Here is a 264,021-nt window from a genome sequence, read left to right as displayed (position 1 = left end):
ATTTCTCGCTTCCTGTATCCTTCACACCTTCTCCTTTTGCTGTTAATGCAAGAGGAACGTTTACTAGATAAAGTTGTTTTGCGTATTTGTGAGGCAACAATTTAAATAAACTGGGAAAAAATATATATTTTTAAAATTTATGCTCATATAGGTAGATTGACAAGAGCTTAAAGTTTATGTATTTTCTGACTTTCAGCCGACATTTTCATTTCATACAGTAAATATACATCCTAAATAAGAATTGCAGCAAGTCCATCCATACAAAGAATTAAGAAAATCAATTGTGTAAGCATCCAAATTTATAAAACAGATAAATAAATTATAGAACGGTGATTCTGATTACCAAAAAAAAGTTTTGCAAAAGAAATCACAACATTCCTTTAAAGAGAAATTTTTCAAACCTCTATTAAAGTAAATGTAATTTTAAATGAATTTCAACACAATGTATAAACACATATATAAAATGAAGAAGTTGCACTTATGAAAACTTTTCTTCCAATACCACATATTAAAATTTGTGTTGTTGTTGAAACTTTCTGACATAAAAAAATTCAACTGTTATGGATTGACTATTTCTGTCCCTTCAAAATGCATATGTTAAAGCTTTAAACCTCAAGGTGACAGTATTTAAATGGGACTTTTGGGATGTAATTTAGGATTAGACTAAGACTCTAGGGTAGGGTCCTCATGATGGGTTTAGTGGCTTCAGGAGAACTGAAAGAGATCTCCCAGCTCCCCTATATGGACCAAGGAAAGACAGTATGAGGACATAAGGAGAAGCTGGCTGTCTGCAAGCCAGGAAGAGAGCTTTCAGCAGGAACTGAATAGGCCAGCACCTTGATATTGGACTTCTCAGCCTCCAGAACTGTAAGAAAATATATTTCGGTTGTTTAAGCAACACAGTTTATGGCATTTTGTTAGAGCAGCCTGAGCAGACTGAGATATAAACCAAATTTCTCCCTCTTGAAAAGGGAACAGGCCCAGTACAGTGGCGCATGCCTGTAATCCCAGCACTTTGGGAGGCCAAAATTGGTGGATTGCTTGAGCCCAGGAGTTCGAGACCAGCCTGGGCAACATGATGAAACCCCAACTCCACTAAAAAATACAAAAAATTAGCCAGGTTTGGTGGCACGTGCCTGTAGTCCCAGCTACCTGGGAGACTGAGGTGGGAGAATCACCTGAGCTAAGAAGGTTGAGGCTGCAGTGAGCCATGATCATGCCACTGTACTCCAGCCTGGGCAACAGAGTAAGACTTTGTCTCAAAAAAAAAAAAAAAAAAGAAAGGGAGAGAAAAAAATATATATATAAGCTCAGGCTATCTACAGGACTTCCTAAAATGAAAAACTGAAGAAATTATTTGCATCATTTAAACAACAATCACAGGCTCATCAAAAAACAACTCTAACCATAAATCAATCCATATATTTATCATAATAATGATCAAAGAAATAAGTACTATTAAGCATTTACTGCATGCTAGGCACTGTGCTTATAAACAATTTTAGACTCTTAGTATTATCCCTTATCTGCTTAACAATGCTTTACACACATTATCCTATTTGACCTCACCCCTAGCCTATTATGTACATACTATTATAATCATCTTCATTTTACAACTGGGAAAAACTCAGGTACAGAGAAAGCATATCACATAGTCTACATTTCACAGCTCATAAGTTTAGAATCACAAATAAAACCTATGTTTGTTTTAGTCCAGTACCTTAGCTTTTATTTACTGTAGAATACGGCCCTGCTTCCAAAATAATTACAGTTAACGAATATTTATTGAGCATCAACTATGTGCCTGGCACTGTTATAGTCATTGGAAATATAGCAGTGAATAAAAACAAAGTCCCTTCTTTCATGGATCTTATATCCAAGTGGAGGGAGCAAGAAACAAATATACATATAACCATGTTGGGTCATAATTTAAATGCTAAAAAAATAAATAAATAAATAAGGGAACGGAGTGAGAGGGCAGCATGTTATTTGCTTTAGGGTGGTAAGAGAAAGCACTTCTGATACAGTGAAAATTGAACAGAGACTTGAATAAAGTGCACAAGCCAGCCCTGTAGATATATGGGGGAATAGCTTAATAGCCAAGTGTCTAAATCTTCTGACAGATTTGGAGTGTCTGTGCCAAGTGCTGAAACAGGAGTGCACTAGTAGGAGATGGAGAGGTTCAAGAAACACCTGGGTAGCTAACTTGGCTTTAAGGGAGTGAATTAGGGGAAAGAGTAGGAGGAGATGTGGACAGAGAGAAATGATAATAACTTTGGCTTGTATTCTGAGTGATAGGAAGCCACAGGAGGGAACTAGGGAAAGGAGTCATATGATGGATCCTGCGTTGTGCTACCCAGATTCTTCTTCAATGAATACCTATTGTCTCCACTACCGGGTGTACTATTGGCTGACTGGTAACAATCCCTTCAGGGACTGCTGCAGCTGCAGAGGGCTGCTTTGCCGAGGTTGTATCCCTTATGGAATAGACCACATCCATGGCTGATTGAAGAGTGATGAGGGAGCATAAAGATCTGTATGTTAGCCCAATTTGAAACAACTCTGAGGAACCATTCTAGCTCTAAAAAGCTAACGTGGTTGGCTAAGCCTGTCACTGGATCTGTATAATCACTTGACTTCTCTGTCCGCCCAATTCTGCTTTCTTCTTCCCTTCCACAAGTGTTGATCCCAAGGGCACTCTTTGAAAAGTCTTGCATGCTAAACTCTACCTCAGTCAGCTTCCAGGAAATTTAATCTATGACAAGTGACATGACATTGCTTATGCAACAGAAGGGTCTTCCTGGCTGCTATAAGGAAAGGGAGCAGGATGGAAGCTCCCTTTCCTGCTTGTTGTTAGGAGACTACTACAGAGGTCCAGATGGAAGATGACAGTTGCTTCAGTTGCTTGCGCTAGAACGGCAGCAGAGGGAAGGTAAAAAGTAGTCAGATTCTAGGGATTCATGAGAATCATGCCAAGAGAATCTGTTAGTAGATTGATGTGGGGTGATTCGGATAATTCCAAAGTTCTTAGCCTAAGCAACTGAAGAATAGATTTGCCAGTTACCAAGAAAGAGGTGATGTGAATATGAGAAGAAGTTTGTGACTTGTTAAGTTTAATACTCCTATTAGCCAAATGGAGATGTCAATTAGTCAGCCAAATGGAGACATCAAGTGGGCAGCTATACATATGAATCTGGACTTCGTAAGAGAGGTATCTGCTAGAAATGCAACTTCTGGAGTAATCAGCTTAAAGATGCTATATAAAGCCATGGAGCCGAATGAGATGGCCTGGTAGTGAGGGTTGATAGAGAAGCCCCATGTATACCAAAGTGACTAAGAAGGAGAGGTCAGGGAGTTGAATGAAAATGAATGAGACAGAGAGTTCTGAGAGTACAAGTAAAGAAAATGTATTAAAGTACACAGTGTGATCAGCTGTGTCATATGCTGTTGATAGTGTTGAGTAAGATAAAGACTGTGCACTATAATGGATTTAAAGACTCCTTCAACAAGAACAGATCTATGTCCCAGGAATATACAAACAGTATCTGATTCAATCCACATGATAACCTAACAAAATAGGCATCCGTTCTCTTTTTATAAAGAAGGACATTTAACTTGGAACCTAAGGACATAGCCTTTGGTCACACAGTCCAGATCTGTTCGGTAACAGATCTGAGTAACAAGATTGAACACGGTTCTATCTTACTCATGAGCCCATATTCTTTACACCGCATCATTCTGTAAAGGATGGGTAGAGTTGTTGGTTATACATTGATAGCTGCAGTCCCTGCTGGTAATACTAGAATATTAATGTCTGCAGTAACATTGGTTGTTAATATGCTGACACCTAGATGCTATCCAACTCATATCAACATTTTGCAGAAGAATCAAGGTGCAGAAAAGTAAACTGATTTGCCCAAGTTCATATCCCTTGTAATCCCAGGTCCCTTGACTCAATTTACAATGCTTGTTCCACTGCAATGTATGGCTTTCCAAAAAGTCCCTTAAGGGCCAAAATCCTTTACACAAAGCTAGCTTAGAGTGCTGGCAGGAGAGAAATAAGAGGCAAAATATTATTAGACCCAGGCCAGAGGGAGAGGACAGCATTCCACCCCTGGGGAAGGCATTTCCCATGCTGAGACATGAATGGTTAGAGATTGTCCTGCAAGAAAGGACACATCCTTACAAAGGCTTGGGGCCTTGGATCTGAGGAAAAGAGAAAAGTGTGAAGCGAATACAACCTAGAATATGTTCCTGTGTTCTCCGTATAATTCTTCTCTCCTAACAGATTGAGAGTGTCTATGTGAAGTGCTATGCTAGGCATTTTCTGAGCATTACCTCTAATCCTCATAAAAATCTCACTTTTAGATAAAGTGGCTAAATCGCAATGAAGTAGTAAGCAGTGGATCTTTTGTATTTAGTCTCAGGTCTGTTTAATTCTTTAATTTTTTAATATTTTTTTGAGACTGAGTCTTGCTCTGTCGCCCAGCCCGTAGTGCAGTGGCTTGATCTCAGCTCACTGCAACTTCCACCTCCTGACTTCAAGAGATTCTCCTGCCTCAGCTTCCTGAGTAGGTGGAATTACAGGCAAGCGACACCATGCCTGGTTAATTTTTGTATTTTTTTTTTTTTTTTTTAGTAGAGATGGGGTTTCTCAATGTTGGCCAGGCTGGTCTCGAACTCCCGACCTCAGGTGATCCACCCGCCTTGGCCTCCCAAAGTGCTGGGATTACAGGCGTGAGACACCGTGCCCGGCCACTGGTCTGTTGAATTCTAAGATCCACTTTTATCCCACTACATTACATGCTCTGACATGTTACATAATAAAATCTGCCACGGGAATATGTAATCCTCATTAATTAAGATGTGACTTATATGGGTAAAAATCACTTATAAATAATCAAAAATCCTCCCCTTTGCATTACAATTTCTAGCCTGAGTTAATAATCTCGATTCTGCACTTCACTAAGAACATGCAGACACAGCCTGAAATGAATATAGAGAAAAACAAAATTCGGCCAAGCACAGTGGCTCACACCTGTAATCCCAGCACTTTGGGAGGCCGAGGTGGGCAGATCACTTGAGCTCAGGAGCTGGAGACCAGCCTGGGCAACATGGTGAAACCCAGTCTCCACAAAAAAATACAAAAGAAGTAGCTGGGCATGGTGGCGCGCACCTGTAGTACTAGCTATGTAGGGGGCTATGGTAGGAGGATTGCTGGAGCCCAGGAAGTCAAGGCTGCAGTGAGCCAAAATCGTACCATTGTTCTACAGCCTGGGTGACAAAGAGAGACCCTGTCTCAAAACAAAACAAAACAAAACAACCCACGAAATTCCTTTCATTATTATGGCACCTGCTTCCTGTGTGATACTTTAGAAGACTTTTTAAAAATTTCAATTAAAACAAGTTTGAATGTAAATTTTCTTCATGAATACAATTCCTTATTTATAAATTTGTTACTGGAGTATTTTGATTACACAACATTTTTTGGTTATATGTGTGGTTTTGTATAAATATAAATTTTATATATATATATATATATTTGAGATGGAGTCTTGCTCTGTCGCCCAGGCTGGAATGTAGTGGCGTGATCTTGGCTCACTGCAACCTCAACCTCCCAGGTTCAAGCAATTCTCCCACCTCAGCCTCCCAAGTAGCTGGTATTATAGGTGCCCGCCACCATGCCTGGCTATTTTTTTGTATTTTTAGTAGAGATGGGGTTTCACCATGTTGGTCAGGCTGGTCTCCAACTCCTGGCATCAGGTGATCCACCTGCCTCAGCCTCCCAAAGTGCTGGGATTACAGGCGTGAGCCACCGAGTCTGGCCTTAGTTATTTATATTATATTGATAATATAAGAAGTCGACCAAGAAGCAGCGTCTCCACTCCTTCTGGGAACTCCACCTGGTTCAACCTGCCTGCCTCCACTCCTGCCTCCACCATGTCCATCAGGGTGACCCAGAAGTCCTGCAGAGTGTCCACTTCTGGCCCTCTGGCCTTCAGCAGCCATTTCTACACAAGTGGGCCTGGTGCCTGCATCAGCTCCTCGAGCTTCTCCCGAGTGGGCAGCTTCCGGGGTAGCCTGGGAGGAGGCTATGGTGGGGCCAGTGGCATGGGAGGCATCACCACTGTCACTGTCAACCAGAGCCTGCTGAGCCCCCTTAACCTGGAGGTGGACCCCAACATCCAGGCAGTGCACACTCAGAAGAAGGAGCAGATCAAGACCCTCAACAACAAGTTTGCCTCCTTCATATACAAGGTACAGTTCCTGGAGCAGCAAAGCAAGATGCTGGAGACCAAGTGGAGCCTCCTGCAGCAGCAGAAGATGGCTCGGAGCAACATGGACAACATGTTCCAGAGCTACATCAACAACCTTAGGCGGCAGCTGGAGACTCTGGGCCAGGAAAAGCTGAAGCTAGAGGCGGAGCTTGGCAACATGCAGGGGCTGGTGGAGGACTTCAAGAACAAGTATGAGGATGAGATCAATAAGCGTACAGAGATGGAGAATGAATTTGTCCTCATCAAGAAGGATGTGGATGAAGCTTGCATGAACAAGGTAGAGCTGGAGTCTCGCCTGGAAGGGCTGACAGACGAAATCAACTTCCTCAGGCAGCTGTATGAAGAGGATAGCCCGGAGCTGCAGTCCCGGGCTATGTCTGTGGTGCTGTCCATGGACAACAACCACTCCCTGGACGTGGACAGCATCATCAATGAGGTCAAGCGCAGTACGAGGTCACCAGCCACAGCCGGGTTGAGGCCGAGAGCATGTATCAGATCAAGTATGAGTAGCTGCAGACGCTGGCTGGGAAGCACGGGGATGACCTGCAGCATACAAAGACTGAGATCTCCGCGATGAACCGGAACATCAGCCGGCTCCAGGCTGAGATTGAGGGTCTCAAAGGCCAGAGGGCTTCCCTGGAGGCCGCCATCGCAGATGCGGAGCAGCGCAGGGAGTTGGCTGTTAAGGATGCCAGCGCCAAGCTGTCTGAGCTGGAGGCCGCCCTGCAGCAAGCCAAGCAGGACATGGTGCGGCAGCTGCATTAGTACCAGGAGCTGATGAACGTCAAGCTGGCCCTGGACATCGAGATCGCCACCTACAGGAAGCTGCTGGAGGGCGAGGAGAGCTGGCTGGAGTCTGGGATGCAGAGCATGAGTATCCATAGGAAGACCGCCAGCAGCTATGCAGGTGGTCTGAGCTCGGCCTATGGGGGCCTCACAAGTCCCGGCCTCAGCTATGGACTGGGCTCCAGCTTTGGCTCTGGCGCGGGCTCCAGTTCCTTCAGCTGCACCAGCTACACCAGGGCCGTGGTTATGAAGAAGATTGAGACCCGTGATGGGACGCTGGTGTCAGAGTCCTCTGACGTCCTGCCCAAGTGAACAGCCACAGCAGCCCCTCCCAGCCTGCCCCTCCTGTGGCTGCGCCAGAGCCCCTGAGGGAGACGGCTGTGCAGAGTAGCACGAGAACGGGAGACCCACCTGAGCCTCAGCCCTAGCCCTCAGCCCGTCCGCAGGGGAGTTTACTACCTGGGCAGCCCCTTTGCCCATGCCTCCAGCTACAGAACAATTCAATTGCTTTTATTTTTTTCCAAAATAAAACCTCAGCTAGCTCTGCCAAATATATATATATATATATGTATATATATATATATATACATATATATATATACACATATATATATAGTCATACAAACAGAGATATAGAAACTTTCTTTTTTTTTTTTCGAGACGGAGTCTCGCTGTGTCGCTCAGGCTGGAATGCAGTGGTGTGATCTCGGCTCACTGCAGCCTCTGCCTCCTGGGTTCAAGCGATTCTCCTGCCTCAGCCTCCTGAGTAGCTGGGACTACAGGCACGCACCACCATGCCTGGCTAATTTTTTGGATTTTTAGTAGAGACAGAGTTTCACCACGCTGACCAGTCTGGTCTTGAACTCCTGACCTTGTGATCCACCTGCCTCAGCCTCCCAAAGTGCTGGGATTGCAGGCATGAGGTACCGCGCCCAGTCGAGATATAGAAACTCTGCATTTTCTTTCAAATATCAATTCCTTGCATGTCTGTGCTAATATTTAAGAATCTCACGTTTCCCAAAACAAGTGAGATATTTTCCAAGCTCATTGAAATAGAGCATGGGATGTGCTCTATTTCTACTTTTTAAAAATTCCATATATCACAATAAATAGAATTCTAAATTTTTAAATCCAGAAATTTAGAATTTCTAAATCGAGAAATTTATAGTTCTATTCATTGTGATATATGGTATTTTTAAAAAGTAGTCTCCACATACTGTCACAGAATCCTTAGAGTGTCACTCTTCCAGCTGTAAACCTCTGTGGCTGGTGATGCCTTTGCCCAAGTTTTTCTCTGGCCTGCCGGACTCATTCTGCCCACTTGACCTGGCAGGCTGTGCTCAGCTCGCACTACCAGACTGGATCCCATGCCTCGGAAGAGACTGGAGCCAGGCACAGAGCAGTGACGGATGTGTCAGTGAGCAAGTAGGGGGTCAGGCCACTGTGCACAGCCAGGCACATTGGCTGCTGCAGTGGGGTAGTCAGCTCCAGATGCCAGCACAGACTCTGGCTTCATGCAAGGCTGTGGCTGGATCAGATGCATCACAAGCGGTTTCCACTGTGGGCACCTGAGGACGAGGGGAATGCGATGGTGCCCAGAAGCTTGAAGATGCCAAAAATTACAGAGCCCCAAAGAGGGTGTCACAGCCCTGGCTTGGGGAGACCCTAGGTCTGAACACCCCAAAGGGTGGCAAATCTTCTCCCCTTCTTGTCACCCACAACTTGGCAAGCAGGCAGTGGTGGGGGTGCATAGTGTTTCAGCCCTGTTTGTGTTATAGCTCTTTCAGTCCCACCATTTGGTGGGTCCTGAGTTCTTGTCCTGTGTCCAGGAAGAATGAGGTACATGGACAGTTGAAGTGTGAGCAAGGCAAAGAGGTGCTTTACTGAGCAACATTAAGCTCTCAGGAGACCTGAAGTGGGTAACTCCTTTGGGCAGGCAGGTTGTCCCACTGAATCTGCAGCCCTTAGCAGAGATGAGACCCAGAGTGGGTAGCTCCTATTCGCAGACAGGTCATCCTGTCTCTGAGAGTCTGGCTGAGTCCTGGGGTTTTTATGAGCTTCAGAAGGGAGGAACTGCATGCTGATTGGTCCATGGGCAGCCACGGGTGGGACAAGAAAATGCACTGTAAGTTCTCACTCCAGGCTGCAGACTCTACCTGGAACTGACAACCCAGCCCTCATGCTTCAAGGGGCCCCTGGCTTGAAGGTGGAGCTTCACCAGGGACCTGCCCCTTTCCACCCAGGAACCTGTCTGCCTTCCGCCATCAACATGCTATCCACAGTGCCCAGGCTGTTAGTGCCCAGTGGTGCCTGCAGGCCCACGTCAAGCTTCCCTCAGCACCCCCGACCTCCTTCCCATGATTGTCAGTGCCCAAAGTCCCAAGAGGGCTAAGGTGGCAGGGGGCTGGCATGTCAGCACTGGCCTGAGCACGTGCACACCTGGCTGGGTTGTGACAGCACCCAGGCTTGCACTAGAGTGGGCACCAGGAGCAGACAGAGGCCAGACAGTAGGAGGCCAGACAGCAGACACTTCTGAGCTTGTAAGAACCCTTTCTGGGTTCAGAGCCACAGCTGTGCAGCTGCAGCTGTGCCTGGGAGTGCAGGGCTCCTGCCTTGTCAACTTAGTAGAGGACAGGGCTTGCACCTGTTCCTGGCTCATGCTGCCCATCAGAACACACAACCCCAGCCACCACCCCCATCCCTCCTGCAGCCAGCATCTTTACAGCTGCTGCTCCAGATGGGCCATTGCTGCCATCAATATTTATCTAATTATTTTTTGACTTCTCTTCAAAGAACAAATCATTTTAAAATTGAATTTTCAAATTAGGTATATGCTAGACATGCAGGTTATCTTTACTGATACCACTTATGCTTTAAAACCATACAATCAACCAACAAACATTTCTGGAGTATCTGCAATGAGCTAAATACTCCATCAAAGACTATCGAGGTACAAAAAAAAAGGCATTTCATTGAATTTAAAATGCCATTGATTATGAGACACTACTATTTTATGTACCACAAAAAAAAGAAATAAATAAACATTACCAATTGAACTGTATTAAAATGTTTAAGACATTATCGATTAAAAAGATACACCCTCATTTTCAGGAAGTTAATAATGTAAGAAATGTGCATTTTAGAATTGATACAATTCAACAATTAAAAATAGATTCTGACATTCAAGTGTTTACAATTCCATTTGGAAGAGGAAAAAAATCAACCCAGAAAAAAAAAAGTCACAGGTATTAGCAAAGTATAGAAGTTAAAAATAACACATGCTTGTGGGGAAACATCTGAGCTTTAAGAAGGGTGCATGTTGGAAATAAAATTTACACAGCATGGTAGATCTAGATTATGTAAGCTTCAAAAACCAGATGGAGATTTTTGGGCTTACAGTGTTTTATAAACATTAAGAATAGCATGATAAAAAATATTATACAAGCTGAACAAAATAAGTCAGAGGACCACTCAGGAAACTAAGATAGTAATGCAGGTACAAGGGATTTGACAACTTGAATCATGTTGAAGCCCGTAAGAATGATGACCTATAAAGTACTTTTAAAAAATACAATTTTTGGCCGGGCGCAGTGGCTCATGCCTGTAATCCCAGCACTTTGGGAGGCCGAGGCAGGTGGATCACGAGGTCAGGAGATCGAGACCATCCTGGCTAACACGGTGAAACCCCGTCTCTACTAAAAATACAAAAAATTAGCCGGGCGTGGTGGTGCATGCCTGTAGTCCCAGCTACCTGGGAGGCTGAGGCAGGAGAATAGCATGAACCCGGGAGGTGGAGCTTGCAGTGAGCCGAGATCGCGCCACTGCATTCCAGCCTGGGCGACAGAGCAAGACACTGTCTCAAAAAAAAAAAAAAAATACAATTTTAAAAATTTTTTGTAAAGACAAGATCTCACAGTGTTTCCCCTTGCTAGTCTCTAACTCCTAGCCTCAAGTGATCCTCCTGCCTCAGCCTCCCAAAATGCTGGGATTACAGGCCTGAGTCACCAGGCCCAATCAAAAGCCAATTTTTAATAAAATAAATGAGAACTTATTTTAAAAAATTTATTTAGGGATTAAAGAAAAAGGCTCATCAAAACTGACTTGACAATTTCTAGCTAGGGGAATTTGGACACTAGTGTTACAAGGACTATGAGCTGTGTTTTTCTAGGGTGCTGAGGAGTCCAGCTTATCTATTTAGTGCTTGCCACATTGTAAGCCTTCAATAAATATTTCATGGATGGATGAATGAGTGAGTGATAAAGCCAGGATATCTGAGTTGAGTTGAGGTCATTCACAGAAAGGTGATGGTTGAATGAGAAGATATGAACTTCTCAAAGGAGCCAGTTTACAGAAAGCCCGGGAAAGGACGATGGTTTAGGGAACAAAATTTGGAGTTTTGAAAACAAATGAAACATGAAAAAAAAAACAGATAAAGAGAAGTTATAGAAACCAGTGAAAGCCTGGACCATGTATTCAAAGGTAAATAGAATTTCAAAAAAAAGAAAAAGTTATTCAATGGTGTAAAAAGTTACAGAGAAGTCAGAATACAGAGAATGAAGACAAGTTAAATTGACGTGATACAATGAGATCAGCTGATGATTTTTCATAGAACAGCTTCAATAGGGTGGTAGAAGAGCTGCCAAATTAAAGAGCTTGAAAAGATATGATGGCGTATAACTAGAGGCAGCTGGAGGTTGTGTATGGAAAGTGCTAGACTGTCCATGACGGAAAATTCACTTCCAGAGTGTCATTTTCAGATAATGTTGACCTCCCTACCTTCTTCTAGGAATCTATCCTCCTTCTTTAAAATGCTATTTTTAATAATACTTATTTATATAAAACATATATGACTTTTTAATTTAAAATAATGAAAAGCTGGGAAGAAATATGATCAAATTATTTTAAAGAATCAGGAATAACATGGATAATGTGAGCTAAATTAATAAAATCCTAGGATAGTAAAAATAAAAGAGAATGTATCTTGAAGTTTGAAAGAAGTACTTTTATGTCAACTAAAAGGATATGGTGGGTAATGAAGTTATTGAATGCATTGTCTTATGTACTGGTAGAGGCAACAACAGAATAGTATCCAGGAAGCTGAGAAGATGTTTGGATTATACATCAACTGATCCAGTTGATTAAGGAAAGCATCCCTATTTCTGGATTTTTAATTGATGAATTAGAAAGCTATAGCCCTTTCCCTCAAAATTTATTGTGGTGTCAGTATTCTTTAGAATAATCAACTGGTCCAATACAATATGACATGTCTCTTTTTAAATCTTCAATCCTTTCTTTTTCAATTGAGTCAGGAGTCCCCTATAACTTTTACCTTGGAAATATTCCTAAAAACCTGCATATTTTCCTGGAAGTATTTATGTAGATATTTTATAACGATAGAAGCACTAGAGCTATACATAAAGCTATACATATAATGCTGGAAGCACTACAGCTATACATAAAGGTGAAACGCTAACTCTTTTCAAACAATGGTTATTTAAAAACATATTAATTAACCTGGATGAGGCTATGTAGAGTGAAAAGATGTTTTTTCTGATTTCTGAGGAGTCTCTCATTCTACATTAAAAATCTTGTACTTCCTGGCCGGGCGCGGTGGCTTACGCTTGTAATCCCAGCACTTTGGGAGGCCGAGGCGGGCGGATCACGAGGTCAGGAGATTGAGACCACGGTGAAACCCCGTCTCTACTAAAAATACAAAAAAAATTAGCCGGGCGTGGTGGCGGGCGCCTGTAGTCCCAGCTACTCGGAGAGGCTGAGGCAGGAGAATGGCGTGAACCCAGGAGGCGGAGCTTGCAGTGAGCCGAGATCGCGCCACTGCACTCCAGCCTGGGTGACAGAGCGAGACTCCGTCTCAAAAAAAAAAATAAATAAATAAAATAAAAATCTTGTACTTCCTGAGACAGATTTAAAAGATTAAGGTTTTAAAACTTTATATGTATTTTAAAAGGCTTGGATCTAATTATTAATACATTGATAAATAATATTTCATTTGAGAATAAGCCATATTAGATGGACAAATTTGGGGGAAAAACTTCACAAATTATTCAGTACTGAAATTCTAGAAGGCAGTGTTATAAGAGTACTAAAATGAAAGCAAATAAGGGTTATATAATCCGCTTTTTTGCTGACCTAGGTTTTGTATTTTGTTGATTTTATCTCTAAAACTACATGATGCCTAAGTTTGAAAATGGCAGCAAATATGGAGAAATCGTAAGTGACTTTTTTTTTTTGAGGCAGAGTCTCACTCTGTCACCCAGGCTGGAGTGCAGTTGTGAGATCTCGGCTCACTGCAACCTCCGCCTCCCGGGTTCAAGCGATTCTCCCGTCTCAGTCTCCTGAGCTCCTGAGTAGCTGGGATTACAGGTGTGTGACACTACACCGGGCTAATTTTTGTATTTTTAGTAGAGACAGGGCAGGGTTTCATCATGTTGGCCAGGATGGTCTCGAACTCCTGGCCTCAAGTGATCCGCCGACCTCAGCCTCCCAAAGCTCTAGGATTACAGTTGTGAGCCACCACACCCAGCCCATACATGGCTATTTTTAATGAAAAGATTGTGAAAGATGATTAGTTGTTTTATAGTTGTAATTTTGTGTACTCTTCAGCTATTATAGGGTGTTTGTTTACTAATCAGATGTGTTAAAATCGCTGTCTTAAAAAAAGCAGAAAACATGTATTTTGTTTATTTTATGTATATTTCTTGTGATTCTATAAAACAAGTCAAAGTATATGGCTTACTTTAAAGATATGTTTAAATACATATGCAGTAGTCTTGAAAAAATTAACTCTGGTGCTTGAGAAAAGATTTCTTTTCACACAAGAAAAGAAATAGATGAATGATGGCATGTAGCTTCAAAGCTAAATGTGGCTAAATCATTGGTGTATTTAATCACTTGCATGATGGAGAAAGCATTATTATTATTATTATTATTATTATTATTATAGTTATTATTACTCACACTACTGAATTTAGTACCCCGCATTGCACCCTATACACAATGAAGCCTTTGAAGTTTCCAAGGAAAATAGAAAAAAACTCCAAATTGTGGAGGAAAAAAGGTTTCTTATTGACTAGTGCAATTATTCAAAAGAATCGTTATTAGGATGTTTTGCATTTGATTTAAAACTATGGGGGAAGGAGGGTTGTAAACCAAACAGAATAAGCCATATGTTGATAAATATTGAAGCGGGGTAACAGGTACCTGGGAGGGGGCTTAATTTTACTATCCTTTCATTTTTTGTTTGAAAATTTGAAAACATCCATTATAAAATGTAAAGAAAAAGGTAAAAATTTTAAAGCAAATTAACTTTATCAGAATATATGCCTTTGTGATCTCCGCAAGTGATCACTGAAAGTAGCTAGTCTCTTGGGAATTTATGCATGTTAAAACATTTATTGTCTTTGCAGACTCCCTCAGCATCCAGCGGGTGCTTTTTAGGTCTGCCAGGGAGCATTCCAGGGGTGCTGTGACCATTTTGACCTCTCTAGGGTGATGCAGCTGCCTGGGGACACAGAGGGTAAAAAATTCCTGAAGAAAAAGAAAAGTCCAAGCGAAAAAAGGAAACAAGGCCAGGCGCGGTGGCTCACGCCTGTAATCCCAGCACTTTGGGAGGCTGAGGCGGGTGGATCACAAGGTCAGGAGATCGAGACCATCCTGGCTAACAGGGTGAAACCCCGTAAAAATACAAAAAATTAGCTGGGCATGGTGGCGGGCGCCTGTAGTCCCAGCTACTTGGGAGGCTGAGGCAGGAGAATCACTTGAACCCAGAAAGCAGGGAGGTTGCAGTGAGCCAAGATCGCACCACTGCACTCCAGCCTGGGAGATAGAGCGAGATTCTGCCCCCCCACCCAAAAAAAAAAAAGGAAACAAAAGAAAGAAAGAAAGAAGAAAGGAAAGGAAAGGAAAGGAAGAAAGAAAGAGAGAGAAAGTACCTAACTAGCTAGAGAGGGAGAGAGAAACTAGGTAAATACCTATGCTCAATATTGAGTGCTTTGGGAAAAATAACTCAAGAAATTTTGTAATATTTTCTGAGTTTGTTTTTTACCTTTTGATTTTTATATTTCTACTTTAAGAAGCAGTGATGTCTAAGAAACATGCTCTCATTATTTATTTTACTTGTTAAGTATGTTGTTACTCTTTAAACTTGATTCAGACTACTTTATGATATTTTTAAAAAGTGGTTTTTATATCATCATACAATATTACATTTTAAAATGTCTAAAATGTGCAAGCCCTTCCACCACCAAAGGTCAGCACTACATGGAATTTTATTATTATTTTACAAAAAGAGGAACAACATAACTTTATTGTGCATGTGTGCATGGGCTCTTGTTCATCTGCGTGTAATATAGCTATTTATGTCTTACTAGCATAGATGACTCTAACTTGCGAGCTGTAGAGTCACACAACGTGTGCTCATCTCCATGGTAACCATTTTTAGATAAATGCACTTCTGAACAATGGTCCCAAAATAGCCTATTACCCATTTTTGTAGATTTCCACTGTGGCAGCAAAAAACAATTTTGGAAAACCTTGATCCATTCTTTAACTAACAAAAATAGAGACAACAAACACATATCCAGATCTACAGAGAAAATATGGTTAAGTGTAATGACATTTTCTACAACAAACTCAGGATTTCGTGGATCTGATTTTTATTTTATGAATTATCTATACTTAATGTCTCTCCTGCAACTTTTTGACTTCCTACATTTAGCTATTTATCCGTTCTGAGATTTCTTTTCTTTTTTTTCTTTTTTTCTGAGACAGGGTCTCACTGTCACCTAGGCTGGAGTGCAGTGGCAAGATCATAGCTCATTGCAACCTTGAATTCCCAGGCTCAAGGGATTCTCCTGCCTCAGCCTCCTAAGTAACTGGGACTATAGGTGCACACGACCGTGCCCGGCAAATTTCTTTTTTTTTTTTTTTTTAAATTTTTAGAGATGGGGGTCTTACTACGTTGCCCAGTCTGGTCTCCAACTCCTGGGCTTAAATGATCCTTTTATCTTGGCCTCCCAAAGCATTGAGATTACAGGTGTGAGCCACCTTGTCAGGACTGAGACTTATTTGTAAAATGAAGGGGAAGAAATTATCTCCAAGGCCTTTTTTAGGTCTAAACTTATGATTTTATGATTTCTCCACTCAAACCATTATGAAAAGGGAAGCAGGGGAAATAAAAACAACTGAAACTTAAGTTAGGCAATGTTTGCCCCTTGTTAGGTTAAATAAAAGGGACTTTTAAAACTATTTACCGGGTTGGGTATGGTGGCTCATGCCTGTAACCCCCCACTTTGGGAGGCCGAGGTGGGTGGATCAACTGAGGCCAGGAGTTCGAGACCAGCCTGGCCAACATGGTGAAAACTCCCCGTCTCTACTAAAAATACAAAATTAGCTGGGCATGGTGGCACATGCCTGTAATCCTAGCTACTCAGGAGGCTGAGGCAGGAAAATCGCTTGAACCCGGGAGGCGGACGTGGCAGTGAACTGAGATTGCTCCATTGCACTCCAGCCTGGGTGAAAAGAGTGGGACTTCGTCTCAAAAAAAAAAAAAAAAAAAAAACACAACAAATAAAACTATTTACCATCACAACTGGATTGCATTCCCATAAATTCCAAATAATTTAGTCTTTTTTTCCTATTAAAGTTGACAGCATTTTCTTAAAGTTTAGAATATCTTAATTTTCCCAGTGAGAATAGATTGAAAAGTGTTCTCACAATGGGGGAAACCCCTTTCTGTAATTTTAAAGATGCTCATCCTTCACATACCCCTCCACATTGGCCCTGCTGGGGTTTTGATGTCAGACTCCTCTAAGAAAGCAGGAAAGACTTTGTGAACCTCAAATGAACAGGGGCAGAAGAGATGTCAATGAAGAGAATGGTAAAAAGCAGGGCTGATTCTACCCAGCCCTCTTCAGCTCCTGGGAAATGGAAAGCTGACTACTTGGGTTTGGTAGCTCTGCCACTCCCCCTAACACTGCAACTCCCAGTGCCATTAAATTATCTATGTTCCAAGATTTAGAGGGGTAGGGAGAAGATAGGCCCTTTTTAAAAAATTTTTATTTTATTATTATTATTATTATTTTGAGACGGAGTCTTGCTCTGTCTCCAGGCTGGAGTGCAGTGGCGCTATCTCAGCTCACTGCAATCTCTGCCTCCCAGGTTCAAGCGATTCCCCTGCCTCGGCCTTCTGAGTAGCTGGGACTACAGGTGTGCACCACCACACCCGGCTAATTTTTTGTATGTTTAGTAAAGACAGGGTTTCACCACGTTGGCCAGGACGGTCTTGATCTCCTGACCTCGTGATCCACCCACCTCAGCCTCCCAAAGCACTGGGATTACAGGCGTGAGCCACCACACCCGGCCCCTTTATTTTTATAAGGGTAAACCTTTTTTCAGAGCAGCCTTTGGCAGAATTGTGACACCATCTTTTTCCTTTGAAAGCAATCCTTATTGACCGCCCAAATGAGTACATTTCTTTGAAATGGTTTCCTGCCTTTGGAGTGCCACATCTTCTCTCACAGCATTCCTGAATGCTGATAAGTTCTCTCCTTCTGCTCTCTTCAGGGAAGGAGAATGTTATGCCTGTCCATGTAAGAGACCACCTGAGCAGGTTTAGTGTGAGCAACAAGGCGGTTTATTCACTTGGGTGTACGTGGGCTGAGTCCGAGAAAGGAGTCAGCGAAGGGTGGTGGGATTATCGTTGGTTCTTATAGGTTTGGGATAGGCGGTGGAGCCAGGAGCAATTACTTGCGGTCAGGAGATGGATGTTACAAAGTACATTCTCAAGGTCAGGGAGGGTGTATTGTCACAAGCGTGGGGAGGAATGTTACAAAGTATATTCACAAGGATGGGGAATATCACTAAGTACATTATCACAAGGGCGGGGGAATGTCACGATGGCTCGACCATGGAGCGATCAGCTCAGAGGACCTTACAGAGAACCTCCTCCTTCTCTTATCAGGGCATAGGGAACTTCTTAGAGCACATTCTGGCAGACCAAGGCTACCACTGTTATTCTTTTCCCAACCCCAGACCCACCAGACCCACCCCCAAACAGACTAACTCCTCTTACACCTTCCTCCTCAATACAAGGCTGCCTACTAACCTAATCCGTGCTAACAAAGGGAAAGGGGGGTCTGGAGCGTTTGCATCTACCTTTTGGACATAAGCACGTTTAAAAAGCCACCCTCTGCAGTCAGTGCCACTGCATTTTTTGCCTAAAGCAAAGAATGTTGGGGACTTTAAAACAGTAGAGCAGCACCATAGAATGCCTGTGAATGGGATGGTTTAGGCAATGGGCTCTTCAGTGCATGGTTTCCATCAAAGTGCCACAAAAGTGGTAAAACAGCGCAAGTGCAACTTCATTTTGGTTCCCATAAATTCGTCGGGATTTTGTACCTCAAATGTCCAACCCCATCAGTCATTGTCCGCAGGCCAAGTGGGACTTGAGCTCACTATGCCTGTCTTGTCCTGATCCCTTGTCAGACCAAGAACGGATATACCTCTCAGAAGGCCCATTTGTCTGAATTACATAATCTTTTTGGTTATGACCCTAGAACACTTTAAAGAGGCAGATATACATTACTAAGACCTGCCTACCTACATTTTCTTTCACTGGCATATAATTCCTTCGAAATTTCTTGGTGTAGGTGTACTATAACTCCTGTAACTCTTTCCTATTATGAGAATTTAGATTGTGTCTAATCTATGTTATTATTAAAAGCATTTCTGTAATCCCTGGATGAGTATTATTGTTGACAAGACAGGTAGCACAAGTCCTGGTAGCTTCATGCCTGCCAGTTCTTAAAGAAGAATAAATTACTTAGAAGAAAAACAAAGTGATTCATTCAGTAGGTGGTTGATTTTTCTCTCTTTCACATGGTGACTCAGCAAAATGAAAGCATTGGGTACATTCTTCACTTACTTCTTGAAGAAACCAGGATTTAGAAAGCACTACTCATATAATTATGATATCACATGCTGTTAGCTTAGGTTCACTTTGATAGACATGTTTTACCCCTTGGTTTGGCTATTGCCAAGAGTGTCACTTTGATATTTATTCTTACCATCTCCTCTTTTTAAAATGTTGATAAAAATTACTATTAAGAAATGTGAAAATGTCTAGTTGCAACACCTGTAGTCCCAAATGTTCGGGAGGCTGAGGAGGGAGGACTGCTTCTGGCTAGGAATTCAAGGCTACAGTGAGCCTGTGAATAGCCAGTGTATTCCAGACTGGGCAACATAGCAAGGCCCTGTCTTTAAAAAAAAAAAAAAATTGGCCAGGCGCGGTGGCTTACGCCTGTAATCTCAGCACTTTGGGAGACCGAGGTGGGCGGATCACAAGGTCAGGAGTTTGAGACCAGCCTGACCAACATGGTGACATCACATCTTTACTAAAAATACAAAAATTAGCTGGGCATGGTGGTGTGCACCTGTAATCCCAGCTGCTCAGGAAGCTGAGGCAGGGGAATTGCTTTAACCCGAGAGACGGAGGTTGCAGTGAGCCAAGATCTCACCATTGCACTCTAGCCACTGCACTCCAACCAGGGCGACAGAGCAAGACTTCGTCTCAAAAAAAAAAAATTGCGCCGGGAATGGTGCTGTGCGTTTGTAGTCCCAGCTACTTGGGAAGCTGAGGCACCAGCATCTCTTGAACCTGGCAGGTGGAGGTTGCAGTGAGCTGAGATCACACTGCTGCACTCCAATTTGGGGGACAGAGCGAGATTCTGTCTCAAAAAAAAAAAAAAGAAAGAAAGAAAAAAAAGAAAACAAAAAGTTTCTAACTATTACTTATATTATTTTTTATTCTAATGTATTATTTTAGCATAAATAAGAGTTCTGGTTTAGATTATGGACAAACCCTTTACATTCAGGTTTGGAAAAATGTCATTAAGTGTCAAAGCTGAGTGATCATTACATGGGAAGTTAATATACTCCTCTATTTACTCTTTTCAGGTTTGAAATTCTCTGTAATAAAAAGGGTTTTTTTGTTTGTTTGTGTTTTTGACTACAAGTTCTGCCTCCCGGGTTCACGCCATTCTCCTGCCTCAGCCTCCCGAGTAGCTGGGATTACAGGCGCCTGCCACCACGCCCGGCTAATTTTTTGTATTTTTAGTAGAGACGAGATTTCACATAAAATGTTTTTTAAAAGGCCGGATGCAATGGCTCACGCCTGTAATCCCAGCACTTTGGGAGGCCAAGGTGGGCGGATCACCTGAGGTCAGGAGTTTGAGACCAGCCTGGCCATCTCAAACCCACCCCTACTAAAAATACAAAAATTAGCCAGGCAGGGTGGTGCAGGTGCCTGTAGGCCCAGCTACTTGGGAAGCTGTGGCAGGAGAATTGTTTGAACCCAGGAGGTGGAGGTTGCAGTGAGCGCAGATCGTGCCACTGCACTCCAGCCTGGGAGACAGAGGCAGACTCCGTCTCAAAACAAAACAAAACAAAACAAAATTTAAAAAAAAAAACAAAAACACACCTTCCCACTAAAGGTAGGAATACCTCTTGAAATGAAAAGGACATAAGAGAAAAAGAAACAATTTCACATGAATTAAGCTAATCTGTCTCCCATGGAGAGAAGGAAAAAAATTCCTTATTTCTAGTACAGTGTTTGATTATATTTTCCCATGACCTCATTCCACAAAAAATCTGAGGCAGCTTAACTAACTCTGATAATTGTAGTCAAGTCCATTGCTTTGTGTCAAACTGATATTTAACATTAAATAATGATGGTGGCGGTGGTGGTGATATTTACCTTATATTAACTTTTTCCTCACAAAAACAAAAGCAGTATGAAACAGACGCCAGTTGTACATCCATGGAATGGGAGTTTGCCAGCTAGCACTGAAATCAAGAGAAGAGGTATTTTGCTAACGAGAGAATATGGTCAACACTCAAAGACATTAATGTCTAGGTATTTGAACGCTGAACCAATACCAAATATTTTTAGAACCTGTTGCTTCTTCCATTTTTGTGACCCTTTCACATATCTGATGCTTCTTCTTCATGTTAAGTTTTACTTCTTAGGAACAGGGTATGGTATGAATAGGGTGTAGCAGCAACAGATTTCCAAATGTGCTATTTTACACAGAGCAGTCGTGAAAGCTGAAAAGCTGCCTGGGCCTACATTAGCAGCCAGTTTCTGAGACTAAATTTACAATATTTCTGCAATCATTCTGAGGCAGACTAACTATGGCTTATGTAATGTGCAGAAGCCACAGGATTTCTTTAAAACACTGTACATTTCATTAAGGAAACATCCAACCCTGTATTACTTATAATAATAAGAAAAAGGGATATGTAGACAAATGATAACTTGCAGACCGTTAAAAGACTTTTTGATAATCAGCAGTTTCCATTCCTTCTTTTATACGAAACTGTTTAGTTAAGGTGTTCAAATGAAAGCAAAACAACACAATTTGAGTCTCATGTTTTCAGTTCTCCTTCCCACCTTCTGTTGGAGGTGCCAAAGGTCTTGGCAGCCAGAAGGAGGCAGATAAAGAGAGAACTTAAGTAAATGATCTACAGTGGAATATTTAGTCCTGATAAAATGTTGATAACAGAGGCTACCCTATTACTGTCATGGAAGGATTGCCATAGGGTAATGCATTGAACTCATTAGGAAAGAGGCTCTTTTACAGATCCAGATGACATTCTAAAAAGTTTTAGCTTTTTTTGTGTGTGTGTTTGTTTTGAGACAGAGTCTCACTGTGTCACCCTGGCTGGAGTGCAGTGGCGTGATCTCTGCTCCCTGCAACCTCCACCTCCCAGGTTCAAGCAATTCTCATGTCTCAGCCTCCTGAGTAGCTGGATTACTGGTGCCCGCTACCATGCCCAGCTAATTTTTGTATTTTTAGTAGAGACACCGTTTCACCATGTTGGCCAGACTAGTCTCAAACTCCTGACCTCGGGTGATGCACCCACCTCAGCCTCTGAAAGTGCTGGCATTACAGGCATGAGCCACTGCCCCCGGCATAAAAAGTTTTCTTTTTAACATTTATGTCAGGTTAAACCTGGATGCTTAGCACATGATTACCAGGGTATACAATCGCTCCTATTGTGCCATTTTTGATAGACTCATTACAATGCATAGTGGTTTCAAATCTAGGGTCTCTGGAGCTTTATATAGTCTTAATGAAACCATAAACTATTTAAAATTGTACTACAATATTTGTATATATTTTATGGGTAGGATGCACAGCTTCAGCAGGGGGATCCATTACTCAAAGCTAATTAGAGGCCAGGTGCAGTGGCTCACGCCTGTAATCCCAGCACTTTGGGAGGCCAAGGCAGGTGGATCACGAGGTCAAAAGATCTCGAGACCATCCTGGCCAACATGGTGAAACCCTGTCTCTACTAAAAATACGAAAAATTAGCTGTGACTGGTGGCACACGCCTGTAGTCCCAGCTACTCGGGAGGCTGAGGCAGGGGAATTGTTTGAACCCAGGAGGCGAAGATTGCAGTGAGCTGAGATCGCGCCACTGCCCTCCAGCTTGGTGACAGAGCAAGACTCTGTCAAAAAAAAAAAGCTAATTAGAAACCTTGTAACCAAAAATTAATTTGGCCAATACCGGCATAAAGAAAAAATGATTTCAGCTCTGTGTTTATTTCTTCTTTGACTCCATGGGGAAAATGAATAAAGATGAGTGGCTCACTTCATTCCTTTCTTCTGATTCAATTCACGGGCTTTAAGTCTTTCACTGTCTTTTAAAACAGGAGGGTGCTCTAAGCTAATTCTGTTATTTCCAGAATTGCACAGCCAAAGTTCTCTTCTGATGTTTCTAAGTCCCATAGTCTGTAATGTAGTAGCAGGTGCATTTTTAGCCAATATAGTATATAACAGAACTACTAGCACTTTTGGCTAATATATTAGATAACATATTTTTATTTAAATCAACTTACAAATGTTTTCTGCTCAAGTAAAACAATTCTATAATTAAAATGTGTAATGCTAAAGTTTGCTTTAATGTGTTCGTAATATTTTACATGTACAATCAACTATATAAATAAATTGGACACTAGTTAGGAAATGTGGGTTTCCTCTCTTCACAAACTAAAAGTAAATTGTTCATCCTTTCATTTCAAATATAGCACAAATGAAGACCATTGGGAATATAAGAAATGTAAAAAGTAGTTGTAGAAAATGTGAATAAATTCTGATTCTAAAGGTTCGTGCAAAGAGTAGTGAGTTGAAGCAATTAAAAATAATCTATGAAATGGTAAAACTTTAATATGCAAACAATCCAGGTGGGGCAGTGTATGTTCATAGTTTTAAAGAAAAACGTGATTTTATAGTAGCAGCTTAGTTTGTATGACTGTAGTTAAGTAACACTGGCTTTTTTTTTTTTTTTTTGAGACAGGGTCTCACTTTGTCACCTAGGGTGAAGTGCAGTGGTGCAATCTCAGCTTACTGCAGTCTTTACCTCCCAGGCTCAAGCTATTCTCCCACCTCAGCCTCCCAGGTAGCTGGGACCATGGGCAAGTGCCACCACGCCCAGCTAATTTTTTCTTTTGTATTTTTAATAGAGACAAGCTTTCACCATGTTGCCCAGGATGGTCTCGAACTCCTGAGCTCAGGCAATCTGCCCAACTTGACCTCTCAAAGTGCTGGCATTACAGGTGTGAGCCACCGTACCTGGCCAGAATTTTAATTTTTTAAATTATTATTATTATTGTTTTGTAGAGAGGGGATCTTGTTATGTTGCCCGAGCTGGTCTCGAACCCCTGGCCTCATGTGACCCTTCTGCCTCTGCCTCACAAAGAGTTGGGATTGCAGGTGTGAGCCACTGCATTTGGCCTGGATTTTAATTTAAGTGGGACTACAAAGTTGAATTTAAACATCAGTGAACAACTGACTTATTGTAAACATTTGGATTTCAGCAATGTCTTACTGGGGGAAATAATCTTATAATGAGTTTATAATACTTTAACATAGTATATATTTTTATAATAAGAAAAAATGTCCTTAATATTTGCACATAATCAAGGCTTAGAAGTATAACGATTATGGTGTGTACTTAAGGTGAAACAGTGAAAATGTCATTTTTGGAAGTTATTACTTTGATATAGGAGTTTGTCAAGCACAGCAATTTAATACAATTAGGTAGATTTTTAATTCTCTTTTGGTTGAATGCTAAAACACAATGTGTTGGCTATTTAAAGTAGACCATTATTCTCTAGTTACTACTCTCATTTCTTTGCCACTCTCTCCCTCCATTACACTCATGTAAAAAAAGAAAAATCCATAACCCTCTATCTTCTCTGGGCCTGAAGCCATGTACCAACATAGAAAATCACAAAACTGGGCAGAGTGGAGTGATAATAATAATAACAATAATTTTAAGAGTAGTAATAAAAAGCAACATTTATAGCTAGTATAACCGCACAAGAGACAATGCTAAAAATTATCTCATATATTCCTCATGACAATCTAGTGAGGTAGGTACAATTATCCCCATTTATGGTGAAAATCTGAGGATTAGACAGCTTTATTCATATGTCCAAGGTCACATTACTGTGATAGCAAAGCCAGGTTTTCAACTCTGTTAATCTGACCCCAGACTCTAGGCTTTTCTTCTGCTAACCATTTAAGTACATGACACCAAGCACAAATGAATATTTAACATTTTCTGATGTATGACCTTCCTCTTAGGATTATGAAATATTTCTATTTCATTGGAGAAATAGAAGATATGAGAAAATGGGAAATTCTCGTCTTCTCAAAACCAGTTCTACTGACTTACATCAGTGCACTGCAGTGGAGCTCTTGCCCTTACCAGTTGTGACCTTAGACACTCATCTGTTTAACAGGAATGATTACGGGTACCTACTTTGTTGGGAACAGGCCCCCCAAAATCTGGCCATAAACTGGCCCCAAAACTGGCCATAAACAAAATCTCTGCAGCACTGTAACATGTTCATGATGGCCATGACGCCCACGCTAGAAGGTTGTGGGTTTACCGGAATGAGGTCAAGAAACACCTGGCCTACCCAGGGCGGAAAACCATTTAAAGGCGTTCTTAAACCACAAACAATAGCATGAGCAATCTGTGCCTTAAGGACATTCTCCTGCTGCAGATAACTAGCTAAACCCATCCTTTTATTTTGACCCATCCCTTTGTTTCCTGTAAGGAATACTTTTAGTTAATCTATAATCTATAAAAACAATGCTTATCACTGACTTGCTGTCAATAAATATGTGGGTAAATCTCTGTTCGAAGCTCTCAGCTCTGAAGGCTGTGAGACCCCTGATTTCCCACTCCACACCTCTATATTTCTATGTGTGTGTCTTTAATTCCTCTAGCACAGCTGGGTTAGTGTCTCCCTGACCGAGCTGGTCTCAGCAAGCAGTGCCCATATGTGGGGGCTCGAATCCAGGTTGAAGGGTCACCGGAGTGACAGAGAACGTGGAACTAAGCTGGAGGACACCTGAGTACTGTTAAAGCAATCCCCATGGTGAGTAAGAAGGGGAGCTCGGAAGCATCAAGGTAACAGTGGGACAAGTGTGGACTCTGGTTTGTTCCACCTTGGAAGCTCTTCACACTGATAATGAGGAGGAAGGGGAGTATAATGAAGTAACAGAAGAGGTTACAGAGCAGGTTTGTTTGCCAGCTAAAGCTAAAGTGGCAAAGGAGGGAGAGGTTCATCCTTACCCTTCTGCACTCCATCCTTATTTTGAAGAAAATGAGTGGCCTGACCCTCCAGATGTTTCTTTTCTGGTGGACACTGGGTGAAAAGTAGTTGCCCCAGTGACTGTTTGAGCAGTGCCTCCAGCGACCGCTGTCAGTTCTATTCAGGCAGGAATCCAGCAAGCTAGAAGAGAGGGTGATACAGAGGCTTGGCAGTTCCCTGTTAGAATACACCCCCCTAGATCAACAGGGGAATATTATAGCTACATTTGAGCCTTTTCCTTTTCAATTCGGGAAACACTATGAGGGGTCTGTCCCAGGCCCCATTCCAAATCCAGGCATTTCTGGCTCAGGCCATTCCCTCACCCCTGTACAATGTCTGTTCCCTGCCACAGCCAGTAGTGCCACAGTAGATTTATGCTGCACAAAACCTGTGAGCCTTCTGCCTGGGGAACACCCACGAAAGGTCCCAACAGGCGTCTCTGGACCCTTGCCAGCAGGGATGATAGGATTACTTCTAGGAAGGTCTAGTTAAAATTTAAAAGGGGTACAAATACAAACAGGAGTCATTGATTCAGATTACAATGGGGAAATTCAAATTGTTATATCTACTTCTATTCCCTGGAAAGCAGAGCCAGGAGAGCGTATAGCACAGCTCCTGATTGTGCCATATGTGGAAATGGGGAAAAGTGAAATTAAACTAACAGGAAGATTTGGAAGCACAAATAAAAAAGGCAAAGCAGCTTATTGGGTAAATCAAATTACTGATAAACGTCCTACCTGTGAAATAACTATTCAGGGAAAGAAATTTAAAGTTTTGGTAGATACAGGAGCGGACATTTCAGTCATTTCTCTACAGCACCGATCATCCGCATGGCCCATTCAACTTGCTCAATTTAACATAGTTGGAGTTGGTAAAGCTCCTGAAGTATATCAAAGTAGTTATATTTTGCAATGTGAAGGGCCTGATGGACAACCTGGGACTATTCAACCAATTATAACTTCTGTACCTATAAATTTGGGGGGAGAGATTTATTACAAGAATGGGGAGCACAAGTTCTAATTCCAGAGCAATTATCTGAGGAAGAGATTCTGGGAGAAATCTGAGGACCCCCCGGTTGCAGCTATGTAAAGGCTGACACTGAGAGGACCCCAACTGTTATGAGCAACACCCATCGAACACAGCCACCCACCTGGGGACAGATCAATAAACTGTCACAGATGGCAGAAGAAAACCTGAGGAAAGCAGGACAACCAGTCATAATGAGTAATTTAATGGTAGCTATGATAGCGGTGATCACCATTGCTGTTTGTATTCCTTCAACAAGGGCTGACACAGAGAATAATTATACTTATTGGGCATATTTATCAATCTTGGCTGGCAATAATGCCTGGATGTAATCACTCTATGACACATTTACACATGCTTTCTGGTCTCAGTATTTACCATAATAAGTCTGCTCCTATAATTGAGGCATACTGTCCTCAAAAACCTATTTGTAAACAGGATTGGACCCAGTCAGAAAAAATGAATGTACTTGTTTAGGAAGACTGCATTGCAGAACAGGCAGAGGTACTGTGCAATGATTCCTATGGAATCATTATTGATTGGTCCCCTAAGGGGATGTTTAGCTTGAATTGCACCTCTCAGTCTGCGTGCCACGGTCACATTATGTTCAGCTGGTCTGAACAAAACGGTCAGATGGTAAAAATGATAAGAAGTATGACAAGAGTTCCTATATCTGGAATCATGGTGGTATAGTGGCACCTCAACCTCAAATGATATGGCCCATTGTAGAAGCTACACATAAGGATTTGTGGAAACTATTAATAGCTCTTAATAGGATCAAAATTTGGGAAAGAATAAAAAAGCATCTAGAAGGACACTCTACAAACTTGTCTTTGGATATTGCAAAATTAAAAGAACAAATATTTAAAGCATCCCAGGCACACCTGACCTTAATGCCAGGAACTGGAGTGCTTGAAGGAGCTGCAGATAGATTAGAAGCCAGTAACCCATTAAAATGGATAAAAACTCTTAGAAGCTCTGTGATTTCAATGATGATTGTGCTTTTAATCTGTGTTGTTTGTCTTTGTATAGCCTGCAGATGCAGATCCTGATTCCGCAAGAAGTAGCTAACCGTGACAAAGCTGCTTTTGCTTTTATCGCTTTGCAAATCAAAGAAGGGGGGACATGTTGGGAACAGGTCCCCCAAAATCTGGCCATAAACTGGCCCCAAAACTGGCCATAAACAAAATCTCTGCAGCACTGTGACATGTTCAAGATGGCCATGATGCCCATGCTGGAAGGTTGTGGGTTTACCAGAATAAGGGCAAGGAACACCTGGCCCACCCAGGGTGGAAAACTGTTTACAGGCGTTCTTAAAGCACAAACAATAGCATGAGTGATCTGTGCCTTAAGGACATGCCCCTGCAGCAGATAACTAGCCAAACCCATCCTTTTATTTTGACCCATCCCTTAGTTTCCTGTAAGGAATACTTTTAGTTAATCTATAATCTATAAAAACAATACTTATCACTGACTTGCTGTCAATAAATATGTGGGTAAATCTCTGTTCAAAGCTCTCAGCTCTGAAGGCTATGAGACCCCTGATTTCCCACTCCATACCTCTATATTTCTGCGTGTCTTTAATTCCTCTAGCATCACTGGGTTAGAGTCTCCCCAACCAAGCTGGTCTCAGCACTACTTTAAGAGTTTGTTATGAAGATGAAACATATTAATACATGTTAAGACACTTGGACAGGACATGACACATTGAAAGTGATCAATAGATGTTAGCTAATATCATATCTTGTCTCCTCCCTGCACTTCCCCCCAAAACCAATCAAAAATCAGTCTGGACATATACCATCTGCTTCCCATCCATCTCTCTTCCCTGTTCTATCAGGGCCTCGGCTCCTTTGCTTATTCCTTCTTTCTCTATTGAATCATAAACCTCTCCCTCTCCACTGGATAATCTGGCAACTTTCATTGAAAATAAACAAAAACCTTCCCTTAACCCTCTAGTTACTGCCCATCTCTTGTTCCCTTCACAATCAAAAGTCTCAAAAGGCTTATCTATACATGTTATTTTCACATCCCTTTCTCCCATTCTATACTTAATTAATCTCTACCATTCTGCTGAAACTATTCTTCTCAAAGTACCAAAAACTTACAGGTTGCTGAATTCAATGAGTATTTTTCTGTTTAGTTTACTTCTTATTCCATTTCTCAGCAGTAGTCAACTCGGTTGACCACATCGTCTTGAAACACTTTCTTCCCCTGGCTCCTGAGATGCCATTTACTTATGATTTGCTTCTACCTCCTTTCACACATGTCCATGTGAAGAGACCATCAAACAGGCTTTGTGTGAGCAATAAAGTGTTTTAATCACCTGGGTGCAGGCGGGCTGAGTCTGAAAAGAGAGTCCAGTGAAGGGAGATGGGGTGGAACCGTTTTATAGGATTTGGGTAGGTAGTGGAAAATTACAGTCAAAGGGGGTTGTTCTCTGGCTGACAGGGGTGGATGTCACAAGGTGCTCGGTGGGTGAGCTTTTGAGCCAGGATGAGCCAGAAGAAGGAATTTCACAAGGTAATGTCATCAGTTAAGGCAGGAACTGGCCATTTTCATTTCTTTTGTGATTCTTCACTTGCTTCAGGCCATCTGGATGAATACATGCAGGCTTGGGCTCAGAGGCCTGACATTCCTGTCTTCTTATATTAATAAGAAAAATAAAACAAAATAGTGTTGAAGTGTTGGGGCAGCGAAAACTTTTGGAGGTGGTATGGAGAGATAATGGGCGATGTTTCTCAGGGGTGCTTTGAGCAGGATTCGGGGTGGTGTACGAACCTAGAGTGGGAGAGATTTAGCTGAAGGAAGATTTTGTGGTAAAGGGTGATATTGTGGGGTTGTTAGAAGAAACATTTGTCATATGGAATGATTGGTGATGGCCTGGATATGGTTTTGTATGAATTGAGAAACTAAACGGAAGATACAAGGTCTGAATAAAAGAAGGAGAAAAATAGGTATTAAAGGACTAAGAATTGGGAGGACCCAGGACATCCAATTGGAGAGTGCCTAAGGGGGTTCAGCGTAATTACTTGCTTGGTTGGTGAGTTTTTGGGAAAAGACCATTAGTCCATTTTACCTTTCCTGAAGATTGAGGATGGTAAGGGGTGTGAAGGTTCCACTGAATACCAAGAGCCTTATAAACTGCTTGGGTGATTTGACTAGTAAAGGCCAGTCTGTTATTGGACTGTATAGAGGTTGGAAGGCCAAACTGAGGAATTACGTCTGACAGAAGGGAAGAAATGATTACCATGGCCTTCTCAGACCCTGTGGGAAAGGCCTCTCTCATCCAGTGAAAGTGGCTACCCAGACCAAGAGGTACTTTAGTTTCCTGACTCAGGGCATGTGAGTAAAGTCAATTTGCCAGTCCTGGGCAGGGGCAAATCCCTGAGCTTGATGTGTAGGAAAGGGAGGAGGCCTGAACAATCCCTGAGGGGTAGTAGAATAGCAGATGGAACACTCAGAAGTGATTTCCTTGAGGATAGAGTTCCACGATGGAAAGGAAATGAGAAGTTCTAAGAGATGGGGTAGCGGCTTGTAACTTATATGGAGGAGGTTATGAAATGATGACAGAATATAATGGGCCTGTGAGGCTGGAAGGAGATCTTTTCCTTGGTCCAAGAACTATTTGCCCTGTGTGGGAAGAGATTGATAGGTGGAAGTTTCAGTGGGGGAGTAGGTGGGAGTGACTGATGAGAAGGAAAAAACTGGCCATGAGGGACAGAATTTGGAATGCTAGCTGCTTCTTTACCTACCTTATCAGCATAAGCGTTGCCCAGAGCAATGGGACCTGATGCCTTTTGATGGCCCTTGCAGTGAATGACTCCAGCTTCCTTTGGAAGTAAAGCGGCCTTGAGGAGAGTTTTTATTAAAGAGGAATTAATGATGGAGGACCCTTGTGTAGTGAGGAAACCCCTTTTTGCCCATTTAACAACATGGTGGTGCAGGATATGGAAAGCATATTTAGAGTCAGTATAAATATTGACACGTAGTCCTTTCGCAAGAGTGAGAGCTCAAGTTAAGGCAATGAGTTTGACTTGCTGAGAGGTAGTGGAGGGAGGCAGTATATGCGTCAGGTGTGAGGAAGAAAACGAATTTAGAAGTTATGAAAACTGTAGAGAGTGAGCTGGGCATAGTTTGTGATTTTGAGGGCCTCTAAAAGTACTAAGGCAGCGGCAGCCGCCGCCACCGCACGCAGACATGAGTGCTAGGATAAAAAGGCTACAGTGTGCAGTCCCAGATTTTGTGTAAGAATTCTGACCACACGGCCCTGCACTTTGGCTGCGTGTGATGAAAAAGGGTTCGGATGAGTTAGGGAAAGCTAGTGTGGGAGCAGCTTCTAGGGCTGTTTTTAAGGAATGGAAAGAGGAGTGGCAAAAGGATTTAGGATCTATGCAGTCAGCTAGGTTTGCTTTTGTGATTTTATATAATGGTTTAGTCAGGATGGTAAAACTAGGTATCCAAAGGCGGAGTATCTAACCATGCCTAGGAAGGAAAGGAGTTGTTGCTTTGTAGAAGGAGTTGGGGTTTGGGAGATTAGCCAGACACGATCAGTAAGGAGGGCATGTGTATTTTCACAAAGAATTATGTTGAGATAGGTAAAGGAGGAGGAAGAAATTTGGGCTTGACTGACGTAATGGGGGCTGTCTGTGAAGCCTTGCGGCAGTACAGCCCAGGCAATTTGCTGAGCCTGATGGGTGTCAGGGTCAGTCCAAGTGAAAGCGAAGAGAGGTTGGGATGAAGGGTGCAGAGGAATAGTAAAGAAAGCATGTTTGAGATCCAGAACAGAATAATGGGTTGTGGAGGGAAGTATTGAGGATAGGAGAATATATGGGTTTGGCACCACGGGGTGGATAGGCAAAACAATTTGGTTGATAAGGTGCAGATCCTGAACTAACCTGTAGGGGTTGTCCAGTTTTGGGACAGGTAAAATGGGGGAATTGTAAGGAGAGTTTATAGGCTTTAAAAGGCCATGCTGTAACAGGCGAGTGATAACAGGCTTTTAATCCTTTAAAGCATGCTGTGGAATGGAATACTGGCATTGAGTGGGGTAAGGGTGATTAGGTTTTAATGGGATGGTAAGGGGTGCATGATCGGTCACCAAGGAAGGAGTAGAGGTATCCTATACTTGTGGATTAAGGTAGGGAGATACAAGGGGAGGATGTGAAGGACACTTTGAACTGGGGAAAAGGGCAGAAATGAGGTGTGGCTGTAGCCTAGGAATAGTCAGGGAAGCAGATAATTTAGTTAAAATGTCTCGGCCTAATAAGGGAACTAGGCGGGTGGGGATAACTAAAAAGGAGTGCATAAAAGAATATTGTCCAATTTGGCACCAGAGTTGGGGAGTTTTAAGAGGTTTAGAAGCCTGGCCATCAATACCCACAACAGTTATGGAGGCAAGGGAAACAGGCCCTTGAAAAGAGGGTAATGTGAGTGGCTAGCCTCCGTATTGATTAAGAAGGGGACGGACTTACCCTCCACTGTAAGAGTTACCCAAAGTGTCTATGATGGTCCAGGAAGCTTCTGAGGCAATTGGGCAGCATCAGTCTTCAGCTGCTAAGCTGAGAAGATCCGGGAAGGAGTCAGTCAGAGAGCCTTGGGCCAGAGTTCCAGGGGCTCTGGGAGTGGCTGCCGGGTGAGCTGAACAGTCCAATTTCCAGTGCAGTCCTGCACAGATGGGACTAAGGCTTAGGAGGAATCCCAGGCGGTGGACATTCCTTGGCCCAGCGGCCAGATTTCTGGCACTTGAAGCAAGATCCTGATGGAGAAGGTCCTGTAGGAATGCTTGACTTCTGCAAGTTAGGCATTTTGAAGTCCTTGTGTGCTGGAGATGTGGCTGGGGTTTCTCTCACAGTGGACATAAGGAATTGCAACTCAGAAATACATTCTACTTGGCTGCTTCTACTCTATTATTGCACACCTTGAAGGCTAGGTTAATTAAGTCCTGTTGTGGGGTTTGAGGGCCGGAATCTAATTTTTGGAGCTTTTTTTTTTATGTCAGGAGCTGACTGGGTGACAAAATGCATACTGAGAATAAGATAGCCTTCTGGGTCTAGGGCTGTAAAGAATCTTAGGGTTGCTGCCAAACGAGCCATGAACTGGGCTGGGTTTTTCATATTTGATGAAAAAGAGCCTAAATGCTAACTGATTTGGGAGAGGTCAGATAAAGAAAAAGGAGCATTAACCTTGACTATGCCTTTAGCTCCAGCCACCTCTTTAAGAGGAAATTGTTGGGCAGGTGGGGGAGGGCTAGTTGCGGAATGAAACTGTAAGCGGGACTGGGTGTGAGGAAGGGAAGTGAAGAAAGGATTATAGGGTGGGAGAGCAGAGGCTGAGGAAGAATTGGGACCTGGCTCAGCCTGGCGAGGAGCAGCCTGGGGAGGAGGGAAGAGGTCAGATGGGTCCGTAAAAAAGGAAGATTGAAAAGACTCAGCAACACTTGGGGTTAGGACTGAGGGGACAGGTGGGAGGGAAAGAAGGAAGATTTCGGACGAGTTGCATTGGGAACAGAGACTAGGGAGGGACCGATGTGTAAAAGAATGCCTGGAAGTCAGGCATCTCAGACCATTTGCCCATTTTACGACAAGAATTATCTAGATCTTGTAGGATGGAAAAATTGGAAGTGCTGTTTTCTGGCTATTTGGAACCATTGTCGAGTTTGTATTGGGGTTAAGCGGCATTGCAGAAGAAAATAAGGTGTTTAGGTTTTAGGTCAGGTGTAAGTTGAAGAGGTTTTAAGCTCTTGAGAACACAGGCTAAGGGAGAAGAAGGAGGAATGGAGGGTGGAAGTTTGCCTATAGTGAAGGAGGCAAGTCCAGAGAAAAGAGAGGGTAGAGACACAGAGAGAAGGGGTGGTGGGTGCTTGCCCCCCAGGAAAGTGGAGAAGGGGTGGGGGTGCTTGCCCCCCAGGAAAGTGGAGAGAAAAGAGATGGTAGAGACACGGAGAGAAGGGGTGGGGGGGTGCTTGCCCCCCCAAAAGTGGTGCTTGCCACTAAGGGTGAAGGATCATGGCAGGCATCCTCGTGGTGATCAGACACCTCTGAAACATGGGTGAATAATCAAGCAGGCGCCCCACAGTGATTAAACACCAAGGGAAGACTGTCTTCCCGAGTCTGTGACCGGCACCGGAGTTCTGGGTTGACAGATAAAACGTGTCTTCTCTGTCTCTACCAGAAAAGGAAAGGAACGGAAATTAAGAGAAGGGAGAGATTGAAGGATGGCGCCAAGATTGAAAGGAGAAAGAGATTGAGGGATAGTGAGAGAGGTTGGAGAAGAGAGTAAAGAGTGGCCGCTTACCTGATTTAAAATTGGTGAGATGTTCCTTGGGGCTGGTTGGTCTGAGGACCAGAGGTTGTAGGTGGATCTTTCTCACGGAGCAAAGAGCAGGAGGACAGGGGATAGATCTCCCAAGGGAAGTCCCCCGATCTGAGTCATGGCACCAAATTTCATGCACGTCCGTGTGAAGAGACCACCAAACAGGCTTTGTGTGAGCAATAAAGCTTTTTAATCACCTAGGTGCAGGCGGGCTGAATCTGAAAAGAGAGTCAGCGAAGGGATAGAGGGGTGGGGCTGTTTTCTAGGATTTGGGTAGGTAGTGGAAAATTACACTCAAAGGTGGCTTTCTCTGGATGGCAGGGGTGGGTGTCACAAGGTGCTCAGTGGGTGAGCTTTTGAGCCAGGATGAGCCAGGAGAAGGAATTTCACAAGGTAATGTCATCAGTTAAGGCAGGAACTGGCCATTTTCACTTCTTTTGTGATTCTTCACTTGCTTCAGGCCATCTGGATGAATATGTGCAGGCTTAGGCTCAGAGGCCTGACATCTCATGAGTCTTTCTTTCCTTCCTTCCTTCCTTTCCTTCCTTCCTTCCTTTTTCTTTCTTTCTTTCTTTCTTTCTTTCTTTCTTTCTTTCTTTCTTTCTTTTTCTTTCTTTCTTTCTTTCTTTTTCTTTCTTTCTTTCTCTTTTTCTTTCTTTCTTTTCTTTCTTTCTATTACACACTATTTTCCTTTTTAAAAAGATACTCTCCAAAAAGTATCTCAATTTATTCCCATGGCTACAAATAATACCCAAATTCTGATAACTTCAAATTTGTATGCTAGGCCTCCCCTTGGAGGTCCAGTTCAAAAGACTCAATATATTTTCAAATTTTTGAAAGAATATTCACCTCTGGAGTGAATATTCACCTCTGGAGTTTTTACATTTGATGTAAATATAAAAATGTAAAAATGTAAATAGATTATTTTTGTTCAGCTGAAAGTTGGTATCATCAAAATGCTAACCCTGTATTCTAACTCGTTTTGTTCTACGATTGATATTGCCTATTTTCCATGTAGCATTTTAACATTAAAAAATTATAAACCTAAAATGATCAACCAATATTTGTATTCACTGATATATATTCCATCATATACTATTCATGCATAAGTCTAGCCTAATACATTTCTAAAACAAAAAAAACAAAAAGCAAAAACAACAAAAAAGGAAAGCTAAATCTATGGTTTTGTAGAGCAGGTGCAAACAAACATGTGTGAGTTATATTACCAAAGATTAGGCAGACTATAAGATGAATCTAATTGGATGTGAGTGGTCTAGATCAAGGCTGTAATTAATTCTTTATTTTATTTTAATTTTTTAACTTTTCGGATCAGCTGTATTTCTGGCATCTCTTCTACTGACTACTGGAGATACCTCATGTTTCTTTAGGCTGGTCTCAGTTACTCTTCTGCTCTACTGAGTTGCAATCTCTGGCTAAGTCTTAACTCCTTCCTTCATTTACTATGGATACTGTTGCCCTGTCTTTTCCTCATTGTTGCCCTGTCTTTTCCTCATTCTCTTTCTTAATAACTTTTTGGGGAATAAATGTCATACCTTGTGGTCTTCACCAGGCAGAAGAACAGGACTTGAATTACTGTTAAACTACAGGGAAATCTATTGTCCTTTTCCACTGTTGTTCACCCAGAGTTGGTTTCTCTGTTTGCATTATGATCTCACCAAATGCAACTTTTTAGAATGGCACTTCCTTGAAAAGCTCTATTAATGTGTTATTCACTTATGTCTGACTCTTCCCACAGCTTGGGCCCTTTTTCTTTCTGCATTCAATTTTGTCAGAAGGTGGCGGCTTCCCAAAGGAAGGGATGAAGGACAGACAAAATTACTATGTCTACTTCTCAATTCCCAGGCTATTTCAATGAGAAATTTGTTCATACATTTCTAGTCATACTTAGGTAGTAACACCTGGTTAGAAGTTTAATGGAAGGAAAAACATTCTATTCGTCTTTAAGATCAAGTGGAACACTGCCTTTGATGGCAGACGTCCTAATCAAAGGGCTTTATCCTAAGAACTCATAGAGATACCCTTAATCAATTTTTCTCACTTCTTGCCTTATATAGAGAAGCAACAGTGGGTTGGGTCAACTAAGTGATTTTAAAAAAAGAACACATAAACATTCTTTATGATTAGCAAAAGACATTACAGAAATAATTCTCATGCTAGTTTCTGGAGAAAGCGAAGCTAAAGAAAGCCACCTAAAAGAGCTGATGTATCGGTCAGGAAAATATATGGCAGACTCTTAACTGTGAATTGAAGAAAGTTAAGTGAAGGAACTGTTTCTAAAGGTTTGAGCAGGGTTGTAGGACTCCAGGGGAAACTATAGAATCATGTTCACTGGATGCATGAAAAATGTAGTGCCATCCAACCGTCTTGTCACAGTAGTGCACGAACTTTGGAGTCAGACTGATAAGGGATCCAATACCAGCTTTACCATTTTCTATGGGTGTGATCTTTGGCAATTAAAAAAAAAACTGTCTGCATTTCAGTTTTCTCATCTGTAAAATTAAAGATGATAATATCTCTAAAGGTTTTTGAAAGAAGTAAATGAGAAAATGTAGCTCAAATTGTAACAACATCTGACACAATGCAAAAACCATAACTATTAAATCTAGTTATCATCCCTTATTTTATTCCTATTAGAGATATTACAAAGTTGGCCACAGAAACTTATTATTGAGGATCACGTTTGGCTGTAAGTAATTAAAAAAAAAAAATTAAAAAAATAAAAAAGTTTATTTCTCTTTCGTACAAAACCAGGTCTAGACAGGCCATATTTGACATGGCTGTTGTGTTCTAAGAAGCCCACATACACCTTCCATTTTTATGTTTTGTCATCCTTACTGAGTGGCTGTTGTCTTCCTGGTTCAAGATAGTGGTCACTGCATCCTTGTTAGGTGTGGCAGAATGAAGGAAGTGAGGAAGAACTGGCAAAGGGAGAGCAGCAGCGGTCTCTTTAGGAAGGTTCTTGACAGCTTATATCTTACTGGTCAGAACATAAGCTGCAAGGGAGGCTGGATGACGGATGTACTTTTCTTTTCTTCTTCTTCTTTTTTTTTTTTTTCTTGAGACAGAGTCTCACTCTGTCACCCAGGCTGGAGTGCAGTGGTGCAGTCATGGGGCTCACTGCAACCTCTTCCTCCCGGGTTCAAGTGATTGTCCTGCTTCAGCCTCCCAAGTAGCTGGGATTACAGGCATGCGTCACCATGCTGGGCTAATTTCTGTATTTTTAGTAGAGATGGGTTTCACCATGTTGGCCAGGCTGGTCTCAAACTCCTGACTCAGGTGAGCCATCCACCTTGGCTTCCCAAAGTGCTGGGATTACAGGTGTGAGCCAGCACGCCTGGCCTCAATTTCTCTCTCTCTCTCTTTCTCTTTCTTTCTTTCTCTTTCTTTCTTTCTTCTTTCTTTCTTTTTTCTTTTTCTTTCTTTCCTTCTTTCATCTCTCCTTCCTTCCTTTCCTTCCTCCCACCCTCCCTTCCTTCTTTCTTTCCTTTCTCCCCTCCCTTCCCCTCCTCCGTCTCCTCCTCCTTCTTTCCTTTCCTTTCCTTTCCTTTCCTTTCCTTTCCTTTCCTTTCCTTTCCTTCTCTCTCTCTCTCTCTTTCTTTTTGAGACAGGGTCTTGCTCTGTCACTCAGACTGGAGTACAGCAGTGTAATCACAGCTCACTGCAGTCTCTACCTTCTGGGCTCAAGTGATCCTCCCACCTCAGCCTCCAGAGTAGTTGGGACCACAGGCACGCCACCACCCCCAGCTAATTTTTAAATTTTTGTAGATATGGGGGTCTCCCTATGTTGCCAAGGCTTGTCTTGAACTTCGGGACTCAAACAATTCTCTTGCCTTGGCCTCCCAAAGTGTGGGGGTTACAGGTGTGATGGATCTTGAGCCTAGCAGTTGAAGACCAGCCTGGACAACACAGGGAGACCCTGTCTCTACAAAAAAGTTAAAAAGTTTAAGAAAAATTCCAATATACTTATTCTTTTTAATGCAAAATGTAGAGAAAGACAAAAATTGTAATTCATCTACATCTAATCTCTTTTACACAAATAGATACATTTCATCACAGTCTAGGGCCAGTATGTCTACGAATTAGTGACAATAAATATTGAATAATGAGACTACTATCTACAACGTTCTCCTATTGGGTACTCCCTGAGTTATAAGCAGCTACTAGTATTCAAGTTCATATGGCAACATGATAGTTTTTCTTGGGGAGTAAGAATTGTGTTCAAATTTGTAATACAGTGCCATTTTCTTGTTCTCCCTATATAGCAGTTTTTAAAAACTAGAAAATGAGACAATCTTTTATTGGTAGCACTCTGTAATTCTGCATCTAGAATTAGTTATTTGCAGTCTCCCTAAAAGAGCACATATTTCCCCCAATGTTCATTTTTAAATTTTCTTATTTGGCTACCCCAAACCCCTCTTTGCAGCCTCCCCTTCTCAGGTCTGCCCTTACTATTCCAGGCCCCACAACCTTGCCTCCTCTAAATTAAAATGTTAAGTATCAGGCTGAGAAGTAACCAGATGAATTAAATTCCTTGACCAGTTAATGACTAGTAATAGCTCGATAGATGATCTCTCTGAAGTGTTTGTATTTTTAAGACTCTTTAGGTAAAAAGCATTCATTCAAGTTACTGCAGCTTTGTATATAGAATTTCAGGCACACTGACAGGTATGATTATGACTTTTTTTGGTGGGAACAGGACTCTTTAAAATGCCCCTTAGATTAAATCCATTCAGTCCACTCCTTCCTTGTTGGAATATTAAAATGAAGATTTCCTTACGAATAGTAGATATAGTAGCTTTAAAAAATATTTTAAAGCTATTCATTACAATTTCCTTTTCTTCAAGAGTTTTGATAAATCCAGTGATGGCTTATCATTCTTAGAATGTCTTATTGAATGTGGCGGGACATTTTGTTACTGACTTAAAATTAATGAATATAATATAAAAAATTAACATATCGAGAAAAGGCAAAGCCAAAAATATCAGAGGCCTGAGTCCTCTTGGCTGAAGTTTCTCACCCCAATTACGTAAGTCCTCAATTAGTTCACTTTTGGAATCATGTCTAATACATTTGACAAAGGAGTAGCCTTGGAGTGTCGCTAAGAAGAAATTGATCAGGAAAAATAATGAGATGGCAAAGAAGAATGTTTCCAAGAAGAAGTGGGATTTAGGGTGGAGGCTGGAAAAAAATGGGAGCGGTTCCTTTATGCATTGAACAAACATTTATTTTTTGCCTTCCACATGCCAGGACCTCCGGATGGGTGCTCCTCGCCGACAGTCTAGATTGTGATTATCTCAAGGACTTGAGTTACCCTCACTTCCGACCTCCTCTCTCACAAACTGGCTCCAGGCGGGGAGACTGAGGATGGGCTGGGGAGCCTGGCAGAGGCGATCCCCGCCTCGCGGAGCACAACATCTGCTGTGTTCTGCGGCGAGCGCCTGTCAAGCAGTGGGAGGAAAAAGCGCTTGGAGCCACCAGCCCACTCTTCAGCGAAACTCGCCTGGAAAACACCCCGCCTCCCAGCAGAGTTTCTGCCGGTTTCTTTAGGAGGGTGGTGCGGAAAGGCAACTTTTGGGAACTTGAAGGAGTGGGGTGTGGGGCGAAGTGGAAAGAGCACACAGAACGCGACCCCACTCAGTCCCCGCTTGGGACTCCCATCCCGGCATCAGGCGTAGTGGGCGGTCCGGGCCAGGGCCAGGGCCAGAGCCGCAGCGGCGAGGCCAGGCCGAGGGCTCGTAGGCCGCAGTTCCCCGTCCGGCCTCGCGGGGGCGCCGGCGCTGCCGATCAGGTGACCGAGGGCCCGTCCGGGGCTGCGGGAAGCGGCCTCGTTCTCAGCCGCCGGAGACGCCGCCGTCGCCGCCGCCACACCTAGTGGAGGAGCCGGGGAAGGCGGCTCGTTGGGGGCTGGGGCGGAGAGCGCCGGGGGTGGGGGCGGAAGGGCGGCGGGCGGAAGGCAGGAGGCTGCCGGGGCGCGGGCTGCTGCGGGAGAAGGGGCTCCGAGGCGTCCGCCGCGGCTAGCTCTGTCGCCGGCGCGGGATTGGGGCGCGAGGGCCATGGGCGCGCTCTCGTAAGGCGGAGGTCGCGGGCGGGAGGGGAGGAGGCCCGAGAGAGGCTGCTGCGGAGGCCGCGGGCCAGTGACTGGGCGCGAGGCGGCCGGCGGCGGCACCACCACCACCATGTCGCGCTCAGTGCTGCAGCCCAGTCAGCAGAAGCTGGCGGAGAAGCTCACCATCCTCAACGACCGGGGCGTCGGCATGCTCACCCGCCTCTACAACATCAAGAAGGTGCGCACGGGCCGGGGAGGCCGCGGCGGAGGCGGGCGGGCCCGGGAGGGATGAAGGGCAAGGGAGGCCGTGGGGTGGGGGCGGCGGGAGGCGCCGGGTGCAGAAATCTCGGCGTCGCCGCCCGAGGCCCGGCCCGGGGTCGCCTGGATGCGCCGCGGCCTAATGCGGAGTCCCGGGCGCCTCTCCCTGTGGTTCGCCGGCCGGCCGAAGGCAGAGAAGCCATTTCCCGGCTCCCGGCGGCGGGATCCGGCGCTGGGCCTGGCACGGGGTGGGGGCGCCGCTGGGAGCCGGGAGCTGTCCCCTCCTCGGCGCCCCCGCCCCCATGACGGGGCCCACAGGAAAGGGAGGATGGTGGGTGGGCGAAATTCTAGGTGGGTAGGAAAACTTGAGTGTTCCATATTCTTGTGGAGATGGCAGCAGTGAACAGGGATTACACCCCACATCCCCATTTTTTGGTGTGGGAATGTGGGTAGAGAAGGGCTGATTGGATGAATCCCGTATCCCCTCCACTTTGCCACTTTATTTTATTTTGCTAAATAAAAAGCCATTGAGAGTATGTTGACGATTTGGGATTATTTCATTTTGAAGGTGGAGAGGAGGGGGAAGTGAGGGTGGAACCAATTTTCTGAAATACTTCTAGGCTGTGAGTCACTAGAACTGGAATAACAACCTTCTACCCTTTCCCCTGTACTCCTCCTCATGTTAGATTTTCCATTACCATTTCTTAAAGTTCGGTGTCTGTACAAAATAAAAACCGTAAAAATGTTGCAATTACTGCTGATTTATAGCATAGTCTGATAATTTGAGCAACTATAGCTAATAGGCCCATTTAAAGGCTTTTACCTGTCCTCAGTACAGTAAGGAGTGGAAGACCACTGGAAGTTTAGAAAAGTCCATGTAAAGATAGAACGTATAAATACTACATTCATTATCCTAGGACAAAACAAAATCTCTCCCCTTAAGCAAGGTTGGTAAGTTTTAAACAATTTGATAAAGAGAAAAAGAGATATTTGGAAAATTTAGATCCATTGAGTTTCCAATGTGTCTTTGATGTCATATCTTCGTAACTATATTTGTTGGCTTTTTAATGTATCGTGAATGTTACCTTTTAGTTTAATCATAGCAATACATTGTAGGTTGAGAGGGCTTCTAAAGAAAGTTTTTTTTTTTTTTTTTGAAATTCATTTCCAAGTGGTTGAGTGTAAAATTGATCTATTTTTTACAATTTGATGTAGACACTAATTCTAAAGAGTGCCCTGGTTTAATGATGATAAATTTTGGATAAGGACAAAATCTGGTCGCTCACCTAATTGCAAGGATTGATTACTCTAAACCCAGTGCTATCTGGAGAGTAACTGCAACATGCTTACTCAGTTTGTTACCTTTTATGTGGCGGGAGCTTAGTGTCATGACAAAGAAGCCCCTCTGCATTTACCAAGGAGCCTAGGTTATAAATTTATATAGGTTAGGAATAATTCAGTTTTAAATAGTATTACTTAGAGGTTGCGTTGACCTGAACTGTTTGGAGAGATTATGCTGCTTAAAAAACTTGGAAATTGATTCCTATATGAATTTTGCCCAAAAACGAGCAAGTCAAATATTATAAAAGTTACTAGACCTGTGGTATTGTGGTTTAAAGGAAATGGTTATGATGGTTTCTAAAAGAGGAAGTGAGAGTAACATCAAAAGTGATTTGGGTATTTGGGCAAAATACCTTTTCTAAGCATTTATTAAACATTTTTGTGGGATAAATGCAATGAAACTTTAATATCCCACCTTTGTAAATAAGATTAAATGAAATTCTGGACATTTGAACTCTCATAATTCCAGTTCACTGCCTTTTCTCAAAAGCACTGTTTTTTTCACTTCCTGTTTTGGGAAGCTTCAGCCTCTTGTATTATTGAACTTGTGAAAGTTGAAATGCGTTGAATGTGATCATTATTATATCCATGTCAAATATTTTGATTTATTGAAACGTTGTATTTTAGCACTTGCCTTATATTTTTAGTTTCTTAAGAAATACATTGCTTACCTTTCTTGAGTGTGAATTTTCTCTGGGCAGGGACAGTGTAATTTTACTAGAGTATTTAGGGCCTTATCTGATGCTGCCTTATCAGTTAGGCCAGGTTGAAATGAATGAATTATTTCCCTCCTCTCTCTCAAAACCTGTGTGCTCTAGTTTTAATAATAATACCCTTGGGTTTGCTCCCTTTGTGTAATTTTGCATGTAAATGAATCAGATAAGATTTTGGATCTTTCAGCCTATAGAATTGTCTGTGAGTCTGGCATATCTTCCCAGCTGGCTAGGAATTGAAACATTTGTTCAAATATCTTGCCAAAGAAGTGAGTAAGATCTGTTCACCATGTGTTTATTAGGTTCATGCTGTCTGCATTCTTACTGCATTATAAACCACATAATCTTTTCAATCTCAACCTCTTCTAGTCTTAAAAAAAAAACCTTCCACCTCATAATACATGTTTGCCAATCAATTATCACATTTTCATTAATGCATGTGCATTAGATTGTCCACCAGACCTAATTACTCTGTTTCAATTGGAAGTATACAGTGGAAATGATATTTTACTGAACGTATACAATGAAAAATAGTTAAGTAAAGTAACTTACTATTGTCAATAATATGCTTTGACGCTTATTAGGGAAGTTGGAGCATGATTACTGAAGAATGTTTTTTTTTAATTTCATCAGTCAAAAATTTTGAGATCTTAATATTTGCAATTTATGGGAATTTTAGGGAACTTGTAGTTTGATGGAGGATGTAAGAACACATAAAAGCAGGTTTTAGGGAAAAGACTTGAAGGTTATTGGTAGCTTTACATTTAAATTTACCTGTTGCTTAATTCCTTTTCTTTTTTTTTTTAAATATGTGGTTTCCCTTTTCCAGACCTAATAATGTGACTCACTTATGTAGAGATTTGTAACATTTTTAAAGGTTCTAGCATGGCAACTTGTGTGGTGGTGGGATTAAGAGCACTGGGCCAGAAGTTAACAGACTTGCATTCCAATCTTCATGCTGTCACTGAGAGTTCTGTAACATTGGTTAGTAATTTGACTTTCTTGAGCTTCACTTTTCCTCATCTGTAAAACGGGGAAAATTAACTGTAAAAGGAACACTAAAGTCTGTTCCAGCTCTATCTCTATGAGTTTATGGTGAAGTAGTAGAGTAGAAATTATGTTTCATTTTAAACAATAACAACTCAGTTTAGTTTTCTGTAATGTAGGGAGCATAATGCCTGCCCTACCTACTTCACAGAATTGCTTCTGAAGATAGAGGATGATAATATGTGAAAATAGTATTTAGGAATCTGAGCATCTTTTTTGGGCAACATTGTTTTTCTGAAATTGTATGGCTGTTTAACAAAACTGCCAAATACCCAAAGAAAACATTTTGCTGAGTTAAATTTTTGTGTGTGGTTTACTCTTTTTTTCCTTCTCCTTTCTTTTCCTCCACCATTACCAACATGAGATTGATCTCTGTATTAAAAAGATCTCAGTTAATACTTGCATCTTTTCCTCCTGTTAAATTTTTGCCTGTACTGTAAAGGACAGAGAACGAGGAAAAAAAAAACCCATACAACTATTACAAACTTTTTAAAATGGAGTATTGTGGTGGTTTAAATGCAGTTTTACTTCTTTAAAAACATTAGAGGAATATTTTTCTTTTTTTCTCTATCCTTTTCTCATTATTTTGGATAAATTTATTTTCTAAGGAAAAATTTAACAGGAATAGCATTGTAAAATTGAAAGTCTTTAGCCGGTATCTGCTTATTTAGTGGGGGAAGAAAAGATGTTTGTGAAGGGAGCAGTGCAGGGTAAAGGGAGGGGAACTGGTTTTAGTCTTCCCTTTCAGTATTGTATTTGTTTCCACTTAGGGCGTTATTTTCTCTTTTGGTCAATCAGATGCAGAAGCATTTTCCAGAGATGCTTAGGAAAAATAATTATTTTTAATTTTTAAGTAGCAATGGTAAATAATCCATCTTTTGTTTCCTTTATGGAATTGTTAAGTAACTTTAAAATTTTTTAATGATTACCAGAGGAATATATGTTTATTGTCAAAAACTCAAACATAACATAAATGAGTGACTTCAAAAATTCACTGTCTGCCCATCTTTATAACTTTATAAGCTATTGAATTGTTAGTTTGTAAGGAGGGTTGTATATGTGCCAGTTTGAAATGATTCTCTTGTTTTAAGTAGAAGAACGTATACTGGAAAATACTTTATTATTGCATGGTTGATTATTTCAGATAGTAATAAAATTGCATCTTTAAAACTGTTTTATAAGCCATCATATGAGCTATTCTTTCAGTTACTCTCAAATATTGAGGTTTTCCCTTTTAATTTATTCATTTACTCTTCGTTTATTGAATGTGTTCCCTGGCATGAGAGAAATAGAGGTAAATTAAGATGAAGTCTCTAGTGCCAAGAAATTAGTGTCTTAGTGGGGAGAGAGATGTATAGATATTTAACTAAAATGCAGTGTGTAAGTAGGATTGTGGGAGTCTTGAGAAGGGAATTAAAGATTATAATCTGGGAGAGATGGTAAAGAGGAGAGTGACATTTGTACTTGGTTTTGAAGTATGAATAGAAACTTCAGGCAGGCACTGACGGAAACTAACTAGTTACTATTTCAGATTGCAGAGTTTTTATTCAGTAGAATATACAGTGGGTCCCCAACTTGTGATGGTTTCACTTAACAATTTGTTGACTTCTTGTTGGCACAAAAGCTATGGCATGCAGTAGGAAGTGGTATGATACTTTCTTGTGATCTGATACTCTGCAATGTACTGTATTACCAGATAATTTACTCAACTGTAGTCTAATGTAAGTGTTTAAGGTAGGCTAGGCTAAACTATGATGTTAGGTAGGTTAGGTGTGTTAAATGCATTTTCTTCTCTTTTTTTGGAGACAGGGTCTAGCTCTGTCATACAAGCTAGAGTACAGTGGCATGATCTCAGCTCACTGCAGCCTCTGCCTCCTGGCTCAGGCGATCCTCCCACCTCAGCCTTCCGAGTAGCTGGGACTATAGGCACATGCCACCATGCCTGGCTAATTTTTGTATTTTTTTTTTTGTAGAGTTGGGGTTTCACCGTGTTGCCCAGGCTGGTCTCTATCTCCTGGGGTTGAGCGATCCACTCGCTTCAGCCTCCCAAAGTACTGGGATTACAGGTGTGAGCTACCGCACCTGGCTGATTTATGATATTTTCAATTAAAGATAGGTTTATTGGAACATAGCCCTATTGTTAAGTTGAGGAGCATCTGTATAAAGATAACAAAATACAGTCATTCTGCATAATGATATTTCACATAACACTTAAATGATGGACTGCATATACACAGTAGTCCCGTAAGATAATACTATATTCTTACTGTATTTTTTTATGTTTAGATACATTTAGATACAGAAAAACATACCATTATGTTGCAATTGCCTACAGTATTCTCATTGTATAGGTTTGTAGCGTGAAAGCAGTAGGCTATATCCCATGTACCCTGGGTGTATAGTAGGCTGTACCATCTAGGTTTATGTAAGTACACTCTGATGTTCACACAATGACGAAATCATCTGATGACATTAAGCAATGCGTGACTGTGTTAGAGTATAAAATAGTAATGCTCTTCTTGCAGGCATATAACCTCTAAACTTCACTTATTTTCTAAACATTTTCCGTACTTGCAGAATATTCTGTGAGTTGAGAGAGCTAGATTCTAGATAATGCTCTGATACTTTTTTTTTTAGTTTGAACAAGTTATTTAACCTTTCTGGGCTGTAGTTTACTTACAAAGTGAGGAGATCAGTGGTTCTTAGCCAGGGATACATAACAGAATCATCTTGGAAGGTTTTTTTTTTTTTTTTTTTTTTTTTTGAGACGGAGTCTCGCACTCTCGCCCAGGCTGGAGTGCAGTGGCGCAATCTCGGCTCACTGCAAGCTCCGCCTCCCGGGGTTCACGCCATTCTCCTGCCTCGGCCTCCCGAGTAGCTGGGACTACAGGCGCCCGCCAACACACCCGGCTAATTTTTTGTATTTTTAGTAGAGACGGGGTTTCACCGTGTTAGCCAGGATGGTCTCGATCTCCTGACCTCGTGATCCGCCCGCCTCGGCCTCCCAAAGTGCTGGGATTACAGGCTTGAGCCACCGCGCCCGGCGGAAGGTTTTTACAAATTCCATACATCTGGATGCTGACCCAAACTTAACTTGAACAGAAAAAAATCCCGGAAATTGTTCCAATGTTAACTACTGCAATAAGTGAAATGTAAGTTCTTAAATACCTGTAATTTATTTTCCTGCTAATTATTAACTGTAGTGATTTAATTTAGTTGTCTGGGTTATAACTAAATTTCTGCAAGGCTGCACATTGGCTCTCTACTAGCAAAACCAGCTCCATGGTACTTACTTGCTCTCAGCTCCTGTTATGCTTCGAGCTCTATTTTTTGGCTTTCTAAGCCTTGCTAGTCTTATTGATTCTAACTCTTGTAATCTTAAATAGATATTCCAGTTATCTCACGTTTTTGGAATACGCTTTTATTAACCTCATAGGTTAAGAGGAGAATTAAATGAGTTAATCCATAGGAAGTATTAGTACAGTGCCTTGTAACAAGCGTAAGAGCTGAGTAAATGGTGGCTGTTGTTACTAGTTCTATTTCTGGGGCTTGGAACATAGTAGACACTTAATAAATGTTCATTTCCCCCCCACCACCCCCAGATTAAATTAAGCTCAAGACTACCTTTTAGGAAACATTCCTCACTATTCTGTTTTACTGCCTGATACAGTTTGATATCTACTTACTGCTGAGACAAAATAATTGTTTGTATTTCAGAAGTATGTGTTCCACAGTAGTCCTTTAAATAACAATTTCTTTTTAACTGCAAAGGTGCGACAATATATATACTTAAAAAAACTGCAGAAACACCTTTGCTTCATAAACTGAGATGATCCTGTATATTGGAAGCTGAAAACTGTTTAAAGGCAGCAGTGACATATGTATCTTCTTGTAAATGGAATGGTAATTAATAACTCATTTGAATCACTAAATTTTTTTCTTCTTTTTTGAATCACTAAAATTTTTAATAATTTTGAAGTGTATAATGGGTTGAAGTTTTTCAAGTTCATGACTTTCTCAGAACTTGTGTCTAAAGGACAATAACTGTGATTTCTGTACTTTTAGATCTTCATTATTGGCTCCATTTAAGAGGTAGTTACTGATAAAATTACATTAATTTGAAAGCATTTCCAATAATTTCAGTATACTTTGTTATCAAGCCTCTTAATCCAAGTTATTAGCAGTAGATTGCTCTCTTTTCTTTTTACCTACCTAAGATAGAGGGAAAGTGCTAACTTAAAGCAGATCGGTTGGCCAAAATATACATCATAACACAGGAGGAAAAAAATAATCGGAAAGCTAACTACTGATGAATTTGAGTCTTATTTTGCTCTTGATACAAGGTTTTCTGGTACTTATGGACAATTTTCATACTGTAAAATTTTCATTATTTAAAAAATTGGAACATAAGATAATGATAGGTATATATTACTTTTACATTCCATAATTTCAGGTAATGTCTGTTCTTCTTCTAGGTATTAATTTCAATTTGTTGAAAACTCAGGGAAGAATCTTTGTCCCTTTTTTCCTTCAATTTTGCAAAACGTGTGGTGTTTCTTGGTTATTAAGTCAAATTCCTCTTTCTAGTATAAATTAGATTTATACTAATAAATCTACATTTTGTATTTTTCTCCTCATCCTTGACATTATTCAGATGGGGCTGGTTTCTGTGCCCTCACAAATAGCATTCTCACTCTGACTCCTGAGATATTATATTGTTCATATTTTTTCAATTAATTCATTGTACTAGAAAATCATTTTGTTCTTCCCTATTTTGGCAGTTTTTCCAATTATTGTACTAGAAAATAATTGTTCTTCCATATTTTAGCAAAGGAATGTGTTTTATTCCTGAGTTAGAATAGAAATTAAAAAATAAAACTGAAGCTAGGCACAGTAGTAGTGCGTGCTTGTAATCCCAGGTACTTAGGAGGCTGAGGCAGAAGGATCTCTTGAGACCAGGAGTTCAAGTCCAGTCTGGGCAATATAGCAAGATGCTGTCTCAAAAAAATAAAACGGATTGAATTGATCAGATTTTTACTGTGATAGCAACTGCTTCCTGAGATTTTAAGCAGCTGAGGTTTTGAATAAGTGGAGCATGTTTGTAAACATTATTTTTGGGAGGGGACATATATGTTTAGATAGTGTTTTGGAATCAGGTATGAATTTCTCTGTAGGTCCTGTCAGTAGTTGTGAAATCTTGATCAAGTTACTTAATTTTTCAGAAGCTCCTTTCCTTTCTGTTGAGTGATAGTTTAGATAATTTCTAAAGCACAGGTGTTTTGCACACAATAATTGCACAGTAAATGTTCTTATTACTTCCAACACCTTTTGTATCTTGATTGTTTTGTTGTTTTTTTTCTTCTCTTTTTTTTTTTTTCGAGTCAGGGTCTCACTCTTGCCTAGACTGGAGTTTGCAGCGGTTGTGAACAGGGCTCACTGTAGACTCAACCTCCCTGGCTCAAGCAGTCCTTCCATCTTAGCCTCCCAGGTAGCTGGGACCACAGATATTTACCACCACGTTTGGCTAATTTTTAAATATTTTATACAGACGGGGTCTCCCTCTTGCCCAAGGTGGTCTCAAACTTGTGGGCTCCAGCAATTCTCCTGCCTTGGCCTCCCCAAGTGCTGGGATTGCAGGTGTGAGCTCTTGAGCAGTCTGGTTTTTTTGTGTCTTGATTGTTGCTTTGTCTCTTATGAATAGATAGAGGAATTTTAAAAATCTGTGTTTTTTTGTTGTCATCATGGTAAGTTCTTGGAAAAATATTAACATTAACCATGTAAAGTTGAGCTGTGGTATGTAATCTTATGCTGTAACAGCTTGAGGAAAGGCTTCAGTATGGCGGTTTGTGGTAGAGTGGCAGAAAGATTTGTTTTAAAGTCATACTTTAAAATGGCATAGGGCCTAGGTTTGATGTTGCTAATCAAAGATGTTTCTTTTGTGGCCTGGATAATATATTGTGTAGTTTTCTGAAACATCCTTGTCCTTTATTTTTACTAATAATATCAGATTTGTGTTTTAAAAGGAACTTAGAGATATTGAATTGACTACTGACCTTTAATTTTTTTTTTTTGAGACAGAGTTTCACTCTTCTTGCCCAGGCTGGAGTGCAGTAGCACGATCTCGGCTCACTGCAACCTCCGCCTTCCGGGTTCAAGCGATTCTCCTGCCTCCGCCTCCCAAGTAGCTGGGATTACAGGCGCCAGACCATGCCTGGCTTTTTTTTTTTTTTTTTTTTTTTTTTTTGTATTTTTGGTAGAAACGGGGTTTCACCGTGTTGGCTAGGCTGGTCTCGAACTCCTGACCTCATGATCTGCCCACCTCGTGCTCCCAAAGTGCTGGGACTACAAGCGTGAGCCACTGAGCCCAGCCTAGAATTGTTTTTATGGAAAATCTTGTTTCCATAATTGAGAACTCACTATGTATATCCATGTATATAAACAAGTTTTAGTTAAAAAGTTATTTGGAACTTACTTATTAACTACATATGTGCCAGGCACCAAAATAAACAGTTTATGTGTATCTTATCTTTTAAATATTTTAACAGTGTACCCTATGCAGTAGGTAGTAATAATATCCTCTATTTATGGGTTAGGTAACTGAGGCTGAGAGGTTAGGCAACTTGCCTAAGGTCATATAGGCTATTATCCACTTGACCCAAGAGACAAGGGTTTTAATTACTATGTTTAAGTGTATCCTTTAACATCACTATAATTTTATCTGCCACATAAAATAATCCTGACTTTTAAAATATTATAATTAGAATATTCATGGAGAATAGAGTTCCAATTCTGAGAACTGGAAATTTAAGTATATAAATATTTAAATTTATGTTAGATCTTCTGAAATTTGAAATTATAGTATTTTATCTTATGAAAATATGCTGACTCAAAATAAAGTAAAACAGGGTACTTGGAGTTTTTGTTTTTTCAATTCTGTACTTTATACATAGTTTTCTTTCTGTGTAGTGAAATACCTCTTTTAGTCAATTCTCTGCAAAAGTTTTTTTTTTTTTTGGTAGGGCTACAAAATTCAGGGATTTAGACATCATTTTACACTGTATTCACCTTTCCTTTTTTTCTATTTTTGGGAGTATGGGGGGATAGAAGTGCTCAAATATTTAATTAAATTGGTAATTTGTTAAATCTTTTGATTACGTCTTTCTGGTAAGTCTTTCTGAAATATATTAGTCTAAAATGTTTTGATAACTAAGTTTAATCATGTATTTAGTTTTTAAAAATTTGATACTTCAAAAGGTGATAACTTTTGAGTTAAGGATTAATTTTGTGTAATATTGTAGATGTAATAGGAAGATATATGGTTTCAAGTATACCAGTAGCAGGCTGTTTTCTGAAAATGCAAGTTGTGATTTTCTTGTCCTTAAAATGAAAGTTTTTTGAGTTTGGGTGGGGAATAAGATGAATTTTTATAAACTATAACTTCTGGTTAGTTGGAATTTTCCTATACTGTTTTAGTATAGTAGGAAACCTTAAAGTTTTTTTAAAAATTTTTTTGTAGAGATAGGATCTTGCTATGTTGCCCAAGCTGGTCTCTAGTTTCTGTCCTCAAGTAATCCTCCCACCTGAGCCTCCTGAAGTGCCAGGATTACAGTTGTGAGCCACCATGCCCAATCAGCCTTCTTACCTGAATTATTTGTTATGGTTCTTTGCCAGGATATATTTTACCTAGCTGATAACTTTTAGTCATGTCAGTTTATTTTTTTCATATACTTCTTTTCTGCCTAAGTATTCCCCATACAAGTGTCTCTCGTTGTTAAGCAAATAAATCAAGTAAGTGGATTTTAGAAAAAGATAAGATGGGGCCCAGTACTTCTGTATCTATTAACCTTTTATTTTTAATTGGCATTTTTTGGGAGCTCTTGGTATGCCAAATACTCTTGTAAAGTCTACAGATAACACTTTCATGTAGTGAACATAAAAACTTTTTATCATAGGTTGTAATTATTATCTGTTTAACAGTTGAAGAAACTAAGGCACAGATAGGGAGAATGACTTGCTCATGGGTACACAGCTGTTAAGTGATGGAGCCAAGATTTTAAACATGGACAGCCTGTCTTGAAACTCAGGCTCTTAACAATTAGGTTAAACTCTGTACAGTTACAACAAATGTAGACTTTAGGCTGTATTTAGGCTATATTTAGATGTTTAGGCTTAAAGTGAATAAAGGAAATATTTGATTGAGAGAGGGAATTGTATTTAATAGTTGCATAAGGAAGTTAACACTAACTTGCTAGTTCTATATATATTATGATAAAGACTGTTACTACTATGATTACTATTCATATTAGACTTGGATAATTATCATCATTATAGCTATTATTAAAAAGCAGCTAGCATTTTTAGAGCACTTATGTGCTTATCATTTTGCTAAATGCTTTACATGGTTTCTTTATCTCTCTTCTAATCCTTATAATAACCCTGTGAGGTAAGTACTAATTTCCCCATTTTACAGACGAAGAAACATAGATTAGGAGATATTTTGTAATATATTCCAGGTCCCATGGCTAGTAAGTCATGAAAATTGAAACTCAGCCAGTTTTATTCCAGAATATTTGTTTTTAACCTTTCAGACATACTGCCTCCCAATTAAGTATGTTAGATAAGGTCCACTGAGCAGTGTGGAAAAGGTAAATCAATTCCAGGGAAAGCAGATTATATAGTCCTTTATTTTTTTCTGAATTTTTTTTTTTAGATTTTAGTTTTAAGAGACAGAGCTTCACTCTGTGGCCCAGGCTGCGGTACAGTGGTGTGATTATAGCTCTGTAGCCTTGAACTCCTGAGCTCAAGTGATCTTCTCCCTCAGCTTCCCAAGTAGCTAGGAGTACAGTTGTGCACCACCACACCCTTATAATTTTTTTTTTCTCTTAAAGCCCTGAGCTTACTTCTCTACAAGCTAATTTAAAACATTTTTTTGTAGAGACAGGGTCATGCTGTGTTGTCCAGGCTGGTCTCCAACTTCTGGCTCAAGCCCCTTAGCCCCCAGTTCTGGAATTAACAGGTGTGAGCCACTGGACTCGGACAAAATGAAATTCTGTTCTTTTTGTTTTCAGTGTAAGAAGGAAGAGCTGCTCATTTATATATGTGTATGTGTGAATACACACACATGCACACACACACTTGTTTGGTTATCAACCAAAGAAGTTGTTTATATGTTTACATTCTTAAACAGTAAAATTTGTGATTGTGGGAAATGGATATGGTGATCTGTCATTTTCATTATATGTAATAGTCCCTAATAGAGGAATGGATAGCTAAATTTTTCAATAGTTAGAATATGAAAGACAATACATATGAAAAAACTGAACATAATTTGGAATCACTTTAGGATTTTGCACTACCTCAAGCATGTTTATGACACTTGATTTTTATTATGTGATTATGTAAGGCAATGCTAATGTATAGCTATTTGGGCAAATTTTTAGTATGTGATTATTATTCTTAGCTATTATATAATATTTGGGGGAAGAATATAAATTGGAAGATTTTAAGAATATTTTAAAGAAATGATAGTCTACTCAAGGAAAGTTGGATATATTTTAATATTTATGATGTTGAAATGGAATTTACATAGTAGTAATGTCAGTCTGGTTAAAGATTATGAAGTTCTAAATTTCTTAAGATTTTGTTTTATTTAATTATATTTGAGAATTAAGAGATTTCTTACTGCATTCCTATTTCCATTTGGAAAATATAGGAATGTTAACATTGATTTTTATACTTTGGCATGGTAGGAAGTTAGGTGATGTTTGAAAAATAGTTACAATTTGAGCTGAAATACAGAAGTCATCCAATAACGATTTATTTTTATTCTCGGCTACCGTTTCTTTTTAAGGTATGTAAAATTTCACTGATGGTTTTGCTCCTGTTTTTATAGCTGCATGTAGTCTTTATTTTCCTTCTTTCTAGTATTATTTTAAGTTGGTTTAGAAAGAGCACCAAGAAACTGACCTGATTGTACACGTACACAGTAGTATTTATATGAACAGTATAAACTCTATAAATTTATTTTATACTAAAACTCGCTACTTAGAATACCTTTAAAATTGTAGCACCATATAATTCTAATCTTGTTCTGTTATTCATAGTCTGCAGTGCATAAATTTTCTTCTGAAACGTATATCATAGTTTGACAATCATTGTTTACACGTAATTTTCTCTCTTTTTATTACAATGCTTCCCCAGCAAGGACAAGTTTGGAAGGTTTGCAAAGCTTTTCACCTTCCCTCTGCCCGCTTGCCCGCTTTCAGATCAGTTTCATGTTTCATAACTTCTCTTTCTGCAATCCACAACATAGCCATAGTAAACAATGGAAAAATATAAAATTGCAGTAGTGTATTTCCTCACACATGGCAGACAGATGTAACTTTTCAAAGGACACATCCTTTTTAAAATGCAATAAAAAGAAGTTAAATAGAAATGTTGTAATTTTAGTAATTCCCTAAGGAATAGCATCTCGCTAGCAAGCAGTTAATTAAATGTCACGTAATGAAACAGGAACAGTATTCAAGATTATATTCTGTATTGTAATAGTTCAGGTAGAAAGTTCTTTCTAATAATAATACCTTACATTTGTATAGTGCCTTACAGTTTACTGCAGAGAATGCTGTACTGCTGATATGGTCAAAACGTAAACATATCCATTTGTTCTGTGCTTATGATATATAGAACAGATGTAGATTCATTGTTTGAAGTGCTGCTGGTATGATGGAAAACAGTGTTGTAACTCAGATGTCCAGAGAATCAGGCAACACACCTTAGCACTATAAAGACAATTTTAGCAGCTTCCAGTTCTTTTGAACTAGGGCTCTTGTATTAAAATGTTTAAAGTGAATGAGGAAAACATTTTGGAAAAGACATTTAAACATAAGCTTTTATTTTATAACACTTAGAAACATGTCTAGTACTCTACTGAATATTTAATTTTGTAATATTTTATTAGCTTCAGATGAATACAATCCTACCTCAAACCAAGAATTTTTTTTTCTTTTCTTTTTTTTAGGTTTGAGCTTTTTCCTTCACTGCTGTTCTGCGCTAACTGCTTTGAAACTTTCCATGCATTTTTTTCAGTAGAAGAACATCTCTGTACTGTCTCCCATTGCATATTTCAGCTGTGACAATCCCTGCACTTTGCCTATTCATTTTATCACCTGCTCACCAAAAACAATAAATATCTCTTTAATTTCTAATTGCAGATTTGCTATTTTTGATTTTAGAAGAAGGGTGCATTTCACTTTTTTTTATTACTGTTGTTTTATAGGCATGTGGAGACCCCAAGGCAAAACCATCCTACCTTATCGACAAAAACCTGGAATCTGCTGTGAAATTCATAGTCAGAAAATTCCCTGCTGTAGAAACCCGCAACAACAATGTAAGTTATCTAAATTTTTCTATTACTTGATTTTAACCATCTTTTAGAGAAACAGTGGTCAACACAGTGCTTATAGTAGCTCTTATTTACCTAATTTTTAACATTTTGATATTCAGATTATATACCTTAAGGGTTTTTTTGAGACAATATTCTTATGTCTGAGACCGGAAAAAATAACTCTTAGCGACATGGAAAAGATAAGATCTTAGATTCCTGTATATTTATTCCCTTTCAAATTGCAACAAGAGTAAGGTAATAGATATGTATATATTCCAAATTCTTGTGTGAATACTTGGGATATTTTTGTTTCTTATAGTCATAAACTTCCTGTTGAAGTTAGTAAATGTCTGCATAGAGCTGTTGTTTTAAGTAGTTAGCTGTATTTAGTTTTAAAATGTATTTGTTTTTCTAGTATTTTCATAATTGACAGAATGATTTCTAAAGATTAAATAGTACAAGTAAATGATTGTGTTAGGGTCTTTGTTATCCCCATATTACTTTTCATGTGGGAAAGTTTTTTCTTAGTATACTGAAGAAAGGTCATATTCAGAGTCTTCCTGATATGTTTACATATCTTTATAATAATTTCTATGGATAACTACTTTTGGGAAATTAGAGTTATTTTTCGCCTCAGTGTGGCATTTTTATATAAATTTGACTCAGAATCTTTCTGCCTATCTTCTCTTTTTATTTTTTTCTCTGATATTTTCTTGTTACTATCTTTGCTGCCTCTTTTGCTTTACATAGAAATTTAGTTTAGAAATTTCCTCTCACATATGATCTTCATAATTTTGAGAAGCTCTGTTGAAAAGATATATCGTCAGCTGGTCCAAAAATAGTGAGTTATCTCAATTGATTGTTCCCCATCAGTTACAGATCCAGCTCCTTGTTCTACTCTTTGCCCCCTTCTCACTACTGCACTTGACTAGTTTAAAAATAAAAAGATACATTGTCACCTTTTTGTTTTCTCAAATCATGTATGTTCATTGAAGATTTGTATTTAGCCTGTTGATACTACTTTTACTTAAAAACACTTTCATGTAGAAAGAAAATGCTAGTACGAACTAATAAAAATAAGTCAGATAAAGTGCTTTTTAAGGCATTTTTTTAAAAAAATCAAGTCTGTTTTTGGGGAGTACAGGTTAGTCGAGGTTTCATAAAAGATTGTTTTTGTAGAGACGAGATCTCACTATGTTGTCCAGGCTGGTCTTGAACTCCTGGGCTCAAGGGATCCTTCTGCTTCGACCTCTTAAAGTGCTGGGATTACAGGCATGAGCTGCTTTGCCCAGCCAGAAATATTGTTTCATAATTATATCAGTATGTTAAAGCGTTATAATTAGTTGCTGATTGCAAAATAGGTGATTCAAAACTTGCACTTCTTAACACTTTTGTGTGGAGAACTCTTTTTTAGTTACTGACATTAATTGGCTACCTCATCTGAGAGATTATATACTCTCTCTAAAAGAGAGATTTTGTTATGAAAATCTATCTTATATTAATTTTATATACACTTATTTTTCTTACAGCTCACAAAATTTCTGACATGAGCTCTTCAGAGAATCTTTGAAGCTTAGTTTACATATGTGTTTGTGTGTAAACTTATATGTGAGAATATGCATTGTTCCTTAATATTAGGTCTTTCCTTAGAATTATAAATATCTGGTGCTGTTCTTGATATGCCAGGCAAACTATTTATTATCATGGTGTTGTTTTTTGTTTTTTAATAGTTCTCTTTCTAACTTTTGAAGCACAAAATCGATATTTTTAAGTTTTATTGAGATATAATTCACATACCATATAATTCAGCCATTCAAAGTGTACAGTTTCAATGTTTTTTAGTACATTCACAGAGTTGTGCATCGAGTACCACAGTTAATTTCAGAACATTTTCATCACCACCCAAAGAAACTTTGTGTCCATTAGCAGTCACCCCTGATTTCCTGCCAACACCCCTGCCCCAAGGCAACCACTGAGGTACTTTCTTTCTGTCTCTGTGCCTATTCTGAAGATTTCATCAGGAATAATATCATATGTGGTCTTCTGTGACTGGTTTCTGTCATTTAACATAGTATTTTCAAGGTTTATCCAAGTTGTAGCATGTATCAGTATTTTGTTCTTGTTTTAAGAGACAGGGTTTCACTCTGTCACCCGGGGTAGAATGCAGTGGCGCCATCATAGCTCACTGTAACACCCAACTCCTAGACTAAAATGATGTTCTCACCTTAGCCTCCTGAGTAGCTAGGGCCACAGGTGCGCACCACCATGCTCAGCTGGTTTTTAAAATTTTTTAAATTTTTTATCCGGATGTGGTCTGGCTATGTTGCCCAGGTAGGTCTCAAACTCCTGGGCTCGAGCAGTCCTCCCACTTTGACCTCCCAAAGCGCTCAGATTACAGCTGTGAGCTGCTGTGCCCAATCTTCATTTCTTTTTATTGCCAAATAATACTCCATTGTGTGGATATCCCACATTTTATTTATTCATTCATGAGTTGATGGATATTTGGATTATTTCTACTTTTTTGCCTATTATGAATAATGTTGCTATAAACATTTATGTGAAAGTTTTTGTATGGATATGTTTTCATTTCTCTTGGCTTTATAAACCTATGAAAGAATTGCTGGGTGGTGTGGTAATTCTGTGCTTAACCTATAAAATTGATTGTACAATGTTGTTGAATGTTATGACTTACTTGTAGTATTTACTTTGTTTTGTTTGCAAAGCCTGAGTTTTTTCATATTGCCTTTACAACTATTCTTTGTAATGCTACTCTGTTGTTTTTTTTACCTGCTGAAGTACTATGTATTGGGCATATGTAAAGTCTTGTGATCTCAGTTTTGATCTGGGTCTGCTAAAATTTTGGCGAGAAGTTCCTAGCTGGCTTTAATCAGGACATGAGAAGTGACGTTTCAGTTTTATTATTATTTTTTAACTTACTGAATTAGTTGATGGAGCTTAAAGACTGGAAAAGATAGTAGCGTCTGGGGTTGATAGGAGGTTGCAGATTTCTGGCTACTAAGTGCACTGTAGAAGTGGTATTGATATCACAGTCTTTTCTTTCTTTTTTTCTTATTCTTGTGCTTTGGATTATTATGTAAATGTGTGAAATAGAACATGCTTACTTTTTCTCAGGGACCTAGGTTATTACTATTTCTACTCTGATTCATGTCTTACAAGTAACACATGTCCCCCAGTTTCAGAAAAGGTACTCATAAAAACAGATTTCTGGTGAAAATGCAATAAATTTTTTTTTTTTTTTTTTTGAGACACGGTCCTGCTTTGTCGCCCAGGCTGGAGTGCAGTGGAGCAATCTCAGCCCACTATAACCTCCACCTCCTGGTCTCAAGCAATCCTTCTGCTTCAGCCTCCCAAGTAGTTGGAACTACAGGGGCACAACCACCACATCTGGCTAACTTTTTGTATATTTTGTAGACATGGGGTCTTGCTATGTTGACCAGGCTGGTCTCAAACTTCTGGGCTCAAGTGATCCTCCCAGATTGGCCTCCCAAAGTGCTGGGATTACAGGCTTGAGCCACCACGCCCAGCCTCAAAATATTTTTTTTTTGAAGTTTCTAAAATGGATTCTTGCAAAATTCTGCTTTTATCTTGCAGCTAAAAAAACTGTTGATTTTTTATTTTGTTTTGTTTTGTTTTGTTTTAGTAACTGCCCTCACCTCCATACTTTTTAATCCCTTAAGAATCCTTGAGCACATAGTTATTTGATATGCAACAAAGGAAGGCACTGCTGACAGGTAGCAGGATTGGTACATAGCATGACTTCTTCAGTGATGATGTTGGACTCTGTTGAGTCATTTTTACTTTCTTGTTTGTGACCAGTTGTAACAAGTTTTGTATTTCTAATTCTGGATTTAGGGAAAATCTGGGACCAAGGAATGAGGTTTTTTCCTTGGGTCATGATGTTGAACTAAATGCCTCATATGCTTCAAAGCAAGCTGATTAAATGAAATTCAAAATGAATAAAAGCCATACCAGTTTTATAATTATAGCAGCCACTTGTTATCTAATGTGTGCCAGGTTATGTGTATTAATAGAGTTCCTCATTTAATTTCAGATTAAGCAAAGTATTTTTGAGCTGAAAGATTGTCTTATTTATCTATAATATAAATGCTTTCATTATTTCAAAAGTGTAACTCTCAAATGAAATTTGTTTCCCGTAGGTTTCTTAAGAGTACATGGAGGGGAATCTTTTATTTTTCTGGATGAAGAAAATAGTAGAAACTCCTTTCTTATTTTATTAACACATAAAAATTATTTGGCTCAGGAAACCTAAAAGGCAATGTAAGCGAATATTCAGGTGTATGTTAAAACTTTTCTAATTTTTTTCCAATATTTTTTAAACTTATTTTTTTTCTCTTTCCTATATTGTGTTACATCTAAAAGGTAGTTTGTGTTTTTTAAAACAGTAAAAATATTATCTGGCACAATAGTGTTATTATGGAATTAGCCTATTGCACATTTTAATGTAAAATTTTGGATTTGATTTCCAAATTAATGAGAAAATGATAAAACTTACTATCCTATATATGTTGAATTAGATCTTGAAGTCTTTAAGAATAGGGACATTGCTGGTGAGTAGAGTGCCACAAGAGTGATAGAGGGATTCTAGACTAGGACACGGGCTATTGTTGAAATAATTTGAACATTATGTTTTCCTATGTTAGAGGAATCTTTTATGTTATAGGTATTATTCCCTCTCCCAAGGAACATAGAATTATAAGATGTTATGTAAAACATTTTTTTTATTTAAGTAGCTTATAAAGTCACTCTAGGAAAGACAAAGCAACTCTAAGTGTGACAATCAACATTAAAATTGGTTCAGAGGCGTAGCAATAGAGCCTTTTAAAAATGTTTTATCCCTAGTGCCTGATACATAAGAGGCACTAAATAAATGTCCTATTAATGAATGGAACTACTTGATACACTCTAACATAACCAGCTTTCACTTGTATTCAAACATTGCCTTAGATTTATGTCAGGATCTGAACTTATCGATACTTTTTAAAAGTTATGGAGTTAATTTTAGCTAAAAAAAGATTGTACTTTTTAGTAGAACTATTCAAATATGTCGTATTAATGGTATTATTGAAAGTAACCCAGAAATAGAGCAAGAGTCTCAGCTCCTAAAAACATAAATGTGTTTTAGGGGTGGGGTGATGGAATTGGTGACAGGTGTAGGGAGGCCCTTGACACATGCGTGCACTGTGGTTTGGTAAGGACTTAGAAGGAAACGGTAGGCATATTTAACTCCTCCTGAACTTGTCTTTAAGAGGGCATTCCTTGTTTTGTCATGACTCCTATTAAGATAGTAACATACTGGTTAAGAGGATGGACTCTGGATTCAGTAAACCAGAATTTGAGTTCTGGTCTTTCCACTTATTAGCAGGATGATTTTGGGCAAATTATTTAACATCTTAAGGTATCATTGTTCTTTGTTTGTTTTTTGTTTGTTTTGTTTTTTTGAGACAGAGTCTCGCTCTGTTGCCCAGGCTGGAGTGCAGTGGCATGATCTTGGCTCACTGCAACCTCTGCCTCCAGGATTCAAGCGATTCTCCTGCCTCAGCTTCCCGAGTAGCCGGGATTACAGGTGCCTGCCACCATGCCTGGGTAATTTTCTATTTTTAGTAGAGATGGGTTTCACCATGCTGGCCAGGCTGGTCTCAAACTCCTGACCTCAGGCAATCCGTCCGCCTCAGCGTCCCAAAGTGCTGGATTACAGGCATGAGCCACCGCACCCGGCCAGGTATCATTATTTTTATTTCTAAAATGGTGATAATACCAATCTCAAGGAGTAGTTCATTGTTTCCTAAAGCACATAGTACAGTGTGTGACAAATTGCGCTTGAAGAATGGAAGCTGTTAACATTTACCTCTTTGACTTTTTGGTCAACTTTGCTGGGCTTTTCTTCTGGGTACCCTTTAAACGTGGGTATTCCTAAATGACTTCTCCCCCCTGTAGTGTATATGTATGAAAACACTTACTGCTGTGGCTTCAACTAAGTACATATACGATCTCCTATATTCTGTGCTCTAGATCAGTGTCCCCAACCCCCAGGCCACAGATAGGTACCAGTCCGTGGCCTGTTAGGAACCCGGCTGCCCAGCAGGAGGTGAGTGGTAGTACAGTAAGCTTCATTTGTATTTACAGCCACTCCCCATCACTCACATTACTGCCTGAGCTCTTTTTCCCATCATATCAGCAGTGGCATTAGATTCTCATAGGAGCGCAAACCCTATTGTGAACTGTGTACGCGAGGGATCTAGGTTGCGAGCTCCTTAGGAGAATCTAATGCCTGATGATCTGTCACTGTCTCCCATCACCCCCAGATGGGACCATGAAGTTGCAGGAAAGCAAGCTCAGGGCTTTCACTGCTTCTACATTATGATGAGTTGTGTAATCATTTCATTACATATTATAATGTAATAATAGAAATAAAGTGCTCAATAAATGTAATGTGCTTTAGTCACCCCAAACCATCCCCCACCCCTCCACCCCCGTACATGGAAAAATTGTCTTCCATGAAACTGGTCCCTGGTGCTAAAAAGGTTGGGGACTGCTGCTCTAGAACTGAATTCTAGCTACGCCTTTGGGCAGCTCTACAAGCTAAACAGAAAACTTTTTATCCAATATGGAACATGTGATTATCCTACCTTTTTTTTCTCTTTTGTGTTTCCCCCCTTGAGCTGTCACCATCCACTTGGTTATTTAAACTAGAACCTTCAGAATCCCTTTTGACTTGTAAAAAATATCAAACTAGTCATTTACGACTTGTCTGGGTTCCCCACTGTAATGTCATTTGAATTTATCCCCTTCAGGTCTACATTTCCTGCTGGGACAAATGCCATGTTAATCCAAACATTGATTTTTATGCCATCCAATCTCTCCTACTTTCGCCCTCCCTTCCTCTCTCCCTCCAACCTCCACCAGGGGAAGCAGAACAAAACAAAAAACAATCACTTTCTCTGAGGTACCCCACATCTGCATCTTCCTGGACCACGCACTCATCTTTGAATCCCTGTTGACTGGCATGTAGTAGGCCAACAAATAAGAGTTTGGTTTAGAAGGAATCACCTTACCGTAAAATAATGTAACTGGGAGTTGTAACAACATACTTCATCATGAATAAATATATATACCCTAATGGAAACTCAAAGGAATATTTGGTCCTGACCAATTAAACATTGCCAGGATTTAAAGAATTTTGATACAGTGAGAATTAACTGAAATGTCAATGTTCTTTTAAAAAGGTATCATCAGTATTGAGTTGTGAATGACTCTTAGACATGTAAAAGTCTTTAATTCTATCTTGAACAAACAATAAATAAAAGAACTCCTCAGGAGATGCAAGTAAGCCTTGCTTTGATATATTTGGAAAGTAATTGAAATAGGTCAAATAGTGGCAGGGAATTGCATCAGCACTGGTGACCTACCTAAAGTGATTTAAATTTTTTGTTTTTTATTTTGCCTAAAGAACATGAATACATGATAATGAATAGTCCAGAAGAATTTAGGATGAAAAGTGAATATCTCCTAGTTTACTTTTTCCCACCCTAGTCATATTCCTCAGAGGGAACTTCTATTTTTTGAATTTCTACAGGTTACTGCTAGAAATGTGCTTATTCCCTTATAACTTCAGTTACCAACTTTAGACAGTCTCTCTGCTATGCAGCAAAAGATGAGGATTTAGCTTGCTCAGTTTACTTCCCCTTACTTCCCCTCTCAAGCCTTTTTCCCAGTGTTTTTTGTTAGTATTTTTGGATCATTATTACTTCCTTTTTTAACTTTATTATAGTTTTTTTTTTAATATCCTCATCCTTGGTTATTTATCCATTTATCCTTTTGTTTTCATGTTGTCAAAATTGTTAATGCTTTTTTTTGGTTCTGTAATTATACAGTGTTCTGATACTATATTTATTATATGTTGCTTGAAAAAAATTAAATATTAGTAAAGGCCTAAGTGCTTGGTTTGCATTTCTTCATTCCGTTGTCACACTTGGGGCTGTAAGATGAATAATATATTTAGCCTTAAAGAGAAAAGGAATCTCTCTTCCTAAATTCTGTCATTTACTTAAAATTATTTTACAGTTTCATAGTTATACCATGACTTTCTGAAATTATAGTTATAAGCCTTTTTACTTTCTTTAAATTTATTTGGCCTGATAATCATGTCACCTTTTTATAATTTTTTTTTTTCCTGGTACCTACTCTCCTCTAACCTTCTGTCTTCTAACATCAATCTAGATAATTTGTAAAAGCCTGCTGTATAGCTTTCATTATGGATTATATTTTTGTCTTCAGTGTAATGATTTTACCTGTGCTTTTCCACTGAATTTTCGTGAGTTTGAGAATACCCTAAAGTTGCATATAGAATTTGTGTGTGAATGAATTATTAAACCTTTTTTCATATTCTCAAGGGTGGTTCTTATGATCCCAAAACACATCTATTTTAAAACATCTCCTTATCCTTTTTATATAATTACCTGTGGTTTCAGAATATTATTTTGTGCATCTTATGTGCTATATATTTTTGTCATACTAAACTATATTCATAACGTCTTCAACTCAAAGAGACTTTCTGCTTTCCTGGAAATGAGCCTGCCAATGAGCATTACACTAGGGTTCCATAGCATAGCCTTCAAGTATATACACTTCTGGCATCTGTAATCATTTTTCCATACTCTTCAAATTTCCTGAAGTTATATCTTGCCTCTAAGTGATAGTTTTTCAGCTTTCAAACAGTTGTTAGTCCGTTTGGCTGCAGTGGTGATTTTGATGCCCTTCATAGTAGCAGAGGACATTATCACTACCTAATCACCTATTGACCTTTAACTTTGGTTTCCTTGGTCATTTCTTTGGGGCCTTTAGCCACTTTTAACCTTGTACCTTTTAAGTACCTTTAGCATGTTATCTTCTCATTGTTTCTTCATGGCAGGTTCAGTACTACCTTTTGTCAGATGTAAAGTTAATTGCCAAGTAAAAGCTACAATGGAATAAATAACACATGTTGCAGAGTACTTAGTTTCTTTTATTCTTCCTAGTACTCATCTTGGCCAAGAATATTTTAAATAGGTACATTAATGGTCCCTGGCCAAGAGTATGCAGGCTAGTATACTATGTTAGTTCCCATTGTCTAGTGTAGGATAGAATGTAGAACCTAAGGAAAATATATTTGCTTGCTTTATTTTTTTTAAAGCAGTGTTGTATTTGGGGAAGTATGTTTATACTTTCATTGAACAAATGGCCATGTTTCTTTTGCCTCTGGACCTTTTTTTACTCTCTGGAATAGTCTGTCTTTCCCATGTTCTTTCGCTAGGCTAACTTGTCTTTCAGGTCTGTGCTTAGATGTCACCATTCAGAGAAGCTTTCCCTGACCTTTCCAAATTAGTTTAAGTTCTGCATATGTATGTTTCCATCACATTCTCCACTGATTATTCATTTATTTATATAAGTCCTTTATCGAGCACCTTCTATGAGCCAAGTTCTGTTCTGGAAGAAGATTCCAGCAGTGAACAAATAGAAGTCTCTGTTCTTATAGAGCTTACATTATGTTGAACAGAAATAAATAATGAACAAATAAGAATATAATACCAGGTAAAGAGTTCTAGGAAGAACAAAGCAGGGTAAACGCATAAGACTATTGCCTGGCAGATGCTAATTTACTTAGGGTGACCAGGAAAGGCCTTACTGAGAAGAAAGCATTAGGGCAGAGATCTGAAGATATGAGGAAGTGAATTTAGCTAGGGGAGGAGCATTCTGTGCTGAAGGAACCGCAGCTCCAAAGGCTCAGGTGGGTGTATGCCTGGCATGTTCAGAAACAAGGAGGGCATTATGAGCAGAGTAGATGATTGAAGGGGACGGTGGTAGGACATGAAGTGCCATTGGTTGTAATGAATAGACAGATCATATAGGGCTTTCTGGACCATAGTAAGGACCTTAGCTAATTACCCTGAGTGTGTTGAGATGCCATGGGAGGGGAGTAATAGGGGAATGAAGTGATATGACTGTGATCACTATGGCTACTCGGTAGAGAATAGTCTGCAGGAGAGCAAAGGTGAAAATAGGGAGAATAGTTAGGAAATTTGCCATCATTGAGATGAGAGCTGATGGTGGCTTGGACTAGGGTGGTTGAGGTGAGAAATGTTCAGATTCTGGATATATTTTTGAAGACAGAACCTATAGTATTTGCTGATGAATTGGGTGTTGGGTGTATGGACAGTGAGAAATAAGACTTGAAGGTTTTTGGCTTGAACACATGTCAAGATATAATGGAGTGAGAGAACAGGAGAAATAGGTTTGGGGTAGTGCAGTGGGAGTAGTACAGTGAATGCAGTGGGGGAAAAACCCAGTAGCTCAATATTAGACATGTTAAGTTTGAGAGGCTTACTGGAAATCTGAGTGCAGATATTAAATAGCCAATTGTTTATATGAATCTAGATCTCAGGTTAGGTTCAAGCTGTCAAGTTGAAGAAGATTATTGAGGGATTTGAGAGAGAGAGGAAGGAATGGAATAATCATCTAGGACAGTAGGAAAATGAATTGACGGAGAAATTTGAGTAGTATTACTCCTCAGTTATGGTCAATGATCACGAAATCAGGTTGAGATCAAAGTCAGCAAAGTATATGCTTTTCTGCTACTGTAAGTTTTATCAGAGAGTTATGAAAGAGAGGGGAAGGACAAGGCAGTAATTATAATGATGGGCCATTTAAAGTTAAGATGGATAAGAAAGTAGAGGGCCTGGGCACAGTGGCTCATGCCTGTAATCCCAGCACTTTGGGAGACTGAGGTGAGTGGATCACTTGAGGTCAGGAGTTCGAGACCAGCCTGACCAACATGGTGAAACCCTGTCTCTACTAAAGAATACAAAAAAAAAAAAAAAAAAAGCCAGGTGTGGTGGCATGCGCATGTTTTCCCAGCTACTTGGGGAGACTGAGGCACGAGAATCACTTGAACCTGGGAGGCGGAGGCTGCATTAAGCCGAGATCATGCCACTACACTCTGGGACAGAGTGAGACTCTGTCTTAAAAAAAAAAAAAAAAAAAGGCATAAGAGGATTAGAGTGAATGGATAGGAGGTCCCTCTGTGTTGAAAGGATTTGTGGAGGCAGAGTATTAGAGATTTTAAGTGGGAATTATTCTCCCAGTGATGCCACCTCACTTTGTCTCCAAATCTCCCAAGAACAACAGATGTCCAAAAAGGCCAGACAGAAGCCAGGATAATTTAAACATCAACTTTATTCCTGTTTACAGGCTTGAGAAAACTTAACATCAGCTGTCATGCCCTCTGTCAGTATGTATTCATGTACCAAAAATCATTCATGGGTACCTACTCAGTGCAGCCTCTCCTTTAACTTCCCTGTTTTGCTCAGCATTTTCACCACTCTTAGAAGCTCTGACCTTTCTTATTATGGTCTTTATCACACTAATATGTAGATTTTGTTTTTGTTGTTACCCTTTTCGTGTTATTGCCAGTTGGTGAAAACCTTTGTCTTATAGGGAACATGGGAATTGATCATAGTAGTTTTTACCATCTATAAACCTTGCACCTAGAAGTTAATCAGCTTCTAAAACTGGATATTTACCTTAAAAAGAACAAAAAAGCCAACCAAACCAGAAACAAAAAACAAAAAACAATTGGGAGTTTCCTGTACATCTATATACACATCCCTCACTAGACAATGAGCTTGTTTAGGGCAGGGTCAGTACTTTATTCATAGTTTTTCTCAGCTTCTCCCACAATGCCTGGTAATATAATAGGTTAAGATATTTGTTGTCTAAATGAATAATATGTTATTACAGTAACTCTTCACTTACCTGTACTTTTCATGTCACTTGCCTGTCTGAATCACATCTCAGAGTTAGGAAGAAAGCAGTTCCACTTCTGGGACTTATCCAAAGAGAAATGAAAATATGTCTACCCAAAGACATGTTCATAGCAGAATTTGTTGTTCATGATAGCCCCGAATTGGAAACAATTCAAATGCCTATTAACTGATGGATGAATAAACAAAATGTAGTGTGTACATTTAACAGAATACTATTCACCAATTAAAAGGAACAAACTACGATAAACGCTATAACATGAATAAGTGAAGCCAGATGTAAAAAGCTGCATATTGTCTGATTCTCTTTTATAGGAAATGTCTAGAAAAGGCAAGCTTATTGATACAGAGAGCAAATCGGTAGTTGATAAGGGCTTGGGAGTAACAGCAGGATTAACTGTAAATGGGCACAAAGGTTTGGGGTGATGGAAATGTTGTAAAGCTGGATAGAGTGAAGAGTTTCACAACTCTACTAAAATTATTTTTCACTTATGATGGGTAAATTTCATGGTAAGTAAACTGTACCTTAATAAAGCTGTAAAAAACCAAATGATTTTGAACAAGTAGAAACATATTCTAGAATAAATGAAGTTTATTCAGAGAAAAGCATTTTGGTTCTCCTATGACCAAACTTGTTGAGTCCAGTTAGGCAAAATTGTAACAAGTATATTTTCTAACACTGTACATTAAAAGGAACTCTCATCAGGAGCAAATGATAATTGACAGAGAAATAAAAACTCTTAAGTATAGCAGGCAAGGACCATTTAATGTCAGATTATCTTGTACAAGTCAGTAGCATCTGAGGCCATCTTGACATAAATAAATCTGTATAATTATCAATTACAATGATGACATCTAATCAGTAAGAAAAGCTTGATTTATGCCTGGTGTACTGGTTTTGAAAGTAAGTTAATCACATATTAGAAAGGTTTTAAAAAATTATTAAAATTGAACGTAAAGGAACTAACCTATTTATATTTCTATTCGTAATGGAAAATAGTGCCATTAAATGAGGTAAATTATATTATCATTAATGCAAGGTGATACCTTTTATACAAAAATGTTACACTTGACCAACCCCACTATACCACGGTATATAATTAGTGATTTTTGTAGTACTGATGATAAAATTAATTTCAAGTTTGTTTTAATTTGACCATCTATAGCCAGAATCTTAAATTTCCAAAAGTTTTATCTGAGGCACATTAATGTGCTCAGGTGGTGAAATAGAAATTATTTTAATCTGTATTGCTGAACTTGATATTAATTGTTTCAGTTACCTATTGCTGCATAACAAGTCACCTCTAAATTTCGTGGCTTAAAACGATGGCAGCTTGTTTCTTACGATTCTGTGGGTTGACTGGGCAGTTCCTCTGCTGGTCTCACTGGTTTTAGGTTACCGCAGTGCATTCCACTGGTGCATTCTGGGGGATGGGCCCAGCTGGAACAGCAGGGATGCTGAAGTGCCCTTTCTCTATGTGATAGATATCTCAGGCTTCTTCACATAACAGCATGTCAGGGCAGTGTTCCAAAAGAGCAAAATCAGAAGTTATAAGACCTTGCCCTAGACTTAGAAGTGACTCGTTGTTTCTGCTGCTTTCTATTGGTCAAAGCAAGTCACAAGGCCAGCCAAGATGGGAAGGGTGGGAAAATAGACAACAGCGCTTAATGGGAGAGGCAGTAGAGTTCTATTGCAAGGAGGCATGGACACAAATTTTAATTTTTTTTTTCTTTGCGTTTCAGTTCTTTAATAGAAAACTCTTTGTGCATTCCAGAATTAATTTAAACAGAAGACTAGCTATGTGAACTTAGAGAAATATAACCTTAATTATAAAGTGAAAGAGTTGAATTAGATTTTTTAGAAGTTTGTCTGTGTAATTGATTATAATTAAATACAAATGTTTTATTTAGCTTGTCCCTACACTACTTTTATGTCATTGTATAGCAACTTGAATGTTGAAGTGTATTGAAGAAGTGTTTCAAGTTTTGGAATCTCATAGACCCGGATTGGCATCTTACCCTTTTCTGGTCTGTTTCTGTATCTGGAAAATGAGGATTAAAATGTATTTTGATTGAGAAGATGAAAACCATCTGGAGATGGATGGTGCCGATGGTTGCACAGCAGTGCAAATGTGCTTAAAGCCACTGAACGGCACACTTTGAAAAGGTTAAAATGGTAAATTTTATGTTATGTCTATTTTACCACAATAAAAAAAGTAATGTACCTTGAAAAAGTATTAAGAGGATTCAATTTAGTATACATCTTAAACACTCAGTAATTCAGTAATGCATATTTTACTAGGCTAGTGTTAGGATAAACAACCTTGCTTGCTTGCTTCCTTCCTTCCCTCCTTCCCTTCCCTCCTTCCCCCTCCCCCTCTCCCCCTTTCTTCCTCCCCTCCTTTCCCCTCCCCTTGTTGCCCAGGCTGGAGTACAATGGCACAATCTTGGCTCACTGCAGCGTCCACCTCCCAGGTTCAAGTGATTCTCTTACCTCAGCCTCCAGAGTAGCTGGAACCACAGGTGGCTAACCTGCCATGCCCGGCTAATTTTTGTATTTTTAGTAGAGATGGAGTTTCACCATGTTGTCCAGGCTGGTCTTGAACTCCTGACCTCAGGTGGTCTGCCCACCTCGGCCTCCCAAAGTGCTGGGATTACAGGCATGATCCTCTGCACCTGGCCTGGAAACATTTTCCTAAAATGTATTTACTACCGTTTCCTCAGAAAAATGCATTTTTGAAATATTTACTGCCAGTAAAATCACTTTGTATATGAAAAAAGAAATATACTACAAAAGATTTTAAATAGGATTCTAAGGTTCTTTTAAAACATGACTGTTCTTTGTGTTAATTAGAATTTTTAGGTAATCTTAAGAGATTTGCTTATATTTGATATGTATATGTCAGTCTCTTTGGTTGCCACTCATTTCTTTTATGCTTTCCTATGCTGGAAGGACATAATGTGAAGTATTTTACCCAACTTTGGGGATTTTATTCAAGGGATTAAATCAATTTAGAAACTCATTTGAGACATGAATTTATACCTACTGTCAAATTCATTTATGACTAGCAATGAAATTTTAAAATTGGTAGTATCTACTCTCCCTCACTGAAGAGAAGTGAGGTGAGGGAGTAAGCTATGCTAAGAAATGTTGAAGAGCACCCCAGACATGAGAAAGAACAAATGCAAAGGCTCTGCGGTGGGAACATACTTGGCGAATGCAAACACAGCAGGAAGACCAATATGATAACTATACTGAGTGAGGGTGGAGGAGCATGAAAGAAGATGAGGTCTTAGAGATAGACAAGGGCTTTGATTTAGACTTTATTCTGAGACACTGGTAAAGATTTTGTATTTTATTCTAATTGTGAGGTGAAACTGTTGGAATTAAGAAATGATTTTTGTATTGAAATAATGTTAGACTTATAAAAAATTTGCAATAATAGTATAGAGAATTCTCCTATATTCTTCACGTGCTGTTAACATCTTGCATAACATCAGTGGAATCAGTTTTTTTAGGGTAGTGTGGTGCTTTAAAATGTTCACTGTGGCTGGGCGTGGTGGCTCATGCCTGTAATCCCAGCACTTTGGGAGGCCGAGGTGGGCGGATCACCTGAGGTTGGGAGTTCGAGGCCAGCCTGACCAACATGGAGAAACCCTGTCTCTACTAAAAATACAAAATTAGCTGAGTATGCTGGTGCATGCCTGTAATCCCAGCTACTCGGGAGGCTGAGGCAGGAGAATTGCTTGAACCTGGTAAGCGAAGGTTGCGGTGAGCCAAGATCGTGCCATTGCACTCCAGCCTGAGCAACAAGAGCCAAACTCCGTCTCAAAAAAAAAAAAAAAAAAAAAAAGAAAACAAAAATAAAAAACATTCACTGTGCTGCTGCTATGTGAAGAAGATTGAAGAGGCACGAGCAGAAGTACAGAGACCAGTTAGGATGCTACCGTAGGAGTCCACATGAGAGTTGATGACTAGGGTGGTAGCTGGGACAGTTTAGGCAGAGATTTACCCAAGTAGCATCTCAGTACACTCTTACTTTAAACAGCCTGGCCTAGAATATCATACTAAGAATTTGAACAAAGCATTCCTTGAAACCAAACTTCTGAATTTGTTTGTTTTTTAAGAGGAACAAAATACTAGCAAAACTTAGATTAAGGAAAATAATTTATGAATAAGCAGTTTTAATAACAATAGAAGGTAATAATTGAAATGAGTGAATAAAAACTATACCCATGTTCCTTTGTATTCTCTGTAGGCACTGATTCATTATGGTAATTTGCCATTGCTTTTTCTTTGGAAGAATGAAATACTTTAGGATTTAGAATAAATAATAAATTTCAATCAATTTTCTAGATACTTATATTTGTGTGGAAAATACTTCTTAATTGAACAAAGATTAATTACCAGGATTTTTCAGTATGGAGATAAGTTCTTTGCCATAAGCATGCCTGATATTTATCCTGTTTATTTACAGTTTTTACATATTTTACTTGAATATTTAGAATAATGACCAGCTAGAAAGTTTAAGGAAAGCATTATACAAATTCTTTGCTAAAATATTTGCATGTATCACATGAATATGCTTTTATAAGTATTAGTGTATTGAGGCCGGGTACAGTGGCTCATGCTTATAATAATCCCAGCACTTTGGGAGGCCGAGGCGGGAGGATCACCTAAGATTAGGAATTTGAGACCAGCCTGACCAACATGGTGAAACCTCGCCTCTACTAAAAATACAAAGAAATTAGCTGGATGTGTGGTGCCTGCCTGTAGTCCCAGCTACTTGGGAGGTTGAGGCAGAAGAATTGCTTGAACTCAGGAGGCAGAGATTGCAGTGAGCCGACATCACACCACTACACTCCAGCCTGGGCAATAGAACAAGACTCCATCTCAAAAATAAATAATTAAAATACTAGTGTAGTGAATAGAATCAGTTTTTTCTCACAGTAGTACTTTTCTAATGTTCTGCTGTATAACTTCAAACAACGTGTTACCTATGTTCTTAGGCCATTTTCTGCTTTTTATTTTCTATAAAACAATGAGATTGAATTAAGAAAACTTTGTTCTAGATATTAATAATTTTTGGTAGTATGCTCTCCCTCACTTTAGGAATTAAAATGTAGCATTTTTTGTAGTTGAAGCAAGAGAGTTGTAGACACTTTTGTTCTTCATTGTTGTAGTTGACCTCTTTCACCCTGGCTTTATGGAATTTATTTTCACTAAAATGGGGAACGTGATTGCATAGAGATACTGAGAGGATTGTGTGAGAGACCTGTAAAATGTTTGGAACAATCGATGACTGACACACAATATATGCTCAGTAAATATCAGCTCTTATTAGAAATACTATGGGTAATATTGGGGAATATTAAAGTTTTATTATACTTATTTTGAAGAAGTGATCTGCAAGCTTCCTTTGTTATTCACTTAATATTTAATGTACAGCTTCTGGCTGTGAGGCATTGCTACATATTCTTATGTACATTGTCTTGGTTAATTGTCCACATCAGCTTCCATTTTGATGAGGAGGGTGTTAGGCTAGAGATGTTAAGTCATTTAGCCATGGTTGCATAATAAAGTATGCTTTCTAGCATCACCTACCAAAACATATCATCTGACACTGATAGTCTTTGAAGTTTGTCATTATAATCTCTTATCTGATAGATGTTTGCATTGGATACTTCGTGTGTCCAGAACTGTATGGTATGGACTGGGGAAATTAAAACTTGAGTTTGGTAGACTAATTGTGCTGGAGATAGCTATAATAGAAGATAGAAAGTGATAGCTGCTGTTAGACATTGTACATGTTTAGAGGAGGGAAATGTTAGCATTTCAGGGAAGGAGTTCAATCAGGTGTGGTTTTCTGAAAATGGGATTAGCATTTAAACTAAGTGCTTTAGGAATAGTGGGGTTTGGACATGTTTAAATGGTGGGATTCTGACATTCCAGTAGAGGAAACAGTAAGAAAGCAAGAGGTGTGTATAGAAAATAGAGAATAGATTGTTTTGGCTACCAGATGTAGTGTGTGAATACATGTAGGGGAAATGTAGATTGGAAAAGTAAGTTAAGGCCAGATTGTGGAGGGCCTTGAAAGCTTGACTGTTTTGAATTTAGGTATCTAGTAGTTGTTTGATAAATGTTTGTAGCTAAGTAGAGTCTAGTTACATATGGCTTTGGGGGAAATAAAGTTGAATGAGAAATTTAGCCTATGAGATTTTATAAAAAAGGGAGACAATGGGCATGTAGAATGGTAGAAAGAACACTTTCAGAAGTAAAGAGATGAGATTTCCAATCTTGGCTCTGTCATTAAGTAGTTGTAACTTTAAGAAGGTTCTTTTAAGGTCTGTATGTCTTAGGTTCTTAATATGGAAAATGAGGTTTGTATTTAAGACCATTTAAGGCTCATAGTAAGATGGTGACCGTATTTATTTATTGTTCAGACTAGGACACTGAAGTTGGAAGGAAAGGGGACACAATTAGTAAAATTACACTAGGACAACTAAAATAAATTGGGATTATTAAGCCCAATATAAACCAAATTATACCCTTCATACCTTACTATTATGAATGTACTTTCACCTATTGCATTTTGAAACTCAAGTTTAAAGTACTGAAAAGCAGGAAAAAGGACTAAGGCATCAATTCTAAATGTTTAATGTTGTCGAATAAGGTAGTAAGTATTCACTTGATGTTTTTGGAGTAGTAATGATTAAAATGTGCATATAAACATGGAATCGTTCTGAAATAGATTATGTTATGCAAAATAGAGTCAGCTACTCTCATAGATGAAGCTAAAAATAGTCATTACAAGTATATATCTTAATTTGTCTTGTATTTAGGGGTAGTAATGAAATATTTCATTTGCAAATTTTTTTTTTTTTTTTTTTTTGAGATGGAGTCTCATCTCTGTCACCCAGGCTGGAGTGCAGTGGCTCGATCTAGGCTTACTGCAACCTCCTCCTCCCAAGTTCAAGCGATTCTCCTGTCTCAGCCTCCTGAGTAGCTGAGATTACAGGCATGCGCCACCACGCCCAGCTAATTTTTGTATTTTTAGTAGAGACGGGGTTTCACCATGTTGGTCAGGCTGGTCTCGAACTGCTGACCTCAGGTGATCCACCCATCTTGGCCTTCCAAAGTGCTGGGATTACAGGCTTGAGTGTGAATATTTTCTAGATAGAATTACTTCTTTAAATGTCTTCAGGGAGTGCAATATTTAGGGTGGTTTACCCTATAATAGTAGGGTCTACCAGACTGCTGTGCTGTTTTAAATAGGCTTTTCGTGGTTAAAATATATATATATATATTCCTCTGATGTTAGGCTCACTGCTGTAAATTTTCTGACTTATCATAGTGGTTCGGTACAATTATGTATGGATGCATCTTCCCCCTAATGTTCCTGAGTGTAATTCAGAACTATATGGAGGCCTCAGCATTGTATGGGCTTTGATAGCAAATCTGCTATTTTGAGCCACTTATATTTTCCAGTTTTCTCATGTTCTGAATAAACTTCTCACACATTTAATATGTGTTTACAACACATGGCTATCTTGTTAAAAGGCAGATTCAGATTCAGTAGATCTGAGGTAGGCCTGAGATTCTGCTTTTCTAGCAAGCTCCTAAATGATGTGGGAGTGGCTATTCAATAAACTACACTCAAGAGTGTCAAGGTGCTAGATCATTTACTGGAATTCTGAGAATCTTATAGGGCATTAAAAATAGCTAGATTCTTTTAGAAATTATATCAATAGTTGATTTTAAAAGAAAAATTGGGACTTTTGTAAATCTAATTATACAGTTGATTAAAATACTATTTGTCTTTCACATTTCCCTCTTTCATGTCTTAACTCTAGTTTTGCTTCTTTCTCATTTCTTTTTTGTTGTTGTGGTTTTTGCTTTTGTTTAATATATTATTGTGTTTTGTGGATCTGGTCAGGGAACCGTTACCGTATTTTATGTTTGTATCTACATTTTATTTTGCATGCGTAACGTGGCTTTACCTGGATGTTCTTTTTGGTAAGTTCCAAATTTATATAGCATATTGTTTTTTTGTAGTGTGAGTTGTAATGTTTTTCACCTTCTTTTCTCCCACTTCTAGTAATGTGATCATGCTCATGACTTGTTTTTAATTTTTTAAGAGTTCATTTGATACTTTTTTCCCTAACACTTTCAGATTTTCCTTAATAGTAGCGCAATTTGGTACTAATATGCTTTGATTTGTTTTATAGCCTCACACTGTCAGTTGCTGATCACTATTAGCAGTTGCCGTCTCGAGTACTTTGGTTTTTTAAAAAGCCGTAATCATCTAGAAATATTCTAAAAGCTTGTGCTTCCATATAGCAGTCATAAAAGAAGATAGTTTGTAGTAAAATTAAATACTTTTGTTCTCTATGAGCAATGCATTCTAATTTTGTTTTTACAGCAACAGCTTGCACAACTACAGAAAGAAAAATCAGAGATTCTGAAAAATCTGGCATTATATTACTTCACATTTGTAGATGTTATGGAATTTAAGGTATGTATTGTAATATATAATATTTAACATTTCAGAAGTAGATTTAAATGTTTATTAATTGTGTGAATTGCTGTGTCACTTGTAAATAATAAAATGGAAATTCTTCCAGAACTGAAGTTTAAACATACCTTATTTGTTTGTGTTTTATGAATTTAAACAGATTTATACAGATAAAAGATTAAAATGAGTATTTCTTTTCAGGACCATGTTTGTGAATTGCTGAATACTATTGACGTTTGCCAAGTCTTCTTTGATATTGTAAGTATCATTTTCAGAAAAATGTCCAATTATTCTGTTTCCAGAAGAGCTCAGGGGACCAATTTCTCTTCTTTAGCTAGATTATATAACTAGCATATAAAGTTTTAGTATTATTAATTTGGCTTGTTTTATAGCTTTTTAAAAAGTAAAGTATGTATTCTTTTTATTTGTTTTGATTGTCACTGGGTATAAGTCTTGTACATATTGGGAAATACACGTTAACTTTAGTATTTTATTTAATAAGCCCAATTTTGAAAAGTTAAGTGGATAATATTTTCTCTGTAAAAGGCATACTTGACGGACTCTTTCTTAGTATGATAATTTTTAGATAAAAGAAGTCAAAGTGAAAATTGTCTCCATTTACTTAATGGTGAACTTTAAAAAGAATAATTTTTTTCCTCTTTCGTGAGATTGACACCAGTGTTCCTTATTATTCTGGCTTTTATTCTTTTGAACTGTTACCAGTTTGAATATAGTGATCACAAGCTCTTTTTCTTTCATCCATAAAATTGTGTCAAACACAAAGCTGTTATCTGTAACTGTCAAATTTTAGATGTGCTTTTAGTGAAAGGAATTAGCATTTTAGAATGGGGATAAAATAAATACAGAAAATTATTAGCTCTCAGTAGCTTCTATGAAGATTTTGTGTGTGTTTAAAATTTTAAGAAATAGGAAGTAGTTGAACTTGATTTTTTTTTCTCCTAGACTGTAAACTTTGATTTAACAAAGAACTACTTAGATTTAATTATAACCTATACAACACTAATGATACTGCTGTCTCGAATTGAAGAAAGGAAGGCAATCATTGGATTATACAACTATGCCCATGAAATGACTCATGGAGCAAGGTAGATGTGCATTATAAAAGTCTTTCTAAAATGCTTGGTTTGATGGATTGCAACTCATTGAAATTTGATATGTCTGTTTTAAGTGACAGAGAATACCCACGCCTTGGCCAGATGATTGTGGATTATGAAAACCCTTTAAAGAAGATGATGGAAGAATTTGTACCCCATAGCAAGGTAAGAGGCAGTTGTTAGGCATATGAGAGAATGGGTATATAACATAGCATGAGGATGGATGGTTGGATAAAGGGATAATCTTCTTTTTGAAAAATACTATAATGGAATATAAGTAATAGTTATGTGTCTTTTATCTAATTATAGACAGAACTAATTAATGAGATTCAGAATAGTATATAGAGACTCAAGAATATATTGATTGATTTCATTATAGTTTTTTAGATTTTAATATAGCACTAAACAATAGGATTTACTATATGGTATTTGAGAGGGTCTGTTCTCACACTAATGGGTTTTAATAGAAATTCTGCAAATTATAGTATAATATTTGTCGAATTACTTAACTAACCTCACGATACCTCAGTTTTCTTATCAGTAAAAATGGAATAATAATAGCACTTATTTCATATGGTTCTTATGAGAATTAAATGAATTCATTAAAAAGTACAGTGTTTGATAAATTTTAACTTTATTATAGTCTCTTAAAAAATGACAGGGGTTTTATGAAAATGATTTGAAATGACTATCTTTTAAGAGATATTAAAAATAGTTCTTAATGAAATAATTTTGGTTGTAAGTAGTCTTGTCATTATGGATTCTCTGCAGAAGGGCTGATTCACAGAATGGTAGTTTCTGAACACTTCAAGGAAATTCATAGGTATCTCATCCAGTCTCATTATTTATAGCTAAGGATTAAGGTCTGGAGCAGTATCATGACAAGGTAAGTCATTTGGTAACAATAGTGGCAAAACTAGAACTGAAGCCCAGGATACTAGAATCTTGGTCTACATTGTTCTCTTTGAATCATGAAAGTTAAATGATTTACCTTGTGTGAGTTTGTGCTTTTTTCTTTTTCTTTTTTTTTTGAGATGGAGTCTCGCTCTGTTGCCCAGGCTGGAGTGCAGTGGCGCAGTCTCGGCTCACTGCAACCTCTGCCTCCCGGGTTCACGCCATTCTCCTGCCTCAGCCTCTCCGAGTAGCTGGGACTACAGGCTCCCGCCACCACGCCCAGCTAATTTTTTGTATTTTTAGTAGAGATGGGGTTTCACCGTGGTCTAGATCTCCTGACCTCGTGATCTGCCCGCCTCGGCCTCCCAAAGTGCTGGGATTACAAGCATGAGCCACCGCGCCCGGCCACTTTTTTCTTTCTTTGAGGCAGCGTCTCGCTCTGTCGCCCCAGCTGGAATGCAGTGGTGCAATCTCAGCTCACTGCAACTTCCGCCTCCCGGGCTTGTGATTCTCCTGCCCCTGCCTCGAGAGTAGCTGGGATTACAGGCATGCACTACCACGGCTGGCTAATTTGTTGTATTTTTAGTAGTGACAGGGTTTCGTCATATTTCCCAGGCTGGTCTCAAACTCCTGAGCTCAGGCAATCCACCCACCTCAGCTTGCTGAAGTGCTAGGATTACAGGCATGAGCCACTGCGCCTGGCCACTGTGCTTTTTTCTTGACATACAGTTAGCACCAATAATTTTCTTTGAATTTTTTTACTCCCATGAAAATTCTGAATAATTTTTTCCAGATTTGCATAGCTGCATTATACACAAATTTATATAGGTTTTCTGTCTTGGAACTGGTTGAATCATTAGTCTGTAAGAAGCTAGTAGATGGCATCAGTTTTGAAATTTAAAAAAATCAGCATTTTAGTTGGAAGTATCAGAATTCCTCAAAATGCTGCACATATTATGGTCATCTCCTATCTCTAATATCAGTAGTGGTTTTTCCCCACCCGGAACTGTCTTTTCTATTCCTCTCCTCTTTTCTCTGTGGATCTGTTTAGGATTTTTCCCTAATCATGTATGGTCTTGTTTTTATTTAGCTATTTTAGATTTGGTTCTTTCTCCACTTAGGTGTTGAAAATTTCCTTGACAGCCTCTTGAAAATTCCAAGCTAGGCTCTCAGCTATCTTTTTAAGTTCTATATAGTCATTAGCACATTAACATATTCAGTATATAGTAGGTTATTGATAATTACATAGGATAATACATTCAAATTTAGACCACTTATTTTCCAATCTTGATTTTTTTCTAATATTCCATGATACCTTAGAATTTTTATAAAACACTATTGTTTGTTTGCCAGGGTTTGTTTTTCTGTTTCTTGTTTAGATTCATGGGGTACGTGTTCAGGTTTGTTAAATGAGTATATTGTGTGATGCTGGGTTTGGGCTTCTAATGATCCCGTTTTCAAAGTAGTGAACATGGTACCCAATAGGTAGTTTTTCAGTTCTTATCCCCCTCCTTCCCACTTTTGGAGTCCCCAGTGTCTGTTGTTTCTTTGTGTCCATGTGTACCCAATGTTTAGCTTCCCCTTATAAGTGAGTACAATCAGTATTTGGTTTTCCGTTTCTGCATTAAATCGCTTTTGATAATGGCCTCCAGTTCCATCCATGTTGCTGCGGAAAGACATGATTTTGTTCCTTTTTATGGCTGCATAGTGTTCCATTGTGCATATATACCACACTCTCTTTATCCAGTCCAGTGTTGATGGGCACCTAGGTTGATTCCATGTCTTTGCTATTGTGAATAGAGCTGCAGTGAACATACGAGTGCAAGTGTGTTTTTGGTAGAACAGTTTATTTTCCTTTGAGCATCTACCCAGTAATGAAATTGCTGGGTTGAATGGTAATTCTATTTTTGGTTCTTTCAGAAGTCATCAAACTGCTTTCCACAGGGTTTGAATTAATTTGCATTACCACTAACAGTGTATAAGCATTTCCTTTTCTCCAGTAGCCTTGCCAACATCTGTTATTTTTTTGACTTTTTAATAATTGCCATTCTGACTGGTATAAGATGGTATCCCATTTTACCAGTGGTTTTGATTTGCATCTCTCTTATGATTAGTGATGTTGAGCATTTTTTCATGTGTTTGTTGGCTGGTTATATGTATTCTTTTGAGAAGTGTTTATTCACGTCCTTTGCCCACATTTTAATGGGGTGGTTTGATTTCTTCTTGTTGATTTAAGTTCCGTATAGATTCTAGATATTAGTCCTATGTTGGGTACATAGTTTGCAGTTATTTTCTCCCATTCTGTAAGTTGTCTCTTTATTTTGCCTTTGCTATTCAGGCTGTTTTTTGGTTCCATATATATTTTAGGATAGATTTTTCTAATTCCGTGAAAAATGACAGTAATTTGATTGGAATAGTGTTGAATCTTTAAATTGCTTTGGGCATTATGGTCATTTTGATGATACTGATTCCTCCAGCCCATGAGCATAGAATGCTTTTCCATTTATTTGTGTTATCTGTGATTTCTTTCAGCACCGTTTTCTAGTTCTTCTCTTAGAGAGCTTTCACCTCCTTGGTTAGGTGTATTCCTAGTTGTTTTATTTTTTTGTGGCTATTGTAAGTGGGATTGCTTGCCCTTCCTTCCTTCCTTCCTTCCTTCCTTTTTTTTTTTTTTTTTTTTTTTTTTTTTTTTTTGGTGGAGTCTCACTGTCACCCAGGCTGGAGTGCAGTGGTGCCATCTTGGCTCTTGGCTCACTGCAACCCCCACCTCCCGGGTTCAAGCAATTCTCCTGCCTTTGCCTCCTCAGTAGCTGGGATTACAGGTGCCTGTCACCACACCCAGCTAATTTTTGTATTTTTAGTAGAGATCGGGTTTCATAATGTTGACCAGGCTTGTCTCAAACTCCAGACCTCAGGTAATCAGCCCTCCTTGGCCTCCCAAAGTGCTGGGGTTATAGGTGTGAGCCACCGTGCCTGGCCAGGATTGTATTCTTGAGTCCTCAGCTTGAATGTTATTGGTGTATAGAAATACTGCTAGTTTTTGTATGTTGATTTTTGTATCCTGAGACTTCACCGAAGTCATTTAGTTTTCTAGGTATAGAATTATATTGTCAGTGAACAGAGATAATTTGACTTCCTTTTTTTCTATTTGGATGCCTTTTATTTCTTTCTCTTGCTTGATTGCTCTGGCTAGGACTTTCAGTACTATGTTGAATAGAAGTGGTAGGAGTACAGACACCCTTGTCTTGTTCCAGTTCTTAGGGGAAAGCTTCTAGCTTTTGCCCATTTCGTATATTGGCTATGGGTTTGTCATAGATGGCACTGCTTATTTGAAGTATGTTCCTTTGATGCCTAGTTAGTTGAAAGTTTTATCATGAAGGGATATTGGATTTTATCAAATGCTTTTTCTGCATCTATTGAGATGATCATATGGTGTTTTAAAAATTTTTGTTTATGTGGTTAATCACATTTATTGATTTGCTTATGTTGAACCAACCTTGCATCCCAGGAATAAAGCCCACTTAATCATGGTGAATTAACTTTTTGATGTCCTGTGGATTTGGTTTGTGAGTATTTTGTTGAGGATTTTTGTGTCTATGTTCATCAGGGATATTGGCCTGTAGTTTTCTTTTTTTGTTGTTGTATTTTTGTGAGATTTTGGTACCAGGATGATACTGGACTCATAGAATGGTAAGGAGGAACCCCTTCCCCTCAACTTTTTGAAATAGTTTCAATAGGATTATGTGTCTGGTAGAGTTCAGCTGTGAATCTGTGTGGCCCATGGCTTTTTCTGGTTGGTAGATATTTTATTACTGATTCAATTTAATTGCTCATTATTGGTCTGTTCAGGATTTCTGTTTATTCCTGGTTTTATAAAGCAAATCTCAATAAATTAAAATCATGCCAAGCATCTTCTCAGACCATACTGGAGTAAAAATAGAAGTCAATACCAAGAGGAATTCTCAAATCCACACAAATACTTGGAAACTAAACAATTTTATCCTGAATGACTTGGGTAAATAATGAAATTAAGGCAGAAATAAAAAAATTCTTTGAAACAAATGAAAATAGCAACGCAACATACTGAAACCTCTGGAATGTGGCAAAAGCTGTGTTAAAAGTTTATGGCACTAAAAAGATGATAAAAATAGCTCAAATTAATAACCTAACCTTGCACTTATAAGAACGGAAAAAGAAGAATGAACTAAACTTACAGCCTGCAATGAAAATAAATAACCAAAATCACAGCAGAGCTAAATGAAATTGAGACCCAAAAACCATACAAAGGATCAACGAAACAAAAAGTTAGTTCTTTGAAAGGATTGCCAGTAAGGTTGACAGACTCCTAGCTAGATTAACAAGGAAAAAAGAGAGAAGATGCAAATAACCACAATCAAATGAGAAAGGTAGTATCACAACCAATCCCACAGAAATACAAAAGATTATCAGAGACTCCTAGGAACATCTCTGTACACACAAACTAGAAAATCTAGAGGAAGTGGTAAATTCCCATAACATACAACCTCCCAGATTTCCCAGGATTTAAAAAACTACATTATTTAATTTTTAAAACATTCTTAGTTGGCTACATCAGAATCACTTTGTGTAGCTTAATAAAATGGTAGATTGTGGGGTTCTGTTTCCAGAGGTTCAGGTTCACTAAATTTCAGTTGGAGCCCTGTATTCTGTATTCAGAACAGACTTCTCTGGCATTCTGTGTGCAGTCAGATTAAAGAATCACTCTTACGGCCAGACGCGGTGGCCCACGCCTGTAATCCCAACACTTAGGCCGATGCGGGTGGATCACGAGGTCAGGAGATCAAGACCATCCTGGCTAACACTGTGAAAGCCTGTCTCTACTAAAAATACAAAAATTAGCTGAGTGTGGTGGCGGGCGCCTGTAGTTCCAGCTACTCCGGAGGCTGAGGCAGGAGAATGGCGTGAACCTGGGAGGCAGAGCTTGCAGTGAGCCGAGATTGCACCACTGCACTCCAGCCTGGGCGAAAGAGCGAGACTCCGTCTCAAAAAAAAAAGAATCCCTCTTTACAGAATTTTTAGGAAGCAGGGATTAATAGCAAAAGACATTTATGAAACAGTTGAGATGAAACGTTAAATACCTTGATAATAAAGCTGTAATCAACAAACCTGTTGATAAAGAGAAGTAATTTATTAAGATGAGGTACAGTGTACTATTTTTATAAGACATTCTTTAGAGAAATATAAAGCATGTTGAGTTTTATTAACACTTAGTCGTATAACCCTGAAGTCTTTTTCTTTTAGAACTATCAGAATGGAAACTTGTATTGACAAAAAGATGACAGTGGGCTCTCTATCCCTTTTGGAATAAAGTTCCCAAGATTGCCACATATTTTAACCTTTAAGAAAATCACATGAGTTTCTGACCTAAGCTTTTGCTCAAAAACGCAGAATCTGTGTAGCTTTGATAACGTTAGTAAAAAAAATTCTAGAGAGGAGCCACAACCCAACTCAGATATTATAAGGAGCATGGCTATAATTAGACTGTGTTGTTTTTTGATGGTATAGTTAGAAGTACACAGCAATTATAGCTGGAATGTAAACAGAAAAGGAAAAAAATTATTCTTCAGCTTTTTTTTCGTATTTTAATTAGTCTCTTTCAGATGCACTAATTTCTCTTCAAATGGTATATCCTCGAAGGAATCTTTCAGCTGACCAGTGGAGAAATGCCCAGTTATTGAGCCTCATCAGTGCACCTAGTACAATGCTTAATCCAGCGCAGTCCGACACTGTATGGTTCTATTTTTCTCTTTTGAATGAAAATAAAGTGACTTTTAAAAAATAATAGTTAAGCAGTGCTGTTGCAGTTTGTTTCTAATTAGCATTAGCTTATTAGTTGAAGTTCATTATAAAATGTTCATTACTTAAGTCATAATGTTCAGGTTTTTTAGCTTTAGAGTCTTAATGAAAACTGGTGATAAATTAATCTGGTGAATAGTATCAGTACTTTTTTCTTTAAAGCTTAAAAGTTTGTTTTGCTTAATCATGGTAGAAAAATTTGAAGTATAAAGCAAAAACAAAAATCACCCCAAATCTCACCAAGTAGAACCAAGTAGACAAAATCTTTGTTATATTCCATTATATTTTTTTCAGTCTATTCTCTGTATTTATGAACATAGGTGTCACACATATGGAGAATACACACACATAGCTACTGATTTTGGTGAGACAGTGAGCATTCAGACACATAAATGTCTTTTAACTTGACTAAAATTTTATCTTTTGGAATATTGTAAACTTTGAAATAGGCTTGAGAAATTGATAAGTTGTCATTTACCGGATTAAAGATAATTAGCAACAATATTTTTTAAAGAGGTTTGCGGGTATGCAGATGTGAAAGGGGCACACCTCTCATTGTTATTTATTGACTGCAGGTTTCAGTATAGATAATAAAACTTTTATCCAACTCTTCAAACTTGTTGTGGTAGTATTTGGGCGAAGAATTGGGTAGTAAGTTATCAGGAGAAAGGGAGGAGAGTGGCTGAATATGGAATATTTTTTAGAATTTCTTTTAACTGCAAATGTATATATTCTCTTTTTAAGATGCCTTGTGAATACCTCTCTTTGGATGCAATGGAAAAGTGGATTATCTGTAAGTAAAATGGGTTAGTGTTATGATTACTCCCTAGGCTTTACGGTTTAGAGAAAAATAGCAGGTGACATGGTTACTACCTCTGCTTAGCATTGTGCTAACCCATCTATGTCCATTACCTCTTTCAGTCCTCTTATTGATCCTATCAGAGTAGATAGTCTGTGGTTTTTTTTTTTCTTTTTTTTCTTTTTTTTTTTTTTTGAGATGAAGTCTTGCTCTGCCACCCAGGCTGGAGTGCAGTGGCACAATCTCGGCTCACTGCAACCTTCGCCTCCTGGGTTCAAGCAGTTCTCCTGTCTCAGCCTCCCGAGTAGCTGGGACAACAGGCACACATTACCACGCCTGGCTAATTTTTGTATGTTTGGCAGAGGCGGGGGTTTCACCATATTGGTCAGGCTGGTCTCGAACTCCTGACCTCAGGTGATCTGCCCGCCTCAGCCTCCCACAGTGCTGGGATTATAGGTGTCAGCCACTGCACCCAGCCAGGTAGTCTGTTTTAAAGCTGGGGAATCTAAAGTTTAGGCCACACAGCTAGTGAGTGACAAAGACAAGATAAGAACCCAGCCTAACTCCAAGGCTCATGGGCTACGTTATATTGCCTTTCAATGTAACCTTCAAAACTAAATTTTGGTTTTGCTTTTAATGATTATTTAAATATCACATCTGTTCACTTAAAGTTTTTGGTTTTAATTCACTTCAATTTAATAAATTACTCGTATGTTTGGCAGTTTTTTTAGATGCATAGGAGATAAAAGTACTAGTTTCTGCTTCTAAGAAGGTTACAAACTATGAGAAATAGACACAAGTTTTTTTTGTTTTCCTTCATTTTATTGTGAACATCAAGAAAGTTGAAATAATTGTAGAGTGAACACCCATAAATCTACTACCAAGTTTCTATGACTTCTAATAGCTTGTTGTATTTGCTTTTAAGCTGTTTGTTTATCAGCTTCAAAAGAGATTTTATTTATTTAAACTTTTAGGTTCATGGGTACATGTGCAGGTTTGTTATATAGGTAAATTGCATGTCATGGGAGTTTGGTGTACAGATTATTTTGTCACCCAGGTAATAAGCATAGTACCTAATAGGTCTTTTTTTTTAATTCCAACCTTCAAGTAGTCCCTGGTGTCTATTGTTCCTTTCTTTTGCCCATGTATACTCAGTGTTTAGCTCCCACTTATAAGTAAGAATGTGTAGTATTTGGTTTTCTGTTCCTGCCTTAGTTTCCTAAGGATAATGACCTCCATCTCTGTCCATGTTACTGCAAAGGATATGATTTCATTTTTTTTTATGGCTGTGTACTATGCCGTGGAGACACACAGGTTTAATACAGAATGAGAATTTCTGTAATATAGATAAATTCCTCCTACTCACCCCTAAGCTCACTGCCACAGGGGAATAATTTTGAAGTGTTTGTGTTTTTTCATTCTTACAGGTTTTGTTTTTGATTTATTAACCTTTATAGAATAGAGTTGGCCCTTTATATCCTGGGGTTCTGCATCCAGAGATTCAGTCAACAGCCGATTAAAATACGGGAAAAAATCTCACAAAGGTCCAAAAAGCAAAACTTACTGCATAATGAGTATTACATTCAGTTCACACAAATGAAGTGATGTGTAGGTATTGTATTAGGTATTACAAGTAATCTGGAGGTGATTTAAATTATGCAGGAGGAAGTGTGTAGGTTATATGTAAATACTACACCATTTTATATGAGGAACTTCAGCATCCACAGATTTTGGTATCTGTTGATGGTCCTGGAACCAATCCCCTACATTGAGAGATGACTGTATTTGTTGACTTTTTATTACAGTGTTTCTCAAACTATGGTGAAGGACTAGTTTTTCTTCTTTAATATTTTTTAGATTGATCCTTTAATAAAATAAAGAAAATGAATTACTAGAATTACCAGAAAAATGAAGTAATAAAGACATAAAATACAAACTCATAGTTTTTATTACTAGATTCGGTCTAACAGATTATTAGGTTTCTACTCCAAAATCACTGTGAAATATTTATGAAAATTTCTAAATACCCTGTTCCAATACTTGGTCTCATTATGAATTGATACTTTGAGTAGTGTTGTTTTTAGTATGAAAGAGGAGAAATTTAACAATACTATCTGGCCTTAGCTATTTTTATTAATTATATTATTTTTTACATTGACCAGGTTTGTGATATTTATATTTTCTTCTATAAAGATAAATGAAATTTTCATGCTTTGTCTCATAGTTTATTTAGAAAAACAGCTTTCAGAGTTTTGATCTTGCTCAGTTGTGTGGTAATTGTTAGTTGTTTTGTGCTTATGGATGTACAGCTGAATAACTGAGTTAATTAGTAGAGTTAGCTGTCATTAGTGACCTCTGGAGTTACACAGGATTACTTCCTACTAGTCTTTATTTTAAACAGGAATGCTGATGGCATGAGTTTGTGTAATGAGCCAGTAGGTTGATCAGGAAGCAGGCTACCCTAATGGGGAATATATGGGCATGGAGAAGGCAGATTTGGGATAACCACAGTTGCCAAAATAAGGAATGAATTTTGCTTCTTTCATGTATTTGAACCCTGAGTAGAGCTAATATGGAGGTTAGGAGTTGCCTCAAATTCTGCACTTCTCTTTTTGGAACTACTACCCAGACTAGGATTTTTCTTTAATAGATAGTCTACTTTCTTTGGAGCTTTGTTCTGGATTAGTTCAAAGTGTGGTTCCTGGACCAGCAACATCAGCAACACCTAGGAGCTTCTTAGATATGCAGAATCTTGGTTCCTACCCAAGACCTACTAAACAGAAACTCTGCGGATGGATCTTAACAATCTGTTTAATGTACTTTCTCAGTGATTCTGGTGCAAGCTAAAGTTTAAGAATCACTGCTCTAGATTATAGCCCAATGCTAAGAGTTGTGCAGGACCTAGAATGTTGAGGACCCAGCACTTGAAGTACAGTTGTAAAATTAATTATCCTGATACGTATTTTAGGATTCATTTTTGGGTCTGTTGATTGGACTTGGGAGACTCCTTAGGAAAGATTTTTTTTTCCTTATCTCCAGAGTTTTGGATTACTAATTTCTGCCTTGTTTTTTATATTGATAGTACGATTTTATCTGTTTTCTGCCTTCAAAGATTTTCTTTAACTTTCTTGTCAAGACTTGGTCTTCTGTTTTAAGAGCTACTTTTAAATTTTTTATTTTTTTTTGTCCTTTCATTCTAATTTTGGTAAAGGAGATTGATGTGTAGTTTAATTAATAAGTCATCCCCCTAATCTTGGGCAATCTATTTTATTTTATTTTATTTTATTTTTTTTGAGACTTGAGTCTTTTCTGTCACCCAGGCTGGAGTGCAGTGGCATGATCTCAGCTCACTGCACCCTCCACCTCCCGAGTTCAAGCATTTCTCCTGCCTCACCCTCCCAAATATTTGGGATTATAGGTGCCCACCACCATGCTTGGCTAATTTTTGTATTTTTAGTAGAGATGGGGTTTTCACCATTTTGGCCAAACTGGTCTCAAACTCCTGACCTCAAGTGATCCGTCCGTCTTGGCCTCCCATAGTGTTGGGATTACATGTGTGAGCCACCACACCCAGCCTGGGCAGTCTATTTTAAATTCATTTGCCTTTTTTGGTCCAATTTAAACAAATAAATATACTTTAACTCCTAACATGTATGTTAAAAACAAACACTTTTAACTTGTAAGTGATAAAAATTTTCAGAGAAACTTTGTATTAGTAGTAGCAAGTATTTTGTAAATGTTAATGAACAAAGAGGTGTAAGACATTAAGTGAAATCTGATTTCACTTGATATTAGGGTGGAAAGTCAAGTACATAAGAGGATAATGTTTTATAAACAAAATTTCTCTTGAGGGCTCTTTAATCTTCCATACATGTATTCTGTTTCTTTGATTGTGTGCCAGATTGAATAATTGGCTTGTTTTAGGGGCCCTGTTGTATGAAAAATATTTTTGTATAGTTCAAGTCAAAGAAGTTAAATATGTGTGTATGACTCTACAATATATGCCTACCTACAGAGTTAGCTTGCTTCTCTAGTGACCCAAGAAGGAAGCTTGAACTAAAAATCAAAAGATAAATGGCAAGTTTTATGTTAAAGTGTCAAGATAGTTGTACAGCTATAATAGGAGTTTAAACATGGGAGTGATTATTGAGAATCATAGGGAAGTCTCAAAGAAAATGGGACTGGTTTCTAACTGGCCCACTACAGAACCTTGTGTATAGTAGACTCTGAGTAAATGCTCAGTGAATGAAAGATGAGGTCTTACGTCCTAGTATAGAAGACTATAGAGGATATCAGTCAGCATGTATAAAATTATACATTTATATAGGATTTCCAGATTAGATAACAAAAGGTAAAAAAGATATTTAGAATTCATGTAATAGAGAGCAACTTAATATATTGAAAGTATTGGACTTTAAGGATGAATAATTGGGGCTAAGTCCTAGCTTTATTACTTTAATAGTATTTTAGTAAAGTCAATGACCCTTCACTTCTTCAACTATAAGAAGCATATGGACCAGGTGCGGTCGCTCATACCTATAATCCCAGTTCTTGGGGAGATTGAGGTGGAAGGATGGCCTGAGACCAGAAGATTGAGACCAGCCTGGTCAACATGACAAGACCCCATCTCTACCAAAAAGAGAAAAAAAAAAGAAAGAACACCACCTGTCTTGTCTACTACACAGGATAATCATTTGAAATAATATATATGAGAAGACTTAATAAACTATAAATTGCTATTAAAAATGTGAGGATGTGAGATGCTATGATTTATTCTCATGATTAGGAAAGTAGATTCTCTTTATGTATGTATACATATTATATATATATGTAAATTATATATATATATTTTGAGACAGAGTCTTGCTCTGTCACCCAGGCTGGAGTGCAGTGGCATGATCTCGGCTCACTGCAGCTTCTGCCTCCCGGGTTCAAGCGGCTTTCCTGCCTCAGCCTCCTGGATTGCTGGGTGCGCCAACACTCCTGGCTAATTTTTGTATTTTTAGTAGAGACGGGATTTCACCATGTTGGTCAGGCTGGTCTTGAACTCCTAACCTCATGATCTGCCTGCCTTGGCCTCCCAAAATGCTGGGATTACAGGCATGAGCACCCGGCCGTTAAAAAAATTTTTTTTGAGACAGGGTCTGTCACCCAGGCTGGAGTGCAGTGGCGCAACCTCGGCTCACTGCAACCTCTGCCTCCTGGGCTCAAGCAATCCTCCCACTTCAGCCTCCCGCAGTGCTGGAATTAAAAGCATGAGCCACACACCAGGCCCCAAGATAAGCTTTATTTTTAAGTTACTACAACAACTGTAATGATTACTGTATTATAAGTTAATTAGAAATTTCTGATCTTTGGTTGAAAATATTTTATAAATGTTACTTTTATTAAAATGACTTGGTTCATAACCCAGAAGTGACATTTTTCCAATTTTGTCAGTGCAGGTTCAAATAACTGGTTTTGCAGAATACAGAAAATTATAATTGGAAAAGAAGCATGTTGTTACCATGGTTTATACATATGTATTGTTACTGTCACTCAGAAGCCTCAATTTAGTGATCGTGGTTACTTTTCTGTATTTTTCAAAAGCTACACTGTCACCAAACTTTGGAATACTTTTACATTTACATTTATATTTGCTTTTCTTTTTATTTAAAGTTGGCTTTATTTTGTGCCATGGGATCCTAAATACTGACGCTACAGCACTGAACCTTTGGAAACTAGCTCTTCAAAGTAGCTCTTGCCTCTCTCTCTTTCGGGATGAAGTTTTCCACATTCACAAAGCTGCAGAAGACTTATTTGTAAACATACGAGGGTATGGCATTTTCATTTATTTTGTCTTTTTTGGAGAAGGGTGGTGAGTGAGTTATCTTTACTGAAGTTTTGGGGATAAAGGAATAGTCACACTGTGCAGGAAGATACAGCCTATACCATCTGACTTAGATCCCAGGAAGTTGTTTTTAACAGTCATCCTGATAGTTAATAATCGTATTTTTTACAGGTAATTTCACATATTAAAAAAAACTGAGGTTACCTGATCTTTCAAAACATGTAATATAGGAGAAGGAAGATATGTCTTCCTTTGCAAGTCATATATGATTTTAGATGGGAAAGTACCATATACATGTTAGAGGTTTAAAATTTTTATAAGTGTTATTTTAGAATAGGGTGTACTTGTAAAAGTATATGAAGCAATAAAAAATAGTTAATTGGATTAATTGTAACCATTACAGAAGTCATACCACTGCATGTAGGAAATCATGTTGTTTTTGTTTAAATAATAGAAAGTATTCCACATGATTTATTTTCATTTATTTCCAGTTCAGCAAATAATTATCTGAAATGTGTTTCTTTGAAATTTTTAATAACTTTATTTCTCTCCACTTGAGATTCTGTAGCCAATATATAAAAGCCAAACTGAATTCAGACTTGGTGGCAATTATGAAATCTTTTAAAAATATCTAGGATCTGCTGTACTTATGTTGAATATTTATGTTGGGCTTCCTAGCTTCAGATAACAATGAAATTTGCCTATATTTATTTCACATCCGGTTGAATAATGACTTAATGAAATTGAATTGAAATAAAACTTCTAGATATTTGAATGTATGTGTATATGTCTGACACTAAATTTAAGCCAATATATCCCACATTTTAGTGTACATAAGAATTACCCTGAAATGCAAATTGAAATCCAGGTTCCTGAGCATCACCTCTAACCTCCTCTATCTGTATCTTGGAGAGGTTAAAGGAATCCGCCCTTTTCTTCCCGAGTACTTTTTTGAGAGAAAATATACAAACAGAAAAATACATACATCTTAGTTGTATAACTCAGTGACTTTGCATAATGAAAACTCTGTCGTCATCACCACTTAAATCAAGATGTAAGAACATTTCCGTCATCTCTGGAGAATTCTTTTGTGCTTCTTTCTGGTCAGTACTGCCATGCCTAGTGCCCACTCCCCCGACTCCTTTCTCAAGTGACTACCGTTCTGATTTCTGTCACCATACTGATATTCTTATGCCAGTGATCTGTCAGTCATATGATAAATAATGCCCTATGTACTTTTCAGCTCTTATTTTAGGTGGTGGAATACCCTGAAATATTATATGCAAGATGGGCTTTGTCATTTTCTAATTGATTTAGATTGAAAATCATGAAACTCTTAATATCATGTACTAGCATACTGACAAACTCATTGTAGAATCATATTTAAATATATGTAAACATTTAAAACCAGTTAGCCTCTATATATTGAGTGAACTTATGCATGGTGCAAGTAAATTTAGTGGCACAGTGAAACCAGTTGTCTTTGTTATGCTTTATTAATAATAAATTTATCATTTGAGAATCTCTGTATTTAAAGTTGTGAGGTTTCCATTTTTAATTTAATTGTGAATGATCATTCAGTTTAAAATATGAATTATCGTAGTCAAACCATAAGTATAAAAGTATATTAATTATAGAGAGTGATGATTACAGAATTATTATATTTTGGAAATTTGCCCAAAGAATACATAAATCTTAGACCACTTAAATATAGAAGTTGGAGTTCATTTTAGTGTAAGATATTTTTATTTATTTACTTAATTTTTTTGTTAATTTTTGAGACAGAGTTTCGCTCTGTCACCCAGGCTGAAGTGCAGTGGTGTGATCTCAGCTCACTGCAACCTCCACCTCACGGCATCAAGCGATTCTCCTGCTTCAGCCTCCCGAGTAGTTAGGATTACAGGTGCCCGCCACCACACCCGACTAATTTTTGTATTTTTAGTAGAGACGGGGTTTCACCATGTTGGCCAAGCTGGTCTTGAACTCCTGCCCTCAAGTGATCCACCCACCTTGGCCTCCCAAAGTGCTGGGATTACAGGTGTGAGCCACCATACCCAGCCATAGTGTAAGAGATTTTTAGAGAGGTTGTCAGGAAGATATTTTTTCTTTAACATTTTAGGAATTTTGAGTTTTTGTATCTATTCATGAAATTATTTATTAGCATTTGTTTGTATGGTAGCATCTTTAAGCTGATGTTAATTAAATGTTTTTTATTTGAAAAACAAGTTTTTTAAAAAAAATACATAGCTTAAAATCATACATAGTTCTCTTAAAATAATTTAAAGTCGGCAAATGCTTTTCTGTCTCAGTTTTCTCCTTCACAAAACCTTTTTATCCAAACAGTCACTACTTTTGATCACTAATATATATCCTTTCAGAATTTTTTCATGCTTAAAGATAGACTTGATTAAAAAGTCAGAAATGATAGCTTTGTCAGTACTTCAGATTTTTGTAAATCACTTCTGATGTTAATTACATCAGAAGTATAATTTCAGTTCTCCATTGGGGCTTAAGGAAGTAATAACATTTAATAAAATGAAAATCTACATTGTGAAGTTTAATTTTATTGTTGGATTTAATACAATGTTACTTTTTTTTTTTTTTTTTTTAGGAAGTCTTGACTAGACATCTAAGTGCTAGGAAAAAGTGTGGGTAGATTCTTCCATGCACTTCCAGTTTGAGGGCCAGTTTCTAAATTGATAATGTCATTTTTAATTGACTTCTAGTATTAGACTTACTCATTTTGACAGTTATTGATCAAATTAAACTAATGTTCTAATTTGTTTTTGCACCTAGCTATAATAAACGTATTAATGACATAAGAGAATGCAAGGAGGCAGCCGTGTCACATGCGTAAGTAGTTTTATTTTATCTGTGGTAGCTTTAATCAAGAAAAATTCTTAAAGCATCATTTTGTTGAAGTGAGTACAGATTAATAGTATGCAAGATATGGTAGTAGAAGAGGGGGACTTTCAGTCAATGAGAAATATTAAGTATATTGCCTCAATATGTAGAACCTTGGAATTAGTGAAGTCAGATTTTAAATGTTTTTGAAGTGTTGATAAAATGCTATAAGGAAGTATCACACAAAGGACTCTTACTTTGGGTATAATCTCACTGCCACTATGCTTTGCATACCAATATGATTTTTGTACTACATGAAAATTGCTATATCCTTATAACTCTTCCAGATAATATTTACCTTTTTTTTTGTTTGTTTTTTTGTTTTTTTTTTTGACAGTCTTGCTCTGTCACCCAGGCTGGAGTGCAGTGATGCCATCTCGGCTCACTGCCGTCTCCACCTCCCGGGTTCAAGCAATTCTCCTGCCTCAGCCTCCTGCGTTGTTGGGATTACAGGCACCCGCCGTACATTCCCTGCTAATTTTTGTATTTTTTGTAGAGACAGGTTTTCACCATGTTGGCTAGGCTGGTCTTGAACTCCTGACCTCAGTGATCAGCCTGCCTTGGCCTCCCAAAGTGCTGGCATTACAGGCATGAGCCACTGTGCCCGGCACATATTTACTTTTAAGAGTACACCTCTTTCCCAATTTTAGTTTCTTATATTAGTAAATATATAGATATCCTAAGTGAGAAATTAGTGTTTTTTAAATCTTTGAACAACTTTCCAATTTTCTCATAAAATAATTCTAAATAATTTGATATTTCACTTTGTTACATATATGATATACTTAATGTAGACTATTTTCTCCAGTGAACTTAGGTACTATATACAGATAATATTATTTGATCTATCAATATTTCTATATAAGGCAGAGAGAAGATAAATCGCATCACTCCATAGAGAAAACTATAAAACCACAGGAAGTTTTAGAATTTCAGTTTAGGCTATAAGATAGATATTGGGAATTTAAACCATCTTTACTCATCGTATCTGTGCTATATCATTCCTCATGCATATTTTATTTACTTGAATGAAGTACATGTGCTTAATTTTTCAAAAATGATTTCTAGTGCAGATAACGTACTTTGGAGATTGTTAGAATTCCTCTCTAGACTTGCAGAAATGCACATAATTATTATTTCTTCATGGGATAGACCCTACTATAGGCAGACATATAGGCATAGCTATCTTTTATAAAGATCTTTTACAAGTAAGGTATTTTTATTTTCCTTCTTCTGTTTATTAAATAAAATAATTATAAGTAGTAAGCAGTAGTAACTTCTAGGACTCATTACCATGTGCCAGGCCCAAGTACTTTATAGACATTTTCTCTCAATAACCATCACAGACTCTTCACAGTAATCCTGTGAAGTAAAATAATCAAAATAACATTTGTTCATTTTCTTCTTGGAAGTGACACAATGACTTTATTATTGTCAGTAAAAAGAGCTTGTTGTTGAAATTAAAGTAACAGAAGCACTATATATCAGGCATCATGAAAGATTGTGCATCTTTTGAGACAGATGTCATCATACTTATTCTATAGATGAAAAACTGAAACTTAGAGTTGGAACCTAAGGTCATGCAGGGAGGGGATGGATTTTAATTTGAGTCCTCTGAAACTGATCTACTGTGTCACAGCAAAATTACTAGTGTTGTGTATTCTTTATACTTGGGTTTTTGGCATAGGCATCATTCATACACACACACACACACACACACACACACACACACACACACACACATTTATGCACCTATCTAAATTCTAAAACTTGGAGCAGTGTATATTTTGTGTAGTATAAGGAGTTGGAATCCTTAGAACATTTTATGATTTTTTTTCCTTCTGTTAATATATGAGAATGTTTTCTAATCTTAATTTTAAAATACGTAGTATATGAATATTTATGATTATCCCTTCCTTTCCCCATCTTTATATTTTTGAACAAGAGTGCCAAGTAGATCTCATCCCAATACCTTTATTGACTATAGCTCTTGTGTATTCAGTTTTGTATATTTAATAGGAATATAACTTAATAAGAATATAGATAACCAGATATTTAAGTTGTATTTATTAATTTCTATATGGAAGTGACAAAAATGTATACAGTTAGTCAGTTTTTGCCTTCAAGGATTTCTTTCTTTTTTTTTTGAGGTGGAGTCTTGCTCTGTCACCCAGGCTGGAGTGCAGTGGCATGATCTCAGCTCACTGCAACCTCTGCCTCCTGGGCTCAAGTGACTCTGCTGCCTCAGCCTCCCAAGTAGCTGGGATTACAGGCACCCACCACACCTGGCTAATTTTTTGCATTTTTAGTAGAGACGGGGTTTTGCCATGTTGCCCAGGCTGGTCTCGAACTCTTGAGCTCGGGCAATCTGTGCAAGTTGGCCTCCCAAAGTGCTGGGATTACAGGCACGGGCCACTGTGCCTGGTCACCATCAAGAATTTCATAGTTTATAAAGTGCTTAAAGCTATATGGTACTAAAATTGGAGAAATTATTCATAAATAAATAGCTAGATGTTGGGAAATGCTTCTTGAAGGGCTGGTCTTGAAGGTTAGGTAGGATTTTGATAGATGGAGAATAACAGAAGAAACATAGTTTAAAAAGCAACATAAGAAAGGCAGGATAGATGTAAGATTAGAAACTCACTTAACGATAGACACATAGAAGATGATTTTTATAGGAACTTTGGCTTCCTAAAAAAAGACTTTGGAAGTTGAACCTGTAATGCTAGTTACTTTAACTGCCAATAATAATTTTAGTATAAGCAGGTAAACTATTATGGTGTCTTTCCCCGTAGCGGTTCAATGCACAGAGAAAGACGCAAGTTTTTAAGATCTGCACTAAAGGAATTGGCTACTGTCCTCTCTGATCAACCTGGATTGCTAGGTCCCAAGGTAATTCATTTATTATTTCAATAATTGTGCCATATTAAAATTTTAAAAAACATTTCTAAATGAAATTTTACTGAAATTTGAGTCAGGGACTACATAAAAGGATTTTTATATTTAGTGGAGAATGAATTTGCTGACTTGACATTCATACATCGTACCTCCCTGCATTCTTCTCCCTTATATGCATGCTCTCTCGCATACATACTTACAGGTTCTCTTGTGTCCTCTCCTGTTAGTCTCTACACTCTTTTGAATTGATATTATCACTTCTCGCCAATGACTTTTCACATAGAAAGAGATTACCAGTTTTGTTTTTAATCTTTGAATAAGAATAAACACTTTTTTTTTTAAACAGGCACTTTTTGTTTTTATGGCGTTATCCTTTGCCCGTGATGAAATCATCTGGCTACTTCGTCATGCAGATAACATGCCAAAGAAGAGTGCAGACGACTTTATAGATAAGTAAGTTAGCAACATTAAAAAAATTATTTTCTGTATATAGATGCTTCTTGATTTACAATGGGGTTATGTCCTGATAGACCCATTGTAAGTTGAAAATATTGTTAAGTTGAAATGCATTTAGTACACCTAATATACTGAACATTAGAGCTTAGCCTAGCCTACCTTAAATGTGCTCAGAACACTTTTATTAGGCTACAGTTGGGCAAAATTATCTGGCAACATAGTACACTGAAGAGTATAGGTTGGTTATCTTTCTGATCACATAGTTGACTGGGAACTACAGCAGCATCATAAGAGAGTATCATACTGTCTATTGCTAGCCTGGAAAAAAAGTCAAAATTCAAAGTACAATTTGTGCTAAATGTGTATTGCGTCTGCACCATTGTAAATTAGAAAGATAGTACATTCAAATCACTGTAAGTTGTGCACCATCTGTATTCTGATTTATGGGCTGGGGAATCTGGAGACTTATATTTGAAGCAAAATTATTTTGAAGAGCTTGGAATATTTGTAATATATCATTAGATGATATTAATTAGACTGCAAAATCAACTTTAGTTTTAAATTAGGGCTTTTGTTTTCTCGTAGTATGCTTTGTGGTGATAAAGTTTTTGTTTTCTTGCTATGCTCAGTAATATTTCTTATGGAATTCATATTTTAAAACGATTTACTACACAAAACATTTAAATAAAAATCCTGTTTGTAGAGTTGCAACTCAGTGTGTCATTAAAATGTCTGTCTTATTTTAGTTCAGTCTCTCAATAAGAGTTAGAAAAATGGAGCAGAGAAATAAGAGCTTACAGAAAAATTTTATTTCTTGCTAATCCTCTTTTATTTGAGATTTTTTGATGATGTATTTATAACATGTCCTGTTTATTTTTTAAATTAATTAATTTTTATTTTTTTGAGACGGAGTTTTACTCTGTCACCCAGGCTGGAGTGCAGTGATGCCATCTTGGCTCACTGCAACCTCAACCTCCTGGGTTCAAGCGTTTCTCCTGTCTCAGCCTCCCAAGTAGCTGGGATTACAGGCACCCACCACCATGCCCAGCTAATTTTTGTATTTTTAGTAGAGATGGGATTTTACCATGTTGGCCAGGCTGGTCTTGAACCCCGACCTCAAGTGATCAGCCTGCCTTGGCCTCCCAAAGTGCTGTAATTACATTCGTGAGCCACTGTGCCCGGCCCTGCTTATTTTCACTTTGGATTTTCTGCTATCGATTTTTAGCCTTAGCTTTTTTTCTTTCTTCTTTTTTTCTTTGTTTTCCATGATTTCTTTATTCATGAAATGATTTAAAAAGGAAGTAATTGACATTAAGTATTAAACAATGCCCTTTACAAGAAAAACACTTTTAAAAATAGATCAAGGGCATCTAATATATTCTTTAATAATGATGAATTTATTATTTGAAATATTTTTCTTGAAATTTTAAAAAAGGCACATTGCCGAATTAATATTTTACATGGAAGAGCTTAGAGCACATGTGAGGAAATACGGACCTGTAATGCAGAGGTATTACGTGCAGTACCTTTCTGGCTTTGATGCTGTTGTCCTCAATGAACTCGTGCAGGTAAAAACTATCTCATACTATTTCCCTTTTGTTCCTTCCTTCCCACCTTTGATAGTATTTGATTTGTTTGTTCAACAAGCATTTATGAAATACCATGTGCCAAGCGATAAATCATGTTTATATTTTGTCGAGGAGATCATTACCTAGAAGGGAAGAAACAGTTGTAGTCCGATGTGATAGGTGTTGTGCATTAAGTGTATATAAAGCTCAGAATGAACACAAGGAAAGACACAATTATTTAATCCTGAAGATGGAGGTGTATGCTAACCAAATTACAGAGAGCCCTGGGAAAGAGGAGGTTAGTCATAAATCAGGTGTACTACTTAGAAAGATCACCCTGGTTCAGTGTGGATGATAGATTGCTGGGAACCAAATGAGGAGGCAGAGAGACCAGAAGAAAAATGACTGTAGTAGGCTAGATGAGAGGTGATGAGAGTCTGAACTTGGGCAGTAGCTATGGAGATTCAGAAGAGGTGATAGAGACAATATAATTGATAGGTAAGTATTAGAGGGAAAGTAGAATAAAAATCTTTTTGAAGAAGATTGTTAGAGGGTAGCTGGTAAATAAAGATTTCATATAGATATTCCCATTTAAAAGTCCAATTTTTTTTCCTTAATTGGTTTTTAGCCTTTTTTTTGCTTTCCATAATTTATTCAATATTTTTCATCTTTATTTAAATTAAAAAAACTTTTTATTCCAAATAAACTGACCCTAAGGAAATAATATTTTATTTTGCTTCACTTTATAGAATTACATGTTTCAAATGACTGTAAGCTAATATATAGTATAAAGAAAGAACAGTTAAGAATCCTCTTGATATAAAGACTACTCTAAAGCTGCTAGTTTTCCAGAGAAATAACCATACTTTGAAGTTCTCATTTTTTTCAAATCAACCTAAAAATATAATAAGGAAAAAAATTGTTCGTGTAATTTTTTTTACCTTGAATTATATACTGTTACAAGCTAGTATTCTAAACTCTATAGTTTATTTCTTATTTTATCCACTAGATGGAGCTCAGATACATCCTTTCCATGGTCATTTAAAAAGGGAACAGAAAACCTGGGGTATTATTGCCTTACTATAATTTTATTTGAATAGTTATTACTTACCAGATAAGCCAGAAGCTTTTGTTACTGTTTATTATTTATTCATACTAGCGTACAGTTTAAAAAGTAAACCAGAATTCCTGAGTTACTTAATCTATTTTTATATAAAGTGGAGTTTACTAATACTGAGAAAATTAATTCTTAGCATTTCTTCTGAAATTATAGTAATAGTATAGTATCAGCAGCAATCATACTGATATTAGTAATTGCCAGATTTATTGATAGTGTGTCTTACCAAATCTGTAGAAAACCTCTGTGAGAGTGGATATAGTTATCATTATTTGTTGAAGAAGAAATGCCTTATGTAATTCGCTCCTTATCACCAATACAGCTCATAAGTAATAAAGCCAGTAGTCAAACTCAAGTTTTGACTCCAAAGCCTGAGCATTTTACCACCCTCTTCTGTTGCAAAGTATATTCACAATGTTTTTCACCATTTGCTAGCATATAAATTTAGAACTAAGGTTGTAAACCTGTTAGCATAGTTGATTGCAATAGGTGTTAATATTTTACTGTGGTAAAATATATGTAACAAAATTTGCCATTTTCATGATATTTAAGTGTACAGTTCACTCACATCGTAAAGTTTTGGAAATGTGTTTTATTTATACTGTTTGTAAGCTAAGCATCCACTTTTTAAAAGGAATTTATTTTTTAGTATCCACTTTAAATACAGTTTATCAAATATTCATTTTTTTAGCTAGGTTGAAAAGGGTTTTTAGGTCTTAATTTTATTGAGGCCTAACATACACACAACAAAAATCATTCATTTTCAGTGCATGTTGTAAATTTTGGTAGCTGTATACATTTGTGCAACTATTACCATCACCATATTCAAGACAGAGCTTTTCCAACACCTTTAAAAGTTTACTTATACACCCTTATGGTACACCTTCATCATTCTTTCATAAGCCCCTGACAGCAACTGGTGTTTGTCACTATACTTTCGCCTTAAAAATACTTTTTCATATAAATTTTCCTATATAGTGTATGAAAAAGGTACTTTTTTACACAAAATTATTTATTTTTTATTTCTTTCACTTAACGTAATGGTTTTGAGATGCATGTTACGGTGTGTGTTAAAATTTCATTTCTTTTTTATTACTGAAAAATATTCCATGGTATGGGTATACCAGCTTGTTTATCCATCCACTAATTGATAGACCTGAGCTGTTTCCTAACTAGATGTTTTTAACGTTACTTTTTGTTTTTCAGAATCTTTCTGTTTGTCCTGAAGATGAATCAATCATCATGTCCTCTTTTGTTAACACTATGACTTCCCTAAGTGTAAAACAAGGTAATAAGCCTTTTAAATAAAAGCATATTTTCTTCTAATGAGATTTTCAAACTTGATTATTAAGGAGATAATTTACCAATTAATTTGGCTAATGATCTATTATCTTTTATCTTAATTTTGTTCTCTGAAGCAAAGATTTCCAAAATGGGTTTGTGGTGCTATTTACAAAAATAATAATTACAGTTTTATATTTCTAATTAAGCAGGAAAAAAGCATTTTGTAACAAAAACGATAAAACATTTGCATTTTGTAGCAAATGATATATTTGGTCCAAGCATACCAATAATAATATTTAATGCCATTTATAAAATGTTTAGTCTGTGCCAGGCACTTTACATATATATTATCCCATTTACTCCACATTCTTTTTTCAACACTGTTATTACTTTTGACAGATTTGGGAACTCTGGGTTTGAGGGTTAACCTCTCAGTTATTGAGCATAATTTGCCAAGCTCTAATAGCTATTAAGCAAGAGTAGGAATTTGAGCTCAAATCTGTCAATCTCAAAAATTGATGTCATATAATCACCTTGCAATTATTTGACACTCCATTCTAGTGGATTCATAGTGTGTTTTAGTTTTGTAGTCTTTTAATAAAGGATATCAGAAACCTTGAAAACTTCTGAGTAATAAATATATAAACATTTTTCTTAGTTCAATCTTTATTGCTACCACATCTAAGTAATGAAACTAAAATAATTTTTTCTGGTGATATTTGGTTTATATAGAGTTATTTTGTGGAACTTCAGCATGCTGTCCAAAGTTTCTATTCGTAGGAGCTCTCAAATTCCATTGAAACTCCTGTAAATTGACATGTAAGCACACCGAGAGTCAGAGAGCTTAGGAGAAAAGGCTTTACTTCCCTTAGCACAACTGTTTCCTTTATCATCATCTTTACAGGATTTGAGAATCGTTTCACTGTCTTCACTCTTAAATTTTAAAATGTTTTTATTTTTTAATTGTAAAATACACATAAAAATTGACCATCTTAACCATTTTTGAGTGTATAGTTCAGTAGTGTTAAGTATATTTATATTGTTGTACAACCAATCTCCAAAACATTTTCATCTTGCAAAACAAATTCTTTTAATGATTATTGAACAACGGTGTGCCATTTTCCTTTCCTGCTAGCCCTTGGCAACCTCCATTCAACTTTCTGTTTCTGTGAGCATGACTACTCTAGATACCTCATATAAGTGGAATCACAGAGTATTTGTCTTTCTGTGACTGGCTAATTTCTCTAGGCTTAATGTCCTCAAATTCAGCCATAGTAGCATGTGTCAGAATTTCCTTTCTTTTTTAGCAGAATAATAGTCCATGATATTTATTTATTTTGTTTTTGAGACCCGGTCCTGCTCTGTTGCCCAGGCTGGAGTGCTGTGGTGCAATCTCGGCTCACTGCAACCTCTGCCTCCCGGGTTCAAGAAATTGTCCCACCTTAGTCTCCCGAGTAGCTGGGACTACAAGCACACACCACCACACCCAGCTAATTTTTGTATTTTTAGTAGAGATGGGGTTTCACCATGTTGTCCAGGCTAGTCTCAAACTGCTGACCCTTAGGTGACCCACCTGCCTCGGCCTCCCAAAGTGCTGGGATTATAGGCATGAGACACTGCTCCCGGCCTCCATTGTATTTAGGTACTACATTTTGTTTATTCATTCATCTATCAATGGAAATTTAAGTTGCTTCTACCTTTGACTGTTTTGAATAATTCTTCTCTGAACATGGGTGTACATATATCTCTTTAAGACCCTGGCTTTAATTCTTTTAGCTATACTCAGAAGTAGAATTGTCTTAGCTCTTAAAATTTAAAATGGGCTTATAGATTGTGAAAACATTAATTTGCTTTGTGATCTTTTTTTTTCTACTACTACAGTTGAAGATGGGGAAGTATTTGATTTCAGAGGAATGAGATTAGATTGGTTTAGGTTACAGGTAAGAATAACCTTTTATTGTCATTCTGTTTTGCTATTTTAGTTAACATGAAAAATTTTATAACAACTATAAAATAGTCATTGTTATATACCTATTGAAAATATTTCTTTTGTATAATTAACCATAAAAGAAACATTTTGTACTAATTATTAAACTTGGATAAATATATTAATAACTTAAGCCAATATATAAGAGTTTTTGAATAGATTATTATAATTTTAAAATATCTGAAAATTTAAATCCCAATCTCTTTTGATTATCCTGATTCAAATATTTGATTCTAAAGTGAAAGCACAAAATCTTTTCTGAGAAAATATTTAAAATCTACTGTGGGCATCAGCAAACTTTTTTTAAATAAAGAAACAGCTGATAAAAAATTTTAGGCTTGCAGCCATATAGTCTCCGTCATCATGATTGCACTCTGCCATTGCAGTGTGAGAGCACCTGTAGACAATACATAACTTAATGGGCATGGCTGTATTCCAGTAAAACTGTTTATAAAAACAAGCAGGTAGCCCGCAGGCCATAGTTTACCACCACAATCTGTACCAAAAACTTCCATTTTCTGACAAACAAATAAATATTATTAGACTTAGAGTGTTCATTTAATATATAAGTCTCACATAAATAGTTCCTAAAGGCATTAAGAATGCAAGCCTAACACCTTGGTGTATACTGTAACCTTAATGATAAAAATTAGTTGCCCTGTAAATATTTTAAGTAATTATGGGAAAATGGCCCAGTGTTCTCAATAATCTGCATGTTTTAAAAATCCGTATATTTTTAAATGATAATAGTCATTATATCATAATATAGTCATTTGACTCATTGTGAAGTCAAAACATTCAGTTTACCCCTTTCCCAGTTCATTCTCCAGAAATACTCACTTTTAATAACTGGCCTATATTTTTTTGGATGTTCAAACAAGTAAATTAGATAGTACTATGTACTGTTTTGCTGTTTATTTTTGTCTTTTTTTAAAAATATTTACTTATTTATTTATATTTTAGAGGCAAGGTCTTGCCCTGTCACCCAGGCTAGAGTGCAGTGGTATGGTTATAGCTCACTGTAACCTCAGGCTCGTAAGTTCAGGCAGTGCTCCCACATCAGCCTCCTGAATAGCTGGGACTATAGGTGCAAGCCACCACACCCATCTAATTAAAAGAAAAGTTTTTAGAGACTGAATCTTGCTATGTTGTCCAGGCTGATCTCAGACTCCTGGCCTCAGTGATCTTCTCAACTCAGCCTCCCAAAGTGCTGGGATTATAGGCATGAGCCACAGTGCCTGGCCTGTTTTGCTATTAAAAATAAATAAAATTTCTATTTGTTTAATTAAAAAGAGAAAATATAAGAAGTATTTGTTTGTGGAAGCTATTTTTAGATGGATACAGTCTCAGGAATGACTCTCAGGATGACCATACTTTTCTGGCAGTCTGCTTAGTACTCTGAGGTGCTTTTGCTTTTCTTAGGTTCTTTCCTTGCAACCTCAAAATGCATGAGCACTTTTCTCTTGTTTGTTCTATATTCTCTAGGGAGCTTATTTTTAGAAATGAAGACTTTTATAAATAAAAGCATTAAATAACTTCACCAGTTAGTGGGAGATCAGGGAAGTACACTTGAAATACCAACATCCCAAAATATTAAATGTGTATATATTATAGGTTATTTTCTTATTACAAATAAAGTTTTAAAATTGACATCTCTTTGTTTTTAAAAAGGCGATGAAACAATACAGAAGTAGAACTTGTAATGTAAAAAAAGAAGTGGAATTTCCTCTGCCAAAGGATATACATGTTTAAAACTTTGAAAGTCATTGTCACAAAGCTTGAACTGCTTCAATCTCCTGTTTTTGGTTTATGGGAGTGCCTAAACCAATACTTGGGCTCAGAGAATTTTAGAGATTTAGATGCATTTCAAATGCACCTTTACATTTGAAGTATTCACGTGAGAATTTTAGCCTTTTTCAATCACAGCAAAATAAAAAGCATTGAGTGAACATGAAGAATATAGACCTGATTATTCCTATGTGTAGATTTTTTAAGTTTTTGTAAGATTTTTGTAAGAGCATTATTAGCTAGCTATGTGATTTTTTTCATGTAATCTATACCTACTTGTATTAATTTCCTAGGGCTGCCATAGCAAAGTACCAACTAGATGGCTTAAACAATAGAAATGTATTATTTCATAGTTCTGAAGGCTGGCAGTCTGAAAGCAAGGTGTTGGCAGGGTTGGTTTGTTTCAAGGACTGCAAGGGAGAACCTCTTCAATCTCTCTCTCCTAGCTTCTGGTGATTTGCTGGTAATCTTTGTTGTTCCTTGCTTGTAGTTGCATTACTCTAAAGGCATTCTCCCTGTGTTTCTTCACATAATTTTTCCTCTGCATATTTCATGTTCAAATTTTCCCTTTTTATAGGGCTACCAGTTATATTTGATTAGGTCCCATTCAAATGACCTCATTTTTATGTGCTTAGCTCTGTAAAGACCCTAATTCCAAATAAGGTCACATTCTGAGGTACTGGGGGTTAGATTTAAGCACATCTTTTTTTCGGGGATACAATTCAATGCATAACATTGCTGTTAACCACGTTTAGAACATGCAGTCACTCAGACCCTTTCTACTGCATACAGACCATTTTTTTTGTTGTTTTGTTTTTTGTTGCTTTGTTTTTTTTTTTCAGTGACAACAGGAAAATGCATACAAAGGAAGGAAAGAATGAGACATAACACTAAGCCAGAGAAGTGTTCGCTAGAAGTAGAGAACAAAAGTGCAAGGTAGCAGGCAGGGTCCAGAATCTAGAAGGTTTACATAGGTGTTGAAGAGCAGCTCAAAGGTGAAAGTTCCAAGCCTATAGATTAGACTGTAGGGTACAGAAGATAAAATACTGAGCAGTATTATATAATCTATAGAAAAATAGCACATTCATCTTTTGAGGATTTTATAATCTAGCTATGGAGACAAAGCATAAAAAATGTAAAAAATAGCTGAAAATCTGAAAGATTAAGAGATTTCATAGACAGAATATGTTTATCAGTTAATTTCAATCTTAGAAGGGATAAAGCATTTTTCAAGTTAAAATTGCTTTGAATAGGAAAAAGAAAAGGACAAACAATGAGTAAAGAGCAAGTAAAGAGACTTTTGAATATAAAATATTACTGTAAGAAGGGGAAAATATTCACAAGAACTATGAATGATCTGACTTTGATCACTGACCTTTGGTTTCAGGTAGATGTACAAGAATTGTTAGGTAAAACCACGTGGCCAGAGAGTGGTGAAGAGTTCTATAGATAGCCAGTAGTAGTTGAGTAGAGCAGACCAGAAGAATAAGCCTTTGGGAGAATTTTAGTAGTGTACTTTGTGCCTTCACTGGTGTCCTATTTAGTTTGGTTCTACGGTCATTGCTTTTTTATAGGTCACTTTCATCTTTCTCTGTCCTTTTCCTACTCTTAAGAATTCTCTCTGTATTTTTGTCATTCTTTTCTACTTCCTAAGTGATCTCATGCTGTTGTGTATTCCATCAGTCCCTTAAGCATTTTTAGTTGCTCTTTCAAATATCTTTTCTCGTCTGTCTTCTAATTTATTCAAGTTGTTCATATTCTTTTACTTAAACCTATTCTTTTTTAACATGTTTCTCCCCCCATTGTTGTCAAGCAGTTAAATCATTATCTTGTTTTGTTACCATCCATTTCTTCTGAATTTGTTTTCACAATGTTATTTGAATTCTGATTTAATTGTTTTAATTTTAAATTTTTATGAATACATAATAGTTGTACATATTTATGGGGTACATGTGATATTTTGATACAAGCATACAGTGTATAATGAACAAATCTGGGTAGTGGGAATATTTCATCACCTCAAACACGTATCATCATATTGGAAACATTCCAAATCTACTCTTCTGGTTATTTTGAAAGATGCAGAAAATTATTAACTATAGTTGCCCCATTGTGCTATACTAGAACTTTTTCCTCCTAACTGTACTTTTGTACCCATTAACCAATCCTTCTTTATTCCCACTTCCTCCCTTCCCTACTCAGCCTCTTATAACCATCATACTACTCTCTGCCTCCATGAGATCAATTTATTTAGCGTCCACTTAGGAGTAAGAACATGTGACATTTGTTTTTCTGTGCCTGGCTTATTTCACTTAACATAATTTCTTCCAGTTCCATCTATGTTGTTGCAACAGACAGGATTTCATTTTTTATGGCATAATAATATTCCATTGTGTATTTATTTACCATTTATCTATTGATAGACACTTGGGTTGGGTTCCATATCTTGACGATTGTGAATATTGCTGCAATAAACATGGGAGTGCAAATACTTCTTCAGTATGTTGATTTCCTCTCTTTTGGATATATACCCAGCAGTATGATTGCTGGATCTATTTTTAAATTTTTGAGGAACCTCAGACACTACTGTTTTCAATAGCGGCTCTACTAATTCACATTCCCACCTGCAGTATATGAGAGTTCCCCTGTCTCCACATCTTCGTTAGCATTTATTTTCTGTTTTTTGATAATAGCCTTTTTAACTGGGGTGAGATGATGTCTCATTGTGGTTTTAATTTGCATTTCTCTGATGGTGAGCGGTTTAAAAATATATCTGTTGGCCACCTGTATGTCTTCTTTTGAGAAATGTCTGTTTAGCTCTTTTGCCCATTTTTTAAATCAGGTTTTTGTTTTTTGTTTTTTTTTTTTTTTTTTTTTTTTTGCTATTAGGCTGTTTGTGTTCCTTATATATTCTGATTGTTAATGCCTTGTCTTTTGAATAGTTTGTAGATATTTTCTCTCATTCTGTAGGTGGTCCCTTCACTATGCTGATTGTTTCCTTCTTTGTTGTTCAGGAGCTTTTTAGCTTAATGTGATCCTATTTATCCATTTTTTTGCTTTTGTTCCCTGTGGCTTTTGAGGTCTAGCTCAAGAAATCTTTGACCAGACCAATATTCTGGCATGTTTCACCAGTGTTTTCTTCTAGTAGTGTCGTAGTTTCAGGTCTTACATTTAAGTCTTTAATTCATTTTGATTTGATTTTTTTATATGATGAAAGATAGAGGTCTAGTTTCATTCTTTTACATGTGGATACCCAGTTTTCTCAGCACAATTTATTGAAGAGACTGTCCTTTCCCCAATGTATATTCTTGGCACATTTGTTGGAAATGAGCTAATAGTAAATGTGTGGATTTATTTCTGGGTTCTGTGTTGCGTTTCATTGATATTTGTATCTGCTTTTATGCCAACACCATACTGTTTTGATTACTATCACTTTGTAGTAGATTTTGCGATCAGTGATGTGATTCCTCCTGCTTTGTACTTTTTGGATTGTACTTTTCAGGATTGATTTGGCTCTTCTAGTTTTTTTGTTGTTGTTGTTTGTTCCATATGAATTTTAGGATTTATTTTTTCTGTTTCTGTAAAGAATGTCATTGGTATTTAGATAGATAGTTCATTGAATCTGTAGATCACTTTGGGTGGTATGTTTAGCAATATCAATTCTTCCAATTCATGCACATGAGATATCTTTTTATCTCTTTGTGTCTTCTTCAGTTTCCTTCATCAATGTTTATAGCTTTCATTGTAGAGATCTTTCACATTTTGGTTAAGTTTATTCGTAGGCTTTTTTTTTTGGTAGCTATCGTAAATGAAATTTTTTTATTTCTTTTTCAGTGTGTTTGCTGTTGACCCATGGAAATGCGTCTGATTTTTGTATGTTGAGTTTATGTCATGAAACTGAATTGGTTGATCAGTTTTAATAGAGTCTTTAGGTTTTTGTAAATATAATATCATATTTTCTTCAGATAAAGACAATTTGATGACTTGTTTTCCAGTTTGGATGCCTGTTATTTATGTCTTTTGTCTAATTTCTTTGGCTAGGACTTCCAGTCCTGTGTTGAATAAAAGTGTTGAAAGCAGGCATCCTTGTATTGTTCCAAATCTCAGAGGAAATGCTTTCAGTTTTCCCCGATTCAGTGTGTTGCTAGCTGCGGGTTCATCATCTATGGCCTTTATTGTTTTCTTCCATACCTAGCTTGTTAAGAGGTATGTTTTCTTCCATACCTAGTTTTTTTAGAGCTATGTTTTCTTCCATACCTAGTTTGTTAAGAGTTTTTATTATGAAGAGATGTTGAATCTTATGAATGCATTTTCAGCATCTATTAAAATTATACAGTTTTGTCCTTATGTGCATATGTTGAACCATCTTGTATTTATCTCACTGGATCGTGATATTTTCAGTGTGTTGTTGAATTCTGTGTGCTAGTATTTTGTTCAGCATTTTTGCATCTATGTTCATAAGTGATGATGGCCTGTAGTTTCTTTTCCTGTAGTTTTGTGTCTTTGTCTGGTTTTGGTATCAGGGTAATGCTGGCCTCATAGAATGAGTGTTTGAAAGTATTCCATCCTCCTCAATTATTTGGAACAGTTTGAGTAGAATTGGTATTAGTTCTTTAAATATTTGCTGGAATTCAGCAGTGAAACCATCAGGTCCCAGGCTTTTCTCTCATGGGAGACTTTTTATTACTGCTTCTATCTCATTATTTATTACTGGTCCTTTCAGGTTTTCTGTTTCTTCTTGGTAGGATGTATGTGTCTAGGAATGTATCCATTTCATGTCGGTTCTCCAGTGCTTTGACATATAGTTGCTCATAATCTCTAATCCTTGAAAGTTTTTGGTATCAATTGTAATGTCTCCTTTTCTATTTCTGATTTTTTTGGGGGTCCTCTTTCTTTTTTTCTTACTTAATTTAGCTAAAGGTTTGTCAGTTTTATTTTTCCAAAGAACTAACTTTTTATTTTGTTGATATTTTGTATTCTTTTTAGTCTCAATTTTCTTTATTTCTGCTCTGATCTTTATTATCTCCTGCTAACTTTGGGTTTGGTTTATTCTTGCTTTTTTAGTTCTTTAAGGTACATTATTAGGTTATTTGGTCTTTCTGCTTTATTAATGTAGGTGTTTATTGCTATAAACTTTCCTCTTAACTACTGCTTTTGCTGTATCCCATAGGTTTTGGTATATCATGTTTCTGTTTTTATTTCTTTCAATAAATTTTTTATTTCCTTAATTTCTGCATTGTTCAGGAGCATATTGTTTAATTTCCATGTGTTAGTTTCCGAAGTTTAAGGTACATTATTAGGTTATTTAGTCTTTCTACTTTATTAATATGAGTGTTTATTGCTATAAACTTTCCTCTTGACTGCTGTTTTTGCTGTATTTAATAGGTATTGGTATATCGTGTTTCTATTTTTATGTGTTTCAATAAATTTTTTATTTCCTTAATTTCTACATTGTTCAGGAGCGTATTGTTTAATTTCCATGTGTTAGTTTCCAAAGTTCCTCTTGTTGATTTCTAGTTTTATTGCACTGTGGTCAGAGAAGATGCTTGATATGATTTCAATTTTTTGAATTTGTTAAACTTTGTTTTGTGGCCTAACATATGGTCTCTCCTGGAGAATGTCCCATGTTCTGATGAGAGGAATAAATTCGGCTTTTTAAAAATGTGGGACAATTAATGGAACTCTTTATTGAATTCATGGCCACAGCTATAGCTAATTCCTGTTTATACTCTAAAGCTGATAAATGGTAAGTAAAACTCGTTAGGCTTAGTTTGTGATAAATGTCAACTATATTTTGTCATCAGAATATTGACATCATTCTTCCTCATTCCTTCTTCTTTTCTGGTAGACAAAAACAACAAAATACAAAAGTCTCCTTTGTGGTGTCACTGTCTCATTGAATAGTAACATCATCCACCTATTGGTCCCTTGCCATGGTAGGGTTTGAGATTTAATTTTTATCCTACTTACAAGGTGATAATTTGCTCTCTTACTATTTCATGGATGCTGGCAAGAAGATATGGAGCTCCTGGGTCAGCGACAAGAGACAAAAGACTTCATTCACTGCACAGAAAGCAGCATAGGCATCAGCATATATGCATTATTTCTGCTATTTCCCTAAGCTCTGCAGGTGTGGTACAGAGGAGACAAAATGAATTCTGTGCATGCAGTCTGTTTGTGTTGCAGATAAGGAACACTAAATTTGAGGAACCCTCTATTTTATCATCAGCCGTAAGCATACTTGCTCCTTGTTCCAAGGGAGACATTACCTCATCCCTCAAATTTGATAGCTGCAAGTATAACCCTAAGAAATGGCCTAGAGAATGAGTGACTCAGGCTTTGCCTTCTTGACATACCCAGCAAGATGTGTGGGAGCATGAGACCCATGCAGGAGTTATCTCCCAACAGCCAAAATCCTGACCATCATCTATAATTCTTCTATTTCCCACTATATCTAATTATTTCCCAGAGTAAACTCTTTTAAACTACCATTACTTGAAACCAGACCATTGTAATGCCGTCTTATTGCCACTACTGCCTTCTAATAGATTTCTGCTTCCTTTCCCTTCCCCAGTCATGCTTCCCTATTTTCCTCACTATACAGAGTAATCTTTCTAAAACAAAAACTGGCCACCACATAGAACCCTTAGTGCTTCACTAAGAAGTTTAAATTCTTTAACGTGGTATACAGGCTGTTCACGATCTGGTTGAATCTCATGTTTTACTGTTAACCTTCTCTTCTTTGCACTCAAACTCTAGCCATAACAAACAGTATTTATTCTGTAGGCACCCCTTCTATTCTTACTCTCTGCCCTTCTGAAATGTCCCCTATCCATGGACATGATCTGCTTTTTGTGATTTGGTATCCCAGTTATAGAATTTTTTTCCCCACGACCTATCTTAATGATTTTCATTTAGTTGTATCACTTTTTTGGCCAAACTACACCAATTTTTACTATCTTCAGTACTTTTCTAGAATTTGTCAAATTAATACAGTGTATTATATGATCCAGTTTTTAGTGAATCAGTATACTCTAGAACCTCATTGAATCAACATGTGCAGTACTTAGTTTTATCTGATTGCTTCCTGTGTGTGTTTAGTCTCTTAAATTAGGTTGAAGATTTCTTTTGGTATAGTTAATATGACAGTTAATTATTTTACACTTTTGATATGGTAACTTCAGTTCCTTTGAGGTTCAGTGTGAATGACTCATATATTAGACTGTTTTATGGACATTAGTATTTCAGTTTACTAAATAAATTCTTGATAGGAATTTCAAGGTAGGGTCACTACAGGCAACTAACACAATAGATGTTACTGTCAGTGTCACAGTAGATAGTTTAAATATCTTTCAATGATGCTTTTTCTCCCCTGTAAAATGACAAATCCAAAGTCATTTATGTCTACCTAAACTACTTTTGTTTTTTCTGTACTTTATAGGCATATACTAGTGTCTCTAAGGCTTCACTTGGCCTTGCAGATCACAGAGAACTTGGAAAGATGATGAATACAATAATTTTTCATACAAAAATGGTAGATTCCTTGGTGGAAATGTTGGTGGAAACATCAGATCTCTCCATATTTTGGTATGTTGTAATTTTCTCTAAATCTGGATTTGAAAGTTTTAGTATGCGATATATGTTTCTTGATTGTTTTTGTGTTAGCATAGTCCTTAAGACAGTTCAGTAATAGACCCTTAAGAATAAAGGGAATAGTGGACTTCTATTAAATGTGCCAACAAAAAGAAGTTTAACCAAGTTGGGATTTTATGTCTATTTTTAATTCTCTAAAAGAGCAACTTACTGATGTGACTTTTATTTCTTAACATTTTTTTGAGGAGTTGAAAACAGTCACTCCAAGTTACCTTAAGGCCCTTCTTTGCATGATTAGACTAAAGGGAAAGAAATGTTGTGGATCAGGGTCAAATAGAGCAAGTGTTGGAAATTAAATGCCTGGTAACTTCACTTCTATGATGTTAAATTTAATATTAAGATGATGTGGTGACTACTTCCTGCATTGTGCTTCATTTTCCTCTTTTTCTGTTAGAGTCTTTTTGTTATACTCAGTTTATTTTTCTTCCCTCTCTTCCTCCCAGAAAATGTGGTCCTTAATGGCTATAATTTGTTTTGTTAGTGTCTGTCATGGTAGTTATTTAATAAATCTTTGAATGAATAAGTCAACTTGGTTGTGATCAGATGAATAAACAGTGTGGTGGCCAGGCGCGATGGCTCACGCCTATAATCCCAACACTTGGGAGGCCAAGGTGGGTGAATCACCTGAGGTCAGGAGTTTGAGACCAGCCTGGTCAACATAGTGAAACCCCATCTCTACTGAAAATACAAAAATTAGTCAGACGTGGTGGTGCGTGCCTGTAGTCCCAGCTACTTGGGAGGCTTGAAGCAGGAGAATCGCCTGAACCTGGGAGGCGGAGGTTGCAGTGAGCTGAGATCACGCCACTGCACTCCAGTCTTGGTGACAGAGTGAGACTGTCTCAGAAATAAATAAATAAATAACAGTGGGGCTAGGATTCAAACTCAAGTATTCTCGCTTCAAGCTGTTTAATATCGACTCTGTTTTCTGCTTCTTGGCCCTTTTTTTTCCTTTAGGGAAGAGGACTGGAATAACCTAGTATGTCTCTTGATTTCTAAAATGTGATCTCAGCGGATAGTGATAGTAGTTTCTATGTATTGGATAGAGATCATCATGAAAAGCTTCTCACTGCATTTATTTTGGAAAATAATCTGTGTTAATTTTGGCAGTTTGTTAGGAAAGCTTGAATTAGCAGTATTGCAGAAAAAATTCAAATCACCACATAGAGAAAGCATGCCTCTTAAAGGAAATAATGAAACACATTAGGAAGTATACTTTTTAGATTTAGACACATCACAGGTCAAATTTGCAAGAATTTTTAAGATTATTTGGAGCCCAGGACTACTGTCTATCTGGCACAAAGTCTACCTTAGGTAGAACACAGAACATTATATGTTTAGATATTTTTAGCTATGCAAAGGATCCTATTCTAAAAGAAGAATACAACAATTAGAAAGTCCTATCCCCTTTCTTGGAACTAAAAGCACTTTGAATAATGTTTGAAATTTCTAATTTTCAGTCATACCTAAATTTTATTTATATTTTTTCTTTTTTTTTATAGTAATAATGGCTTCTCATAGGTTTTGTTTTTTTTTCTTTCTTTCTTCATTTTTCATATTCTCTTTTTTTTATTATTATACTTTAGGTTTTAGGGTACATTTGCACAATGTGCAGGTTTGTTACATATGTATCCATGTGCCGTGTTGTTTTGCTGCACCCATTAACTCATCATTTAGCATTAGGTATATCTCCTAATGCTGTCCCTCCCCCCTCCCCCCAACCCACAACAGTCCCCGGAGTGTGATGTTCCCCTTCTTGTGTCCATGAGTTCTCATTGTTCAATTCCCACCTATGAGTGAGAACATGCGGTGTTTGGTTTTTTGTCCTTGCGATAGTTTACTGAGAATGATGTTTTCCAGTTTCATCCATGTCCCTACAAAGGACATGAACTCATCATTTTTTATGGCTGCATAGTATTCCATGGTGTATATGTGCCACATTTTCTTAATCCAGTCTATCGTTGTTGGACATTCGGGTTGGTTCCAAGTCTTTGTTATTGTGAATAGTGCCGCAACAAACATACATGTGCATGTGTCTTTATAGCAGCATGATTTATAGTCCTTTGGGTATATACCCAGTAATGGGATGGCTGGGTCAAATGGTATTTCTGGTTCTAGATCCCTGAGGAATCACCACACTGACTTCCACAATGGTTGAACTAGTTTACAGTCCCCCCAACAGTGTAAAAGTGTTCCTATTTCTCCACATCCTCTCCAGCACCTGTTGTTTCCTGACTTTTTAATGATATTTGTATTTCTTCATAGTTGCATTCTATTTTTGCCTGTCACATCCAAAATAAAGAAATGTTTACTACTTCTGTTTGTCTTATTACTCTAAGATATATAGTGTTTTATTGACTCACATTCTTTCACATTTAGATTTAACATCTTTAAATGTGGATGCAAATTAAAACTGATGGCAGGCCGGGTGCCATGGCTCACACCCGTAATTTCAGCACCATGAGAGGCCGAGATGGAGGATTGCTTGAGCCCAAGAGGTTAAGGATGCAGTGAACTGTGATTGTGCCACTGCACTCCAGCCTGGGCAACGAAGTGTCCCCCATCTAAAAAAAGTTAAAAAAAAATAAAATTGATGGCATGTGATTATTTAATTGGCAATGTTTTTTTTCTTAGTGGTTCATAAAATAATATTTCTCTTTTTTTTTAATTTATTTTTTAAAAATAGAGACAGTGTTTGGCCACATTGCCCAGGCTGGTCTCAAACTCCTGGGCTCCAGTGATCCACCTGCCTCGGCCTCCCAAAGTGCTATTATAGGTGTGAGCCACCACACCAAGCCATAATAATGGTATTTTTTCCTATTTATAGTGACTTAGCTTTGATGAAATTTGATTATGTAAGAGGCCATAGATTATGGTTTATTATTTTTTAAAATGTTGTTAATGTTACACAAATAGTATTTTTATTTCTCTGGGATAATTATTGGTGTGTAAAAGATACTTTGGGGGAAAATATTCTCTTCTTAAATCAGTACTACCAGTTATCATTCATTCACTTGGATCAAATTAACTGTAAGGTAGTATATCAGAAAACTTAACTTTAAATGTAAAACTTGTGATTCTGATTTTTGTTTATATAGTTTTTATAGTCGTGCTTTTGAGAAGATGTTTCAACAGTGTTTGGAGTTACCCTCTCAATCAAGATACTCAATTGCATTTCCACTACTTTGCACTCATTTTATGAGTTGCACACATGAACTGTGTCCAGAAGAGGTAATTATAGTGTACTACTGTGAGTTATATGGTATGCAAAGTAAACTAGATCAAACCTGTAGCCAACCAAATATTTACAGTCATAATTACCTAACTTAGCTTCCCATCAAATACATCTCTATGCAGAATCAGAAAAGTGCTTGAATAGATACATAGGTTTAATATATATATGGATAAATAAACATAAGTATAATAAGAACATACCATAAAGTCACTTGGAATTACCTTTTTTTAAGATAAATGATGTGTTAGGTATTAATATCTGTGGAAAAGATGTATATAGTAACTGATTTTGTATACTTAATTTTCCTCTTAAACTGTCATGGAAAGGACTCAAAAATTAAATTTATGGATTACTGAATAAACATAAACAAGTCAGAGAGATTCACTAACTTATTACTAAATTGTTAATAAATATATTAAGCAAAATCCAGATTTGCTGATACTTGTGGGATACATACATGCATGTGCATACACACACAGTTGCAGAGTAATTGAACTGCTTGGTAGTTTTGTTGATGCCAAGTATCTGTGAAAAATGTACTCAGTGTTTCTTCTAATCTTTAAAGAATAAATATTTTCTAACTGTGATAAGAATATAAAGATTAAATAATGTATTTCTTTATTATAATTTAACTTAGTGTTTAGTCCCTTTGCTTAAAATTGTAGAACTTGTCGTGGTCAGTTTCTTTAAGCATTAGACAACATCCGTTGCAGATTGTGTGCCAGTATTCCAGGGGAAGCCAACTTTGAGACAGAAGTTAGCTTACAGGAAGTTTATTAGGGAATACTTTTAGAATTTCTACCTATGAGGATATTAATACCACCAATTTTAATAGATATATGAATTTTTTAGATTTAATAGATTTTTTCTCCCAAACTTGACACCTGAGATGTATTATTGTTTCCTCACCATCAAATTTCTTTTCATTAAATTACCCATAAAATCCTTCTATTTATATGTCATGTCTTGAATCCATCCTCTACTTTCCATTGCTATTGTCATTATTACAGTTCAGATTTACGGTACTCTTCATATGTACTCTAAATGGAGTTCATCTTTGCCTTGATTACCTAAGTGGTCTCTTTGCTTCTGCCATTGTTCTCCTAAACTTTATTCTCAGCACCGTAGCCAAAGGCAGAGGTCGAATAATAAGAGAGATTTGTATGACATGTTAAACCTTAGTTTTTCTCCATCTCAGCATTTCTGAGCTATTGAAAGGGAGTAGTGAAATCAGATTTGTATTTTAAGTAAGTTAGTATCTGTAAAGAACAAATTTGAGCAGTCTTAATTCAGTATTCTTTTTTCAGGAAGAATTAATAGCAGAAGATTTATGTCTTTCAGGAGTCAGAATTTGATTAAACAAAACACTAAGTGTTTATTAATTGAAATCTTTCCTAAGGTGAACCAATATTTAATTATATCAGGTTGTAAATCTTTTTTTTTTTGGTTTGACTTTCTATTAAAGTTTTACAGGGCATTTTAAATAAAATACGTTAGATATCATAATAGATCTAGGAAAAGTTATTTTATATGCTCAAGTATTTCTATATTTTATGTATTTTACATTTATTTCATCATAGAAATACTGTATGTAAGCTCTACATATATGATTATGGAAGGTCAGGGCAGGAAAACTGTTAAAAATTTTATTTCTTTGTAAAGTATTACAAATGTATAGTGCAGAAATTTACAGTGTTTTATACTTAACATTCCAGTTACCACAGGTAAGAAAAAAACCATCAAACGATTGCAACCCACTAAAACTAAAAAGAGAATCCTGTAGAGATGGATGCATGATCAGCTTTTTTTTTTTTTTCTCTTCCTGGGAGCAATGGGGTTTGATTTTAGAGATTTGAATGCCTTGGACTTTCTATTACCAAATTGATTTCTCACCATTTTATTTAAATATTTGAGCTCTTCTTTCCTGTTTATACAATTACAAAGTTGTGTCACAATTTATACATTTATAGAGACACAGATATTAAATGAAATAAGATTGGAAACAGTACTCTAAATCTGTTTCCTTTCACATTATATGTTTAATATTTTGACATTTAAGAACTGGATATAGGACTTTGTGGAATTTGAAAATTAAATACATAGTTTTTCATGTTAAGCAAAATACTGATTTTTCAAGACTCCTCCCAGCTATACATTGCTTTCATAATCACCACTTTGTCATTTATGTTCAAATACCATATGGTGAGTTAGTTGTTAGAAGAGGCAAAAGCAATTTTTAACATCTCCCACCCTCACTTCTTATTGCAGAATGTACCTTTAGCCTAATTTTCCATGTCTATTTAGAAGTCTTTTTAATTCAAAGTACTTTCTTTGTAACTTGTTTTATTATTATTATTATTCTGCCTTCACAGCGACATCATATAGGAGATCGCAGCCTTTCCTTATGTAATATGTTCCTAGATGAAATGGCCAAACAAGCTCGAAATCTCATCACTGATATTTGCACAGAACAGTGTACCCTTAGTGACCAGGTAATGATTTAAATGTTTTCCAACAGATAGGAAATTTGTGTGTGAAGGCAAGAAAATGTGCTTTTAGCCAGTTGTTTTACTTTCCATTCTTTAGTTCTCACACTGTTAGTAAACCTCATACCTCTGCTGTGAAACTCCATTAACAGGTATAATTTCTTAGATGTAAACTTTTTGGCAAGACTCTACGTACTGTTTGTGTTCTTTAATCAGGAGTCACGTGTAGTTTTTATGTGTGTGTAGTGTTAGCACCTGATTCTGCTATTTCATGGAAAGTTGCAAAAGAACTGGAATTAAGCATATTTGGTGATTTTCAATCCACTGTACTTATAATTCAGATTGAAGCTCAGATTGCCCCGTCATCGGCACTGGGAGTCTTTCTTTTTTTCCTTTCCAACTTTAAGAATTTATTTATTTATTTATTTTTTATTATACTTTAAGTTTTAGGGTACATGTTACGTATGTATACATATGCCATGTTGGTGTGCTGCACCCATTAACTCGTCATTTAACCTTAGGCATATCTCCTAATGCTATCCCTCCCCCCTCCCCCAACCCCACAACAGGCCCCAGTGTGTGATGTTCCCCTTCCTGTGTCCATGTGTTCTCATTGTTCAGTTCCCACCTATGAGTGAGAACATGCAGTGTTTGGTTTTTTGTCCTTGCGATAGTTTACTGAGAATGATGGTTTCCAGCTTCATCCATGTCCCTACAAAGGACGTGAACTCATCATTTTTTATGGCTGCATAGTATTTCATGGTGTATATGTGCCACATTTTCTTAATCCAGTCCATCATTATTGGACCTTTGGGTTGATTCCAAGTCTTTGCTATTGTGAATAGAGCCACAGTAGACATACGTGTGCATGTGTCTTTATAGCAGCATGTTTTATAATCCTTTGGGTATATACCCAGTAATGGGATGGCTTGGTCAAATGGTATTTCTAGTTCTAGATCCTTGAGGAATCGCCACACTGACTTCCACAATGGTTGAACTAGTTTACAGTCCCACCAACAGTGTAAAAGTGTTCCTATTTCTCCACATCTTCTCCAGCACCTGTTGTTTCCTGACTTTTTAATGATCACCATTCTAACTGGTGTGAGATAGTATCTCATTGTGGTTTTGATTTGCATTTCTCTGATGGCCAGTGATGATGAGCATTTTTTCATGTGTCTTTTGGCTGCATAAATGTCTTCTTTTGAGAAGTGCCTGTTCATATCCTTTGCCCACTTTTTGATGGGGTTGTTTTTTTCTTGTAAATTTGTTTGAGATCATTGTAGATTCTGGATATTAGCCCTTTGTCAGATGAGTAGGTTGCAAAAATTTTCTCCCATTCTTTAGGTTGCCTGTTCACTCTGATGGTAGTTTCTTTTGCTGTGCAGAAGCTCTTTAGTTTAATTAGATCCCATTTGTCAATTTTGGCTTTTGTTGCCATTGCTTTTGGTGTTTTAGACATGAAGTTCTTGCCCATGCCTATGTCCTAAATGGTATTGCCTAGGTTTTCTTCTAGGGTTTTTATGGTTTTAGGTCTAACACATAAGTCTTTAATCCATCTTGAATTAATTTTTGTGTAAGGTGTAAGGAAGGGATCCAGTTTCAGCTTTCTACATATAGCTAGCCAGTTTTCCCAGCACCATTTATTAAATAGGGAATCCTTTCCCCATTTCTTGTTTTTGTCAGGTTTGTCAAAGATCAGATAGTTGTAGATACGCAACATTATTTCTGAGGGCTCTGTTCTGTTCCATTGGTGTATATCTCTGTTTTGGTACCAGTACCATGCTGTTTTGATTACTGTGGCTTTGTAATATAGTTTGAAGTCAGGTAGCGTGATGTCTCCAGCTTTGTTCTTTTGGCTTAGGATTGACTTGGCAATGTGGGCTCTTTTCTGGTTCCATATGAACTTTAAAGTAGTTTTTTCCAATTCTGTGAAGAAAGTCATTGGTAGCTTGATGGGGATGGCATTGAATCTATAAATTACCTTGGGCAGTGTGGCCATTTTCACGATACTGATTCTTCCTACCCATGAGCGTGGAAAGTTCTTCCATTTGTTTGTATTCTCTTTTATTTCATTGAGCAGTGGTTTGTAGTTCTCCTTGAAGAGGTCCTTCACATCCCTTGTAAGTTGGATTCCTAGGTATTTTATTCTCTTTGAAGCAATTGTGAATGGGAGTTCACTCATGATTTGGCTCTCTGTTTGTCTGTTATTGGTGTATAAGAATGCTTGTGATTTTTGCACATTGATTTTGTATCCTGAGACTTTGCTGAAGTTGCTAATCAGCTTAAGGAGATTTTGGGCTGAGATGATGGGGTTTTCTAGATATACAATCATGTCATCTGCAAACAGGGACAATTTGACTTTCTTTTTCCTAATCGAATGCCCTTTATTTCCTTCTCCTGCCTGATTGCCCTGGCCAGAACTTCCAACACTATGTTGAATAGGAGTGGTGAGAGAGGGCATCCCTGTCTTGTGCCAGTTTTCAAAGAGAATGCTTCCAGTTTTTTGCCCATTCAGTATGATATTGGCTGTGGGTTTGTCATAGATAGCTGTTATTATTTTGAGATACGTCCCATCAATACCTAATTTATTGAGAGTTTTTAGCATGAAGGGTTGTTGAATTTTGTCAAAGGCCTTTTCTGCATCTATTGAGATAATCATGTGGTTTTTGTCGTTGGTTCTGTTTATATGCTGGATTACGTTTATTGATTTGCATATGTTGAACCAGCCTTGCATCCCAGGGATGAAGCCCAGCTTGTGGGAGTCGTTATAGTCATTTGAGAGCTTTCTTGTTATCTGGTGTGACAAGATGTACCAGCCTTTCTAGTAGCTCTGTCTGTTATGAAGAGTGTTATAAATATTCAACACTCTGGTCTCTTTAATATTCTTGAAGTTGCAAATGTCCGTAGAAATTTTCATTTTAGGAAGGAACTCCTTTGTCACAATACAAATGCAGTGTAATTTCTTATGCATTTTTTTCCCCAAATACTAATCCCATGGCTTTAGTTACTGTCTAGGTATAATGACTAAATAACTTTCCTTGGCCCAGCACTGTCCAATGGAGATACTATGCAAACCACATATGTAATTTAAAATTTTGTAGTAGCCATACACAAAACTTAGAAACAGGTAAAGCTAATTTTAAAAACATCGATTCAACCCGATATACCCCAAAATGTTATTATTTCAGCATGTAATCATATGAATGAAATATTATATAGTTTTTATACTAAATCTTTGAAATCTGGTGTTTATCTTATAACACAGCTGAATTTGGACTGGGCACATTTCACATGTGGCTACTGTAATGTACAGTGAAGCTCTCCTTCTACCTAAAATGTTATTTCTCATTTCTCATTTGCCTGCTTTATTACCTGTCAAGTGAAATCAATTATTTCTTATTTGTACCTGTGTGTTTTGTTTTGTTTTTTTAATTATTGGTCTTAACAATGTGTTAGGTAGAAACCTCTGTGTCATCCTTGATTCCTGCTTCTTTCACACGTCTAAGTTACTGAATCCTTTCAATTTTATCTCAGAAGTCTGTCTCAGATCTGCCCATTAAAATTTCTTTTATTACACTTGCCTATTTCATATCCCTTTTTCATGCCTTGTCTGAACTATTTGTTATAATTTTCCTTTTTCAGTGTTTTCTTCTGCCAGTATCAGAGTTATCCTTAGAAAATATCTCTTCATGGCCAGGCATGGTGGCTCACGCTTGTAATCCCAGCACTTTGGGAGGCTGAGGCAGGCGGATCTCCTGAGGTCAGGAGTTCAAGACCAGCCTGGCCAACATGGCGAAACCCCATCTCTACTAAAAATATAAAAATAAAATTAGCTGGGTGTGGTGGCAGTCGCCTGTAGTCCCAGCAGCTCAGGAGGCTGAGGCAGGAGAACGCAGGAGGCAGAGGTTGCAGTGAGCCGAGATCGTGCCATTGCACTCCAGCCTGGGCAGCAAGAGTGAAACTCTGTCTCAAAAGAAAAGAAAAGAAAATGTCTCCTCATGCTGTGGCTGTTTTAAAAAATTGTAGCTGTCTTTTTGCCTGCAGTTTACAATCCAACCTCTAGCTTGGTATTCAAGGCCCTTCCGAATAGTTGAAACCTCTGTACTTTATCTTACACATTATGCTCCACCACATAGTAGTTCTAACTACAGCTCTGAACCATCATATCTTTACATAGTTTTTTTCCAAAGGCCATTTAATCTTTCCAGTGAAATGTTCTTTTTCATTCCTTGCTTGCCTGGTATGGTTTTACTTGTCTTTTTAATAGTAATTTAAATAAGCATCTATGAATTTACCCTATGATGTGTTTCTTCACACAAGATTTACCCAAGATTTACCCATTTCTGTTTTCCACCAAACTATGTGCATTACCCAAGCTAGCTAAGTAAGCTCTGTATCTCACTTATATTTCTGTCTTTTAATATTGTTGTAATATTTACAACATAGCCTGGATTCAGCTAATGTTTGCTTGAATAGTTAGTATGCTCTCAGAGTAATTGGTGTAATGTAAGGTTTCATTCTTTTCTAAATTTAGTTGCTGCCCAAGCATTGTGCCAAAACTATCAGTCAAGCAGTGAATAAGAAATCAAAAAAGCAGACTGGTAAGAAAGGGGAACCTGAAAGGGAGAAACCAGGTGTTGAGAGCATGAGGAAAAACAGGCTGGTTGTGACCAAGTAAGTGTCCACTTATATTATACCTTTTTGCTCCAGGTAAAATATTTATTTCATTTTTTTTCTATGACATTAGTACTGAGGAAATGCTAATAATTGTATATTCTTCATTTTCCAGCCATTTTTAAAAATATTTCTGAGCTTAATTAACCTGTTAGTTGCTTATTTCATATCAAAATACAGATTTTGGCCTTTAGAAGAAAATATATGTAATAGGTGATATTTGTCTTTTTATACTAAGTACTGAAGGCCAATTATATGTTTAAAAAATTTTGTGTGGTACATTATAAGCAATCTTTAATTTTTAATTTACTTAAAATTAGACAGCGGAGACTTTATTTTGGCATGTTTGTGATATATTAGAACATACCCAATGTCATTATTATAAAAAAGAAATAACAGACCAGGTAGCATTCAGGGATCTTTGCTTGCTTCATTGTTTGCAGGGGAGGTGTAGGTGGGTAATAATTGGGTAAATATTTTTTGTTTAAAGTATAGTTCCTACTTTCTTGCTAAATTGAGCAAGCCATTGCCCTTTCTTAGACAACTTTCCTTCTCTCATAACAGAAAGTACTTCAGGAATTGGAAGTGATTATCTTTATGAGTGCAGAATAAGCTCTGCCTTTGTGTATTAAGTCAGTATATTCGTTACTACCTAAAGGTAGAAACAAATGATGCCATCTTTAGAATATTGCTCTTATGTGTTTGTTATAACCTTAAAGATTTTGAACTTTCTCAGTTTAGGAGATTAAAAAGTCAAATTCTCTTAGCATTATCTCCAAAAAAGTTTGATATATTTATAAAATTAATTTTGTATTGCCTGTGATGACATGTTGAACATTTTACTTAACTGTTTATTAATGTTTTTTTCAGCCTTGATAAATTGCACACTGCACTTTCTGAGTTATGCTTCTCTATAAATTATGTACCAAACATGGTGGTATGGGAACATACCTTTACCCCACGAGAATATTTGACTTCTCATCTGGAAATACGCTTTACCAAGTAAGAAAGAATATTAACTGTTTTTTGTTTGTTGACTCAGTAATGAGTTTGTTATTTAATTATTAATGACTATACAGTGTTTTATAAGGAAAAGCATTAGTAGAACTGGATTAGTGTTAAGAATAATGAACCGGGCCAGGCGTGGTGGCTCACGCCTATAATCCCAGCCCTTTGGGAGACTGAGGCAGGCAGATCACGAGGTCAGGAGATGGAGAACATCCTAGCTAACACAGTGAAACCCGTCTCTACTAAAAATACAAAAAATTAGCCGAGCGTGGTGGTGGGCGCCTGTAGTCCCAGCTACTCGGGAGGCTGAGGCAAGAGAATGGTGTGAACCCAGGAGACAGACTTGCAGTGAGCCGAGATCGTGCCACTGCACTCCAGCCTGGGTGACAGCAAGACTCTGTCTCAAGAATAATGAACTGGGAAATGCAAAGAATAGTGAACTGAAAATTACTTAAGATACCCAGATTCTTTTCTCATACCTATTAGTATTAACTAGTAACACCAGGCAAACCAGTTAATATCTCTGAGTCATAGCTTCCTTATATACAAAGTGAGAAGATTGGAGCAAATCAATGTATTTCAGCTTGCAGGTGGCAACCCAATAGGTTCATGAAATCAGTTTATTAGGTTGTAGTCAAAGTTTAGAGAAAGAAGTGGGAGGGAAAGAAAGGACAAGAGGAAGAAAAAAATAGGAAAAAAAAAAACCCAGTACACTGTGTGCATTAAATATATATATTGCTTCGTGAAATATTTCAGTTGCATGTATGCATGTGTGTTGACTTGCAGTGTTAAGATGCGTGTCATGCAGTAGGTCACAATAAAATGTTTGAAGACCTGAGGACTAGATAAACCCTTACGTGTTTTCTGAATTCACATGTCGCTGTTAAATAAGCCAATAGAATTCTAGATTCTTGAATTCTCAATTCTAATTAGAATTTCCTGTTATATATAAATATATATTTTATGTATGTATATGAAAGAGTACATTGATAAGTCAGAAACCTTTCAACTTTATAGATATTGTTTTAACCTTTTTCTGAAGTTACATATTAATATTTATTCATGAAAATTTTTATTTGACAATTTTTTTCTTCAAAGCCTTGAAGCAATTTATAAAACAAAATTTTGCCAAAAGGTTTTCAAAGTTTCTGTAGTCATTAACAGGTGGTATTTGTATTTCTACTGTATGCTTAACATTGTGTTAAGTACTCTAGGTAATAATGAGATAAAGATAGAACTGTAGCTGGTGAGATGACTAAAAGAATTAGAGAACAGAATATGACAGTATATAATTGGCACTAAGTTGAGTGTTAAATTTATCAGTTGACTTGAGAAGAGTCTGGCGATGAACTGGCTTTTATTCTCCTTAGTAAGTCAGGCATCCTGACAGGAAAACCCAGAATGCCCTAGAACTTAGACCAAAGGGACATTGTGCCTTGTGGTGTTTATTATTCTCAAGTGGGTTAGAGGTGGGAGATTGGTAGGTAGAAGGGAGAGTTCAGTTTACAGCTCCCTTGTTTTCCTTGTAAACAGTCTGCTTTGTTAATCCACAGAGAAGCAATTTGTTTTTTTTTAACCAAACATCTACTTAGTGATTAGGATCAAGGCAAGGGGAACAGCTTGTTTACCTTGGAAAGATTTTTTATTTAATTTAATTTATTTATTTATTTATTTTGAGACGGAGTTTTGTTCTTTCGTCCAGGCTGGAGTGCAGTGGCACAATCTCGGCTCACCGTAACCTCCATCTCCCGAGTTCAAGCAATTCTCCTGCCCCTCAGCCTCCTGAGTAGCTGGGACTACAGGCGTGTGCCACCATGCCTGGCTAATTTTTGTATTTTTAGTAGAGACGGGGTTTCGCCATTTTGGCCAGCCAGATAGCTTGTGAATATTAGTGGGTTGGTTTTTGTCAATCAACTGAGCACAGTCTTAGGACTTAGGGATTATACACTAGGATAGCAGTTTTCGTCTTGAGTTGGTTCTTCTTGGCCTGTTTCTAGTGATGGGATTTGTCGGTTGTCTTTTAAGGATTCATCCTTACGAATACAAGCCTAAGATCTTTACAGATCTAATGCTCAGGGAGTTTTAAAGAAAGTGAAATAGGGGTGGCCAGTGTAGGATAAGATCATTTAGGGAAGTATTTTCAAAATTTGTGTTTCCTTTTTAGTCTTACACAGTTTCTTGAGATATAAACAGAACTGTGTTTTATGTGCTATGAGTGATTAAAGAAAATAAAGTTGTTTGTTGCCTTATTTTGTTTGACTGTCATACAGTTTGTTTAGAGGCAGCACTAAGTCAGGGAGATCTGCGGTCAAATCCTAGTCATAACCACTTCCCAACAAAACCTTATCAATTTATGTGAGTCCTGAGCTTTATTTTTTTTCCTCTGGGAAATATAGTGATAAGTACATTGTAGGTTTATTAAATGTGAGGATTGTAGGTAATTTATATAAAACCTCAAAAACTACTGGTACCTAACAGTGTCAAATAAATTCAAGCTGTAGACTAAATAGTTCATTGTCCTTGCTACAAACAACTTACCATGTTAAAGCAATTTGTAAAACCCTCTTTATACTTAAATCATTTTTGTTACTGGTATTCTTAGAATGTTTTTAATCATTTGTATTCACATTTCATTGTAGTTTTTAAGTTTTCTTTCTTTTTTTTTCCTTTTTCTTTTTCTTTTTTTTTATTTTTAAGGCAGTCTCACTCTGTTGCCCAGGCTGGAGTGCAGTGGTGCAATCTCAGCTCACTGCAACCTCTGCCTGCTGGGTTCAAGCGATTCTCCTGTCTCAACCTCCCAAGTAGCCAGGATTACAGGTGTGTGCCAGGCCCAGCTAATTTTTGTATTTTTAGTGGAGACAAGGATTCACCATGTTGGCCAGGATGGTCTCGAACTCCTGACTTCAAGTGATCTGCCCTCCTCAGCCTCCCAAAATGCTGGGATTACAATAGGCGTGGACCACCATGCCCGGCCTTCATTCTTTTTTTACGTTGTTTCCTCGGAAGATAATGACTGTAGTTTTACAGCTTTGTAATAAATTATTTTTAAAGTTAATTTTATTGCTTGTTTAATATTAGATAACAGTAGGTCGAGTGGTTTATTTTACGTGAATGGAAAAGTCAGAGGCTTCTCTTATTCTTCTACCCCTTCTCCCCAGGTCAATTGTTGGGATGACTATGTATAATCAAGCCACACAGGAAATTGCAAAACCTTCAGAACTTCTAACAAGTGTAAGAGCATACATGACCGTACTCCAGTCAATAGAAAACTATGTGCAGATTGATATTACAAGAGTATTTAATAATGTGCTTCTTCAACAAACACAACATTTAGATAGTCATGGAGAGCCAACCATTACAAGTCTATACACAAATTGGTAAGGAATGCATTTAGAAATTTGTAGTAGCAGAAAGTTTGTAATGAAGTACTTAGGAAAATTAATTTTTTGTGAATAAGTACTTATTCATATTATCAGTCAACTTAAAATTATATGCAGGAATGTATATCATGATACATTCTGAATTAAGCAGTTTCTTCCAGTTATAAGTTTACGTTTCTCCTTAGGTATTTGGAAACTTTGTTACGACAAGTCAGCAATGGCCATATAGCATATTTTCCTGCAATGAAAGCATTTGTGAACTTACCGACAGAAAATGAATTAACATTCAATGCAGAAGAATATTCTGACATATCAGGTGAATAATACTATACCACGGTTTAGAGAATGAAGAACACTTAATTCTTTTGCTAGTGTCTTGATTCTTTTGACTTTTGATTCTGTTGTGACTATTTCATTCAATTATATGCATAACTGCATATTGTATCTTAGAATTACTTTTGCATTTTGTATTCGCTCTTTCTTTCTAGGGACTTTTATCAGGATTTTACATTAGTTTTTATAATGAGATGTTGTATTGTGTTAATGTTCATTTTCTTAAAATATTTGCTCTGTCAGAAGTATAAAATTAAGTATGTTTTCTTTCAGAAATGAGGTCACTATCAGAACTACTAGGCCCGTATGGTATGAAGTTTCTAAGTGAAAGCCTTATGTGGCATATTTCATCACAAGTTGCTGAACTTAAGGTAATATAGTCTTTATTAATTTTAGCTTTTAAACATTAATTCCTGAAAAACATTTCAGGGATATGAGCAACAAGCCTACAATGTTAATTATTTTAATCCAACATGAAAGTACTAATATGAAAATGAAATTAAATAGCTAGCAAGGCCTTTTTATGGCATCTAAGTTTAGTTTTCTCTATTTTGTAGGTGAGAAAATGGAAAGCCAAAATAGGTGAATTGACTTGGTAAAGGGGGCAGAACCTCAGGGTCATTGGCTTGTGGTCAAGCCTTCATAGTATTGAATCATGATGTTTCCTTTGAAATACCAGCTTCAAAATTCCAGCCAAAGTTAAAAATTTGTTCACACTTGCAGTTTGAATGTATTTGCTTTCCATAGATTATAATACAAAAATTATCAGGCTTACTGCTTTTTCTTAGGTAATCTTTTAAATTATCTTACGCCCTCTAAGTTGGATGAAAAATGCCTTTAGAATCCTTAATGTTTCAGTAAAGATGTAAAGCAACTGAAGCAACAACATTTTAAATACCTTTTTTTAGCCTTTTAGAAATATCCTAGAGCTAAGGTGATTTATATTGAATGAATTTGTATATATAATAACTATGTAGTTTTTGAAAGAATTTGAACTTGGGTCACTAAAACTTTTGAACTTACAAGCAGAATAGAGAAGTCATGTTTTAAAATAAACATTTTCTTTGTAAAAGCTTTTTGGTGGTTTTTTTTTTTTTTTTTCTGAGATGGAGTCTCACTCTGTTGCCCAGGCTGGAGTACAGTGACACGATCTCAACTCACGCAACTTCCGCCTCCGAAGTAGCTGGGCCTGCAGGCACGCACTGCCAAGCCTGGCTTATTTTTGTATTTTTAGTAGAGATGGTGTTTCACCATGTGGGCCAGGCTGGTCTCGAATTCCTGACCTCAAGAGATCCGCCCACCTCGGCCTCCCAAAGTGCTGGGATTACAGGCACAAGCCACCGTGCCTGGCCAATTTTTAGTTTCTTAAGAAAATGATAGACGGTACTGGTAAGTAGCTTACAGTTCAGATGTAGCACATAGAGTTCTAAATGTGGTCATCTGATTTACTGAAAATTGAGCAAATATATAGAACAAGTTAATTTCCAAAAACTTAATAGTATTTTGCTGAGTGAATAAATAGCAAGAGTCAGTGTGACTAAAAGCTTAGTATAGTCAAAGATTTAAGGAGAGGCAATATTACCCATTGGTTAAGAACTCAAGCTTTCAGCCAGGCGCGGTGGCTCATGCCTGTAATCCAGCACTTTGGGAGGCCGAGGTGGGCGGATTGCCTGAGGTTAGGAGTTCAAGACCAGCCTGGCCAACATGGTGAAATCTCCCCTCTACTGAAAATACAAAAATTAGCTGGGTGTTGTGGTGGGCACTTGTAATCCCAGCTCATAGGGAGGCTGAGGCAGGAGAATCACTTGAACCCAGGAGGTGGAGGTTGCAGTAAGCTGAGATCACACCACTGCACTCAAGCCTGCATGACAGAGTGAGACTCTGTCTCAAAAAAAAAAAAAAAAGAAAAAGAAAAAGAAAAAACTCAAGCTTTCAACTTAGGTTTTCCTGAATTTCAGACCTATCACTTACAAGCTTTGATTTCGGGCAAATGTTTAAGCTTTTACTTTGAGAGCATTTTATGAGATCATGCATGTCAAGCTTTTAGGTACTCAGCATAATGTCTGTTATTTTAGTATTCATCATATCATTATCCTCTCATTGTTATTTTTAAAGTTTTCTGCAATTATTATATAAAAGTCAACTTTTAGATGCCTTAAAATATAAAGTTTATAAACTTTATATGGTTGTAAATATACAAACATTGAAATGCTAGTCTTGGTTCTTTACAGGCAGTATCATTCTTATTTATTAGACTGATTCTCCTGTAAATACATAATTTTTTTTCTATCCTATTGTTCTCAAATAACAAACTTCTCATCTCCAATTTTTTTTCTTGTGTTCCTTCAGTATGAGATAATAGAAGAATTACAGCTCTGAAATTTTACTTTAGCCAGCTATTTTTTATTTCAGACTAAATAAACTAGGCACTTACAGAATTATCTGTATTATTTTTTGCTTTTTTGTTATTTAATTTGATGGATACAGTATCATGGTACAGTAATAAAAATTAGCCTATTTTGAGTCTCTCCGAATTCATTTATATGAACAGTTCCTTAATACTGCAAGGATCTGGCCTTCTGCTTTTCCTTCCTCCTTCACTTTTCCAGCGCGGCTGGCCTGATTGCTGTTGTGTCATTTCAAACCACCCTTCACTAAGACATGGTCATAACTTGCCTGTTCATGACATTCATGTATTTTTCAAATGTCACCGTATCAGAATGTCCTTCCTGACCAAGCTTTCTAAAATCGCAAACATCACTTTTTATTCTCTTCATTCAGCTGTATGTGTATCTTAATTGTGACCTCTCATGCAGTGTATTTGTTTATGTCACTCTCACTAGAGTGTAAACGCAGTTCTAAACTCTGTTAAAACCTTGCTGCAGACCTAACACATAGTAGGCGCTTAGTAAATATTTGTTGGATGCAAAAATAAAAATAGCTAGCTTTATTTGTTGGAGACAGAGTCTTGCTGTGTGACCCAGGCTGGAGTGCAGTGGTGTGATCATGACTCACTGCTAGCTCGGCCCCCCTGGGCTCAGGCGATTCTGTCACCTCAGCCTTCTGAGTAGCTGGGACTACAGGCATGTGCCAGCAAGTCCAGCTAATTTTTTGTAGAGACAGGGTTTTGCCATATTGCCCAAGCTGGTCTCTAACTCGTGGGCTCAAATGGTCCACCCACCTCAGCCTCAAAGTGCTGGGATTACAGGCACGAGCCACTGTGCCTGGCCCCAGCTTTCTTAACTCTGTTTTATTCAAGGACTTTTCTAAGATCTTCGCTTATCTTATTAACTCCTTTACATTTTTAAAAGAGGTGTTTTCCTTATTTTACAAATTAGGAAAGTGAGGCCAAGAAAGATTAAATAACTTATGCACGCTCACATTTTAGTAAGTGGTGAAACTGAAATTTGAACTCAGTCTGTCTAGCACCACAGATTATGCTAGTACCATGCTACACTGCCTGTAGAACCGAGAGAGATCTCAGCAGTCATCTGACCTACTCTTATCTGATGAAGGAGCACATGTTGCATTTTTCTAGCTGTATTATCTGGTCTTTTTGAAAATGAGGCCATCTTATCAATTACTGTACATCTCTAGTTTATGTTGATTTAGTATCTAAGTAGTAATTTTTTGTTGGTCCTCATTCTTACATCAAGAGGCAGGGATTGCCTTTGACGAGATCACCCTTCACATATTTAAAAACTGCTTCCCTTCATGTATCATCTTTCTCTTCCTCGTGTGGAATATATTCATATTCAGTCTCTTTGTCATCTTTGTCACTCCTTCCTGTGTACAAACTCTGTTTTTTGTTGTTGTTGTCACTCTTAGAGAATAGTGCCCTGAACCAAGAATGAGTTTCAGATAAGGTGTGATGAGTGAGAGTACATTTATCTATTCTGGATACTGTACTTACTGACACAGTTTAAGATAGCATGAACACATTTGGTAGCTATGCCATACTGTTTTCACAATCAACTTGCAATCAGATGAATTGTCTCTTTTTTTCATTTATGCTAACCTTAAACACATGGCTTTCCACATCTTATATTTTGTGAAATTTTTAGACCTGAGTATATGCTTCGTAGTTTTTCTTAGTAAAATTTATCTTGTTAGGTATTGTCCATTATTCTAGGGTCTTTTTTTGAGTACAGATTTTATCCTAGTCTTTTAACAATTATTTTATAAACTTAACTTTTTAGCCTTGTCTCTAAGTATGAATGTTATCAAATATACTCTCATTCTTGAGAAGAAATGGAAGGTGCTTATGTTTTAACATTTCTCTCTTATATTTGGGAGTGGCTATATTCTTTCTCAGATATTAAAATTTAAAGTTAGGGAATGCGGAACTACTGTAAACAATGTTGACTTTTTAAATATCCTTAACCAAGATGGTTAAGGATGTGAAAACATTTTTCTTGAAAACTTTTGATGTTAGCTTTCTAGTAATCTCCTATGTGATTCTTTTCTTACTTGACTTTTCATTTTACCTTCATAATAACTTCCATATTTTATTAATGATTTAATATTGTAGTAATTATTATTTTTTGGTACTCGTTTTTACTTTTTTGCTTTTCAAATACTAAATCCTGACTTATTTAAGGATTATGTTTTTCAGAAGGCTTCCTATGAAATATTTATATTTTTAATATTGTGCCTTCATCATTTAGTTCTTCAAAACAAGGTTAGTTGTAAGGATTCCATTTTCTGGAATTGTATAATGTTTTATAGTGATTTTGTTTGAGATCTCTCCTAATAACCTCAAGATGTAATCCAGATTGTTTAGTATTCAACTACTTGTGTATTATTAAGAACTTGAGAAGGTGTTTATTTGTGACTTTGTTTTCTCAGCCTCTGTGTACTGAGGCATACTTCATACGTATTCTTCTATTTTATTACGTAAGAAATCCGACAGATCATAATGATGTTTCATATAGATAAATTCAGTGTGTTGTATACTAATCTCATTGAAATAAATCTCTAAAAGTTATTCTGTCAGTGATGATTCTAATTTGTTTAGCGTCCTGTAAAATTTCCTTAGAATAACCTAATTTTTGAAATTATAGGAACAAAAGAACTTACAGATTTTTGCTTCCAGGATTGGTAGTCTAGGTAATTCAGATCTCCTTATTTCCAAAGAACAACTTAAAAAGCTGGAGAGAGATATATATCTCTATAAAATAATCTTCTTTAAAGAAGAACTAAAAAGATAGTGAAGTCTTTCTAGGCTAACACCAAGGAGAACCTGGGAAATCAGAGACATAAGCCCAGCTTTGGAAGCCACTTTTCACCCAGGCATGTGTATTGAAGCAGAAGTAACATTTGTAAAACTAAGCTGAATTCTGGTGGCCTTGTGGAACAAGGGTGTCAGTAGTCAAAAACCTGGAGTAAAGCCTTCTCAAAGTAGGGCATGAGAAGCCTGCATAATTTCTCCCCAGCCCTCTTTACATAGACACTGTCTAACTTCGGGGTAAGGGTGAACTGGAAATGAGTTACCCCTCCCCAGGATTTGCAGCCCTGTTTATGTTGTATGCTTTGTCTAAGGCATCTCAATCCTTGGACCTGGATTAATGTGGTCCTAGGTTGGTAGTACCCCAACGTACTTAGCAGAAGCTAACACAGATCTTCTCTGGAGAAAGGTATCCTCATCCTAGGCTTCAGATGATTCCTGCAAATAATTCATCAAACACGTGACCTTCAGCTGGAGAGTGGAAGTCTTTTGGAGATTAGTGCAGAGTGGAGGTAGGAGGTTTTATATATCTGGAAGGCTGCCATGATTAAGTTATTGTCTTGTTTTCAGCCTCAAGCCTTCCTTTCTGTGCCATTGCCTTCAATTTCTGATCCCTTCCTCCTTTCCTCCCTCTTGAGGTGTGATTTAACTTGCTTCTACATTGTATCTCCATTATAAGAACTTGCTAATCAAATTTCTCACCTCTCCTTATTCTTTGCTCTAGTTTCCATCTTCCAGAAATTTGTTCACTTTTCTCCTTTGATCTTGTTTTTTCTGCTGTTTCCTTTTTTTGGGGGGGGCGGGTAGGTTTATGCCTTTATTTTTTTACCTGTGACTTGAGTGGATTTCTGAAAGGAGCAGTTTTAGACATTTAAAATTCTCTACATTTAATCAGCACTTCTACATAGTTTACATACTTGTTGGAGCGTTTTTTTTTTCTTTCCAACTTCTATTTTATGTTCAGGGGGTGCATGTGCAGGTTTGTTATATGGGCGGATGACATGTCATGGGTTTGGCATACAGATTGTCACCTAGGTAATAAGCATAAGTACCCAATAGGTAGTGTTTTGACCCTTACCCTCTTCCCACCCTCTACCTTCAAGTAGGCCCTGGTGTGTGTTGCTCCCCCCCCCCTTTTTTTTTTGAAACAGAGTCTCGCTCTGTCGCCCAGGCAAGGAGTGCAGTGGCATGATCTCGGCTCACTGCAAGCTCTGCGTCCCAGGTTCACGCCATTCTCCTGGCTCAGCCTCCTGAGTAGTTGGGACTACAGGCGCTCACCGCCATGCCTGGCTCATTTTTTGTATTTTTTAGTAGAGACGGGATTTCACCGTGTTAGCCATGATGGTCTCAATCTCCTGACCTCGTGATCCACCCACCTCAGCCTCCCAAAGTGCTGAGATTACAGGCGTGAGCCACTGCGCTGTCCATGTGTACTTGATATTTAGCTCCCACTTTTAAGTGAAAATGTGAGGTGTTTGGTTTTCTCTTCCTGTGTTAATTCCCTTAGGATAATGGCCTCCAGCTCTATCCATGTTGCTGCAAAGGACATGATCTCATTCTTATTTGTGACTGTGTAGTAGTTCATGATATATATGTACCACATTTTCTTTATTGAGTCTATTGTCGATGGGCATTTAGGTTGATTCCATGTCTTTTTTGTTGTTGTGAATAGTGCTGCAGTGAACATACACATGCATGGGTCTTTATGCTAGAATGATCTATATTCCTTTGGGTGTATACCCAGTAATGAGATTGCTGGGTTGAGTAGTAATTCTGTTTTAAGTTCTTTGAGAAATCTGCAAACTGCTTTTCACAGTAGCTGGACTAATTTACATTCCCATCAGCAGTGCATAAGCATTTCTTTTTCTCTGCAACCTCACCAGCATGTTTGAGCATTTTGATAGGAAACGTTTCTAAAAGTGGATCAAAGAATACAAACATTAATTTTTTTTGATATTATCAAATATCCCTCTGAAAATATTGTAGTTCACACTCTCCTCGGCAGAACATTGTGATATCTCTAATAGCATCTTAGTCTTTTTGGAGTTAGTATATACAGTGTTTTGTGTTTTGGGGGGAATTGTAATATTTTAAAGATTATTCTGTAATTTCTTTGCTGGTTTTTTTTTCTTTCTTTCTTAAGATACAGGGTCTTCCTGTCAACCTGGTCTGGAGTGCAGTTGCACGTTCATAGCTCACTGCAGCCTCCAACTCCTGGGCCCACCCTCCTGAGTAGCTGAGAAATATAGGCGTGTACCACTGTGCCTAATTTTTTTTTTAAGCTTTTTTTTATTTTTTATTTTTTGAGACAGAGTCTCGCTCTTGTCGCCCAGGCTGGAGTGCAATGGCGCGATCTCAGCTCACTACAACCTCTGCCTGCCGGGTTCAGGCGATTCTCCTGCCTCAGCCTCCCGAGTAGCTGGGACTACAGGCACCTGCCACCATGCCTTGCTAATTTTTGTATTTTTAGTAGAGATGGTGTTTCACCATGTTGGAGAGGCTAGTTTCGAACTCCTGACCTCAGGTGATCTGCCCACCTCGGCCTCCCAAAGTGCTGAGATACAGGTGTGAGCCACTGCACCCAGCCTTTTAAAGTTTTTTGTAGAGACGAAATATTGCTGTGTTGCCCAGGCTGGTCTCAAACTCTTGGCTTCAGGTGATCCATCCACCTTGGCCTCCCAAAGTGCTAGGATTACAGGTGTGAGTCACCATGCCTGGCCACTTTGCTTTTATTTCCATTTTTAAAAGATTTAATCTAAACTGATATAAACCAAATATCATTTGATTGTATCTTTTTATCTTAAAGGTGACCTTAATTATTTTAGTTCCTGTTTTAGCTGAGGACCTTTTTGTTTTATAGAGTAATTTGTGTGCTAATTAAAGAAGTAGAGCTTTTTTATATTTGATGGTTGTGAATAAACTGTGTGCCAGACATAATCAACACTATGTACGTGTACTTACGGTGAAACATGTTTATTCCTTTCAGGAGAAGAAGGCAACCATATTTTTTTCTACTAAAATTCTTGGGTGTTTTAATTGGGGTTGTGCCTGTTGAGTCCATTTCTCCTTCCAGTCTGCCAAAAGAATTGTTTTGGCATTTTACAGATCAGTTCTTCTAGTTCTTCATGGGATCCTAAAAGACATTTTTTCAAATGAAGTAGGAAATTTAAATATGAATTTTGCCAAGAATTTTAACACTTTCTTTTTAACACAATACCAAGTAAATTATATTAAACACTTTTTAAAAAAATCTTGATTTATTTCACTTGCTTTGTCTAAACTTATTCTAAACCATTTCATTGGTAATTCCTGTTATTACTGCCAGATTTCAGTTTATTCGTCAGTGAGATTAGTCAATAACTTTATAGAGAGCAAAGAATAGTAAGCCAGCAAATAATTTAGGGTAATGGTTCACAAATTTTACTTCTCAGACCAGCAGAAGAAACATTACTTTGGAGCTGGTTAAAAATGCAGGTTTTTGTTCTCTGTCTCAGACCTGCTAAATCAGAAATTTTGGGGCTGGGACCCAGCAATGTATGTTTGTAAGGAGTCCTCTAGAGAATTTTGATGCCCACAAAAGATGGGGGACCATTTCTTTAGGGATTAAGAACATGGATTTTAAAATGAGACATACCTGAATTCAAATTCCAAATTAACTGTTGAATATCACTGTAACTTTGGGCAAGTTATCGAACTTCTCTGACCTTAGTTTCCTCAGCTGTAAACTTGGAATATTACCTCCCTTAATTGGATTATAGTAAATATGATTATAAATTACCTTGTATAAGAGCTTAACAAATGGTTATAATTGCTCATTATTAAACATATATCAATATTTCTGAAATTGTATGTATCTTACAGTGTTAGTAGTTGGTTTTTGTTTTTCCTTTTAGTGACACATAGAATAAGGTGCATTTTAAATTCGATGGTGTTGATTCACTGATACGTGATACTGTGTTTAAAGTGCAAGGTCACTATCAGACTTGGGCATAGAGTTTGAGTGTGTATTGAATCCAGTTTTAGGTTTAGAGTTTTGTTTTGGCTCAGAGAGAGCAGGCAGCCTAATCAGAGACCATAGAAGTTAAATTCAGCAAATAAAGCAAATAAATGTGACTAGAGCTTAACTTCTGATTAGCAACATAATAAGAAACAATCTGAAGTAATAACATCAAGCAACCTAAATAAAACTTATACTAGCGTTTTCAAAAAAATTATTTTTGTAGATTTTCTGCATAGTTTTTTTCCCTTAAATCAGATGTTTTCAACCTTTCGTTTGTAAAAAACCACCATGGCACTTTATATGCTTGCTGCACCTTCCCAACCAGGTCTGCTCAATTGAAATAACCAGGAATGAAGCATGGATATGTGTATTTGGAAAGAGCATCACAGGTGATTGTGATGTGTACAAGGTCTGAGAACCATTACAGAGAACAAAAGTAAAGAAAATTTTGATTTACAAGAACTTTGTAGAGATATAGAGATCAGAAATTAAATTATAAACTTCAGTTACGTTTTGAAAGAACTGGGAAGCGTTGATAGTGGTGAACTTAGTGGTGAAAGCAGACCGCACAGGTAACAGTGCAACAAAGAGCAAAATGTCTCTCTCACTTCTCTCTTCATTGTTTTAGAAACCCCATTTATTGTTGTGTAGGCTTATCTCTGACAGAATGAAATTAATTACATTTGTGTTACAATTTTTAAACTAAATTACTTTGTAATGTTTCTTTCGAGGAGAGCATTCTTCAATGAGTTATACTTTTCTTGAATAGTTATCCTTCACAGCCTTCCCTTATTTATATGTCTTCCTTCTTTTCTCTTCCCTTTTCTCAGTGGTCTGTGAAAGAGAAGTAGATAGTTTATACTTCCATTTTATAATTTTTGTTGGGAAACATTACTATTATATAATCCCCATCAAGTAGTACCATACCATAACAAGTCATTCTCCCTCTGATTGTACGTATCCAGTAATACTCATTGTCTACAGACATACTGTAGCCTGCCTTTGGCCAGGTTTAACTTTAGCAAGTTCTTTTGTTTCAGCTGGAATTTGTTGCTATGTCCATTTTAGTGTCTACTTTTTATTATTGATGCCGTTCAACGTCTAAGCATAAGATGATTCTTTATCCTACTACTTATCTTTGTTGCTTTTCCTGAACTCCTTCCTTCTTGAATTTGTAAACTGAAGGGAAACACTAAGTTTATATAAATAATTTTCAGATTCTTTTATTGAAACAACAACAAAAAATATATAGCATAGAGCATCTGGATTTCATGAATTGTGTTTCCTACTTGCCAGATTGTAATTTCCAAGCATGCTCTTATCTCATTAACACAAAGAGGTCTGTGCCTGACCTAGGATCTTTCTTTTTTTTAGAAACTTGTGGTGGAGAATGTTGATGTGTTAACACAAATGAGGACCAGCTTTGACAAACCAGACCAGATGGCTGCACTCTTTAAAAGATTATCATGTGGGTAACTCATGATACTTTTTATAAACATAAGAAGATCTTGATACTCAGTATTTAGCTTTGGCTCAAAATTTGTAACATAAATACAAGTAGTAAATTTTGAAAAGTACTCTTTAGCTTATGAAGAGAACTAGAACATTTTTGCAGTCAAAGGATCATATAAGTGTGTGTGTGTGGCTTATCTGTTTCACAATGTTTCTTAACCATACTCTTAGTCTACTATATGTTGCTAGTTCATGAATATTACCAGTATCAATTTGGTTTTGAACCCATTAAATTTAATACAGTAAATCTACATTAATTTAGACTAAAAGGATTTGTTTCTGAGCCTATTAACTTTCTGAAAATCAACTTTATACGCATAAGTTACATACAATAAAATGTACCATTTAAGCAAACGATGTTTTGGATTTTGACAGATGGATACATTCATATAACCATTGGCACAGTCTAGATAAAGAACAGTTCCATCAGTTTGAAAAATTGTTTGCTATCTCTTTGTAGTTGGTCTCCTACCCCAGTCTCTGGCCCCAGGCCAAACAACCACTGATCTTATTTCTGTCACTATAGATTAAATTTGTGTCTGGCTTCTTTCACTTAGCATAATGTTTTTGAGATTTATTCATCCATGTTGTTAAGTGATCAGTAATTTGTTTCTTTTTGTTCTTATCTAAGATTGATGAAAACCTGAACCTACAACTTTAAAAAAAAATGTAATGTCTTCTTGACATTGATCCTTTGTGGGAGGTATATTGTCAAATAACAGTGAATCTTAAGTATTAAAGTGTGTTCAGCCAGATAACTGTTTTAGATATACTTTATCTAATGTTATTTTCTTTTGCTTTTTTTACTTGAACTGTTAAAAGTTATAATGAAAAATTATTTTAAAGTCATACTTCTTGATTAATTTAAAAGCCTTCTCAACACTAAAAAGAAAAATGAAATCCCTAATAAAATATTCTTTGTATTTGAGAAAGCCAGAGAACAAGTTTATGTTCCTAAACAAAAAATAATCCAGAAGAAAACTAAAGCCATACATGTATTTAACATACTTCACATTTGACATTTTTCTCTTAAATGCTGTAGAGAATCACTTTATTAAGCTATTTTATCCTGTAAAACTTATTTAATTCTTATTGAATAAGAATTAAAGATTACCTTATAGGACAGATCCGTGGTTGCCAGGACTATAAAGGGAAAGCAATGAGGGAGATTTTTAGGGTGATGAAACTGTTCACCATAGTGGTGATACAAACCTATCATATGTGTCACATAGTGGTAACACAAATCTGTACATGATAACATTTGGGGCTGGGTGCGGTGGCCCAGGCGTGTAATCCCAGCACATTGGGAGCCAAGGCAGGCAGATCACTTGAGATCAGGAATTCCAGACCAGCCTGGCCAACATGTTAAAACCCTGTCTCTACTAAAAATACAAAAATTAGCCAGGCATTATGGCACATGCTTATAATCCAAGCTACTCGGGAGGCTGAGGTAGGAGAATTGCTTGAACCCAGGAGGTGGAGGTTGCAGTCAGCTGAGATAGCACCATTGCACTACAGCCTGGGTGACAAGAGCAAAACTGTATTTCAAAGAAAAAAAAAATGGAGCTGTATACCAAAAGGAAAAGAAAAGGTCATTTTTATTATATGATACTTTAAAAAACAAAAAAAAAATAGACTTGATAGCATTATAGGGAGAAGGAGTACGAATAAGTAGGAAATTACTTTTTAAAACTCTCCTCATCTTTCTTTTGTTATTGTACATTGGTTTACTAGCTTATATTTTCTACTCCTTTATTCTTATTATTTTTGTTTTTTTCATGTTTTAATACTCCCATTTTTTAATACTCATTTGACAACCCCATTGGCCTTAACCCTATTTACTTTCCTACTAACAATCTTTTGACTGTACCATCTAGTTAGAAGCAAATAATCCACTGCAGTGTTCAATACTTTATTTAACTCTCATTTGTGGAATTGAAACAATGGAATTTGGTAAAATTCCAAACAGAATTTGTAAGTTTTCAAAATAAAATTCATAGTCGTTTGTCAAGATTCTGCTTACTTGAATTTTGTGTGTAATAGTTAGTGGTGACTCATTACCTCTAACTCATTGGCCATTTTGGAATTGGCCAAAACCAAAATCTAAATTGTTGAATATTAATGACCCATATATATCAAATTTGTCTTTAAATATAATTTATTAAGTCTTTTCTATAATTTGGAAAAAGAAAAGATTCACTTGAGAGTGACTTATTTAGGAGAGTAGAGAGAACTATTTTTTCAGCAATTGAACTGTTTTCCAAAACATTCTTTTTTTTTTATTTTTGTGCTTCCTTCTCCCCATGTCCATATCCAGAAGTCAATGTGTTTTTGAAGTTTTTCACAGTCAACAAGCACATTCTTTTTAAAAGATAAAGCATTATGATTTATTAAAAGTAGGTCTGAATTGGGAGGCAATCTGGAATTTATTACTTTATTTTTATTTTATTTTATCTATCTTTATTTTTTAATTTTTTGACATGGAGCGTTGCTCTGGCACCCAGGCTGGAGTGTGATGACACAACCTCAGCTCACTGCAACCTCCACCTCCTGGTTCAACCAATTCTCCTGCATCAGCCTCCCAAGTAACTAGGACTACAGGCATGCACTACCACACTCAGCTAATTTTTGTATTTTTAGTGATGGGGTTTCACAGTGTTGTCCAGGCTGGTCTCGAACTCCTGACCTCAAGTGATCCACCCACCTCAACCTCCTAGAGTGTTGGGATTACAGGCGTGAGCCACCGTGCCTGGCCTTATTATCCGTTTTAAGACTTCTGTGTGACTTGGGCAAATCTCCTTATGTCTCTGTTTCATATTTTTTTATTCTCTGACTTTATGTTTCCTGGGACTAGGTTCATTGCTTTACTGACTCCCTGATTCCAGACTAAAAATATTTCTAGTTTTCCTACAGCAATTTTTTCTTTTGAAAACTCATTCTATTCACTTATACCTTTCTGCCATCGTCTACAAACCTATAAGTTGCCTCTGAAGATCTTTACTTTAGCAGTACTTTAGATGTTATTATTTCCTGAAATTATTCCACCAGTAAAAATCTTGAACTTTGAAATTCAACTCTCAGATCATAGCCATGTCTTCTAGCTCTCCCATTCCTTTGCACCGATTGAACTCCTTGTTCTAGCTCATTGAAACTTTCATGCCTCTCAGCTTTCCTGATCACCTATTCCTGGCTTTATGTATTTTATCCATTCTGGACTATGAAATTTGGTTAGTGTATTCTCCCTTATGCTGCCATACCCTTGAGTTTTTGCTACATTCATTCCCACAAAGCAGTTTTCCTGATCCCTAGAAAGTCTCCTGCACCCTGAAAGCCAAGTACTGCTTGTGAAATAACACTTTTTAAGTCTGTTGTTAAACTGGCCTCTTTTTCATCTTACCACCTGTCTTACTTTGAAACTTTTTCACTAGTTTGTATGCACTGTTTGATCGTCCCACCTGTCCACTCTTGGTATGCTGTAATATGTCCACTTTCCTGAAACCTTTCTGAAAGGTTGGTGACTACTCATTTGCAAGATTTGGTGCTTTTTCCTCAACTCTCATTCTGTTTATTTCTCCGTAGTGTTTATCTCTTTTATTCTCCTTTTTATTAAAGCTTTATTTTCTTTATTTGCCAATACTTTTATCTCTACTCTTCCTCGTTTTTGCAGGTTCATCTTTTACGTAGTGTCAGTTTGTGATATCTTACTCTTCCGTTTTTACTCTGCAATCCTATTGGAAAAATTGTATCCCAAATTTTCTCTTCCCTTATCCAATATTTATCTTCAGCCTTAACTCTCTTCTGTTGATCTCCAGATGTTTAATACCAAGTACTAGTTTGACCGGGGCTTCTCAAAGTATAACCATGTAACAGCACCACCTGGGCATTTGTTAAGCATGTAAATTTTTGGGCCCCACCTCAGACCTGCTGACTCAGATCTCTGGGGCTGAGGCCCAGCAGTCTGTGTTTTAACAAGTCCTCGGGGTCATTTGAAATCATACAAAAGTTTAGAAACATTGTGTTAAATATTTTCAGCTATATGACCCACAGGTTTTTCACAACATCCCTGGAATGGGAAGTATCTCTTCCATGGCAGGTATAAATAGGTGGGGAGAAAAAACCTGATGTTTTCTTTATTGACTATTTTGTTACCTCTCTCACCATCTATCCAGTGACTCACACTGGAAAACTTGGGCATCCTCTCTGATTCTTTCACTCCTCATATTCCGTGTGCAGTAGCTATGTCTTATAGATGAGAGTTTACAAATTGGTATGTCACATTTGGTCCAAAGGTATACATTGTTTGGCCCTATACTACATTAATTTTTTTTTTATTTAGGTCATTATTTTTAAAGTGGGAAGAGTCATTTCTAAACAGAATTCTTTTCATATAACTCTTCATATTTTGAAAACCCTGAACAACACCCTCATTGCTTGAAGGATACAGTATAAACTCCTTAGCATGACATTCAAAAGCTATTATTTGGATTAATGAAATAATTGACCGGCATTACTTCTCTTCCTGTCCCCCACTACCTATTTGTTTGCCTGGTCCAAGACCCACATAGCCTCTGTTCTAGAGTTAGTTCCTTAGGAAGTTAGTGGATGTTATGTGGGGTGAAGGGAAGTGCCAGTGGTCAAATGGTTTGGCAAATAATCCATTACACAATACATTAAGCAGTGCTTCTTACTGTGAAGTATCTTAGAACTTTTAATGTGTCATTATTGTACACATTCAAGGTGAAGTTGTAGGGTATAGTCTTTGAGAACTTGATTAATTTCTGGGTAATATACTTTGGAAAATATATGGCTATATCACACTGAATCTTCTCTGATTCTTCACTTTATTCTCTGTCATTCCTTTTTCTGAATTTGTTACTGCTTTATTTTCTGGACTGGAAGGCTTTTTTCTTCTTAATCCCCCTTTATGCCCAACTTGGATAACATTTCTCAGAGAAATCTTTTCTTTCACCATCATTTCTTCTCTGGGTATTAGCAATTTCCTAGTCTCTCTCTCTTTTTTTCTTTTGAGGTGGCATCTCACTCTGTCGCCCAGGCTGGAATGCAGTGGGGCAGGGCAGTCTTGGCTCACCGCAGCCTCCGCCTCCTGGGTTCAGGCGATTCTCCTGCCTCAGTCTCCCGAGTAGCTGGGACTATAAGCATGTGCCACCAGGCTTGGCTAATTTTTGGATGTTTAGTAGGGTCGGGGTTTCACCATGTTGCCCAGGCTGGTCTTCAACTCCTGACCTCAAATGATCCACCCGCCTCAGCCACCCGACCTAGTCTCATCTTGAATTACCATTTAATTGAATATCTGCTGGTCATCTGGGTATCAGACACTGTGCTGAGTGCTACAGGTAGATGAAAAGATTAAGAGTAGTTCCTGCTCACATGGAATTTTTAATAAATTTGCGCCTTACGTCATTTTGTTAACATGACTTTTAATTCGTATTTGGCTTATATTAGGCCTATTTGTATGGTTTAGTAAAAGATGATATGGTCAAAGTTTAAACAAGCTACACAGAAGGTAGAAAGTCAAAAATAAAACACTTCTCTCTATTCCTACTCCTCAACTAGTAACTTTAACAGTTACTGTAGTATATACATCTCTTTCCAGAAATTTGTTATGTATATACAAATATAGGTCTGTATATATATCTTTTTTAGTTTACTTAAATGGAATTATATTTCTTAGTTTTCATGACAGCCCATTTAGATCGTCTGCTATTTGAGGTTTAGATCATTATTCTGTTTATATTTCTTCTTTTACTACACAGTGTAAGCCTTTGTATATGGCATGCAATAAATGTTTGTTTTGGCTTTATAAAATGTGAAGGTATTGAACCATCATATTGACCCTTCCAATCCTACTTTGTTAACAGAGTTTTATTTTTTTTTAGAGATGGGGTCTTGCTCCTTTACCCAGGCTGATGTGCAGTGGCATGATCACTGCAACCTCTAATTCCTGAACTCAGAGGCTCCTCCCATCTTAGCCTCCTGAGTACTAGGACCACAGGCTCATGCCCCCACACCCGACTGATTTTTTTTATTTTTTGTAGAGACAGGGTCTTGCTGTGTTGCCCAGGCTGCTTGTGAACTCCTGGGCTCAAGCAGTCTTCCTGGCTCAGCCTCCTAAAATGCTAGGATTACAGATGTGAACCACCATGCTCAGCCTTGAAAATCTATTAACCATTTTTAGAATAATGTTCTCTAACCAATATGTAAGTGATCAAATCTGTTCAGCTTCAGCAAACTGGTCCTGCCAAAACTGCTTGTGTTCTCAACAGGCATTTTTTGTTTCTTAACTCAAGACCTTAACAATTTAAGAATTTAGCACTGCTGAGTTCCTGGGCCGCTTGAGGATTTAACTCCTGTTCACTCTGATCAGCTTCTTTCTCACCTAGTCTCTCTTCCCTTCTTTCTGCCCCTACCTTTTCTGAAATAGGGTTTCAGAAGGTGGTAATATAATTTATATAAAGTTATATTATAAATATAATTTATAGTTAGCTACTTGTGAACCATCTAACCCATTTAAAAGAACACAATGTACTCCATTTGATGGAAACTATAGTTACTTAAAAGTTTAACCAGTTTAAATATCAGCTATCAATATCTTTCTCTCTTTAATCATTATTGTAATCAAATTACTGTTAATTGTGCCTTTTATCATGGGAATTTTATTACTTTAATAAATTTAGATTTTTTTTTCCAAGGTTAAGAAAGAATCCAGTTCACACTTTTTTATTCTCTTCTCCTTCTGTTTCTTTGAATTTAGCTGTTGACAGTGTCTTGAAGAGGATGACAATAATTGGTGTAATTTTATCCTTCCGATCATTGGCACAAGAAGCACTTAGAGATGTAAGAAACCATTAGAAGTAGATACTCAGTATCCAAACAATCCCTTTTAATTTCTCAGAAATTTAAAGTTATGTTTCAGATTCATACTTAGCAATTATATAATTAAAATTCCAGTTTTAGTAGTTACAGAAAATAACGTACATAAAATTAGTTATTTAAGCTCATTTTTTGTTTTGGTACTGCTACTTGGAGAGTATAACTTGCGTGGTTATTGCACTACTTTTTCAGTGCTCTTCGTTATCAGTATTTTCAATTTTGACTATACTGGCTTTAATTGAATAATTTTGAATGCATTTAATTTTCATATGTCTTGAAATTTTTGAAAAATCACTGAAAGATAAAGTACAATAATTTTTATGAAAACTAAAATTAATCAATTGGTAATATTTTGTAAGTTTAGGGGTTGGCATTGAAAAATAATTCTGTATTCTTATTTGTTATCCTGCCTAGGTCTTATCCTACCATATTCCTTTTCTTGTAAGTTCAATTGAAGATTTTAAGGATCACATTCCAAGGGAAACCGATATGAAGGTAATAATATCATTTATAGTTGGGGTTTACAGTCTCTAAAGTGAAATATTTAAATTACATATGCAATAAAATGTAATAAATCCTAAACTACTATAAAGTTTCTGTTTTAGAGTGGTTAGTTAGCATGCTTGCCTTTGTAATTGAATCTTTGAGAGCTCAGCACCAAAATACTACCTAGGCATTTTGAAAGTCAGTCTTCTTTGATCACCTATAGCAATGCAAAATTGACTAAAAATAGATTTTTTTTCCTTAAATGGATAGCTGTTTATACGTGTTGATAAAGAAAATTAAGAAAGATGAGGTGGCCAGGCACAGTGGCTCACGCCTGTAATCCCAGCACTTTGGGGGGCCAAGGCCGGCGGATCATGAGGTCAGGAGATCGAGACCATCCTGGCTAACACGGTGAAACCCCATCTCTACTAAAAATACAAAAAAAAAAAAAAATTAGCCGGGCATGGTGGCGGGCACCTGTAGTCCCAGCTACTCGGGAGGCTGAGACAGGAGAATGGCGTGAACCTGGGAGGCAGAGCTTGTAATGAGCCGAGACCTTGCCACTGCACTCCAGCCTGGGCAACAGAGTGAGACTGCGTCTCAAAAAAAAGAAAGATGAGGCAATGAAATAATAGTCGTTTTAAATACAATGAAATTCAATAAGTTTAAAATAGATGTTAAGTCATTTCTTATAAAAGGATGTAATTGTAGGCTGTAATTTTAAGATTTTTAGTATTCTATTATATGTAATATATATATAAAACAGCAGGTTGGTAGCCTTCTGTGAGCTTACAGTTTTTGTTTTGAAAATCTATTGAGCCATGAAATCCAACTATTGATCTAATCCTAGTAATGATTGACCAGTGGTTATACATCTAGTAAGTGTTATATCAGGGCTCACATTTGTGTTTTCTAAGCCGACACATTTCTTAGAGAGACTGTTTCTGTTTCACATATCTTGAAAAACACCGAGTGAAAAAAATAATATCTAAACTCCTTTGTATGACACCAAGACTCTTCTAAAATTGGTGCCATTCAGGCTGGGCATGGTGGCTCAAGACTCTAATCCCAGCACTTTGGGAGGCCGAGGTGGGCGGATCACCTGAGCAAGGTGGGTGGATCACCTGAGGTCAGGAGTTCGAGACCAGCCCGACCAACATGAAGAAACCCCATCTCTACTAAAAATACAAAATTAGCTGGGCATGGCAGTGCATGCCTGTAATCCCAGCTACTCGGGAGGCTGAGGCAGGAGAATCTCTTGAACTCAGGAGGTGCAGGCTGTGGTGAGCTGAGATTGTGCCATTGCACTCCAGCCTGGGCAACAGGAGCAAAACTCCCATCTCAAAAAAAAAAAAAAAAAAAAAAATTGGTGCCACTCAAACTTTTTGAGGCTTATCTTCTACCACTTCTTTCTTCCTTCTCTCACTCTGTTTCTTACTGTCCCTCTTTTTATATGGTATTCTGTGAGCTAACTAGATCTTTCTGTTGCATTCTCACATCTATCTGTTTTACCTTCTAATTTATTCTACTTGAAAATACCAACCTTTTTTCTTTCTGCCTTTTGAAATCCTGCCTGTATTTTAAGGCCTGATTTGATTGCCATTTTCTAAGAACCATTCCTAGATTCTCCAGTGATAAAGAACTTCTTTTTTCTTAGTGTTATCAGAGAACTTGTTTATCTCCTGTGGAGCTGAATATAATCTGCCTTGTATTATAATTATATTTTTCTACTTATATTTGTACCAAATGGTATATATCTTGAAGACCCAGACTTTGTTTTTTTGGTGTTGTTGCTATTGTTTCTCTTACAGTGTTTTGTGCAGAATAAACATTTGAGATCAGTGATTGTCTTGTGATTCTGTGATTGAAAACTATGTACAAATAGCTCAAAATGATTTCCTAAGTGGAAACACTACAGAAAAAATAAAGTTAAGGAGACAAAACTAATCAGTTCTTGAGAAGACACTGATGTGCAGAATTATAAGAATTCTAATTAATATTCTGAGCAACCATTCAATTTTCACCTGACATAATCATGTTTAGTTTCCAGCAAACTTTCGATAGAACTTAACTTTAAAAAAAAAAAAAGTTTTTAAACAGCTTTATTGAGTTATAATTCACCTATCAGAAAATTTACTCATTTATAATGCACAATTCAGTGGTTTTTAGTGTAGTGACAGAGTTTTTCAACCATCACCACAGTCAATTTTAGAACATTTTCATCATCCCCAAAAAGAAGCCTTGTACCCATTAGCAGTCACTCCCCATTCCACTTCTTCTCCCCCACCCCCAGCCCTAGGCAACGACTAATCTACTTCCTGTTTAAATTAGCCTACTTTGGACACTTACATAAATGGTCATGTGTAGTCTTCTGTTACTGGCTTCTTTCACTTAGCATATTTTCAGGATTCATACATATTACGGCACATATCAGTACTTTAATGATTGTTGAATAATGTTTCATTGTATGGATATACAACATTTTGTTTATTCACATCAATTGATGGACATCTGGGTTGTTTTCACTTCTTAGCTATTAGAAACACTGCTACTGTGAACATCCGTGTACAAGTTTTTATGTGTGAACGTGTATTATTTCTCTTGAGTATATACCAGGAGAGAATTGCTGGGTCCTATGAAAACTGTATGTTTAGCTTTTTGAGGAACTGCTAAACTGTTTTCAAATTGGGTGTGTCATTTTGCATTCCTACCAGCATTGTATGAGGGTTTCACTTTTTCTGCGTCTTCGCTAATACTTGTAATTGTCTGTGTTCTTAATCATAGCCATCTAGTGAGTGTGAAGTGGCATTTCATTGTTTATATTTGCATTTTCCTGATGGCAAATTATGTTGAACATGTTTTCATGTTTACTGGTTATTGCTGTGTCTTCTTTGGAGAAATAACTATTCAAAGCCTTTGACATTTTAAATTGGGTTGTCTTTTTCTGTTTGTGAGTTCTTCATATACTTTGGATACAAGTCCATTAACAGATTCATGATTTGCAAATCTTTTCTCTAATTCTATATAGGTTGGTGGTGTCTTTTAGTTTTAATGAAGTCCATTTTATCTGTTTTTGGGGGTTTGTTTGTGCTTTTGGTGTCAATCTAAGAAACCATTGCCTAATGCAGTGTCATGATGATTTGTGCCTGTATTTTTTTCTAAGCATTTTACAGTTTTAGCTCTTACATTTAGGTTTATGATTCATTTTGAGTTAATTTTTGTGTGTGAAGTGAGTAATAGATTACAAACATTTTAATCTAGAACTTAATCCCTGCCATGTTCCCAGTTTTTCTAAGCTATACTATTTTACTTCATATTTTATACTAAGGTTTTTTGTCACAATATCAGAGGTAACCAGTTATATAGATAGTTTTCTTCTGAGGTTATTGAGCAATCAGAATGCCTTGAATATTTGAAATCTATGTGTGATACAGAAAAATTACTTTCGTTATTAGAAATTCCCTTATCAGATTTTTAAATGAATACTCCTTTAAAAACCTATTATAAGTAATTTGCTATATTTATAGATACGATATGATTAGACATTGAACCACTATAATTTTTCATTAAACTACTATGGACATAAACACAGGTCTAGTAATATTGATTCACTTTCTTCATTTATTCATCTTTTCTGACTTGATATTTTATATTCATGCTTCCAAGCAAAGTGATAACTTTAGAATTATCCTGTTGGAATGTGCCACAGAAAGTATACAAGTTTTGTTTGGCCTAGCAGTATGTAGTTAGAACCAGCAACACCTCACAGTATTCAGCCTACATTGAATCAGTTGTTCAGTATACTTAGTTATGCTGTAGTTTCTGCTTCAGCCAAGTTTCCTAAATTCTCTGGTGTTCTTCTAGGCAGACACTAATAAACAGTGAGCTTTCTCAGAAATTTGTTAGACTGTTTATTGCTCTGTAATTCTTTTGTTTTTATCAGGTTGCAATGAATGTGTATGAGTTATCATCAGCTGCCGGATTACCTTGTGAGATTGATCCTGCATTGGTCGTAGCTCTTTCTTCACAAAAATCGGGTAAAATGCATTAGTAAATATTTAATACTCTTAGTTAAAGTTACCAGGGCAGCATAGGTATAGGTATGATATTTAACCATATATTCAAATGCCTGCTTTGTGTTCAGCTTTTTTAATTTGTTATTGTTATTGCTGGTACTTGGACTATATCAGTGCGTAAAACACAAACATCCCGCTTCTGGAACTTAAGATTGGATGAGATTACTGGGCCATTTAGTGTGTATAGATGCAGCAGTGAAGAGGATCCAGGTCTGAGCCTTGAGCCATTCTAAGATTTAAGAGCTCAGGGAGAAAAGGAAAAACCACCAAAAAAGAAATTTAGAGAAATTGAGAAGAAAGGACCAATGAAGTAGAAGAAAAACCAGGAAAGAGTAGCTTCCAGGAAGATAGAAAGGAAATGATGAGCTATGTAGAGTTAATTGGTGGTACTGACAAGATCACTGTCAGTGAGGTTTTATGGGCAAACGGCTGATTAGTGAGTAAGGGAGATTAAGGGAGAAGAGGAGGAAAAGGATTTGGAAATAACTATAAGACAACTCTCTCAAGGAGTTCTATTGTAAAGGGGAGCAAAGAAATAAAATCTCAGCAGCTGGAGGCAAGAGCAAAGTCAAGAGAAGGATTTTTTAAGATGGAGGAGATTATAGCATTTGTATGCTGATGGGAGATGGTCCAGTAGATAGCAAAAAATTGAGATCTAGAAAAGGGTATTCTGTTTTTATTGGACTAGAGTTATTCACCATCAAGAGTTTGTACAGTGTTATATAAAACATTTAGAAATTTTTAAGACCAGCCCTTAGAAATGCAGTACTCAGAATCCTGTAGATATTTCTTGATTTGTCTACAAAGTAAATACAGCATTTCATCTATTTCTACTACTGAAATGCCCCTTCTGTCCCCTTGAGGCAGCAGCATGGTGTTTGAGTTCATCAGTTTTTTTTTTTTTTTTCATTTAACAATGCTTTTTGTTTCCTCATTCATACAGTATATTACATTTAGTCACATGGATAATTATTACTTGATTTGCTACAGCTGTATTTTTTGTAGTCAACCAAATCTTTAAAACATATGGCAGCTTTTTTCTTACATTCAATTCTTAATTATATCTAATGGTGATTAGTAGCCTAAATAACCCACAATTTGAGTACATATCACAATAACTGTTTTAGAAAGGGTTATGTCTTGAAAGCTTTAGAGCAATGCTAGATATTTTTATTCATGACTAGTTTCTTCTGTCTTCTAAAATAGAGAAATTGAAAATCCATTCCACTTTCCACATTTATGTCTTTTAAATAGTAAATTTCAAATTATATTCATATCTCTTTCAAAAAGTAAGTTTTTTTGGTGATTTTGCAGAATAATATATTAGATAAATTTTCTAAATTGTTAATAGAACTGTCTCATAAAGTAATAATTCCTCATTAGTTTTCAATTAGGAAATTGTAGGATTGCAGTTATCCTAACTGTATTTTTTGTTCTATAATCTTACAGTTAAGATAAATAAAATCTTACCTTACTGTTTTATCAGACGTCCTTGAAATATGCCTAAGTAGTTGATAATAGTCAATTGTAATATAAACTGTTTCTACTTCATATTTTTATAACAAAATTGTGACCAATTCTATAGAATGCTAGTAAAATATTTTACTATTTCAAAAAAAAGTAAACCATTTTTAAAATAAAAATCTGTTTAGTTTAGATTATCAAATCTTAACTAATCTTGAAGAAATACCTTGATTTTATTCTTAATTTTTGTCCCTTAGAAAACATTAGTCCAGAAGAAGAGTATAAAATTGCCTGCCTTCTCATGGTGTTTGTGGCAGTTTCTTTGCCAACACTGGCCAGTAATGTGATGTCTCAGTACAGCCCTGCTATAGAAGGTAATAGTGGTTTAAAATTGTTTTGGCAATGGAAAAATCATGGGTTTTGGTATTTTATAATAAAATATGAGTTAAGTTTTGCCACTAACTGGCAGTGGAACATGGGGTAGTCTGTTTCCCTTTTCCTAAACTGCAGTTTCCTGATATATGGAATGTGTATAAGTAAGCTCATGTGTGCTTCGGTGAGGGAGTATCCAACTCATAGGATTATTTTAAGGATTGAATGATAAAATGTTGTAAAGCAGCTAAGCACTTCCTTTTTGTTTCCGAGCTACTATAAAAGTGATGTGTGATTTCTTTTAGATGTTTTCAGAAGTGTTTGCCTGTTTAACATATACACGATCGTTTGTTACTCTCCTGTTAACACTAGTTTTAAAAACGTCAGTATTCATGAAAGTCAAAGGAGAGCAAGTCTGGTCATGTCCCAACTCTACTCTTAATTATGCCACTATTTATGCAGGTTGTGAAGTCATTAAAGATTTGCCTTCTATGTATTATTTCGTATTTTGGGGTCTACACAACCCTATTTGCATTTTCTCAGGGCATTGCAACAACATACATTGCTTGGCCAAAGCCATCAACCAGATTGCTGCAGCTTTGTTTACAATTCACAAAGGAAGCATTGAAGACCGTCTTAAAGAATTTCTGGCGGTATGTATAACCAAATAACAAAACTCATCACATTTTATAAAGAAAACTAAAATTCACAACTATGAAATGTAAGAATAAATTCTCTTTATTTTTACATTTTATTTAGTGTCCTCTAATGGCATTTTGTTTTCAAATTATTTTCTCAGGTATATGAATTTCAGTCTCCCTTTATTTTTATTTGTTTATTTATTTTCTTTTTTTGGAGGGAGAAACAGGTGACGGTGGGGCATTAAAATCGAGGGGCAGTCCCTTCTTTCCCTTAGACTCGGAAGTCTCTTTCCCAACTCTAGAGCTCTGCAGTATGACCTTTTTTCCCTAAGCTGATGTTTGGACTGCCCTAGAAATTTTCCTAGGATTGAAAGAGAAAAAAACAAAGGAAAATTGAGGCCAAGAGAGAGGCTATTCCCTCTAAAAAGACATATTTTACTTTTTTTCCATTTCTTTGGAGAAAGACCATTAATGGTGATAAATTCATCATTAAAAATACTACTCTTGTAAATTTGTTTGAGTTCATTGTAGATTCTGGATATTAGCCCTTTGTCAGATGAGTAGGTTGCAAAAATTTTCTCCCATTCTGTAGGTTGTCTGTTCACTCTGATGGTAGTTTCCTTTGCTGTGCAGAAGCTCTTTAGTTTAATGAGATCCCATTTGTCAATTTTGGCTTTTGTTGCCATTGCTTTTGGTGTTTTAGACATGAAGTCCTTGCCCACGCCTATGTCCTGAATGGTATTGCCTAGGTTTTCTTGTAGGATTTTAATGGTTTTAGGTCTAACATTTAAGTCTTTAATCCATCTTGAATTAATTTTTGTATAAGGTGTAAGGAAGGGATCCGGTTTCAGCTTTCTACTATGGCTAGCCAGTTTTCCCAGCACCATTTATTAAATAGGGAATCTTTTCCCCATTTCTTGTTTTTATCAGGTTTGTCAAAGATCAGATAGTTGTAGATATGCGGCATTATTTCTGAGGACTCTGTTCTGTTCCATTGATCTATGTCTCTGTTGTGGTACCAGTACCATGCTGTTTTGGTTACTGTAGCCTTGTAGTATAGTTTGAAGTCAGGTAGCGTGATGCCTCCAGCTTTGTTCTTTTGGCTTAGGATTGACTTGGCGATGCGGGCTGTTTTTTGGTTCCATATGAACTTTAAAGTAGTTTTTTCCCACCGCATGTTCTCACTCATAAGTGGGAATTGAACAGTGAGAACTCATGGACACAGGAAGGGGAACATCACACTCCGGGGACTGTTGTGGGGTGGGGGAGGGGGGAGGGACAGCATTAGGAGATATACCTAATGCTAAATGACGAGTTAATGGGTGCAGCAAAACAACATGGCACATGGATACATATGTAACAAACCTGCACATTGTGCACATGTATGTACCCTAAAACCTAAAGTATAATAATAAAAAAGAAAAAAAGAAAAAAAAACTAAGATGATAATACTGACCAAGTATCAAAAGAATATATTCCTTGAATATAGTTTTCTAGTTTGTGAATAATTTCCCTGAACTGAGCTATTTATTATTGCTTATTATAAAAAAAAAAAGTAGTTTTCTCCAATTCTGTGAAGAAAGTCATTGGTAGCTTGATGGGGATGGCATTGAATCTATAAATTACCTTGGGCAGTATGGCCATTTTCACGATATTGATTCTTCCAACCCATGAGCATGGAATGTTCTTCCATTTGTTTGTATCCTCTTTTATTTCATTGAGCAGTGGTTTGTAGTTCTCCTTGAAGAGGTCCTTCACATCCCTTGTAAGTTGGATTCCTAGGTATTTTATTCTCTTTGAAGCAATTGTGAATGGGAGTTCACTCATGATTTGGCTCTCTGTTTGTCTGTGATTGGTGTACAAGAATGCTTGTGACTTTTGTACATTGATTTTGTATCCTGAGACTTTGCTGAAGTTGCTAATCAGCTTAAGGAGATTTTGGGCTGAGACGATGGGGTTTTCTAGATATACAATCATGTCATCTGCAAACAGGGACAATCTGACTTCCTCTTTTCCTAATTGAATACCCTTTATTTCCTTCTCCTGCCTGATTGCCCTGGCCAGAACTTCCAGCACTATGTTGAATAGGAGTGGTGAGAGAGGGCATCCCTGTCTTGTGCCCATTTTCAAAGGGAATGCTTCCAGTTTTTGCCCATTCAGTATGATATTGGCTGTGGGCTTGTCATAGTAGATAGCTGTTATTATTTTGAGATACGTCCCATCAATACCTAATTTATTGAGAGTTTTTAGCATGAAGGGTTGTTGAATTTTGTCAAAGGCCTTTTCTGCATCTATTGAGATAATCATGTGGTTTTTGTCTTTGGTTCTGTTTATACGCTGGATTACATTTATTGATTTGTGTATGTTGAACCAGACTTGCATCCCAGGGATGAAGCCCACTTGATCATGGTGTATAAGCTTTTCGATGTGCTGCTGGATTCGGTTTGCCAGTATTTTATTGAGGATTTTTGCATCAATGTTCATCAAGGATATTGGTCTGAAATTCTCTTTTTTGGTTATGTCTCTGCCAGGCTTTGATATCAGGACGATGCTGGCCTCATAAAATGTGTTAGGGAGTATTCCCTCTTTTTCTGTCAATTGGAATAGTTTCAGAAGGAATGGTACCAGTTCCTCCTTGTACCTCTGGTAGAATTCGGCTGTGAATCCATCAGGTCCTAAAACAAACAACCCCATCAAAAAGTGGGCGAAGGACATGAACAGACACTTCTCAAAAGAAGACATTTATGCAGCCAAAAAACATATGAAAAAATGCTCATCATCACTGGCCATCAGAGAAATGCAAATCAAAACCACAGTGAGATACCATCTCACACCAGTTAGAATGGCCATCATTCAAAAGTCAGGAAACAACAGGTGCTGGAGAGGATGTGGAGAAATAGGAACACTTTTACACTGTTGGTGGGACTGTAAACTAGTTCAACCATTGTGGAAGTCAGTGTGGCGATTCATCAGGGATCTAGAACTAGAAATACCATTTGACCCAGCCATCCCATTACTGGGTATATACCTAAAGGACTATAAATCATGCTGCTATAAAGACACATGCACACGTATGTTTATTGCGGCACTATTCACAATAGCAAAGAGTTGGAACCAACCCAAATGTCCAACAACGATAGACTGGATTAAGAAAATGTGGCACATATACACCATGGAATACTATGCAGCCATAAAAAATGATGAGTTCATGTCCTTTGTAGGGACGTGGATGAAACTGGAAACCATCATTCTCAGTAAACTATCGCAAGGACAAAAAACCAAACACCGCATGTTCTCACTCATAGGTGGGAATTGAACAATGAGAACTCATGGACACAGGAAGGGGAACATCACACTCCGGGGACTGTTGTTCGATGGGCGGTGGGGGGGGAGGGACAGCATTAGGAGATATACCTAATGCTAAATGACGAGTTAATAGGTGCAGCAAAACAACATGGCACATGGATACATATGTAACAAACCTGCACATTGTGCACATGTACCCTAAAACCTAAAGTGTAATAATAATAATTGAAAAAATACTACTCACTACCAAAAGAGAGGAGTGCTAAATGTAGCCTCATGAAACATGGTTTTTAGTTTCTCTGTCAATGTAGTTCTTTCTTTTCTTTATTAATATAACCTTTTCTGTATTTTATTTAAAGGAAGGATATACCATGGCATACTGAACTCTAGAATATTTACTTCTTTTTCAGTTGTAAATCCTGTCAGCTTTTTTAAAAAATAATTTTTAAATTACAAATGCAAATATAGTACTAACTTGAGGGGAAAATAACTTCTATTTCAAGGAAAGCCTATTAAAATAAAATTTAAGTGTTTCCATTTGCAAATAATTCCTTCACTCAGGGTTTAATGTCGTAATCTTACAGTGTTTCTGTGAAGTCAGATCCAGTGTGAAACTGTCTTCTTCCTTGGGAACTAAGAAATACAGTCAGTATAGATAATGGGATGGGATAAGAGAAAATAATTTGAATCATTTTAAAAAGCAGACTTGTTCTGAAAAAATCAGTTTTAAAGACCAATAAGAATATTTGATTACATTTATTATGTTAGTGTCTCTTTGTGCCTTAATTACTCTCTAAATTACTGCTTGAATGTAGGGTATCTAAGCTCATCTTATTATTTAATTGCTCATTATTTTATATTTAGCACTGAATGATTGAAATGTGTTGGAAGTTGAAGCATAGCTAAAATAAGTAACCGATGAACCTTTTATTAACAAACTCACTTTATGTGTATGTATACTTTTAAGCTTGCATCCTCCAGTCTACTGAAAATTGGCCAGGAGACAGATAAAACTACAACAAGAAATAGAGAATCAGTTTATTTACTGCTAGATATGGTAAGTCTCATTTTAATTTTTACTAACAATAAAAAAGTTCCAGTCATTCCTGAGAATCTTTTCTTGGCATCTTAGTCATTGAATACTTTTTTTGATCCCTGTTGTTCACTTCACGTAAGCCACACCTTTCTAAAATTTGCAGAGAAGACTGACATCACTCATATTTTATCATTTCGGTAATATCAGAAAATAACAAAATCAAAGATTAGCATTAACTATGGGTATTCTTTTATGATCAGTTTTTCAACCTGTTGGAAAACACTTAGGCCTTATATTTTTCTGGTGTATTGGTGTCACCTCTCTTCCAGTTTTCTGAGTTTTCTACATTCTAACTCTGTTCTGCCCATTTCTCATAATTTTCTGTAATTCTCTGTGCCTAGTCACTTCCCTCTCTGCAGTGTCTGTGAACCAGCTCTTGCTTGTTTCTACCATGTGGCTCTTTCCCCACTTAGAGTTATTTTCCTTATCTGCAGAAATCGGATTTATCCTAATGACTTAGCACACCCCGCAGCTCAAATCTTTTTCCAGATAGTCTTTCTTGATTACTTTGGCCTACATTAATCTTTCTTCTGTTTTGAATTCTTATAGAATTTACAGCTTTCCATTTAATTATAGTTGGTCTTATGTTTGGTTTTGCTTCCAAGCTTAGTCTTGGATTGCCGGGTAGAGTTGATGGTACAAAAAAAAAAATATTTTTGTATTGTCTTTTATTTCTGGCATATCAGTGAGGAAAATGAAAGTGCTCAATATATTCCTGTTGATTAAATAAATTTAATTGAAAAGTAGCACTTTTTAAACATTTTGATATACATTCACTGTGGCACATTTACATTTTAGATTAAGTAAAAGGAAAATAATATGTGTGTATTTCTAATAAGAACAATGTAGAAATTATGCCTTACTGGTTGTCAATAAATGTTCCCATTATAAATAACTTATAATTTTTGTTTATAAACAAGTTATAAATAACTTGTTTTGATGCATTTTTTGAATTTTACAGATTGTACAAGAATCCCCATTCCTTACAATGGATCTTTTGGAATCTTGTTTTCCTTATGTCTTGCTGAGAAATGCATACCACGCTGTCTACAAACAAAGTGTTACATCTTCTGCATAAAATTACCTACTTATTCAAGACAAGCACGCATTTTTGTTGCCTTGGTTTTACCTGTAGACTGTGGAACTATTTTACCTTAAGACCTGAAAAAGTTTTGTGGATTATAAATTTCTTTCATACGGTTGTATTTTCTCATCATTGGTTTCTTAATATGGTTGTACTACAGTATACTTGGTTGATTTAGGTTGCACATTCACAGAATTCACTGAGATTATTCCTATAATTTTAAAGTATCATTTATTTGAAAAACATACATTATCAACATGTTTTTGATATTTGATAATGAAAAAATCTTTGCTTGTTTATTTCTGAAAAAGAATTGTATTTAGTGATTATTTTAGATAGTGATATTATAGCATTCATCTGTGTGTAAATTATTTCATATAGGGAAGAGTTCTGATCTGTACCTATGGTTCTTACTGAAAACAAAATTGGATGTGCATTTCTGTGATGTTATGAATACATTTCTACTTTATTTTGAAACATTTGCCAAACTAAATACTATAACACTGTATAACATTTAAAAATGTTAAAGAACTGTTTAGTATTAGAAGCAGATCATTTCCCAAAATTCTAAAAACAGCAGCATATGTTGTTGCTTGTATAAAGCCTAGTGATAATTTTTAGACTAACTTCCATGGTGCCCTGTTGGCATTAGCACTACCATTGTACCCTGCTGTATAATAAACAATCTTAGACATTTATCAACTGTTGATACAAATGTTAGTCCCTAACCACTTTTTATATATGTTTTAAATTTTTGAAATTCAAGTGTACCTGCCATAACATAAAATAAACACTAGACTGTATCACACTTCGATTGATTTAAGATCCTTGGATATTCGTTCAATAATAAAAAAGTTTTTGTTTAAACTTAGTTTAAAATATAAAAAATAATGGTTTAGGAATGTCTAAGTACAGCATTCGATACCAGGTCAGCTATTACATGATTTGTTTAAATGTTTTGAAAAATATTTTATTGAATAAAATACCAAAATTAGAAAATAAAATTACACAGTACTTCTTAAAAATTAAGAACTTAAAGAAAACTTGTATGCTGTCAACTTGCTCATTTTATCTGTAACCAAATAGAGTTATTTAAAAGAATAGGGAAAAAAATTGAGTGATCATGGGACTAGTGAGAATGTTGAGAACTGCTACATTAGTCAGTAATGAATGGGAAAGACATAAAAGGGCCGATTGCTTAATAGTTGGCATGGAGGGCAAAGCAGCTCATTTAGTTTGAAAACTAACCCGATGTTTTGCTCTTTGATTGGCATTGTTGAGACTGTTTCTCAGCAGCTTTGTATCTGAATATCATAAAGAGCTTCTGTTCACAGCTTCTTATGTATACACTGGTAATTTGTGTTAAGATAAAGCTGCTGTGAACTCAGTTACAATGTTTTTCTTTCTTCAAACATAGAGAGTAGAATGAAATTGAAGTACTACAAGATTATACTGTTATTTTGGGTGTGATTTGTCCAGCCTATATTTAAAGTAGGGAGTAATTGTCACTATCTGTCGAAAAATTGTACTTGTTCCATAAAGATTTTTTAAAAAGGGAAATTTTAAAACGGCATAGTTCAGACCTGAATAGTCTGGTTTACAGTGTGAACAGTGAAAACTAAGATTTAATGCTGTTTGGTTTGAAATATTAGGATCTTAGAGGGGTAATAACTTGTGTTGGCAGTGATATCTTGAGAGGTAAAATAGGCATTTGGATATGTACACTTTGGAATCATATGTGAAAGGGCATAAGGATGAAAATAAGGCATTCTCTACCACTGCTAGGCTGAGAAAAAAATCAGTCCTTCATAGTCACCTGAAGTTGTTTTTGTCCAAATTTTTTCTCATACAGCAAAGGCAGGGGAGGAGGCGTGGCAAAGGTAACTTGGAGGAAAAAGTTAAAAGTAAATTGACAAGTACTATTTCTTGTTTGTTTTATTTTCTTCTAAACTTATACAACAACATACTATTTTTGTTGTTTTCTCTACATTAATGTGATCATACCATACATACTGGCCTGTAATCTGCTTATTTCACTCAATAGTAGAAAAAATCTCTTTCATATTCTTTTTAATACCTTTATAGATGCCATAACTAATTTAACAATTTCATGGCCGGGTGTAGTGGCACATGCCTATAATTTCAGCCCTTTGGGAGGCCAAGGTGGTTGGATCACTTGAGGCCAGGAGTTCGACACCAGCCTGGCCAACATGGCAAAACTCTGACACTACTAAAAATACAAAAATTACCCAGGTATGATGGTGCACACCTATCATCCTGGCTACATGGGAGGCTGAGGTGGGAGAATTGTTTGAACCCGGAAGGAGGAGGTTGCAGTGAGCTGAGATCATACCACTGCACTCCAGCCTGGGTGACAGAATGAGACTGTCTCAAAAAAAAAAAGAAAATACTCATTTGGATAGATTGGATAGATTTTTAGACAATTTCTTTTCATTATCATAAATGTGTATCTATATCTTGGTAAAGTTGACCTGTTATTTTTTTAGAATAATTTTTCAGAAGTAAAATTGCTTCCTTTCTACTACTTTTTCATTCATTTATTTAAGCAAGTATTTTTAGATGCCTGGATGTAATGGTGAGCAAAAAGGTGACCCTTTTATAGTTGAGCTTGGATTTTAATGATGGTATACAATAAACGAACCAGCTTCTTCCTTTTTTTTTTTTTTCGAGATGGAGTTTTGCTCTTGTTGCTCAGGAAATGGGCAATGGCCTGATCTCGGCTCACTGCAACCTCCGCCTCCTGGGTTCAAGCAATTCTCCCATCTCAGCCTCCTGAGTAGCTGAGATTACAGGGGCGCGCCACTATGCCCAGCTAATTTTTGGTATTTTTAGTAGAGATGGGGTTTTACCGTGTTGGCCAGGCTGGTCTCGAACTCTTGACCTCGGGTGATCCACCCACCTCAGCCTCCCAAAGTGCTGAGATTACAGGCATGAGCCACCACGCCCAGCCATGAGCAAACTTCTGATAGTGACAGGAAAGTATGCAGGATAATGTGGGGAGGCAGTGGTGAAACTACTTTAGAAAATGTCATCTGTGTAAGAGAAAACATTTGAGCTGGTACGTGAAGGATTAGAAGGAACCACAAGTGGGCTGAGGGGAGGCATAATAAAGGCAAAGACCCAGAAGGCAAGCACAAACTTGGCATGTTTGAGAAGTTAAAAGTGTGTCATCTGTGTCTGTCATGAGGAGTGCTCGAGTTCCCTCTGGGAGCCTTATGGGCTAGCTAGCTCTTTTTCTCTTCTGATCACTTGCTTGCTTGCTTTCTTCTTTGCTTATATAGCCAGAGTTCACAAATCAAATCTAATGTAGGCTGGTTAATAAAGGAAATGAACATGAATTCACTGATAGGCTCTTGCATTAATGTGAAAATGTAAAGTCTGTTGTACACCATCAGGCCTTCTAAATGAAGCCCAAATTCTATAAGGTAGTGAACCGTAACCTACTGATTAGTACATGATCCATGCCCATTCTGTTATAATGACTTGCCTTTCTGAGAGTTCACCTGTATTATTCCTAAGACTTTTGTGAATAATCCTTAAAGTAGTGACTCCTTTACATCTTTCTTTCATTTCTTCCTTGTAGTCACTTGAAATGACAGCATGAACCATCATTTCATTTGAAGGCCTGAGCCTGAATTTTCAAATAGACAAAATGCTCTCTTTATCTGAAGATTTGCCATGACCTCTGCCTTTGGGAAAAAGTATTTGAGATTTTAAATTTTTTATTCTTTAGTACAAAAATTATGTTTTTCGCTAATTGTTCCTGTGGAATTGGAAGGAAATTTAATATTTATTGACTCTACTTTGGTATTATTTTCAGAGTGGGAAGTGACTTTTAAGTGTATTAAAATTTCATTCATTTTTGCATGAACCAAACTTTCCATACACATTGCTGTCCTTGACTGTCCAGAGTAAACATGTCTAACTCTGGAATGTTTCATTCCCAATAAAAGTATTCAGCCTGTCATTTTGGCCTAAGTAAAATGGGATAAATTAGCAATCTGAAGTCAGGATCCTAGCCACAGAGGGCCATGTCTCATTTCTGGTTTAAGTGCACCCCTCATCCCCAGCCCGTACCTTCTTCTTTCTCTTAAGGATTGAGACAATCCTCTTGGTGCTCTTGGTGCAGGTGCATCTTGGTCACCTCTTACATGAGGGCCACAAACTTGGTAAATGGGTGGCCTGGAGATGGGGCTGTACTAGGTATGTGACCTTCGTGATTGCCTTGTCTCAGTTGTAATATATGGCTGAGTCACATTCATAGTACACTTACATACGCATACTGACCAAATGCCAATGGCTAAGGCTTGAAATATTTTGCCAAGACCTAAACTGAAGATTACCATCATAAAATAAGCTTCTAGAATCCATGAATAAGTAGGAAATCATATTTAAAATTTACTGTAATTTTATTGAAGCTCATTTTTTAAATTTAATGCAGTGCAGAGTCATTAATTTCTCAGCATTATCAGGTGCTAAATTGCTCACTTATTAAACTACTAATTTAAGATAGTTATTTTAAATTACAGAACAGGAAGCAACTTATGAGGTTGCAAGCAAATTATATTTGTTTTTTCTCCATTAGTAACTGACTAAACGTGTTTCTTCAACTCTCGGATTTGAAGATTTTGTGGTCAGTGGTGATCCAATTTCACTGAAGCATGCTCACAGAGTAAAATTTTGCACTACTCAGTGATGCGTCCTGAATGTTTTCAGAAACAAACCTAAGATAATGTTGCCCTTGTTTACTTTCATTATTTCTTATTATTTTTATTATTTTTTGCATGTGTTTGCTGCAACACACAATTACTTAAGAAATTGTCCCTAACCTTTGTGCTGTGGTCTGAATGTTCGTGTGCCCCTGGCCACAAAATTCATATGTTGAAATCTGATCATCAGTGTGACAGGATGTGGGGCCTTCGGGAGGTGATTAGGTCCTGAGAGTGGAGCCTTCATGAATGGTATTAATGCCCTTGTAAAAGGGGCCCCAGACAGCCAACTTGCCCCAACCACCACGTGAGGACAAAGCAAGAAGCCACTGTTTATGAACCAGAAAGCAGACCCTCCACAAACACCAAATATGCCAGCACACTGATTGGCTTCCCAGCCTCCAGAACTATGAGCAAGAAGTTTTTTTATAGTAACAAATTTATTGTTCACGGTTCTTGCTTATAAACTTTACAAACCAGACTAAGGCATTTTGTTATAGCAGCCCACACGGACTCATATTTTGGTTCTAGAAATGTGACACTGGAATGATATGGCTCTCAAGATGACAGTATTGCTTCTGAATGTCTATGTTCATATCATCTTTAATTGCATGAACACCAGTTTTAGCATCTTCCCTTGAGTAGAAAGAGATTCCCTACAGCAAGTATTATGTAAGAAGTACTGGTGGCCAGGCACAGTGGTTCACGCCTGTAATCCCAACACTTTGAGAGGCGGAGCCAGAGGGATCATTTGAGCCTAGAAGTTCGAGATCAGCCTGGGCAGTATGTCTAAACCCCATCTCTACAAAAAAAATAGAAAAATGAAAAAGCCAGGTGTGATTGTGTACACCTGTAGTCCCAGCAACTTGAGAAGCTGAGGTGGCGGGATTGCTTGAACCCAAGGGGAGGGTTGGCAGCGGGGGTGGTTCGAGGCTGCAGTGAGCCATGATTATACCAGTGCGCTCCAGCCTAGGTGACAGAGCAAGAGCCAGTCTCAATAATAATTAAGGCCAGACGCGGTGGCTCACCCCTGTGATCCCAGCACTTTGGGAGGCCAAGGTGGGTGGATCACCTGAGGTCAAGAGATTGAGACCAACCTGGCCAACATGGTGAAACCCTGTGTCTACTAAAAATACAAAAATTAGCTGGGCTTTGTGGCTCGCGCCTGTAATCCCAGCTACTCAGGAGGCTGAGGCGGGAGAATCGCTTGAACCCAGGAGGCGGAGGTTGCAGTGAGCCGAGACTGTGCCACTGCACTCCAGCCTGGGCAACAGAACAAGACTCTGTCTCAAAAAAAAAAAAAAAAAAAAGATAATACATTAAAAAAAAAAGAAAAAACTTGCATTCCGAAGGCATATTCACCCTTGAACTGATGGATAGCATTCAACGTATAAAACACATAGAGTTTCACTCCAAGTTACATATAGAATGTTTATCTTTATTTGAGATGAAATATCCAGTTAATAATCAGAATGCCATACTAATTAGGTATGACCATAACTTATGTAGTCACATGGTTATTGACTGCATGCAAATTCTGGCTGCCAGAAAGCACATTGAAGTAGGTAGTCATTTAACCATTTAACTGTTAGATCTTGCAAAGGTTGAAGCTGAAGCCGAAGAGCAGGTAGTACACAACTTTACAGGTTAATGCTGAATGTCCGTTCATTCTGAATTCTTACCTTCAGCCAAAATGTACAAGGGTCTTTGCAGTCTGAAGCAAGGCGCAGATGGCAGAACTTGTGATGGCTAGGAGGGGAAAATTTGACCTTGACTGGTAATTGTGGTTTTATCAAGCCAAAAATGCTGACTAGAATAATAATGAGAGCTAATGTTTATTGAAAGCCCATTGTGTACCAGATACTCTGTTAAGTTTTCTCTAATTCAAACCTCTAAATATTGCTCTTTTAGTCTTCACAGTAATCCTATATCACGATGACCCCCATTTATTGATATGGAAACTGAAGCTCAGGAAAGACAAAGCAGTTTTTACAAACTCACACTACAAGGAAGTAGCAGAGGCCAACATTTAAATCTGGCCTCAGAGCTGTGTTCTTCTCATTAAACTGTGTCTCAGATCTCTCAAATGTGAGTGTGGACTTTTCTAACCAATAGCATTTTTTAATTAACGTTTTAAAAATTTGAATAGCTTTTAGAGTACAGTGGGTTTTTGTTTACATGGATGAATCATACATTGGTGAAGTCTGAGATTTTAGTGTACCTGTCACCCAGGTAGTATGCATTGTACCCAATATGTAGTTTTTTATCCCTAGACCCGTTCCCATCCTCCCACTTCGGAGTCTCCAAAGTCTATGATACCACTCTGTATGCCTTTGCATACACATAGCTTAGCTCCCACTTATAAGTGAGAAACATACGGTATTTGGTTTTCTGTTCCTGAGTTACTTTGCTTAGAATAATGGCCTCTAGCCCCGTCAAAGTTGCTGCAAAAAGACATTGTTTCTTTTTTATGGCTGAACAGTATTCCATGGTGTGTATATATACCACAATTTCTTTGTCCATTCATTGGTCAGTGGGCACTTAGGTTGGTTCCATATCTTTGCAATTATGAATTGTGCTGCAATAAATATACACATGCAGATTTTTTTTGATATATTGACTTCCTTTGGGTAGATACCCAGTAGTAGGATTGCTGGATCAAATTCTATCCAGTAGCATTTGAAACTGCTTTACATTAACAATGAGGGACAAAAAAATAACACTGAGGGCTTACATTATGCTACTCTTGGTACTAGACATTGTCATATCCATTACTTCATTTAAACTCCACAACCAAATTACTCAGTAGGGATTGTTGTCTTGATTTTTGTAAATGAATGTGGAAACTAGCTCATAAAACTTTAAATTCCTTGCCCCAGTGTCATAAAATTACTGAGTTTGAGTGACAGTGCTGAGATTAAAACCTAAGGCTCTAGGATTTCCAGCCCATATTTTTTCTACTGTATCATGTTCTTTCCCAAAGCACTAAAAAACACTTCCTGGGTAAATGACTGTGGGCTTGAGGACACTATGCCCACTTTCTGTCCTTCATGGTTCTAAGTTGCTTCTTTGCTTCTTTTCTTTTTCTCTCTGATCCTGCTCATATTGATCTCTAGTAGATCAGATTTCTTTCCTAGTCTGTCTTATCCCACATATATAGTAGATAGTATGTCACGTGTTTGTGAATTTTAAACATATTTGTTTTAGTTTTAAATCTCAAGCTCACACAGTACTTACTCTGTGTCAACAAGAATGGTTTTTACTATTTTCTGAAGATAACGCAGCTGTTGAAGTGAGATCCTACACTGGAACATACAATACTTGGTCTAATATTAAAGTTAGTGCCAAGAGCTCTCTAAATGTGATTGATTGATTAATTCTGCCTTTATGAAAGATGAACTTATTTTCAAGATAATAGCTAATTCTTGAATGGGCAACCTATTACGTATCAATGATTGTAATAACGGAGCATTTTAGTCATTTGTAGCTGGAAGAGCCTTAGAGATTATCTGGTTCAACCTATTCAAGAGTTAGGTAATTTAACCAAATTAACATATGCGGCAATGTGTGGGGACTAGAAGGCTGACTGCTTGATTCTTGGCTCATACAGTGTTCCTTCTACTGTGCTGTGTTGCCGCATATATGCTGATCTTATATTTATGCAGTAATAGTCTTCATAATAATAAACAGCTACTGGTTCCTGGTAGGATTTTGGAGGTGGATATGAGTTGAAGTATGATGCCACAGCCTCAAACAAATCTGGGGTTTGAATCCCAGCTCTGTCACTTACGGACAAATTACTTAACTTCTCCAAGTTTGTTTCCCTAAGTGTAGAATGTGAATAATATCTACTTTAAAGGGCTATTGTGAGCATTAAAATAAGATCATGCATGTAAGTTGATGAGATGGTGGGGAAGAAGAGGCTGCCACAAAGTAGGCATTCAGTTTAAATGGTGGTAGTTTCTCCAGTATTATTAGGCTATTTGGTTTCACTTATAAAATTGCCTTCAAAGAGTTTTTTCATGGTTTTTATCAGTATTATAATATCAGAACTTCTATTCATGAAAATGTGACAATTTTGTGTTAGTCTATTCTCTAGCTCTGATCGGAGTCTTTATCTTAAATGGGAAAGATTATTTTCCCCCTCATGTAACTTTAACAGAAAACGATGCTAAAATTAATTTTAAGACTGCTCTATACTATATGTATGTTATACTATATTTGTATATACTATACACAAAAATGTATAAGATGTAAAGCTTGTGTTTTCAAATGTTATTGCAGTATCCAGAACAATTGCGACAATTGCTCTTGGAAGCTTCTGTGCTTTTCCACATGCTGTTTCCTATCTCTGGAATGGAATGTTCTCTTATTCTGGCTGGCAAACTCCTGATCATAATGTAAACAGTAAGCTCAAACATCACTTGCCCTTTCCTTAGCACGCCATCCCGTTTCTTCTAAACCTTATAAATGCATTTATTATAGTACATATTGAATCATAATGTAATTATTATTTATCTCTGACTCCTTTGATTCTGGGACTGCCTTGAGGTCAAGGTCTAGGTTTATTTCATCTTTCTGTCTGTTTAGTCAAATTTCCTACCCTGTGTAACTCTCAGAATCTTACTTTAAGGTAGGAAAGGCTGGTGGCTGGACAGATGCTACAGACCTCCATTGGTACAGATGCCCTTAGCTTCATGTTGGGAACAAGTGGTTCTGTTTCTTTTTGTTCCTGTGGAGAAGCATCAGAGATACAGACAGCTGGGGATTTCCACACCTGTAATAGCAACAGCTCAATGATGACACAGAGACATGTTTCTTTTTCTTTTTTTTTTTTTGACAGAAGGCGAAGGGGAAGCAAGGTACTTCTTACATGGCAGAGGAAGAGGGAGAGTTGGAGTGGGGGAGGGGGAGAGGGAGGAGCAGGAGCGGGGAGACGGGGAGGGAGAGGAAACTGCCCCAAAGACATGGTTTCTAAGATTTCTCCCAATGAGACAAATCACTTGTCTGGGATGTCAGGGGGAGAAGATGCAGAATCTGAGCCCCTTGTATAAATAGACAAAAGGTGAAAGCATTGGCAATAGATCAAAAAGGATTTAAAATAATTTTTAAATCTGAAAATTTAAAATGCCAAGAGCAAAGAAGAGAGGCCATCAGAAAAATTACGAAGTGACTACTCAGGTCATTGTCCTGAAATAAATGATCATTTTATTCTGGTGACTCACCCCTAGCTAGAGTCAGTTCTTCATAGAAAAGACAGGAGCTGTGAGACACTTAACCGTAATCTTACCCCTTTACAGAAATGCCTCCTATAGTCAAGCTGGTCTGATGATCTCATGTCATCATGCACAAGGATTAGCAAGCGTTGAAATTTTATCCCGTCAGTGTAACTCCTCATCTAGTCTCAAGATTGCACTGGCAATTCTTTGGCAGCTGATCATACAGGGAGGACCAATAAGGCTCATAGAACACCCTTGGAGAATGAATGCCTCTGCTGCTGGAGGTCACAGCACCCAGAAAGTGACTAGAGGGAGCAGCTGATACCTGCTCTAGTGAGTTCTGCTATTCCTGTCACATCCTTGCAGAGGTCCAAGGGTTGCTGGCAAGTGAAGGAATATCATGCCTCTAGTTTGAAGGATAGATCACTCAACTCTCAACTATTCTCTCTTCAGCTGTGAACCATACAATGTTTTTGAAAAGCAAAGTCTGAACATTTGCCTTCTATACAGAATATTACAGTTGGAAAATAGGTGTAGTGTCTAGAGAAAAGCTTCTAAATGCTGCAAGCCACCCTATGTGAAGCCTATTCTAGAAATCTGCTTTGCTTCATTTATTAACTTCATTGTATCTTTGGAAGTAGAAGTTCCTAAAAGTGTGTACAGAAGATGAGTCCTCAGCATGAGTTTCACTGCCTGTCTGTGTGAGAGGAAGTGACCTTGAGAGCAGCTGTAGCCCTGGGGGGGACACCCAGGTAGAGGCGCTCACAACATGCTCTGACACCTGGTGTGGCTGCATTCCCAGCTTAAATGATCACATCTGCTCTTGGTTTTCTCACTGTTTACAAAATCTGATTTCTTAAAAGGGAAGGGACGGAAAAGGTAGTCAATGCTTCTCTGAGCACCCAAAGCATCCCTCCACAAGAACAAAGAGGAAAAATAATTACTTGCTCCCAACATTACACAAAGCACATCTCTACCAATGAAACTCTGCAGTGTCGGTCTAGCCATCAGCCTTTCCTACCTCACAGCATATTTTCTGTGGGGGTAATTTATTAGAGGGGAATTTGTTCCTTTGCTTTTTACTCTTCAAATTAGTAATAGAACCCCTCATGTCATTCTAAGTGACTTAAGTTTTAAAGGGAATCAGAAAAGGAGAGAATATGCTATTGTGGCACTTCTAAAATGCAGAGTGTACTCAAAGATGGTTATAGTGGGCAATGGGTTTCATATAAATTATATACTAGAGTATCTCCATTTCCTCTTTTAATTGTTTTAATTGGTTTTTGAAGCTTGATTTGCTGAGTTAGTTTTCATTTAAAAACAATGCTTGAGTAGGAAAGTTAAAGAAATATAAATTGCCCACTTTAATCTATTCATCTTGGCAGCAGGTATGTATTGTATCTGTCCAGAGTCCAAAACGTCAGCTCCCTCCACTTGCCTTCCCCATTTCACGTAAACTATAAAAGTTAGAAATGATATATTATGTCATATTCTAACATCAGTTCAATGAATATAGTTTTTAAAATACCTACTATGTGCTAGATACTGAGGACAGAGTGATAAAATGCAAAACAAAGCTAACTAAAAACACAGTTTAACTATTCTTGTCTACGATTACCTGCCCTACCTATAACTTCATTTAAGGGGAGATACTGCTAAAGGGAGTTCCTTCTGTGACTGCACACTCTGATACCAATATGTGACTTCTTCCTGGCTACAACTGATTAAATGAGGGAAGAAAACTGATCCGAGGGGAGTTAGTCCAATGGCTTGTAAATGGTGGGTTCTTATCAGAGTTTTCTCACTAAGTTAGAACCAAGAGGCTGAGGGTTGTAGGGACTACTTAAGCAGAAAGTTTCATGGAGTATGGACTATGCACCATTGTGAAGTTTCCTGTATTTCCACAGGCTATGGGGGCAGAGAGCCTCAGAGAGTGCTGATCAGGAAAAAAGAATGGGGCAGATACACACAGAGAAGCAAAGAAGCATGAGAGGATGAGAATTAGGGAATAGACTCTTTTTTCATTTTAATTAATTTGACTAGATTATATTTCTTGCAATCAAAAGGGCCCTGTGCAGAGAAGGTCCTTATCTTTGTTCATTTTTTGTTGCTATAGCTGAATACCCGAGACTGGGTAATTTATAAAGAAAAGAAATTTATTGCTTACCATTTTAGATGCTGGGAAGTACAAGGTCAAGGGTTCTCATCTAGTGAGGGCCTTCTTGCTAGTGGGGTCTCTGTAGAGTCCTGAGGTAACACAGAGCATCACATGGTGTGGGGGTGGGATTCACCAGAGAGAGCCAAACTGACTTTTATAACAAACTCACTTTTGTGGTAACTAACCCACTCACTCCCTTGATAGCCCATCAATCCATTAATCTAGAAGTAAATTCATTCACTCATGAGGGCAGAGCTCTTGTGAACCAGTCACCTCCCAGAAGTCCCACCTCAACACTGCTGCACTGGGGAACAAATTTCCAACACATGAACTTTTGGGGGACACATTCAAGCCACAGCAGTCCTCAATAAATATTTGTTGAATCAATAAATACACAGGACATAGTGTCCTAAATGCTTGGCATGTACACGAACCAGATTTGGTCCTTGATGTCACAGAGATAATATAGTGGAGGAGACAGACTTTACATATTTGGTCTTGACTGTAAAACTAGGGTCACTACTCATCATCTGATGAAGGAGGCAGACAGTAAAACAAATAACGACTATTCAACATGGTAATGTCAAAACTGAACAGAGGCTCAAGTGAAAGTTTCAATGATAGTAACCATGGCCAATGGATAGGTGAATGCATTGGAAAATTAGTATGATATCATTAGCAAAAAAATAAGTTGCACTTAAATAAAGTTCATCTGGCTGAATTCCTTCCTTCCTTCCTTCCTTCCTTCCTTCCTTCCTTCCTTCCTTCCTCCCTCTATCTTTCTTTGGTTTTGAGCTCTGGCTATAGTATTGTGCTAGTGCACATATTTTAATTTGGTGCAAGGCATGCATAACAGAGTAACTGAAAAGCTATAAAGGTTAGAACATGTATTTATTTCAATGACGAAGGAGTAATAAATCATTTTGTCAGGTTGCACTCTAACATTCAAATTCCATTTTTATTATGGCTAACTAGCCAAGCATTTATAATTCTGAACTCCACAGAATGGGGAAAAAGTGTATTAACTTATAACAGATCATTGAGCTTGTTAAATGTACCTTTCCTAATTCATACTTTTTCCCTTTTGCTGAGAAAAATGCGTTTCTGAATATATAATTTTTACAGGCCATTGGAAAGGAGTACTGCACAACAGGATTATTATAATATGCTAAAAGATGGCATTTGTATCTCATTGCCACATAGAGAGCTCATGTGAAAACTCTTTGATCTTTGCTGGCTTTTTAGCTGAAAAGATTTGGAAATCTTTTTGGCACTGGCAAAAACAGAACTGTGGTAACTGTTTATAGTTGGTTGATTTTTAGCAATGGGTAAGAAAGTCTTTGTTGAATCCAGTTTATTAATACGTAATAGGCAACATGTTGCCTTAAAGGCAAAAGCATATTTTTCTCATATCAAAAAGCTCCCTAAATTTTTGCCAATATCCAAAGATGTTTTAAGATGGTCTTCATTTTCTTTTTCAGTCTGTCCTGTGCTGAGAAAAAAAATTACAACCTCTGAACTTCAGCAGTTTTTTAGGTAAAAGGAATTTTTCATGATGTGATTGATATCATAACTACTCAGCTGGACATAAGCTTTCAAGGCTAAGTCCATTTGCTGATTTGTTTGCGTTTCCTACTCCAACTAAAAGAATTCAAAGACATGAAGTGTCTATTGTGGAAAATGCATGAATAATGCAAAAGTCATTCTCAAGTGACCTATCAGAAAGGCCTACCAGAAATGCAGTTACTGCTTTCTAATAAAATCATGAAAAACTTTTTTAAAAAGTATAACCATCTTGAATTTGTTGAGGCAATTATAAGAGAGTATATAAGGGCAAGTTTCTCCTAAGAGCTTTTTGTTTGTTTTGTTTTGTTTTAATAATTCCCATCAACAGCAATCTGTTTTCTCATTGTAGTAGTATAGGTGTTAATATAAAAGCTCAAACAGCTTGGGAGAAAAAAAAGGATGTAGCAAACCTAACTGATAACTTTGCTAGCTTCAAATCATTGTGATGGCCATTCATAGATGACTGAAATATTTAACATTTGAAGTAACAGAATATTGACTTATGTCTTCATGGTTGAAGAGCTTATATTTCAAATTTTTTCACATAGTCTGTTTATAACAGTATATAAAACGTATTAACTATATAAGTTAATAAAGTCATGAACTGATGGCCATTTTTTGGTCTTATTCATATAGTATAGGCTGTTTTGTGAATTAATCCCCTTCCCATGTGTTTGAATTCCCCACTATGTAAGGCTTGGTGGTGGTAGCATGATCCGAGGGTGGGGTTTTCAGCCCTCTGATATCAAAAGGTGAAGCAGGGGACACAAAAACCCTCACTGCGTCTTCTCTAGACTGGCCAGAACCACTCCATGGTCAGTGGACTCCCTTAACAGGAAGGAATGCTGGTCAGTTGTCAAAGAGCAAAGAGGGAGGGGTAGTCATGAGGTTGGTTGTAGTCAGAGGTGCAACAGATCTTTCCAAAGGGCTGGTTTCTGTTTAACTCTTAGGAAAGAACACCTAATGGCAGTTAGTGAGGAGGGGGTATAATGAGATGTGCCCAACCTCCCATCCCATCATGGCTGGGAACTCAGTTTTTAAGGTTTCCCTGAAGTCCTCTTGGCCAGGAGAGGGTCTATTTAGTCGGATGGGGGTGCTTAGGATTTTATTTTTATTTCCACGTTATAATGTTGGACCATCAGAGCATGAATACAGGTTGAGTCTTTAATCTGTAAATACTTAGCAATCACCTTCTTCTCAGTAACTTTCTCTGAAGGTTGCTGACAAGCCAATGTTCTTGATGTTTGCCCACTTACCCCTCAAGATGAGGAGTGAAGAAATTAGATTGCATTGCCAGGAATTTCCTAGAAGAAAAGGTTTTGAGGATGCATGACCTGTGAGGGTGCTGAGGACCCCTTCCACCAAACATGGACTAACTTCAGGGTTGCTCTTTCACATCCATTGTCTCGTTCAATGTACACAGAAGTGCAGAGCACAGCCGCAGCCCTCACAGCATCATCTACCTAGGTTCTGAATTCTGAATGGTCTGAGGCTGTCCCAGAGCTGAGATTCTCCTTTGCAGGTCCAGTGGAGAAAAGCACTTTCTTTGCCGAGGAAGTGTAACTTCCTTGTTCCCAAGGCTCCGACTGTTGTGGGCGCATATAAGGATACATTAACATCCATGCCCAATTTATAATTACTGTTTTCCCCACATGTGTACTCAGACCTCCAAGCTTCTGAAAAATATTTCCTCTCATCTCTCAAAGAATTTTAGTACATTTCCCTGGATGCAGAAACACAAATCATGCTGGCTTTCCTACTCAAAAACTGTAGCTTGAGTGGGGTGGCGAGGGTTGTCCCACAGCAGCTTTACTTGGACTCCAAAATGATGTAGAGTTTAGTGAGGCAGCTCTTTAAGTTTGAACTTAGAGCCCTTTTGGCTACCAGGGCACCTGCAGGCCTCCAAGATAGTAGAGTCTGAACCAGATAAAGAGCCAGCTACCACAGCTTTGCAGAAACCACTGTTTCTCCTTAACTCTAGGGCTCAGTGGTTGAACTCCTTAGAATAAAACTTTCTGTCTGCGACCCTATCATTTTCTTTTGTATTTTGGCCTTCACTGAATTCCCACCCCATCCATTCCAACAGACTTGGTTATACGTGTCTGAACACCAAATGTGACAGAATTTGTGGTCTTGGATCAGGAGGCTATTTGGCCCTTATCTAAATCAGTGGCTGAGAATGGATTCCAGGGAAGGGTTTTTCTTAGGAGTACCCAAGAAGCTCATTTTGAACCTCAGCTCAGGTTGGGCTCCCTGTTCTATTCTAAGAACTACAAATCAAATTCAAAATGGAGCACAGAAAATTCTCATTTCTAGATGACTTATTTGTATTTTGGTGCCCTGTGCCCTAAATATCTTCTCAAGGAAACCTCGGCTTTAAAAGTGATTGTTTACTTAAACAAATAAAACAACAACATACAAGAAAAGGCAGCAAATCCAAGTGTCCATCAACAAATGAATCAGAAAACAAATGAGATATATATGTACAGTGACATATTATTCAGCCTTAAAAAGGAAAGAAATTTTGACACGAGACAATATGAATAAACCTTGAAGACGTTAATTACGCTGAATGAAATCAGCCAGCCACAAAAGAACAGATATAGTATAATTCCTCTTATATTAGGTACCTAAAATAGTCAAATTGATAGAAAGTAGAATGGTGGTTGCCAGGGGCTGGCAAGGAGAGGGAAATGAAGAGAAGGTGTATGAAGGGAACAGAGTTTCAGTTGGGAAAGATGAAAAAGTTCTGAAAGTGGATGATGGTGGTTGTTGCATAGCAACGTGAATGTGCTTAATGCCACAGAGCTGTATGCTTAAAAATGGTTAAAACGGTAAATTTTATATAATGTGTATTGAATCTATTTCCAGATCAAAGCAGAGAGATCTACATTCCTTTTGGTGGTGTCAAAATAAACCATTATCTTGAAATAGCCTAAATGTGTTATGTGTGCTATTGAACAGTCTGATTACATTCTTTAAAAAAATACAGTAGTGAACATCTAAATATATATATTTGGGCACTTGAATAAATATATATGCTTTAAAAAGTCCCAGAAATATGGTACATTATCAAATAACAGTTGTACCAGTTGACACTCCCATCTGCAGTGTATGATCCCTGTGTCCTCATGGTCCAGCAATGGATATTATCCAATTTTTTAACCTCTGTCAATTGGATAGATGAAAAATATTGTCTGAGTGAGGTTGAACATCTTTTTTGCATGTTTATTGACTTGTAAGAAGTCACATATTAACAAAAATGTACACATATTAATGAAATTGTTTTTGTCATATATTTGGCAAATGTTTTCTAAATTTATCATTTGTCTTTATTTTTTCTTTAGCCATACAGAACTTTTAAATAGTTAGGCAGAAGAACTATATCCAGTTTTTCAAGATTAAAAAAATTCCCCATGTTGCCTGGGTGCAGTGGCTCACGCCTGTAATCCCAGCATTTTGGGGGGCTAAGGCAGGCGGATCACGAGGTCAGGAGATCGAGACCATCCTGGCTAACACGGTGAAACCCCATCTCTACTAAAAATACAAAAAATTAGCCGGGCGTGGTGGCGGGCGCCTGCAGTCCCAGCTACTCAGGAGGCTGAGGCAGGAGAATGGCGTGAACCCGGGAGGTGGAGCTTGCAGTGAGCCGAGATCGTGCCACTGTACTCCAGCCTGGGCGACAGAGCAAGACTCCGTCTCAAAAAAAAAAAAAAAAATTCCCCATGTGGGTTTTATTCTTTTTTTTTTTTTTTTTTTTTTTCTGAGAAAGGGTCTTTCTCTGTCCCCAGGCTGGAGTGCATGTCACGGTCTTGCCTCACTGCAGCCTCGACTTCTTGGGCTCAATGATCCTCCCCCCTCAGCCCCTCAAGTAGGCGTTACTATCGGCGTGCGCCACCACCAACTAATTTTTATTTTTTTATTTTTTATTTGTAGAGATGGGGTCTCACCATGTTGCCTCATCTGGTCTTGTGTTCCTGGGTGCAAGTGATCTGCCCACCTGGGCCTCCCAAAGTGCTGGGATTACAGACATGAGCCACTGCACCTGGCCTAGGCCTAATATTTATATACATGTGTGCTTTTTCCTGGGGAAATAGTTTCTATTGTTTATCAGATTCTCAAATGGAAAGGAAAAAATTAAGAATAATTGCATTGCATGACATGTAAAATATTTGTTGAATGAATGCTTGCAGGAGACCGTATTTCCTCTTCAAAGATTTCTTTCAATCTCTATATACCATCTCTTCTTGAAAGATTTTTCCGTTAGTAACTTCCAATTAACAAAGGGTCTGTTGTTTTATTGTCAGATGTGTAAATATTTTAAAAATTGTTTCTTAGGGCTTCCTATTCCCTTTTTTTGGAATCTTTCGAGTTTGAGAGGCAAAAGTACTCCTCAAGGCTGGAGAAGCTACTTGGTTGGGTTGTGGCCTACTGTGGTGACATTGATTTCCCCAAACATTAAGTCCTTGCTGAGCCTCAGCCAAAATCAACAGCCGTCATGTCTTCAATTACCTTGGGGCCCAGGCTGCCACGGGGAAGCAGGGGTCGCATTCAGCCTTACTTGGCTCCTTAAGCAGCGCCACTATCTGACTAAGCAAGTGACTGGTGCGGTGGGGGAGGAGGGATGTAATGGTGGAGCTGTGAAAACTTGCAAATGTGATAACCAAACTTTTAATCAATCTAGAAGGAAGCTTCTTTTTTTTTCTCCCTAAGTATTTGAAGTGCTCACTGGTGTCTTTGGAGTTGGGGAATTAACATAACTTCCTTCTCTCACAGTCCTGTCTTCCAGTCTCCCAGTGGGGTTTCTCTTTGAAATAAGAGTTGTGTGTGTGGAAAGGATTCAGAAACAAGGCTTGGAAACCAAGAAGAAAGGCAACCGGCCTTCCTCTCCAACGAGTAACCAAATACAGCTGTAACTTTAGACGGGGGTGCTTGGGAAAAGGATTTTTATTATTTTTTTAAAAGTAAGTGTACATTGCTGAGAAAAGACTCTAAAATGTAGCTTAGGAAGTCTAGCTTTGATGCTGTAGTTCAATATATTATGCAAAATTTAATAAGGTAGCTGATTTTTTTTTCGCTTAGGAAAAGAAAGCTCACAATTAACAACTGAAAAAAAAAAAACCTAAAGGATAAAATACCAACTTAGAAATACAAACCAGAGATTCCCAACCATCCAGAAGGTACAATATAGCTACAAGCAAAAAGAAAAGAAAAAAGCAAATTTTCAGGTCCAAGCATGTTTTTGAAAACCTGTTTCCATTTCCTTCTATATTAACTAAAGTCAGTTTGAGCAATTATTAAAGGAAGTTAAAATTCTCTTGTGTTTTGTCTACCTGTGGGAACTATAACCAGACCTCAGTGGAAACAGGAAATGTACAATAAATCCCCCTTTTATGACCATAAGTGAATATATTTTATGGTGTTTGCAATAGCCTCTTGTAAGAGAAACAAGTAAATTAAATTTTGTTACGTATTTCTAAATAGCCTCTGCTGTTTTGTATATTTAGCACCTTTTCGTAGAAACAGCTTGTGTCTGCACTGTAGGTAGCAGTTAATCAACTGTGATATTGAAATGAAGAGAAAAGACACATTTGACACTGAGCATGTGAAAGGTTATATGCAATGGGGTTTCCCATTGAGCAAATTAGACAACAAAGATTTCTCGTATTTTATTAGTTTGAAGAGAAAAAATAGATGGCTCAAAAACTAGATCTTTCAGGAATATGTTTCATTAGCTTAACTTTTTTTTTTTTTTTTTTTTTTTTTAAGGAGTCTCTAATTTCTGAGGCTGGAGATTAGGGAGAGATACCCAGTGCTCTGAATGATGTGTTTCTTTCAGCTGATTTAAGAGAAATTTGAAGGCTGGGCGCGGTGGCTCACGCCTGTCATCCCAGCACTTTGGGAGGCCAAGGAGGGCGGATCATGAGGTCAGGAGATTGAGACCATCCTGGCTAACACGGTAAAACCCTGTCTCTACTAAAAATACAAAAAATTAGCCGGGCATGGTGGCGGGCGCCTGTAGTCCCAGCTACTCAGCAGGCTGAGGCAGGAGAATAGTGTGAACCCGGGAGGCAGAGCTTGCAGTGAGCTGAGATCGCGCCACTGCACTCCAGCCTGGGCAACAGAGCGAGACTCCATCTCAAAAAAAATAAAAATAAAAAAAGAGAAATTTGATAGAGATATTCTTTAATTATTGTTACCAGAAAGCTAACTTTTAAATCAGAAAGCAAAGAAGAAACAATCTATTTTTCCATGCCACAAACCAGATTCAAGAAAATTTAAAAATATGAAAGAATCTTCCCCTGTGAGAACTCTGCACTGAACCTTTTAGCATATATATGTGTCTATTCCATGTGCTCTTTTCTAAAGAGACTCTACTGCAGCTTAAATAAGAACAGAAAGATACCAGTAATTGTTCATTTCTATGTTTTTTGTGCACAACATCTAGGCCTTCTGTCATGTCTTAGGTTGAATACCAATCTTCTAAAGCCAAAAAAGAAAATTTCCATATTTATTTCTTTAAAGCATTTTGCTTAAGAGCCAGCATTCTACAGAGAGGATATTATACCAGAAATATTTGACTCCTAGGTGATATTCCCTGGTGGAGGTGACCACATTTCCTTCTTTGTTATTAAACTGGGGAGGCAGTCCCAGATGGATAAAACAAGAAGGAGTTGGATGCCAGAATAAATTTTCCTGTTCCTCATGCTACCCTGCTATTAGTACTTTGGCTAATAAATTGGATCTCATTTTGTTTGCTAAATAAAGGTTCAGTGTGGACTTACTTTCCTCTTTCCTTTGAAAATCTGAATATAGTTCCCAAACGAATTTAGAGTACATTCAAGCAACCATTAAATGACTTATCATGTTTCAGATGATGGGTGACCTAGTGACCTAGAATTTGTGTGAAAATTCAACTACACCTCAAGAAGCCCTAGATCAAAGCTGCTGGTGCAGTTGTCTCGAGTAATTTTGAGACCGTGGCCTGGGATGGTGGCTGTGATGCACTTCCCTTATCACCTGGCGATATGGCTCAGGAGAGACAGCTCCAGCCTGCAATAAAGCCCAAAGGGCAAAAATTGACATCTGTAGAATTTGACCTTGAAAAGTGTGAGTATATAAAAATATGCATAATGATTTGCTTGTTTCTTTTAAAGTAAGTATGGTACAGTCTAGTAATCAGTTTATATATGTTATTTTTTCCTAGTGCCATTCACTTAAATGATTTTTTATATTATAGTCTTCAAAATATTTATTGAAGAAAACTTACATGTTTATTGAAGAAAATCCATGTTTATTCAGAAAAAATAGAGATAAGCAAAAAAAGTAAAAATCACCCCAAATCTCATACCTTTGAAAGTCTTTATTAATATTTTACCATCATATTTATATCTATATGTAAAAGTATGCAATATGGAATACTATGCATTAAACCATTGAAATCTATGTATCTATATATGGATATACATGCATACATATATATGTTCTAGAGCCATATGTATTTCTATGGCTATATTTGCATCTATATCTACAACTGCATCTACATCTGTATATATACATCTAGCTCTCTAATTTTCTTTCTCTCTCTCAGTATTTATTTTTTATTTATTTATTTTTATTATTATTTTTTGAGACAGAGTCTCACTCTGTTACCCAGGCTGGAGTGCAGTGGCACAATCTCAGCTCACTGCAACCTCCGCTTCCCAGGTTCAAGCAATTCTGTCTCCACCTCCCAAGTAGCTGGAATTACAAGCACCGCCACCACGACCACGCCCGTCTAATTTTTGTATTTTTAGTAGAGATGGGGTTTCACGATGTTGCCCAGGCTGGTCTCGAACTCCTGACCTCAAGTGATCCACCCACTTCGGCCTCCCAAAGTGCTGGGATTACAGATGTGAGCCACCGCGCCCAGCCTCTCTCTCAGTATTTATATCTATATATACATTTACATGCCATCATGCCATACCCACTGTTTGATAACTTTTAAAAATGACATATCATGAATATTTTTCCATGCCATTTTCTTCTTCTATTGTACAGTCTACTAAATCATTTTTAATGGCTTAATGTATAGTATTCCACTAGCATAATTTTACCAATAACCTATTATTTATTAGAATAAATTTGGAGAAGTAGAATTATGAGTCAAAATTATAAGGATTCTGCCTCTCAGTGACACTTTGTCTTCCAGACAGTCTGTTCCTGTTTCTACTTCCACCCGTAGGCCTGCTTTCTTGTCTCACACCAAACATTACTTAAGTTTTTCCAGGCAGCTTTTTAAATCTGAACAGCTCAAAGTGCCACACAGACATCCACTTAACAATGTTTTCTATATTAGGCAGGAGAGTGAAAAGGGTTGTTACGCTTGGTGTATTGTAAAATACTAAATATTTGGCTGAAGTAAAAAACTAAGATTGGGTTGAGCAAAGACCAAGAATTGATTCCTGGTCAGCTGACTTTCCAGTTATTTTTATTTTAGCTATATTGCCAAAATTTCATTTAACTATATAATAAGATAACTGTCATTTTGGTTAATGATGGCCTGGTTAATTTTGTCACGCTGTTCAGAAATTTCGGGGTTTCTAACAAATTCTAATCTACTAGAGTTCAGTGCTGCCTGGGCAATTTCCTGTCACCAGGAGAAAATAAGTTTTTTGTTGTTGTTGTTGTTTGTTTGTTTATTTTATTTTTTTTTATTTTAAGAGACCTGTAAAAAGAAACTGAAATAAATTCCTCGATATCAAAATCTCCTTTGAAATGGAATTGGTGAGTAAAACATAAATTAATTTGTAAAATATAGATGAAACTTTCTGATAATACTCATTGACTTCAAGGAATTGTACTGTTTGTAAAAGCATTCTGATAAACACAAAACATTGGAAAAAATAGCCTAAAGTTTCTGCCAAGTCTACAATATTCCAGAATTTACTCATCCCCAATTTTTGCTCTATTATCATATAATAATGTGGCATAACAAAATTACATATTTGATATTTGACCCCGGTTCCTGACACAGAGCTCCTAAGTCACTTGGAAGTTCCTGGATGATGGGGAGCATCTTTTGTTCTAATGAGACAAGACTTGGTGGACTTCTGCATATTCACCAGAAACACCAAGCCAAGATTAGACTCGGAACTTTCAGCCCCGGGCCTCTGGGGAAGGAAGAGGGGCTCCAGATTGGGTTAATAATCGACCATGCCTACATAAGGAAGTCTTCATAAAAGTCCCTAGGCCAGGCATGGTGGCTCACGCCTATAATCCCAGCACTTTGGGAGGCCAAGGCGGGCAGATCACTTGAGGTCAGGAGTTCGAGACCAGCCTGGCCAACATGGTGAAACCCTATCTCTACTAAAAGTACCAAAAATTAGCTGGAAGTAGTGTTGGGTGCCTGTAATCCCAGCTACTCAGGAGGCTGAGGCAGGAGAATCACTTGAACCCGGGAGGCAGAGGTTGCTGTGAGCCAAGATTGCGCCACTGTAAACCAGTCCTGATGACACAGTGAGACTCCATCTCAAAAAAAAAAAAAAAAGTCCCCAAAGTATGCGGTTTGGAGAGTTTTCAACTCCACAGCCGTGAGCCAGGAGGGCAGTGCACCCCAACTCCACAGGACAGAAGCTTTTAAAGTATCAGGTTTGGAGAGTTTCCAACTCACATCCATGAGCCAGGAGGGTGGTGCACCCCAACTTCATGGGACAGAAGTTCCTGAGCTTGCATCCCTTCCAAATCTTTTCCTATGTATAATACTTCTCCACCTGGCTGCCCATCTGTATTCTTTATCATATCCTTTACTATGTAATAAGGCAGTAAATGTGTTCCCCTGAGTTCTGTGGGCATACCGGCATACTGAATAGATTCAATTCCCAAGAAGAAAAGTCTCAAAAAAAAAAAAAAAAAAAAAAAAACAGGGCAGGCAATCTTTGTAAGATAGTATGGAAGGTTTAATTCACTCCAACATAGAAGGGGCGGAAGATGTGATGACGGTCAGATGGAGAGACCACTGTCTGCCCCAGCTGAGCCCACTGGCAGAGGGCCATTCTGGGAATGCCTCACGAAAGCTCAGTTCCCAGCAACCCAAATGCTGGAGACCTGCTGTTGGAGCAGGTAGTCTGGAAGGTGTGCCAGTGTGTACGCCAGTGTCTGCCTGTGAGAGTGTGCGTGAGTGTGTGTCTATCTGCATAGGATGTGCACCTACACAGCAGCAGGAGGCCCTAGGTGTGCTGCAGAGGCAGGGCCTGTGGGGATTGGAGAGGAGGTGATGCTTTCCTTTTTTGTGTCTAGCTGAGCCTTTCCTTTTAGCTTTGGATGCATTTGGCATTTTAAATAATCTTGTAGATATCTTACTCGCCTCAGGCCCAAAATAGTTTAGAACATTTTATATGAAAGACAACATTTAGGCTGGGCGTGGTGGCTCACAACTGTAATCCCAGCACTTTGGGAGGCTGAGGTGGGTGAATCGCCTGAAGTCAGGAGTTCGAGACCAGCCTGGCCAACATGGTGAAACCCCATCTCTACTAAAAATACAAAAATTAGCCGGGTATGATGGTGGGTGCCTGTAATCCCAGCTACGCAGGAGGCTAAGGCAGGAGAATGACTTGAATCCAGGAGGCAGAAGTTGCAGTGAGCTGAGATCACACCGCTGCACTCCAGCCTGGGTGACAGAGTGAGATGCTGTCTCAAAAAAAAAAAAAAAAAGAAAGAAAGACGACATTTATATACTCCTTAGCACTCAAAAACCAACCTTCACCATCTGCAAAACCTATGGCTTCGACAACTTCTCTCCTATTCTGACACCTATTCTGATTTTCTTGATGTTGTCTGACTACTAAAATATCCTTGTATTTTACCTTCCTTGAAAGGAAAAACAAAATGACAGGTATTTCTAAATCTAATAAACTGTAACCTATCAGTATTTGTTGAAGACCAGCATTTCTACCATGTAGTAAGGACAGCTCCACCCCTGCCGCCTAAATCCTATGTTGGCAGAGCTCATCAGCTCAGTTATTTATACTAGAGCTAAGAAAGACTGATTCACTTAGAACTTGTTAGAAAAAAAAGTAGATTGAGGGGGCAAATTATTAGGAGGTGTTAGTAAGACAGAAGTAGAGTAATAAACAGTACTGAGGAGGAAAGTCAAGGAGAGAAGGTGGAAGGGAAGAAAGGAAGGAAGGAGGAAAGAAGATAGGGAAAAGGGAAGAAGGGAGAGAGGTGTGCTGTGTGAGAGACTCTAGGGTGGGAAGAGATCCTTGCCAGGACAAATAGTAATAGCAATAGCTAACACTTCCTGGGCTTTACTGTGTGCCAGGCACTGTTCTAAGCGTTTACATGTATTAACACATTTAATCTTCACAACAACCTCATGGGGTCTAGTAGCTTTATCACTGTCATTTTATAGGGAAGAAAACTGAGACTGAGAAAGGGTAAGACACTTGCTCAAGTCACACACGGAGCTGGTAGCCTTCTCCAATGATGGGGAAGGGAAATGGAACCAATTTAGTGAGTCCCAGCCTCAGGAAAAAAAAAATGGAGGTCTAAAATCCTAGCAGGCATCTGCTTCCATTCCAAAAGGAGTCAGAAGCTCACCCCTGGGAGTGTGACTTTGAGCAGTTTGCCAACTTTGTTACCTCCCATGTTGTCTATCCTCATCATTCTTCTCAATTTCCCTGTAAAAATTCTCTTCACCACATTTTAAGTGAAAAGAGCTTGGGTGCTTATTTCTGGGGATAGTGAAGAGAATAGAAGTTGGGACCAAGAAATAGGTCAGGGGTGATGGCTGTGTCCCTAGGGTCCCACGGAGCACAGGTTTGGGTGTACATGGAAGTCTTGCAGATAAGCAGATAATTCCGGGAAATGCAGACTATTTAAATTGTGGAACAGACCCTAGTCATTACTGAAGGAGGGTGTGGAACATTCTTTTCTGAAGATGTTCAGGCTTTGGAAGCTCCTAGGCTACGTTTCCTAGATTTGTGTTTTTATGTTATCACTAAGAAGAAGGTGTGATTTCCTGTCTTGTGGCCACAGCACCTCCAGGTCTCTGCCCACCCCTGCCGCCAATCCCAACCTGGGTAGTTTGGCCTAACAGAAGCATCTGCTTCCCCTAGACTTGCTTCTGAAGTGTTGCCAAGACTGGGTTTAATGAAAGATAATATAATTTTTTCTATGATTTTTATGGATAAGCATTAGTTGTGCAAAGCTATTGTCCTGAAAACTGACAGAAAATAATTACAAAGATCAAAACCCTGCATTTTCTCCTGAAAATTATGGGTGAATTAGAGTGAGATAATTATCAAATAAGTCTGGTATATGTAATTAACTTGATGTAAATGTATGTCTTGGTCTGCCCAGGGCTATAAAAACATAATGATCTTTCATTATATTTTTACTAGTCTTATGATGGTTTGAACACAGTGTTGCTTCAAGGCAAGACAAAATAATATGTAAGATTACAACCAGTTTGATATTCTATTTCCATTTATAGTTAATTATATAATTATAACATAATTATGTAATATTATAATGTTAATTATATATTGCTGTGTATCTCAAGTCTAAGTCAGTTGGACCTGAGTTCTACAAGCCGATATTTATGAGCCACCTTCACCACGGCTCACTTTTCTAGGGATCTATTTAATAAGTTCACTTGACAAAAATGTAACAATCAAATGTGTATGACAACCTATATAAAAGAGAAGTATAAAAATATATATCACAAAATTTGTCCTTCAGAAATTTTACTATTACTATAATAAGAATAAAGGCAATAATAAAAATCTCATTTTAATGGACAAGCTTGAAAAGTTGAAGGAGTAAACAGAAATGAAATTAATGGAAATTTTTTAGACTATTATGTGATAAAATGCTAAGTAAGTCAAACAGACAATAAGTTCAGTAAAGAAATTCAGGAATTGAGTTGACTTATCCCTGAAATTTTATTATTAAAATTACTTGTTTGACATTGTTAAGGCTAGAACTTACCTAAGGTTTATACCATTTTCATCTTACCATTTATCTTATTTTACCCTCAAAACAGCCTTTTGATATAGAATGAAAAAGGACTATTATGTCTGTTTTACAGATGAGAACACTGAGGGTCAGAGAAGTTCAATGGTTTACCCAAGGTCAAGATGTTATATATTTGGTGGAGTTTTGAGTAGCTTCTAATGTTGCTGTTCCTTTATGTTACAGTGAGTGAAGACTGTATTATGACTTAATTAAGACTCTATTATGACCTAATTAATGAATGACTCAGCCATTCATTAATTAATTCTTGCAACATATATTTTTTGAATGCCTATGAGGTGCCTGGCTCTTTCATAGGCACAAGAACAAAATGGATATATCACTGTCTTCATTTGAATTTACATTCTAGGGGAAGAAAGTAGACAACAAAATAAATACACGAATTATGTAGAAGGTGATGAGAGTTATGGAGAAAAATAAATCAGTGGAAGAGGAGGGATAAAGAGGGCCAAGGGATTGGGCGTTTACCTTTTCAAATAGGATAGTCAGGGTAGGTTCCATTGAGAAGTTAACATTTAAGTGAAAACATTAAAGAGGTATAGGGATGAGTCACATGGACATCTGGAGAAAGAGTACTGCAGACCGAGGGATCAGCAAGGGAAAAATCAATGACTCAGGAGCATTCTCATTCCCAATGTGTTCAAAACACAGCCAGAAACATATGTGCTAAGGTGGAATGAATGAGGGGACGGGTAGTGGGGGCGAAGTCAGAGAACAGAGGGAAGAGGTAGATCATGTAGAGTCTTACGGGCCACTGTGGAATTTGATGTTTGCTTTAAGTGAAAGTAAAGGACATTGAAGGAGTCACATTGATCTAATTTATGTTTTTAAAGTATCAGTTTGACTTCTGTGTTGAGATTAGTCTGTAAGGAGCTGAAAATGGAAGCAGGGAGACTAGTTAGAAGGCTACTGCAATAATCTAGACTTGAACCACTGGGCTAACATGGAGTAATGAGAGATGGAGAGATGGCCAGATGGCCAGAATTTTACATATTTTGAAGGTGGAGTTAAAAGGAAGAATGACTCCAAGGATTTCAGCCTGAACAACTGAAAGGAAGGAACTACCATAACTGAGATTGGAAAGATTGTTAGTGGGCCAGTTTTTAAATTTTTCATTATTTTGTTTTGGGGTAGAAGTGGTGGTGAAAGATCAGGAGCACAGTTTAGGGCATGTTAAATTTAAGATGTTTATTAGATATCCAAGTGGAAATGTGTAGTAGAGTTCAGGGGCAAGATCTGGGCTAGGGACATAAATCTGGACGTTAACAGTTTTTAGATAGAATATAAAGCTGTGAGACTGGATGAAGTCACCAGGGGAGTGAGTATAGAGAAAAGAAGCGTATCAAAGACTGAACTCTGAGGCTTTCCAACATTAAGAAATTATGGAGATGAGGATTTTGAGGGTCATCTTCTAGGGTATCTGCCATCACCACCACCACCATCATCATCACCTCCATGACCACATGACTGTTATGTGATGTTGGTTATGTGAACTGAATTTGTTGTAATTGTGTTTTACAGAGAAAATTTACACTTGACCTCCTTCATATCTATGAGAGTGGTGAATTTTCTGGGTGGAGAAATTACTTAGCTGACTCTTCCGCATAACAAGGAGGCTACCTCTTGTTCTACAACTATCATATATTGTTTCAGAAAGTCTTTGAATTAACATGCCTCAAATAAAAAAGATACAGAAGGCAGTTCCAGAGAAAAAGAATATATTCTCATGTCGATTGCAAATACGAATAAGCTACTATGAGAACAAAACACTGCAAAGAATAGTGGGACATAAAGAGTTAGGGTATGGCCCTCAACCTTGAAGCACCAGAAATTAATATATGCATACACATTAAGGGTTAATATGATTAAGTAACATAGCTGTGATAAGTGCAATTACTGCAGGCTTCCAGGGTTGGGGAAGAGTTCATGAAGATTATGCTTATATATCAGCTTGGCCAGAGCAGAGAGTGTGTGTTGTTAAAAGAAAATCTTTAGACAAATTAAATTTAGCAGAGTTTTTTTGAGCAATGATTCATGAATTGGACAGCATTCAGAACCAGGACTGAACCATGAGGCCCTTCAACATTAAGAAATCCTGGGCCGGGCACAGTGGCTCACACCTGTAATGCCAGCACTCTGGGAGGCCGAGGCAGGAGGATCACCCGAGATGGGGAGTTTGAGACCAGCCTGACCAACATGGAGAAACTCCGTTTCTACTAAAAATACAAAATTAGCTGGGCGTGGTGGTGCATGCCTGTAATCCCACCTACTTGGGAAGCTGAGGCAGGAGAATTGCTTGAACCCGGGAGACGGAAGTTGCGGTGAGCCGAGATCATTCCACTGCATTCCAGCCTGGGCAACAAGGGCAAAACTTCGTCCCCCCCAAAAAAAAAAATTAGAAATAATGGAGATGAGGATTTCCAGGAGATTCAGAGAGCTCTATCCAGCAATGTGGAACAACGTGGCAGGCAATATTTATAGATAGAAAAAGGAAATAATGTACAGAAACAGCTTGATTGGTTACAGCTTGGCATTTGCCTTATTTGGGCATGGACTGATTAGTTGGCAGCCTGTAATTGGCTGAAGTTTGGCTACTATGATTTGCTGAGATTCAGCTACTTGCTACTCAAGTGTTAGCCTGCATTTTGTTTATGTGCTATTAGGCCACAGTTTGCTACAGAGAAACAAAGTAAGGAGGCAGAAACAAAGTAAAGAGGTGGCCTTGGCCAAATTTAGTTTAATTTAGCAGTATTGAGAAACAGCTGTGTGTTGGCTTGGAGAGAAGAATAGAATGGGTTCTATGGAAGGGGCATAGAATGGGTTCTATGGAAGAGCAGAAAGACCCTTGGTGTGGTGGTGGTGGCTGGGGAGCATGGATTAAACAGGGAGAGAATGTTAGGGGTCTGAGGATCCTGAGGCAACTCTCTACAGGGCTTTGATTAAAACTTCAAAAAATAAGTCTCATCCCCAGCCCACTTCTTATGCCTCTTTGAAGAAGCATGAGTTTGGGGAAGGCTGGACACCAAGACTCTGGGTACCTCCTCATGCTGGAGATTGAGTCTGAGCAGCCCCTCTGACCTTCTGGGTCCTCTCTGAAGCTATGAAGGGCACAGATGGTGACTTCCAAGGGCTGCTTTATTTCTTCCCTTTACCTTGGATTTGACCTCACTAGGAAAATGTGTTGTGAAATTTAAACAAGCATTAGTTTGTATCTCAAAATATTCTGAAAGAACAAAAGTTGCTAAACTAAAAAAAAAAAAAGGCACATGTTCTATTTTTTCATTCACTCACTAATTCTCATTCACTCATTCTTAACAATCTACACTTATTGAACATCCATGGTATTTAAGGTACCATACTGAAGAAACACAATACATGGAGTTCAGTCTCTCCTTTCTCTGAAGGTCCCTGACTTGGTGCTCACATCATGTTATGTTATGGTTGGAACACTTCCTGGTATTGCAGGATTCCTTCAGTGCCACTTCACCAGCCAGAAATCTCTGCAGCTGCTGTGACCTCTGCTCAGGGCCTCACTCGGTGCCTGGGGCTCACTCTACCCACTCAGCCCACAGGCTGTGCTCAGCTTGTGCCCCTGCCCAGATCCCGCATCCAAACAGGGACTCTGCCTGCAGCCCTCAGCTGGACTAGGTGTGCCATGGGTGGCTTTCACATTGGGTGCAAAAGTCTAGATGCAGGGAATGCGGTGGCACCTGAAAACTCAGAGATGCCAGCAACCACAGAGCCCCAGTGGGTGTCACACCTCTCGCTCAGGGAGTCCTGAGATCTGAGCCCCCAAGAAATGTGGATTTTGCAGTTTGGCAAGCCAGCCAGGAGGGAATGGCACCCAACTGCTTCACTTCTTTATGCCACAGCTAGGCAAACGGGGCTGTGTTACAGCTCTCTCTGATGCCCACAGCTTGGCGGATGGGGGTGTGTGACAGCTCGTTTGTTCCTGCCACCTACTGCTTGCTGAATGGGGATGCATGGTGCCCAGTGGTTTTTCCATTTCCTAGCTTGGGGAACAGGAATGCATGTTACAGCTCTTTTTGCACCTGCCATTCGGCCGTTCCGAGTTCTTGTCCCACAAACAAGAGGAATGAGGTATGTGGACACCGGAGAGTGAGCAAGGCAGAGAAGAATTTTATTGAGCAACAGAAAAGCTCTTGACATGAGAGGGCACCTGAAGTGGGTAGCCCTCTGTGTGAGAGGAAACCCGAAAGCAGGTAGCCATCTGTGAGGCTGAGTCTAGGGTTTTTATGGGTTCAGAATGGGGGAGTGCGTGCTGATTGGTCCATAGGCAGGCCTGGAAAAAGCACCATTCCATTGGCTAAAATGCATGGAGGAAATTCTCACTCTGGTGGTGTATTCCACCCGAAACTGGCAGCTCGGTTTTCCGGCTTCAGGCTCTCTTTAACTTGAATGTTGGGTTTCACTGGGAACCTGTCCTTGCCTACCTAGGAATGTGTCTGTCTCCTGTCTCCTTCCTATCACTTGTAGGAAAATAAAAATCATTTGGGTATGTGTCCCGTCACATATATTTTTCATAACCTCAAAGAGTGGGTTCAGTTTTATACAACTACTCTCTGCTCCTGTGTACCTCAAAGGAGAAAGTAATGACCAAACACTTTGTTAAATAAGCCAAATACTTATTTATTTATTTATTTATTTATTTTGAGACAGAGTCTTACTGTGTTGCCCAGGCCGGAGTGCAGTGGCACGATCTCAGCACACTGCAACCTCCGCCCCCTGGGTTCAAGCGATTCTCTTGCCTCAGCCTCCCGAGTAGCTGGGATTACAGGCACCTGCCACTGTGCCAGGCTAATTTTTGTATTTTTAGTACATACGGGGTTTCACCATCTTGGCCAGGCTGGTCTTGAACTCCTGACCTCATGATCCACCCACCTCGGCCTCCCAAAGTGCTGGGATTACAGGCATGGGCCACCGCACCCAGCCCAAATTGTTCTTTTTATTGCAGTCAGTTACAGGGCTGAAATTGTCCATGGGCTTATCCTAAGGATAAAGATCTATAGAAGATCCTAGTGTTAAAGTTATTTAGTTATAATTTTATTCCAATAACAAGTGATGTGTTCCACTGAGCAGGAAAGGAGCATAAGGCATTTGGTGCAATAGGTCGTTTTAAGACTATTCTATTCAAAGCATCTGATTTCATTATTAGCAGTGTTAGATTTTCTTCCAAAAGCCTTTTTTCGGAAAGATTAAGTTGAACATCAGAACATATCTGAAGTGTCATAATTGCTCTCACAAAAAAAAGATAAACCCTATGACTGTTTTCATAAATTTTAACATTCACTTCATGTCTTTGCCACCCAACAAAACTAAAAGGAAATGAATGAGCTCCAGAACTTCTGGTATAATTAATCTAAGTTTTCGTTTGTTTGCTTTCTGAATCTTTAGGGAGATAACCCCTACATTATCCCTTTAGGACTAGGCAAATTCAGCAATACTGACTTTGGCAAAAAGCTTATTTTTTTAGAGGTTGTAAATTCTAGAACATTTTCAAAACATTACACTAAAGAACCTTTAATTGGTAGCAATCAGGTTTTACTTAAGTTTAGCCATTTGATATTTTATGTCTACGTGAAAAAAACTGCATAATATGCATCCACCAAAGAGCATTCATCCCATACACAAAAATATAGCATGTTAAACAAAATGGCAGTCTAGGAGAATTTTCAAGTCAACGTAATATTTAATGGGTTTTGGGGAAATATTTAATGTGAATAATTTATTACAGAATCTTAAATTAAGATTGGTAAATTAATCATACTGCAATGGGAAGTCTAAGTCTAAAGCTTTTCTAATTAATTTACTTTAAATCAATCAAATAGGTATAAAATTTGTTGCTGGATATTCACAGAGTTTGAAGTTTTATAAATTAAACATTAAAAATCTTTTTCTCTAGAATAGAACGTCTGTCTAAAGAGTTGTTTTGCTCAGTTAATTCAATTTTAAAGCTCCTGTCTTCTCTTCCTATCAAACTGTGCTTCATAAATAAAGGCTACAGGCAGATATTAGCTATGGTTTATTGCATCATTCACAAGTATAGACTGTCTTGTCTTTCCTAGAGGCCATAGTAATGAGACATGGAATCTAATTGTAACCTTATGATGATTAATTTGTCAAATCAGGACCATCTAATGAGAATTAGAAAGAAGGAAGAAGGCAGTATTGACAAATAGCTGATGAAACTGGCTGAGAAGGCTTTTTCCTTCTCCCTGTTTCTGCTGCAAACTAATTCCCAATCCCGGACAGTTTCTCTATGTCTCCATGACCTGCCTTTTTTCTCCTTCCTTTTTTTACCCTAAATTATCACCAATGAAAAAATTAATATATACTTCTGATCAAATAGTGATTTAAGCTACAAAAATTTCATTGAGAGTTGGTTTACCATTGAAAATAAATTTTTAAAATCCTAACACCATGTGCAAACGACCAGGTAGGTCAAAATTCAGTTATATTCAGCTTAGCTTTTTGTTAACTAGTCAAATTTCTTTATTAGTATATAGATTCAATCATAGAAATGGGTAAATTGTTTCTGTCTTTTAAGAACTTAAAATGTAGATATAGTATTGATCTAAAAATAAGTAGAGACCATAAAAACAACTGAGTATATAGATCTGTGTATATATATGTATGCATAGTGAGATAAAAAGAAGAAAGAGGAGAGAGAGAGAGAGACCTTGGGTTTGGTGAGCAAATGGGGTTCGAAGGTCACAAGGGTGGAGGGCTTTTGCAACCTCTGGAACATTTGCAACTGTAAATCATTTCCAGACCATGCCCACTCTCAAGAAAAAAGATTCATTTTGAAGTTTTTACTTTCAGTTTTTCTCTGCTCCTCGGGTATGTTCTCCTTTATTAGTTTAAGTTATGTCCACTATTGTAGTGGCTACTTGGGACACATTTTGAAGGACATATTTCACCTCACACAGTCTAATGTCAATAATTAGACAAGCAAATAATCTTTTCAAACAATGAAGGATTTTAGAATGCCTTAATGCTGATCACCACTCCCTTTGGGGGAGTGGTGATGTTATTGTTACCTAGTAAATACATATTTGTGTGTGGACACGGTCTTAAAAAAAAAAGAAATTGGGAGAAATCAGTTAGTGATTACCCAGATATAAATCTTCATAAATGTTGTATAATACTAATTAATAATGGAAGTATATAGACATTTTTACCCCAAAACATAACGATTTTGTAACCATTCCACATCACCAGGGAACATATTTATGACTTAAGTCTTGGTTCACAGGCTCATGTGAACACGCTTGGAATTCATTATTTTTATCAGTGGGGAGTTGCAAATAAAACAAGCAGGAGAGTCTTGGTGACAGTATTACAAACCTGGAAGGACACATGTTGAATTACAAGCAGATTCACTGAAACGCTCAGCCGTTTTCATGGACCTTGCCTCAGAATCTGAGAATATTTTATTGGCATTAACCACAGTACATATCAGGTTCCCAACAATACTCATATTATAAAAATGTGTAATACACCTTTGGCCTTATAAAAAACATACAGTATGTCAAAAGCAACTTTAGTCCTGGGTTTTCTGAGAGATGCAGGGAATGGGGGTTATTCAGTGCACCATCTGTTTTATCTTATATGTATGTAGTACTTAATCTCCAGGGCATTTTTGTCTATAGAAAAGCAAAGAACAGGTAATAAGAGAGGAAAATTGGTTGGGGAAGGGTCGTGGCATACATGAGAGAAAAAAAATTGTAAGAGTTGATGCCCTAGTAAACAGTATTTTATATTCTATTATTCTGTGACTTATTTGTTCTTTGTGATACTATTTATAAAAATAACCACTAGGGATCCAGCCATTCCTCTTCTGGCCATATATCCAAAGGAACTGAAATCAGTATGTCATAGACATGTCTGAACTACCATGTTCATTGCAGCATTATTCAGAACAGCCGAGATATGGTAACAACCAAAGTGCTCATCAACAGATGAATGGATTAAAAATGTGATATATATATATATACACACGATGAAATACTATTCAGCCTTTAAAAAAACTGGAAATTCTGTCATTGGCAACAACATGGATGGGCCTACAGGACATTACGTTAGGTGAAATAAGACAGGTACAGAGAGACGGATGCCGCATGATCTCACTTACATGTGGAACCTAAAAACGTCCATCTCATCGTAGTAGAGAGCACAATGGTGGTTACCAGAGACTGGGGAGGCGGGTGTAGATGGGAAAGGGGAGCACTTGGTCTAAGGGTACAAAGTTTAGTGAGACAAGAGAAATAGGTTTTCGTGATCTATTACACAGCATGTGGCTATTGTTAATAATAATGCATTGTATATTTTAAAATTGCTAAAAGAATGCATTTGAAATGTTCTCGCCACAAAGAAATGATAAGTATTTGAGGTGATGGATATGTTAATTAGCCTGATTTGATCATTCCACAATGTATATCCATATCAAAACATCACATTTTACCCTAAATATATACAATTATTATTTGTCAATTAAAAATAAGATTCAGAAAAAGTAACCAATATTATTGTAAAGAATAGTACTTTAGGATCACAGCATCTCTTTGGAATTGTATCCTTTTTGGTGCCGTCTCCCTAAGAGGGCCTGCATAGAGCCTCATTACCTGCACAGAGGTCTCATTACCATCCACACCATAAAGGAACTAGACTCTAGGGGTACGCAGCGGTCCCTGAGGGCAATGGGATGAAATTAGACTCCTGGTAAATCTTGAAGGGGCCCAGTAAACAAACACCTCTTTTACCAATCCAAATTAAAAACTAATTGAAACAAAAATCACAGCAGATTAACTATTGATGTTATTACTAATATAAAGTTGGTTGGAGAATCTGGCTTTAGATATGTGACTAACGGGTCTTGCTAATTTTTGATCCCAGGATTCATAAGAGTTAAGTACCCGGTCATGGGTGTGCTGGACCACTGCAGGGCTCCTCTGCAGGCTGAGCCACCCCTAGAAGTGACCACACAGGGCACCTGAAAAGTGTTGAAGAGTTCCAAAGGAGAGAAGAAAACCCAGATGTCTTCCTTCGCTCAGATGTACAGGTCTGAAAAAACCTCCATTCAGGTTCCTCCCATGCTGTTTTTAGTCCTGGGGAGAAGAGTGGACGTTTCCTCCTCTCTGTGGAAATACGTTCTTTTTTCCCCATTAACGTTAAGCTCATCCCTAGCATTCTTCAATCTTGTTTTGCTACACTTCTTTTCATTTCCTTTGTTCTTTCCACATCTGTCTTTCTCTGTCTTGGGGGTTCATACCATATTGATCATGGGAAGCCATCAAACATTTTTCTCTGCCCTTTTTCTTAATAATTTATTTCAATCATGTATAGTAACCATAGTGATATAATAGTAATATTGGTTACACCCACTTACCAGAGCAAAGAAAATATGTAATTTATATATTTTTAGATCTATATGTGAAATGAAACAAATCGTCATTCTCTGTATTCAGGAAAGAAAAAGTAAATTTGCATTTAGGTTGAAACATGGAATGTGTGACTACCTAAGGAACATTATATTTATTAAAAAGATAGAATAAATTCATTTATAAACAGAACCTAGAACTAGTCATAGCTAGATAGTAGCAATTGATTGGCAGTCTATTTGCATAATTTTTTCTTTTCTACATGTGACCAAACCCTTTTCTATGTAAAGTCGTTTCTTGACTGCTTTTAGTTCCTTTGTCATAGTCTTACTGTGAATTAAGTGTTATAATTTTCCAGCCTTCTGTTTGGTTCTTCTTAAATATTTTAGGGAAAATTTTAGCCTGTTGTTGGCTTTACCCCATTCTTCAGAGAAAAACAGGCTCAAAAACAAAATGCACAGCAGGTGTAAAGCACTGTAGAGTCCCCCACTGAACCTTCCGCCAGAAATGATATTTTTAACACTAGGCAGCACCAATTGTTGATGTGGCACCAAATGACAGAGAGTTCCTTGAAGCCTATGCAAACCTGGCAATAGTGGTTTTACAGTTACTTGCAGTTAAAAATTGTTTCTACCTAGAAAAGGAAAATGCAATTTTCTGCAAAATGCATATTCATGGATAATGTGAGATGAGAAACAAAAATAAAATGAAAATATGGACCTATAACTTGGTGAAATGAAACATCAAATATATCACCTGCAGGACAAATAATTATTTCAAATATACACATTTAGGCTCTTACTAAATGAAAAATGACTAAATAAATATATGCCAACATTGACATACGTTGGTGAAATGTAAGCAGTTTTTCAAAAGCAGTTTATAGGCACTATCAAAAATGCCCAATTAATTGTATTCCACCTGCCAGTTCTTTTAAAGCCCTGTCTCCCAACCTCCCTCCTTGCGTATTAGGTTTATGGCCTTTCTGAAGAATACTGATTGACATATATGGCCTGGCTCGCAGGGTGGTGTCGTCTGAACCCTTTGAAGAGAAAAGTGTTCTCTCATTCTATGTAACTTAATTTTTAAAAAATCAAGTTCAGGAATTTACCAACCTCTACACTAGAACATTCTTCAAATCTGGTGTAAATCTTCTCCACTGTAACATAAACAACGTCGTAATTTAGTTTTCCCTCAGTTAAGATATAGGACCAACCTGTTTATAGTTCTTTCCATCTTGTAAAGTAAACTTATTAGAGTTTAAGTTTTATGATGGCCCAGACCCTGCTTTGTTTATTGCCTTATCTCAGCAACCTAAAATTGTCTGGTAATTAGAAGGTGAGCAATAAATGTTCAATGAATGAATTGGGTGAATTATCTTTTTCAGAATAACAATATTATTTTAAACCTTCCTCAGATAGTATATTCCACTTCCTTCCCCAAAGAGGCTTCATAGTTTCTTCTGTATCCTGTCCAGTTTGGTCCTACTAGACACAGTATTCTAGACCTTAATAGCTGTATTTTCATTGTGTTAATCACCATGATTATCATCATCAGAAACATTAAAATAAAACAGTATAAATGGACTCCAGTGGACGTTCCACTCCAATGCCCTCTTGGGAGACCTTTGAATGTTTTCATTCAAAGCAGATTATTTTTACTTACAAATTAAATTTGTTCTAGTTTCAAAACTGGAAAAAAGGAAATCTAAAAAAAGAGATGCTATTTCTTACTCTTGCAAAATATTTAAAGAATTCAAATTGTTTTTGTTTGGCAATTACTAGTGATATGTCAACACTGGAACTTCTATCAAGTGAGATGAAGAATTTATAGAAATTGTGTACTGCAGGCTGGACGTGGTGGCTCATGCCTGTAATCCCAGCACTTTGGGAGGCGGAGGGGATGGATCACTTGAGGTCAAGAGTTTGAGATCAACCTAGCCAACATGGTGAAACTCCGTCTCTCCCAAAAATACAAAATCAGCTGAGCGTGGTGGTGTGCACCTGTGATCACAGTTATTCGGGAGGCTAGGGCAGGAGAATTACTTGAACCTAGGAGGCAGAGGTTGCAGTGAGCCGAGATTGTGCCACTGCACTCCAGCCTGGGTGACAAAGTGAAGACTCCATCTCAAAAAAAAAAAAAAAAAGAAAAAGAAAAAGAAATTGTGTATGGCCTTCAAAGTGCAAAAGAAATGCAAATCAAAAGCACAATGAAATCCCACTTTACACCCACTAGGATGGCTATAATAAAAAAGACTATATAAATGTGGTATCTTTAAGTGTTGACAAGGATGTGGAGAAGTTGGAACTTTTGTATGTTGTTAGTAGGACTACAAAATGGCACAGTCACTTTGAAAGAATCTATATGGCCTTAACTTATCTTCATGTGGGTGTTATTTTCAAAGCTTTGCCAGGTTCTATCTTTAGCAGGCCAAGAGAAAGGATGGCTGATGTTCTGTCCCCATCTCTCTTTCCACCTCAGAGAGAATAATTGAGTGATGTCACTCTAGGTAACATTCTTTCCTGATTCTCTCTCTGGGAATCTCTCCTATTATGCTGTCTTTTACATGACATGTTACTGTGGGGGAAGGGGGAGGTTTCTCAGAAGACCTATGTGCAAAGTCCTATCAAATTCTAAGACTCATCAAGTCAGTTAAAGAATTGAGACTCTCACTTGTCCTTACTGTCTTTATTCTGTCAAACTCAACATTATAATAATCAGACTGACAGCCAAGATTGAGGATCAAAACAAATATTTATTATAAATTATAGTCATGGATATAATTTTCTAGAGAGCCTTGGAAACTATCTCTTAGGAAGGAAATAAGTAAAAATAGATTTTTATTTAAAGACGGAAGATATAATCCTCCCCTAGACGTATTCCATAACATCATAATGTTGTAGTAATTAAACAATTTGACCAGATATTTTTCCTTTAGGCTCAAGAAATTATTTATTGTTACATTCAGTTAATAATATTGCATTGATCTCGTATCAGTCATACGTTCAAGGTAGAATTTGGAAATTGCAATCTTCCTGTCTTTCCTTTCCTTTCCTGAGAGATTGCTCAAGGGTGACAGGCTTTGCAAGACACATTTCCTAAGATCAAACAAATCTTGGTGTTAAGGTCTTTATGAATTATCGTCAGATTGAATTAAGATATCTAAGGAATTAATGGAATGGAATTGAAAGTCCAAAAATATGTTCAACTGATTTTTTTTTTTTGAGACAGGGTCCCTTTCTGTCACCCAGGCTGGAGTGCAGTGGCATGACATCGGCTTATTGCAACCTCCACCTCCCGGGCTCAAGCAATCCTCCAACCTCAACCCCGTAAGTAGCTGGGACTATAGGCATGCATCACCATGCCTAGCTAATTTCTATATATTTTTGTAGAGACAGGGTTTCACCATGTTGCCTAGGCTGGTCTTGAACTCCTGGACTCAATCGATCAGCCTGCTTCAGCCTCCCAAAATGCATGGATTACAGGTGTGAGCCACCATTCCTGGCCTGTAAACTGATTTTTGACAATGGTGCCAAGACAATAAAATAAGGGAAACAATATTTGAACAAGTAAGTGCTGAGACAACTAGATAGTAGCATGTAAAAGAATGAAGTGGAATCACTTCCTTACATCATGCATAAAAACTCAGCCAAAATGGATTATAGACCTAAAGATAAGAGCTGAAACTATTAAAAATTCTTAGAAGAAAACAAAGAAGCCAATCTTTGTGACCTTGGCTTCTTAGATATGACACTAAAAGCACAAGAGACGAAAGAAAAAAAGATAAATTGGACTTCACCCATATTAAAAACTTTTGTGCTTCAAAAGTTACCATTAATAAAATGAAAAGACAACCCATAAAATGATAAAATATATTTTCTAATCATATATCTAATAAGGGACTTGTATGTGGGTTATGTAAAGAACTCTTAAAACTCAAAAACAAGACAAGTAACTCAATTAAAAAGTGGCAAAGGTATTAGCAATAACACAGACCAAAAAGAAAAAAAGTGGCCAAGGATTTGAATAGCAATTTCCCCAAGGAAGTTGTACAAATAGCCAATGAGCATTTGAAAAGATATTCAACGTCATCAGTCATTAAGAAACTGCAAATCAAAGGCACAATGAAATGCCACTTTACACCAAGATGGCTATAATAAAAAAAAAGATTATATAAATGTTGTATCTATAAGTGTTGACAAGGATGTGGAGAAATTGGAACTTTTATATTTTGCCAGTAGGACTACAAAATGGCACAATCACCTTGAAAACAGTTTGAGAGTTCCTAAAAATGTTAAAATAGAGTCACCATGTGATCCAGCAATTTCACTCCTAGGTATATACCCAAGAGAAATGAAAGTATGTATTAATGCAAAAACTTGTACACAAGTGTTCATGCCAGCATTATTCATAATAGCCATAAAGGTAGAAAAAATCCAAATGTCTATCAATTGATAAATGGATAAGCAAAATGAGATATATCCATTCAGTAGAACTTATTCAGCGATAGAAAGAAATTAAGTACTGATACACGCTACATCATAGATGAACCTAAAAGCACTATGTAAAGTGAAAGAAGCTATTTACAAAGACAACAAATTGTATGAGTCTCTTTATATAAATAGGCATATGTGTATGTCCAGAATAGGCAAGTCCATAGAGATAGATAAATGGCTGTCTAGGGCTGGAGGTACGGGGGAGAAATGGGAGTGACTGCTAATGGGTATGAGGTTTCATTTTGGGGATGATAAAAATGTTCTGAAATTGTTTGTGGTGATGATTACACAACTATGTGAATAAACAAAGAACCACTGAATCATATACTTTAAAAGGGTAAACTTTATGAAAATCAAATTGCGTCTCAATGCAGCTGTTACAAAAAAAGATATCTGAGGGATTGGCAGCAATTTAGTAGGTGAGGCATTTATATTAAAACATGCCAGACTTTTTCTAGTGGGCACTGGGTTAAGACTGAAGGAGTAAATTTCCATGCAGAGGAAATGCAGTGTTGTGACGGGGAGCACAGAATTTGCAGCCGGATTGTCTGGATTGTAATCCTGACATGACCTCTTATTAAGTCATGGGATCTTGGGAAAATTATTCTGTGGCCTAATGTCCTCGTTCACAAAATGGGAATAATAATAATGATACTATGTTTTAGAGTTGTGGTGATTAAATATAAGCTTTAACAGGGCCTGGTACATAATAAATCATAGTAATGCTATTAGGTTGATGCAAAAGTAATTGCGTTTTTTTTCTCATTACTTTTACCACAATTACTTTTGCACCAACCTAAATATATAAGCATTTGCTGTTATTATACAGGCTACCAAATTCAAAGCATAACCCTCTGGAGCTGACTTAATTTCAACTCTTTCTGTTTCCACATGAGTGAGTAACCACATGAAAAACAGGAGCCAAAATTTTAATAAGGAAAAATGGATTTCTAAGGAGTAGATTTCAGAGAGATAATAAAATACAGAGGAAGAATAAAATATTTGTATTTGCCTTCTCATACAGCTACATTTTAAGAATTATTATCTTGTATCTGTGAAATATGATTAAATATACCCCAAGAAAAAGGCAAGATGTCTGCATTCACCTTTTGAGACTTATAATTAGGAAATTCTCTAGCTACTAAATTAACTATTGAGTTACTAAGGATGTTAGCGTTGAGTGGATCCCACTTTTCTGGCCTGAGTTACATTATAATAATTCAGTTCCTTGTGACGGAAGAATGGACAGAAAGATTGAAAGAGTATTAGCCAGAGGTGAAGTTATTACCCAGTGATGGGAAGAGTGAGATAGATAGCTGAGAGCCACCTTGAGGATCAGGGCCTCAATTAGAAAATATCTTGGAGGAAAAATTGCACAGGATGGTTAATGTTCTTGGATTAGCAAGAGGAGCAGCAGGTCAGGATTCCAAGGTGGGGCCAATTTGTTGATTAGTGATCTAGTGGTACTAAAGCTATTCCCAGGGAAGGTTCTGTGAGCACTAGGAGGATCCATCTTAAGATGTAGGTCCTTTACATTGGCTAATTTATTTTGAAATGTCTCACTTTACCCCTAAAAATCTTTCAATAGGCACTTCTGACATTCTGATTAGCATTTACACTTCAAGACTGAGGACAAAAGTTTAGATTTTAAAAAATGCATTGGATTTAATACTTTATGCGGTTGCCAAGTTGGCAGGTTAGTTTTATCATTATTTATATATCAATGAAAGAGACTGATTCGCCTTCCAGATTAAATGTAAGATGTATGACTCACATTTAACAAATCATAGATGAATGAGGATTAACCTGGTTATTGCTTTTTTTTTTTTTTTTTGAGATGGAGGCTTGGTCTGTTGCCCAGGCTGGAGTGCAGTGGTGCAATCTCAGCTCACTGCAACCTCTGCCTCCTGGGTTCAAGTGATTCAAGTGATTCTCCTGCCTCAGTCTCCCAAGAAGCTGGGATTACAGGTGCATGCCACCACACCCAGCTAATTTTTGTATTTTTATGGGGACGGGGCTTCACCACTTTAGCCAGGCTGGTCTTGAACTCCTGACCTCAAGTAATCCGCCTGCCTTGGCCTCCCTAAGTGCTGAGATTACAGGCGTGAGCCACCATGCCCAGCCCTTTTGATTGTTCTGTTGGACTTATTGTCTTGTGAGGGATCATTTTAAGGCTAGTTTCTAATTAGGCCTTGGTCACAATGAGTTGTTTAGGTGTCTACATGATAACTGAGGCATAAAACTCAGTTGGAATGACCTGTATGCTACTTGGTTGCTCCTCTGTTACCATAAAGAGAAATGAGCAATAAAATAAGGTTTTAAAAGATACGATAATACAAAAGATGTGGCAAAACATGTAGGTCTATTCTAGAGTAAGATGATAGAAAGGGTGTTTTAGAAATTATCTGTAATTATATCTTGTCAAAGGGAGATTAGACAGAAATTCAGAATCATCGGGGTTTCAACTGACATGGGGAGAGCCTACAGTGTGGGTTCTTGGATGTGCCCCACACTTCTCCTTCCAGACCCTGAAACCTTTTGGACTGCTTGAAAAGTCTAGATTATTTTAAGGTATTATATAAACTGAATACCATTATGTTAATTATCAGATATATTTCTATAGGCATTTTGTTTCCAGGTATATAAGAAAAACACACACTACCAATAGAGAAGGAGAATTGTGTAAATAGATCAAACTGGCAAACACACTTAACTACTGTATTAGTTCATTTTCACACTGCTATGAAGAAATACCCAAAGCTGGGTAATTTTTGTTTTTATTTTCTTTTTCTTTTTTTTTTGTTTTATATGGACTTCATTTTTTTTAGTAAAGAATTAAATAAAATGTAAGTTTTTTTTATTATACTTTAAGTTCTGGGATACATGTGCAGAACGTGCAGGTTTGTTACATAGATATACACGTGTCATTGTGGTTTGCTTCACCCATCAACCTGTCATCTACATTAGGTATTTCTCCTAATGCTATCCCTCCCCTAGCTCTCCACCCTGCTCAAAAGGCCCCAGTGTGTGATGTTCCCCTCCCTGTGTCCATGTGTTCTCATTGTTCAACTCCCACTTGTGAGTGAGAACATGTGGTGTTTGGTTTTCTGTTCCTGTGTTAGTTTGCTGAGAATAATGGTTTCCAGCTTCATCTATGTTCCTGCAAAGGACATGAAGTCATCCTTTTTTATGGCTGCATAGTATTCCATGGTGTGTGTGTGCCACATTTTCTTTATCCAGTCTATCATTGATTGGCATTTGGGTTGGTTCCAAGTCTTTGTTATTGTGAATAGTGCTGCAATAAACATACATGTGCTTGTGTCTTCATAGTAGAATGATTTATAATCCTTTGGGTATATACCCAGTAATGAGACTGCTGGGTCACATGGTATTTCTGGTTTTAGATCCTTGAGGAATTGACTCACTGTATTCAACAATGGTTGAACTAATTTACACTCCCACCAACAGTGTAAAAGCATTCCTATTTCTCCACATCCTCTCCAACATCTGTTTTTTCCTCACTTTTTAATAATCGCCATTCTAACTGGCGTGAGATGGTACCTCATTGTGATTGTGAGCTGCATTTCTATAATGACCAGTGATGATGAGCTTTTCTTCATATGTTTGCTGGCCACATAAATGTCTTCTTTTGAGAAGTGTCTGTTCATATCCTTCGCCCACTTTTTGATGGAGTTTTTTTTGTTGTAAATTTGTTTGAGTTCTTTGTAGATTCTGGATATTAGCCCTTTGTCAGATGACTAGATTGCAAAAATTTTCTCCCATTCTGTAAGGTGCTTGTTCATTCTGATGATAGTTTCTTTTGCTCTGCAGAAGCTCTTTAGTTTAATCAGATCCCATTTGTCAATTTTGGCTTCTGTTGCCATTGCTTTTGGTGTTTTAGTCATGAAGTCTTTGCCCATGCCTATGTCCTGAATGGTATTGCCTAGGTTTTCTTCTAGGGTTTTTATGGTTTTAGGTCTTAGGTTTAAGTCTTTAATCCATCTTGAGTTAATTTTTGTGTAAGGTGTAAGGAAGGGGTCCAGTTCCAGTTTTCTGCATATAGCTAGCCAGTTTTCCCAACACCATTTATTAAATAGGGAATCCTTTCCCCATTCCTTGTTTTTGTCAGGTTTGTCAAAGATCAGATGGTTGTAGATGTGTGGCGTTATTTCTGAGGCCTCTTTCCTGTTCCATTGGTCTATATCTCTGTTTTGGTACCAGTACCATGCTGTTTTGGTTACTGGAGCCTTATAGTATAGTTTGAAGTCAGGTAGCATGATGCCTGCAGCTTTGTTCTTTTTGCTTAGGATTGTCTTGGCTATATGGGCTCTTTTTTGGTTCCATATGAAATTTAAAGTAGTTTTTCTAATTCTGTGAAGAAAATCAATGGTAGCTTGATGGTGATAGCATTGAATCTATAAATTTGTTTGGGCAGTATGGCCATTTTCAAGATATTGATTCTTCCTATCCATGAGCATGGAATGTTTTTCCATTTGTTTGTGTCCTCTCTTATTTCCTTGAGCAGTGGTTTGTAGTTCTCCTTAAAGAGGTCCTTCACATCCCTTGTAAGTTGTATTCCTAGGTATTTTATTCTCTTTGTAGCAATTGTGAATGGGAGTTCACTCATGATTTGGCTCTCTGTTTGTCTATTATTGGTGTATAGGAATGTTTGTTATTTTGGCACATTGATTTTATATCCTGAGATTTTGCTGAAGTTGCTTATAGCTTAAGGAGTTTTTGGGCTGAGATGATGGCGTTTTCTAAATATACAATCATGTCATCCGCAAATAGAGACAATTTGACTACCTCTTTTCCTATTTGAATACTCTTTATTTCTTTCTCTTGCCTGATTGCCTTGGCCAGAACTTCCAATACTATGCTGAATAGGAGTGGTGAGAGAGGGCATCTTTTTCTTGTGCAGATTTTCAAAGGGAATGCTTCTAGCTTTTGTTCATTCAGTATGATATCATAAATAGCTCTTATTATTTTGAGATATGTTCCATCAATACCTAGTTTATTGAGAGTGTTTAGCATGAAGGGGTGTTGAATTTTATCGAGGGCCTTTTCTGCATCTATTGAGATAATCATCTGCTTTTTTGTCATTGGTTCTGTTTATGTGATGGATTGCATTATTGATTTGTGTATGTTGAACCAGCCTTGCATCCCAGGGATGAATCTGACTTGATCGTTGTGGATAAGCTTTTTGATGTGCTGCTGGATTGTTTGCCAGTATTTTATTGAGGATTTTTGCATCAATGTTCATCAGGCTTATTGGCCTGAAATTTTCTTTTTTTGGATGTGTCCCTGCCAGGTTTTGGTATCAGGATGATGACGGCCTCATAAAGTGAGCTAGGGAAGGAGTTCCTCTTTTTCCGTTGTTTGGAATAGTTTCAGAAGGAATGGTACCAGCTCCTCTTTGTACCACTGGTAGAATTCGGCTGGGAATCCATCTGGTCCTGGGCTTTTTTTGGTTGGTAGGCTATTAATTACTGCCTCAATTTCAGAACTTGTTATTGGTCTTTTCAGGGATTCGACTTCTTCCTGGTTTAGTCTTGGGAGGGTGTATGTGTCCAGAAATTTATCCATTTCTTCTAGATTTTCTAGTTTATTTGTGTAGAGGTGTATATAGTATTCTCTGATGGTAGTTTGTATTTCTGTAGGATCAGTGGTGATATCCCTTTTATCATTTTTTATTGTGTCTATTCGATTCTTCTCTCTTTTCTTCTTTATTAGTCTGGCTAGTGGTCTATCTATTTTGTTAGTCTTTTCAAAAAACCAGCTCCTGGATTGACTAATTTTTTGAAGGATTTTTGGGTCTCTATCTCCTTCAGTTCTTCTCTGATCTTAGTTATTTCTTGTCTTCTGCTAGCTTTTGAATTTGTTTGCTCTTGCTTCTCTAGTTCTTTTAATTGTGATGTTACGATGTCAATTTTAGATCTTTCCCACTTTCTCCTGTGGGCATTTAGTGCTATACATTTCCCTCTAAACACTGCTTTAGCTGTGTCCCAGAAATTCTGGTACATTGTGTCTTTGCTCTCATTGGTTTCAAAGAACTTCTTTATTTCTGCCTGCATTTCGTTATTTACCCAGTAGTCATTTGGGAGCAGGTTGTTCAGTTTCCATGTAGTTGTGTGGTTTTGAGTGAGTTTCTTAATCCTGAGTTCTAATTCGGTTGCACTGTGCTCTGAGAGACTGTTTGTTATGATTTCTGTTCTTTTGCATTTGCTGAGGAGTGTTTTGCTTCCAATTATGTTGTCAATTTTAGAATAAGTGCAGTATGGCTCTGAGAAAAATGTATATTCTGTTGATTTGGGGTGGAGAGTTCTGTAGATGTCTATTAGGTCTATTTGGTCCAGAGCTGAGTTCAAGTCCTGAATATCCCTGTTAATTTTCTGTCTCATTTATCTGTCTAATATTGACAGTGGGGTGTTAAATTCTCCCACTATTATTGTGTGGGAGTCTAAGTCTCTTTGTAGGTCTGCAAGAACTTGCTTTATGAATCTGGGTGCACCTGTATTGGGTGCATATATATTTAGAATAGTTAGCTCTTCTGGTTGCACTGATCCCTTTACCATTGTGCAATGCCCTTATTTGTCTTTTCTGACCTTGGTTGGTTTAAAGTCTGTTTTATCAGAGACTAGGATTGCAACCCCAGCTTTTTTTTTTTTTTTTTGCTTTCCATTTGCTTGGTAAATATTCCTCCATCCCTTTATCTTGAGCCTATGTGTGTCTTTGCATGTGAGATGGATCTCCTGAATACAGCACACCGATGGGTCTTGATACTTTATCCCACTTGCCAGTCTGTGTCTTTTAATTGGGGGATTTAGCCAATTTACATTTAAAGTTAATATTGTTATGTATGAATTTGATCCTGTCCTTATGATACTAGCTGGTTATTTTGCTCGTTAGTTGATCCAGCTTCTTCATAGTGTTGATGATCTTTACAATTTGTTATGTTTTTGCAGTGGCTGGTACCAGTTTTTGCTTTCCATGTTGAGTGCTTCCTTCAGGAGCTCTTGTAAGGCAGGCCTAGTGGTGACAGAATCTCTGAGTATTTGCTTGTCTGTAAAGGATTTTATTTCTCCTTCACTTATGAAGCTTAGTTTGGCTGGATATGAAATTCTAGGTTGAAAATTCTTTCCTTTAAGAATGTTGGCTATTGGCCCCTACTCTCTTCTGGCTTGTAGGGTTTCTGCAGAGAGATCCACTGTTAGTCTGATAGTCTTCCCTTTGTGTTTAACCCCATCTTTCTCTCTGGCTGCCCTTAACATTTTTTCCTTCATTTCAACCTGGTGAATCTGACAATTATGGGTCTTGGAGTTGCTCTTCTCAAGGAGTATCTTTGTGGGGTTCTCTATATTTCCTGAATTTGAATGTTGGCCTGTCTTGCTAGGTTGGGGAAGTTCTGGAAAATATCCTGAAGAGTGATTTCCAACTTGGTTGCATTCTCCCTGTCACTTTCAGGTACACCAATCAAACGTAGGTTTGGTCTTTTCACATAGTCCCATATTTCTTGAAGGTTTTGTTTGTTCCTTTTCATTCTTTTTTCTCTAGTCTTGTCTTCAAGCTTTACTTAATTAATTTGATCTTCAATCTCTGATATCCTTTCTTCTGTTTGATCGATTTGGCTGTTGATACTTGTGTACGCTTCATGAAGTTCTCCTGCTGTGTTTTTCAGCTCCATCAGGTCATTTATTTTCTTCTCCAAACTGTTTATTCTAGTTAGCAATTCCTCTAACCTTTTTTCAAGGTTCTTAGCTTCCTTGCATTGGGTTAGAACATGCTACTTTAGCTTGGAGGAGTTTGTTTTTTTTTTATATACTTTAAGTTTTAGGGTACATGTGCACAATGTGCAGATTTGTTACATATGTATACATGTGCCATGTTGGTGTGCTGAACCCATTAACTCGTCATTTAGCATTACGTATATCTCCTAATGCTATCCTCCCCCCTTCTCCCACCCCACAACAGTCCCTGGTGTGTGATGTTCCCCTTCCTGTGCCCATGTGTTCTCATTGTTCAATTCCCACCTATGAGTGAGAACATGCGGTGTTTGGTTTTTTTGTCCTTGCGATAGGTTGCTGAGAATGATGGTTTCCAGCTTCATCCATGTCCCCACAAAGGACATGAACTCATCATTTTTTATGGCTGCATAGTATTCCATGGTGTATATGTGCCACATTTTCTTAATCCAGTCTATCATTGTTGGACATTTGGGTTGGTTCCAAGTCTTTGCTATTGTGAATAGTGCAGCAATAAACATATGTGTGCGTGTGTCTTTATAGCAGCATGATTTATAATCCTTTGGATATATACCCACTAATGGGATGGCTGGGTCAAATGGTATTTCTAGTTCTAGATCCCTGAGGAATCGCCACACTGACTTCCACAATGGTTGAACTAGTTTACAGTCCCACCAACAGTGTAAAAGTGTTCCTATATCTCCACATCCTCTCCAGCACCTGTCGTTTCCTGATTTTTTAATGATCGCCATTCTAACTGGTGTGAGATGGTATCTCATTGTGGTTTTGATTTGCATTTCTCTGATGGCCAGTGATGATGAGCATTTTTTCATGTGTTTTTTGGCTGCATAAATGTCTTCTTTTGAGAAGTGTCTGTTCATATCCTTCGCCCACTAGTTGATGGGGTTGTTTGTTTTTTTCTTGTAAATTTGTTTGAGTTCATTGTAGATTCTGGATATTAGCCCTTTGTCAGATGAGTAGATTGCAAAAATTTTCTCCTAATCTGTAGGTTGCCTGTTCACTCTGATGGTGGTTTCTTTTGCTGTGCAGAAGCTCTTTAGTGTAATTAGATCCCATTTGTCAATTTTGGCTTTTGTTGCCATTGCTTTTGGTGTTTTAGACATGAAGTCCTTGCCCATGCCTATGTCCTGAACAGTATTGCCTAGGTTTTCTTCTAGGGTTTTTATGGTTTTAGGTCTAACATGTAAGTCTTTAATCCATCTTGAATTAATTTTTGTAAAAAGTGTAAGGAAGGGATCCAGTTTCAGCTGTCTACATATGGCTAGCCAGTTTTCCCAGCACCATTTATTAAATAGGGAATCCTTTCCCCATTGCTTGTTTTTGTCAGGTTTGTCAAAGATCAGATAGTTGTAGATAGCGGCATTATTTCTGAGGGCTCTATTCTGTTCCATTGGTCTATATCTCTGTTTTGGTACCAGTACCATGCTGTTTTGGTTACTGTAGCCTTGTAGTATAGTTTGAAGTCAGGTAGCATGATGCCTTGGAGGAGTTTTTTTATAACCCACCTTCTGAAGCCTACTTCTGTTAATTCACCAAACTCAGTCTGCATCCTGTTTTTTTGTCCCTTGCTGGCAAGGAGTTGTGATACTTTGGAGGAGAAGAGGCATTCTGGTTTTTGGAATTTTCAGCCTTTTTATGCTGTTTTTTTCTCATCTTTGTGGATTTATCTACCTTTGGTCTTTGATGCTGGTGACCTTCAGATGGGGTTTTTGTGTGGACATCCTTTTTGTTAATGTTGATGCTATTCCTTTCTGTTCATAAAAATATGGAAGGCTTCTCAATTTGCGTGTCATCCTTGCCCAGGGGCCATGCTAATCTTCTCTGCATTGTTCCAATTTTAGTATATGTGCTGGTGAAGCGAGCACAAAGCTGGGTAATTTTTTTTTTTTTTTTTTTTTGAGCTGGAGTTTTGCTCTTGTTGCCCAGGCTGGAGTGCAATGGCACAATCTCAGCTCACAGCAACCTCCGCCTCCCGGGTTCAAGTGATTCTTCTGCCTCAGCCCTACTGAGTAGCTGGGATTACAGGCATGAACCACCACACCCGGCTAATTTTTGTATTTTTTAGTAGAGACAGGTTTTTTCCATGTTGGTCAGGCTGGTCTTGAACTCCCAACCTCATGTGATCTGCCCACCTCAGCCTCCCAAAGTGCTGGGATTACAGGCATGAGCCACCGCACCTGGCCAGACTAAGTTTTACATAGCACACATCACGTAGAAAGTTGCCTAAAATGCCTCTTGACATTTCTCCCTCGTCCCAAAATGTCACACTTACGGCGTTGTTAGGTTTACTTCACGAGTCTTTTAAGGACCTTGTTGGTTACGTTGGGCCTATCTGGATAATCTAGGATAATCCTATTTTTAATTAGTCACCAAAATTTTATTTAATCTCATGTCAGATTAGCTATGGTACCATTGAGTGGTCTCTAGTTATGGTGGGGGCAATATTTATGTTTTAGTTAAAATAATAAATGCAGATATTTTTAGAAAATTAAATAGAATTTACTGTAATCCCAGCACTTGACTCACAGTTCTGCATTGCTGGGGAGGCCTCAGAAAACTTACAATCTTGGCAGAAAGCAAAGGAGAAGCAGGCACCTTCTTCACAGGGCGGCAGGATGGAATGAGCGCAAGCAGGGGAAATGCCATCAGATCTCACGAGACTCACTCACTATCATGAGAACAGCATGGGGGAAACTGCCCCCATGATCCAATTACCTTCACCTGGTCCTGCCCTTGACACGTAGGGGTTATGGGGATTACAATTCATGATGAGATTTGCTGGGGACAGAGGGGACACAGCCAAATCATATGAGTTGCCATGTCATGCCAGGCCCCTATTGACTTCAGTAAGGATGGTACCATGTTCATGAAGCTGAAGAAGGGACCCAGAGCCAGCAAATGAGACATGGAGTTTATTGAGGGAACTTACATACAGGGTAGTCCAGTGGTAGTAGGTTGGACAGCAGAACCACTACTATTTGTAGAAAGCACGCTGTTTATACAGAATTTTCACTTGGCACCCTCTCCTTAGGAACACCTACCTAACTACCTTCATTTAACCTGAAACAAACAGCCTCAATCCCCTGTATGGCCTGCATTCCATGGGATGGACTGAGGGTTCATATGTTCCTCATAAATAATGAATTAATCTCTGGATTGGTCACTTTTGAATTCCTTACCTTGCAGCTCTGAACACACATTGTTTTTACACCGTAGGGTCATTCTCAGGGTATGCTTAAGTTGAGTTATTGCTGCTGGTAGGTACGTCTGCCATACGTGCCATTAACTTCATGATTGTGGGTAAGTGATTTTATCTCGAGTCTTCTCTTCAAATTAAGGTATGGAGGGGAGGGCTAGGAGGTTGCAGAGGTGAAAGAGGTGGGTGGATTAGATTGTTGAGGTTCATTCCACCACTAAGATATTAAGATTCCTTCTGGAACTTCTTTGAAGCTGGATCTACCGTTCTTCTTCTACAAAGGAGGTAGAGTGATGCTGTGACCCTTAGGACGGTACATAAAGGTCAGAGGGCCAGCTGATTGTGAGGCCGAGTCTCACTGGGGCTATTATTATGCCCTTTGAGTGGTAGAGTTATCTAGACAAACTTTAGAGTCATTTAGCTATTAGGTTGCTTTATTAAAAATTTGTTTCCAATTTTCCTTTGAGAAAAGATAAAAGGAGATAAAATCATGAAATCTTTATAGCATGAAAAGCATTTACTTGGGGTAAATCAGAGCTTAATATCTAGTTCAAAAGAGAGATTTTAAAGTGTTGTTCTTGGACAGCAGTATTAGGGTCACCTGATAACTTATTTGAAATGCAAATTCTCAGACCTACCTTATCAGAAATTCTGGATGAAGCCCAGCAACCTGTGTTTTCAGGAGCCTTCCAGGGGATTCTGCTCCATGATTCAGTTTGAGAATCATTGCCCTAATGTTGCTGCATTGAACAGTTGGGAAGCTGTTATTGGTTTGTGTGGAGATGGGAAAGAGTAAGAAAAGAGTAAGATCTTCTTCCTAAGGCAGAACTCAAGGAATTACTAGGTCTGCAGGATACCTCAGGGAGAGGCTATGAGCAAGGAGGTCTCCCCATCTGAAAACCAAAGCTTCTCATTAGGCTTGACATCTTTTTATTCTTTTTTTTTTTTTTTTTTTGAGACGGGGTCTCCCTCTGTCACCCAGGCTGGAGTGCAGTGGCTCGATCTCAGCTCACTACAACCTCCGCCTCTCAGGTTCGAGCAATTCTCCTGCCTCACCCTCCTGAGTAGCTGGGATTACAGGCATGCACCACCACGCCAGGCTAATTTTTTTTTTTTTTTTTTTTTTTTTTTTAGTAGAGACGGGGTTTCAGCATGTTGGTCAGGCTGGTCTCGAACTCCTGACCTCATGATCCACCTGCCTCGCCCTCCCAAAGTGCTGTGATTACAGGCGTGAGCCAGTGCACCCGGCCGACATCTTTCTTCTATTCTTAAGAAGATAGAACCAATATCTGACAGTTGGTGTGGTCAGGGTGCAGGCTGAGACCCAAGCTCACAGAGATCCCTGGTATTTCCCTTTCCCTGGCTCTTTTCTGCCTATGAAGCAGATGATTGGAATTGTTAAAAGAGCATGGATTCAAATCCCGCTCTGCCAGGCCCTTATCTATCTGTGAGAACTTTGGGAAACTTCATCTTATGGAGCCTTATTTTCTTCATCTTTGGAACTAATACCTTGAGCAGTTTATGTGCATAAAAAGTGGTTTATGTACCTCACATAAAGTACTCGCACGTACTCAGTAAACACTAATTCCTTGCTCCTTGATACCCTGATAGTACAGAATGGGCCTGGCCACAGCCATTCTGACTCACTGGTGTTCAACTGTAGCAGTTTTAAACTATTCTACATATCAGCTCTGCTTGTGAAAATGTAAGAATATTTTCTTATTTTTTGCAAACACATTTTCTTACAGGAAAGATGTGGGCAGACTTATTAACACAAACCTAGTATAGGTTTACAGTTTATTTAAACAGATGAAAAAATAATGTGAATATTTAAATTACTGACAAAATAATACATTGCAAAATTGGGGCAGGGAGGGGGAAATTGGCCAAATTTGAATTTTGGTAATATGGCTATCTCAAATAATATACTCTAGCATGATCTTTTTCTTGACATTGCCACAGGAACACCTACCTGTCAGGAAGTTAAACCAAATGTCAATGGTCATGGTATCATTACTCATCCTAAGAAGCTTGACTGGCCATCACTGGATCTGGGTGCACTTCCTAAGCAGTGGTTGAGCCTAGAATTAACCTGTAGTCAGTCCCAGCTAGGTGCTAGGGGGCGCTATGCTGCAGCTCTCAGACAGCCAGGTGTCCTCACCTGGATATGCATTGTGTGGAGCCCTTTGAAGTCCTTGAATCTGGTGTCCATAGATTTTTTGTTTCCAGCAGAGTATTAGTATATTAATAATTTGGTGGGGGCTCACACCTGTAAGTGGGCAGATATTTGAGCCAAGGTGGGCAGATCATTTGAGCCCAGGAGTTTGAGACCAGCCTGGGAAACGTGGCAAAACTTGGCTGGGCTCAGTGCCTCACACCTGTAATTCCGGCGCTTTGAGAGGCCAAGGTGGGTGGATCACCTGAGTGAGGTCAGGGGTTCGAGAACAGCCTGGCCAACATAGTGAGCCTTGTCTTTACTAAAAATACAAAAATTACCTGGGCATGGTGGTACGTGCCTATAGTCTCAGCTACTTGGGAGGCTGAGGCAGGAGAATCACTTGAACCCAGGAGGTGGAGGTTGCAGTGAGCTGAGATCACGTCACTGCACTCCAGGCTGGGTGACACAGCAAGATTCCGTTTCAGCAAAACAAAAACAATAGATGTTGGTGTGGACGTGGTGAAAGGGAATGCTTATACACTGCTGGTGTAAATGTAAATTAGTACCTAACCTTTATGAAAAACAGTATGAAGATTTCTCAAAGAACTAAACTGGATCTACAGTTTGATCCAGCAATCCTATTACTGGGTATCTACCCAAGTGAAAAGACATCAATTTGTCAAGAGGCCAACTGCATGCATATGTTTATTGCAACACAATTCATAATTGCAAAGATTGCAACACAATTCATAATTGCAAAGATATAGAACCAAACTAAGTGCCCATCAACCAAAGATAGGGAACTAAACTAAGTGTCCATGTCCATCAAATGATGAGTGGATAAAGAAAACGTGGTATATATACACCATGGAATACTACCCAGCCATAAGAAAGAATGAAATAATGTATTTTGCAGCAGTTTGGATGGAGCTGGAGGCCATTATACTAGGTGATGTAACTCAGGAATGGAAAACGAAATACTGTATGTTCTCACTTACAAATGAGAGCAAAGCTATGGGTACAAGAAGGCATATCTTTGAGTGGTGTAATAGACTTTGGAGACTCACAAGTGGGGAGCTTGTGAGTCTACTAGGGAGGCTGAGGCAGGAGAATCTATTGAACCCGGGAGGTGGAGGTTGCAGTGAGCCAAGATAGTGCCACTGTACTCCAGCCTGGGCAACAAGAGCAAAACTCCATCTCAAAATAAATAAATAAATAAAAGAATAATTTGTAAAAACAAACACTGTTCAAGGGTAACCAACCAGAAAAATGAACACAACTTGACAAGGTACTCAAAAGGGCTTCCTCAAGACAGTGACATTTATTTTGGGCTTTTATAAAAACAAATTTGGATTAAAGTTGTAAGGGGACCTATTAGACAAAGAGGATAGCTGACTTTTGTGCAGGGGAAGGAAAACAGACTTTGTTTCAAATAATTGTAGAACCTTTAAAACTATTGGCACATTTCTTCTTACACTGTAAGACTTAAGATGAATAGAAAAATGTATTTAGCAAACAATCTGCTACATCTACTTCTGATGTTTTTTCTTCTAATTTATTGAAAATCTCAGCTATATTTTTCTTATACAAAATAGCCCCAAAATGTTCTAATGTTGACTGTCTTTTAAAGTTGTTTTTCCTCTAAATTTTACTTGATAAATCATTTTAAATTCATTTGTACAATTTTTGAATTTGTTCTCTTACATGACACTAGATAATTGTAGACCAGGCAAAGTTTGTATACTAACTGACTCCCTGTCTACCATCTGGTGTTCCCCACCCCCGCCACCATAAGTGGAACAAACTTCCTTCCAAAAAAATTTACTGCAATCACAAACTGCTGTTTATGGTCATTTTAGAGATAAAATTCCATAACTCAAGTTAGCGTTGACATTTTATAAGTGCTGTCAAGTCACTCTAGGGAATGGAAATGAGCATCTCACTATGTGCTCTGAAGTGGGGACATATTTCTCTGCTTGTTATGGACGGTGAGAGATGGCTAAATTAAAGCAGAGAAATATTTCAGTGATGCAGAGCAAAGGTGACTTCCTGTTTTGTTTCAGGTTTTGTTTCCTTCTCCTCTCAATGAAGGCTGTGTTTTTTGACATTCGGCAATCCTTTTGCTCAGTGATTTCCCATTGAGAGGGCATAGTGTGAAGGCCTCTGCAGGTCATTCCATTTACAATATAAGCTGAAAGGGTAGGGCGGGGCGGGGGTGGGGGGAAGAGGGAGCTCATTAGTGGAAGGAGCAGACCAGGAGGGGATCTGTTTTCCATTTTCTCCTCCAGATTGAACTCATCTGGATGGAAAGGGTTTGATTGTTGTTATAATCATCATTATTACCTGCGTGATGTCGTTTTCCTACACTTTTTTTTAAGTGTCGGGCAAAATTGTTGCTGAGAATAACAAATAATATCTGCCATGTTATTCGTGAGCAAAATCAGAAAAAAAAGGTCCAAGTGTATTAGAGCTGTTAGTTTCCACGTTAACCCTTAAGGAGCAAAGCTCAAAAGTTCTAATTCCACTGGGCGGCGGGGGGTGGGGGGGGGAATAGAAGGAAAAAACCCCTGTTCCTTGCTTCTGGTGGCCTATTTGTAATCATGCGCAGCATTTCTTTCTTTCTCTCTATCTTTTTTTTTTTTTTGAAAGGCAACCCTCCCCCCACCTCCTCCCCCGCAGTTTTGAACATGGAGACCTCTGTAGTCACTAGCTCTGGGTTGATATGGCTCCACCGCTGCTCGCAGGGGTCTGTGTTTTCCGCTACTTGGACAAAGTAACATTGCTTAAGCCTTTCCCCCCACCAGGTCTGACTTTCTGCAGAGCCAGTGATTGCAGAGGAAAAGCTGTAGTTTGCTTAAGGGAAATACCTCCAGGAAGGAGGTCTCTGGTGGGTTCCCAAGTGGGAAACTAGGGGGACTTTTCCGTAGGGAATTGGGGTGGGCTCTTCAGTAAGGGGCTAGGGGCTCGTCTCTGGGGCCAAAGACGGGTTCCCTAGTGTGAGGGCGCGGCTCGACTCGGCGCTGTCTTGGGGTCTCGCACTCGCATGGCCTCGCGCCCCACCGCCTGCGACCCCCAGGCCTTCTCTTCCCCGGGCGCCCACTCCGTTCTCGGGAAGAGCAGCCGGCACTGGAGGGCAGAGACTGCCCCAGGGGCGGAGCTCCCTCTCGGGCCGGAGGTAGGAAAGTGCAGAGCCGCCCGGGCCGAGGCACAGACCTCCCGGCGAGGCTCCTCCCGAGCGTCCCTCCTGCCAGCCAGGGTCGCAGCCGCAGCGGCTTCCGCAGCTATTAGCCCACAGGACTTGCAAACTCTTACTGCACCCTTCTCTCCCATTAGGAGCTTTTCCTTCCTCCTTCCCCCAACCCCTCTGTCCTCCTCACTTTGGGGAATTTAATGCTTTCTTTAGCATCTTTTTGTGTGCGTGATCTGGGGGACGTGACTCCCCAGAGCTCCAACTATCTCAGCTGAATTCTACTTTTGTTTTTATGTCTGCCTCGCCTCCTCTCGTGTCCCTCTTATCTGACTGATCTGCGAAGTCTGATACTTCTGCCAGAGGGAGAAGAATAAATAGATGTTGCTGCCTCCGAAGGCTTAGACGTTGGGAAAGAGCAGCCTGGGCGGCAGGGGCGGTGGCTGGAGCTCGGTAAAGCTCGTGGGACCCCATTGGGGGAATTTGATCCAAGGAAGCGGTGATTGCCGGGGGAGGAGAAGCTCCCAGATCCTTGTGTCCACTTGCACTGGGGGAGGCGGAGACGGCGGAGCGGGCCTCTCGGCGTCCACTGCGCGGCTGCACCCTGCCCCATCCTGCCGGGATCATGGTCTGCGGCAGCCCGGGAGGGATGCTGCTGCTGCGGGCCGGGCTGCTTGCCCTGGCTGCTCTCTGCCTGCTCCGGGTGCCCGGGGCTCGGGCTGCAGCCTGTGAGCCCGTCCGCATCCCCCTGTGCAAGTCCCTGCCCTGGAACATGACCAAGATGCCCAACCACCTGCACCACAGCACTCAGGCCAACGCCATCCTGGCCATCGAGCAGTTCGAAGGTCTGCTGGGCACCCACTGCAGCCCCGATCTGCTTTTCTTCCTCTGTGCCATGTACGCGCCCATCTGCACCATTGACTTCCAGCACGAGCCCATCAAGCCCTGTAAGTCTGTGTGCGAGCGGGCCCGGCAGGGCTGCGAGCCCATACTCATCAAGTACCGCCACTCGTGGCCGGAGAGCCTGGCCTGCGAGGAGCTGCCAGTGTACGACCGGGGCGTGTGCATCTCTCCTGAGGCCATCGTTACTGCAGACGGAGCTGGTGAGTTTTGACACGGCCCACTCTTCCCTTACCCTACAGCCTCCTCACTTCTTGGAGTCCTTGTTACTAGCCTTTACTCTCTAATTTTTTTCCCTTCGGATTACTTATCTTAATCTCTCCCATAACTGCTCCTCTATCAAAGACCCTTCTTCTTCTTTCTTCTTCTTTTTTCAAAAACAAAAACAAAAAAACCCTCACCTTATCACCTTCCAAACTGATGCACTCTGGCACTCTGTTCCAACAGGCGATCTTTCTAAAACAATCTATGCATTCCAACCCATCACACTTCTACTCCACAGGAATCCTTCACTTCAACTCTTTACATGTGGAAGTAGCCACATTTTGTAAAGTGATGCTCTTTTTCTTTTAAAATTTGTTTATAATCATTGGGTTTTCTTTGCTGATTCTCAGGCAATCTCAGTCACCAGGTTTCTGTATCTTTAGTGTCTTAGATGCTTGTTAAGATTGTATGGAGGAAACAGAAAACTGAAGCCCCATTTTATTCTAATTAAAAATGCCAGGATAATTTCAATAACCTTACTCTAACCGACAGATGTTAGGGGTATGTGTTTGCTCAAGATCCAATTTGAGCAATTACCTTCACCTTAAATTTCCCCCTCCTTTCAATGAGATAAATTGTTCTTCCACTCCGGAATGAAACAACTGTGAAACATTGCTATGCACTGTTAATTAGCTTCTGTGGCTTGCCATAGAGCTGGCAGACTGAAATTACTGAGCTCTTTTCACCTGCCCACATGCCTGCAAGTCATTTTATAAGTGGCATACAGATGAAAGGAGTTATATTTAAGGCATGTTATCATACACTCACGTAATGTTATTTTAAATCTCACCCCTTATTCCACTCTCATATTTTGCAAAAAAAAAAATTCTCTTTAATACCTTATTTCATGCTCCTTTTCCGTGTGTGCACCAGCCACAGTCATTTCAATCTTTCCCTACCATAAAACTTTATTGCAGCTCTAAATTTAATGGAGTCAATCACAAGTTGTTTTCTCACTAGTGTTTAGTCTAATTATGACATTTGTAACTTTAAGACCCCAACTAAACCTACTTCATTATGGTCCATTTAATTCTAACTTAGTATTACTTCTACCAACTAACCCAAACCTCAAATTTTACCCTTCATATATTTTATAAAGAAGGCAAATTTTTCATGAGTGGTCCTCTTTCATACCACACCCCCCCCCCTCAACAATTCTGTTCTTAGATGTGTTGACTTGGTTGCCTCCATCTGTTTATTTCTTGGGCATCAACTTTCCTTCCTCTTTCAACTTGCACGGTCTAGGCGCATGTCCCCAATCCATTTCCAGGTAGTAATTCTTAGTTATCAGGAAATTGATTTGGAAAAATTACTTTCTGTGCACGTTGACTCATTTAACAAAGTGAGAGAAGGAGAAGTAATTGTAAAAATAGCTGAAGGAAAAAAAATAAACAAAAATTTCAAGAACTTTTTAATGGTGACCTCACTTAGTTTATCACTTTTTGAATATACCTATTGTCTTCTTGATTTTAATCAAGAACCAAAAGCTAATTGTGTAAAATCATCACAGAAATGTATTCCTTATTAATCTTTCTAAAACAGCATGCTTGAGGCTTCATGCTCACTAAAGTCACAGACTGCAGAGTCTGGAAGTGCTCAGTGCTGTTGCCACTCTGGCTTGCCAGGCACTTAGAATCAGTTAAATGCAGGTGCTCCTCTCAGACCAAGGGCTAGGAATGAGGTGGCAGTGGTTCAGGCTAAAATGCATTCCACCCCGTAAAGCACAAAACTTGCTCTTAAACCTCCCTTAGAGGTGGACCTAGAGTGAGTGAGGTTTGGCAAGGTTAATGGCTCTCAAAAAGCCATAGTCAATATGGATGGGAAGCAGTTTCATTAAGTGTCCCTGAGTTACCAATCACTGTGGAACAAACATGGAAACAGTTGCCTCATTGAAGCACTCAAATAGGACATGCATGGAAACAATTTGTCAGTTCATGGGACCTGATTTTCTAAGCTTCTTTAAAATGCCAGAATATTTGCTTTACTGACAGCATCCTTGCTAGAAAAATAGGTAGTAATTGGAATCATAGTTAGTGATGGCGTCCCTGCTCCCTTCCATAAGCTTCAGTGTGAAGCAGAGGCTGTGACGGTAGGGGGAGCTGAAAGGTGGGGGGAGGTGGAAATTGGGAATGAAGTGGGTAGATTGTAGCCTGAAGGGTCTCCTGGCTTCCAGGGCCAGCTTGTTGAAAATTACATTCCCTGTGCTGGGTCAAACTGTCAGACACCTGGAATTACTTAGGAACTACCACATGTGGCCAGTGTGATTTACCATGCAATATCCAATATACTCTTTGGTTCGGTGGGAGGTGATAGTTCACAAAGCAAGGATTTTTTCTTGTTCAATTGGGTATAAACAGAATCCCTGTGTCTTTTGACTAGTATCTGTCCAACTAGATATAAAAATGAGGTCTCCCTGAATAAAATAGGACAATCTTTCACATTCTTTTGATGCCAAGAGGATTTTCAAATTCTACCTATTCATGGGGATCTGTTCTCTCGTAGTATATCATGACTCCACAAACAAGCTTAGGACCTTTTTACAAGGCAGTCTTATTGAAATGGAGAAATGCTTGAAACTACTTTTTGCTTTCAAAATACTAAGGGTAAACATTTTTGAAAAGAATGGGTTCCATCCTGGCCATTATTATTCATCTTACACATTTTATATTTGCTATAGTGTGACTACATGTACAACTGATTATCTGAAAACTCAGCTCAATTTAGTCATTCAACAAGTTAGTGATGACATTCAGTCAAATCTTTAATATTGTGTGGTGAGTAAAGAGGATAGGCTTGGAGTGGGGCACACCAGGTGTTGAATGATTCTGCCCCCATATCAACTATTGTTATAGGAAAATTATATGACCTCTGTAATTCAAAGTTTTCTTATCTGTAAAATCAGGACAAAACTATCTACATCCCAAGGGCATGATATAGATGAAATTAAAGCTGGTGCAGTGGTTCACTCCTGTAATCTCAGCACTTTGGGAGGCCGAGGCGGGTGGATCAGTTGAGGTCAGGAGTTGGAGACCAGCCTGGCCAACATGGTGAAAACCTGTCTCTACTAAAAATACAAAAATTAGCCTGGGATGGTGGTGCATGCCTGTAGTACCAGCTACTCCAGGAAACTGAGGCAAGAGACTCACTTGAACTCCGGAGGCGGAGGTTGCAGTGACCTGAGATGGCGCCACTACACTCCAGACTGAGTGACAGAGTGAGATTCTGTTTCAAAAAAAAAGAAAAGAAAAGAAATTAAACATCATATAAAGCATTGCTTTAGGACCCAGTAAGCACTGAAAAAAGTGCTGCTGCTGTTTTACTATTATCACTGTTATAACGAATTGACTAACATTTTCTATTTTGTTTTTGAAATGGTTATGTTGGTAAATGCAGATGCAGCCTAGAACTTTTATTAGTTCATCTCTGGGGAAAAACAAAACAAAAAATCTTTACACCTGGGACCTAACTGGAAAAACAAATCTTATTTCTTCTAAATATATAAAGTTAGTATTTCATTTTACACAAATTGACCTAGACCTCAGGCTCAAGAGCAGATCCCTTTGGGAGTGACAGAAAAAAGAATGAGTCTGGTGGAGGAGTTAATTACAAATAATTTATCTCAGAAACCCAGGAATCAAGCAGTTCAGAAAATTTATGGTATGATATTTCACAGCTATTTCCACAACACCTACAGTTTGCCGTGCCAAGGGCTTTATAATCATTCCTCAGTCAGTGCTGGCTTCTGTGGCAGTGTTAACTTTTCTCCCCAGCTCTTGCTCAACACGTTTCTGCAGGCCTTCTCTCTCCTGGCAGAGCCGTGCCAACTTTCATATGCAGGAGCTGCCATTTAATCATTTCTCCACTCTCAGAGAAACAGGCAGTCTTTTCTTTAGCCCTGGTCTACAAATATTTGAGGGGCCAAGTACCAAGAAGGAAGAATTATTTAGTGTGATATGAGGAGGAAAATGGAAAGGAGAAATGGAAATTTTAGATTAGAATTAAAGGGAAAACATGCTTCTGAGGATCCTTCATTGTGTAAAATACTGAAAGGCACTCGGATGGGTTAGGGAAGAGTATCTCAGTGTTATGTTAGTAGTATTTAACTTTATTTAGAGCAACCCCCATTATCAGGAGTAATGTAATCTTAGGTAGTCTCCAAATCTTATTTTAATAATTTACTTTTTATCTCATTCCCACTAAACCTTGAAATAGTTGTTGCTACAAATTGCAAAACTGACTAGGTTATATTTAGCTCTTCTAGTTCTACTTGGTGTCTAGAATGAGGAGACCAAGAGCCAACAGATAGACATAGTTTTGAATAATTAAGAATTGGCTACATCTCCTCAATTTAGAGAAAACCACAGTTTTAGAGTTACAGGCCCTTAGTTGGAATTCTAGATTTGCCATTAATTTTGTACAGTGAACTAGTCACTTTACATTGACATTCATTAGGGATTGTGAAGAACAAAAGAAATAGTAATATGAAGTTACTGATAAACGGTAAAGCACAATATAAATGTTTAACAACAATGTCATTGGGGAGAGGACGTGTCATCCTCAGGACGGGAACCATTAGCAACACAATAAAAGCAACCAACACTTATGTTCTAGGTGCTGTCCTGAGTGCATCTTGCACATTCACTATTATTCCCATTTTGGAGAAAAGGAAGCCAAGGCATATAGAGAAGCTAAGTGACTGTCCAAGTTAGCAGAGCTAGTAAGAAAAAGAGAATTCAAAGCAGAGCCTGTTCTACACTACACTTCCTCCCTTAAGAAATGTAATTCCTAACTTTCTAGAGAATCTGTTATTCTTTGCCTAGCAGATTGCAGTTAAAGGAACAAGGGTTTTCTCATTGTATTTTGAAGCACACTTATCTATGGCTTAAGAGAATAAAAGGTGGTTTCTAGACAATGGATTCAAAGAGATAAGAGATTCTGACTTCACTGCAATTTTGAGATAGTAGAGATTATACATTCCAGATTCTCATGTCCCTAGTCTCTTGGTCTCGGCATGCTCCAGCGTGAACTCATCATTTCCCCATCGTCATACACTTGTTTCTTTCTAGTATTTTCTATATTGTTGAAAGGTACCACCATACCTTAGTATTCCAGGCCTGGGAGGCAGTCTTTTTTTTTTTTTTTTTTTTGAGACTGTCTTGCTCTGTGACCCAGGCTGGAGTGCAGTGGCACGATCTCTGCTCACTACAACCTCTGCCTCCCAGGTTCAAGCAATTCTCCTGCCTCAGCCTCCTGAGTAGCTGGGACTACAGATGCATGCCACCACGCCCAGCTAATTTTTGTATTTCTGTTAGAGATGGTTTTTCGCCATGTTGGCCAGGCTGGTCTCGAACTCCTGACCTCAGATGATCTGCCTGCCTTGGCCTCGCAGTGCTGAGATTACAGGTGTGAGCCACCACACCTGGCTGTGGGAAGCAGTCTTGATTCTACCTTTTTCCCTCATTCCCCTCACTCAATAGGTATCACATGCTGTTGAGTCTACTCTGACTCAAATTCCCTTCCCTCCCTCTCTAATGCTACTTTCTTAGTTTGGACCTCACCATTTCTCACTGGGTTACAGTCATAGGATGACAATGGTCTCTCTTATCTCCAGTATTTCCCCTCCATATTCCAATAGATATTTTTTCTGAAATGCAAATCTTTTGCTTAAAATCCTTGGGTATCTGCCTCTGGCCTGCGTGATCTCACCCTTCTGACTTCTCTAGCTTGTTTCTCTCTGCTTACACTGCTCTCGTTTCAGCCACGTTTGCAGGCATCTCACCCCAGTACCTTTGCAATGCTACTCTCTATCTGGAAAACTCTCCCTACATTTCCTAACTCCTTAGGGCTCCTCTGGAAATCTCTGTGACCTCCACTAGAAATCCTGGGGCATAAAACTTACTAATAATATCTATTTTCATTTAGGGTAATTTGTTGTTAGAATTCCTAAGTTTAACTTTCTGACAATAATTTTTTGATCAATTATTAGAAAATTTTTGTTTTCTGTCTTACAGTTCTAACAATTGACTTCTAAGCGTTTTTAAAAGTGTGGAAACATTTTCCTTTGAGTAAGAATGAAAGAAGTAAAACACTCTCCTTGGCTTAGCTATTTTGAAGTGATTCCCTTTTACCAAGCAAAGTTTTATTTTTCACTCTTATTTCTACCTTTGAACAATAAACATTTCAAATGTGGGCCAACATAATTTCTTCCTTTATGAAGACATTATTTTTGTATGTAGTTTATCACATGATTATTCAGAAATAGAAAAACCACTGGCACGTTACTGTAATACTTGGGTACATTTATCATGAATAAATGTTTGAATATAATGAAAGTATTAGTAATTAATAGTTTATGCCCAAGTTGAGCCAAATGTTTTAGAATTAGCGTTTGTTACCTGCTTATCTGTTTGTTTACTGACTGCTATCTTTTCCTGGATATTGCTTTTTAAATACTTGCTGATGATTACTAAACCTGGGAAAGTAATTCATTAATTGTAATTGTGGGTGTTACTGTCCTAAAATAGTATTAACCCCTCGTTTAATTTATTCCTGATAGGACCTATAAACAAAAAGGACAAAGGACGAATACTATTTTCTCTTAGAATAAATAGAGGCATTAAATTAGTTTAGCATAAAGTGTTACTACAAATGTAAAACTCTTATATAAAAGTACTAAATTGGAGTGTCGATAAGGATATATTGCTAGGTACAGCATCTCTCAGCATGGTGTTCTGCTGCTGCACTAAGTGTTATTCATTAGAGGCTGCTTTCTTAATTAGAACACAGAAAACCTTTATCGTTACTATTTTCTGGGATTATGGCATCCTAAAAAGAATCAATAGCAATTTCTAATTATTGTCACATCTATTAATTGCACTGGCTTGAATAGTCCCTGAATAGTAGGTTTCTTTTCTGTTGAAGAACTATTTAGCCTGCAGTTAAAGGACATGAGAATGATTTCTGAGTGTTCATTTAGGAACTAAGGATTTAAATATATACCAGTTCAGTGTGATATGTCTATTTATTGAAGATGCATTTTTTTCTTTTTTGTCATCAAGTCATAAGTGTTGGATGAGTGCCTAATATTTGCATAGGCTTTATTATGATAGGATGCTTATCATTTACAAATTTTGTGAAATTCAAATAAATTATTAAATTCTAAAATTTTAGGCACAGTTGAGTATTCAGAAGAGTATTTCCTTATAACCACATGAAAAAATAGGTCTCATCCATACTCAACCCATGAATGATAAGAATGCCGACCTCATGACATTAATAAAAATCTACTTCCTTCAGACAACTGGATTCTTACCCAAATCAAACTTGTGACTGAGTTAGATTTTTATCTTTAGGAATTCTTGAAATAAATATGTTATGGTTCTTTTTTCTGTCACCTCCTTTCAGATTTTCCTATGGATTCTAGCAACGGAAACTGTAGAGGGGCAAGCAGTGGTGAGTATATCATTATCTTCCTGGTTTTCATTTGTGGTCAGATTAGTCATTGATGTAATTTAGATACTCAAGTCATTCTTGGGGAAGCTCGTGCCCTACATTTTGCAAGTAAACTTTTTAAAATTCTCTCATTTATATTAATTTTATTTTTAAAATTAGCATGTAGTAAAATTGGCCTTTTATTTTGACATATAGTTTGATACACATGAATTTTAATATTATGTATAGATTTATGTAACCACCACCACATCAGGATACAGAACAATTCCGTCACCTCCCAAAACTCCTTCAAGCTGTATCCCTTTATAATTACAAGTTTCCCCTATCTTCATCCACTGCCAGTCACTCATCTTTTCTTTATCACTATAGTTTTATCTATTTGAGATTGGGTTGTCCATATAGACAGACTGACAGTATGCTTTTGAGACTTATCCAATTGTTGCATATATCAATGGTGCATTCCTTTTTATTACAGAATATTTTATTACTTGGATGTATGACCATTTGTTCACCCGTTCACTCCTTCAAGGAAATTTGGGTTGTCTCCACTTTGGAGTAATTGTGAATAGAGCTACTATAAACATTCCAGTACAGGTTTTTGTGGGAATGTAAGTTTTCATTTCTCTAAGCTAAATATGTAGGAATAGGATCGCTGGGTTATATGGTAAGTATATGTTTAACTTTGTAAAAACGTGCCAAACTGTTTCCAAGATGGCTGTTCAATTTTGTGCTAGTAACGTATAAGAGTTCCAGTTGTTCCATATCCTTGCGAGCCCTTGGTATTATCAATATATTTTATTGTTAGCCATTTTAATAGGTATGTGATAATAGCTCATCATGGTTTTAATTTGCATTTCCCTGATGGCTAATGACACTGAATACATTTTCATGTGTTTATTTGCTATCCACATATATCCTTTTTGGTAAAATGTTCAATTCTTTTGCCCATTTTAAATTGGGTTGTTTTCTTAATGAGTTCTGAGGGTTCTTTACATATTCTGGATACAAAAAACATCTTTTGGTTTTATTCATTTTCTCTATTGTTTTACTGTTTTCAATTTTATTGATTCTTTCCTTCTGCTTGCTTGCTTTAGAGGTTTATTTTGCTTTTTCTTTTGTTTCTTAGAGTAGAAGTTTATATTGTGTTTCGAGACCTTTTTTTTTTTTTTTTTGAGATGGGGTCTTGCTCTGTTGCCCAGGCTGGAGTGCCGTGATGCAATCTCAGCTCACTGCAACCTCCACCTCCTGGGTTCAAGCAATTCTTCTGCCTCAGCCTCCCAACTAGCTAGAATTACAGGTATGCACCACCACACCCAGCTAATTTTTATATTATTAGTAGAGACAAGGTTTCACCATGTTGGCCAGCTGGTCTCCAACTCCTGATCTCAGGTGATCCACCCACCTCGGCCTTACAGAGTGCTGGGATTACACACGTGAGCCACCATGCCCGGCTGAGACCTTTCTTCTAATATAATGTAATGCTATAGATACCCATCTAAGAATGACTTTAGTTGCATCTCACACATTTTGATAGTTTCATTTTTCTTCAGTTCAAAATACTTTATATTTTTCCTTGATATTTCCTTTGACTTCTGCATCATTTGGGATTATGCTGTTTAATTTGCTGCTTTTTGAGGATTTTCCTATTATCTTTGCTATTTTTCTAATTCTACTGTTGAAGAATATACTTTGTGTGATTTCAATTCTTTTAGATTTATTAAGGTTTATTCTGTGATCCAGGATATAATCTGTCTTGGTGAATGTTCCATGTACACTTAGAAAAAAGTATTTTGCGGTTGGGTGGAATGTCCTTTAAATGTCAATTCAATTTAGTTGATTAATACTGTTATTTAGTTCTTTTATATTCTTGCTGATTTTCTGTCTACTAGATCTATTGATTACTGAGAGAAGGGTGATTAGGTCTCAAATATTGTGGATTTTTCTATTTCTTTTTTCTGTCTGTCAATTTTGCTTCATGTATTTTGAAGCTCTGTTTGGTACATACTTGTTTAATATTTTTTATGTCTTATTGGTGAATTGATGTTTTCATTATGTAGTGTCCTTTTATCCTTGGTAATTTTCTCTGCTCTAAATTCTATTTTTTCTAATATTGCTATAACTATTTCAGCTGTCATTTGATTAGTGTTTGCAGGGCATATCTTTTTCTATCCTACTTTTAACATACTTAAGTCATTATGTTTTAAATACATTTCTTGTAGACATCATATAATTGGGTCTTTTAAAAAAAATCCATACTGTTGATCTTGTCTTTTGATTGGTATGTTTTGACCATTTGCAGCTAATGTAATTATTAATATTTATATTTAGATCTACTGTTTTATTTTCTGTTTGTGCCGTCTCCTTTTTATTCACATTCCCTTCTTTCTTTTGGACTAAATCTCTCTCTCTCTCTCTCTCTCACACACACACACACAAACACACACACACACACACACACACGCATGTATATGAGATATATATATATCCTCATGAGATAATTTTATATTTTTTCTTTCAACAATTACATATCTTTTAAACAACTTGAGGAGAATAGTAGCCTACTGCATTTATACAGATGTTTTAATTTCTATTATTCTTCCTTCTTTTCCAACATTCCACGCTTCCTTCTGGTATTCTTTCTCTTCTGTTCTTCAGACAGAAGTTCTGTCTGAAGAACTTTCTTAAGTATTTTTGGTACTTGTTTTAAAGCAGTTCTGCTGGCAAAAACTTCTTTTTTCCTTTACCTGAAAATATCCTCATTTCACCTTCATTCCTAAAGGATATTTTCACTGCATACAGAATTCTAGGTTTGCAGTACATTTAGCACATAAAAAATATTCCACTTCCTTCTGGCTTCAATGTTTCTCATGGGAAATTGGCAGTCTTGCAAGTAATAGTTTCCCGGTAAGTAATACATCAGTTTTCTTTGGTTGCATTTGATTTTTTTTTTCTGTGTTTTTAGTTTTTAGCATTTTAATTATTACATGTCTGGGCATTGATTCCTTTGAGTTTACCCTGTTTAGGGTTAACTGAGCTTCTTGAATCTATAAATTTATAATATTAGCCAAATTTGAGAAGTGCTTAGGAATTATTTCTTCAAATACTTGCTTCTTACACAATAGTCTCTTCCATGATGATATGAATGTTAGATCTTCTGATATTGTTCCACAGGCTCCAGAGGCTCTGTTAATTTTTTCTCCTAATCTTTTTTCTCTCTTGTTTAGGTCAGGTAATTTCTGTTGGCCTAGCTACAAGTTCATTTACTCTTTTGTTGGTCTTGTTCAATCTCCTACTCTCTGAAGCACATCCAGATAGTTTTTATTTGTTAGTATATTTTTCAAAGTTAAAAGTTCCATTTGATTCTTCATTATATTTTGTATTTCTTTGGTAAGACTTTCTATCTTTCCATTTATTTCAAGGGTATTCACCCTTAATTTGTGAGGCATTTTAATGATAGCTACCGTAAAGTCATCTGTGTCATCTAATTGTCTTGTCCCACTCAAGTTAACATTTTTTCCCCTAATTCTTCATGTGTAGAGTAATTTTGGGTTGAATCCTGGACATTTTGAATATCCTGCAATAAAGCTTTGGGTCTGGTTTACTTAAAGTTATATGGAAGATGTTGATTTTCTTTTTTTAATTTTAGCAACAGTTAACCTAGTTAGGATTAGGCTGCAAATTCTGACTAGTCTTCTGTGGTTGTGATTTCAATGTCAGTTTGATTTCCAAAGCCTTTGAAGTACCTTCCATATCTATCCCACGTGTACACCACTCAGTAGCCGTATGAGGTCAGAGCAATACTTGATCCTACAGTGCAGTTTTTGAAATCTGTGATACACTGTTTTATGTCAGAGTCACACATGACCAGGGGTGAGTTCAGTAGTTCATAAACAACTTTACAAAATCCTTTCCCAGGCTCCTTTTTCTCTCTGATCTCCCTAGCACTTTTCAGTTCCTTGGAATTCACCCGTTTTGGTCCTTTGGCTAGAACGCTGGAGCTTTATCCCACTCTGTGATTTGCTTCTTGTGACTGCTCCTTCCTATGGGGCCAAGCAGTGGGAGGACAGAGAGAGAGAGAGAGAGAGAGAGAGAGAGAAAGTAATGGGGATTTGCCCCAGTCTTTTGGAACTACAAGTCTTCCAATCAGAGAGTAATTTTCTCTCCTTCATCAAAGTTTGGGCTCCTGAGGGTCTCCCTTGTTGCAGCTGTTGCTGTGACCACAATCCCAGGATGCCTTGAGGAATGAAATGCAAGAGGCTGATATGTTAGAGATCCTTTCCACTTCTTGAGTTAGAACTAGAGGGCTTCTCCTGGAGTGTACTCTGTCTGCAAAATGCTTACCTCTAGGATACAGGTTGTGTTGACACCAGACTGGTGGATACCAGAGGGAAAAAATGATGAGCCCACTATCAGTTTTATGGTATTATTTTCTCCCCCCAGTCTTCCTGTTATGCTTGTATTACCTTTTAGAGTTCTTACGTTGCTGCTTCATGCACTCTGTTCAGGTTTCAGATATGCTTTCAGTGAGAGAAACAAGATGGAATCTACTTATTCCATCTTACCATAAAATAAACCATTAAAGTATAACACGCATGCAGAAAAGTGCACAAATCATAAATGTGCATTTTCACAAAGTAACCACTCTCTGCAACCAAGATATGTAACATTACCAGCACTCCAGAAGCCTCCAAGTCACTACCCCCACCCTTCTTTTCAAAGGTAACTACTCCCAGGAATTCTAGTACCATAGATTTATTTTGCCTGATCTTGAACTTTATATAAATGGAATTCTACAGTATGTATTTTTGTGTATGCATGTGACTTCCTTTGCTTTTCATTAGGCTGTGTATAGCAGTAGTTTTTCACTTTAATTGCTATATTGTATTCTATCATTGAATGTGGTACACTTTATTCATTCTAATGTTCCTGGATATTTGGATCGTTTTCAGTTTTTGTTACTATGACTAATGCTGCATTTGTTTCTACAATATGATAGCTGTGATGAGTACCATATATTCCATTTCACTTTCCTCTAGTATTTTGCACTGATTTTGGTGAGTATGTCCTGCCTTATAAGGTGTCTTATTTGTGGAAATGAAACATTTATTAAGTTGTAAATGAGTTTGAAATATCAACTTTCATTACATTGGGACAGTTTTCTCTGTTGACTTCTACTGAATCTTATCATGGTGATATGTTTGATCTGAGGGAATGTCTACCAAAGGTGTCCCAACAAATATTTATCCCATTAAAAACTTAGGTAAATTAAAATTATTTTAGAATTGTTTTGTTACTTTATGTAATTGATAATATTTTTCAATATCATAAAATCAGTTGGAAATCATTGCTGTCCAGTAATGTTGCTATTTGAAGAGTCACTCCTTCTATTATGTTTTCTCAACCCGAACTGAAAAGCTCATTTGTATAAAACTGCAATTGGTGAGTCAAAATTTCTGGCCAAGGACATGTATATGTTACCAATTTGTTCCAAAGTTATGGTTAGAGTAACATAGCACTTCAATGTGCGTAAGAAAGAAAACACTTCAACAACACTATCAACAATATACAAAAAACAGTTCAACATGTAAAACTACCTAGAACGAATGTGGTGTTCTCAGAGTCAGTGTTTACTGTTCCTCTTTTAAAAATGTTTTCCAGTTCTCTGGTATAATGAGAGTGATGAAAACAAATAGGCAAAACCAAAGCTCATTCTGTTTGTGAAAAAAACACTAACATATTCACATGTTCTGAAAAGAAAATATAATTTGTTCACACTCAAAAATGTATGCTTTGGAGAAATATAACAGCTGAGGTTGATCATGATAAAACAGGAAATGAGGAAGGCATGAAAACACTATAACCCACATAAGGACCTCTTTCCAAAGTGTCAAGCTGTTTCTGTCTGGAATTTGGAAAAGAAATTCTTTCACTCTACTTAATTTATTCTTTGCCTCAAAGCTTAACAATTTTTTCTTTTTCTTTTTTTGAGATAATGACTCTGAACAGCATCCAACTGTATGTTTTACTGTTGCAAATCCACTATTGTAATAAGGAATAGATGCTCTTTATTTCCATAGCGTGTAACATGGAGGAAAACAATTTTTGTTCTATTTCACCTAGTCACTTGATCTATCAAATCAGCACACAGAAAATTAAGGCAGATATTCAAGTGGTCCGATGTAAAGGTTTTTTTTTTTATTAAAATAATTCCAAAAAGTAATTCTTCCAATTTTCTGCTTTGTGATGGTGACCAATTTATGAACTTTTACATTTGAAAAACACAAATTACTCCAGAGTGGAGATAGAGTTGGTAAATTCTGACACTAAATATATAAGTGTGACCAAATTATTTCTTGGGGCCTGTTTCCTAATATAAAATCAGATTGTATTGATCTGAGTTCCCTTCTGGTTTATCTTAAATTAGGGAACATTAGTGTAAGTCAGATGCTCTCCCAGAGTTTTCACTAACCTCTTCTTGGCCCTCTTCCAAAGGTGCTCCAGAGAAGCTCCTCTGGGTAGCTGCCCGGTGGCCACTGAGCAACTGGAGATTCCTGGTGACTGCAGCTGCCAGGCCTGCCCAGCCACTCCCTCTTTTGCTGACATGATTTATGCTTAGCTTGGGTAGTATAGACCCATTCCCTCTCTTTCTTTCTCTTATACTTCTTTCCTCCCTTTTGGCTTACTACCAATTTTGGGAAGGAATTCAGTTTTTTTCTTCGGTACAAATGTTTACTGACTGTAGAGCCAACTTCCACAACTTATTGGAAAAAAAAGGATAGACAAATAGTATTTTTGTGATTATACAGTAGCTTAAAACTACAGGATTTTTTTTCCCCATTACTTTGCAACAACTGATACTTTTGACCAGTTCTCTTTCCTAAGCATTTCTCTCCTTGAGCTATTACCCAAATTGTCCTAGTTCTTCTCCGCCTGTCCCTCAGCTATAGACAGTCACTGAGGCTCTGTGCTTGGCTTCTGCTCCTCTCTCCTCATAGGGATTCATCCTGTTGGAGTTCATCAAGCTACATAGGCTGAATTATCACTTTCATGACTCTAGTTGTGATTACTCTCTAGGACCACGTTTCCCTCCTGTAACACTTCTACCTGGGTACTCTTTGGGTACTTCAAAAATAATGTATTTAATTACTGAAGTTGTTTTTTTTTGTTGTTGTTGTTGTTTTTTTGAGATGGAGTCTCACTCTGTTGCTCAGGCTGGAGTGCAATACCACGATCTCTGCTCACTGCAACCTCCACGTCCTGGGTGCAAGCAATTCTCCTGTCTTAGCCTCCCGAGTAGCTGTGATTACAGGCACCCACCACCACGCCTGGCTAATTTTTGTGTTTTTAATAGAGACTAGGTTTCGCCATGTTGGCCAGGCTGGTCTCTAACTCCTGATCTCAGGTGATCCAACCACCTCAGCCTCCCAGGGTGCTGGGATTACAGGCGTGAGCCACCGCGCCCAGCCCTGAAGTAATCGTTTAATTAAAACTTTCTCTTTTGTAACTTTCTCATTTAAGTATGTGACACATTGCTTTTCTAAGTCCCTAGTACTGAAACTTTGTTTGGTTTTAGTCCATCGATCTCACCATTCATTAGAAATGTAATGACTAGTCCTGCCGAAAAGCTTCTGCACATCAAAGGGAACAATCAACAAAGTGAAGAGACAATCCATAGAATGAGGGAAAATATTTGCAAACTATCTGGCAAGAGCTTATTAACCAGAATATATAAGCAACTCAGACAATCCAATAGCAAAAACAAAACAAAAAACAACAACTAATCTAAAAATGGGCAAAAGATCTGAGTAGACATTTCTCAAAAGAAGACTTACAAATGGCCAACAGGTATACGAAAAGATTTTCAACATCACGACTTAGATAAATGCAAATCAAAACCACGGTGAGATATCTCACCCCAGTTTGAATGGCTTTTATCAAAAAGATGGAACAATGGATGGTAGCGAGGATGTGGAAAAAGGGGAACTCTAGTACAGTGTTGGTGGGAATGTAAATTAGTATAGCCACTATGGAAAACAATAGGGAGTTCTTCAAAAAACTACAAATAGAACTACCATATGATCCAGCAATTTCATTACTGGGTATATATCCGAAAGAAAGGGAATTAATACATTGAAGAATATCTGTATTCCAGTGTTTAGTGCAGCACTATTCACCATAGCCAAAATGTAGAATCAACCTATGTGCTTATTAGTGGATGAATGAATAAAGAAAATGTGGTATATATACACAATGACATATTGTCATTGGAAGGAACATGGAACTGGAGGTCATTATGTTAAGTGAAATAAGCCAAGCCCAGAAAGACAAATATCACACGTTCTCATTCATATGCGGGAGCTAAAAACAAAAAAAAAGTGAATCTCATGGAGCTGGAGAGTAGATTTGTGGTTACCAGAGGCAGGGAAGGATAATGTGAAGGAGGGAATGAAGAGAGGATGATTAATGAGGACAAATATACAGTTAGTTAGGAGGAAGACCTAGTGTTTGATAGCTAGTGTTTGAAGACCTAGTGTTTGATAGATCAGTATGGAGACTATAGTTAACAATAATCTATTTGTACATTTCAATATGTACAATAATTCACATGTTCATAGCATAAAGAAGAGTGTTTAATGTGGTGGATATTCCCCTAACTTGATATTTACACATTATCTGAATGTATGAAAATATCAATGTACCCTGAAAATATGTCCATCTATTATGTATTACTTACTTGTATCAGGCACAATATGTGCCAATGACATGGAGTGAAAGAGCAAATAGGTGACTGGCACTCCCTTTTCTTTCACTTCTTTTCAATACTTGGCATTGAGTGGACACATGATCTTCTAAAGGCTCTGAAGCCCCCTTTTCTTTTTGTTAATTGACTTCTTTAGAGTCTGTCTCAAAACAACACTTCAGAAGTCATGAGGGAAAACAGGCATAATTGTATTGACTCTTTCTATATTTTGGATATTCTGAATAACTCTTGGATGCAGAAAACTTGTGAAAGGCAGTTTATTTGAAATTTTCCAAAGACAAAAAGGAATAAACTGAATTTCCTTTTCTTATTAATATAGCGTTAGTTCTGTCAGTCTTAAGCAGTTTCTTTTACAAAGTGCAAATTACTATGAATTGAGTCCTTTATTACAATATTTGAGGTTTGTTTTTACAGCTAAGTTGAGCAAATGTTACTTTTACTTTGTAAAGCCTTATTATATCGCCTAGGTTCACCAGTCAACTTCATCACATTTTCCACATACTGGTGTAATCCAAAATAAAATTTAATATGATATTCTTTGTCCTGTGTATAGGTTTAGGAAATAAATATTGTTTTACATATGTAATGAGTGGTTACTAAGTCAAGACACACTTTATTTTATAAAAAAATGAAAGAAATGTCTTATTTTTTATGTTAATAGGACTTTATTAAGGTATAATTTACAGTAAAATACTACAAATCTTAAGTGTATGCTGCATTTAAATTTTGACAAATGTATATACTTATGTAACCATCATCCAGATCAATATAAAGAACATTTATTTATTTATTTATTTAGGGACGGAATCTGGCTCTGTCACCCAGGCTGGAGTGCAGTGGCACAATCTCAGCTCACTGCAAGCTCCAACTCCCGGGTTCATGCCATTCTCCTGCCTCAGCCTCCCAAGTAGCTGGGACTACAGGCATCCGCCACCACGCCCGGCTAATTTTTTGTATTTTTAGTAGAGACGGGGTTTCACTGTGTTAGCCAGGATGGTCTCGATCTCCTGACCTCGTGATCCACCTGCCTCGGCCTCCCAAAGTGCTGGGATTACAGGCGTGAGCCACCGTACCCCGGCCTAAAGAACATTTCTTTAAATTGTCTGGTGTCCTATCATCCATTCTGCCCTGAGGCAAGCACAGTTCTGATTTTCATTGCCATAGATTGGTGTTGTTATTCAGCTTCAAGTAAATGGAAGCATACTGTACACACTTGTGACTGGTTGCTTTGGCATACCATGGCATTTTTGAGACTTTGAGTTCTGTGCATCATTTTATTTCTAATTGTGTAAAAGTACACCCTTGTATGAGCATAATACCCAGATGACTTCTATATGGTTCCTAGTTTAATATAGTTGATTTCTGAATCTGCAGGAGTTGTGTTGTTGTTGTTGTTGTTCATTTTTTTCCCTTTCATCATTGACATCAGGACTCTAGGGTTCTGGTGTTTTGTTTGTTTGTTAATGCCCTAGGAACAATAAGACCCTGTCGGTTTTCCATTAAGTGTCCATTTGATGGCTTGCAATTTTGGGAAGACGGAATGTGTTCCATGGGGTGGAATCTAGGGATGTTTTACCATCGCCTTGTTTCTAGAAGGATAGTGGAATTGACCTCCTGAATGGCCAAGTGGTATATTGCCCATCTTCTGTTTAACGGCTGTCTGAACAAGTTCCACAATGGCATCCATTCCTGCTGCTGTTTTGATAGCTGCGATGATAAGGTAGATGATCCATCTAGTGCCTTGATTTCTTCACTTTACTAACCTGCTTGTCTATTCTACCCCAGCCACTCACTTCCATGGGCAGTTCTGGGCCTTTCAGTGGTGCTAGCAGTGGTGCTAGCATTGTAATATTAACTCTAAGAATCCCACTCTTTGCCTGCTGCCTCTTTTCATTCCAGATGATTTGTTGCAGTATCATCACTGCTGCCTTTTTTTTTTTTTCACCATGTTGAGATTACCCATCCATCAGCTACTGCTTACTATCTGCTAAGCCTCTGGCCTTCTTGTCTATGTGAGATATCATGGTCTACTGCAATACTGATACCCTTGAAAATACTCTTAATTTCTTTGCTTTCTCTTCCTCTTCCATACTTATCTGGCAAATCCCAACTCCAGTTATTTGAGAAAATTACTCAACTGAGGTGACTAGTTTCACTTTAAATTCAAGATAGAAAATTCAAATAGACAATCAAGATTGCCAAGCATTCTTACCCACTATAAGGTTTGCCTTTCTATTTGGTGCTTTATACTTTATTTACTTACATGCCCACATCCTGCTTTTCATAGCCCCTCATTCCCCATAGCTGATGACTTCACTTCATTCTTCAGTGAGAAGGTAAAAGCCATTGGAAAGAACACCCTCATTATTCCACCAACCAATTTATAAATTTGTCAATATCAGTACCTTTCTCTCCTTTTCCTTCTTGTGTAGTGGATAAAGTCTTCTAGCTTTCAAAGTCCTATTCTCTCTTTTGCTCAGGGTCCAGTCATCACGTTGCCAGTTGAATTTAGTGGACCCTTTTCTCTCTGAACTCATTTTAGCTCTGAGGGTCATTTGACACAGAGGACTACCCTGATTTTATGTTGGAAGACCATTTTTCAATTCCACACTCTCCTATATTTCCTTCCACATCACTGGATGCTCCTTCTCAGTCTCCTTTATGGACTCCATATTCTCTGTCTTATATATAAAGATGTAGTTCCTGCCTAGAGAACTACAACTCACTTTTCAGGTTTCAAGCTTTAAATATCATTTTCTCACAGTATATTGGAGGCCAGACTAGTTTAGGTCATTAAGTTATATGTTCTTATTACACGTATACATTGTGTTTTAATTTCATATCATGTATCACATATGACAAATTATTTTGTGTGTAATTTCTTTGTTCAATGTCTTTATCCTCTTCTGGATTGTCTGTAGTGCCCATCATGTGTCCTACATGCCTATTACAGAGCCTGGAATGTAGCAGATGCCCAATATTTGCAGAATGAATGAATTCATATGTAAGTGACTGAAAGGGCTCAACAAATGTTAGTTCTCTTTCCCTTTCTCATCTCATATTTACAGAAGCATGGATACACCAGAGTTGTGGAGTCAGAGGATACTACTATCAGTTCTATAGAAGAAAGACAAATCCATGGTGTGATGGATGTTACCAGATGTTAAAAATTATGGAACTGTTAAAAATTTTGGAACTGCTCATAGACACCTCGTACAGGCAGTTGGAAATATAGATCTAGAGCTCAGTAAAAAAGTCATAGTTAAGGACTTGGATCTTCAAATTATAAGATTTTATTTTTTATATCTTTTAAAATGTGTTGTGTTTTGCTCCTGTGTGTTTTAAAATGGAGGAAAAGAGGACAATTGGGTTTCAGGGGTCAAATGCCAGGATATAAGACATACAGTGCATCTGGTAAAAATTAAAATGATTTAAACTCTGATCTGATTAGAAAGGGTCAGTCTTGAAAAAGTTATAAAGGAAATTGTAACACAAATACAATTGTATTTTCTTCTCTCCTTCCCCATAGTTTTTGACAATAAATCCTGAGCACAGATCTAAGGGTTTTTTTCCTAGAACAAAACAGAAAAATATCCACTCAAGCATAGTAGTCCTCCAAAGTCATGGTACATGAAAGGTTATGAGAGTTTGGGGATCTGATGAAGTTAATTATAGTCTTACAGCTCTGGATAAGACCCAAAAGCATTCAATTTCAAACAAAGGTCAGGGATAGAAAGTTTTATCACACTTAAGCTTGAACTCAAACAAGGTTGCATTAAATAGTGACGGTCCAGTGAGTATCATATTTCATAGCTGTATCAGGGACTTAGACTTCTTTAGATCGTCTAAGATAATATCAAAAATACTAGTATCCTTATGTTTTTTTAAAAATAAATGAGCATATTTGTATGAGCAAAACTGAATAAAGAAGGCTAAGATTCTTGTCTCCTCTGAACTGTTTTGATTTTTATAAGAAGCTACTCTGAGGCAGCAAGGCTGTTCACTGCTCGGGCACTGCATGTATCATGGGGCATTTCCCCTGAGCTGCAGACTAACTTCTGCGAAGTACCGGGCATGTTAACTTTTCAAACTCAGATTTCTACTAGAGTGATAAACTCATGTTACTATGAAATAAAGAGTCTCCAGTTTCATTAGCAGATATGTAGGAGATCATTAGTATTAGGAGAGTCACTAGAAAAATCAAGCAAGAGGAGTGGAGGGAATGTGAGGAAGAACTAAGCTGAAAATAGTTTTCTGTCCTTTCCATGGCTGCTCATAAATGTAGCACTGCACTCTGTCCCACAATTGAAGGTATTGTATTAATTCCAGGCTTTGAGGTAAATGAATTGCTAACGTTAAAACTGCCCGTGTTTGAAGATCTCTTTGTCACTTCTTAGCCTATTTTGTCAAAACCAACCCCTTTAACTTTTAAAATATTTTTTTCCTTACATAAAGCACCAAGGCAGACGCTAATTCATTTATAAGCTTTTCTTCTCAACAGTGAAATACAGAAAAATCAGTATCTAATGGTTTTTGTGCAGAGCTCAGTAAATAATAGATTTCATTTTCCATTCTAAAAAGCTTGTGCCATTAGGAAATTGGGAGAGGAAGATCACTAGCAATTAAACAAGAAATGATGGTAATGCTACAGGCCCCCCAAAAGGAGTATCAAGAAATCAACTATTGGTAATAAAAATAAACTGTTACATCTGATTTAGGGTAGCAGGTACAAAAAAGGTGACAGCTAATGCATGCAACATACCTCTCTATGATTCTTCACAATTTCACAGTTCTTGGGCTTGTGGGGATGTATATGTTGATGTGTGTAAACATAATCTAGATGAGGATTATGTTGCAGATCTATTGATCTAAGATACCCTTTTCATGAATAACCTAAGATATGAATTTTTGGGTTGAATAAGCATAAATGAGAGGAGGTTCTTTCATATTTGAGCTTTGTGGATATAAACTCAGCTTCTCCTTATTACTGTTATTTTATCAAGCTACTTGAACTAGACAGATAATTTGCTTATGGCAATAGCTAGGGATTGGGACATATTGTCCCATATAAATATTTAAAATATATATTTAGTATGGCATTGTCACCTTGGAGACCAGCAGAAATAAGAAGTATATGGCAGATGAGCAAAATTTAGTCCCGAGAATATTTGCTTAGCTCATTAGCTGTTAGGTAATAGTCTAGCTACGTATATGTAGTTGTATGCATAGCTTTGTAAATGCCTACTTGAAATATTCTAAATCATTTTATAATATAATTTTTAAAAATCCCTGCCTGGAAAGTTTTATGGAATCCATTTGTTTATGCTCCAGGCAAAGATATGTAAGTGACAACATCAAATTAGACTCAATTCAGTGACAGTTGCTATAGTTCTTGCCAAAATGTTTTATTTGAGCACATGCAAATTTCTGAAGAATTACAAATGTGTAATTTATTTACATGACTTATTTTTGGTAGATATTTATTTTTAAGTAGAAAAATCACAAGTCTATATATGGATGAAGATAATTTATAAACCTAATATCATAAAATTTACGTCTTCAGAAATATTCTCATCTCAAGAATATCTCTTTAAAAATACGTACAACATTTTAATACAGAATAAAATATAGAACGCCAAAAACTAGGTAACTTTTTGTTCTCTTTTAAATGATAATACAATCATTTTGCTAATAAAGTTATTTTTGGAATAGTTTTTGTCAAAATAGCAACCAGCACTAATGTTACTCATTGTTTATTGGCTGAGATCTTCACAGAAATTGTGTGCTAAAAATTATCAGGAGAACAAGGGAAGGAGCTGTGTGTGGTATTGAGGAATTCTCATTTCTGTCATGGGCAAGAGCAACAGTTGCTGCTGCTACCTATCCCCAGTAGAGATACTTATTTCTCTGGCAGGAAGGGTGATACTCTTTTCGGGACTGCTATTTTAAAGCATATTATCGACAAGTTCAACTGGAAATAAAATTTATTTTCATTAGAAAATACAAGTGGTCAACAAAAGCTTCTGCCTTTTATTGTTCCCCATGTTAACATAAAACAACGTTTTTTTTGTTTGTTTGTTTTTTTGTTTTGTTTTGTTTTTTTTGAGACGGGGTCTTACTCTGTCACCCAGTCTGGAGTGCAGCGGCGTGATCTTGGCTCACTGCAGCTTTGACTTCCAGGGCTCAAGTGATCCTCCCAACTCAGTCTCCTGAATAACTGAAACTACAGGGACACGCCACCACACCAGCTGATTTTTGCATTTTTTGTAGAGATGGGGTTTTGCCACGTTGCCCAGACTGGTCTTGAACTCCTGGGCTAAAGCAATTTTTTTTCCCCCACCTACCGCCCCACCATGTTGGCCTCCCAAAGTGAGTGTTGGGATTACCAGCGTGAGCCCTTGTGCCCAGCCATAAAATGCCTCTTAAGTGAAACTTTTTTTGTTGATGTCCTTTCTCTAATTTATGTGTTCTTATTTCCTTTCTGTGTCAAAAGAGAAGCACATACCATTTAATTTTTAATAAAGCTTTCTCAGGGGCATTATTTAAAGAAATCTTTACATATAATTAAATATTTTTATATAATTGTGTATTATTTTCTACTTTTATATGGACATTAATTCCTGACAATTTGCCATGCTTATGATGTATATTTCTTAGCTAAGTAATATTAGCTTTGTAGCTCTTCTATAAAAGGTATAACAATCTACTCTTCAAGATGTCCAATGAATCTACCCTATAGATGAAACATTTTGAGATAATTAGAATTGTTATTATTATGATGGCCAAAACCACAACTACTTTTGTACCAACCTAATATATACATAAAATATGCATTCTGGTCACCACTCACCAGATATTTTTAAAACATGAAATTTCTCTCTTCAAAATGCATGCATAATTTCCTCCAACAAGCACAAAAATACCATTGAGTTGAATGGTAGCTATTTTCCTGTAGAAGGGGCTCACTGCCCCTCTTAAGAACTTCACCAAGTTCACTGGGTTGTAATAACACTTGCTTATCTCTTTGAGTTGCTTTCAGATCTAGGGGCTAACAGTAGGAGGAGTACTGTGTCGTCTGTTAAAAGTATATGAGCATTAGGTGATAGTCCACAGGGTAAACCAGCTACCTGAGCATAGGCGGAAAATTGCCTCCCAGTTGGCATTCATAATATTAATACTTCCATAAGCATGAAGCACACCTCTTTCAAGATTAAGGGGTCATGCTCTTCTCATGCATGGGGGTGAACAGCATTTCCTCAGGATTTGGGTGGTTTGTTGAGAATGGAAACTCGTTCTCATGAGCATACTGACATTGAATAAGAGGACATGTAGATAGAATAAACATGAATGTAGTTCCAGGAGAAAAAGATCGGACACACAGAATTGACAAGAGCCTTCTCACCACCAAATTGAGATCTAGTCTGAGCAAAAAATGTGAGGAAACAAAAGAAAGCTAATATTGGAAATGTGCTTATAACTAAAATGTGTTTTTCAGAACGCTGTAAATGTAAGCCTATTAGAGCTACACAGAAGACCTATTTCCGGAACAATTACAACTATGGTAAGGAAAACTTCATGGTTGATGTATAAACTGCTGTGTTAAGAAAGGTGTGTGGGGGCACCTATGAGGATGTGCACATGTAAATGAGTGGAGCCATTTAAGAATAAGGCTTAAAAACAGAAGGACAATTTTTAGGAGCATAGTCCCTCTGCCCCAACCAATTAAAATGTCTCACATGGGCAAAATGCTTAACACTTGGTTGATGTTGAAGCACATCAAGCAGTATTGTCATCCTAGAGCCATGCACTTAAGTGCACAGATATAAGTATCACAGAGATAAGTATGGGACTCTTCCCTACCTGGAGGCTGAAGGAGGATTTGAGCTCAAGTTGGGTTGCATAGGCCATCAGTTGTGCTTCACTGGGTGAACAGCAGAGCACTTTGATGCATAAGGAACTGTTAAAAGACGCAAACTTGACTTCTTCAGTCAGCCTATCCCATGAAAAACACTGACAGATTTGGAAAGTAACACTTGTAGAAGTTGTTGATATTCAGCTAAGGAAATGTGTTGTTATCTAGCTTGACTTAAAATCTGACATTCTAATAAACTCAATATTAATTGAAGAGCCACCAATCCAAATGTAGCTGACACACTTAACTGAAGGATTAAAAAGCCTGCCATTTTTGCGCCAGGGACTGTGCTAAGTGATTTCCATACATTATCTTTAATTTTCTCAGCTGCCCCATGAGATATATTATCAATGATTTTATCAATGATTATTGAACCTAAGTTGTCCCTTCTTTGATTGTTCACAATGTACTTTGGATGCTGGTGTATATTTTAGAGTCATAAATTCATTTATATATACAGTCATTATATTTAGAAAGGGCAATTAACAGAGCTTTCCCGTTGATATATAAGGGACTGATATTTACTGTATTCCATAGGCATTTTGATTTTTTCTAATATCTATGGTATTAATAAAAGGTATGTTACTATCTCTGCATAAGACTATTGATGTTGAGTCAATGAGTAAACATGGAGATTAAACAGACTTTTACAGTGAACCTTATTAAAATAAGAGTTTTATTATTGCATTTATGTACACTATTTTAAAGTATATAGGATATATACAGCAGATTTATTTCTTCTATACTTTTGGGAATTGAAAGGAGAGAAATGAATAAGACTGTAAAAGTTATCTTCAATATCTTTCAAAATGCAGTATATTTAAAAATATAAAGTTGAAAATTTTTGGTTTAGTTAAATCTCTTTAAAACAAATCCACCTTGTTTCCCAAATTTTTCTTCAATGGAATTAATTTCTATGTTTTGCCTGCTACTCCTCTTAAGAGGAATGTAGCTTTTCTTAGTCAATGATGGATGTTCTTTCTAAGTTTGTAAGGTTATGTTTATGTAAGAAGTCAAATGCCTGGCTGCTTATCTAAGAACCCACTTCTTTACAGATTGATGTGAAGAACCCTAGGGAAAAGGGAGGCCTTAATTTCTAGGAGATTAGCTTGTTAAGATTGAAAAATGCTATATGAACTTTTATATACTGTAACACTAAGAATAAAAACATCAATTTTATATCAGGGAAATGTAATTATTTATATTTATTTTATGTATCCTATTATCAAGTTTTATCTAGCTTCTTTAGTGCTACAGTGGTTGTTGCTGTTATTTTTGTTAAAAGTTGAATGACAAGTCATGGAAAGTGAAGGTGTTAGAGAAGGTAGCTGGATGAATATCATAAAATAAAATGGGATATGGATTATAATTCATGGAAAGGAGCAGATAATTTCTTTTTTGTAGCCAAGTAATAGCTAAGTTGATCATAGTTTCAGGATTGCCATTTGTCTGGGATTTCTTACAGTTTCTTTGGGGAAGGGAGGCACTCAAATGATTAAATAGAAGGAAGAACTCTGAAAAGGAAGTATATTTTACTTCCAAAATATTTTTATCTTCTATATCTGCATGTCAAGGTGGGAGCAGTTGGAAATTCAGACAAAACCTCTACTTCATTTAGATTAATTCTGGGAAAAACTCTTTAAGTGTTAACAAAATTACTTGAGTGAAAAAGTAGGTCTTGTAGAAAGATATTTATTTTGGAGTGGGTACATGTGCTAAAAATTTCTAATGAAAATAGTAGACACTGGGTAAATAAATCATTAGTTTGAGAACATTTGCACAGTTCACTAATCTCTAATAGTTGATGGATGCTATGAAGCACGTTCACTTAAGCCAGGACACACAAAAATGCCTGCTAGCTGGGGTTGTGAATTTCTCATCTGATTCTCCCAAATGGCATTTCAAAAAGTGCAATCTTATCTTTTGTTAAATACAGAATAGGGAGAACATGAATAGAAAGGGGCTCCACTTGCCAGTCAAACCAAGCGAGGACGGTTGGGTAGTTACAGTTTGTTTGCTACACGTTCTCATACTTGAGGCAACTAATTCTCCGAAGACTGAAATGTGAAGCTTTTATAATTCATTTGTAACTAATTTCTGTCATGTGCGTTGTACTGGTAGAATAAGTTTGTGTAATGAAATTGGAGCATTAATGGGGGGAATGGTTGATTAGCTGGTTTTATATTTTTCAAGGATTACTTTCTTCTAATCCTTTATAGTCCAAAACCTCTAAAATATGTGGGAAGGTACTCAGATTAAAGTGGTTTGCAATTATGTGCCTAAGAAGTTTTTGAAATGTTGACTCATTTGGATAAACGGTGTTTTCCTCTATATAATGTCCATGGATAGTGAACTGGAGCAATGAGGGTACTGGGAGAAATGCCACTGGCTTTTTACTAACTGATATTTTTACTTATTTCTTGGTGTTTTAAAACTTCTCTTTTTAAAAGCTCATTTACTAGAAGCAGGAATCTAAACAACTTGACTCTTTTAAAGGGGAGAGATACAGAAAAGAAGCAGATCTGTATTTTCTAGATTCTGAGTCACATACTTTAACTTTGCAACTGAAGGCAATTTGTTGTTACGTTGATAAGTAAAGCAACTCTTGTGAGATAAATTGGGTGCCAATATATCCATCGAGAGAGGTAGAATAATGCCATTGATGTGTGAGAATATATTCCATAGAACGTGAGGGGAAGGAATGTTGGAGTGTCTGACTTCAAAGCAGATGGAGGAAATAAGATCTGGTGGTGACAATTTTTATTCAAGAAGTAAATATAGCCCACTTAGAGGAGAATATAAAAGATAATCTGTACTAAACACAAAGGAAAAAAGGACCTAATATCTGAACAAAGAAGAAAATGTAGCCCACCTAAAGGAGAATATAAAAGATAATCTGTACTGACCACAAAGAAAGAAAGGAGCTAATATCTGAACAGCGAGCCAAGATGAGGAAGGTGAAAAGATTGCAGAGCCAGTCTGGGAACGCTATTGAGCAGGACAATTTTATAACACTGAAGAGGCCCACCACTTGAGAAAACCTGTTAATAGACCTGATAAAAGAATGTCGACAAGGAATAAAGCATATTTAAGTATTAGGTCTTTTCATATAGTAAAATTAACATAGTTTAAATTCCTGTTGGCAGCAATTGGAACTGCACATGCATATATACACATCCAAAATGGAATTTTAGAGAAAAATTGTATCGGATTGTTGACTCAATCTTTGATTCTCTAAATGGATTTCTCAAAAGCACATGCACACGCATGCATAAATACATGTGAATATATACATAGCCACAAATTGGAAAGGGAGCAGGGCTGAGCATGAGGAGGTCGGGTGTGTTGTTTTGTGTCACACGCTACAATCTAAGGCGAAAATATCTGGCTGACTTTTCTGTTCCGTTCATTGAATATCAAGTGGATAAGAATTAACTAAAGAGAAGCCTACTTTGGCTTTTTTTGAATGGGGCACCTATTTTGTGTCATATTTTTATCAGCTTTTCTCGTCTTTTATCCCAGTCATTCGGGCTAAAGTTAAAGAGATAAAGACTAAGTGCCATGATGTGACTGCAGTAGTGGAGGTGAAGGAGATTCTAAAGTCTTCTCTGGTGAACATTCCACGGGATACTGTCAACCTCTATACCAGCTCTGGCTGCCTCTGCCCTCCACTTAATGTTAATGAGGAATATATCATCATGGGCTATGAAGATGAGGAACGTTCCAGGTAATTCACTCTTTAAGGATACAGAATAACTACTTTGCTTATCCTACTCTCATTGCATTTGTCTCTAGAGATGTTACCCTCGCATTTTTACATTGGGATCTGTCTACCTTCTTGGGGATTACAGATAAGTTTTAGTTGGGTTTCTTGATTTCATATATGGAATGGGTGTATGTGTGTAGTTTATAGGTTTACATTTTTTTTTTTTTTGAGACGGAGTCTTGCTCTGTCGCCCAGGCTGGAGTGGCGTGGTCTCGGCTCACTGCAAGCTCCACCTCCCGGGTTCACGCCATTCTCTTGCCTCAGCCTCCCGAGTAGCTGGAACTACAGGCACCCGCCACTACACCCAGCTAATTTTTTGTATTTTTAGTAGAGATGGGGTTTCACCTTGTTAGCCAGGATGGTCTTCATCTCCTGACCTCGTGATCCGCCCGCCTCGGCCTCCCAAAGTGCTGGGATTACAGGCGTGAGCCACCGCGCCCGACCAGGTTTACATTTTTCTTGGGAGAGGGACCATAACTTCATTTGTTTCTTAAAGGGGTCTGTGACTCACAAATGGTTAATAATTACTGCTCTAAATCTTAGCTGTCCTATTCAAGAATAAACATATAAGTCTTTCTTGGCACTGTTTCCTTGTATTTTTCAGTAACAGGTTTTAATTTTTCAAAAATGGTTGCTCCTTTTAAAAATACAGATTACTCTTGGTGGAAGGCTCTATAGCTGAGAAATGGAAGGATCGACTTGGTAAAAAAGTTAAGGTAAGCCTGTATTTTATGTTTGAAGCAATACACAGAAAACAAAACGAAAGTAGAAAACCAGCCATCTGTCATTGAAATGAAATAGCTGCCTTTAACCATATGAGAAATATTAAAATCTAGTATGCATATATTTATATATTCCAAGAGCTGAATTTGTCTTTAATGTCTATTTTATTTAAGGAATGAGTTCCCTGCGTGTGTATCAAAGATCTAACTACAGTTGCCCTAATGTCTCTTCACAAGGAGTCTAGCTGTAGTCCAGTCCTGGTAGGGTGGTTTCATGTTGTCTGGCACCTTCTAGCTTATCACTCTGCCATTTTTAAAGGCATCACTTTCATACTCATGTTCACCTGGAGGTCACAAGATGGCTACTCTGCCTCTAATATCACGTCTACATTTCAGGCAGGAAAAAGAGGAGGTAAAAGGGATTTCCAAGAGCCTCATCAAGCAACTTTTACTTAGCTGCAAAACAGCCTAGAAAATGTAGTCTTTTTAAACCTGGGGATATTGCTTCTTTGAACAAACTGCAGTTTGTGAGAAGGGGAGAATAAATGATGGGAAGGAAAATAAACAATGATGTCCAATGAATAAACACCAATTCCTATGTACAAAGTGTAGCTACATTCATCTGTATATAAGAGATCTGAACAAATTAGGTCCTTAGAGCAGTAATGTAGCCTTATTTTTAAGCCAGATAACTCTTAGATTGTGGAATTGATACATTTTTTAAAATCACATAGTACATTACTGTATTATAGAAGGTTTTGTTTCTTCTTACTGCACTAAGAAAATCTGTTTTAAAGAAAAGAATGGGGTGGGGGAATGCATAGGCGGACAAAAAAATCTCAAAGGATGTGTGGGTGGGTGGGGGGGAGTGGGAACTGTACCAAACATAATACATCCTCTTCCTTCTGCAAGTTTGAAGGCTTGGGAAACATTTACATGGTAAGTTAAACACCCCTGGGCGGTTTATCTTATACATCTGGCACTTGACACGGCAGACACGTTTGGGTTTAAGTGACCTACAAAAATGTAGAGGGCATTATTTTGTAAGGAGAAACTACCCTCCAGTAAGTTCTTCTCCCCTTCAGGAGATTTGTCAAAAGGGAGATGCATTTCAAGTTCAGACTTGTGGGCATTCTCTCTGCATCTCTCTTCAATTAGTTCGGTGTTTATTAAAGAAAAAAGTGGCTCTTGTTCAGTATGTTGGAATCTCTTACTGTCTTTTTAATTTGGTTTTCTGCTTGCTAATGCAGAACAGGAATTTGTCCTAAATTCCTGTACCAGTTGGAAGAGCTTTCAATATCCCTGCTGCAAAGCATGTAACAAGGCTTACTGCTCCTCTTTTGGTACCAAAACAATATCATTGTGTTGTTGACAGGACACATGGCTTGTTTGTCCTGTTTCCCATTGCTTTCTGCAATATTTCCCATTGTTTTCTGCAGGGGACTTGCAGAGTTATTATTGTAAAGTCATTTATATTCTCAGTCTGGATTTAAATATTCTAAAGGAAAGAAACCAATAATTTGAACAATTTTAAATTCATATGCAGATATTGAGGGCTAAAGAGTTTGGGTAGAAAATCTCCTTTGGCCAGAATTATTGAGATTCCTATTTTAGTTTTCCAGTCAATTTGAAGATGTGTAAAAAGAGTTTTATGGAGGATGTTATTTTTTCAATCAGATTTGCTCTTAGCTGAGTTTTGCTCTCAGTGGATAAATCAATAATTTTATAAAAAACATTATTATGGTTTTTTCATGCAAATGGTTGTTTACCTAAGTCTCTTATAGCAGACGATTCAAGATGTTTGGACTTCCTTGGGAAGTTGAGAATCAGACTGTTTTTAAACTATGAAGACAAGATTGTGGAGTAAAGTATACTAAAATGAAGAATTACTTTCAGTAACAGAAAAACAATAACAAATTTACTATGTGCTAAGCACTTTATATTTTTATTAATCTTCAGATGTATCTACTTCTTATAAGTAGATTCTATTATCAGTTCCAACATATACATGATGAAAATGAGGTCTAGTAAGTTCAAGAAACTTCACACAGTAAGTGGTGGAGCTAGAATTTGAACTTGGGCCATCTGACCCAAGGATCTGATGGTATTTGCTCTTTAAAGTGTGATCCCTGGACCAGCAACATAGGTTATCACCTGGGAGCTTGTTAGTAATGAAAATCTTGGGCCCTGTCTCAGACCTACTGAATGAAAATTTGCAATTATAACAAATTCCCCATATGATATCCCCGTGTTTGAAGTTTGGGAAGTACAGCTGTAGTTCGTATTCCTTACCTATCCTCATGTAATATAACTTCCATTTAACTTAAATTACATGAAAATATTATTGACATTGTTAATATGAAATATTACTAAACTTGATTGTGTTTATTAAAAACATTGCTAATGCCTGCTGCTTTGTAACACTTAGAACGAGGGCAGGACCTTGTCTGTTTTATTCATTGTACTTAGTGGATATTACTTAGAAAAATATTTTTGAGAACCCCCATCCCTCAAAAAAATTTCCATTTTTTTTTCAGTGCTCAAATCACATAGACTTTAAAAGGCTATATTCTTATGTGTATTAAGAGAGGATGTTGAAAAATAGCCTTCCCTTCAAATTCTGTGTATAAATCTTCCATTCGTTGAGTATCTATGAAGCACTAGCCTCCTGTATGTTACCTCAGGAAATACCCAGAGATATAGGGAGATATTTCTGTCATCGTTTACAGACATGGACATTTTAAGTTTAAGGTTTGATAAGAAAGCATTACTAAATATATTATAGATGGGCAACTTTGCGCTTGTTAAAATTAGAGAATAATGTTAATATTGCATCAGTTTTCTTGTTACCCTGGGAAATAGATTTATACTTTTGGAAAAGTAGCAAAATGCTTCAGAGATCTGACCTTGCAGTCTGACCCAGTTGTTAGAATCATGGAAATAATGACCCTGGTGATATGTGCTTGTGACTATTTTCTATTTTAAATTTCACAGCGCTGGGATATGAAGCTTCATCATCTTGGACTCAGTAAAAGTGATTCTAGCAATAGTGATTCCACTCAGAGTCAGAAGTCTGGCAGGAACTCGAACCCCCGGCAAGCACGCAACTAAATCCCGAAATACAAAAAGTAACATCAGTGGACTTCGTATTAAGACTTACTTGCATTGCTGGACTAGCAAAGGAAAATTGCACTATTGCACATCATATTCTATTGTTTACTATAAAAACCATGTGATAACTGATTATTACTTCTGTTTCTCTTTTGGTTTCTGCTTTTCTCTTCTCTCAACCCCTTTGTAATGGTTTGGGGGCAGAATCTTAAATATATTGTGAGTTTTCTATTTCACTAATCATAAGAAAAACTGTTCTTTTGCAATAATAATAAATTAAACATGCTGTTACCAGAGCCTCTTTGCTGGAGTCCCCAGATGTTAATTTACTTTCTGCACCCCAATTGGGAATGCAATATTGGATGAAAAGAGAGGTTTCTGGTATTCACAGAAAGCTAGATGTGCCTTAAAACATACTCTGCTGATCTAATTACAGCCTTATTTTTGTATGCCTTTTGGGCATTCTCCTCATGCTTAGAAAGTTCCAAATGTTTATAAAGGTAAAATGGCAGTTTGAAATCAAATGTCACATAGGCAAAGCAATCAAGCATCAGGAAGCGTTTATGAGGAAACAACACACAAGATGAATTATTTTTGAGATTGTCAGGAAGTAAAATAAATAGGAGCTTAAGAAAGAACATTTTGCCTGATTGAGAAGCACAACTGAAACCAGTAGCCGCTAGGGCGTTAATGGTAGCATTCTTCTTTTGGCAATACATTTGATTTGTTCATGAATATATTAATCAGCATTAGAGGAACGAATTATAACTAGACATCTGCTGTTATCACCATAGTTTTGTTTAATTTGCTTCCTTTTAAATAAACCCATTGGTGAAAGTCTTTTTTTTCTCTTCTTTTAAAATAAATCAGAATTGCCGTATTGACCAGGAAAAGATTATGTATGCACGTGCACCAGAGTGTTAGTTTTTAAAAGTACATGGCTCTATAAAAATGCTGTAGATTACAGAATGATGAAATGTGCAGGTTTTTTTTTTTTCTGGTGTGTGTGTATCTGTATTTGTGTACATGTGTGTCCTTGCACTCACACCTAAGGTGGATTAAAATACAGGCCTGCAAACTGGCCTGCACTTTATCATTTGGATTTGTGCTGCTTAATGCTCAGTGAAAAATGTCTAGTAAAATGAATTATGGTTGTCAAGAGAGAGGTTATTTCGACTTTTGAACCAATTGCACATTTCTCGTTACCCAAGCTGTGGTGAGATCCCAGGGGCTGTGGTGAATAAATGATGCTTTTATAGATGGTCCCTAGCTTACAATGATTCAATTTGCAATGCTTCAATTTAACAATTTTTTGACTTACAATGGGTTTATCAGGATGTAACCCAATGCATTTCAACTTACGATATTTTCAATTTAGAATGGGTTTATCCAGATGTAACCCCATCGTAAATGGAGGAGCATCTGTACTTCCTTCCTCTGGCAGAGTTCCTTAGAGCCTGTGCCAATTACTTCAAAGTTTCATTCTCTGCCATTTACATGTGTGCTATTAGTAGAACCAAATTTCTAAGCTGTGGCGTGCTGAAAATAAAATGCTTATGAAGCAAAAATCGTGCTATGCTTCCTTCTACAAGGATAATCAAGCAAGGATGAAATTCATTCCTAAACAAAAGTTTCCTAAAATGGTAAATAATCATCTATCCAAATGTTCTATTTTAAAAGTGTGAGCTGGGTGTGGTGGGTGCACCTGTAATCCCCACTACTTGGGAGGCTGAGGAAGGAAGACGGCGAGAGCCCATGAGGTTGAAGCTGCAGTAAGCTATGATTGTGGCCACTGCACTCCAGCATAGGCAATAGAGCATGACCCTGTCTCTGTAACAACAACAAAAGTGTAAAAGTTGATTCTACAAATTGGAGTCACTCATGTCATACCCAACTAAAATGGAGTCGGGAGGCCATGGAGAAAGGCACCCAGGTCCCTGTTCAAGGAACCGTTTTTGCAGTTCAACAGAAAAATCACAAAGACCTAACTCTAACCTTAAGATAAAGTTACCTAGTAGCTGCTGCCACTCACCAATCAGAACTTGCTAGATCCTACAAGACACGCCTGGCTCCAGTGAACTTTCGTTCAAAACCATTTAGATCACCTTCCTCTCTTCCCCAGTAAAACCCCAGCCTTTCTCTTTGTTCTTTGAACACACTTAGAGGCTACACTGGTTTGTGTGCCCAGAATTAGAATTCTAATTCTTATATTCCCAAATAAACGCTTTACTTGGAGATTTATCTCTCTATATTTAAAGGTGACAGAGTGAGGGAACATTCCTGCCTTCTGATTGACTTTCCAAAGCCAACAATTTCCCCAGCCCCAGAAGAAAACATTCCCACCTTTGCCTATAGGACTGCATAGTCTTTCGAGCTTCCAAAAGACCACTTCCAAAGGGCTTGCCATCTGCCCGTTGTTGCTATATTCTCAGATGGCAAGGACATCTCTTTTGAGGTGCTGATGTCTTAGCCTTAAAAGGTGAGTTGGGTGTCACTGGGGATTAATGAAGCGCCACCGTGGAGGCACTGCCCCTGAGAATCTCTCTTCCTGGTATGTACACCTCAACTTGAGCCTGAGGACAGAGGGGTGGAAAGTAGTGCTGGTGCCTCAGCCTGTTTTCCTCAGGCTTTCTCACGTTAACTCTGTAAAGAAGGACAAGAATTGACTACAGGAGAGGTTTAAAGGAACTGTTATCTCAAATCCACAAACGTCAAGTCTCTCAAAGCACAGTAAGCAATGTTAAGTAAGGAACTCTTTTGATGTATAAAAGCTGCAGATGTTTCCAGCTTCTGCAGTTTTTTTGGGGGGGTGGGGGTTGGGTAAAGGGGATATGATCAGTTTCTGTGTAGGAATTTGACACACTTTATGCTTAATATAAACAAAACATGGCCAGATTCTTAGATTTAGCAGTTTTTTTTTAAACCACCTTCCATTTGGTGCCATTTTACAACCTACTGTTTTACAACTACCATCTATAGTGGCCATGTTTGATTTTGCTCATCTATACGAGGCTTCTGTCAGCTGTTTAAACATTTCTAATGGTATAAAGCCCATGAATAAAGTACATTTGGTTTTTCAGTTTGATAGCTACAATATCTTCGTTAATAAACTGTGCAGACCTCTTTTGGGAGGATGGCATGATTTATCATGATAGTCACGTTTCTCATCAGACTGCAAAACCATTTCTACTCTAGTTGCCATAGTACAAAGACATCTCGTTAACGCCTTTCTATAGGGTTTTCTTGCAGATAGTAACTTTCAAAGCCACTAAAAATGTAATATACATGCATCCTTGTCAGTAACCTTGAGATTGATAAAATTTATATTTCTTTAAAAAATTTATTCACCTTTAGGATTTTAATTTTCTTAGCCAAATAAAAGTCAGATGAATGCTGAATAAAGTAGCAAATATTTAAATAGCAACAAACATGGATTCTCTTTTCATGGATACGTATTTTACTGTGTGACATACAATGTAATCCGATTCAGTGCCATATGTTGCACCCAGCATTCAGGGATGGGTGAGACAAACTCTGTCCACATCTGTTATACATTAAGAAGGCAAATACAAAAGTTATAATCGCTGTGAGCAAATAGCACTACCTATTGCCTTCTGCAAGAAATTATTTGCTATTACATTTCAATAAGTAAAATGACTAAAAGTATTTCAAGATTGATATTTAGCACGAGTTTTAACATATTTTAATACACAAAAATTCAAGAAGATGGTAAAAATAAAGCAGAGCCTTCTAATATGGTGTTACTGAAATCCAGCCTGTAAAATTTAAAAGTATTGTTCCCAGATGTATTAATATTAACAAAGACAGTATAGTCATACCTTTCATAATTATCTGTTTAGGGTAATAACATCTAACAGTGGCTAGAACTGTATACGAAACACTTGTGCATATGTTACCTCACTTATTCCTTGAAAGTTGTTGAAGTAGATGTTTTATTCCCATATAACAGATTTTTTTTTTAAATGAGGATTTAGAACTTCAGAGTTCTGTAAGTAGCAGAGCTGGGCCTTAGATCCTCATAATCTTATTTCCCAAATTATATGTTTTCCACCATTGCAATTTCTGATAAAAAGGTAAATGCATCCTAGCATTGTAAAAAAAGAAAAAGCATAGTGTCAGGCATATAGTGGTAGCTATTGCTATTATTGGATTATAATAAATAATAATATAAATATAAATATAACAATAGCTATTATTTCTTAAACTGAGGTCTACCAACTATGTTAGAAAGCCTATATAATATAGTCCCAAATCTAATCCAAGATACTGTCACTTCACCTCTTCAGGTGTCCTCCCTTATGAAATCAGAATTTCAGTAGAATTATTTCCATACAGGATGGGTAGGTGAATAAAGTAATTTTGGGGGCATTAATTGTTTAAAAATATGTGACTCTCAGTTAAAAAAGCATTTTTCAAAGTTTCTGTTTTCCCTTGAATTTGGAGAAAAGTAAACAGTTAATTGTATTCAACAACACCTGGAAGAAAGTTGAAACTAAAAGTTGATAATTATCACAAATAAAACCAGAACGACTACTTCCACTGGGAACTCTCATTTCTCCTTTTTAGATTATGCCCCCTATTTTTCCCACCACCAGAGTCCTCCATAATCTAGAAAAACTATTCCACCTGACCTAATTCCCCCTGCTTTTCATTCATTAAGTATTTTCACTATGACAGGGATTCAACATGTTAATACAAGACAACTAAATATGTTTTTCTTTGGATGAAATGCAAACATTTGTCATGTTTCTACTTAGGTGGTAGTTGAGGAGTTGTCCCATGAAGAAGGAAAGGTTGTGCTCAAGGAAATCTGTCCAAAAAAAAAGGATTTGTGGGAAACTGACACAGAAATGAAAGAAAATGCAGGAAAGAATTTTCTACTAACCACAGGGATGTGGAGGGGAATGACCCCACTCATGACACAGTGGTACCGTGTCCACTCTTGCAAACAGCCACCACCTCCCTCCCCACACACTCAGCATCATGATGTGAGATTGATGTTATGATTGCAGGGTTGGACTTAGGATAGTCTGGGACCTCAGCAAGGGTGGGTCGGGTGATGTCTGAAACATAAGATGGCTCTGAGATGTTAAGAAGTCAATGAAACAGGGAACAAAGGATTTCTTGTTTATACTGGGTGGTAAATCCAATAAATAAAGCAGATCCAGTTCACTCTAATGTCTTTATTTCTACATTATTTTGGTAATTCTGAGGGAATCATGGCTCCCCAGAGATGGTATCCTTGTCCTAGCAGCGGAAAGCAGAATTTGAGTTGAACTGTGGGACAACTTGGCAAAAGGAGAGATCAATATGAACAAAATTCCTATTGGAAAACTTTCTCTAGGACCTAAAACTCAAGTAACATATCAAAGCTTTAAAAGATGCATGATGCTCCAGGTGAAGTCTTCTGCCAAAAAAACAACAAACATGTTTAAATTTGGCCTTTTCTTTCCTTCTCATTAATTAGTGGAATTGCCATGAGTCCCTTGCTCTGTGAAGGTTTCTCTTTCCTTGAAAATTCAAGATATGGTGTTTTGTAAGTGATCTAACCAGCCAGCTCTTTCTAACGAAACGTGGCCTAAGATAAGAAAAACAAACAAAACAAACAAACCAAAAACAGAAAAAAAAAACCGTGATGCTCAGAAAATATTATACCCACAAATATTGAATTATCCTGTCTGCTCACATTCATCTCTCTTTCCCTCCTGACCATTCTCGCCTATTCTGCTTTTCCTCATATTGCTTGGCTAATTAAATCAAACATATACCTACAGGAATATTTTCAGAATTGCTAGAAGATCAGGCATGATGCAATTAGAACTATCTGATATTCTTTAAATCCACTGATCAATATCCATGAAGCTCATTTTGATTCCTTTCAGGTCATCAGCTCAGGCAGTCTTGTCCTGAGGTTTTCTTGCCTACACGATGCCTGGAACCACAGCTGCCCACACTCCTTCTTCCTTAGGGACAACATTTGGAGACACTCAATCATTCAAAATGGCCCCCTCACCATACCTGGAGAAGAGATTTGGAGTTAGGGCACTTGGATTCAAATTCTTACTTTGCAACTCATTGGCTGTTGAGCCTTATTTCCAAGCTTCAAGATTAGGAGAGATGAGCTGGACGGATTCTGTTGGGCAGTGCCTGGAGCATGATAGGTGCTTAATAGGAATCAGATTCTTTCCACCTTTTACTCCCAGATCCTCTCTATGAAGTACACACTTCTCTAACAGGGTTCTAGTGAGTGCTCACTGAGCCCAGAAGAAAAGTGGCTTTCGAGAGATCACACTTCCTGCCTGTTCTCTCTTCTCCATCTTTAAGATGCCAGACTCAAAAAATTCTCAATTTTTCCTCAAATTGAAGATTCCAGTTCTTTTCCTTTCCCTCCAGTGAGGCAAGTGTGCTTAAAACGCAGCATGATCAAGAGACTGGACAAAAGATTCTGGGAAAACCATATAAGTACTCAAATCTACAAATATATCACTAATATAAATTTTTGTTTCATTCCAAATATTATTATTTATTTTGGCAACCAAAGAACCAAAAGACTTCTGCAACCATGTTTTTTTATAATTATTATTTTTTAAGGCTAGTCAAGCAATGGGGGTGAAGAAGGAAGAAAAAAAGTCTGTAACTGGTAGTGATCAATCAGTTGTAAATACCAAGGCACTAGGACCAGCCTCCAACCATTTTTAAATATAGAGAATGGTAAACCTATAGGAATTTTAATATCTTCATGCTGGTTATTTCTACGGAGATGTTAACTTCCAGATTAATTCATTTATTCCTTGAACTTTCAAGTGGAATCATGTTTTTATACTTTACTATTATCCATTGTAAGTAATAGGTTACTTTATATAAAAGAGCAAAGTAAAGAAAACAATTTTCTCTGAATGTTATTTATAAAAGTTTGGCTCCCTAAAAAGGTTATTATTCATAGTTTAGGTCAGCAAGGAGAGACCCCTTGAAAAGATACGTGTTCTCAATAAGAGCTGAATTTTTGTCAGAGGATCTTCTCGGTGTTTTTCATTTCCTAGGGAGTCCCAGAAGTACTAAAATTATATCGAGACAAAGTGTTTATGTTTCAAAAGTGCAGGCTCTGCATTCCAGGCTACACACTGAGGGTTCTCAAAACAGAGGCAGCTTTTACTGAAACTGGGAAGTAAGGACAACTCATAAAGGCCCTGGACTGGTCCCTATTAGAAAAACAGACGATAACCAAAAACCCAGCTGCAAAAGGAAGAAACTAATCCAGGGGTTGACAAACTTTTCTGTAAAGGGTCCCATAGTAAATATTTAAGATTTTGCAGGCCATGCAGTTTCTGTTGCAGCTACTTAGCTCTGCCATTGAGGCTCAAAAAACAGACATAGACCACATTATATATGTGAACGGGCATGGCTGTGTTCCAATAAAACTTTATTCATAAAAGCAGGCAGTGGGCTGAATTTGGTTGTTGGGTTGTGGTTTGCCTACTCTTGTGTGTGCCTAATAAAATGTTTCCTAACTAGCTTGAATTATTTTCTCATTCTTGGAACTTAATGAAATTGGTGGTTTGGTAGCATTAGAAACTTAACTACTAACAAAGGTTACCTGCAATCTTACCATTAAAGATTCAGTCTTTTGGGTCAATCATTGTTGTCTTCATGAATCCACTTAAAGTGCAAGGGCATATGAAATATATCAGTCCCTATTCCTTAGTAACAATTAGCTTATTAAGTGACTGGGGCTGAAAGGGGCTCTAGAAACTGCCCGAGAGAACAGAGTGCCTAGAGGAGGGAAATGGGGACTGAACGGGGAGAAAGACGCACACGAGAGAGATTTTAGCCTTCCCCTGGCCCTCCCAACTGAAACAATTATTCATAGGACCCAATGGGCTCCCAGTAATATTATTTTGTTTCTGCAAAGGCTCATTCTTTAGGAATAAAGTCCTGCGTGAATGAGCGCTCATGTCCAGACAGAGTCCCCACTTGGTTCTTGCACAGCCATTCAACAAACACCTATTTTGCTGCAAGGCTCAGTGCTAGGAATTGAAAGTAAGAAGTAAAATAAGATAATCCAGCAGAGAAAAATCTGCATGTAATACAAGATGGTGGAGTCTACAAAAGAAAGAAGAACAAAGGGCCATTCTTTTAAAAAAAAATTCCTCAAACTGCTGGTCTCATTTCTCTCTTGCCCACCCTCCCATTCATTCTAGTATGATGTATTGAAATGTAGTCCTAGCGCTAATTATCACGTTTTTAAGGCTGGCATGCCAGAGACAGTGAAAAATTATAAATATGGTTGGTAGTTGTCATTTTTTTTGAAAACCTATTTACCCTTCACTGTTTTCTTAAAAATTTTCATTTTAGTTGCTAAAACTAAAAGATCTTAGGAAGTGTTGCTGTAGCACTAAACCCCTCTTGTATGTTTAACCTATTCACCATAAGCTTGATTTACAACTGCTTTCTTTGCTTGATGAATCCCACATGCCTCATAATTTAAACATCTTAATGTGCCTCTCACTGAAGTGGCTTTTTATTTGAATGCAAATTGATTCTGAAACTGCTTCCAATCAGAAGTTTGTGTTTAATATACTGCAGCTTAGAGTTAAATATCACCATACTGAGGTCAATATGCAAAGAACAGGATTGAGAGTCAGTTGCTACCACAATTAACCTAGCTCAGGTTCATTTAACCATAAAATATACACTCTGACTATTTAACCCGCCCCAAATAAATGAACGGTATAGATCCTGAGCCACTCAACAAATGAAATGCAGTTTTTCACATAAATACAAAAGAAACTTGAGTTCATTTCCAAATTTGTGTAGCTTTTTTTTCTTTTTTTTTTTTTTTTTTTAGGATTTTAAGGGATTTTCAGTGGAAGGCAAACAGGATTTTTGTTGCATTCTTGACCTGATACCCGACTAAGTCTTATCTAGTCCAAGTAAAAACAAATACAAACCATGTAAGATAGTGGCTTATTCATTCCATCCCGCCTCTTTTTTTTTTTTTTTTTTGAGGCAGTCTTGCTTGTTGCCCAGGCTGGAGTGCAGGAGCCTGGTCTCAGCTCACTGCAACCTCTACCTCCCAGGTTCAAGCAATTCTCCTGCCTCAGCCTCCTGAGTAGCTGGGACTACAGGTGTGCACCACCAAGCCTGGCTAATTTTTGTATTTTTAATAGCGGTGGGGTTTTGCTGTGTTGGCCAGACTGATATTGAACTCCTGGCCTCAAGTGGTCCACCCACCTTGGCCTCCCAACCATCCCATTTGTTAAAAGTGCACTGGAAGACATTTAATAATCTCCATTTGTAGATAGCTGTAGAATTTAATAATTTCTGCTATTGGCAATTTACAGTGCAGATTTTAGCACAAGATGTCAAATTACGTGAAACATTTTGCTGCAATTATAGATGTTATAATTTTCCCCAAGTATTTGTTCAGCCCTTTAACTTAAAAAGCCAAGTTTGAAAGTACTTCAAATTTAGATTGAATATCATCCTAGCAGGTCTTAGTAAAATATCATGCTGGTTTTCTCCTTTGGGTTCGGGAAGAAAGGAATTAGCTTCAAATAACACCTCTACTGGTGTGTGTGCAGGTGTTAGCTCTCCTTGGGATGGGTTAGACGAACTACAGGCCCCTTGCCTGATCCCCTTTTGAGAGCCACAGCCCAGAAAGTGGGGAAACATCTTGCAGTGATGAGAACAGGCTGACTAAAAAAAATCAGATAAGAGGGAACAGGTGCATCAATGTATCCGGAGAGGGTAGGCCTGAGCCCAGGAAGCGTCTTGGGCTCTGGGGTGGATGCTGGCACCCTAGCCCCAGTCTAGCGTCACCACGGCCAGAAGCCAGTTTGAAGCAGAGCTCTTCCTCTGAACACCGAGCATGGTGATTTTGACCAGGTAACTAGGCTGAACCCTCATGAACAATTGCTTATTTGTCTCTGAAATTAGGTTGTGGCTTTAAAAATTCCTGAGGCTTGGAGTAGATAGGTATAACAATTGTTTCCCCTGCACCAGAAATTGTGTCACGCTGTCAGCTTCTTAACATAGAAAGGGAAGGAAAAAAAGCTGCTTTAATGACATGACAACTTTAAAATGTTAAATAGTTATTTGCTTTTATCTAGCACAATTAATCTCAAAAGAGATGTTGTTATTCATTCAATGACAAGTCTTAACTGAGTGCTACTGTGTCAAATGCCAGCTATGGTAGTGGGTGGACTCGCAGTATCTACCCTGCTGCAATGTACACAAAGGCAGAGCCAAACAGCACACAGGTGACAAATGCAAGAGGCAGATGGCACACAGGTGACAAACTGTGAGAAGTGCTAAGAAAGACAAATATTAGGTTGGTGCAAAAGCAATTGTGGTTTTTGCCATTACTTTTAATAAGATGCAATAAAGAATATCAGAGATAGAGGTGGGAGGAGGAGAAAAGCTGCTTAATAAGGGTAGTCGCAGAGTTAGAATCATTGTAAAGTTCATGAGGCAAAGATTAAGGGTCCTTCACTTGTGCTGGCCTCTTCTAAGGCCCTGAGTATTTCCAGGGTCATTGTTTTTGCAAAATGTGCACATTTAAGGCCTTAATACATTATTTTTCTATAAAAATGTTTCTACCAAGTTGTATAAGATTCAGGGTTCACAAAATCTGGATTCACACTTAGTAGCTAGGGAAGACTTCTAGGAGGAGGAGAGATTTCAGTTGATTTTCACAGGATAAGAAGGAGCTTGCCATGCTTGATGTAGGGACAGCAGTTCAGGTGGGTTGAAGGACAATTTGAAAATTCTGAAACTGGAAATTGCCTTGCCAATCAGAGGACGCGAGCATGGAGTAGTTGGGGAATGGAGAGAGAGGTAGCAGGTAAAGTTGGAGAAATTAGCGGGAATAAAAGTGAAGGGCCATGTAGCTATATTAGGGAGTTGGGTTGTAGCAAAGTGATATGTAAAACCACTGGAGTGTTCTAAGCAAGAGAATGACGTGCTCAGATATATGTTATTAAAAGATTACTCAGACTCCAAAGGAAGAACTCATCGGGGGGTTAAGGCATGATTAGAGAAAGGAGGCTCTTGTAGTAAACGTGAGAGAAGATGGTGGTTTGGATCAGGCTGGTGGCAGTGCGTTATAGAGCAAAGTGGACAGATTTAAGATACCTATTAGACTTTGAAATCATTGGACTAGCTGATGAGTTGGATGTAGGGAGCTGGGAAAATATTCAAAGATGACTTGAGCAACTTTTCAGACTTGAGCCACTGGGTTGATGGTAGTGCAACTATCATCTAGGGGGAGGAAAGCCTAGCAAAAGGGAAAAATTGGGTCAGGAGTGGATAAGGAATTCTAATTTGGTTGTGATAAGTTTGAGATACTTAGTTACTCAGCAGGAAAATGTTGAGTAGATAGGAGTCTGTAACTTAGGGGAGAGCTATATGTAAAAATTTGAGAGTCATCAACATGTATTTGGTAAATGTAACATATTTTAAAACTATATAAAGTTCCTATTTCTGTTCTTATTACTGGTCTCTCATTCCATAAGTTAATTGAGACAGGACAAAGCCTTTAAATTGGATTAAGTAGAAATGCTAAATTGAAAAGTTACTTTCATGTGGAACTACAGGATCTTAGTAAAAATACGTTGAAGGCTGGGTAGAAGCGTCTCCAGGGGGTTGCAATCATCATAAAAATTTCTATGAGGAATATTTAGGAGGGCATTTAATATAATGGATATGGCTTTATATAGGTGTAACTATGTCAGTGTTGACCTCTGTTTGAAGGTGATGTAAAGGCAAGATTATGGATTTAGCCATGATTCTGCATCACTTAATCCCGCTCAAGTGTGCAGGAATGAGTTAGGTATGTGAAATATGTATACTGTCTTCCTAAATCAGACTTTAACTTTGTTAGCTGAGTTTGTTTACATTTCTCAGTGGCCTGGGAGAAATAATTAAATGACCGCCACTGAGTCATTCTAATTGATGAAGACACCAGACTTTACAAGCATATGTGAAATATGGCCAACATTGTGTTGCCTGTGGATTAAGACCTTGACTTTAGGAGGTTTCAGTTAGGAGATGTTTTCCCAGAGTTAAAAATATATTTTTGCAAATAAGCAAGTAAGAGAAGTCTTAGCTAAACTGGTGTTTTAATTTCTTTCAAGTATACCAAATTTCTAAGTGTCAGCTATAATTAAGCATGATCTGGGGATATGAGATCCTGACAAATCCATATGTGTGTATGGTGTAAGCATTAGAGGCCATTTTGAAAAGCTGTGGAATAGAGATAACATACCATAAGAAAGAAAGAAATTTATTATGCTGATATTCCAAAAAATTCTTACCTTTTCCTAGGGAATATACAGATTAGTATACATAATGAGTAGATAAAAACACAATAAAAGCTGTATTATTCTAAAACAAAGTTTTCATTAGGCTTTTAGATAATACATAGTATTTGCATAATTTGGAATTAAGAAGGAGATCATGAGGCTACAAAGCTCCTTAGGAGATGCCATCTGTCACTTTGCAACATGAAGAAGGCTGGTCAACTCAACATTCAAGTCTGTGTGAAGTTTTCCATGAATGGATTTTGTATGAATGAGTTTCCATCTTATTTCAGAACTCATTTCTTCCAATTCTCTATTGTCTTTATGAGAGCTGCTAATCTAAAAGTTTGGGGATCTCATCTTTGTGTGGGACTTCTATCCTCTACCCCCTCGCACACAAAATTCCTGAAATGTTTATTTCGAAGGCTGGTAGCATTTGACTAGAAGTCTAATCCAGAAAAAAGAAAAAAAGGTAGGATGAGGAATTTACAGAAAATAATAAAAATACAAGCCCACAGGCAAGCCAACTTAAGAAATTTAGGGGTGAAAATAACAATTTTGGGGTTGCTTAGCACTAGAATGGCAAACCCTAAAGAAGTACAAATTAATGGTAAGATAAAAACATTTTAAAGAAAGGTTGGAAAAGGGGCAAGAATGATGATGAAACTGCCTTTGCAAAAATTATAACTGAGAAAATTATGACCGTGAAAGAGATCCGACCTAACCAACTCCATTTTCTTCTAACCTCCAAGCTGTCCTTGTTCATTCCAGAGCCCAGGCTGAACTAACTTTAGGAGGAATTCAGTTTATAGTTTAACTTTGAAACAAAGATTATAACAGCCATTTCCCAAAACAACCCCCCTTTCTGCCTGGGGACTAGATTGCGTTTGCAGGACTAACAAATGAGCCACAAGATTAGAAATTATGGTTTAGGAGTCATGCAGCTAGAGGCTGCAAGATTCTAAACTTCCCCAAATTGCTCCTGAGGATAATATCACTATTGTAAATATTAAAATCAGTGCTTGAGATATTTTGGAGACCCTGTACTCGATGGATCAGCTGACACCACTTAGATGGATAAACTGGCTCATCTGGTCTTACGGTCCCCACCCAGGAATTGACTCATCACAAGAGGACAACTTCAATTCCCTATGATTTCATCTCTGACCTGACCAATCAGCACTCCTCACTTTCTGTCTCCCATACAGCCAGCTCTGCATGAATTAAACTCTTTCTCTATTGCAATTCCCGTTTTTTTGTTTGTTTGTTCTTTGATTTTGTTTGTTTGTTTGCTTTTGAGATGGAGTCTCGCTCTGTCACCAGGCTGGAGTGCAGTGGCACGATCTCAGCTCACTGCAACCTCTGCCTCCCAGGTTCAAGCGATTCTCCTGCCTCAGCCTCCTGAGTAGCTGAGATTACAGGTGCCCGCCACCACGCCCAGCTAATTTTTATATTTTTAGTAGAGACGGGGTTTCACCATATTGACCAGTATGGTCTCGATCTCTTGACCTTGTGATCCACCTGCCTCGGCCTCCCAAAGTGCTGGGATTACAGGTGTGAGCCACCGCACTTGGCTGCAATTCCCCTGTTTTAATAAATTGGCTCTGTCTAGGCAGCAGGCAAAGTGGACCTGTTAGGTGGTTACAATGAAAGGATGAAAATAAATGATTCAGGAAACCTTGCCAATAGTGCTACAATAGAAAAATAAAGCAACTTTCAAATTCTGCCTGTTTGTAGAATCTTAGGTATGAAAATTGAATAGGTCAGGTAGATAGCCACCTCATGCTATTTCCTTGTGAGGTTACATCTTTTATTATCTCTGCCTCCAACTCAGACTTTCTGTAGCCATCAGTCAAAGATGATGTCCAAAGTCTAACCTAAGTTATTAAAAAGTAAGTGTTAGGCCTTCTATGGCGGCTCCTGCCTGTAATCTCAGCATTTTTGGAGGTGGAGATGGGAGGATCGCTTGAGGCCAGGGGTTCAAGACCAGCCTGGGCAACATAGTGAGATCCCATTTCTACAGAAATTAAAAACAAACAAAACAAAACAGGCATGATGGTGCATAACTGTAGTCCCAGCTACTCAGGAGGCTGAGGTGCAAGGATGGCTTGAAACTGGGAGGTCAGGGCTACAGTGAACTATTGATTGCATCATTCCACTCCAGCCTGGGTGACAGAGACCCTGTCTCAAAAAATATATATATATTAAACATTAGCACCTGAGAAGTCAAGAGTGTTGAACAGGGAATCAGGAGTGACTTCCCTTCCCAGTTCTGGCTGGGACACATAAGGGTCTGGTTGTCATGCACGCTGCTGTGGCCAATCTCATGGCTGAACTCTTGGAGAACCAGCAATCACCTCAGAGCTCTAATATGCACCCCCAGGAACCAGTGGCACGTGGCTCCAGAGCGCAGCTGCACCAGCAGAACATGGAGCACCTGCTTGAGAGCTGCCCCAAAATCACCTACAGAGCCAGATCCGACCCTAAGGAGCTTCTCCCATCTGGCCCTTGGGTCCCTTCAGCTTACCTACATGTCCCTGCACCATGGGTTGTCTCTCACCAATTACATTTGAACTACCAGGAGAGACTAAATCATTCAGTATGCTTGTGGTTCCCCAAAATATCTTTGTTGACTGCATTATCTATAAAATACCCTTATATAAGCCTTATTCTGTTTGGCTTTCTTTCGTTAAGAAATACACTTTTAGGCCGGGCGCAGTGGGTTCACACTTGTAATCCCAGCATTTTGGGAGGCCAAGGCGGGCAGATGGCTTGAGGCCAGGAGTTTGAGACCAGCCTGGCCAACATGATGAAACCCTGTCTCTACCAAAAAATACAAAAATTAGCTGGGCCTGGTAGCACACACCTGTAGTCCCAGCTACTGGGAAGGCTAGGGTAGGAGAATTACTTGACCCGGGAGGTGGAGGTTGCAGTGAGCCGAGAATGTGCCACTGCAACCAGCCTGGGTGACAAGAGTGAGATTCCATGTCAAAAAAAAAAAAAAAAAGTCACTTTTCACTAAAATAAAACTTCTCATGAATATGAGGTATTTATCTCATTGTTGCCAAGTGTGGCTTTTATTAAAGCTTGAAGAGTGAGAAAATGGATAGCTTTTCATCAGCCACTAATGGAACAAAAATGGCTTACATGTGTGACTTTCCACAAGATTAATTTAAATTGGGGAGAACTGGCTAGCTTTCTCCTGTCGTGCTCTTTAGTAAATGCATAAGATAAATGCAGCACAGCGAATTTTGCCCCTCTGTTAGTAAAATTAGTTTCTGTGCAGTCTGGTTGACCCTGCCTGCTACAGCGCACAGCTGCTTTGGCATGCCAATTGAATTGTCAACAATAAACACTGGGAAGGAGGCACTCGAAGCTACCATTTTGGGCCACAAAACCTTTGCTTAAAGGCTGCCTGCTGTTTCTCCCAACTATGCATGAAAAGCAATTAAGAAGTCTTGTATAACTGTAGTCTGCTAAATCAAGGATAAGCTGTATATTGGAACTAACAAAAGACACACAAAATGCTTGCAAATCTTCTCAGGACCAAACTGTGTTCACTTGTGCTAGTAAGAATGTGTGGCCCAATTAATGGAAAAACACTTAACTAAAAGTTAAATTGCCCTGTTACCTTTTGCCCTATTAACTGGTGTCTAGCCTTAAGCATGAGAACCCTAGCTGAATGCTTATTTTACCAAGGCAGAAACACAACCAGATATGAACCATTCTAATAACTTTACCAGTCCTGGGCCAACTATTAATGCTAAGAATTTATACTGAATGAATAGATACCTCTTTGTTATTTCTAATTGTCATGGTGAAAAGGTTACTAAATTCCCACACGTGATGGGACAAAAGACACCGTGCCTACACAACAGCTCCATTTGACACCGTGGAAGGAAAGGACTGGAAGCATTTAGGCCGAGTTAAAAACATAAAATACAGGCTGCATTTGTTGACAATTAGATGTGCCGTGGTAACATAAACTTAAGTTACTTGCTTTTAAAATTGTGTAGGGTTATTCTCTTGTTACTAACAGCTTACAATTTTGACATGTACTTTGCCACTAAAAAAATTTATAAACTGTTCTAAGCTCCAAATGACATCTTGGTTCTAAATGTTATTGAAATAATTTGTGGGGTAATATACCTAATGGGAAATCTAAAGCTGATCGCTGGTGGCATAGTGTGTGCAACAGTAATGTCCGTGTTAACCCAGGAAAGGCCATGGAAAATGGTCCATAGAAACTGGAGGCGTATTTAAAGTTGCTGGTCAATGTTTTCTTAAAAGTAAGATTTTGAAAATACTGAAAGTAAAAGTTTGAATGTTGCTAAAAATAGAATAATTTAAAAAATTGTTCCCCATGAAAAGACTTTAAGTCTACATCTTAAAATTGAAAATAATTTGTAGTCATTCTTATGTTGTTGTTAAAATATATACAAACTTTAAAATGTTGATCAAAGTTTTAAAATTAACATTATACTATAGAAGACCAGAGCTTATAGGAGGTGTACATTATATACACACAGCTATTTATTGGAAGGGAACATATTTTCTTCCTGGTGATTCCAATTGATCGTTAATTATATTTTTAAGATTGGGGTATGACATATTGTAGTTATTTAATTTTTTAAGGATTATTTTTGTTATTTCAAGTGTCGATCTTAAAGTGCTTTTACTGTAGGCAGCAGCATTCTTTGTTCTGTCAAGTAAAATGCAGCTGTAATAAGACTGGATTCTTTGCTTCTGTGTTTCTATTTTTAGTCAAGGACAATCCTAGAAAATGTTTCTTTGGCCATTTTTCCCCCTTTTTCTAACAGTCCTCAATGAAAACTAAACATCTTTAGGAAAATTAAAGTCTAAATCACACATATTGATTCAAATTTTGTGAACGGATTTTACGTCTCTTTCAAATGTCAAAACTGTTGCAACTACATAGTGACATTCCTGCAGAATGGATAAAGAAGATATTGATAAAGCTGCATATCACATGATCACATACTCGCAGAGCGCTTCTGTGTTTAATTAATTGGTTCAGGTAAAATGTGGTGATTGTCAGAAAGAGATTGTAAACCTAAGTAGCAGGAAAAGTTTTTCTCTTTTGCTCTTCTCATTTTTATTTCATCCTTGCTTATAAAAATCCTGTGACAAGAATGACTGGTATTCCGAATATTTCTCTAAAGTTACTGTCACTGCTTATCGATTTGAAACAGCTTTGAAATTGAGGGGATCAAGTGAGTTTCAAAACATTGCTGGGTAGAAATGTCTATGT

At 37.7% G+C, this 264,021-nt stretch overlaps 2 protein-coding genes, 1 long non-coding RNA gene, 2 other non-coding genes and 1 pseudogene across 9 annotated transcripts; 5 read left to right on the top strand and 1 right to left on the bottom strand.

The window, feature by feature from the left end:
- The first annotated feature begins 5,878 nt into the window (after nucleotides 1-5,878).
- Nucleotides 5,879-7,376, top strand: LOC100580083 (annotated as a pseudogene). The gene has a single exon (XR_001113843.2). The product of XR_001113843.2 is annotated as a keratin, type II cytoskeletal 8 pseudogene (transcript).
- A 7,108-nt stretch (nucleotides 7,377-14,484) lies between these two features.
- Nucleotides 14,485-14,597, top strand: LOC115832686. The gene has a single exon (XR_004028201.1). It is a non-coding gene; the product is annotated as a small nucleolar RNA SNORA77 (small nucleolar RNA).
- Nucleotides 14,598-39,540: 24,943 nt separating this feature from the next.
- On the top strand, nucleotides 39,541-157,458 carry NCKAP1 (NCK associated protein 1). 4 transcript variants are annotated; one of them, XM_003253818.3, is made up of 32 exons: nucleotides 39,541-40,397; nucleotides 53,719-53,736; nucleotides 54,794-54,904; nucleotides 75,162-75,254; nucleotides 75,456-75,512; nucleotides 76,218-76,360; nucleotides 76,444-76,534; nucleotides 82,893-83,030; nucleotides 83,843-83,891; nucleotides 89,556-89,712; nucleotides 92,524-92,580; nucleotides 95,427-95,523; nucleotides 95,876-95,982; nucleotides 97,421-97,553; nucleotides 99,877-99,958; nucleotides 101,836-101,894; nucleotides 111,171-111,316; nucleotides 114,478-114,610; nucleotides 116,987-117,106; nucleotides 121,635-121,774; nucleotides 122,645-122,776; nucleotides 125,941-126,159; nucleotides 126,348-126,478; nucleotides 126,769-126,866; nucleotides 137,097-137,190; nucleotides 144,007-144,089; nucleotides 144,540-144,620; nucleotides 148,555-148,648; nucleotides 150,409-150,525; nucleotides 151,067-151,176; nucleotides 155,438-155,527; nucleotides 156,528-157,458. In XM_003253818.3, the coding sequence occupies exons 1-32, from the start codon at nucleotides 40,290-40,292 to the stop codon at nucleotides 156,642-156,644; spliced, it is 3,405 nt and encodes a 1,134-aa protein (XP_003253866.1). In that variant the 5' UTR covers nucleotides 39,541-40,289; the 3' UTR covers nucleotides 156,645-157,458. The 4 variants fall into 4 exon arrangements, with proteins under 4 accessions (XP_003253866.1, XP_030660117.1, XP_003253865.1 ...); XM_030804257.1 differs by having other exon boundaries at nucleotides 39,900-40,397; nucleotides 75,168-75,254; XM_003253817.3 differs by lacking the exon at nucleotides 53,719-53,736 and having other exon boundaries at nucleotides 39,934-40,397.
- Nucleotides 157,459-177,348: 19,890 nt separating this feature from the next.
- Nucleotides 177,349-178,977, top strand: LOC115832362. Its single transcript, XR_004027838.1, has 2 exons — nucleotides 177,349-177,433; nucleotides 178,928-178,977. It is a non-coding gene; the product is annotated as an uncharacterized LOC115832362 (long non-coding RNA).
- A 27,782-nt stretch (nucleotides 178,978-206,759) lies between these two features.
- LOC115832741 lies at nucleotides 206,760-206,865 on the bottom strand. The gene has a single exon (XR_004028239.1). It is a non-coding gene; the product is annotated as a U6 spliceosomal RNA (small nuclear RNA).
- A 7,057-nt stretch (nucleotides 206,866-213,922) lies between these two features.
- Nucleotides 213,923-247,269, top strand: FRZB (frizzled related protein). The gene is made up of 6 exons (XM_003253816.4): nucleotides 213,923-214,644; nucleotides 222,110-222,157; nucleotides 238,414-238,479; nucleotides 242,353-242,557; nucleotides 243,249-243,312; nucleotides 246,313-247,269. The coding sequence occupies exons 1-6, from the start codon at nucleotides 214,167-214,169 to the stop codon at nucleotides 246,427-246,429; spliced, it is 978 nt and encodes a 325-aa protein (XP_003253864.1). The 5' UTR covers nucleotides 213,923-214,166; the 3' UTR covers nucleotides 246,430-247,269.
- The last annotated feature ends 16,752 nt before the right edge of the window (nucleotides 247,270-264,021 follow it).

Source organism: Nomascus leucogenys, chromosome 22a, assembly GCF_006542625.1.
Source record: "Nomascus leucogenys isolate Asia chromosome 22a, Asia_NLE_v1, whole genome shotgun sequence".
Classification (NCBI taxonomy): Eukaryota; Metazoa; Chordata; class Mammalia; order Primates; family Hylobatidae; genus Nomascus; species Nomascus leucogenys.
The sequence above is the reverse complement of the archived record's forward strand: the minus strand, read 5'-3'. Positions and strand labels throughout refer to the sequence as shown.

What these genes read in the sequence shown, in the direction of transcription:
- NCKAP1 (XM_003253818.3), top strand. Translation starts at nt 40,290, where the DNA reads ATGTCGCGCTCAGTGCTGCAGCCCAGTCAGCAGAAGCTGGCGGAGAAG. An exon ending in TTATTTGTAAACATACGAGG is followed by an intron (nt 89,713 to 92,523) that starts GTATGGCATTTT and finishes TTTTGCACCTAG; the next exon opens with CTATAATAAACGTATTAATG. An exon ending in AACAGGCTGGTTGTGACCAA is followed by an intron (nt 121,775 to 122,644) that starts GTAAGTGTCCAC and finishes TGTTTTTTTCAG; the next exon opens with CCTTGATAAATTGCACACTG.
- FRZB (XM_003253816.4), top strand. Translation starts at nt 214,167, where the DNA reads ATGGTCTGCGGCAGCCCGGGAGGGATGCTGCTGCTGCGGGCCGGGCTG. An exon ending in CGTTACTGCAGACGGAGCTG is followed by an intron (nt 214,645 to 222,109) that starts GTGAGTTTTGAC and finishes ACCTCCTTTCAG; the next exon opens with ATTTTCCTATGGATTCTAGC. An exon ending in CTGTAGAGGGGCAAGCAGTG is followed by an intron (nt 222,158 to 238,413) that starts GTGAGTATATCA and finishes TGTGTTTTTCAG; the next exon opens with AACGCTGTAAATGTAAGCCT.